Source organism: Aplidium turbinatum, chromosome 17 (assembly GCF_918807975.1).
Source record: "Aplidium turbinatum chromosome 17, kaAplTurb1.1, whole genome shotgun sequence".
Lineage (NCBI taxonomy): Eukaryota > Metazoa > Chordata > Ascidiacea > Aplousobranchia > Polyclinidae > Aplidium > Aplidium turbinatum.
This window is the reverse complement of record NC_137488.1, coordinates 18,344,218-18,610,340: the sequence shown is the minus strand read 5'-3', so window position 1 is coordinate 18,610,340 and position 266,123 is coordinate 18,344,218. Positions and strand designations below refer to the sequence as shown.

The following is a 266,123-nucleotide window of genomic DNA, read 5'->3' as shown; positions in this document are numbered from 1 at the left end:
GACAATCAGGGATTTATTGAGTTCGACGCGGGCTCGTAGAATGTATTCAACACTGGAGATATGCAGGGGTTCGATCAAATTCACAAACTTTGAAAGTTTTGCTGGACTAGAAAGGACAGTAATTTTGTAGGTAGGCTATTGCAGTTTATTATTTAGGGGAGGGTGGGGTAAGATGAGAACCTTTTTGCTTAAGTCACTTTTACAAAAGAACGGTTTGTTTTGGAAAATTTTAATAGGGTGAACTTAAAGCACTAGTGAATCAGCTACATTTTAGATTGAGTTTTATCACCTTGCAACTTTTATATTTTTTTATATTGATACTTAATTGTATGGGGTAAATTGAGCAATGACCTGGGGTAAGTTCAGCAATTCGATTAAGTTGAAGCATTCCCCTGTCAGTTTGTTTGTATAATTGCGAGGCATTCTGCTTTACAACACAACACTGTTTTTTTATCCAATGCGAACTTAAAAAGACACAAATTCAACAGTTCAAACATTAAATAAGCTAAGGATATTTCTTTTGGGGTAAGTTGAGCAACTGCTCTAAGATACTTCAAATAGCATTGCACATTTTACCCCATCCTGATTTTTGTGACAAAATTACAAATATTTAAAAAACTACAAGACTAACCAACCCGAACGTTTTATTGAATATCCTCACACTTTATACTTACCAATACAAAAAAACAGATTTGATTTACATAGTGTAACAATAAAGTTATTCAGTTTTTGGCAAAAAAATAAAAATTTTGATTTTTCGAAATAGCTAAACAATATAATTGCGTGCCATTGTAAAATGTAATTCTCAGTGGACATAATAAATAAATACATAGAATGAAGTGGCATTATAAGTGATATATCCAGAATAAAAAAATAAAAAATTCCGCTGACTCGTTGCTCCAAAAACAGGGGTTGCTCATCTTACCCCATTGCACACTTTACCCCAGTCTCCCCTACATAGGCTACAGTTTAACTCATTGCCGTCTATCTCTTTGCTTGATTGGTCTAATAGTGTTTTGCAACAATCTTAAATTTCTTGAGACAGCTTTCCTTTTAACTATAAACGAATAACTTATAGTTATAAAGTGAAAGTGAAAATTCTTCCTCTGAATACATAGATTTTTTTTGCTTTATCGAACCTACGTTTCTTAAAAAGATTATTATTATAGTTTCAAAACATCATTGTAACTTTCCCATAAAAACATCTTTATCAGACTGTTTGATTTGGTGGCCGTGTTTAATTTCCTTTCATCTACCTAACCTTCAAATCTGCACCGCATGCACGTCTTAAAGTTCTGTTGGTTTTGTTCCCGTACATTATTTGTAACTTCATCATTGCTGTTGTTTTACGACAAAGGAAAATAAATTAAAGTTATAGAAAGAAACTAGTTACATAAAAGTCAAGATTCACGAAACTGGTAAAATAAAAGGCAAACTCTGCACCCCATGAAGGATGCGCCCTAGGCGGCTGTTTAGTTCACCTATTGAACACGTCGGCCCCCAGCTGCTATTCTCACAACAGACGAAATAAAAGTGTTTCCATCCCTCTCTTCTAACATTTTCCGATTAAATTAAAATTTGTATTGGGAAACTTGCAGATCAGTATTGCCCATAGATGAAAGAAAAGATACCGTACGCGATATGGAAAACAAATGTGGTTCTCCAAAACAAGAGAATAAAAATACCACTTTAAATGTTCAAAAGGCAGTAAAGTCTCTCTATTTGTTTTCTCGTTTAAATGTTATTATGTTTTCTCTGTTATGATTGATTGATTGACCGCTTTTGTAAACCACATTCCTTTTTTTCTTGCCCCTTAAGCTTTTCTTTAAGTTATAGACATGTTCGATCTTTTACCCACTACCCAGAATTCAGCATCTGTCACATTCACTGAGCAGGGACCACTGCAAGTCTGCCTGCAATGCAAATTGAAATCTGGGACATGACCTGGGTAGGCTATGAAAAGATTGCTTGGACCACTGCAAGCTTGTGTCAAATATGTCCAATAATAATCCATTAAGGCCTGTAGAATAGAAACATTGACATTTATACCACGCTTTACAGTACGGTATGGTATCTTTTGAGTTACAACAAAGAAACATTACGGTAGCCTACTGTGTACTTGAATTGAAGAGTCTAGAAAACATACCGTAGTCATAGTGTTGCCAACACATTCGTGTTCATAGGCGTCGAAATAGGGTGGGCCGGGTGGGCGACGCCCACCCTTCTGAGAAACGAGGGTGGACAAAATATGTTTCGCCCACCCTGTTTTCATGACACTTATAAAGTGTTCATTACAATTATTTATGTTTTTGTTAAAGGCACGAGTCACACGCTTTTTAGGTTGCAATAGAAAATATAAAAGAAGTTTGTTTAGTTTAGCAGCGGTCATAAGATCGCAAGGCGCAAGAAAGCAAACATCAAACCTATTAAAGCTTAATTGCTGCAGCGACGCTAAACGCAGTCTTTGTGAGAAAGACTAACCATTGCGGATTTGAGAACATACCGTACACATTCAATAAAATCTGTTTGAAAACTCTCGCCCACCCAGAATTCTTCTCTTCTAAGAAAAAATCGACGCCTATGTTCGTGTTTATTCACCTTTTCGGATAAAATTATGTTCTATTAATACAATCAAGAAAACAAAGTAAAGTCTTATGGTATATACTGTAGAATAATAAACCAAAATTGCCATCCCATTAGCTCAGTGGTTATGCGCCTTACTCAAGATCAAGTGACTGGTTCGGCTCTCGGGGTGTGTGCTTGAGCTATGCGTTTCAGGACTGCTCTCCTTTCAGTTGCACCTAGTGAATGGCTGAATGCTATAGGGTATAATGGGGTAATTCCGGACATGGGGTAAGTCCGGACAGCCTGGGGTAATTCCTGTTCTAATCGTATTATCAGTTTATTTTATTTCAAAACAGAAGTATAAAGAATAAATGCACACGTAAATACAAAATAGCAAAGTAAGTAAACAACACAACGCAACCAAAATACATTAATGCGTTCATAAAGTGACTTCCCCAGTCCAAGGATAAAAAAACATTCAAACACAATCTTTTTCAGAGTGAGCAAAATGTTCCTTTTTTATATAGATATAATTTATAGCTTTCGAGCGCCAAATGTGGTGAAATACTGAAAAAATAAAGTTTCTGTGCTGTCCGAAACTACCTGTAATGGTAAGGCTACGGAGAAATTTCGTTTTTTGCATTAAAAGTGTGCATGTCCGGAATTACCCCACAGACGGGGTAATTTCGGACAGTTAGGCACTGGAAATGTAGGCCTCATCTTGTGGCCATCTTAAAATAATTTTAGAAAATTGCTGTAGCATACTATTAACATATGCGTGAATGTCTTAAATTTGCATTAGGGTCGATTTAAAAGCAACACGTGAGCAATGGTAATCCGAAAACGGAAATTCTGTCCGGAATTACCCCGTTATGCCCTAATTTCTTGGCCCGACAAAACTTTAACCACTATCAGAAACTTCACTCTGTCAATCTCAGTGACGCTCAGTCTTTTCGCAGTCTCCTTGTCATATGACACACAGCAGATCAGGGTTGATCTCTTAGCGGTTTAAACCTGGTTTTAACCGGTCAAAACTAGGTTTAAACTGCTCAAAACCGGTCCCACGAATTACCCATAAGTACCCATAAGCACCATAAGTACCCATAAGCCCCATAAGTCGCGTCGAATTACCCATAAGTACCCATAAGTCGCGTCAAATTACCCATAAGCCCCATAAGTCGCGTCGAATTACCCATAAGCCCCATAAGTTGCGTCGAATTACCCATAAGCCCCATAAGTCGCGTCGAATTACCCATAGGCACCATAAGTAGCATTGAATTACCTAGAAGTAACGTCGAATTACCCATAAGCCTGTATAGTGTAGAGTGTAGTCTATAGCCGTCTAGAAGCCTAGTAGTCGGCTGCATAGCCGAGTGGTGAGGAGCACGGGCTGGGCGTTCCAAAATATAGTTTGACACCGCTCAAGAGCAGGACACTTGAAGGCATGCCTAAAGGTGGAAACAAAGATTGGCTTCGTTGCCTTCTCGTCCGCTTATGTGTAATCTGCAGTTTGCTGCAGCAGATGGAGTGTTTTGTCCGATAAAACACCTTAACATTGGACAATTTTCCCTATGAACCAGGTGACTGCAGCATAGCAATCGTTCTCGCACTCAGCCAGAGACTTAATTCTTGCTTTGAACTTGATAATTAAAGAAAAAAAATAATAATGGCAAGGGTGGGAATCAAACCCGCGTCACCAAATTCAATAGCCTTTGCCTCAACCACTCAGCCACGTAAGCGCTCGTGAAATCTTCGCTTAATTTGTTTATATGGGTAATGTTTCGAGAACGTTCACAATATTATCAGTTTAGTTTGTTTTTATTTCTGACCATCACAACGAAAAAACAATACACGACAAACTTAGCACAGATTTATAAAAGGTAGAAGCGACAAAACGCGGACGTTATAACGTGCACGATACCAAAGCCTGCAGATTACATATAGGCTACGCTGACATGAGGCGTAAGTAATTCACGTTGCTTATGGGTAATTCGACGCGACTTATGGGGCATTTGGGTAATTCGACGCGACTTATGGAGCTTATGGGTAATTCGACGCGACTTATGGGGCTTATGGGTAATTCGACTCGCGTCGAATTACCCATAAGTCGCGTCGAATTACCCATAAGCAACGTGGAATTACTTACGCCTTCATGTCAGCGTATATGTAATCTGCAAGTCGCTGTTGCGACTTGCGATCGTGTCACTTAAACTGATTGTCCTGCTTTGGTATCATGCATGTTATAACGTCCGCGTTTTGTCGCTTCTACCTTTTATAGATCTGTGCTAAGTTTGTCGTGTATTGTTTTTTCGTTGTGATGGTCAGAAATAAAAACAAACTAAACTGATAATATTGTGAGCGTTCTCGAAACATTACCCATATAAACAAATTAAGCGAAAATTTCCCGAGTGCTTGCGTGGCTGAGTGGTTAAGGCAAAGGCTATTGAATTTGGTGACACGGGTTTGATTCCCACCCTTTTCATTATTCTTTTTTTTCTTTAATTATCAAGTTCAAAGCAAGAATTAAGCCTCTAGCTGAGTGCGAGAACGATTGCTATGCTGCAGTCACCTGGTTCATAGGGAAAATTGCCCAATGTTAAGGTGTTTTATCGGACAAAACACTCCATCTGCTGCAGCAAACTGCAGATTACACATAAGCGGACGGGAAGGCAACGAAGCCAATCTTCGTGTCCACCTTTAGGCATGCCTTCAAGTGTCCTGCTCTTGAGCGGTGTCGAACTATATTTTGGAACGCCCAGCCCGTGCTCCTCACCACTTGGCTATGCAGCGGACTACTATAGGCTTCTAGACGGCTATAGACTACACTCTACACTATACAGGCTTATGGGTAATTCGACGTTACTTCTATGTAATTCAATGTTACTTATGGTGCCTATGGGTAATTCGACGCGACTTATGGGGCTTATGGGTAATTCGACGCGACTTATGGGGCTTATGGGTAATTCGACGCGACTTATGGGGCTTATGGGTAATTCGACGCGACTTATGGGTAATTCGACGCGACTTATGGTGCTTATGGGTACTTATGGGTACTTATGGGGCTTATGGGTAATTCGTGGGACCCCTCAAAACTGGTCAAAACCCCGAAAAATATTTTTATGTAGTGAATGGTGGGCTACCTGGGCTATGTAGGAAATATAAAAGCAGTTGTGACCATTTTGATATGCAGGCCTCGAAATAGCTGACGGCCATGGCCGCCTGAACTTTCATTAATGGCCGCCAATACCAACCTGTCAGGCAAAATTTGATGGCAAATGTTTGTCATAAAAAAAAGTTGTTGGAATAAATTCTTGTACTTCAGTTGGCTGTGCAAATTGTTCATCGTTCTACCAAGCATTTTTTGGTTCATCAGAAACTTATTTTTAAAATTTGAATTTTCTCAATAATTAAAATACCCGTATTTTACGGACCTCCGTAAAATACTGGGCCTCCAAAGCCACATACGACATCACCATCCAAAAACAAATTCAATTTGAAGACAAAACCAATGCTCGGACACGAGCTGGAGCCGACGACGACGATTTTACGGACCATAAGGCACAATTTAAATCCTTTTTTTCCCTCATAAATTGATCATGCGCCTTATAAGCGGGTGCGCCTAATGTATGGATCAAGTAGTGCATTTTTGTTTAATGAGCTTTATACGGTAACCCATATATACTCCTTAAAATACGTTGCGTTCTATAGTCCGGTGCGCCTTATGTCTGAACAAAAAACTAATCAAAGCAATTTATTGACAGTGCGCCTTATAATCGGATGCGCTTTATGGTCCGTAAAATACGGTAACCAACTGATTGAAATATCAAAAATAAACAATAGAAATTGAATATTTTTTGTTCCAAATCCAGCATTTAGGTTATTGTTGATCACAACAAAATATAGTAGAACATCATTACTAAACATGGAGGGTAATATTTTTAATTCAATTCAATCAATTGAAAAGCAACTTGATTCATGCACTAAAGGGGTTTTGACCAGTAATAGGTGGTCAAAACTGCCCGGTTTAAACCAGGTTTTAACTGGTTTAAACCGATCAACCCTGCAGCAGATTATTGCATACTTTGTATTCTTTTCATGTTTGTGACGTATGAATAAACTGATTGATTGATTGGGCTCGCATCAGTGGTTCAAAGCCTTTACAAGTAGGCTACAGTATACAAAACTGCTAGGATTAAACTCTCAAAGAAGGTTTCCCAGTCCTAGGATGAAGATCAAATCGATAAAAAAATAAATGATGAAAGCCACATTGCTACTTATCAGCAAAGAAAGAGCCATAAAGCTGGTACACTTTTGGTGAAATACATTGAGCTTAAAACAGCCACTATTTTATTGTTAAAACTATTTTTTGCCTAATGGCTACTATACATATGATGTACAATCTCATGCCACATAGGCCTATCAAGAAACATGTATGTATATAATGTCGCCTCACTGAGCTTTTACAGCCAATGGCACGATACTGTTTTAATTAAACAACATATTTAATGTGCCTAGTCTTAGTGTAATGTATTATTTTTTTATATAAATCACAGAAAACTTAAGCTGAATTTGGTACAAATCACTTAAATTTTTTAAGGTTTTTTAAAGTTATCTGACATTGCGACAATATGGATGGGATATTAGAACCTTCTCTTTATACTGTGAAAGCTATTATTATTCTTGATAACAATGGTGAACGATTGCTGGCAAAATATTATGATGATACATATCCTACAGCTCGTGAGCAAAAGTTGTTTGAAAAAAATATGTTCAAGAAGACACACAAGTCGGATTCAGAAATTGCCCTTTTAGAAGGACTAACTGTTGTTTACAAAAGCAACGTTGATTTGTTTTTCTATGTGATAGGAAGTTCTCATGAAAATGAGCTCATGTTGATGTCTGTATTGACTTGTCTTTATGATTCGATCAGTTTGTTATTGCGGAAAAATGTTGAGAAACGCATGTTGTTACGACATATTGACAGTGTTTTTCTGATTGTTGATGAGATAGTCGATGGTGGTGTAATCATGCAAGTAGAGGGTGGAAACGTCCTTGATCAGATTGCTTTAAGAGGGGATGACATTCCTTTAACTGAACAAACTATATCACAAGTTTTTCGATCTGCTAAGGACCAGATCAAATGGTCTTTGCTGAAATAACTACAATACTTTGCGCATCTTGTTACACTCTTTGAAAGATGTAATTGCTTGTTGGTCTAGACTTCCAGATACACCGTAGGCTTCATTATTTCAGAATATCCTAATCTGATTGCTGCATAGTTTAATTAGTGGCAGTATATATATATATATATGCTTCTTACAAATGATGATTTTCTGTGCCTGTAATGAATAGTGTAATGTGCAATGGTGTACTAAGTTCATCATCATCATCATAATCCATCGTCGGTTTGTTCCCCACTAGTGGGGGTGGCCGATTGTTTCCGCGCAGCAATTGTTTTATCCCTTTTCTCCATTTCACCCTGTCGCTGTACTAAGTTGTCCCTGTACTAAGTCCACTGTACATTTCACCCTGTACTAAGTTATTTGGCCAAATTGCAACATTATCATATTTAATTGAGCATTATGTTTTATGTTATTGATAAGCTCGTACCGGTATTCTTGATCTAATATTTTTTTATTGTGCCAATGTAAATAAAAGAAAACGATTTGAAAGTAAAATGTTTAGTTTGTTAAGATTGCCTTTTTGATCTTTTCAAAGTACTAGTTAATGGAATTTAAGTGATTTACAGTAGGCCTAATAGTCTTATTGAGAATTGCACTGTGCTATTTTCTGGACCAATTGCTTCAAGATGCTTTTCATTAAACATAAAATTTTTGCTTAACTGCATTTGCCGCTGTAATTTATTTACGGTACTAATCCTGACTCTAATTCTATGTTTTTTTTTGAAACATTTCCAATTTTGTTTTAACATTTATGTATCACTGGATCATTATGCATTTTCTTCACAAACTCTTTATGATTTGTATTTTTGAAGTTCTACTGGATTTCTGAAATTTGTTTCAGCAGTGAGGTAAAGCAAACATTGTCTTTTGGACAAAGATTTTTCACTGATCACATTGCTATTTTATAAGGTGCTTTTTGTTGGTAAAACACATCACTAGGAGAAGGTTAAAGCTGCGTGGACTAAAGAAGTATTAAGGATTATGGAAACTGAGGAACTGGTGTTGTCGGATGTCCATGCAAGCAAACAAGTCGATGAGAGTTTGTGTTTGCAGTACAGTCGATTTAAGTTCAATTTTTCTGGGGTTAAAAGTAATAATAAAATTTCCTCTTTAAAGTCAAAGTCGGAGTTGTTATTTGACGAAGATGGTGATGTTGTGACACCAGATGGTTACCAGTCAGTTTCTGATTGTGACGTAGTGGGAATTTACCACAAAATGTCGACCAATTTGTCATCAGTAGGAATGCAAGTGTGGCGCGGAGCCCTCCTCATGTGCGACTGCATTTTGCACAAGAAAGAATGTTTTACAAACAAGCATGTTCTTGAACTGGGTTCTGGATCCGGTCTGACTGGAATTGTTGTAGGGCAGTATGCAGCCAGCTTGGTTTGCACAGATGCAGAAGACGACGTGCTGTGTTTATGTCAGAAAAACATAGATCACAATGCTAGATTCTTCAAGTCATCGCATATAGTATCCACTGTATTGTTAAACTGGTTCGATTTTGAAAGTGACTTTGTAAAGAAACTTGTTCATAAACCTGATGTGATACTAGCATGTGATTGTGTCTATGACAATGATCTTACTGATGCTTTACTTGAATGTATTTTCAACTTATTATCATTACATGACAACCAAGACGAACCTATAGCAATTTTATCAATGGAAAAACGATTAAATTTTACTGTGACAGATTTTGATGTAACATGCCATGAATATGACTATTTTAAACGTCGCTTGTTTGAAATGAAAAATTCTGGAAAAATTACATTTGAACAAATTAATGTTGAAAGCATGCCACAATATTTTGAGTATGATAAGGTCAAGCAATTAGAGTTGGTTGAAATAAAGTTGATGTAGATTGTATGTTATTGATATCTGCTTTGTTTAAAAGGTGTGTTATTGCTAACGTCTTAACACTCCAGTTATGTTTATGGATTCATTGTGCCAAGGTTAAGCGTTTAAGATAACATGAAAAGCACTGTCAAGTCGTAATGAGAATAATAACATTGGAATAGCTTGAGCGCATATGAAAGGTCCCTACAAAAAAAGATGGAACCTTCAATTGGAAGCGGTATTGTTCACTTGCATACTAAACTGTAGATACAGGCTTTGTTAAAAGTTAAGTGTAATTTTTGTTGCCAATTATTTACAAAATGGAGAATTTGGCAAAAACCAATTGGAAACAACAATAATTTTTTGCACATGTTGGTTAGGTTATACAACTGAACTAGAATTAAATTTTATCATGATTTTATATGTGAGACTGTGAGTCCTGTAACCACACCATTTAGTTACACTTCACATTTATATAAATGGTGCTTTGAAAGCTGTTGTTTGACTTTGGCACCGATCAAGAATATGATGCATGACTGGCGACTGTGTTTGGCAAGACGTTTTAATGGCATGCCAGACACCATGCATGAAGACAGGTTTTCATACTTTTTTAAACAATTGGTAGTAATCAAATTATTTATCATCAGGAGATTAGTTGACTTTATGATCATGGTTGTTGACTGGTTTGGCATGCCTTATTGCATGAGCATTAATTTTGAGATTTTATATTGTCACAACATTTTGTCTAGATAAGTCAAGCTCTCTATCTGCCATCAATGGAATCGTGCGAAGTAAGGTGAAATTAGTAGATAAAACAATCGTAATCACTGGAGCGAATCAAGGGATTGGATTTGAAACTGCTCTAGATTTGGCAGGGAGAGGTGCTAAGATTGTGATGGCTTGTCGTAACATTCAAAAGGCTGAAGAAGCAGCAAAAAAGGTTTATGTCTGATAATAAATACATTATCGGTAATTGAATAATGGTTAAACTTCAATTTCAAAACATTTTAGGCTACCTTACTGAAGAAAAGTGTGTGGTTATGTATAAACATTGTCTGTCTGATTAATTTGCTTTATTGTCTTTTATTGTTTAATGCTCTGTCTCTTGCCAAAGCTATCCCGTGCTGTAAAATCTTCCTTCCATAGCGTTTGCTGTAATCTCTTTGCGGCTTTCTGATCTATAATTGTAATGTTTTAATATTTTTGTTTATTTTTCTAGTGTTGTTTTGGGCCTTCTGGTCTTCCAATCAATTACAACATTTCTAGTTCAAAGCTTTTACTCTTATCATAACAAAAGAAACAGTATTGATCATTCGTTGCCCAATTTTATACTTTTTGCACGTATTATTTCAAAGATAAAAGAAATTCACAAAGAAGCTGATATTGTGGTGAGAGAGCTTGACCTTTCCTCACTTGAATCAGTGCGACATTGCGCGAAAGTTATCAATGACACGGAAGATCGACTTGATGTTCTTATCAATAACGCAGGTCAGTCAAAATGTTATTATTTTGAAGAATTCAACCTAGAAATTATATCAAAAGCGTTCTTGCAATATGATATTAAAATTGCGATGTGGCAATGACAATTTATTAATCATAGCCATTGTTTTCATTTTATTTTTGCGCCTAAAGCATGCATTTTTCTTCCATAGGATGTGAAAAGCATTAAGTAAGCATATAAAGCTTGGCACATCTGGTCTAAAACAGAGCTGTATGCTGCCTTGTTTCTTTTATTCAGTACATGTAATTGTAGGTTTGTTGTTACAAAACTCCGGTCTCGTTTGCACGATTTCACAGTCGGAGTGTGTTGTGTTTTGCAAAAGAATGCGGTGCTTTAGCAGTAAATGTTTATACTGACGTGATTTCGTTTCGTGATGTTAGCAATTAGCATATTCATCATAAAGCGGCATCATTGACTTCAATTTAATTTTGGAAATGCGGTTTTCGGATGATTTGTGTTGGATGCAACCGATTTGACAAAATGGAGGTTATTCAACGGTATTAGCAATGTCATTTATCGACATTCAAACTCACCCTGTCTGCAACTCACTTTACGGAATAAAGTAAAACTGAGATTGACTGAAATTATCTTTAATATTGTTTGGCTTGGCAGGCGTGATGTGCTGCCCCAAGTGGGCAACAAAGGAGGGTTATGAAATGCAACTTGGTGTCAACCACATTGGTCACTTTCTATTCACCAACTTACTGCTGGACCTTTTGAAAGTAAGCGCAGATTATTTTGCACTCTACAATGTACAAACGCAATTGGATAGTCGCATAATCAATTTGCCAATCTTTTTGTGCATTAAACTGATATATGCATAATGCGATTGTCAGATTATTCAATCATTTTATGCTTTAATACAGGGGTGTGCAAAACGTGACCTTAAACTTTTTGACCTGCGAAAAAGTCCGGATTTTAAATAAAGTGTGGCCCGCTAGACGATTTTCATTTATGTCTCAAATTTTGCAACGTTTAGTAAACATTATTTTTTGTTTGGCAACCCGACAAGTTCAATCAGTGTAAACCTAGTCTCGCTATGCGTGAGGTAGCTGCGTGGTCATGTATTGCGTGCACATTCGTCATAATATAATAATAAAGATTTTCATGGAACGCAAGTACCGGCACTTGACAGTGCAGTAGTATTGTTTCTTTCAAATATATAGCCTAGTTATGACAATGCTGATGGTATGTTATCGCATTTTTCCAACGTTGAGGCTGCTATGCCACACAGTTGTGGCTGCGACCTACCAAGCAGGTTATGTGTATTTGGCCCAGCAGTGCTGCAAGTTTGTACACCCCTGCTTCAAGATTTTGAAATCTTATGCGATAAAATGTTTTATTGTTTTAAGCGGTATGATTAACCGATTTCGTTTATAATATTGTAGCTTACAGTGGAGACAGGTGTTCAAATGTTCTTTTCATGATCTGTGAGTGTTAACTTAGAATTTTACGCACCGATATTCAATTTTTTTTACGGTTTATTGTCACCTTTTGATAAGCTTTTGAGGCCGAGGGTCTGATTACCAGCTCATGTTCTCAATGATTCTCAGTGATTAACCAAGAAGCTGCTAGAGAGCAGCCAGTCTTTCATCTTTGAACATCGTCCTCCAAGACACGCAGGTCTTCTAGTCCATTGACAAGAACTCAATGCCAATGTAGATATCGTTGTTTCTATTTTCTAGCGAAGTGCCCCTAGTAGAATCGTAATTGTCGCATCAGATGGCTACAAGCATGGGGTGATGGACTGGAACGACATGATGCATGACAAGTTATACAAACCATTCAAGGTTTACTTCGACAGCAAGCTTGCCAATGTCCACCACTGTATGGAGCTATCACGCCGCTTGCAAGGTTAGCCTGAGCACTGAAGATATTAATTTTATATATTTTGAGTAACGCGATTATTTTGTATGACCAGGAAATGTTCTTTCTGCGTTGTTTTAAATCTCAAGCATAAGTCTTGGAATTTACAGCATCCCGGATGTTGCACTGGTTCGGTGCGGGCCGGTCAGTTCAATTTAGTTAGTTTTGTTGTTGAAATACAAGCGCACAAACACTAACGAAGTTTAATTTACTCAGCAAGAACGGAAGCGAGAAACCAAGAAAACAACCGCCAAGCGGTTGCAAGTATACTAGAAGGATGCCGTGAGGTGTCGCAGTAGATTGGTAATTTTGATCTTGGTGCAGTTTGCATTAACAAGCCTCGGATGTAAACTTGTGACTTACATTTATTTGCAATTGAAATAAAGTGTATGATGCAACATTGATAAAACTGAGCCTTGCCCTTCATCATAATTATCTTTCTAGGGACAAACGTCACTTGTAACTGCCTCCACCCTGGCCTTGTAAAAACCAATCTCGGCCAGTACATGAGGGGAGACCACACCCCCTTTTTGCAACGTTGGCTGTTCCGTATTACGTGGCCATTGGCTCTGCTTACCTTCGTGACCCCAAAGAAAGGGGCACAGACGTCGATCCACTGCGCAATTGCTCCCGAACTAGAAGGAATCACTGGGAAATACTTTGGGTATGAAATCCACCTCGTGAAAACACGTCATGTTAGAAGTATCATATATCTACTATACCAGCCAGCTCTCAGACTTATTATGCCGCGATGCTTGGGCTTCAACGAGCCTTTCGCAGATTGTATAATGACAATATGTTACATTCTATTGTATATAATTATAATATATCGCCACCTCAAATGTTCTATGTTTGTTCTTTTTTGTTCGTCAAAAGTTAGTGTATGTTTCCATCAAATCAGCTTTTAATTGTGGAGTTAGTACTGGTACAGGTTTAAAAACTGTCTATAACAGTTTGAAAATGTTGCAAATGTGTATTGAGAGTAATTCCAAAGTCTTTCTAGTGGTCGTATTTTACATAAAGTCCAATGTTTGTGACCGCACTGTGTTGATCAATCTTGACCTATGGCCAGATGACGTTAATTTTCTATATTTTCTCCCGGTACGCAGGAAATGCACGGAAGAGCAACTTCTTCCTCATGCTCTGGTTAAGGAGGATGCTGAGAGGTTGTGGAAGATGTCGGAGGAATGGGTGAAAAAAGTAGATTCCTCATCCGTGGATCAACCGCGTGAAGAAGAGACGCTTGCATCCATACCAAAAGACCAAGAGACCGACGACACTCATCCTGAAGAGAAAGTCATCGTGGACAATCAAATACCTGGTGGAGTTGTTTCTGACAACGGGCATCATGACAACGGGCGTCATGACAACGGGCGTCATGACAGCGGGCATCATGACAACGAGCGTCATGACAACGGGCATCATGACTACGAGCATCATGACAACGAGCTTACAGCAAGCCAACCAGAGCCACCTCCTTGCGATGCTGATCAAGCCGAGCGTGGAATTGCGAAGAAGAAATTGTCAGGAAACGTCAGCGATGAAGCATGATGAGCAGCTCATATGAAAAGTGGCCAGTGTTACTCCCAAAGAGTATCCGTTCGTGTTCTATTTTTCTCCTAATGTCCGTGAAATGAATTGAGCTTAAGTCGTTATCTGCTTTGAAAACAATTCGATTTTTATTTTGCACGAAACTGAAAATTGATTTGACTCTCCGGAATGTTTTCTTTTTCACTTGATATCGTTAGTGATTTGTCTGCTATTGTCACATACAGCTCCTCAGAGCTTGACATTTATTCCCCATGTATACCGAAACATTGGTATGGCTTATTTACTGACTACACAATGCATTAACTAGTGCGTATGTTATTACACCTGTATATGATGCTAGTTTCATATTTTGGCGTATAGGCCTACACGTGAAAATGTAATTTTATCAAAAGCCATATTTTTGTATTTAACGTTCTGTACCACCAATCAGTTCTTTAAGTATTTTCGAAGATATTGTTCTTTTGCACATTACGTATTCAAAGTTCCACTTATCTGTGTAAACTCTATTATTGCATCATTATTGCGATCTTTTGTAACCACACAACATAGTACAATCATCTGCACCTCTTTTGGGTACACAATATAATGTTGAGTTTTCTTATTGCCTCATGGGTAGAAGCAAGCGCTGTATTGTCGACACAAGGTGGCTTAGTCGGGTATCGAACCAGGGTAACATGATCGGATACTCATCTTTAGTTTGCATCAGTCATGGTTATTGAAATATTAACTCGTAAACATTGTGTCATCTTGTGTGGCTTGTTCCTGTGTGGCTTGTCTCATCATCCAAAGTCGGTTTGCTTTCCACTCGTGGAGGTGGCCGATTCTTTACTAGCAGCGATTGTCTTCTATCCAATTCGCTTAACTAATGAGTAACTTGTAATCCATTGCCTCAAGCTCTGTTGGGAGATAAATGCATGAGAAACTTGTAATAGCCGCTGTGAGGTTAAACTAGATGATGGTAGAGTTTTGATACAGAGTTCTTCTCGTTTTATTTTTAATTATTTTGATAAAGAAAGTTACAGCAAAGAAAGTAACACCACGCGATTCAATGTACGTATTTTTAAACATCATCATCATCATCATAATCCATCGTCGGTTTGTTCCCCACTAGTGGGGGTGGCCGATTGTTTCCGCGCAGCAATTGTTTTAATCCCTTTTCTCCATTTCACCCTGTCCCTTGCATCTTTCTCCTTCAGTCCAACTTCTTTAAATTCATCCTTCACTTGTTGTTTCCACGTTCTTCTTGGACGACCGCGTTTCCTCTTCCCATCCACCTTTAGATCTAGTGCCTTTCTAAGAAAACTTCCTTCCTCCCTCCTTATCACATGTCCATACCATCTTACTCCATTTGCCCTTGCCATTTGGTCTATGGTCTCTCTGATCTCTAGCATATCCAACAATTCTTCAGTCCTTTCAAACACGCACATAAAAACTAGAGAATTGTGATTCAAAAGTTATCTGGCATTTAAACAACTTATATTAAATGACTTTCGTCTTCTGGTGCCTCACCGACAGTTATTGCCTTAATAATGACGTCATGGAACATTCGTCCTCAACCTTTCGCTACAGCGCTAAGTGACGCATCTACGAGTTGTTGCTGTCAGATTATTTGTAACTAACCGTAAAAACTTCTTCTTTATTAGACATCATCCTTATTACGTTGAACGGTTTTTGCTTATAGTTGTAATACACAGCGCTTATGGTGAGGTCTACAAACAAAATACAAGACAGACAAAATTATAAAGATATGGGGAAGGCCTTCATCCTACAGTGGAACAACAATGGCTGACAATGATGATGATGGTGAGGTCTTGGTTATACCAAGAACATGACAACGATTTGTATCAGTGAAATTTATTTCAAAGTTTTCAATTTTGTTCCTTTCGTCAGATTTTAGCCCGTCCCAACAGAATTCATATTTTTTGTTAATATGTCGATTCGTTTGATTTGTCAACTATTTCATATCTCCGAGAAACTTTTGTTTTTGTTATCTCGTCATTTCCTCATTTGATTCAATCGGTTGTCACAGAATTTATGGTTCCAACCTAACTAACGCTTCCTATGTTTCATGTCGTGGTTATTGTAAAAGCAGAGGCACAGAAATCAATGTCAATGGAAATAAATCGAAGTGACAACTTAGACAAAGTCTACTGTGTTACGTCTTACCGCTGGTGTTTTGTAACAAAGTTAATAGTTTTGGGTCTATTTTACATTTGACAATGTGAGATGCATGCATGTGCTGATTGTGGCCATTAGTTGAGTGAGAAAAGTTTGTATCACCTGTGGTGTGAATAATGAAAGAACAATCTACATAGCGATACACAGACAGGAGACAACAGCGGTTGACTAAACAAGTAAACAGCCATCGAGTTATCAAATTGCGATATAAATGGTAAATTTTAAATTCTGACAGCTTTTAATTTGTTTGAAAGAATGGATTCAACTTTTTTTAAACATCATTTCTGCTTTTAAATGTGTTTAAAACTTGTAGGCCTATTGGTTAAAAAGGTTTTTTAAAGTGTGTTTTTGTCGTTATTTTTGTGGTAATTTTCTTAATTTTATCATTGGACGGTTGGTAAGTGCTTATAACTATTGCGAATACAATTGCTATGCTGCTCATATTTTGCCTGCTCTTACTATGGATTATAGTAGGCCCACAGGCAAGATAATATAAAACAAGTTTATGTTTTGTCCAGGTTTGTGTCTGATGATTGAATCTTTAGATGAAATAGGTGGAAAGGCAAGGAAGTAGTCTAATTTTCCAGCTGCAGGCAAGCCATAAGTGTTACCAAAGACACAACCGCATACTGTCGGGCGATGTCGAACCTACGTCCTTTCGAGAGCTCTACCACGTGATGGATTTCTCTCGTTGGACACCGGGGCCGAGGGTTTATCCTTTTACCACACCGGGTGCCCTGTGAGTTGCCGTCTCTGATTGTTGCCATTCGCTTCATAAATTTGAATTACCAGGACTCACCACGAGGAGGTTGGCAACATGAGTCCCACGTGATTAAACTAATGAAGACTGTATGTGGGTGTATCCATTGTCTACTTTTAATCCGGTGACGTCTCCGTTACCGGGGGTTGCCGGATCCAATTCGACGTGCCGCAATCTTCACACCCTGCCGCCACATCGATCTGTCCACAGCGTCCTCTCTTGTCAAGCCGACCTTGCTGCTTTCCTCCTCAACTTGTCTTTCACATGTTATTATGGGGTCATAGGTCCATCGTAGTTTTTTTCAGAAAATTCTGTCAGGCGTGAAATTAGACACTCTCACCTGAGAGAAGCGGCACCTAGTCGATTGCAAGTTGGAACTTTACATTTCCAGCCTTGCTAACTGGACCTACGTCAGTGGTTCAAAACTTTTGCAAGGTTGTATGATGATGATGCGACTCTTCGATTTAAACTGGCCAACTCCGGTTTCAGTGTTGCCAGATTTCTGAAGGAATTTAACTTTTTGTTTTTCACATTTTTAAAATCTAATTTCACTTAAGTTGAAATCGAAGTTCAAACACCGACTTTTCCAAAACATGGTTGGAGCAAACACTTATACTTTTTGTTAAAGGTTAAGATCGCATACAGAGAACAAGAAAAAATGTTTTGAAAAAAGATTGCAAACAAAATTTTATTGCTTATCGTTTTGTATCAAGCCGGAGTGGACGCCATAGATATGATGCACAAATGTTTTGACAGCAACACATCCGTAAAGTTATCTTGAAAACCTACATCATCAGCTGTTGTCATTCTTCAGTTGTGTAAAGGCTGAGTTTATTCTTTTGTGCTGAACTGTTAAAAGGAAAGAGAGTGCTTTAGTTTGTGTGATGACTAGAAGCGTTAGGCATTATAAGCTATCATAGCTTTTGGAGTACTTGTTTAGCACAACTCACGTTAAAAGCATTGAAAATTTGACAACTGTTAATCATGCTTTTTAGATAATATTTTAAAGAGATGCACGAAGCTACCTAACTGCTAGTTTATCTCTCCTACAGCTATGCCAAAACAAACTCATTTCTGAGAGGATATGAAATCTTTTGAACGGTTAAGCATATCGTAATTTTTCAGGTTTTGTGAAATAGTATCCCTAATCCTCTCTATTTAGATCTGTAAGGCAATGTCGTCCAACTCAGTAACTCAGCTGATGACCTTCCCACTTTGCAAACCCTACACGTTGGTTCCACTCTCGGCGTGTGTGCTTGAGCAATGCACATAAAGGACAATTCTCCATTCAGCGGTAGCCTACTTAGGCCTAGTGACCTACTTTATAGACAAGAACAAGCCAAAAATTTTACACCGTAAATTTCACTACAACGAACTGATGTTTTCAGCTCACCATCCTCTTCTCTGTTAAGTTACACAAACTGCAAGTTTTCTTTTTATTTGCGCCGCTTGCAGCAAGACGCTATTTCAAACGCTGCTCTTCACTGAGATGGTTCTGGGCAGGGCCGGATTTAGCTGATGGGGGGCCCGGGGCACTTTTAGATCGGGTAGGCCCGGTGCAAAAAAATTTTTCGCGCCTACGGCGCGTAAAAACCATCTCTACGTCTACAGTAGCATCAGTCCAGTACTGCACAGCATTTTGCACAAACTTTAAAGGTCAAAAGGAATAAAATAACACAAAATCACATTTTTTTCCACATAGGGGGGCCCTTCAAAAGTCGGGGGGCCCGGGGCAACTGCCCCCTCTGCCCCCCCCTAAATCCGGGCCTGGTTCTGGGTCTTTGTTAAAGCATTGTAGCTTACAAAAGTCTGCAAACATGTTTTTTTTCTTTAGGTTACAGTGCCTGCGTCACTTTACAGCTGCTAATTGAAAACCATTTTGGATGGCTGGATGAGCAGCCTAATTCTTCTCTAAAACAGATTGAAAGCACGGTTTCTTAAACGCTTTCGAACTTTAAAAATGGCTTCCACCGATCAGCTCGATGAAGCCATCAACGAATTGGATGAAATGTTCCACGATCTAAAAACGCTACAGCGAAGACATTCAGAGAGGAGTGTGCATGGCAATAATGACGTCAGCGTGACGCCATCAAAAGTATCCTCGGCAGCAAGAGCAAGAGAAACATCGACATCGCGTTCTAGTTTTCAAAGTTCGCCTGACAACAACAACAAACGACGCATTGACGTCAGACGTCATGACCTCAATAGCGCTGACGTCATCAAAAAAGCAAAGACGACTCCTGTGAAGGAAGTTAAGTTTCAGGTATCATTGTGATAGCCTATCATAAATAGTTTTACAAACTAGGTCAGTTAATTGCAATTTTAAATGGTTTTCGAACTTACTACAATTGTTGAATTTTTCTACTGTACAAAGACCAACGTTTCTCCTTTTAATACTCAGACTGCAAAATCCTTCATTTTTACATTGATTCAACGTCTGCAGATGTTGAATCAATGTAAAAAGACGGATTTTGCTGTCTGGGTACGGTATGCATCTTCAGAGAAAGCAAAAATAAACGCAAAAAATTTATATCTATTTGATGCCCATTTATTATGGAAAAGTAAGCTGGCAAATAAAGTGTTTGTTTTACGTATTTTCAACGTAAGCCTACTCAAGCATGGAATGAACCAAATGTAGAAAAAGGTTTTACGTCGACCAATAGCCTAGGTAGCAAAGAATGGCAAAATGTTTTTGAATTGCATCTGTTCAAGCCATTATGAAACAACAAAATTGTGCTTGTGAAGAAAGGAGCCTTTTCCTGGCTGTTAGCATAAGACTGAGTACTCCCTAGAACAGCAAACAATTGCGATTCGTTAACCATAACGGTGTAGCTTTTACGCCAGCCAAATAGACAATACATTCTTCTTCATATTTTGATTTTAAAATATTCAGTTGTCAAAATCCTATCGTGGCCGCTATGAAAGCAACTCGTACAACCCAGCAAGAAGAATCTTCTCAGATCCCACACTGGAGGTAGGCCACGTGAAACGTTTTGTCGCTTCTATCTCGTTTTGTCGCTTCTTACTTTTTCTAGACGTCTGCTATGTTTGGCATATATTTGTTCTTTGTTTTGATGGTCATAAATAAAATCATACTGAACTGAAGTTGTTACCGTAGTGGAAGCAACTTGAAATCTGTCAACCAAAGCTGTGTGCATAGTCCATGCATTGCATAGCCTGGCCTATACTTGATGGCTGAAGATATTGTAATGAGCATATTGACTAATATTTATAACACTAATATTTATGTCCTGACTTTTAATCGTCTTAATGAGTATCTTGCCCAGACCACATACTTTCGTTGGACGTGTTTACTTTATATTGTAGTTTTGTCTCACAATGTTTGTATATGTTTGCTGGCCTTTTTAACCACCCCGACGTTTTGCATGTCGCTTATCCGCGACTGCCAAGCCTATAGCGCATGGAAAAGTGGCGTAAAAATATTGAGCTTCGTCAACTGTAGAATAAGGTTTGCGATTAATCTCTACATACTTGCAATAGCTTACACCGCACGTACGCTAACTAGTAATTACCACCATTTATAATAAAGATTGTGTGTTTCACTTGTTGGCAGATGCTTGTTGGCAAATATATATTTATTTTCTGTTTTATCATTCGCTGTGCTTAACTCCAGCAACCGTGACCAAGTGTCAGAGATAGTTTGTTTCACACATCTAACAATTTTCATACTTTGTAGCCAATCCACGGCACCTTATCCAGGCAGTTCGCTACGGTTGGATTTCGGCCTTCAATTTCAGGCTCAAATAGAAAGTAAGTGACTGATGAAAATAACATTGTAAGAATAAATTCAGATAATTACATGCCAAATAATCTCATAACTATTTTTTACCTTATAACACTTCTGCGTGCATGCGCAATTGGGACCTGTCCACCGATTGATGGTAAAGAGTTGCGCAAGGCCGAGTGTAAGACGATTGAAAGGGCATCGGTTCGACACCGGTCAAGAGCACGCGGCTGTGTCTTCACAAGACGCAATACGACATGCCAAAGTGATTGCAGTTTACTCAATATTGTAGTGAGCGAGGGCGCTGTTTCGACAAAGTGCTTAATGGAAAGCTAATAATAGCAGCAGCTACCTCGATTGGATAGCCTAACGCTTTGTTGCTTCCAATATTTCTCGTGATATTCTGGTTGATTATTGTTCTTTTCTGATAAAGGCACCATATAGCGTCTAAAATGTTCGAATTTGTTCTGTGGCTGTTTTTTTATAGTTTAAAATATGTTTATCATTTCTATTACTTAATCGAAAATTGATTTTCTCCTAAAGTTATACAATATCCGAAGGGTGTGAAAGTTGCAAATGCTTTATTTTGTTTTTGGTAATGAATCCTGAAAACTATCAAGACACATTGGCGAAACGTTTGCAATGATTTCTTTCTATTGTAGGCGGATCACCAGCGACTTAGATTTTCCTTTTTCTTCAAATTTGCAACGTTATCCATCGTCATTGCAATCCCACACAAGCATCCACTATCCAAATTTTCCCACCTTGTCCCCACCAGAGTCCATATATGATGACGTACCAGAAGAGCTGAATGATGTAGGTGATGATGTCATAAATAATGTTTGACTCTAGCTACAGAGAGAGAGACTACAAAATACAGTTTGGAGGAAAAATCTGTTTTTGAAGATAGAAAACTTCGGAATTGTTTTCTTGTTTTAGACAAAATTGTTAAAAGTTTTATAATCTTCCAAAAAATCTCCAACCTATCAAAAATAATATCTTGTCAAAATTACTCTAAAATACTATATGATTTTTACTGTTTTAATATTACTTTTGTTTTCCATATCAATCAATGTATCTTACGGATAGGCTATCCTAAAAACGCTCCAAGGACCCATAAAAAGTCCACAAACTCCAAATTAAGAACCACTGCTCTAATATTTTTCCATCAGGTTCTAGCTGCGTTTGATGACGTCATCCCTGATTATGACACGATTTCGGATTATGACGAGATACCTGACACTCCACCAGAAGATAATGACGTTGACAAAAATAGCAATGCTGCTGCAAAAGATGACGCAAGATCACGTTATGGTACTAGATCTAGCCTAGACTCACGATCACGGTATGGCACAAGATCTAGCCTAGACGTAACATCAAGCTTTGACGCAAGACCAAGCTTTGACGCAAGATCAAGCTTTGACTCAAGATCTAGCGAAGACGGAAGGTCACACTATGACGCTGAAGGAACTCTTCGCTTTTCCAAAGGTTTGGCGCAAGGTTCTCAAAGAAACCGTAAAATCGAATACACGGATGTGCAGATCAAAAACTCCAAGCCAGGTAAAACGCACAGTTGAAAAATATAGCATTACATTTTTTGTTCGTTTTGGTTTAAATAAACTGTTGGACTGAATAGTTTACTATGTCAAATGCTTGTAATTTATTTGGTTAAATTAACAAAATGCAAGTGTATGTACCACATCAACTAGAACAAGTATTACGTATTGTAAATGCAATCCATTGCTAAAATAAGAAATTTGAAAGGCAATTTTTAATGTAATCTTAAACGTATTTCATGTGCTTTAGTTACAATATAACTTAATCCACTAACCACTACCGATGCCTCACGTATGACTAATTGACCATGTTAGGCTTCATTGTGGTCTAAAACCGATAGGTATATCTTTTGTAAATGACTGCAGACAGTGCTTGACGAGTAGGATATATATGCACTATACTTGCAAAATATAACTTGTGTATTGTACATGTTAATGTTATGCATAACCGAGTGGTAAGGGCCTTGGTTCAACGTTTGATCTTCAACGACGAGGCATAAGCCGGGGTACAAAAATGTTATGTAAATGAGATTGGAATGATGCAGGCAACAAGCGGTTCAGCCTATAAGCCTACATGTGATTGTGAATAGCGTATGATGAGTTCCATACTTAGGTTGTGCTAACGGGTGGTTATCTTTCTTTAGTGATGGTTGTCGGAATGCGTAAGGTGGACCACCAAACACCGATTGAAACGGAAACAAACCAAACAAGTTCGAAAGCAGGAATAATCAACCAATCTTATATAAGTAAGTCAGTTTACTTTTCGGCAATTGGCTGGGATGGTGCCCATGCTGTTTATCATATATTCATTCAATCGCCAACTCCTCTCGAAGTAGATTGCGCATAAACATGTTTATCATTAAGTAGGAATTACAAAAAGACTGAAAGCAACTTAATCTTGATGGTTATAAAGCGTTGTTACAAACAAGTTATTTTCATCTTGAGCTCAATCAGAAGCTTTGATTTGGAGACCAAAAAGAAATATAAGTTTTATGTAGCTAATGTTTTTTCGTTTCAAACTCTATCGATAGAAGCTAAATATCGTCATAGTGCGCGCTATTGCGCGAATACAAGTTGCGACTCATTGAGATATGACGTGACCAAACAATGTCATGGTGCATGCAACGTCATCATATTTAGGTGATTCTCCAATCGCAATGGGAGGGAAGCAGGTGACGACACAGTCAGAGACGCGTTTCAACGACGAAGGACAAAATGGAATCGTTCAAAGGTAAAGTTATCATTTTTTGTTGTTGTTGAAAGGATATGTGCGAGGCAAAGTACAGCAGAATAGAACCTCCTCGTCGTGACTCAGTGCCTAAGTTATCTCGTTTTACTTTTCTTCTTCCTTTTTTGAGGAGAAAAACCTAAACTAACCCACTTATCCCCAATATAAAATTAGAAAACCTATTTACTCAAAATCTTTGACACAATCGCTTATCTGGGTGAGTTGCTGATAAAGTTTAAAGTTTTGCTTTACGATGTTTTTGATTGTGATGACTGTATGTTTTTGATAAACAATTCCTATGACCTTAGTTCATTACAACCAGTGGTGTTTTATTCAGAGCTTCCACACCATCAGTTGGTCCCCCAGAAGTTCCAACCCCGGTCGGGTCAATGATCATCATCGACCATGCAGCGAAACGTAATAGTTAATAAAATAGTTTTATGATTATCAGAATAATTTAGAAGTGGTTAGCAAGAGGAACAAATGTTTTATATTTTTTACACATAAACCGATAAAAAATTAAAGTGTGTTGAAGATAAATCTCTTGCGAGTCAGCAGTTGTGAACAGAGCAAGCCACAACTGAGCAAGTGACAACTAAGCTAGCAATATTTCAGCAAGTGGCTGAAAGCAGTAAATGATGAAACTGAGAAAGTAATAACTGAGCAAGCCAAAGCTTGGCATGTAACAAGTTAGCAAATTCAGTTTGGCAAGCGATGACCAAGCAAGTCCGACATGAGCAAGTAAATATCATTTGCTGAGTTGGCAGTACCTGAAATGTAATTGCTGAGTTGTCGCACTTGCTAAGTTCTCGCATGCTGAGTAGTTTGACGATTGTTGAAGATATGGAAATAGTTGGATAATATTGTACAGTCTTATTTTTTTAGTGTCGCTGCTGTCTACTGTAGTTAATTGACAGTCTGAAGTAGGGATCAAATTTATGCATGTCATTTAGGCTATCGTTGTTTAACTTTTTGTGGCCGAAGGTCTATGTTTTTACCAACCCTGGTTTAATATTTGAACATCTTCAGACAACCAAGAAACAAGATGTAGGCCAACCTGCCGCTGTCATTTTGCCATGGTTCTGTTGTCGACGTTTGCACTAGTGCTTTTCCTGTTCGCGTTCGTGGCTTTTATTTACATAGGTATAAACTTACCCTAAAACAAGCGATTTATTTCTACATTTGCGATCATGGCTTTTACGTTGTAAAGCTTTATAAGTTAATAACTGTTTAGAAATAAGGTGCTAATGTTGTCGAATATTTACATTAAAACTAAATTTTGCCGTTTTCCTCGAACACTTGTAACAGATGAAGTCGAGTGTTTTGCTTTGTTCTTCCAAGAGTTTTTCGGAAGCCTATTGATGTTTAACTTTGCTGTTAAATATTAAATTGAAATATTATAAATTTTAATACACTTTAATAATAATACTTATCATATTAAATATATGCAAACTTTAAATATTTTTGGTCTATTCCAGGGGTCATCAATGAGCGAGAAATTAGCAGAAATTTGTTTTTTTCTCAAAGCACATCCCGAATAGTAAGTGTAGTCTAACCTGTTTAATCGGGCCACACTATGTTTATATCGATTGGTCCAATTTGGCTAGAAATACTGTACATCATTTATATCCGTTACAGAAAATAATTTTTTACAAATATTTCAGTAAGTAATTACTTACTGAAAGTAATTACTTACTGAAAGTAATTACTTACTGAAAGTAATTACTTACTGAAAGTAATTACTTACTGAAAGATGAATCGCATTAAAACGAGGACAAACAAATTATTCCATACGTAAGTTCTAACCCGGAATCCAAACCGATGGAGACAAATTCGCGAGCTATTGACTGTTCCACTAACTTCAGACTTGTCTAAGACTTGTATCGCTGATGCAAAACGCGTATCGAAACTTTCTTGGACGCGTTCAAGCTCTGTTTATCTACCAAATGACGTCGTGTAGCGACGTCGCTATACGTTGCAATTACGTCACCTTATACACAAATCGAGATGAAAAGAGATGTTAGCAAGTTTGGTTGATGTTGAGTAACTTCTGATTAAATTTGTGACAAATGCTCTGTTCAGATTTTACAAGTTATTACGTAATTTCCTATTTAGAAGGTACATAGTACATATGTAGTTAACCACAATACGTACAGCTTAGACCTGAGTCGTAACCATAAAGTAATTTTATACTTTGACATGCAGCACATAAAATGCATTATGCCAAAAAGAAATTTACCTACTTAACATGTAAATGTAAAATTTATTGAACAAATGATAGATTCGGCTAAATGCCTGCCTTCGATTCGGAGGGCATGGGTTCGATACCTCGTGCGATCGTATCAAATACGTTTGAAAAATGACTCTAAATTAATTGCTGCTTGGCATTCAGTGCTGAGGTAATAGATTTAAGGCAATAATGTACTCAGCTGCGTTTGGCATTCGGCAGCCCTGGCACTGTTTGCTTTGTAAAGCGCTGAAGGTAACCATGGCCGGATTTAGCTGATGGGGGCCCGGGGCACTTTTAGATCGGGAGCCCCGTGTAAAGAAATTTTTTGCGCCGACGGCGTGAAAAGCCACCTCTACGTCTAAAGTAGCATTAGTCCAGCACTGCAAAGCATTTTGCAGAAACTTCAAAGGCTGAAAGAAAAAAAGATAACACAAAATCGCATTTTTCACGTCGGAGGCCCTTCAAAAGGCGGGCCCGGGGCACCTGCACCCTCTTCCCCCCTTAAATCCGGGCCTGAAGGTAACACATATTTGCGGAGGTTACAGCGCTATAAGACACACAGTATCACTCTTGTCTATTGATTCTTTATCCAATACACTATGCTGTCACAATGAGCGAGTATGATGTCGTTGACCGCGTAGTTAGAGAAATTCTCATTTGGATTTTTGTCCAAATAAAAACTAAGATATAAAGGTCACAAATTACCACACCATTCAGTGACATGACAAACATTTCCATAACAAACTCAATATCGTAACTCATAAACCACATCTTTACATCAAGGTACTCAATTGTGAACATTAAGGGCTGAGGCCAGTGGAATTTTTCTCTACTTAGCTTTGTTCTGAGTATTGTGAAAACTGTTTAAATCTACAGTAAATTCCTTATCAAATTTAAGTAATTAAAAAAAAAATTTAAAACTATTTTGTGGACACATCATCTGAATTATTCAAAGGTGTCATATTTGAATGCAAAAAAAAGGAACGATAGCATAGTGAAACACCCACGTATCTGAATTTGGTGCTACAATATTATATTTAAAAAAAAATGAAAACGTTTTACTAAGTATCGCTTGCCTTTTTTTTTACAGTAGCAGGATTTGAACATTGACTGAAGTTCTTTTGTGTTTTGCACATTCCAGGTTGTGACAAACGGGACATGAGAACTTAGAGACCTCCTGATTATGTGTTGGAATTGTAAATATTGCTATTCTGGGCGACTTTTTGGACTTGAAGTTTACAAAGAAATAATAACGAAAGAAACAAAATTAGACTTCATTAAAACGATTTGAATTGAAAGCAAATTCTTTACAAAAAAAAAATTCATAGCAGCGTCAACATCTTACTTTTTATTAACTTGTACATAATTATTTTATAATTGGATAATGTGTTTCATTTGAAGCATCATATTTCAAAACTGTACTTTCTTCTCTTACCTAAGTGTGTTTTTGTCTATTACCTGCGTGTGTTTTTATTTTTTTCTTCCCCTTTATCTAATTCCACATGAATGTGTAACAAGTAACATGGATGTGCGTCTGAAAGCTAAGAAATAAAGCATTATGTTTGTTGTCATTGTTTGTGCACAAAGTATGCTGCACTGTGTCTTCTGCAACCTGCACAGTTTCAGTGATATGCCGTTCATGAATAAAGACTGGTATGAGTGACGTAACAATGGAACAATGTGTTTGCACAGTATCAATCGTCGAATTTCATCTTGAAACCTTGTACAAATACTATCGATTCTGGTGTAAGTACATCGTACGTTATAAAATATTTAGCATATGTTATATGGGTTATAGGTAAATTGTTCGTAAACAGTTGTTCGTAAACAGTTGTTCGTAAAATTAAATGTTCGTAAAACAATTCTTCGTAAAGCAATTCTTCGTATACCTCAATTGTTCGTACAGGTGAATTGTTCGCAAACAGGTGATAGGTCAATTGTTCGCGAACAATTTTTTGCAACAGCAAGGTTTGTCTTGAAATTTCCGATGAAGGTGCATAATGCCTGCCTGGCCACTGACATACTGTTCAATGCGAACCTTATTTAGGTTTTGCTCTCGCTTGATTACAGGTATGAACTTCCAAATATCTGAATGATTTGCAGATACCTGGAACATGAACCCTCTGTGCCATCCTTCAATGCTATTATTAGTTTTGGGAAGGCCACTGAGGACGCCATCATAGCAGTTCCACATTTGAATTGCCAATATGAGAGGACGGCGCCCTTAACGACGATCTGGGCACCCAACCCAAGTGTCTACCTCTGGATTGTACAATGGCTGTCATAGCAGTTGTTACTCGTGCAAGACATTTCTTTCGAAAATGCTCACATTTCCAATAAGTAGTTTCTTGCCCTTGTGCGTTAAGTGCGCTATAAAGTCTATAATCTTTGTAATAAATCTGGCCACTATACAAAAGTTTTGGCTTTTCTTTTTCGCTGCGCACAAACTGTAATTCCATTCTGAATCAGGGACTCCACACTCTGTCTGCTGGTCTGCACTCTACATAGCACGTCTTAAGCACAATTGTAACTATTTTAAAAAAAAACTGTAGCCCAACTGTTTTACGAACAATTGTTCACGAACAATTAGTATTACGGTCAATTGCATGCACGAAGAACTGCTTTACGAAGAATTGTGTTTACGAAGAATTGATTTTACGAACAATTACTTACGAACAATATTATTGTTTTACGAACAACTGTTTACGAAAAAAACGTCGGACACCGGTTATATGTATGCATGCGGTATTGCGGATGAGTGTTATATTCTTTGTTTCATTTGTTGTATTTACAAAACCATGCTTTCATGTTGTTCAATTTGAGTTATGCAATAAACGCCACATTCTAATACGTTGTTTATTCTTAGCATAAGTGTATGCAACAAGGCAACTATGTGTTATAGTCATATTGGCTTCCAATGTCAGTTTGTGCATTGCTAGAAATGTTTCCTTGCACAAAAACATGCATTGAAGTCACAACCATCAAATACGACGGTGGTTCAACTTCTTTAGACGTTGAAACAACACAAAAACGTCGACTTTGCTACCTGGAAATATGCGACATTGAACACAATAAATCACAACAATTGTTTTATTACGTTTGGGGTAATCATTTTAACGTATGATAAAAGTAAAAATAGTTTATTTCTTTGACTTGGAATTCAGAGTTCAATTTAAAATTCTGAAACTCACCGAGACTCAGCTTGTTTAGAGCGATTGAAACTGCTCTAAAAATCATTCTGTTATAGCGATTCATGTTGAGCCAAGGGGAAAGTTTATTTTCAGCTCTTATAATAACGTACTATTGGGTAAAGTACTGTAAATCTTATAATAACAACAACAATAAATTCATATTAATAGTCTGCAAGGATCTCAAAAAAGTTTCTGATCTAACTGGATATTATGGATATCAAAAGAATACAAAAAGAAACAGGGTTACCAGAGCCATAACACAAGAGAATGTGAAAATGATAAGTATCTTTTCTTCCATGTTGTATTCGCTGTTGGTGGTTTGGTGTAATAGCAGCAAGCTTGTTGACATCATGATAAGCAACGAAACATATTTGAATTTTTTCTGAAAGCCTGTGAAAATTTATTGAGCTTTTATTATTCGATTTTCGCACGTAGGCTATTGGTTTCGGTAATATGTTGTATATATTGTAATGGCAATATTATTATAGAAAATTAGCTAAGTCATGATGTGCTACCTAAGGCTTCATGTTAGTTCTAGATGACCTAGCAATCGTCAGATGCAACACTTATGCAAACACTATTAGCTAAGTCATGATGTGCTACCTAAGGCTTCATGTTAGTTCTAGATGGCCTAGCAATCGCCAAGCGCAACACTTATTCTATTATTAACAATAAGATTAGGCTTCTTTGAAACGCAATGGAGAGAGATTAACAATAAAGCGATTAATGATATCAACACTGCAATAGTGCTATATGCCAAGCAAAAAAATAAGCAAAGCGAATTATATCAAATACAGTTGCTAGTCACCTAAAAACCTCTAAAACCTGTTTCACCCTAATCGGGATTATGAGAAGGGGCTTATTCAAATAAAATGTATTGCTGGATCAGTTAATTTTGCCTAAAACAAAAGTCGTAGGAAATATTATGTTCTGTATGTTGGTTTGGTTTGGTTTATCTTTATCCTGCATTGCGGGAAAGCGGACTTGAGCGCTATGCATCGGTGTACGCCTTCCGACGTACACCTGACCCACGCTGCAGCCGACGGCAATGTCTGTTTCCGGTTGTCTACTCTACTTATGACTTAAATTTGGTACTACCCATTACTCGAAATCGATCACTGGGTAGAGGCAATTATCGTAAAGTTTCTTGCCCAGAGAAACAACAGCAAGTGCGGGTGGCTGGAGTCGAACATGCAGGCTCTCGACTGCGAGCCCAACGCGCTAACCACTCGGCTATTCATGTAAACAAATCCTTATTATCAAAATAATATTTCATATTCAGCTTAGACTTATATAATATATAAACAATGAATTTCACTTTTAACAGCAAGGTCGTTGTTTATTTCAAAAGTGTAGCTCCCGAGTGTAGCTATACAAAAAATATGTTTCTACTTAATGCTGCGGGTTCGCTGTAGTTTAGTAGCGGTTTATCACGAGGTTTCGGAACACAGTTCCCTAGTTATGTGCAATATTGTATAGATTATAAAGAAATTTTAGTTTACTTACTCCAAGTAGTAGCCTTCGCTTTGCGGAAGTCCCAAGTATCTTCAACTAACAACGGATGACTTTCCTCATACATGACTTGCTCCCAGTGTAATCTTCCTGGCCACGAGTTAATGTCCGAGCGATTTCAAGAGCTTCAACTACGCAACAAACATTGATGCACTAATTTATTATCCTTCCTAAGAGCTGCAATTCATGAATTAAGGGCTAGTGTAATATCGAGATTAGATTTGTGTAAACTTTCATTGGGTAAAGTACTGTAAAGCTGTTTTGCTAGACTTGAGCCAGTCAACGCTGATATGTAAATCATACAATATGCCAGATCAAAATATCCCAGCCATTTTGTATCTCTGAATATTTTCAATTGTTTCGTAAAATTTGTTGATGTGAGTGAGTTAGCTTTTTGGTCCATGCTAATGATTTTAATATGGAGATTTGGAGATCTATGGGCCATGCGCATTTCTACGTACGTTTTTGACTTTGAAAAAATTATTTCAAAGTTTTTATTCTAAAATTAATGCTATGTTAGTCTTTGATTTTTAAAACGATTAGATTATAATTAATGAAAATAAAAAACCCATAAGATACATACCAGAAAATGTATCTAAGCTTGTCTGGCAATGCCCCGCAGCTGGTCAGTCACAGCGAAAAAATTACGTTAAATATGTTTCGCTAAAGTCCTCCTCCGCCTTGTTGACTTCCCTAGTCCATATAACAAGAATAAGTTGGTAGTTGAGATCATATGTTCTTAAAGGCATAGTAAATGAAATTTTCAAACGGGAATTAAGCATTAAAATGCGTAAACTGAACATTCAAGAATACATTTCAAAAAAAAAATGTTTTCAATGTCACTGACAAGGCCCAAAGGTCAATGTTTCATTTATTTTTATTTTTTTTAAAATGACCAAAAAGTGCAAACACTGCTCGAGAATACGTCACTGTCGACAGCAATAACAAAAGCCACGTTAACACTTACATCAGATCTGATGTTTTGAGCAAACTGTCTGATGTTTTGATGTTGAAATCTGCTGTTTTGATGTACATACATACATAGCCTACAGTTAAATCGCCCGCAGTAACAAGTTACAACTATTGCACCATCAACTGATTGCTCGCCTATAGTGACGTAGGCTGTACAGTCGCACGCTTCGCTGCTCACGCCCATTCTAGTTTTGAAAGCTCTGACAAAAGCGGGCGCGGAATGCTGATCAGACCGCAAAGGGGCAAAACTTTATTGAAATTCGTTTTATGGTAGCAGGTTAAACACAAAGAACGTGGAAAATCGCGAAGTCAGGTTTTTCCTTTACTATCCCTTTAAACTAGAATTGCTCCGTTTCCAAAACGACACAGACCTACTTTGAGGAATGAAGTGGACGTTTGTATTTACAATTCATTGTAAACGTCGATCAATCGCTTTTTGTATTGATCTGATTTTTCATTGTTAAAATCTATACTATGACCTAGCGTCGGTTTAGGTTGAATTTACGTGTTAAAATATAATGAAACACAGTTTCCATATGCAATCATTTTTACGAAAGATTAAACAGAAGCAATATGGATTTTCTCAGCCTACGTTTGTCTCAATGTGACCTTCGTGTTCAAAGTTTAATAACAATGTTTTTATGACATTGTATTACATGACGTTTCATAAATGTACGGCTGCATTTACTAGCTCTATTTTTAAACAAACTCCCTATTTCAAATAACGCAATGTTTCCCCACCCCAGCAGTTGCTTTTGCCCCCTAAAAATTTCTTTCTAGCTACGTCACTGTGCTGGGTTCGATTCTAATTTGACACCCTTATAAGTGAAAAAGAGCATCAATTTTCCAGCAGTTACAAACCGAACAATGAAAATTAACCTTTAAAGGTTTTAGATCAAGGGTTTCCCAACTCAATATTTGCAAATTAACCCGAGTGCCGTAACATCTTTTTGCATTGCAAAAAGTTAAGACTGTCTTCCTGGCCCGTTCCACCATTCCAAATTTTACGGACGGGTCCTATAACAGTCCATGAAATTTTGATCCACACTCTCCTTCCAAAGGAACCTCGACCACGGCTGGCCCCCGCGACCTAAGATGATGGACCTACCCCCGGGTACATGGCCAAGCCAAAATCAAACTACTCCCCACCGCCGCGGGTTTAGCAGACCGGTTCTTTGAAATTTGAAATTCTGTCTTTATTGTGCTCTTCTCTCAGTGTCAATTTTTTTCTACCCATACCTTGTCGATGCTGATAAAACAGTTCATCGCCTTCAATCAATAAAATAAACGCAGTAAAGGACGCATTAAAAAAGTAGAAAGAACGCACCGTGACCGTGAGATGGCAAAAAAGAAATAGTAATAACAACAAAGAGATAAAAAAAACACTGTCAAAATAAAAGAAAGCAAACGGAACAGACCTGGAGAGCAAAGATCCAACAACCGACTCTCAGAAAACGCGAAAAAAACGAAATCCTCGCAGAACTGACTGCCGCAAATAAGCTACCAAGGTTGCTTTTATGATGGCACAATAAGTGAATATAGGCATTAGGCAATGCGATTGTGATACAGCCATACGAGTTTCTTGCACGTAATACAATGGCGCGACAATAGGCCATACCGCATAGAAGTCGGGCAAAGTTTGATGGGCATTTTCAAATTTTTTGAGCAATTTTAGAGGGAATTTTAATTGTTAAGCATTTGAAAGTTCAAAAATGCATCGCGATCGCGAGCTACGTGTTTCAGACCCTTGTTTTAGATTATCACCTGACAACTAAATTATTGCAACCGACTCTAACAGGTTGTTGACAAAGTGTATGTCTTGCAATCCACGCTTGCTGCTACTTTGCGTTTGGATAAAATTTTCAAAAAAACTTGAAAAGACGTCTGGTAATATCACGTTTTTGGAGTTTTAACTTCATGGTTGCATGTATTGTATACACTATACAGCATCTATTGTGTGATGACAGTTGATTTTCTGATTATCTCGTTCTTCCCATTCCGAGTCACAATAGCCTACGAACATTTGCTTGCTTTGGTTTATTATAAAATAATCATACGTCGCAAACACTAGTAAAGATTCACCAAAATCTACCAACTACAACCTTTCAAGAGCAAGATAGCTCATGTTTAGGTCGTGTGAATAAAAGATATATTAACACTTAGTTTTTAGGGGTTTTTCTTGGAATGGACAAATGAACAAATTTATCTTAATGACAATTTGTTGACATGGTGAAGTATCTTATTACCTTCTTATGGCACCAGCATAACGTCTGTTATCAACTGATATAGGCTACCGCAACACCTCTGTTCAGGCAACCCTTCTACAGCAAAAAAACTTTTTATAAGAATAATCAGGGCCGTAGAGAGGGTAATTTGGGCTTGATATCAATAAGATCATCCAGCCATAATTCATGACACTTATAAAAAAGACGCACTGTATCCAAAGAATACAAAGCAATTTCTTCAAACTCCCGGGTTCCTTGGATAGGTTTAGAGCCCCTAAAGCGTGCCGGGCTCGGGAACAAAATACTCCCTGCTATTTCCTCGTCCACGCTACTGGGGATGATGGTCGTCACGAAATCTAACTTACAATATGAAACTAGCAATACCACCTTCTATCTTTGTGTACGCTCGTGATAAGACAACAAAAGTTAAACAAACAACAAAAGATATGCATTAGAATTATACGAGTGCGTTGGACACAGAAGAAGCTGGTCAAGCCACTGTTTGTTGGAAGCAGGGAGCACTCAGTTTCATCTAGCGGTAAAAGTTTCGCATTTTGATCGCACAAATGAGTAAAATGGCTCCAGCAACCATTATCATCATGAAAACAACAGCAAAAATAAAGTATAATTTCCATTTATCTGAAAAAAGAATGTGACTCTGATAAGTTATCCACAGTAACATCTTCTCAAATGGAAACAGAGTAGGCTATATTTTCATTAGATTAGCCTGCTCATAGACTAATTAACCGATTAAACAAATTGGAACAAATCGGCATCGGCAAATCTTTTTTTTCACTGAAACATCTCTAAATTTTACTCACTGCTGCTCTCTGGTGGTTCAACTGGACTATTTTCCCGAGTATTGTCATCAGCAAAAACTTGTGAATTATTTCGTACAACGCTTGTGACGTCATCGCCTAATGAAATCGGGCCAACGGTCAGGACAGTGGTGACTTGGGAGGGTGACTGTCCTGAAGCTGAACGGCGTCTTCTAGTGGTAGTAATCATAGAGCAAAAGTCTCGCTGAAAAAGACTATGAGGGTAAACATAGCAGCAGTGCTGTATTCGAGGGTATACGGCGGTATACAGCAGTATACTCTCTGCTTTTTCGAGCAATTATAGTATACCTTTTGGTTTTCCAAAAATAAACAATTTTGTACCTCTCGTCTAATTTTGATGTTGATAAATCATGTTATGGTAACATAAAGTTTAGTATTTTGCAAGTTGTGTATTATTTATCATTTTTGCAAATCTGACAGTAGCCTATGCCCTGTGCTTTTTTACGAATACAGCACTGCATAGAAGCTTTCCGAAAACAAATCTGGATGTCATTCAATCAATTCAAGTGATTGCGTTGCTATCGCTTGAATTGATTGATCAATTCAACAGCATTGCTAGTAAGATGCTGTTCTGCGTTTGAAAACTAAACATTAAACTGTGTTTTAATTTGTATACTGATATGTCTCCTTCTTCGAATCCAGGCTTTACCCGGTGCTTAGAGGTTTAAATTCAATGAATGGGAAAACAAGGAAGCCAATCTTCATGTCCGTCTTCATGCATGTCATCGTATTTCTCACCAAAGACACAGCCGCATACTCTTGAGCGGTGTATCAGGATTACCATCACTAAGTTTCGCAGCTGATGATGTCAAGCACATCGGAAATATGGTTCATATGGAAAATTGTCGCATGTTCAAAGTGTCTACCGGTCAAAACACCCCATCTGCTGCAGGGACCTACACTCCTACAGACTACAAATAAGCGCCCAATATATAACAAGCTTCAACAAACCTTGTTGCAGATATTTGGTTTCTTATTGAAGCATATTGTGACGGCACAATGTATGTAAACAAACGAACTTTCTGGAAATTTAAACACGGGGGAGCTCCATGTTTGTCGGACTGTGTTTCCCATTCCGTGGAATTTTACAGCTTCTAGATCTGGACAGCTAAGGAAAAAAATGAATTTGTTATTTCAATTTTTTTTATTTTATTTTTTAAATCCCAAGATTAAAATCATGATCAATAAAAAATCAACCAGGTTTGGTAACTACAAAAATTTATTGGCAGAGCATTCACCGCCGTAAAGGCGGCTTCATCAGTACTCTTATTCAAATAAAATAAGAGTTGGGCCTATTCAAATAGAATAAGAGTATTGATGAAGCCGCCTTTACGGCGGCGAATGCTCTGCCAATAAAATTTTGTAGTTACCAAACCTGGTTGATTTTTTATTGATTATTATACGTTTGGTTGAATCCTCTCACATGGATCCTACAATTATTGATGATTAGCAATTCCCATAACACCGAGAAGCCAGAACTGAGGTTAAGAGTCTGCAGAAACCTTTTATTAACTTACTATTAAAATCTTGATTATCAATTTTAACATTCTTGTAAGTTTAGAGACGAATAGCTCTTACATGTATAGGCCTATCATTTTTTCAGTTTGTATTTGATAATATCTCTAAATTCCAAACTTGACATATTATTCGGAAACGTTTATAACTCACTATCCTTTGATAAGGACAAAATTAGTTGGATCATCTGGGAAAGCACTTGGTGTCGCCCAGCACCGTCTGATCTCAATAAATGCATCTTCTGGCCCCTGCATCAAAGATACACCGACAAATAATCTGTAAATAACAAAACAATTCTTTGAAAAGCATTAGGCATACATTTCATCAAAAACTATTTTATCATTAACCTTTGATCCTTGATCTCATTCAAAATTTAACGTTGGTTTACGTGTTATTGGTGTTATTGTTGTTTCATTTTTAGACTTGGGCCTATATTTTATTGTTTATGTTTAATATTAGTTGTTTTGTGAGGGAAAATGTCCGTGCCAGGAGCAGCTGATCTCTTCCACCTAAATGGCCTTCGCAGCTTTCATGCTTGATGTAAGCAGATCACGTGATGGATGCTGAAAGCAACATTCAGTTTAGTTTGTTTTTATTTCTGGCCCTCATAAAAAAAACAAAAAAAAAGCATTCCAACATCGCAAAGGTCTGGAAACAGATGGAAACAACACAATGCAAATCTTAAGATGAGCTGGTGACTAAAATAGGACAATAAATTTAAAATGAAAAAGTTGGGACTACTGCCAACAAAATCACTTGAAACAACTGAACGACAAAGATATCCGCCTCACAAGAGTGTTTATCAAATAGCGCTTTCGCTATAGATAGATTGTGACATCACCTACTTGTCGGTCATTTGAAAGATAGGGAGGGAGGTCCTGACCATCAAAAAGTTTTGGGATTTGTAGAAAAACATTCCAACGGGAAAGCTCCCGAAGCCAACTCCGTAAGCATCGATTGGAAGTTCCACTTCACGAATGTCACTGAAATAAAAGAATGCACAATCAAACCAAAGAAAATTAAAAGTAATTTAATGGTGATCCTTGTTTTTGGTTTAATCCAAGTTAAAAGTTTAGAAAACTCAAAACACAAAGGGCTTAGTAAAAAAAAAAACAGAATCGTTTCTTTGCGTACTGCAAAGCAATGCACTCTGGAATTTTTTGTAGTTCACGTTAATTTGGTATTAATTTTAAATTGCGGTAATTTTACTAGTTTCAAATTCACTTTTTTATCCTTCTCTGCTTTGTTCTTTGGTTGTCAACACTAATAGTTTTTCGGCTGTTTCAAATGGTAAACTTTTGTCAATGTTTGATTTCAAGTTATTGTCAACGAAGAAAGAAGGCAACTATTGTGACTTCATAAGTTTTGAAACAAATAAGTTCTTGCCTTGGCGTTGGAATAGAGTGGTACAGTGGGTCCAGGTTCTTATTGGAAAGGGTTACCAAGTATTCCAAAGGGTAACTGCATTCCCATGGAATGGCGAGATTCGTGTTTTGATGAATCACCACGTTAGGATGAGCCTCATCTTGAATATTGTAGGTGCTTAGGGCGTTCTTGTAAGTCACGTGCGTGTCGTTCTGAACACCCAAACAGCAATTAATCGTTTTTCATTGATTCAACGTCTGTAGACGTCTGTAGACGTTGAATCAATGTAAAAAACGATTGATTGGCTGTCTGTGCAATAGAAAGCCATTCAATAGTACTGCGGATGAAAACAGTTCACTTTTTAAAACATTTGCTGAACATGGGTTTAGAATCTATATTTTCGGCTCTTAATATTTTTTATTAGACAGTCATTGTTTAGCAAAAAGCGTAATAAAAAACCAAAACAACTACAGAAATGTGTAACATTCAAAAAGTCAAACCTGCCCTTTTTACATTAATTTAGCGTCTGCAAACATTTCATCAATGTAAGCAGAACGAGTTTTGTGAGCAGAACAACTATTAATTATTTTAAAGTATTTAAAAATTTAAACACAACAAAGACATGACGTAATGCCCTCACTCTAATGAAATGAAATAATACAAATAAATACAGTATCCGCACGGTGTTATGATTTTCTAAAGGAGAGTTAAGAAATTAAATACCTTGTTTAGCTAATGTTTTCATTATTTTATAGCAAGAAGTTTTATTGCTTAATTAGTCACTTGGCTAACCCATCATCGTTCTTGTGTCAGATCATTCAGCCAGCAAAACTTATCGTTTTTACATCGTTTCAACGTCGCTAGACGTTTCACTTCAAACTTATTTAAAACTATTTTAGCTCTTTACTCCTATCACAGCATAATTAGGTTGTTTTTCTAATATTTCAAATTCTTTTCAAATAGTGTTTTGTCATTTTGCACCAATGGTAGAAATACTCAGAACATTCACTCACCATAATATTAATTATGGCATTACATTGTGCCTGATCCACAGCAAAAGTCATGCTTCATAACAATAAGAAACATAATTCATTTTGCAAACAACTGGAAAGATGACTTCTAAAGTCAATCAATAACATGCAATTCACGATTCTTCATAGCTCTGTAAATTAGGGCTTCTATCTCTTTTTAAAACAATGAAATGATAAGTTTTTCAAGCGCAACCTCTGACCAAATCATTGGTCCCAGTACCTGCATGGATTTTTTTTCCAATTTCTGTGTTTGATCTATTTATGAAGTAGTTACAGCTGGTCTGATATCTTGTGCTATGCTGATGAATAGATGAAGGAATTGTAAATAAATCACAAAATGGAACATTGCGTTAAACTAATTAACTTTTGTATTGTTGTTATTTAAATTAAGGTAGCTTCATTATTGACTTACCAACATCATTTCAGTACCACAAGCTATAATTCCACCATCAGGGGTGCACAAAGTCCTACTGTCGGGGTTAGGGTCAGAAATGACAGTGTGGTTGCACTCTTCATGCAAACTCAAAGCGTCTAGGTTTGGGTTCTTTATCCCGTTGTCGTGGTAAAAGCGCTGGGACACCGAGATACACATCCGGTCATGCTGGCAAATGACTTCGGCTGAATCAATATAATTAAGTGATCGCACCGCAATTTTGATCATAGTCTAACTCTTAAATGTCACAACATCTCACAGTAACTTTGATGAGTGATTTGTCGCAGCCAGGCAAAGTTTAAAGCTCTACATTTTAAAAGACGTGTACTTTTGTAATTGACACTTCGGTTGGTTTAATGTTTATTAAATTACCAATTTACATTATTGTTAGTAGGGTAATTCAATTTCTTGGCCTACCACTGAATTTTTACATTTGTACAAAACAACTTTGAAATCTTTCATCGTAACAGCCCAGAATTTAATTCATAAGCGTTTCATAAGCTTGATCAAGGTAAAAAATTTTGGCATTTGGATGCTCTAACTGCTGTATATTAGCATAATTTCTATTCAAGTCAAGTGTAAAGCCTTCTGTTACTTTTGAGCCTGAGAACAGTGACCTGTCTTTCGGCCTACGTGCTTCGTTTTAAAAAAAAGTGGATACGCCTAAAGAATATCCCTCTTACCTCCCGTGTTTTCAAATTCGTTTGTTTCACGGCCAATGACGTGAACTAGAACGTCTTGCTGAGCTTCTTCAATGTCATTTTGGTCCACCCTTGCAAAGACATGAAAGGACAATGAAATTTGCAACATTAACAAAAGAAAATTGACCATCTCAACTTTCGGTTACAATCTTAGCAATTCGTAATTAGCTGCACCTGGTACTGACAACACTGGACTATTATATTTCTCTGATTGTCTTTGACGTTGCCTATCTTCGCTGAGATTTAGAAAGTGCGTTTCTATCTGTGTTTAGGCGCTGGGAAAGAAATTTGTTTCAAGACTGATGCTTTCTAAACTGAGTATTAGCAGAAAAAAGTGAACTTCGGCACATAGTTTGGTGTGTTCTATTGCTATAACAACGTACAGAAAGTCTTTCCGAAAAGTAGCAATCTTTTAAGTCATTTTAACGTAAACTTACTACTTGCGTTTATGTTATAATCAACTTCAACCAATGTGAATACATAGAAAAAAACTTTCAAAATGCAAAGACGAATACACACAGGACGATATTGGAAATAACTGTTGTCTCAGTTACTGACTACTCACAGAATATAAACTGAAGGGACAGATATAAAATAGTGTATATATTATAATTGATTGACAAAAGCAATGAAAGTAACAGTGGAAGTGACAACAGAAATTAAAAATAGTGAAAAATTCAGCTTTAGAAGAATTGTTTTCTCAACTGCATCAACACTTTTCTTCAATTGTAGCAACACATTGTGGTAACAGCATTTGTTATTGCAGTTGCATTGCATTATACTGATGTTGATTTTACGGCTTCAAATGTCAAATGGACGAAAACCTTTATTTGCAAAAAAAAACATTTCTACAATAAACAATAGCCTGCCCTACACATAATTTATTGTTTGCTATGGTCAAAACATTCTGTATCATTAATCTGCAGCTGTTAAAAAACAGACCAGTAATAGATCTAAATTATTCAACACACCAACAAAAACAACCTTTACGACCTTTTAGAGACAAAATAGGTTGGGATAAGTTGAAGCATTGCAATTAACCGAAGATAACATGTTGGGTGACGTGGTTAATCACGTGATGACAAACCACGTGATCGTTTGTCATACTTATGAAACTCATTTGAAATTGAGCAATAAATTATGCAACAAATTCTCACATATTGAAGTCACTCTATTGAAGATAAGCTACTGCATATAAAACATGCCTTTATTACAATCAATATGGCTAATTGGAAGCAGCGGGGTTTGGAAAATAGAAATATGTTTCAGGTTCAAAAACAGCCCAACTTTTCAAACAAGAAAGCTTAGTATCGTCAAAAACTGTTAACGTGTCTTGATGTAACCTCCTTGCAGTACATGTCAGGATTTTTTTACTATATTAGTTTAGTGACTGCTTGTTACCTCTCTTATTTTGCTGCACATCCAGTTTATACAACAATTAAAAAGTGATTATTGTCCTTCATCTCTGTCATCCATTAACCAGTATCGGAGCAATTGCGTGTGACTGCAGAAATTAGTGATCAAATAAAACTTGTTATTTTGTCAAACTGACGACCCAGTCGCATATAATGTTACGCATTTCAATAATACGGAAACGCATGGATTGCAACAGCAAGAAGAAATTAAACAGGCAACATCGTTTTCAGTTTTCATCAACATAGAAATATTAAGACAACTATGAGCCACAGAAATATTAAGACAACATTGTCGTCATACAACACTGACGGATTAAGAAAAAAACTTTCACAGTTTTGAAAAAAAGCATTTTCTTTCAGATTTTCAGAGCCCTTTATATCCAGTTATTGATACTGGTTGTTATTGTACAGGCCAACTTTTCACCTATTGAAAGAATGCTGTTCTCAGCACATTTTGATCAGTGACATAGTAAATATTAATATTCTCTGTCAGTTCACTTCGTTGGTTTGGTTTTGAGTCTTTATCCTTGGACTGACAAAGCCTTTGATAGGTTATTCCTGGCAGTTTCGCATACTTGTAGAGGCTCTTGACGCAGGGCCGGTTACCGAGATTGACAGAGTGAAGCTTTCCGATTGTTGAAGTGTTGTTGCCGGAGAATTATTGCATCCATTAGATGCCGCTGAATGGAGAGCAGTTCTTAGAACCCGCTTTGCTTAAGTGCATACCCCGAGAGTCGAACCAACGCCGCTTGATCTTGAAGCTTCTGCTTTCACGAAGTCAGGCGCTAACCAACTGAGCTATCGGGGCGGACTACTACATGCAAAGATGTTTTTATAGGCGACCCAACTCTAGATTCATAATTCCTATTTTTCCTATCAAAGGAGTGAAGTGACTTTGTGTAATTGCATCAGAGAGCTTCAGTTTAATTATTTCTTAATTGCATCATTTTTTGTTGAGCTACAAAGGTTGCATAATTTAAAAATTTTGTTTTGGAAACACTGGCGTAAACAACGTTGCAAAAGGTTGAAAAAAGCTTGACGGAATCTTTCTGAACATGTACAATGCAACAGCGTATTGAGAAAAGCAATGATGATCACTTCTCCACCAATGATCAAGATGTGTTCATTGCTAAGTAGATCATTCCTCATTCTGAAAAAGTTGAAAAATAATGCTTTCAATTTAAGTGATACGTGCTGCTGGCAAACAGTGATGCCATAGCGTGAAATCTTTCCGTTTAGTTCAATTAATTTTGGAAATCTTTATCCTTGGAAAGAGGAATTTATTTGAAGAACCAATTCCCAGCAATTTTGCATAGCCCACTTGTTGATGTTTTGAACCGCTGGTGTCGGCCCGGTCACCGAGTTTGACGGAGTGAAGTTTCCTATTGTTGTTGGTGTTGTTGTCTGTGAATTATTCCATCTGTTAGATCACGCTAAATGGAGAGCTTTCCATAAAATGCGTTGCTCAAGCGCACATTCCAAGGGTCGAACCAGCGCTCGAACAAACAACCAAACACGTCGAACAAAGAAATTCGATATTTCGATAGCAGTAGCGCTAGGTTTTCATTTAAAAAAAATATATAAAAATCAACATGTTTGTTTTGGGCTCAAAACCAAATCATTATGTACTCTACTTCATCTGAAATAGAATGGCGAATTAAGGATAAATCAAAGTTCACTTCTGTAGGTTCGCAAATAAGTAGCCTTGCTAGGTGGGCTACATCTTTCTCGTATTTTCTTTACACGTAATAATAGGCTACATAAAAATCGATTTCAACTAAAAGTTATCGAAATTTTTCGAAATAATCTGAAAAGCTTCAGAATTTAGATGATGTCCTGGAATCGATTTCCAGAGTAATTAATCGGCAGTCAAACTCTTTTGTATAATTAAAAAAATCTGTGGGCCATTAAACCTGTTTTCAATAAACATCCCAGACAACAAATCAATCGTTTTTTACATTGATTCAACGTCTATAGACGTGGAATCAATCTAAAAATCGACGTTTGCTATCTGGGACTCGAGACGTGAGTGCGCTGTGGAATGATGAGAACTTGTGACCAATCAAAAGTTTTTGAGCTCGACTTTCCATAAACCAACTTTTTCAAGTAACTGCTTCCTGACAAGATGCTTAACTCAGACAGCAATTCAGTATTTTTTACATTTATTTGACGTCTGCAGACAATTTGCTTGCTGAAATAACCTTTTTAGAGATGGATACAAAATACTTTTCGTGTACTAACTTTTACATCTTGGCCAGCAAGCACAATGTTAAATTCGTTTGAAAAAAGGAAAATGTCAATCTTTATTTTGAGAAAAATCAATGTTCTGTAAAAATGAGCCCAGTTGACACCTGTTCATGTTAGCATTTATTCAACTGTTTAACACATAACATGATCACTTACATAGGGTAAGAAAAATTGTACGTCAGTGTGACGTCATAGATCCGAATGACGTGGAAGGGGAGCCACTCAACTACAAAGACGAAAATAACAAGAGCTGAAATAAAGTTTAGTTTTAATTTCTGGAAATTGTGGAAAGTAACGCAGTTGAAAAAAATATGCCATTAAGTTTACATCTCATAAAACTTGCCACCTTCGATCAAAAAATAAACAAACTTCTCTATTTGAATAAAACTTTTGAAAGTTTCAAAACTCATACGTTAGTTTAATATTTTATTGACATCAGCTGCGTTAGACTAGTTTCTGGTTCATAATGCTTGTTGATTGCTTTCCGTTTTTGTGAAAGAAAACAAGAATGGGTGTATTGAATGATCGTCAGACCATTTAGCACGCGACAACTCAGCAAGTGCGATACCTCAGCAAGTGCATTTCAGCTGCTCTCAAGTCGGCAAATGAGATTTACTTGCTCAGTTCAAACTTGCTTAGCCTTCCCAAAAGATTTCACCAAAATAACAAATAGTTGGAAGTAGGCAATAAAAGTCAAATTAAAGAAAGTATGATGATGGATTGCGTTTATAACCATTTCAAAGTGGACTGATGTACAATTATCAAATACGCAAAATATCTTTATTTGATCAATTCTTTTGATGATTTCCTTCATTTAGCTTTGTAATATATACCAATGACATGAATGTTTCTCAGCTTACATAGTTTGTAAATATTTCAAAGTCCAAGATTTTAACCCGCACAATAACAGCAGAGACTGATGGTTGAATCAATTTCATGCGACGAGAAGATAGAACCATAAGTGAAGAGATAACCGAAGCTTGTGTCGTAAATCAGCAATCAGACAAGCTATGAACTAACCAAAGGATGAAATTCCTCATTTAGTGAAAAATTTTCGTAATCAAAAACTTTGTCCAATAAAGTTTCAAAAATAAAACGTAACAGACTCTAAGAGTCTAACCGATTGCGTTTTAACGCATCGATTTTCAATTCCCAAAACGAAGAGCAAGCTGCTTTATTATAAATTCATCGATGAAGTGACCCTAGAACGAAGATCTTAAATTGACGTTAAATTACGTTGAACCTACGATGTCTTTCTAGGCTGCATCTCACTGCAAATGTTAAATAATCACAAATGTATAAAAAGTGTGCGTTTGCAACAAAGAGTTGAAAGGTGGTCTGCACTAAAATACCAAAAACCAACTGACGAGTATTCTTTGAAAATTAATTGATTGAATCTTTATCCTTGCAGAGCTTAACCCCAGCAGTTTCGCATAGAGGCTTTGAATCACTGGCGCAGGCCCGGTCACCGACATTGACACAGTGAAGTTTCCGATTGTTGAAGTGTTGTTGCCGAGGAATTATTTCATCTATTAGATGCCGCTGAATGGAGAGCAGTCCTTAACGTGCGTTGCTCAAGCGCACACCCCGAGAGTCGAACCAGGACCAATTGGTCTTAAAGCTTCTTCGTTTCAGAAATCACGCGCTAACCAACTGAGCTATCGGGGCGGACTATGACTATGATTTTAACATCGTTGATTTGGGCCAACATTATCGGCTCCGAAACAAATCTTCAAATAACAAGAGACAAAATTAAATTGAACCTCACTGATGTACAATTTTGCAATAAGCCTATTTAGTTGAAAATATACAGTAGTAAAATTGCCTTTTACCTAAGTTTTTTACCGCCTTCATTCGGTTTTTCCACAACCATGTAGGAGATCTTTGGCTTTTCACTGATCCTTTGCTGGATAGAGAGATTGCTGGTTTGTTTGTCTCTCCTGTTATACTTGTGAAGTCTTTAAGTACGGACGAATGTGGGATATTGTTTGCTTTTTGCTTTTGTATGGAACCGACATTTTTAAATTCATAAACAGTATTGGGAAACACTGTGGCGTAGCACTGGTTGCTTACAACCCGGCTCAGATTTTGCAAACTTTCGTGAAATGTTTTAAAATCCGGAGGATTCTTTGTTGAGGTATCTTCGAGCCCTTTAGAGATTTGAAATTTTTGTCTACGCAGTGATGAATGTTCGGTAAACTCAGTTAGGCGACGAATGCGTTTGCAAAAGTCCGATCCACGTGACGCTTCCATCGACTTTGTTCGGCGTTTAGTGCAAATTCCTTCATCTGATCTGACCTTGGAGAGTTTTTGGGAAACAGCTGCAAAATTACGTTCCGTACATGTTGGAATTACACTGTCGGATACGCACGAGGCCCAAGACTCCCTGGAGACGCGGGTCGAGGAAGAATTACTGTCTGTGTCGTCTCGTAAACTAGGTATCGACAGGCCGTGCTGCAGAGAGTGCTCGTGGAAAGAAAAACGACCAAAGTCGCTTGTCATAGAATTTTGGCTTGGGCCTTTGATAGATATTCGAGGAACCTTTCTTTCTGATGTTGCTCGTCTAGTGCGTCGTGCAATGGAATTATATTTGTTCACAGTGGTGCCATGTCGTCTCCTTCTCACCTGAGTGTAGCTCATTGCAAAGGAGCACGACTCTTCTCGTTTCATAATTCCAAGAGAAGCTTTGCGGGTAAAGTTGACTTTTTTGGTTGAAGTTTCTGCGTTTGATCTTAGTGGTTGCTCAGACACACTTTTTGTCCGATTCTCGGCTTGGGTAGCCATTGGAACATTTTTTCTCAGTTGTCTTACTATCCCAACAAACAAACCTATATTCAAAATCAAAGGAACACAAAAGAGAAAAATAAACTCCAAGTATGGAGTCACTCTAAGGTATCTTCTGCATATTTGGCTTTGCTCGTAACTTTTATTCGATGACGCTGAAATAGTAAAACACCGATTTATGAACCAAAAAAGGGTTAAATTAAGTTATTTTTAGTTTATGTTGATATGTAAACAATTCAACAGTAGGCTAATTCCTTTGTCTGAATTTAGGAAATTGCAATTTTGTTTAGAAATTGATTTCGTACGTTGCACACTGCACAGAAGTGTTTTGCAAAGACAGTGCACAAAATACTTTTGAAGGGTAAAAGATTGATAACAACATTACTGTATAATAGGGTGGCTCGTTTTTGAACTTTTTTTTTTAATTCTCTCGGGGTAGTGGGGAAATGGTGCCAATGAGTGAGAAAACGCTCATGACAAAATTTGAGATTTGTAAAAAATTGTCTTCAGCCTCCTCATGGGGCCCAAAAATCGAAAAATGGGGTCAAAAACGCAATTTTTTTTTTAAATATTTTTATTTTGGGTAGATACAATATTGTTTAGATATATCTAATTAATCTAAGAAAAAAAATTGGAGTCATTTGAACTATTCCTTCAGCTTCCTCACAGCATCTGAAAATTTTCGTTTTGCTGAAAATTTCGCATTTTTGTTTGTGGTTACACAACTACAAACTTCGTCAGTGACGTAAATTCAAATAAAGGACGTCACTTTTTCCTACCAAATTAACCCAATTTCATTAAAAAATGACGCAACAGCTCAGGGCAGATCTATAAAGATAAATACAATGACGTTTTATAGCTGGCAAAATGTCTAACGCAATTATGTATCATGTAACCACCCACAAAAATGCGAAATTTTCAGCAAAATGGAAATTTTCGAAAGCTGTGCGGAAGCTGAAGGAATAGTTCAAATGACGCCAATTTTTTTTCTTAGGTTAATTAGATATATCTAAACAATATTGTATCTACCCAAACTAAAAATATTTAAAAAAAAAATTGCGTTTTTGACCCCATTTTTCGATTTTTGGGCCCCATGAGGAGGCTGAAGACAATTTTTTACAAATCTCAAATTTTGTCATGAGCGTTTTCTCACTCATTGGCACCATTTCCCCACTACCCCGAGAGAATTAAAAAAAAAAGTTCAAAAACGAGCCACCTTACTGTATAAGTCAAATACTAGTGACATTCACCACATTTGTTTCTGCAATTTCTTTTTACTGCTTACAATTAATTTTTTTAATTTAATGCCATTAACAAAGTATCACAAAAACTTACTATAAAGATGGTTTTGTGACGAATTAGCATCCACAAAACTGTAAGGAAAAAATGAGATGAAGCTTTTCAACAAAAGTTGCAATAACTTAACAAAGTACGGTATTTATTATTTAATTTACTCTTATTACATATATTCACAAGTACCCTACCCCTACTGTAGGCTGATAAGGTTACATTTTCTCAACTTTACAGGAAAATGATTATTCAAATTGGTAACTGAAGGCAGTAGGCTACTTTGGTCCGAAAGCTGAAGCTACTTATACGTTGCAGTTCAGACTAAAACGTGTTTGTTTTAGCGACTCCCATCAATAGGCTTATAGCTTTACACAATCTATCACAACTTCACAACACTGAAACGAGTCTCCTACAAGCCAGCATTTGTGAACCGAGCAAGCGACAACTGAGCTTGTGACAACTAAGCTAGCAACATATTAGCAAGTGGCCGAAGTTGGTAAGTGATGAAACTGAGAAAGTAACAACTGAGCAAGCCATAACTTGGCGTGTTACAACTCACAAGTCAGCCAATTCAGTTTAGCAAGCGATGACCAAGAAAGTCCGACGTGAGCACATAAATCTCATTTGCTGACTTGGCATTAGGTGAAATGTATTTGCTGAGTCGAAGCACTTGCTGAGTTGTCGCATGCTGAGTGGTCGGAAGACCCACTGACACAGTTGTACCTTAATGATATGGATGGCAATGCAATTGATTTATACTTGCAAGCACCAAATGGAATCGCAAGAATTGCTGAGGAAACCACAGAAACCAATATGACGGTCATAGTTCTCCCATGGTTGGAGGTCGACCGCGCCTCCAGTGGCCGACAAAGACTTAAATATCTGTACGGAACATAACTGTGTAATGAAATTTGTTCGATTCATTTTGTTTTGAATCTTTGTACGACTGAATAATTAAGAATCGTTCAACGACCAATTGCTATTGCCACCTCCTTTACATTGTAATATGCTTTTGCATTGGAATATTATGACAAGTTTGTTTTTTGTAGCGAAATAAAATTATTTTTAAGTCGCAACTAAACAAAAAGAAATTTTTCACTAAAAAACTTTCATTTGAAATGAAACGAAACCAATTTTGCGTCCAAACAAAGTATTTTAAAATCTTAGAAGCACATAGTAGACTAGCAGCATTGACAGGTAATTAGAAGCGCTGACAAAGAGATCAGGGGGAAGTTTCACATCAGGATCCGGGGAGTTTTAAGGGGCCGTAACGTCAAATATTTCAAATTTTTAACATATTTACGACGTATTTTTTAAGTGCCCTAATTGATTAAATAAAATGTGATTAGCCTACTTCTCTGGCAATTTTCTTGAAGCAAGGTTTTACAAGTCTTTAATACTGTAGGCCAAAATTGTTGTCACATGTGACAAGCAGTCCTTATAGACACCAAACTGCACGGGTTGGTGTTGATTCGTTATTAAAAATAAGTCATTTTGTAAAACCGTTGTTTGAATTAGATATAATCCGTATAATGTAGTTTTCCATTTCTGCCAGCATCGTTCATTACAATGAGAAATCAACAAAAATCATTTAAATTAAAAAAAAAAATTAAACTAAAACACAAATTGCAGAATTTTCACATATAGTCTGTCTCGATAGGTGTTAGTTAAGCCCAAGCCGTTGAGAGGATAATTTGGGGCCCCGGTACCAATATAATCCACGCGCCCAAATCAAGACACTGTTACAAGACAATTCTAATATATCCAAAAAGTATTGGGTGATTTTTTTAACTTTTCGGACCTCTTGTAAACGTTACGGGCCCTTAAAATTTTTCCGGGCCCGTGTTCAAAAGTACCCCATGTATTCTCGTGTCAATGTTACTGCTTAAGTGCCTTTGTGCTGCGCAAAATGAAGCAGCACTGATTGAGGTTTTGGAGTGTGTGCTTAAGCAAGGTACTCTAAGGACTGCTCTCCATGCAGCGGCACCTATTGGATGGAATAATTCACAAACAACATATTTCGATAATCGGAAACTTCACTCTGTCGATCTCGTTGACCGGGCCTGCATCAGTGACTTAAAGCTTCTACAAGTACGCGAAACCGCCCTCAAAGAAGTTTTCTCAGTCTGAAGATAAAGGCTCCCACAACAGCAATCAACCAAAAGCTTCATTGTGACATAACACATCATAATAGAAAGAAACTGCTCGCCTGTCACATCCTTGTGCTGAAATATTAGAGATGATTCCGAATGTGAGGGCGTGCTCACCGAAAGCGACCAGCGCTACAAGGTCCGGATTTTTGAGCGATTTTGGATAAATCAAAAACAAAGGATAAGACCAGGAGAATATAATCGATGCCAATGTCCAGAAGTATAAACACTGAAATTTTAAATAAAACTTGGTGATATACAGTGACGTAGACAGAAAGACAATTTTAGGGGGGGGGGGGGGGCAAAAATAACTGTTGGGGCGAGTGAAGATATTTTAATGTTAAAACTAAAAAGTTTATTTGAAAGTATAGCCTCTGAAACGTCATTCATGCAATGACATCATTAAAATGTTGTAAAAAGGTAAAGGTGTTCCCATACGAGTATGGGGTATGAGAAAATGAGGTTCTCATTCTAAAAGCCCTCGGCACTGAGTAGAAGAGTAGGGTGGCCATCTCTTTTCTCTCCGCCGCCTATCCTGCAGCAATAATGCCCACCGAATTTATTACACCTTAGGTAGAGGTGATCAGCGTTTTAAACAACTAGCTGAAAACGGGAGTCGAACCTGGTTTGCATAATTGGAAAGCCAACGACTTATCCGTTGAGCTATTCCACCGTTAAAATGTTGTAATAATATTAAAAACATATTTCATAATTTAATCTCTTAGGATTATATTTTTAAAATAAAAATCGCAAATTCTCTTACCCCTTGATAGTAATTTGCAATTGTATGCAATTTTTTGTCCGATACTAGCACTGCTACTGAAATGAGATTTAACGCAAATCCTGCTACTATGAACAATATCATCAACATTGCTAAAATCATCCTGCAATAAGTTTGTACCAAAAGCAGAAACTTCGACAACTGCCTCTTGCTAAAACTGAAATACACACGACCTCACTTGAGCTCCACTGAACTAAAGCATGGCCTTGTATGAGAATCGTAGATTCTCCAACCCGATCAATAAGCAGCCGCGCTGCGTCTCTCACAGGATTACCAGTCGAGAACTCATTATTCTCAGGTTAATTAGATTGCAAACAAAGCTGTCAAGAATACCGTTCTTCGTTTTTACCCCTTCAAGATAGTTAAACGCATGGACAGAGTGTAATTAAACCGTGATGGAAGCAATTCATTAAAAAATAGCAAAATAAAAGAAACGTATATTTTCCTAAATATCTATGGGGGAGCACACTTGGGGCGATTGCTCCTTGTAAAACACATAAAAGTAACTTTATTCATGGTGTATTAGTTAAGGTCAAATTAATGAGACCTACACATTATTTTACAATGGCGGTGGGATGGCGCAACGGATAAGGCGTTGGCTTTGTAATTATGCAAACCTGGTCCGACTCCCGGCTTCAGCTGGTTGTTGAAAACACCGCTCACCTCTCCCTAGGGTGTAGGCTAATAAATTGGGTGGGCGTAATCGCAGAAGGAAAGGCGGCCGAGAAAAAGGAGCTGGCCAGCCTACTCTCCTTAGTGCCAAAGGCTTAGTGCAATAAGAACCTTATCTTCTCATACCCAACACTTCAATCAAGTATGGGACCCCTACTACTTTTACTACCTACATCATTGTGTTTTGTTAAAATTGTCCCTCCCCATCCAAGGCTACGTGTGGGAACCGCCCCTGACATAAGATTACATTCCCCTCAAAGTTCACTGTCACGAAATTCCTGAATGTCTGTTGAGATGTAAAATCAAATTTTACACTCTTAAATGGACGTCGGTTCTAGACATGGAAAGCACACCGCTATGCCTTGACGAGATACTGAGGCTACTAAAATGATGAAGGTGGATTCTACGGTTAACTTGCTTGCCTTTCGGTAAACTTCATTGAAATTTTTATCAGTGAAGTATTAGTCTGAGATGTGATAACAAAATTATTATAAAATAAATGTGATGCACTTTGATTTCTCGCAAGTGAATAAGATAAAGATGGTTTTTAAAGAGGATTTTCATGATGAGTGCATTATGCAAAAGCCTAAAAACTACAAAAAACGCCCAAAACAGGTTTTGAGACCGTTTAAAGCAGCTCTTGGCAAAAGGACCGTTGTTTTATATATAGAGACCCAGACAGCTTTGAAGGGAGATAACTGCGGGTCGGATATACATTTTGCAAACTAACTTTATAAATTGTGCTGGACTCCATTATTATTTCTACAGCATAAGTAGGCTAAGTCAAATGGTTAGGCTGTCTGGTCAAACTGGATGTGATATCATAGTGAAGTAAATTCTTGTATATTAATTATTTAAAACAACTCAGAACAATCAAAAAATCGATTGCTAGATTGAACGTCCATCACAGTGAACGTGTCGCATGTAAAACATGGTTTTCACATTTGAATTCTGATCAATACCATCACCACCTAATCTCATTATTTTATTTATCTTTCATGCCACTCTTAAGTTGTTTTCAAAGTAGCTTACTGTATTGGTTTGGTAAAAATCATCCAAAAATAATAAGTGCTACATAAGATACAAGGCCTGAAAAGAATCTTTGGATTAGAAACAGTCTATAATTAGAATGGAAATCATCATTTTTCCACCTGCAGCTGCCTAAAATCACCTAGAGATTTTTTAGCCACTTGTCCTTAAAAATTGCTCTTGGTATGTTCATTTTGTTAGTGGTTCATTTTGAATTTTTGTAAGCTATAATCAAAAAAAATTATTTATAAAACAATAAAAATCATGATTATAGTTTATTATTAATAATAATTTTAATGATAACATTAATAAACACAATAATAATATTTCACAAGTGCAAATATAACAATAATGATATGCTCATAATTATAATAATCATAAAGGTGACAATAAACATAATCATGAAAAGATTCAGTAAGGTAGATTATTATCGATCCTATTTTTAATGAATAGGCCTTCAACAGAATCTGAAATGTTTATGAAAATATGTGGGCTAATGGCCTATAAAATTTGGTTTTACAAAACTTTAACACAAAAGTTGTATTTGTAATCTGCAGGGATAGTTCAGCTTAGTTCGCACCAGAAAAACGTATATCATGTTAATGCCTGGTGAACAGCCTCATTCAATTTTCAACAAAAGCACAAATATTACAAATCTTGAAAATGTTTGAAAGCATCATTTGCTCAGTGGTTACGCGCCCGGCTCAAGATCACGCGGCGCAAGTTCAACTCTCGGGGTGTGCGCTTGAGCAACGCATTTCAGGACTGTTCTCCATTCAGCGGCACTTAACCCCGGCAACAACACTTCACAATCGGAAAATTTCACTATGCCAATCTCGGTAACCGGTCCTGCGTCAAGAGCCTCTACAAGTATGCCAAACTACCAGGAATAACCAATAAGAAGCTTTGTCAGTCCGAGGATAAAGATTCAAAAAGAAACCAAGCAACCACTCGAACATCACAATTTGTGTATGACCCCAGACAGTCATTTATCTGATGTAGCCTAAATCTTCACCAGATGAAGGTAGCCACTGGTCTATGTGAACGCTTGCTCCAATAACCTACATATAGCCTCCAGGACTGTTGACAAAATAATTTGGGCCTTTTACAAATGAAATTCCAGGTAGGCCACGTGTATTTGTAATCTGCAGGACACTGCAGCAGATGAGGTTTGTAGCGGACGCTGCTAGTCAGCATGCGTGCTCATATACAGCCGTCAGTGAGACGGCGACATTCCTGGGCATAATTGGCGAGGAATGACCGGGACACGAAGTCGTCTTCACTACTGCCTTGTTTATCGACTGAACTTCACTAGGTAGCGTTTGATCACAAGTAGAATCCTTCACAGCTGCGTTGTTTATTGACTCGACCTTTAACTTTCGAAGAACAGAATCCAGTAACACCAAAATGAAAGCACCCGAACGACTAATAACTTCACCACCAAAACTTAGTTCAGCATACTGTCGTTCTACATTAGCCTATTAACTTAGTTCTCAAAGAATAGAATTTGCCATTCTAGTGTGCACTCTTAACTTCGGAATTTTAGAACTGCATTTGCGTTAGGAATTATGGTTTAAGTTTCTTAAAAAGAGCTCTGGTTTTGATTGGGAAGGCGCCGCCACAAGCATTGCAAGCTCTACACGCGACCATGTAACGCAACACAACGGTAGATTACATGTCGATGAAGTAGGCTACAGTAGGAATGTGGTTTAGGTATCATACAAAATTGATTGCTAGATTGAATCCCGAGAGCAGCAGCTCGCGGTATTTGTTAAATGAAGAGAATATTCCAGAATCCGACTCGACGTCAGTGAAGCGAAGCACGTTACGTCAGAGAGAAAGTTCTCGAGCGCTACAAGATTCACCTGATTGCAGTCATGCGATTCCTGCACGTGGTATTGTGTTTTTTCGAAACATTTTTGATAGAAAGTAAATTCAGTGAAGGTTTCACCGTAGTCAACGTGGCCTAGCAGTTTGGGGGTTAAGGTTAGGGAATTAGTCATGTCAATGACGTGTGTTCGATTCCTTCCTCTGCCATTACTCTTTTTTCTTCTGTAATTACCAAACAAAGTTCAAAGCAAGAATCAACTCTCTGACTAAGTGCTAGAAGGATCTCAATGACTGCAGTCAGCTGGTTCATAGAGAAAACTGTCCTAGCCTATGTTAAAGCGTCTAACCTACCGGTCAAAACACCTTATGTGCTGCAACGACTTACATATTACAAATATGCGCCCGGGGGTACTCTCATACAACGCACCTTTAAAGAAAACTATAGGATCCTAAATAAACATGATCAGGTTCATTGATAGGATAATTTAAGCCCTGTACCAATGAGATCCTCGATCCCAAATCAAGAAATTTCTATAAGAAACCCAATATATCCAAAATAATACGCGGTCGTTTCTTGGGCCCTTCCCAGGGCCCCAGTAAGTTTCTGGGCCCCTGGAAAGGTTACAGCCCTTAAAATCAACCCGGCCTGGGTATAAAAGTAGCCTACTCTCTGCATGGAACACGTCACAACGCTTTTGAAGATGATGCTGTGTTTTCATAGCTTCTGGGCCACCTGGAAATATTTCGGGCCACTAATAGCCCATGATCCCCGCACGAGTTCAAAAGTAGACCTACTGTTGTGTTGAAAATGAATTCTTAGTTCCGCCCGTGAACTCACACCCATAGATGAGAAGTATAAAATAAATGATAATTTTAATGTACAAACGATACCACCCAGTGTATCGTGGACGCGTGAAAATAGCAAGACAGTCCGACCCTCGTGTCGTTATCTTCTATCGTTGATCACGGTCTTTCTGTAAACGAAAAGACCTTGGCTACTAACATAAAATAATTACGCTTAAAATGACGTTATAAACACGTTCAAATCAAAACAATCTACAATATATAAGAATCAAAGGAATCTACAAAACGGCAAACAAATCTACAAATCGATGTTACGTCGGAAGAACCGAATTATTAAACATTTTGTCGAAATGTGCTCTGTTGATCAATAACTAAAAAACAATAATGAAATAGCAACATAAACTCACCGAAATTTTGTCGGGCGATTCTTATAACTACTAAATCGATGCTCAACAGAATTGGTACGTTCATGTACTGTAGTTAACTAATGTAACATTAAAATTATGAATTTCGCTAAGAACAGACTTCATATAATAGTACGAAAAGAGAAGAGAAATGATTCCAATGATAGCGTCATACTCAAACAGATACAAGCTGCCTTTGCCGGCGCAAACTTCTAACTACGTTGGTTCAACGTCAAGATACACAGAGTAGACAAAATGTAAGATTTTGCTGACGCTCAAATAAACCGCTAAACGAAGCAGCATTCACAATAACAACACAATGGGCATTACGTAGCGGGTTTAGCATCAAAACAAACCAGTCAGTTGAGGTCAGTTGCCTAAAAAACGCTGTTTATGGCACAAATTATCAACAGGGGTTATATCAGTCAGTGGGGACATTCTCTTTAAATGCTCGAAACAAAGGAAATAATTTGTTTTTCTTATTATGACCCGAAGTTACTTAGACATCAACTTCCGATTTCGAAACTAAAAAACAATGATGTAATAAGGGTGCTAACAGTGAACGTAACACCTACCATACCTCTTAAATCCCCTGTCAACATCAACATGACATAGGCTAATGGGTTGAGTTCAGGCCCGTAACTAGCTTGGAGCAGCAGGGGGGCAAAAAGTATTCTAGAGGGGGCCCAACTTTTACCTTCCAAATCATGTACGAAAACGACGTTTGTACACAATGTGGGTATATTCACGCAAGAACATTAATCGTAGGCCTAATACAACGTTTACATTAGACTAGTTTATCATAGAAACAGTCAGTGGCGTAGCCAGGAAGTTAGAAAAAAGGGGGGGGGGGGGTTGACGGGCGGCGGGCAAAGCCCGACAGCGTCTTCGCCAAAGGCGACACCCAGCAGCGGGGGGTCTGGGGGGACCTCCCCCAGAAAATTTTGAAAAATTACTTTGAATTTGGTGCATTCTGAGAGCATTTTCAACAAAGATGTGGGTATAAATATTTCTGTAAAATGGTACTGTCCGGTGGCATAGCAAAATGATAAGATCATGTTTTCTAGGGCATTTTTCGGTAATAAAGCTAAGTCTTTCTATGTTTTCTTGTTGCTAATTCCTGGCTGAGATATTTGAATGTTTGGTATTGGCAAAACTCGCTCTTTTAATGCAGTTTCGTTTAAAATTAGGCAAACTTTGTTTTAGAGACAACATTCTACCCAGTAGCGTAGCCAGAAATTTTGAAAGGGGGGGGGGGTTGACGACCCAGCGGCGGGGGGGGGGCCTCCCCAAATTTTTTTTAAAAATTACTTTGAATTTGGTGCATTCTGAGAGCATTTTCAACAAAAATGTGGGTATGAATATTCCTGTAAAATGGTGCTGTCCGGTGGCATAGCAAAAGGATAAGATCATGTTTTTTTCGGCATTTTTCGGAAATAAAGCTAAGTCTCTGTGTTTTCTTGTTGCTAATTCCTGGCTGAGATGTTTGGTATTGGCAAAACTCGCTCTTTTAATACAGTTTTGTATAAAATTAGGCAGTTTTTTTTTAGACTAAGCATCAATCTCAATATCGTGACGTCACACGTGTGACAAAGGGGGGGGGGTTGCAACCCCTAACCCCCCCCCCCCCCTGGCTACGCCACTGATTCTATCACACCCTTAAACACACAATGCTTACAATTAAACACAAGAAAATTGAGTGTAAAACTGAAAAGTCAGCGAACAGAGCTAATTTAACATAATTTTTTTCAGGGGGTGCCAACGTTTTTGCAGGGGGCTTCGCCCCCCTGCGCCCCCCTAGTTACGAGCCTGGTTGAGTTAGCTCTTTATAAACGCAAGTTGCCATGACCTATGAGGGTTAGGTAAAAGGTAATTGCCAAGTAGGCTACCTATTAGGCTATTAAACATAATCTAATATGCTGGGTGCTATATCGCCATAGTAGGCCTATGTACAATTTCTGGGAAGTTTTCACCAGCGTCTCAGCTTTATTCTGAATACTCACTGGAGCAAACATGTCCCAGACACTGAAGTCCTTCAACAGGCATCTGTCTCTAGCATTGAATCATCACTATTAAAAAGACAACCACGTTGGGCGGCCATGTTTTCAGGATGGGCAGTCACAGACTCCCTATAAGATTATCTTATTTGGAGAACTTTCCACAGGCCACCGCAATGTTGGTGCTCCCAGAAAGCACTTTAAAGACAGTTTAAAAAATCACTGAAATTATGCAACTTAGACACTCGACACTGGATTAACCTTGCAGAAGATAGAGATGCGTCGAAGCTCACTGTGCAAGAGACTGCAAAGGTTTAGGTACCAATGAAGAGGATCTAGTTTTTTTTTGCAAATGCTTATAACCCCCTGATGACAGCAGAACCGCTGCTGGCGTAACTATGCTTCGATGACACAAAGGTAACGCAATGAGTCTCAAGGAATTTCTTCATTCGTGAGTTCGAATTGCAAAATTTAGAACGCCAAATTTAAAAGTTGGCGATTTTTAGAATGAATAAATTTTTGAATTTGAAAATGAAAATAATGTGTTATCTAGCAAAACTTGTTTGTGTGGGGTATATAAAGCACTTTCAAAATAAAAGAAAAGGCAAGTAGCCTAATTAGCTTACGTAAAAATTTGTAAATTTGATTAATTGATTGAATCTTTATCCTCGGACTAGGAAAGCTTCTTTCCTTTCTGTTTGTATTGTATGGATTGCATTCTTTCAGGAATTTTACTAAGCAATTCTTCTTTAACAGATAACATGGAGAACAATAGAAACTGGGTAAATATTATCTAATTTGTTGTTGAAAGTAAGTGCAAAAACACCACTGATTTCAACAAAGAGAACAGAACCTCAGGTTTGGCCTTTTTTCTATAATTTGGCCCTCTTTTGGGGATGCATTTGGCCTTTTTTGTTTTATTAATCTGGCAACTCCATTGCCCACTTCCAATCCAGACTCCAGTCCAGTAACCAGTTTTGTAAATCGTAAGTTCGTTCGTTGCCTGTAGGCTTGGTGTTTGTGAATGGTGAGTTGGTTGATTTGGTTTTGAATCTATATATATCCTCAGACTGACAAAGCCTTGATAGATAATTCCCGGTAGTTTCGCATACTTGTAGAAGCTTTTGGCGCAGGGCCAGTTACCAGTACCGAGATTGCCAGAGTGAGGTTTTTTCGATTGTTTTTGCTAAGGAATTATTCTGTCCTTTACTGGTAGGTGCCGCTGAATGGAAGTAGTCCTGAAAATGCGTTGCTCAAGCACACACTCCAGGAGTCGAACCAGCGTTGCTTGATCTTGAAGTTTGTTGTTCATGAAGTCAGGTGCTAACAAACTGAGCTATTGGGGTGGACAGCTAATTTCAAACAACAGCACTCAACTTAGGCTTCTGAAATTTACTTGTGGTAACATTTATTTAGGTTATTTAAGTATGAAAATGGTTTGTTTATAAGTTGAATTAAGATGAAGGCTGTCTAACTGCTTGATGAAATTTCTATCTATCTAATTTATCTAGTTTGGCTATCTGACTCCATGAAATAATTTCCACACAATTATTGTTATTCGAATTATAATTTTAAGTTATCAGAAGGTGTTCGACTGTTCGTATAATATTGTAGGTCTATAACACAAATTGAATTTAAACATTACAGAATAGTGAAATTGTAGCACAGGGAAACATTAAGCTATTACGAATTATTACATTTTTAACTAAACAATAAATTTAATGTTTTCTGAGAGCTGAACTGGTCTAACTGGGCTGGTTTGATGTGAGCTGGTTTCGTGTGAGCTAGTCCGATTTGATAGAACTCTCGTCAAAGGACAAACAAACCATTTTATTTTGTGTTCCCTTTTTCTTATTTACTTCGGGAGCAGACTACATGGAAAATTACAGAAACATCAGGAAATAAATTTAAGTTAAACTAGTTCACTAGCCTACAGTGAAAGGCAGGAAAACTTACATGATGAAATAATGGATCGCTACATACTTATGTGCTGGTTGGACTATTGAGTGTATTAAACCGAGGCCCCAATTTCAGGCACATCTGCAATACACGGAAATATTCAAACTGAATTATTCTATGTGCATTTGGACTAAATAGTTTATGTTTAAGGCAGTGGCTATTTGACCGGGGCCGGTCTTTGAATCTGAAACACTATTTGACCGGTCATGACATCACTATATAGGCATTTTTTTCTTCTCTTCCAAAGCAAAAGACGAGAAGAGTGTCTATATAAGTTATAAATTCAACGTTTATGTTCAACTGATTCTGTGGTGCGTAGGATATGTATTGGGCTGGTGCTCCAGAGGTGCTCCAGGCACTTTTCTCGTCTTTTGCTTTGAAAGAGAAAAAGAAAAAAATGCCTATATAGTGACGTCATGACCGGTCAAATAGAGTTTCGGATTCAAAGACCGGCGCCGGTTAAATAGCCACTGCCTTTTTATAATGGCTGTGGCTATTTTTACACTATATAGTGTAATAATAGCCTCAATAGTGTTGCTAGATAAGGAATTCTGTCCTATATAGTTTCGGGAGAGAGTTTGCTTTTTTATACCAAAGACAGGCAAGACACAACAATAACACAGGGTTGAGCATTACAACAGTATATTACATATTTACAAATAGTTCAACATTCAAACGTTTTCGACTTAACTTAAGTCCTCATCAGGAATCTGTAAATAATTATAAACTACAATAAATTTCACTTCTTGACAGTGACTACCGTAACTAACTGACTAACTAAAAGCATCGAGAAACACGCACGATTAAAAGCACTGGAGTGGAAAACATACAGACAGACGAAAAATTACATTAAGAAAAGGCAACTGCATGACTAAGTTACAAACGAATTTGCACCACGGAGTACGTGATACAACTAGGCTAATAAATATTGAGGAGAATGGAGGCGCCACCGGCAAATAATTGTTTGTTTAGATTTGGATTGTAGCGTTTGATTAACAACGCTTCCTGAATTTTTGTGTCAAATTGGGATTTGCCTTTGCGTAAAATTTTAAATGATTCAGCAGAGAATTTTTGATCAGTGCAAAAAGAACAATCCATAATATGGTCCTTGATGGCACTTTTCTTTAAGTCTCTAAAGTTCAGATGCTCCCGTACTCTCGTGGTCAAATGTCTGGTGGACATACCGATGTACGTCAATGCCGAATCACACGGACATGTAAAACAATATACGACATTTGAGCAGAGAGACGAAGGCGTCTGGGACTTTAGTTGAAAATACGAACTAATTTTAAATGTTTTATAAACAGGAAAAACGTCCACATCAAATTTATTTTTCATAAACTGTCCGATTTTACGAGCAAACGTTTTGGATTCTTTTCCCACAAACGGAATGGACAAGCAATGCTTCACATTTAACTCATTTTCAGCCTTTTCTTTTTGGTTGGAATTCTCAGAGATAAAACGATTCAATATTTTCTCAAAGTACAATTTTGGATAACCATTATTATAAAACATTTGTTTCAATTTCTCTATTTCAATATTAAAAAGAGCATCATTGCATCATTGCTGTCCTAGTTTGAGAAAAGTTTAAAGCTGTTGAAAACAAAAACTTGTGTTTTGGAAATTCTTTTTTAGTCCGGGGCTAAGATCAAAACCCTAATCTTATTCCTAACTCTAACCCAGGGGTGGGGAACCTTTTTAGTATTGCGGGCCACATAAATTGAGAAATAACACAGGCGGGCCACTAAAAATTTCGAAATTTGATTTACAGAAAAAAAAATGCAGCAAAGTAGACAAGATTTATTTCACTTTATCTTTTCACGAATGGCATAACTGACCAATTAACAATAACTGGTCACATTGTGACGGTTACATTGTGACGTACACATTGTTGTTACAAATGGCCTTCTATGATGGATTAACTAGTCATAGAAGGCCATTCGCAATATACCGAGAATGCAGAGCCTACTCTTTTTTGAGCTGTTGTTTCAATATATTGTGGGTAAAGAAATTTTGACGCGGGCCACATGGAACAGTCACGCGGGCCGCATTCGGGCCGCAGGTTCCCCACCCCTGCTCTAACCCTTACCTTTCCTAACTTTAATTCTAACTCTGGCAACACCTGATTTTAACCATGGTATTAAGTGTGGAAAAATAGCCACTTCCTTAAATTATAATAATTGATGATAGCACAACAGATTTGAGTAAACATTGGTTTATTTTGTCAATCACTCGATTAGTAGCAAGATAAAATAACAACAGCGGCACAATCTAAAAAATTAAAGCTTTTAAATTTACAAAGTGGATGATAAAATATCAGTTATGCCATGAACTACGGTAGGTCTTATTTTGCATGCTTACAATTTATCCTCCAACTGTTGTAGGCTAGTCAGTTGGTTTAGGAAGACTTGTGTGCTGGAAATTGAGGTAGCTTATTTAAAGTAGGCTATATCCTATACAACATATTTTTAAATAACACAGTTTTATAGTACGCACCTATGCAGGGATTGATTTTCCTGGCTGTTGCGTGGTAAGTGATCACACAATGTACGGTACCGTTATTGTAAAAGAGCTGTGCAGTTTTCTTTGATTCAGAAAGTGTGCTGGCAATATTTCACTAAGTAATGACATTTTTTGTTTTCACAAATGCAAGGTATATTGGGTCCATTATTAAAAGTTGACTATAAAATAGTGTGCAATCATGGCTCAGCAAGATTCAGATGCATTTTATCAAAAACAAGTTGGTGCACCTAAAGTGGCATCTACATTACTTGAACATTGCTGTCATCTTGATATCACAAGCGAACCATCAACATGCCGCAATACATCCATTGTATGCACAATAGGTAAGTTTTTATTTTTAATCTCTAAAAAGTATTCAAATTTTTTTAATATCAGATGAATAGTTAAGTTTTCAAAAGAAAATGTTTGTATTTTTTCCAAGGCTGCAAATGTATATTCCAGATATAAAAGTTGAAAATAAAGTGCTTATAAAGCAAGCAGAGCTAAATATTAAAAGTAAAAACTAATATGGAGAAGTTATATATACACTACCAAAGGTTTGTATTAGAGATGTACCGATATATCGGTATCGGCATCGGTATCGGTGATATCGGCCATTTTTTGAGTATCGGTATCGGCATCGGTATCGGCAAAATTTGGCCGATACTGTGGCCGATACTAAACATGTAAAAAAAGGCGTTTGCTGCAGATTTTTGCAGAAGCAAAGATATTACATAGATTTTTTAAAGTAGTAACTAACACCACATTGATATAGAAAAATAACAACCTGTTCAAATTTTTGATACCTCACACTCCCATGACTTCATGTGCGTACCTCTTGGCATTGTTTGCTTGCAGTGATTCTTTCACTCAAACAAAACGTTTTGTTTCAGCAGTTTTGCGTTGTTCGATTCTTAAGTTGTGAAGGAGACTCAATTTCTCCAATATTTATCATGCTTTTCTTTGTGTTTCTTTTTATTTCTCAGCAGAGGATAAAACCAGGCCAAGACTACCCAGGTAGCAAAAATGTATACTTTTGCATCGTTTTTACGTTGCTAAACGTTTAAAAAACCATGTAACTTGGTTGTTTTTAGTAAGCTGGTTATATCAGTTTGTGATTTAATATCCACATTTCGTTGTAATAAACTCACCAAGCTTAAACAATGTCATGGCAGAGTAAGTAGGCTTAAAATGATAGCAATGGGACTACCAATCCTCACTAAACTAATCAATAAATGGTCTTGTTGCGCCTAAGATGACAACCTCATTGTGAAGAAAGGAGCGTTCTTCCCGGCTATCAGCACAAGGCTGAGCACTCACTAGTACAGCGAGCTGTTGCGATTCGCTAACCATAACGGTGTAGCTTCCACGCTAGCCATTTAGACCATTAAATCAACTATATGTTTCTCGGCAGCCGTTTTGTAGCAAGAATTGACATCGACAAGAATTGAAATGGCTAGTGTACGCCCGGACAGCAGAATAACTAAGTGTTATGATTTAATTTAGGGTGCTTTAAACAGAACATTTTTGCACGTAAAGCATTAAATTACCACTTTGGGCCCATAATTTGCTTGCAAAGCACTCGCTTACCTTTCTGGGCCCTTTTGCTAAATTATGGGCCCCCAGGACTAAAGAATAACAACTTTAATGCTTGAAATTAGTCGTTTAGAATGGTTTTAGCCAAACATTTTTGCGCGTAAACTATAAAACCAAAATTTCGGGCCCTCCCAACAAACACAGGCTTGGGCCGTCAAGGGTACGCCGTACCCTCCGTACCCCCTCTCATAGGCCTTGGTCATTTTAGGCGCAACAAGACCATTTTGATTAGTTTAGTGAGGATTCGTAGTTTCATTGCTTTCATTTTGAGCATACTTATTCTGCCATGACATTGTTTAAGCTTGGTGAGTTTATTACAACGAAAGGTGGAAATTTAATCAGAAACTGATAGAACCAGCTTACTAAAAACAACCAAGTTACACGGGTTTTTTAAACGTTTAGCAACGTAAAAACGATGCAAAAGTATACATTTTGCTACCTGGGTAGTCTTGGCCTGGTAAAAGCTTTTCAACCGAACGACAAGCGCCATTAGGTTGCACATTACTTGTCGAATAGTTTTTGTACGACTACACAAATCACTTGGTTTACATTTTACATCTTATTATCAATTATGATAGCCTATTTGGAGAGTTTGCGCAAACACTTTATTAATTTTTCAGAAACCCCAATTATGATGTAATGTTTCTTCCCTTATACCCCAGTCCTCAATTATGGTGGCCTTTCATTACTAAAACCTACTATTATGACACAACAATGCAGTTGAGATTGGATTCTTGAATCTTTAATAAGTTATGCCAATTGAAAGCTTTTTTCAATAGTTTTATGCAAATAAGGTAAAACTTAGCATTTGATATGATTCCTTGCAAATACCAAAATTGCTTCTTTTTGTAACACCAAAGTATCGGCCAAAATATCGGTATCAGTATCGGTATCGGCCTAAAAAAGTGATATCGGGATCGGTATCGGCCAAAATATTGGTATCGGTACATCTCTAGTTTGTATATATAACTTCTAACATCATAACATCAAGTGCAAAATTTATTCAAATAGAACTTGTTCAAATATGTTCTATCTGAACAAGTTTTGGATCTTATTATCAATAAACTGCAGCATAAAACCTTAGCAACTGTAGCACATAATTTGTTCGTTTAGGTTTTATTGTAAATAACAATTGGTCATATATATTTAACATTAAAAACTTCTACATCCACATTCCACATTCCACAACTTTCTATATTTATTCATGTTTTTTAAGGACCTGCATCGAACAGTGTTGAAATGTTGAAAAACATGATCATCTGTGGCATGAACATCGCCCGCATGAACTTTTCACATGGAACACATGAATATCATGGTCAAACTGTTGCTAATGTGCGCGAAGCTGCTGAAAGTTTTAGGTCAATTCCAATCTATTATAGACCTATTGCCATTGCTCTTGATACTAAAGGTACAGATTTCTTCCGTTGTATTATTGACTATCTGTGCATAAAATTATGCTTTTGTATGATTGCAAGGGTGAGTCTTTAATTGCCATTGTGCGAAGGTAAGTAAATAATGATAATTGTTGCACATATAATTTACCGGTACATTGGATGTTTGAAATATCTCTAACTAAATGTACGGTAAAAATAATACGGTAAAAATAATACGGTATTATCAATCATGCCATAGAAAAATAAACTGATGATATCTTTAATAATTATACAAAAATGTTGTAGTGGTGTATGTAAAACAAAAACTAATTGTGCTAAATTAGTAATATACGAGTACTTGGTAGCCGATAGATTGATTTATAACTAGTTTACAGTACTTGTATTTTACAAAAGTTTTTAAATGACCAGTGATAGGCCTTTACTTTTTTGTTGGTTACCTTTTTCACTTTTTATGCTATCGTTTAAAAATCAACAGATTTTGTTTATTAGTTTGGTTTCTATGATAGCTTTCACATGATTGAGCAATGAGCATATGATAAGAGAGAATTATGACAGGGTTTGTGCATTAATTTTATGTTGCTAAAATTCATCAATTGATGACTATTACGCATCTTGTTTCATTACCGTATGTGTTGTTATGTTTGGCATTACTGTTTTTTGGTCAACGGTATGCAAGTAATTTTTCACAGTTCTAATCTAAAGTTTTAATTACGCAAATATTCTGTTATTTTGCTGCATTAATTAGGACCAGAAGTTCGAACTGGGCTCTTAAAAGGTGGCGGCAGTGCTGATGTTGAATTAGTTAAAGGAAACACAATAAAGTTGTCACTAGATGATGCAAACTTTGAACTTGGAGATGCCTCTATGGTTTACGTTGATTACAAGAACCTGTGCAAGGTTGTAGACATTGGAAGCAAGGTAAATAAACAAAACTTGAAGACGTACAGAGCAAAATTTCAATGGTCTTTAATTTGTTTTTGGAGAATTTTTTGTGTCAGTGCTTCAGACTAATCCAGTTAGTTTGCCTTTTGTTGCATAAAAGTCTGTGATATTTCTATTTTCTGTTAGCACTAATGATATTTTCTGGTAGATCATAGATGTTATATACTTAGTTGATTGTTAAGTAGCCTATGTGTTGACAATATTTTACAAAGTACACAAAATTTGTTTTGAATGTTTTGCCCTGCAAAACACACGTTATAACACTTAGATCAGAATTGAACACATTGTTCAAAACAAAGTGATATGCCCAAAGTTTTGCTGATCACCTTGATTATATTCCTCCAACACAGATATTTGTCGATGATGGTCTCATCTCCCTGATTGTGAAAGAAAAAGGAGCTGACTATTGTATTTGTGAGATTGAAAATGGAGGTATGCTGGGTTCGAAGAAAGGTATCAATTTACCAGGAATCGAAGTGGATTTGCCGGCAGTCAGTGAGAAAGACAAGTAAGTGCTGACTATATTATGTATTTTTATTGTTGAATGCTCAACCGAGTGGCAGAAATGTTTAAAGTGCCTCTGACAGAAAAATAAATTTGCGAAATTTACCTAAGATATCAAAAAGGTGACACTAACAAACTTCCCTGACCAGAAAATTGTAAAAAATATCAACAGGCTACTAAGTTACACGCTTGCAAACTTTCGTTGACATCGGCGAATCTGACACTCATTCTATTGCGAAAATAAAAACGGCAACATCGCTGTGACGTCACCGTAAGCTGGAAGGATACAATCTGTGGTGACTGGTGACTTGGTTAGGTATAGTGCGGCTACTGCAAAACGTGAATGTGTGGGGCTCTGTTGGTCTAAAGCATGTGCAAAATAAGAATTACCGAAATAGAAAAGTGAACTTACTATTACTACCAGGTTTTGATCAAATAGGTTGAGTTTATTTTTATCAAACAGCATCTCAATTCAATTGAAATTGCAGTTTCATAGGGCTACAATTTTGATACTTTTTTATTTGTCCTAATCTGGCTATAGCCATTTGCAGTGTAACAACAGTATCTCACAAACAGTAGGCTACCTTTAATTTATGGTTGAGGCAATGCTTAAAAATTGCTGTTCATGTGTATTGTTGTATTTAAAAATATCTATCCCAAATTTCCTTGCCAACTGAAAGTATTAAATGCAATAATTCTCATTGTTCAGATGCTTCTCATGTTGCCTCAATAGACTCTTTCTATAATATTATAACTGATGCTCTCAAAGCAGCTTCTGATAAAATCTTTGTTGGTGTAAAGAAGAAATGTAACATATTTTCTGTTCCTGGTTGGAATAATCATGTTAAGCAAGCTCATGCTACTGCCAGAGAAAGTTACATCATGTAGGTGAAAAATGGGAAACAGTGAAATGGTTAACTATATGAGTTGATGCAGAGCAAACGAAAGGAGTTTAAACAAGCCTTTCGCCGTTGTAATCATGCCTCTGAACAACATAGAGCAAATGTGCTTGCCTCAGCACTCAACTTGGACAGCTCACATAAGTCATTTTGGCAGAAAGTAAAAAAGTCTACTTGCAAAAAGAGTTCTCTTCCTGTAAGTGTTGGTGGAGCACAAGGTCCTGAAGCAATTGCTGAGATGTGAAAACATCATTACAGCTCCTTGCTAAATTCTAGCAAAACCAACACTGAAAAAGAATTTGTTAACTCATGTATTTCTTCTAGGGATAAATATTACAACTTTTGTTGCAACATGGACACAATTGGTTCCTTGCTTGTCAAACTGCCATAAACCGCGCTGCTGGTGCTGACAAAATTTCAGCTGAACATATTGTTTATGCTGATTATTTGTTTTTATATTAGTGTACTTTTTAATATATATGTGTCTTAGTCATGGCACTGTACCAAATTCTTGCTTGAACACTGTCTTAGTCCCGATTGTAAAGAATTTGAATGGCGACATTCAAGATTCAGGTAACTATATAGACTTATTGCTCTAGCCACAGTAATCTCAAAACTGTTTGAACGTTTTATGTGAATCATCTATTGCCTTTCTGGAATACCAGTGACAATCAATTTGGGTTTAAGTCTGGTCATAGTACTGAAATGAGTGTTTTTTAATAAAACAACCAGTGTCCTCTTATATCAGTCATGACACTCCTGTATATTCTGTCTTTTTGGATGCTTCAAAAGCCTTCGACAAAGTCAATCATCATTTATTGTTTAAAACGCTTATCACACGTAACGTGCCTACTGCCTATCTATTTTGTTCGCTTATTGGAATACTGGTGACCTTTGTGCCTTTATAGTAAAAAAACCATGCAAGTGAGGTGGGAAGGTCACCTGTGCCAATCATTTACTGTGTCCAGCGGAGTCTGACAAGGTGGGTTGTTAAGCCCCTATCTTTTTGCCGTATATATGTATTGATCAGCTTTCTTATCTCAATAAAACAAAAGTTGGTTGTTATGTTGGCAACTCTTGTCTAAATCATATTATGTTTCCTGATGACATTTGCTGCATCTCGCCTAGTTTGTGTGGCTTACAAAATTTGTTAGATGTTTGCCACAAGTATGCTGTTGAACATGAAATTACTTTCAATTCTAAAAAGTCATTTGGTATGTTATTCTCCCCAAAAAACTTTTATCTTTTACGTGCTCCTCTGCTACATCTAGGTAAATCTGAAATTGTGTTCACAGACTCTGTAAAATATCTGGGTGTATTTATTGATAGTTCTCAGATGAAAATTATATTTCAAGGCAAGTACGCTCTCAGTACTGTGCTGCAAATAATGCAAAATCTCAATTTTTCTAAATGTTCACCCGCTGTAAAAAACAGTTTATTTCGTTCTTATTGTATGTCGTTTTACTTATCCCAGTTGTGGAACAAGTTTAGATCTTCTAGTATAAAACGATTACGTGTTGCTTACAATGACTCTTTCAGAATACTGTATTGCACAATTTGCCTCGTTAGGTCAGTGCCCGTGACTATCAAGTAATGAATAATGTAACTACGTTTGATGCTTTATTGAGGAAAAAACATGTTTTCGTTTATTAACCGATTGCATACACTCCTCAAATCGCTTTATATCAGACAAGATGTCATCTGATTATTTTTATCGTTTTGAATGCTTTCAATTCTTCCAACGCTCATTATATGTAAATTTGTGACAGTAGATAGCCTATTTAGTGAGCTTTTAAACCCACGGCATCCAAGGTGGCTCTCTGTGATCTTTGTGCATTTTCAGTTTGTGTATTACAGTATTTCGTTGTTTTGTTTTCGATGTGGACAGCTTTGTCTGACGCAAATAAATAATAAATAAATATGTGACAGTGTCAGTGACAAAGACCGTGTGGTTTCTTTTTACGCTTTCCCACAAAACAAGGTGCTGAGAAGAAAATGGTAGAAGTTTTCTTCAAGTGTTCGAAAGTAGGATGGGCTGTTCTCTTCACTTCACTGAAGATGGTTTTGTTAATACCACTCAAGTAAAAATGGGCTTGAGCAAACTTTACATTTTGAAGGAATTTGCCATAGGCTACCATCTATAACAGCAAAGATGCAACCAGTTGCTGATGATGATTTCAGCACTTCTAAACAACAACGTTTACAAAAACGTACCCTTGTACAGGTAAACTAGGCTTTTACATGTATAGACTCTGCTATGTACGTACTGAGGGCACATTATGAGAGAGAGAGAGAGAACTTTTATTTATTATGAATAGTGATGATGAATTAAATATGAATGATGATTCGTACAATTTCTTCATTTTTCACTTCAAGTATATTTTAGGTTTTGTAGGAACGTATCCAGTACAGTTTTATTAAACTGTAAAAAACAACAGATCTTTGAAAAAAGCAACCGCTTGTACCAACTCCGACTAAACTGTGATCCAGCAATCACATCTAGGAAACGTATGTTTCATCCGTCGCTAAGAACGCCGACTTACAATGACGTAATACCACCAAAGTCGTCCCAGAGCAGTGAAATATGGAGTTTCGCCTGTGGTGGCGCTGCGGAGCCGTCGTTTGATGTAAATTACGCCCTAACCAGTCGAGCTACGAGGTTAAGGTTAAAAAGTTTGCTAAGTATGATTCTGCGCAAGGAAATGCTTTAAAAAGTTACTATACTTGGATCCAACCTGTCAGGGGCACTTTAACTATTGACTTTGTATTTACAAAAACAGTGCATATATTATACTGTTTGCAGAGTTTGTTTGCTTTCCCAGAGATGAACCTACTCAACCTAGCACTTCTGTTAGACAAATCTTAACTAGAAAGCAGCTGAATACATTGGCGTTCTCATTGCTGATTTTAAACTATTGAACTTTGCTGCAGGAGTGATCTCAGATTCGGTGTGGAACAAGGTGTTGACATGGTATTTGCGTCATTTATTCGTAAAGCTGCAGATGTTGAAGCTGTTAGGAAAGTTCTAGGGGAGGACGGTAAAAATATCAAGGTTAGTATTATCGCTCACCAAACAACATTTGTTCATGTCATCTTCATCTCTTTGTGAATTAAAACACACATGTTTTTCTTGTCGTTGAAACTGCGAAGATAGCTCACAGAAAGAACGTAACCTTACTTGAACCAACAAACAAACTTGATATTTATTTCTTGACCGACCGCTTTGCCAAGTAAAAAACCACTATAGATTGCTTCACTCGAGTGACCTTGAAACAGTTTAACTTTAAAATGTACTCGGCTGCCTACAATGTCAAGTAGGATTGTGCGATAAAGCCAGTGCAGTAGCCTGTTCCCTGTAAATCTTACATAATTGAAGTAACGTAAAATAGCATAATTTTGTTGTTGAAATGCGAAGGTGAATCGATATGGATTTGTAACAGTGGTATACCTCCATTTCCCAGCAACCTTTATGAGAATGTTATCGACCGTACTTAGAACGATTAACGGAGTTCCCACCGGATGAGTTAAATACATCTAAACACCGATCTGTTGAGAATTAAAGCTTTTTTATTTCTATGCTTTGGCCGTTCACGTGTTGTTTGCACTGAGCCAGTCTTACTTTTTGTGAATCAATTAACTGGATTGTTTTGTTATAAACGATAAAAATGAACTAGATAACTATCTCACAAGACCTTGTGATAAGAGTTGAAAGGGCCTATGAACTTGGAGTTCCCTGGACAAATTTGCTTTTTGAGCTTTTGTATGGAAAGCACAACTTGATAACGTGAGGCGAAGCAGAACAAAACATTTCTGAGAGTGGCATGCTGCGAACATGCAGCTTGCTTGTTATATCGGAACAATGACATTGATGCATTTTGATGCAATCGGTATCGGATCAATAGAACCGTACTGTCGCGCTTGCCTTGTTAGATACTTTCATTTGAGATTGAAGGCTGCGTGTTTTGAACGATGGCACCAAAGATTGGTTGCTCTCTGGTAACTTATCGGTGTAATCCATGAAACACTTTCAACATAGAGTTGTAAAACTATAGATGTTCAGCTTCATGGCTCAAACGTAGCTCAGTAGCTCAAGTTTTGAATTGAAATGCTTTTTCACAGATCATCTCCAAAATTGAAAATCATGAGGGTGTTGTGAAGATTGATGAAATCATTGATGCGAGCGATGGAATCATGGTGGCCCGTGGTGACATGGGTATTGAAATCCCCGCAGAGAAAGTGAGATATTGCGTGACTAGTAACATGTTTCTCATATTTGTGGCAATATTTTAGCATACAAAAATGTTACTAAGTTTTTTGGTGTAAATAAAATAATCGTTTCTATGTTGTGGTCAATAAAAATACGCTCGCAGTAATTCGCGTTCATTCGATCTACTCCGTTCTTGATAATTCATGATTGGGATTCTTTCAATATATATTTTGTACGGGTCTGCTACTATTCAGTGAGTCCGATTCAGTGAGTCCGATTCGGTGAGTTCCTAACCCCTAACTCCTAATCCCTAACCCTAAAACGGCAATGATAATTAGGCTACGGTACCCAATAATTTGAAAAAAAAATTGAAAAAATCTCCCGTTAAGGGATCGGACTCACCGAAACGGGCCATTCCGATTTTGTACAGTGCCGAAAGTTTGTGGTTCGACAATTCGTAGAAATATCATGGCTGTTGTTACAAATATTGTGGTCTTTTAGGTGTTTGTTGCTCAAAAGATGATCATTGGAAAATGCAACTTGAAAGGGAAACCAGTGATCTGCGCCACACAAATGTTGGAGAGCATGATTACAAAACCCCGGCCCACACGTGCTGAGGCCTCGGATGTGGCCAATGCTGTTTTAGATGGCTCCGACTGCGTCATGCTGAGTGGAGAAACGGCAAAAGGTTTGATAGTGTTTATGGCGTCACATAGTGCTTATAAAGTCATAGACCTTTGAAAGAAGGTTCGCTTGGTTGTAGCACAAACAAATCCAAATGAAACCACTTGATTCAGCTTACGACATTTATTGTAAATACACAAAAACCGATTAATTAAACAGTTAATCGAACCCTTGCGAAACACCATCTGTCCTAGTCAGGGATAACTACCATGCCCACACAGCTCGTGAAATGTAGCTTTTGCAATGTAGTCAGTTTTATCAATAGCGGTATAGAAGCCCCACCTAAGCACACGATTGTATGAAATGTATGTTGTTCTTATCAGGTGCTGAGAATCAACACTCAGTGTCATTTTTAAGGTTTCTACTTCAATTTTTAGACTAATACACTGTCTTCTAAAATTTGTTTTGAGACCTGAATTACCCCCGCATGATACGAAGCGAATCCTGCTGACAAGTTTATCTTTTTTTGGTTTCGTAATGCTCTTAGTAGATTGAGTTGTCACTTTTATACATAAAACAGACGAGCAGACGCCGAAACTGACTGTAAATAAGCGATATGTAGAATTAACTCAGGAAGGCCAAACCAAACTTGTACATTGGTTTCGTTCGTACCAACGAAAGGCGTTGTTCTTCATTTAAACAAGGCATGCGAAACGGCACAATGTTCTTTTTTATGACGATGTCATCGTAAAATTGGGATCTAAAGTTATTTTGCCAAGTTAACTGTCAGATAATTGCCAATAAAGTTAAGATAAGAGCTGACTATGACAACTGTAAGATACAGTGAATCACGCTGAAAGGTTTACCTTTCCCTGAGTTTGGAAGCAAGTCTTATTAGATTGAGTTGTCACTGATGACTAGTTGACTACCGGTATTGCAAATAAAGCACCTTGGAGAAGCAGAAGGAAAGATTATTCTTTAATAATTAACTTTATAGAGCAGTTCTAATAAATATGTGATGTTTGTTTTTTCATTTTTAAGGTCAATATCCCTTGGAATGTGTAAAAATGCAACATCAAATTGCTCGGGAAGCCGAAGCAGCAATCTTCCATAGGAAGGTTTGTATTTTCCCAAATTTAATTTCAGATTTATTGTTCTGAGAAGAGTCATGTAAACCAGCGGTTCTTAACTTTTTACCTTGTTGCTTGGTACCACCTTTAAATCACAAACCAATTCTCCCACCTCCTCTTACAATTGCTGAAAAGTAATAGTTGCCTCCAGCTCAGAATATTTTTGGAACCCTGTAAACAAACAGAACTTTGTACGTCATTATATAACTAACCGTAATGTTCAGCATCCCAATACCCCTGAAAACAAGTCTCGTACAGTCGTACCCCTTAGTGGTGCGTGCACCCCTGTTTAAGAAACCCTGATGTAAACTAATGGCTTTGAAGGAGTTTTCCTGAAAATTCGTTTCTTCCGTTCAATACCAGACTAGCTAAAGTTGTTCTTTTACATCATTTCAACGTCTGGCTGAGAATCACTTTCCCAACTTGTAAAACTTTTCCTTTTTACATTGAATCAATGGGAAAAGGATAAATTGTCCAGTGATTGCTCATCACCGTAGGTTCCCATTAATCACTTATAACTTTGGATAGGTGTTCGAAGAGCTCCGACACACACGCAGCTTTGCCACTGAGCCAACAGAAGCGATTGCAAGTGCTGTAGTTGAAGCTTCCTTTAAGTGCAGAGCAGGTATTTTAATGTGTGTACGAATTTTCTTTTGCAATTTATAATTTGGTTTGCATTACTGGCATAAGAATCCGGATAATAAGATTCACACAACTTTGCTATCAACAAAAAGAAAGTATAAAAAAGCTTAAGTAACTTAAAATATCTTCTGGATCAACTAGGATGTGAACGCTTTTCGTAACTGTTGTTACCCGCTACCGAGCTTTTTGACAGCTAAAAATAATGAGCTTGTCCATTCATTTAACATTTCCACGCCACAAGAGTTGCTGCATTGTGAAATAGAAGCGATCCCAGAGCGAGTACATGCTTTGAACGAGGATTGCATTGTGACATCACTGCACGAGCGGCCGGCAAATTGTAGTGACTCACCAATTGTTGATTACGTTCCTGCCACTCGGCACGCGGTATATCTATTTACTTGCTATAACTTCATGAGTTTCTTAGGTTGCGCCGGCCACTTAAAAACTATCCACCTCATAAGATTTTTCCACTTTCCCTGTTTGTAAGCGTGCCAGATGATTATTTTTGGTCTTCACCATCTAGTCCAGTATCATTTTTTTTTCACGAATTTTACTCCTTTATCAGACAAGATGATTAGATTTTCCCCTAATCCGATTGCACTTAAAGCAGGTTACCAGAAAACATGATATTGCCATATGAGAAAACAGAAAACATCATATTGCACACCTGACGATCTCACACGGTACACTAGTGTGCCGCGGCACAGTGGTTGAAAAACACTGGTCTGTAGTATCTAGTAGCGTTGACAAGGGGTTACTTTTGGGCGCGGTATGAATTCAGGGGACCGGGAACTTAAAGAAACCACCTCTTATTCGTTGCATAGCGCGTTTTTCTTCGAAGTGTCTTGATTGGGGGCCCGAAAACGTCATTGGTACCGGGCCCAAATTATCCTCAACGGTCCCGGTACCATCAACATCATTCATTTTGCTTCGGAGAAGTTGTTTACTTGGCAGCATGTGTTGGATGGCAAACGATTTACCTTCCTGAGTCAAAAAAGAACAGTTTTACCTCAGGAATGAAAAAATGTTGCCAGTTTAAGAATTGCTAACCTAATCATTTCATACTATGCGATAAATGAGTCAACAAACGACTTCATGTATTGTTTGTTTCCCCAGCCGGGATAATTGTCTTGACACGATCCGGTAAATCCGCGGCGATGATATCGAGTTACCGCCCTCGTGCGCCAATCCTCACCGTGACAAGGTTCGCACAAACTTCTCGCCAGGTTCACTTGTACAGAGGATGCTTCCCTCTTCTCTTCCAGGTCAGTGAGCATTTTGAACACACAAAGAAGATGTGAGAGAATTTCTTTAAAAGAACATGACATGATGGTGCAAATGAACTCGAAGTCGTGTTTCTTGTGAAGCTTTTTGCGGTTAACTGTTTTGGTTTGTATTTGTATTGTTGCGTAGACTTTTTGATATCTTAGAATTTGTATGTAAGTTATTCAATGTAAATTACTTTCTAGTTGAAACTCTAATACATATTTTTTGTGGATTAAACGCACTGGCGTATGGGAACGTTCAAATATTACGTAACGCCTTTTTTCCGAATTTTTGACCCCCCCCTCCCCCATGTAACACCAACGTAACGCTTTTTTCAATCCCCCCCTCCCCCATGTAACGCTTTTTCACTACGAATTCAGCACAAAAAACTACCATTCCGTACTCGAAAGCGTTACGTAACGTTTTGCTTGAACCCCCTCCCCCCTGATGTGACGCTAACGTAACGTTTTGCATAAACCCCCCCCTCCCCCTCGAAGGCGTTACGTAATATTTGAACGTTCCCTATATTAAATGCATTTTATTGCAGAAATTTACTGATACTTGCGTGGCAAAAAGTTTTCTTAAAGTTGAATTTATTACAAGGTAGTTGGGCTACTTCATAATTTTATTTTCGTTCTTACGTTTTAGAAGGCGAATGTAATTCTTAGCCTATTCTTAACAAATTCTTTTTTATTGTATTTTTGTACAGCCGCCAGTTGTTTCCCCGTGGTCTGATGACGTAGACGCGAGAGTGCAATTCGCGATCGATGTCGGAAAGGAACGAAAGTTCTTTGCGCCCAAAGATTTCGTCATTGTGGTCACTGGTTGGCAGCCGGGGTCAGGCTTCACCAACACAATGAGAGTCGTGCAAATCGAGTAAAGAAGTATTGCTGTTGCTTTGATTCCTGGGCGTTGTGCGCTCCTTTGCTCAATCAACCGTTTCTAATTAATTTGCATGAAATTGTTTGTGTCAATCAAGTTATTGTTTACGCCACTTACTCATCACGCTGATTTATGATAAGTTCCTGCGACAATAATGCACTGTGTGATGTGTTGTTTATTGCTAAATCATTACAATATAACAAGTTACACGTGTTATAGGTCTATATAATGTGCTTTTAGCTGCGAAGCCGACCGACGTGAGTTGAATATACGCAGTGTATTAGTGTTCTAATTTGCTAGTTTCCCATTTAATTTTAACTTTGCATGGTTTATAACTTCAAGTTTAACAAAAAAACTTGAAAATAAAGATTGTATTAACATTATATTTTCTTTTTAAGTACTTAGCTATTGCTGCGGTGATATTTCTGCTACAAAAAGATCAATGATAGGCTACTTAGTTCTTTAAAATTGACTTGTACGGTTATTTTGAGTTCAGTGCTTTTCGTTTTTCGAGTATGCTGGGGAAAATACCCAGCCGACAAATCAGTTGTTTATTGGAATGTCAGCGTCTACAGATACCGTTCAAAGCAAAAATACTGAGGCCCAGCCTACTAGCTGGGAAATTATTCGAATCCGCAGCTTTTGCTTCTATAGTTTGCAAAATGTAGCCTATCCTGTCAAATATACTGAAAACAATAAAGACCTAACTGGTTACTGTAAAGTTGTACAGCAGTGAAGCTGGAGAATAAAATGTCAGAATGGTTTGAAGTGAAAGTGGGTGTCCATCAAGGTTCAGTTCTCAGTCTGTTGCGTTTTGTCATAGCTATGGAATCCTATGAATGCTTTAACGGATGAACTGGGTAAAACAATGAAAGAGTATTTGTGCGCTGTTGATTAGTGCTTAAGATTAATTGATTGAATCTTTATCCTCGGACTGGGAAAGCTTCTTGCAACAAATTTGACCTCGATGGGCGTCGAACTGATGCCATCACGAACTTAAGGCAAAAGACGAAACCACTGAACCATACACGCCAACGAAAAACGTTTGCATTCGCACGACATAAATACAAACTCTATGCGAAGTAGCAAAAAGTTTGTGGGAAAAAAATTCGCGACCGGTTCGCCGAGATTGACAGAGTGCAGTTTCGGATTGTTGAAGTCTTGTTGCCGGGGAACTATTCCATCGATTATATGCCGCTGAATGGAGGATCGACCACAACATAGGTTAATTTGAAGTGTATCAACAGCAAAGGTAAAGTAGTTTCATTCACCCTATTTTTTTATCGATTCTAATGTATAACATAGTGGTATTTTTGACCAGGGCGGAGACTTGTATACTATAGCCTACCAGCTTCCAAGTTTCTTTTCACGCACCGATATGACATTTTCAGAAACTCCTATCTCTGGCGAATTATTTCATTTGAAATAGTCATTTCGGAAATGAGTAAGCCTAGGCCTACATGCAGCTTATGACCTAGGCTGCCGTAGCTGTTGTTTACTAATTGCTAAAAATGCCTACCGATAAACTGAAGTTTTAGCCTACCACTAAGTGGTTTATAAATCTAGGTAGGCTATAGTGCTATGAACAATCCCGAAAACTGTCAGCTGTAGGTTACCCTAAAACAAATGGTTAGTGTTGCCAAACCCAAACAAATAAATTTTCTTTCTATCGCTTAAAAAATTGCATTCGCTTTTTTTATCGCAATGCGTCTTCAAAAAGGTCACCTCCTTCAGATGGTGTTTTCTTTCAAGGTTAAAGTGCTCTTTGAAAATGCACGTGTTTTTTCAGTCTTGATTTTCTCTCTCTTGTCCAGAACTCTAAAAATTTGCAATCATAATTTCTTGCTTCCAATGTTCTGAAAGTTTTTGCTAATCGGGAGATTGAATTTTCCATCTGGCAACACTGCTATCTATACACAGTAGGTTCATTATTGTAGCCTACCCGAAGATAATGCTTGAGAAGAAGCTGAATCCTCAGCCTTATTGAGCAGAGTAGCCTACTTTTGTTATGAAACAGTTGCCATTATATGTTGTGTAAGCTGTATTTACTAACAAAACAACGTTCATTCACAGAAAGGTTAAAAATCACATATTCTTGCAAGAAAATGAAACGGTGGAAGAAGAAAGAACCCAATGTAATTGTTGATGTTGAACCCCACAAAAAGGAAGTCCCTCAACAAATCACTTCATTAGAGATTATATTGTTTTTCATTTTTGTGTCCTCGATTTTACAACTGCGTTTGGCATTTCTTAAAAGCTGGGCTACTCCTTCAGAATACAAAGAATATGAAAAGAGCACTTCAATATGGCTCTTGTACTTGCTAGTCGCCCTATGTTCAGGTAGGCTGGTCGGTCTTACTTCATTCGTAGCTATTAACTAACTAACTTAATCACATGATTTACTGCATATAACTTCTTTTCTTTTTCGAACTCTAGTTGTAAAAAAAAAAAGTGAAAGTAGCCTAGCCCTATCTTTGTAAACTTACAAACATTTTTTGTCTCGGTTGATCAGAGTTTCCAGTTAATTTATTCTTTAGTTTACATAAAAAAGGCATCAATTTTTAAAAACACCAACAAGGCTATATTGTCAATTAACTTACAGTAATCCCCACTTTTAAGCCCACGGTTTATATGCCCACCTGCTTGTTAATGTACAATAAAGTCCGGTCCAGAATTACTGAATGTACAGTATAGAAGTGGCAAAGAATCGTTCCTCGCTTAATAAGCCCAAAGTTGTGTGGTCCCGAGGGCGTATTAAGCGGGGACTACGACTACTGTATTAGGCCATTAATGATTAGAAGAAAGGAGATAGTCTAGTTGCATTGCAAAGTGTAGATTTTTTAACCGCAATGGCGGCATTTTTAACTTGGCAACAAACGAATTTTCGTGCCCAACGCTTCTATTGAATTTTAAACACCTTAAAATATATACAGTAGTTTAGTTTCAAACAATAAATACTATTAGTAGCCTACTACAAAAAGTGCTCAATATCAACCAAAAAGCCAAACAGAACGAATTACACCAAATAGAGTAATAACCGCATTTGATGTAGTTCAGTTTCATGGTTTATTTCCTCCCATTAAAAAAATTACCCTGCTATAACACAGCAGGGGTCAGGGAAAGTTAAACTGACTTTATGCTCCAACATCTTCACCTCAACGTTTGCTTTCTTTTCTTGGACATTCTTGTCTGATGCAAATAGATAATAATAATAAGTAGCCTGCTAATTGCACAATAGTTATATCATGATTATATGTTACTGTATTATCGATTTTGTGTGGTCCAGACATGTAGGCTAGCCTACTCTACAACCCTGTTTTACAGGTGGGCTAAACACGAAATATTAAATTTGGATGTGGACGTAGACTATTAATTTTTCAAAACTAATGCAGAATCACTACCACTTGAAAGTAGTTGATTGTTCAGTTAGTTTGTTTTTAGTCTTGTGGCCTTATATGTGATAACAAGATTATCATACAATGTGTGGTTCATATTCTTTTACAGGAAGATTCGGCTACAACATTTCTAAAAGGAAATATGCAAGACCAGCTACCCAGGTGACCATGGCGCTAGCTATATCAGTTGGGCTCGCGGGGTTGGTCTCCTATGGAGCTGCAGCGTATTCAATCCTGCAAATATCTTCCGTGTATTCAACGCTTTTGACTGTTGGAACTGTGTTTGCTTTGTCGAGTCACGTTGGCTTACGTATCGGAAACTTCAATAACTTTAACTGACAAACGTTGAAGGTTAACCCACGGTTACGTTTACTGCCAAGCATGAGATATTCTGTAAAATAGCTGTTTTTCAAACTATGGCAACAGTTTTTTTGCAATCTGAAGTTTTCTAAATTCCTAACTGCCTCTCAAGTGACAAAACATCACTGGCATTAAAACATCCGAAAATTTGACTTTAAGAAAATCTTTGTCTTTGTCAGTCTGTTAGGTTAGTAGGCTAACGGTCCAAAAACCCAAGAAAAGTGTCAAAATCCGATGAAAAAGTTTTATAAGTTTTTGTGATGTGAACATTATTTTTTGAGAACGTTGCCATTTGGCTTTTTATTTGATTACATTTGTTTTTATTGTTTGAAACTTAAGATCCATTTTAAATGTGACAAGTTTCCGTGACTGTCTAGCTCAGTGGTTCTCAAACTGGGGTCCGCGGTCCTTTTGGGGTCCGCGAGACAATTTTCTGGGACCGTGAAGCACCTTTCAAAAAAATTAACATGATCCCAATGAAAAAAAAATTGTGGAAAGTAAAAATTTTCAGGCAACTTATTTTCCAAACCAAACTTAACAGGTATATTTTAGTAAGCTGGCTTGGCATCGCTGCACACAGTTTTTTAAGCCTGACCTTTGATTTGATTGTGATAGCCTTTGTTTCGTTTCTATCGCCTTTGTGACATCAAGGAGTGCATAGTGGTGACGTATTCCTACAACACTCGTGTTTACCAGATCAAGAACAGAATTACGAAATATACTTGACTAAAAAGGATGTAGGCGAAGTTGATTAAGGCTGGTTATTTTTATTGATTAAAGTTTTGAATTGAATGCTTTTCCGAACTTTTAGCTTTTTTAGCCTTAGTCAAATTAATAACTTTTTAACTTTACTAATTGAATTTTTAACTTAAATTTGAGTAGCCTACAAAAAGTGAAAATGGCTCAGCCTTAAAAAAAATTACGATTCATTGATTCCTATGTTCAATTTGGTTTCACTGTGATATATTCTGGAGAAGAAAAGCCGCAGTGCGTGCTATGCTGTAAAGTTTTAGCAAGTTCTGCTCTAAAACCTAGCAAGCTGAAAAGACATTTGGTAACACATCAAGATCATATTGAACGAAACCTATCATAAAACCCAAGCCGGTGCACCCATTTTATTGACGTGTGCATTTTTGATTGCATGTAACAAATGAACTATTATCTACCGTTTTTGTGCTAATTTGCCTTAAGTTTTAAAGGACCGTGAGTCGTTGAAAAAATTGCAAGGGGACCGTTCAACAATTTTTTTTTTAAAGTTTGAGAACCACTGGTCTAGCTGGAATTTAGCCTACACGATAGGCCTGCCACCCTATGCAGGCTTACACTATGCCTGCAATTGGCCTGCTGCTGGAGCTAAAATAGCCAGTTTGGTAGGTTAAGCTTTTTTTAACAAAGAAGCGGTAAGATAAAGTGGCCTTTTTCGACTCTCGGGGTGTTCAGTTGGGAAACTATAAGGAAAGCTCTCCATTTTTGCTCTCAAACGTAGTGACCGGATCTGCACCAGTTGTTCAATGAACTTCAAAGCTTCTACAAGTGTGCGAAACTGTCAGAATTAAGCTTCCAAAGCGCTTTCTCTGTCCTAAGATAAAAGTTTTTATTCAATCAAATGTTATGTTTTGACATACGGTCTGTAGCTGTAAATGACCGTGTTTCTATTGATTGGCTGCTAATAATATCTGTGGACCTTAATTTGCCAAGTCCTATTGTACTGCAGAGCAAAAAAAACAATGCTTTGTAACATTGAGTCGTCCCCGTTAGCTCAGTGGTTACGCACCCGGCTCAAGGTCACGCTGCGCTGGTTCGACTCTCGAGACGTGCACTTGAGCAACGCATTTCAGGACTGCTCTCCATTCAGCGGCACCTAGTGAATGGAATAATTTCCCGGCAACAACACTTCAACAATCGGAAAACTTCACTCTGCCAATCTCGGTAAGCTGCCCTGCGTCGAGAGCCTCTACAAGTATGCGAAACTACCAGGAATAACTTACCAAGGCTTTGTCAGTCCCAGGATAAAGATTCAAACCAACCGATTTGATAACCTACCACTACCAGCCATAGCGTTACTTTACAAATATAGGGAAGCACTGACACTAAGAAGATCTGGCACTTCCTCGAAATGAGCGATCATTTTAAGGTCTGTTATTTGGCTACTATGAAGGCTTGGCGAAGATGAAAAAACATTAGCATCTCTTTTATTGTCCAACTCTAATTGGTCTAAAATTACTACAAAACACACAACACATAGTAGGCTAAGCGTTTTCGGATATTGGATATCTTTTCATCCAACATAAGAAAGCTCTTCATGTGTTTAAGTTGCTAACACAATAGCAACTCAGCCTGGCCTGCTAGTAGTAGATCACAACAATTGAGAAAAAGTACACAGAAAAACTTCTCATTGTAAAACACACAATGGCTGATTTAGAAATTACAAACAGCGTTACAGTCGATTCAAAAATGTAGGTTTGAACTAGCCAAATTCATAACAATTTTTTTATGGTATGGCACAACCCCAGTGATTATCAACTTTATTGTAGTCGAGGACCCTTTTCACCAATTTATGAAACTTGCAAAGCCCTATACTTTATAAGTATGATTCTGAGTGGACTTGATCTCAATTGCATATTAAAATGCTTATTATTGATTTTTCAAATCAAAACATTTAGAAATCTTTACAAAATTTTTGCGAACCCTAGCTGCGTGGCTGTGATCTCAGGCTGGAAATCATTGCTAGAAATTCAAACAATTAGGAATGAATACTCAATGTGACTCATAAACCATCTTTTCAAAAATACATATCACAACAGTGAAGAAAAAAATGAATGGAAACCACACGATCAATTTGTCTTCATGTGTAGAGTGTGAACGATTAAAAGTATTATAAAACATATCATTTTCTAGATAAAATACATTTAGTAACAAACTTGTCTTATTGTGACAAACAATTTTATTCTATGCAACTCAAAAGCTTTTCACTACAGTTTTCTAATTTTTCTTTGATAATGGGATTTCAAATCTACCTAAAGCAAAAATGTATGCAAACATTGTTCTTCGTTTGAACCTTTGATTCTCGCCACTTCAAAGGGTGGAAGGACTTTGCTCTTCACCATCCTTGAGAAGTGGCAATGACTCCGGCCAGATGTTTAGGAAGCTATTATTTTAAAGTTAATATAATGTAGTTTACAATAACCCGTTCATCGTGATTGTAAATTTGGTGATCTACTCACAATCATCCTCTTCATCACCTGAATAACTGAGTTTTCTATTAGAAGTTGATGGAATCCCGTAGGCTTTTTCAAAGCGACCAAGATCTTTACCTCCGCTATCATCTATTTCACTATATAAAATGTCACTTATCCCAGCTGAACTTTTAATTTGCAGCTTTGGTGAATATTTTGGAATTGTTTTTTTAATTTTGATCGCCTTTCTGCCCATCTGCCAATTGTGTTTCATTTTTTCTCTTCTTTGAGTTTGTGTCTTTGTTTGGTGATGTATGAACAACAACGCACGTTCTTCCACTTTGGCTGGTGATGTATTATCAACATTACTTGCACCACTATCCACAGTGTCAAGCTCTGTTTTTAAACACCTGTCATAAGATCTTTGAAGTTTAATTTTTGTATCACAGGTCTGTGATCGTTCCAGGATCACTACCATGGAAGCCCACTGGCGTTTCCAAACCTTTCCTGATTTTTCATTGATTTTATCAAAGGTTCGGCTTACCATGGCAATCAGCATATTCAAAAGAAGAATATGAACTATTACCATGAAAATAATAAATATGAATATTGTGAGTGATTGGTATTTTCCTTGCAGTATGGTTGGGTAATCAAACTCACCTAAACTCATTTGAAACAATGCCATAAAAGTTCCACCTTCAGTTAAAAACAATTGTATGGTCTCACCTTCATATTGATAAAAAAATGCAATTGACGATGTAGTAATTGCAATCGCATAGATCACAAGAAATCTTACTAGATCTGTTGTAGAAATTTTGAAGATCATGGTTATGTAAGGTCCTGTTTGAGAACTATTTCGAAGAAAAAATGAAAGGTATGACCACATTCCAGGTACAGCAATCGCCAGCAGCCAATCCTCCACATTGTAAAGCTCCAAGAACCTAATTGGAACGCAAACAAGTAGCATTACAGTTGATATCAAGTATGCAATGCGCGATGGAATTGACGTTAGATTCAGCCAAAACCCACTCAGTGATTCTAAATAAATTTCTTGGCCAGCAAAACAAATAACAATCAAACATATAATCACTACAATCGCTTCAAAGACATATCTTGCGATATCAGAACTACTTGTGCCATACCGTAAGTCCGATTGTTCATTTGGTCGAAAATATAAGGCCAAACACAGAAACAGTATTTGAACAATGAATCCAATTAATAAGCGAATAAACTTGGCACGGGCAAAGTTTTTCCACTTCCTTTCAAGAAGCTTATGAACAATGCCTTCAGAAACTAAATCCAAATGACCTTTTTTTCTGCCTCGAATAATCATGATCAGAGCAGAGTTCCAATCTGTTTCTCCCCTTGGCCCAATTGTGTCCAAAGATTTCAAGGGAAAGGCAGAACAGGTAAGCGTGTGAAATGACCAAAACTCGCGCGACGAAAATTCAAGAATTGCATCAAACATTTGCTTTTTTCCCAGTTTTGCTGCTAGCGCCAATGGAGTGAGATCATTGTTATTTCGCTGGTCAGGATCGGGCTTTATTATTGGATGTTTGAGAATATGACTGTACATGTCAACTTGGTCATGAATCACAGCAAGATGAAGTACATTGTTGCCATAGCGATCTTTCTTCAATGGGTCGCAACCAGATTTCACCAACAAATCATAAATATCTGTATTTCCTGTGCTAGCAGAAAAAGAGAGCGGGAATTCACCATAATAAGCATAACCTTGAAATTTATGCTTTCGAAGTTTCACATCACCCCGCTTGAGATTTAATGGAATAAAAAATTTTCCTCGAGCTCTGGCGTGCAAATCTATCTCGTTTGTGTCAAGCAAGATTTTTACAGCTTCTGAATTTTCTTGTATTATAGCAAAATGCAAACAAGTTTGACCATAATATTCATAACTTTCGTAAATATCTTTTGCTAGTTGAGGATAAGCTTCAAGAATAATCTCAGCAATCTTAATGTGCTGAGAACTCCCATTTAGGAAAAGCAAGTGAATTGGTGTTTCACCAATGGCTCCACGATAGCTCAGCTTCCACTTGACTGGATGCTCCTCATAAGGAACTACAATGGTGTCTAAGCTAATAACAGAAGCATTATCAGCATATTTTGACTTTTCGTTTGTAAAAAGTCTGGAAAGACGAGCATGAGTTTCTTTTGATTTTAAAACGGTACTAGCAAGAAGATGTTGCTCCTTGTGCCATTTCTGATAATCATTTTCCGTAACCATCTGGATATCATCGCACAAATAATTTTGAACTATTTCAGATCTAAAAAATTTCAAGAACAAAATTTTTTTTTCAGCTTCTGATTTTCCTTTTTCATATTGTTCGAGAAATGTTCCTCCACTCGTTAAGCCAACCATCTTGTATATGGGATTATGTTCTTGCAGTTCGCTTTGAAGACGCCACTGGGAATCTGGATCTGCAGAACCATTTGGGCTTCGATAGAAAAAATTGTTCCATACTTTTGGAATTGAGTTTAGCCTAAATTTTGATTTTTTGCTTGTTGACATTCCGTAGTCTCTTACTTAAAAACACTGGAAAAGAGCTTACCACATCCTACAAGAAGCACATTTTTGTTGCAATATATTACGCTGCAATGACTTTCTATCATATCTATACCTGTAAGTCAAAATCGACAATTTATAAAATAAATTTAAAAATCTATGAACTAAAGTAAATTGTCACTGTATACTTATTAATGCAAGAACAATACTGCAATGCAAGAACACATTGCAAGTAATTCGTTTGAGAAATGAAGCAAGCCTAACACAACAGCAGCACTCAATTATTTCATACGAAGTAGAAAACTGTTTTTTTTTCTATTCTAACTTTACTTTTCAATTACCCTTCAGTTTAAGATGAACAATACAAATGATTCAACTTACAATGGATAGTTTGCTATCAAAACAAAAGAGATCTTTGGAGAACGCGATTGTCTGTCGTAAGACAAAGGGGAGAGTAGTAGGCTACTTGGTAATTGATCAGTCAACAAGAATGAATCAACACGCAATAATGACGCGCTTACTCTATTCCTCGTGCAAATAAATCAAGACAAAGACATCTTTTATTGTTTACTAGAGTTCTGCTATGTTTTTTTTTATTTTATACGAAAGTGTACGTACCTAACAGGGCCATTGAGAAGATAACTTTGGTTGTTGGTTGGTTTTGAATCTTTATCCTCGGACTGACAAAGCCTTGATAGGTTATTCCTGGTAGTTTCGCATACTTGCAGAGGCTCTTGACACAGGGCCGGTTACCGAGATTGGCAGAGTAAAGTTTTCCGATTGTTGAAGTGTTGTTGCCGGGGAACTATCAGGGATGGAGGAGCCACGTGGGCCTAGGCCCACCTACTTTATTTTCTGGGTAGGCCTGGCCCACCCACTTTTGAAAGCCAAATTTCTTTGAAAAGGTAGCGAAAACGGCAAATCAGAGGGAAAGTTACAAAAAAAAAAATCACTCATTTGATACACACTAGTTTGATTAATTATATCTAGGGCAACCAAAAGTCAATAAAGTCAAAATTTTTTTGCCTTGTTCAAAGTTTATAAAACGTCCACAAACTAAATTTCAGGCTGACACGAAGAGAGGTTTCAAAGTTATTAAGTAAAAAAAAGTCAAAATTCATGGTTAGGTCAAAATTTTCTTTTAACGTAGTTTTTCTTCTCTCTATTGATATTTTATTAAATCTACACAGATACTGATTTTTTGTTGCAATTTCTGTTGCTATTCTGACGTAATAATCGATTTGTTGCAATTTCTGAGGTAATAATCTTGTTTCGCCCACTACTGACGATTGAATATTAGCCAGCTACCCGGCTGTTGATGAGTTGGTTGCCAGGGTTAAAGCAGTGACCATTAATAACAGGTCAAGAAGAGCTAGTTTAACTTCCATTGGCCAACCTCCACAGCCAAATGTAACTAGATGGGCCTTTGGTTGAAAGCTGCTTTCTATTATTCAAGAAGTCTACCAAAAGTAAGAAATATTGTGGAAGACTTCCATGATGGTGGATTGGTGGTGTCTTGCTGCGGCGTGCTCAAGATGCTGTAAAAGCTCCCAATTTAGCTACTCACTTTGTAGAAATAGAGGAGCAGTACAGTGCACTGTTTGATATAATTCAGAAGATGGAAAACAGCCGTTACACCATTCAAGAAGCTTACCAGAAAATGAGGTCTCTTAACTTTGGTGTTGATGGCTGCCAAATTGGAAAATATATTCAAGCAAGAATCTTAAGGAGTGGCATCAAGTGCATTGTGAAAATGGGACGAGATGATATTTCACCACATTTTTATAGCCGGCTGAGGAATTCCCAAGCAACTTCTGTATCAGTAGAGAGAAGCTTCCCTATTTTAGGAAAAATTTTGGCGAGAGACAGAAACTTCAAAGGCGATAATGTGAAACATTACTTGATGTTGAACTATAATAGTGCAGAACCCCCTCAGTAATTTCGGGATATTTAGACACTCCATATTTATCTTTTGCAGTTTTTTAAGTGACTTTCATTACCTGTTCGTTAGCTGTGGTGTCGTTGAGTCCTCCACATTTTTCTCATATTTCAATAGAAAAGAAGCTATCCTTACCTAACGGTTTGATTTCTAAATTTCACGTTTGAGTTGCAAACGAAGAAAATTATTGGTCAAAATTAAGTCAAAATTTGTAAATTATAAAGTCAAAATTTCAAGTTTTTAGGTCAAAAAATTGGTTGCCCTAATTATATCTAATCCAATCTTCAAACTTTTCTGTTGAGCCCATTATTGATGTGAAGCACGTGTAGGTGTGGCTGCGTGTGACTGGTGGAGTAACCTATCAATCAATATAATTATTCTCTATGCTCTCTATGGTTAGAACAGTGATATCATTACATATGCACGTACTGTATAATGCTGCATATTATTACTCCCAGGTGGTATTATAACTGTGTGTGTGTATTGTTGCCTTTTTATTTGTGTGTAGCCTACATCGACGCATTTTGTACAACGCTATAGAGCAGGGGCGTGCAACTGTTTATCGCAGTGGGCCACAACGTACAATTATAATGATGCTGAGGGTCAATCTATCGAATAACACATGAATTTATATGAACAATTCACTTATAATGGAAAAGTACACACAATCAAGTTACACATTGAGTGAGTGATTAATGAGATGTCTGATATCTTCTCTGTCCAGAGATCTTGCCAATGTCAGCTTTGACGGAAGAAGTGGCAACTCGAAGTTGACTTGACAAGTGCTCATCTGTAAGCTGATTCCTGCATTTTGTATTGAACAGCTTCATTTTTGAAAAGAACTGCTCACAGCAGTATGTGCTTCCGAAAAGAGAGATCATTTTTCTCGCGTGATTTTCTAGATTTGTGTAATTTCCATACACGTAGCTTCTGTAAAAAGTAAGCAAATCATTTTCATTGTAGGCTCGTTTGAGATCGACGTTTGCTTGCAATTCTAGTATTTCTAATTGAAAGCTAGATGGAATATTTTCCACAACCAGGTCAAATGGATGAGCAAAAATTTGAAAGTCGGCATTGTGTTTTCGAAAATCTTCAAAGCGAGTTTCAAATGCCAAAGTTAACTTTTCAACCATTCCAACATATTTTTTACAGTCTTGAATTTGAACGCTTCTACTTTCCAGACAAGGAAAGTGAGTCAGGGATGCTTTTCTCAACTGAGATCGAAAGAGTTGTAGTTTTCCTTGAAGTGAGGAAATATGTTCGACCATCTTGCTCGCTAACTGATGTTTTCCTTGCAGCTTCACATTCAGTTCTGAAAGGTGATGGGTGATGTCAGTTAAGAAAGCAAAATCGTTCAGCCATGTATCATCTTTGAGAAAGGAAGCATCTTGATTTTTACTTTCCATAAAAGTTTGAATGTTCTCCTTGAGATTCCAAAATCTCTTTAAAGTGGCAGCTCTGCTTAGCCATCTTACTGCACAAAAATAATTTACATCTGGGTAATCAGAGTTAAGCGCTTGCAGAAACGACTTAAACTGCCGATGATTTAATTCCCGCGCTCGAATGTAAATAACACACGAAACAACATTTTTCATGACTTCACCAAAATCCAATACTTTCGAGCACAAGTTTTCCTGATGGATGATACAATGGCTCACCAAAACATCTTCAGTTTGAATAGCATCCATTGTATTTTTCCACCAATGATAGCGCTCCATCTGTGGTGATACCAACCAACTTAGAAGAATCTATTTCAAATTTGTTCATCAATTTTATTACATCCTCGCAAATATCTTGACCAGTTGTTGATTTCATACTTGCCATATCCAAAAATTCTTCAATTACTTCAAAATCATCTGTCACTCCTCGTATAAAAACAACTAGCTGAGCAGTAGCCTATCGCTCAAGTCTGAACTGAGCGATACTGATGATGACGTTACGTTACAAGTCTGTACTGATACAATACTAATGATGACGATACAAATAACAACATCCTCCGATTCAACAGTGAAAAGTATTTAAAAATAATGGGCTACTTGATGAAGAATGTGCGGGCCACGTAAATGGGTACTGCGGGCCGTGCTCTGGCCCGCGGGCCGTATGTTGCACGCCTCTGCTATAGAGCAATTCAACAATTTTGTACATTTTTTGACCAAATCCGGCCCAAAAATGAAAAATTTTGCCTGTTGGCATGAAAGGCAATTATAAAAACGCAATGTGTAAACCAGGGGTCGGCAACCCTTTTCTAACAGCGGGCCAAAGCCAAACTTTACATGGTCTTGGCGGGCCGTAGCCTATTAATACCAGTTTTCATACATTCAGAGGCATGGGTTCAAGGCGTTGAAGTAGCCTAATGCCTTCAGAATATCGGCTAGTAATATCCTAGTCGGGAATCAGCTGAACAAATTCTTAACACATCAAAACCTTTGTTGACTGCACGCACAAATACTGCCAACTCAGCTGTAGGCTTATCTGTCGTGTCTGTGCTCTCATCTATTGCCATTACGAAAAACTGTAGATACCTACAATAACTTTTTGCTAGATGGTACGTTCTCCGATATCTCTTTTTTTGTCGAGTTACGGTTCTTGTTGAAAGACTTAGGCCAATATCTGAAAAGTAACTTGTTTTTTTTTTTCTCTGGACATATGTCTTCAGAGTTCAATAACATCATCTTACACCTTTTCCCAAATTCTCCATCACTACACGATTTCTCGTCTTTTGCTATTGATTGTGCTACCTTGTAGCTAGCAAAAGAATTTTCTGATTCATTGGTTTTCCTTTCCTTTGTAATAGAGAAATTTGCTGTTTTAAAGCTATTTTTGAGTAGATTACCTTTGCCGTACCTTGTTTGACCCATTAACTTGGAAAAAATAATATGTTTTGTATCATTATGGCGCTTTATGTTGAGTTCTTTGTTTATAACTTACAAACAGAAACCGTAAACGCTGCAAATCAAAGACGTGTTGGGCCTACTAAAATAATTAATGAAAAGTACTTGTTCTTCCATTCTATTATACTGTAATAACCACTGGCCTGGCCACATATTATTATAACTTGTAAAAGAGAAGCGGGCCGGATGATTTTTCTTGTCGGGCCGTAGGTTGCCGACTCCTAGTTTAAACGATCTTAAATATTAGGAATGCCACAATGTTATGGGGGGTCTGGGGGACGAAGAACCCCAGATATTGGATTTGACTTTGACTGCTGCGCCTCTGGGCCCACCTACTTTTAAAATGGTTCCTCCATCCCTGGGAACTATTCCATTCACTAGGGACCGCTGAATGGAGAACAGTCCTGAAATGCGTTGCTCAAGCGCACACCCCGAGAGTTGAACTTGCGCAGCGTGATCTTGAGCCGGGCGCGTAACCACTGAGCTAACGAGGCGGACTAACCACTGAGCTAACGGGGCGGACTAACCACTGAGCTAACGGGGCGGATTAACCACTGAGCTAACGGGGCGGACAGCTCAATAAAAAGGCTCAATAAAAAACCGAAACCAATGAAACAAGACACCTCTATAAATTCGGGATGGATAAAGACGCATTGCAGAAGCTTGCATCACAATAGGATCACAAGAATAAGAAGCCATTTTCCTGTTTCTGGGACTTCTGGAAAACTTCCTGTTGGTAAAATAATCCAGGGCCTAGGCCTAATAGCAACCCCTAGATCGCTTTTCTGTGAAAGCTACTACGTACCTGTAGCTTATGGGAACCTTTACCAGTGACTATAGAATCTTGTATAGATACTGATGATTGCATAGTTAATTTCAAGGCGCAGTAATACCCATTTTGTGCAGTGATAAACTGCAAAATGCGCAGTGATGAATAAGTGTTTTTGGCCGCATAATAAACAACGCATACGGAACACAAAGTTGATTTTTTTTATTTGGTCAGTTTCTTTTTTTTAGAAAAAAAAATAATCAAGGTTAAATAAATTTCGTTGGTCTGATGTAGGATGTAATAATGCCGGTCCGTGCTTTTATCAGGCGATTTACATAAACGCAGTAAACGTGGAGTGTTCGCAGCTGGCAAGTGGTATAGCTCGGTAGAACTGTAGTTGGTCGTGGCAATGTTGCAAGTGAATATTCATGATAACGGCTAGCATTATTTCAAATAGTTTTCTAAGTTAATTATATTTACATTATCATCACAAGTTTGCTTTTAGGAATTTTTTTAAATCTTAAAATGGATTCTTTAGTTCTAGAAAATGTCTAATAAAAAACAGACAAAGCATTCGATTTTTTTTCGATTCGAATTGAGACGGACACGGATTTAAAACGGATTTTTTTTTAAATATTTTTTACCTGTTTCAATTTTGCTTATCAAATGCAACTTGATTGGTTATCGCCTCTCCTCAATTTCACAAAAAAATAAATTGGATTTTGTACAGTATAAGCCTAAATCAAAGTTTGATGCATAGCAAGCAAAACCAATGAGCGATGTAACCGAAAAACCCACTTTTGCAATTTCATAGCTTTCATGCCATATGGTACAGTATTATGTAACTGTTTCTAAGAAAATGTGTAGTGTTAAAAATTCCTTAAAATTAAGTGTGCCGGATAGTTACTATTTAAATATCATTAAAACTCGAAATTGGCTTCTCAAAATTATCTACAATTTTATTGAGTGTCCCAGCTTAGAAAAGGGATGATGTTATATCAACTACATAGGCCAACTGCAGAGATGGGCATCCGCTAGTTTAAATGTAGCGCGCTATGTTGCTACCGGTACAATATGTTAAAAGAATGCGCTCCGGTACTCGCTACCAGTCGATGGAAAGTAACGTGCTATCGTTCCCGCGACTCGGATCAAAAGTAGTGCGCGCTTCCATCACTTTTGTCCAGAGCTGACACTGGAAAGTTTTAGTCAAGTGGGGACATCAAAATGATGTTGAAAACAAATGATATCACCATTTTAACGTTGTAATGGAAAACATGTGCTCGGTGAAGTTTTATTCCTATGTAATTTTTATGCCACTATACGTCAGTATTTCATCAAGAATCTCTAAAAACGATTCATTTTTTTCAATACATCAAAAAGTAGCAGTAGTAGAAGTGTGACTGAAGAAAATGTAGTAACGTATCCGTGAACAAAATGTAGCACCGTTCTTGCTTTTGTGACTAAAGAAGTATAGCGTAAGGAGCGGTGCTACAAAAGTAGCGCGCTATTGCCTACTTCTGGCTAGCTATTATTGTTGATGGAGAATAACGCGAAATAAAATCAAAAGTGTTTGTGAGATCGATAAATGCTGCCGAATCTCACACCATGGCTAACTAAAGATACGACCTGATTTGTCACATTTTTGCAGAAATTTCCAGATTTTGCTAACTTTGGGCCAATGTTAAAATGAATATTTTTTTTAATTATATTTTTACCCTTTCTTTACTGTTTTGCCCAGATGACACAATAGGTTTACTAAACCTTTCAACAGGATAAAACAAAAACTGCACAGTACTTCTGACTAGCTCAAACTCAACGATACAGGCTCTACGAGAATCAAAGGTAATTGCATCAAAAGGTGTTGAACAGATCACATGATGTGGTAGAAAGGCAAGGTGCGAAAAAAATAATTTAAAATAAAGAGAGCAAGAAAGATGAGCCGCAAGCATACAATTGTCTGTTCAAAGGTGGATTGTTACGTTTTATGTACAAGGCTTCTAAGATCTTAGTTTGATACTCAGACCTGTCTCAGGACATGATCTCAAATTGTTTGATAGAAACGTTGTTTTTGTATTCTGTACATAAGAAAATGTGATCTTTAATTGCGCTTTTTTGTATGGAAGTCAAATTCAGGTGTTCCCCAGCTCTAGTCGATAAATGTCTTGTTGACATACCAATGTATATCAGGCTTGCATCACGCAAACAACTGAATTTATACACGACATTAGAACATAGAGCAAAGGGCGTAGGCGACTAGCTGGAAATATCTGCCTACTCTGAACGTTCTACATACAGGGTAAATGTTACAATCGAATTTCTTTTAACAATTTTAGCTAGATTTTTTGAAAATCTTACCGAATCTTTTCCCAAGAATGGTACAACAAAAAAAATGCTAAAATTGTCTTCTTCGTGTATATCTTTCGGTTTTGTATCCAAAAAAGCTTTCACTATTTTATCAAAATATATGACTGGTATCCATTTAAATGTACCATATTTTTTAACTTATTAATTTCATTGTGGAACAATAGAGCTTATATCGGAGACTAGTGTCTATATCGTTAAGTTTGAGCTAGACAGAAGTACAGGGAAGTTTTTGTTTTTTTCTGTTTATGGATTTAGTAAATCATTGTATTTTATTCAGATGTAGTTAACCCTATTTCCTATGACGTTTTTTGACCAGTTGATCTGCGAGCATGAGTCGGTTTGACACTAGCACTTTGAGCTCGTGTAACTCCAAAACTATGCAAAATAGATCAATCAAATTTTTACCTGGTTTAGGTAATTTATCTGACAATACAGCATCGAAACTATTTTGCGATCTGTTCAACAGCACAACTTGAAAAATCAAACAATTTGATGGTTGGTTATATTTTTTTATTTGACTTGAGAAATCGCTTCTTAACTACCTTATAATTGAGTGAGACGGCCAGTTCTATTGTGTTCGATTTTAATCTTTTAATACAATTTTGGTAAAGAGGTGACTTTCTTCAACCATAGACAGATAAAACCAAGCAACCACACGGCATTTAACATCATACAATTAAACAGAACATAAACTACGAACGTTTTCGGCCATACATATGTTAGCCCTTTTCAAGTAACGAAAAATAACTGATTTAATCTTTTATATACCAAAGGCAGGCAAGACACAACAATAACACGGGGTTGAGCATTACAACAGTATATTACATATTTACAATAGTTCAACATTCAAACGTTTTCGACTTAACTTAAGTCCTCATCAGGAATCTGTAAATATTTATAAACTACAATAAATTTCACTTCTTCACTCACTTCTTCACGACTACCGTAACTAACTAACTAACTAACTAAACAACTAACTAAAAGCATCGAGAAACACGCAACGATTAAAAGCAATAGAGTGGAAAACATACAGACAGACGAAAAAATTACATTAAGAAAAGGCAACTGGATGACTAAGTTTTCAGGTCTTGAATTTGCTAAAGTTTTAATCGCCCTTATTGCAAGTGTTAATAACATTGTACGCACGTTTTTTTTTTGTAAAACAGAGAGAAACTGAGAAAAAAAGAGCAGTAGGCTATGCATGCATTTTTTTTATCGTATCCTTGCTTTTGATTAATTGTTTCTAAATTCGTGCGGCGGTCATACTGAGCCGGTTTCCTGTAATTTTTGCCTTGCTGAGTCTTTTATGCCATCTCTTTTTTTAATGCTTTTAAGACTCTGAAAGCAAAAGTTTAGGCAACTTGTCAGCTTTTAGATTTCTTCTTTGTGTCATAAAGTTTAATTGCCCTTGCACTTGCAAGTGTTTATTGTAATTGTAGTAGGCTATATTTTCACAAAAAAAAAATTTTTTTTTTCTATCTCGCTTCTAGGTTTGGTGGCTGTGCAATTTTAAGATAGTGGTAACACTATTTTATCGATGTGTATTTTAAACCTTTAGGTTTTGCCATCTTTCCCTTTTGTTGGTGTCAAATTCGTATGTTTACTTTGCCGTTCTGTACATGTTTGTGCCAGCAACAAAAAATAAATTGAATTGAATTGAAGTTACAAAGGAATTTGCACCACGGGGTACGTGATACAACTAATAAATGTTGAGGAGAATAGAGGCGCCACCCGCAAATAATTGGTTGCTTTTCCGGAGACATTGTAAAAATCTTTGTTTTGTCTTAACATTTGCAGAGAATGAGACAAAATCACCACAAAAAGAAACTGTTTCAAGTTATTTTTGAGCCACATGTTACAATGGTCTATACTTTTTCAAACGTGCTGTCATCACATGATATTAAAACTAAATCAAGCAATGAGCTTTAATAAACATTTTATTTGTGTCAATTGTGTTTAGTACAGTTTTCTTTTCACACTCACACTGTCCAACTTGGCTATACATGATCAAGAAACACTTTGTATTTGGCAGCACATCCCAGGGAGCTATTCATTCGTTTTTAACATTGTTTCAACGTCTAGAGACGTTGAATCGATGTAAAAAGTGTCTGATTTGCTGTCTGGCTAGTGGTTGAATACAGAAAACTATCCAAAGCCAGTTACTTGTTTCGATGGGAGCTCGTTCCATTAGCTGTGAAAATCACTTCGAACAATTCCTTTGTTATGATTTTCATTTTTCATTATGCAAACCAAGGTGAGCCTCAACATAGCCTACATATTTTTATGCCAAACCATAAAAATCGTTTTTCTTTTTTTAATTAGTTTTAAGAGACAAGGAAAACGATCTGTATAAAAAATAAGTCAATTCAACATATTTCTCTTATTTTGTCAGGTATGCATTTTGTGAAACAATGCTTAAAAATTGCTTAGTATGGTAGCGTTTAAGATGCAGTTAGAGAATGTAACTTTATGGTTGATGGCGTTATTACAAAAGCCAATCTTATGTCACGCAAATGTATTCGAAAACAAAAGGCACAAAAGCGAAAATAGTGTTTATGCTGAGATATATCAAAACTTTTGAATCCTCGTAGAGAAAAAATAATTTTGTAATCTCTCAAGCAATTGCAAAATTACCATTTAGGTAAAGATTCAGTGCTGATACAATTTGTGCATTGTGCAATGTTTGTCAAAGCACAATAATTTAGCTGCGCGTGTTTTCCACAAAAGCAGAGCAGTTTAGATAGCCGATGTCAAGTTCTTTTCCGTATCCTTCAAGCTCTCGTTACATTTTAACAACATCCATAAATAATTATGTGAACATAAGTGTACAGGTACATGCAGAAGTTTATTGGCGTGTCAAGAACGCACTCCTTGCTTTCGGACAAGAAATCAAGAAACTTACCACATCAGTCTGTTTGTTTTATGAGATAAACTCAGTTTTGTCAAGAATTTTCCTGCTACTTCTTGTTATAAGTTAGAAACAACATGTATTGGCCAAAGAAAACAATGTAAAATGACATCTTTTTCAGCATGGCTTATCTTATGCTCTCTGATAATTTCAAAGAAACTCATGTGTAATTAAAAGATTAATCAAAGCAACTCAAAACTCGAATTTGCAAACAAAAGACGGAATCATTACGGCTGAATGCTTAGCAAGCTACTAGTTAGTATCAGAGTATGTTATGAAAATCATGTCATATCTCTAAAATTATAGACAATAGCAACTTTATTTAAAGCGGAATAAATACTTGAATAACTTTTAGGAAAAGTAAAAAAATTTCAAAGGTGCGAATCGTGCAATTTTTTAGTGATATTTCTTTGACAATATCAAGTCCCCACCGACCCCCCCACAGGAAATAGGGTTAAATTGCATGTATGTTATTCCTGAAGAAGACATCTTATGATGTCGAAAACGCTCAATATTTAATTTGTTGCGTAGTTTTGTGTGTTCTGTAAATGTAATAAACTTAATAGTGTAATAATCAATTTGTGACAAAGCATTTTGAAAAAATAAATTTACAGTTTTACATAATAAAAATTTACGCTATTGATTGTAGGCTAAATAAGTAGGGTGTTGTTGACTAAGACAAGGGAATGTTGCCATGCTTTAAAATGTTTTATTGCCGCATATTTTTTTACAGTAGCCAATCCAGAAGGGCACTTGGCCACATGTTCTTCTCAGAACCGCGAAAAAAATTCAGTTTTTTGTTGTTTTTTTTTGTAAAAATGTCTCACCAATTTAATCAACCCAATCAGGCACCGCAGAAACGCAATGCGTGTTCTTAGTCCATAGTGACTTTACAGAAAGGAAAAACAGTTTGTCAACAAGCGCCTAAAAAGCAGAGACATGATGGTAGGCTATTTTCAGTCAGTTTCATAAAGTTATTGAGCAGGAGAAAATTGTTGAAATTTTTCTTCACTGTTTCTGTATTCTATAGTATTTGTATACTATAATATAGTATACTATATTATCTGTATAGTATACTACCGTATAGTTCATTATATTAAGTTTCTGGCAAGAAAGCAGCATATCAAGAAGTATGGACGCATATTGATTCTTTGATAAACGGAAGTGAACTGAACCAAATGGAGCGTGAAAACCGAACCTTAAGATCGTTCTTGCACACACGCAGTTTATACTTTTTATCTTTCCCAGGTTTACACCACATTATTGAAGATTCAGATTCAGATTAAGTAAACGGAAGGACAAGGGAGTCAGTCTTCAAGTTCGCTTTTAGACATAACATTAAGTGTTTTGTCAAAGACACAACCGCATGTTCTTAAGCGGTGTCGAACCGGCGCCTTTTGTGAATCGAATCAGAGACTCTCCCTCACCACTCGACTATTCAGTCACCACTATGAGTGGAATGATCTTGAAAAAGTCACCATGACTGGATAAGTGGGTTGCATAGCGGCATAGCCGATTGGTGAGAGCCCTGGTATGGCACTGAAAAGGCCGTCGGTTTAACACCGCTCAAAAGCATGGGGATATGTCTTTGACAAGATAAGCCTTCTTAAAGACATGCTTAAAGACACAACGATTGACTTTCTTCCAAATCTTCAACCCCGGGCTTAAGCTTGGATACAACAAACAATTAAAGCTTAAAAAAAAATTATGAAAAAATACGTGAAACCTCAAAAGCTTATCACAACATGAAATAGAACGAACCAGTGCAAAACACCTATGACCACACGATTAAGGTCGTCTAGCTAGCACAAAATTTTGGAAAGGGGCAAATAAGTATTTTTGCACATTTCGGTGAGCCCGGTAACGAGTTGGCAAAAGCGAAGAATCCAGTGGGGTAGCTGAAGGGCCTCCCCCGAGCAAATTTAAAAAAAAAATATGCACAATTGCCCGTTTTGAGAATACTTTCAGCCTAAATTTATAGCAAACTCAGTCAAATGATATTGGATCAGAAGATAAAATGTTTGTTCAAAATATTTCGAGAGGGAAATTGCCCCATTTTCCCCCCTGAATACGCCCATAATTGCAATACCTGCGTGACTAAATGGAGAAAAACATCACCAGAAGTCAGGAAAGCAACTTAATTTTAAATCCAGGTTACGCTAGGATAATGAGGAACAAGAAAAACCCATTATTTGTCAAACGAGATTTTTTTAGAATTTAATAGCGTAGCCGTAGAGAATTTTATGACCTCTGCTGTGCGTTGAAACGTAGTCTAACACAGAGCTTCCCAAACTGGGGGTCGCGACCCCCCAAGGGGTCGCGTAACAAACTTCAGGGGTCGCAGAAAGACCGATTTGCACAAGATATTGCATATTAACACTTCTGTGCGAGATGCTGTGACAGTTAACTTTATTAAGAGTCGCGCACTCAATAGGCTGTCGGTATTTTTGAAAATTTATAAGGTGAAATGGAAGCCGAGTTAAAAACTCTTTTACTGCATCGTGAAGTGAGGTGGCTTTCAAACGTCAAAGCTTTAAAATGGCTGGTCAATTAACGTTGAAAACTGAAATCGTGATTTTTTTCAACAGAATAAAATTCAGTCTTGGTCCACTATTTGCGCATCTAGCTTTTGGAATTATGCCAAATGTCAAATTTTCTTGAAAAACTGATCGAATTTGATTTGCCCCTCGTTGGAGAAAACATCAATATTTTGCATTGAAATCTAAAATTGATGAGTTGATCAAAAAATTGAATTTCTGGAAACCAAAATTTCAAAATGATTTTCTGTATCTGAAATCAGTAGCGCAGCCATGGGGGGGGGGGGGTTTTGGGAGTTACAACCCCCCCCCCCTTTGGCACGCATGCGACGTCATGATGTTGAGAATGATGCTTTCAGTCTTTATGTCTCTAAAACAAAGTTTGTCTAATTTTAAACGAAATTGCATTAAAAGAGCGAGTTTTGCCAATACCAAACATTCAAATAACTCAGCCAAGAATTAGCAACAAGAAAACATAGAAACTTAGCTTTATTTCCGAAAAATGCCGAAGTAAACATGATCTTATCCTTTTGCCATGCCACCGGACAGCACCATTTTACAGGAATATTTATACCCACATTTTTGTTGAAAATGCTTTCAGAATGCACCAAATTCAAAGTAATTTTTCAAAAATTTCTGGGGGTGGCCCCCCAGACTCCCCGCCGTTGGGTGACGCCGTCGGGCTTCGCCCGCCGGCCGTCTAACACCCCCCCCCCCCCCCTTTCACAATTCCTGGCTACGCTATTGTTTGAAAGGAACCGCCTTGAGACCTGCAGTAACAAACACTGAGCCACGGCTGGACTTGCTTTGTGGCAGAAAGCAGTCACACCCATCACACTGAATAAATGTGTTTGCTTTTTTGTTTCCAGAGGCATCGTTGTGATGGTCAGAAATAAATAAAAAATATAAACAAACTGAACTGAGTGGCGCTAAATTGCTTTTGGTTTTCGTTTGATCTAAGCTTTTCAATAAATATCACAAATGTATATTTCGCACTATTCGTCATTTTAATCGCAAGGGGTCGCGACAATTTTTAGGAGATTAAAAGGGGTCGCAAACAAAAAAGTTTGGGAAGCCCTGGTCTAACACACAGGTTGCACGGAAACGAAATAAAATCTAGCTTTTCAAAAAAAAAAATTCTTGCAAATTTCCAACACGAGCATATTTTAAAAATTCTAGTTTAAACACTTACTAAAGTGAAAAAAACATACATGTGATATTAACAATGCTAGATCTTCAATATAATCAAACTCTTTATCTTCCAAGCGGAAGTCAAGCATAATCCTTTCAAAAGTTTGAATGCTGTTAAAAAGCATCACTAACACCAAACAAAGGTAACACAAAATAATCTTTCAATTCGTTTAACGGTTACTGACGTTTAATTGATGTAAAGAGACTCCAGCGCACAGAAGGCGCTTTGTGGTAGGAGTGTTTCTTCCACTACAAAAATGAGTCGCTTCCGTGTGCTGCAATAGTTGCGCTTTATGCGTGGGGTTTTGAAATCTAGTCTTGTGGCTCATTTCATAATATGAGCAACGTATTTTAGTTCCTTGTTCATTTAGCCACTGGATAATGAATGATTTAACTGCAGACCTTCCAAGCCTTAAGTTGTACGTTATTTGAAAGGTAATCAACTACGAGGAAGGGACAATGGTTGTTTTTAAGCAGAACAAGTAGGTTTCACCACGAAAATTTAGATTCCTAATAAGGGTTTAGAAAAAAATGGTTGATTTGCAAATATCTCAATCTACTAACTACTACGCTTATCCGATTATGTCGATTTGCCTTGATGGCCGTTGAGAACAAACCAGCAAACTTTTTTCGAAGTTATAACTAGTAGAGCAGTGTCGGATCCAATGGGGAAGAGTGCAATTGGGACCATGGCTCCCCTAAAAAGTATACATTTATCCGACCTTGCAAATATAGGCTACCGCGTATAAAGCTCGCCCCCATGTATCCGCCACTATGAAGTGGTTATTGAGCGATACATCCCTCTGCTCTAGAAAAACTGTCTTTTAAGAAAAGATTTCACAGAACATTTTCAAAAGCGAAAAGGTAAAAAAGCATAAAAATATTCGTAAGCAGAAAGTTCATACAAGTTAGTTGAGTGGTTGAGGTATTCTTTTTGAAGATTTGCTACATTAGGGTGTCAACCAGTTGCTCGTTTCAACAATTTTACAAAGCACTAAAACTGTTTTTGACAGAAATTAATTACAGTTCAATAAATGTAGTGTAAAACTAAAATGTGCTTTTGAAACTACTGCTATTGAACTCTGTATTATTCTTTCATTTTCCGCCTTGCTTTGGTAAGATCAAGTGGGCTCTATTACGTAAAAAATGAAAATGGGATATCTTTGCATCATTTGGATGTTTCTTGGACTACATCTTGGTAAGTATGGTAACAAAAATATTAAAGCATCACTGTACACTACTGTCTTTGAACAACAGTTACGAAACCAACCTGGTTTCCAGCAGTTTCGTACAGCAGAATCATGCTTTCGTTTCTTGACGTTAAACGAGTTTTTAAAAGCACTTCCGGATTCGTGCAATGTGTGGCTACTATGGCATAGTGTAGTTCAAAGACAGCCCAAGATCGAATGTGCAACCGTTGGATTGCTGTTTTGCAATGTGGACAAATTTCTGTAGTTTTGATTTGATGGCCCTGTCAATGAAGAATGGCAGCAATTCAAGCATGACGAATCTTGCTTCTAATTCTCAGCATATTGAACAATACTAGCATTTCAAACTATTTAAAAGCAGTGCTGTGCAGTTTAACTACGTTCTATAGATGCATAAAAATTTATAAAATATTGTTTTAACATTTACTGGCCCACGAAACAATTTGTGCATCCCCCAAGCCCAAACTCATATCATGCCGGTGCAACCCTAACGAAAATGTAGAAAAGTGTAAATTGCATTTTAGCAATGCTAAACCTTACTTAACGATGACGACAACAAGTTGAATTTCTGTTATTATTTGCAATGTGATATGTGAGTCTTCGTTGCTGTTGTTGTAAAAAGGTACGTTGTAAACCACTAGCTTGAAATCAGTCGAACTTTACACAAGACCATGGCTCTTCAACCAGTAAATATTTACACTTCTTTGGAATATTTGTTGAGTAACAGAGGCTTACCGCGTTGACAACGGTGCATTTAGTTGCATGGCTGAGTTTGATTTTCACGACAATCAAAAGGACGTCGGTTCGACACCGCTCCAAAGCACATGGCTGTGTCACGGCAAGATACGTAATGGAACGTCAAAATGTCTCGATGCGTGTACTTAATTTTACTGCTACCAGGTAGTAGGTCATGTTGCATCCGGTACCGTTGACAGGGGTGTCCAGGGGGGTATTTTTGGACCCGGCCTAGAATGATTTTAGAAGCTCGGAACCTTTCAAATGGGTTCGGTAACTTGAAAAAATTACCGCTTAGTCTTCGAATACAGTGCATTTTTTTAAAAGTTTTTTATTTTTTTATTTGAGATCCTCAGATTTCATTGGTAGCGGTCCAAACTAGCTTTTCAACGTTCTGGTTGCATTTGTGTGCCGCAATGAGCGCAAAGCAAAACATTATTATCTTGTGAGAGACTATTTGCAGATAATCTGGTGATTTTTCTCTAAACGCTGGTGTTAAAAAGTAAATTTTTGAAATTTGATGTTTTCTTTGTATCGATGAGTTGTTAAAACTTTCCTGTTAAATGTGGGTCCAACTTATAATAAACGTCTGCAATCATTTGTTCATTTGTTCAGTTTGTGCTTTTCAGTCCAGAATGTCGTTACAGTTATAGTGCTAAGTCAAATTTATCTTACAACTTTTCATTTTATGTAAATTGCAGATTTAATTCCTGATAAGGACACACGTACTTGTCGAAAGCGTTTGAGTTATTATGTGATATATTTTGTTTCGTGTGTAATACATTATGTTAAACCCGCTAAGGTTACTTTGTTTTGCTTGTCTACATCTGCGATTTGTGCAGAAAATTTTCAACAACAAATCTTGTTTTAATTAATTAAACTACCATTCAACGTTATTTCTGAAAGTTCCTTGGTTTCATATTATCTGAAATCTTGTTTTGTGAAGAAGGGGGCGTTCTTCCCGGCTATCAGCACAAAGCTGAGCACTCACTAGTACAGCGAGCAGATAAGAGTTAAACTGACTGGTAAAGCGGTGGTCGAATACCTTTGTGGCAGAATTAGTGGTGCGATACTGACGAGCCCAGCCTCATGGGCGAAACACGGTGTCTATCGCTGTCAATTCTTGCTACAAATCGGCTGCCGAGAAACAAACAAATCTTGTTTATTAAATTTCATTAAATAATCGAATTGTAGTAAAAAATACTTTTAAAATTCAAATCCGGCGCCTGTACACCAAAAATTGCTTTGCTTTCAACAAGGCCGCATTGTTGTTTTGAGTGAAACGTTGTTTGTTAAATGACGTCACACTGAGGAATATTCCACGAACCGCTTTTATTGTTCGATAGTGAATCATTTAGAATCCATTGCACTCACTTGGCTTTTCTGTGATGCAAAGAGGAAAGCGAGCATTCGTTTTTTACACAACAGTTTATACAACAATTGATAGTTGTGGAGCACAGGCGTATTTTGGTAAAAGAATTTCATTAAAATGATATCAGAATTAGACACTCGTTTTCATTGATTTCTTTGGGAATCCTTTCATTTTCATTTTCATCTTTTAAATAAAAATAAATTGCCTCAAGAGGAAGATATCAGTTTATTTGATTTGAAACAGTTAGCATTCATTGTTTTCGCTTTCCGTTACTCCTGGCAACTAATGAAAAATACTGTATTTTACTTTCGCTTTGTTTGCAGAAACAACGCGTGGCACTTCCACTCTTAATCCAACTACCTTTCCTGTCCTGACAACAACTTCCCCACTTTCAGGTAGGTCATCTGTCTGCAATCAATAAAACCATAAAACACTTATTCATGAATTCAATTCCAGCTGCATAGCAGAGTGGTGAGAGAGTTTGCACGACGTTTGAAAGGGTGTTGGTTCGACACTGCTCCAGAGCACACGTCTGTGTCTTAGTAATATACTCAACGTCATGCCAAAGTGAAGGCAGCTGATAACTTTTGCTGTTTCCATATGTCTGTTGTGTTTGTAATTGTATTGCTGGTCCACTATACTGTACGTCACGATGGGTGCAAAACAAAACTGTTGTTGGTACTATGACGTGAAAGTTGTTTATTTTGCCGCTACAAAAAAGCTCTAAATCGGTTTCCCTACCGTTTGCTTTTTTGTTTTTCTTTAGAAAATTTAGAATAATTTTATGTTTTGCTTACTTTTTAAAAATCTTATTTTGATAAATTGTAATATTAGTTCTACTGGAACACGTCCTGGCTTTGGAAACAATTAATCCAACAACTTTACCTGTTTTTTTTAAGTTTTGAACGATCATTGCAGCCAGGGGCGCAGCCAGCAAAAAATTACCGGGGGGAAAATGAGCATTATAGCACATGTCAGTGGGTGAAGGCGACAGCCAAAGAAGACACCCTTAGATGAGGATCCGGGGGCCTCCTTAGAAAATTGTGAAAAAAAAGCCCTTAAAAGTGCGTATTTTAAGAGTACTGCCAGCCTTCTTACAAATAGTCAAAAGAAGAAAATTGAAGTATTTCAGACACACAATAAGGCAAAACTCGCTACAAAGAACGTTAATAGAAGGGAAGATAAACGGTAAAAGAAACAAAGGCAGACCAAGAATGATTTGGACAACAAACATCACTAAATGGACAAAATTAAGTATCGAGAACAATGGCGCCAACCCTCAATACGAGGAACATAATGATGATGATGATGATACTGTCAGCCTAAATCAATAGTCAAATGATGCTGTGGCAGAGGATGAAAGTTTATTAAAGTTACAGAAACTCAAACAGTTGTAGGAATAAAACGCATTTTAGGACTGTTCTCCATTCAGTGGCACTTAATGGATGGAATAATTCCCCGGCAACACTTCAACAATCGGAAAACTTTACTCTGCCAATCTCGGTAACCAGCCCTGCGCCAAGAGCCTCTACAAGTATGCGAAACTACCAGAAATAACCAATCAAGGCTTTGTCAGTCCGAGAATAAATATTCAATACCAAACCTACGATAGTTGGTTCAATGGTAGGCTTCAGTTTATTAATGAATTCCTTTCACACAAAACTACAACACAGTAACCTACTTATCTAATGCTCATATTAGGTCTGAGGCGTGTACTCGCACGTAGAGACATACATTCGATGTTACCGGCTACCGGTAAGCAAAACGTTAAACAACGAAATTGCATATCCCTGCCTCTGACTACTGTAAGCAGCGAGAGTGCCATATGGCTAAATGTCGCATAAATTTGATAAAAGAAATACGTTTTCTTTTGATGAACTTTTCTACAGCTGTTCATTTACTGAATAGTCCACAAGTCAATTAGTCGGTTGCATATAACTAACAAAAATATTTGAAAATGAGCAACTGCCTTTTTTCCCCTTCTGACTACGCTTTAATCACAGCACCACTCAAGAAGATTAGCTGTGCAAACTGCAAAGTTTTTGTGTGTAGTTGAAGTGGTATGGTCTGTGGACTATTCCATCCACTCGGTGTCATTTTATAAAAAGCTCTTTGTCAATGAAGCAGAACATTTTTTGATTGAATTATAGCAGGGTCTAAAAACATTAAATTCAGTGTTTGAAAAATAGCTGCAAAGTTTTAAATTTTATTTATACTGTATTACATAACAATCAATAAAGCAATTGATAAACAAGTTATGGAGCACACAGCACGGACACATCTCGGTGCAAGAAATTTATTAGAATAATGTCAAAATTGGGCGCTCGCTTTCATTGATTTCTTTCGGAATCCTTTCATCTTCTTGTTGCATGTTTCTATGTTGTATGTTGAGAGGTTAATTTGGGCCAGGTACCCAAAAGGAGCCTACAGGCCCTACACGGGTGTCCAATATAAAACACTTTTAAAGCACAGAACACCTCTAAATTAAAGAAACTGTGTTAAATAAGAGGAAGATATCTGTAAAATCAATGAAACCGATAGTTAGGTTTTCAATTTGAGACAGTTGGCATTCATTGCAAACGTTCATTTAGATCTGCGCGTCTGCGCGACGTTCGAAAGAACATGGGTTCGACACCACTCCAGAGCACGCCGTTGTGTCTCGGCAAAGACACGTAATGGCAAACCAAAATAAGGGGAGCAGCTGACTCGAAGACTACATGTCATTTCGCTGTCTCCTGTTGTCTGTTTATCGCATCTGTAATCGCAGTGTATTGTACTGTATTTATGTTATTGCAATGGGCGCAAATAAAAGCATGATTATTATTATTATTCATTGTTTTTGGTTTCTGTAACTCCTAGTAACTAACGAAAAATATATGTTTTACTTTCATTTTGTTTGCAGAAACAACGCGTGGCACTTCCACTCCTAATCCCACTACCTTTCCTATCCCGACAACAACTTCTCCACTTTCAGGTAGGTCATCTGTCTGCAATCAATAAAACCATAAAACACTTTTTCATGAATTCAATTCCAGCTGCATAGCAGAGTGGTGAATGAGTTTGCACGACGTTTGAAAGGGTGTTGGTTGGACACTGCTCCAGAGCACGTCTGTGTCTTAGCAATACACACAACGTCATGCCAAAGTGAAGGCAGCTGATAACTTTTGCGGCTTCTATATGTTTGTTTTGTTGTATCTGTGATTGTATTGCAGGTCCACAATCCGACAGCCTAATAAAAAAAACTGCCTAAGTCATTTTGCCTAAGTCAAAAATCGAATGACTTAGGCAAGAAATTAAACTGCCTATGTCCATCTCATGACTTAGGCAGTTTGTTTTCTTGAGCATGTTATACTCTGTAGTGAACAGTCTGAAAAGATAACCTAGTCAAAACAACCGCTCTGTGTCTTCAATCATTTTCGTATAAATATCTCATTTTTCTACTAGAGAACAAGTAATCTCACAACTTTACCTGTTTTTAAAAGTTTTAAACCACCATCGCAGCCAGGGGTGTAACCAGCAAAAAATTACGGGAAGGGAGTCAATTGCCCTCTTGACTATACGCCCCTGATTGCAGCCCCAATCAGTGAGATTAGCTTTGCAAGCTGAAAAGTTTTAGCGTTTTGTTGAAGTGGTATGGTCTGTAGACTATTCCATCCACTCTGTGCCACTGTATATAAGCTCTTTATCAATAAAGCAGAACATATATTGCTTGAATTATAGCAAGGTCGAAAACCATTAAATTCAGTGTTCAAGAAAATACAGCAAATTTAAAACATTTTCAAGCATTTTTTCTGTTTGTTAAAAAGTTGATTGGTTATACCAAATTTAAAGTTTACGAAAACACAATCATTTGTTGTTCAAAGCACTTTTTCTAGCTCTAAATCCGTTCCTTTGTTCATCTATTATGTCCAAGAGATGAAGGGTAAGTCATCACGACGGTTATGAGTCAAATCTCTCTTCTTCCACCAAACATTCTACGGCCTCCTCTTCAATCATATTACCATGCACCAAGTTACCAAGCAGACAAGTTTGAAGCAGTAACATTGTTAACTGTAGCATTGCAATCAATTATTTTTGTATAAGCATATTTTGTTAATGTTCAGCTGTAATTTATTCGCTTTATTTTTATGCAGGAAATTTAGTCTGTTTTGAAAAACGATAGTGTCGATATTGCAGCTACAGTTTTTTTTTTTCAGAGTCAATGTTTTTTCTTATTTGCGCTGTTCAATCGTTTTCACTCTTGTAATTAGACAGGGATAGAAAGCAGCAGTAACCCAATGTAGCCTACTAATTTTTCTGTCTTGTCTTACAGAGTAATAAGCTAATCTCTTGCCCTTAATAAATCATTTAGCAAAACTTTAAAATTTTAGAACAACATCATCATGAATTTTATGCCATCACCATGACGTCATCGTCACAAATAGTTAACTAACTGTCTGTTGTACAAAAAAGCGACCTATCTCCCGAAACTACAGTATATTTTATTTGTATTACTAGAAACGTTACCGAATCGATTATTATATCGATTCTTTCTTCGGGCTTGACATCTGCTAGAAAATACCTTTACTTTTTTCATGAAATAAGATACATTCGATAACTAGTTCAATGAGTAACAATCCACTTGTCTCTATGTTTGTGTACTACGTAAACGTATCTACAGCTAATGAAATTAATTCTTTTCCAAAATAGATGAATAGATTAAACTAATGGGTAGACAAATTAAAACGTTTTAAAGCGAAACTATATATTGGATGTACTATTACCTTTTATCTGTGGTACCAAAACCGAACAATTTTTAAGCACTCTGTCATTCGAGTTAGAACGTTTAATTCAAAACAAGACCGCAACCACTGGGTTCCAATAACTTTTGAACTCTCAAATCCAAACACTGTTCTACATCTAAGCAGCAGCAACACTCCTCTAGAGATGGGGTTATAGACTAAATTAGTTCGTAGATTTTGCTGTCTGGATAACAAAAGTGCTTGTGGATTTCGCCTTGGAAATTGCAAAATAAAGGTTCAAGACCGTACAGATAGCAGACGCTTTTGATTTTTGTTGTTCATTGGCATTTGTTAGTGTCTCGTAAAGCAGCTGTGGGGACATCGGCTGCACTCGCTATCGGTGGTATGGTTTGCTTTGTTCTCTGAGTATGAAGATTCCATCTACTAATGTGATGACTTTTCCTCGTGTTCGAAGATGATGAATTTGGTGTTTTGCGTAAACCCCTGTGTGTCAGCAGTTTGGTTAAAGTTAATTTGATAACGCACACTCGATAAGCACGCATGAACTTGGCAACAAACCAGCTTTGTCATGGCAAGGCAGCAAGCCAGTAAAGAGCTGCTGCAGCGTTCATCAGCCCTCACAGCTGTTCCCATGTTAGCTTTATTCTAGTGTTCCGCCGTTGAGAAGTTGGGGTACTTTGAACTGTTTTTCTGGTCTTTATCATTCCATCCTGGCATAACTGATCCTTTGAGAGAACAGCTACTTACTTGCACCAGCACAGTTCTGGGGGTTATTGAGTCACGGAAACCTTGTCACCCCGTAAAGCTAGCAGCCTGATGAGATGAGTCAATGAAGATAATTGTACTATATTTTGTAACAACAAATAAGTAAGTCAACCAAAAGAGGGGTATATCTGCAAACATTTGTCGGGTTTGCCCATGATGTAAGAAAACGATCCACAAAAGGTAGGGCCGTCATGGGCTAATTCGACAGATGCAAATAACAAAAAAAAGTCTCTAAATTTGTGTTACAATTGCCAGCCTCTTTCAATGTGAGTGTCTCTCCGTCTTCAATCCTGCTTGAAGATGGGAATGGTGACTTGCTGGTAACCTGCACAGCATCGACTTTTCCAGAACCCGTGTTTGATAATTTCACCTTTACATGGACATTCAGGTAACAACGTTAACAAAATTCTTATGTACACCGCTTGATCTAATGATAGATTTTATTTTTTGTCACTTGTCTGTTTATTATTAGCGGATATTCATATGTTGCAGCGCAGTTGCTACTTTCTTTTTTGTCACAAACACGTTTATATTGATAATTTAATTTCATTTTATAGCTGGCGCAATTATATAGACCAGGGGTGGGGAACCTGCGGCCCGCGGGCCGAATGCGGCCCGCGTAACTGTTCTATGTGGCCCGCATCAAAATTTCGTAAAAATTTTTTTTTTTCTTTTGCAAAAGTGAAATCATTTGAAGTTAAATTACCTGTGGAAAGTACAACTTGAAAACAGTAACACCGCACATTTTCCTACCTTGCAAGAGCAAAAGCTTTCTACAACAGCCAAATATAGGCTACCCATTGCCTATGTATGTGTCAATCTTATGGAGACATTTAATGCAAGATTTTTGGACATAAAGAGTAAAGAAATGGAGTTAGATATTTTTGCCTCTCCTTTCAATGTGGTTGCAACTGATGTTCCTAGTAACTTCCAACATGAAATAGTAGAGCTCACAGAGTGAGGGTAGCCTACGTTGAAAGCGATGTACCAAAACATTCCACTGTTCAACTTTTATCATCGCTACATAAATGCTGATGATTTTCCAGTCATGCGGAAACATGCTTTGAAATATGTGTCTCTGTTTGGAAGCACCTACCGTTGCGAGCAGTTTTTTTCCAAATTGAATCTAACAAAAAGTCGGCTTCGCTCCAGACTGACTGATAAAAACGTGGAGATGTAGTTAAGAGTTGCAACATCTTCCGTGTCAGCAGACATCACACAGACATGACACGACTCACCAAAAATAAAAACTTTCAGCCATCCCACTAGCTGTGAAAGTGAAATAAATCATTGTCTACTTCGCTGCATTTTTTATCTGTAAATAAAATTTCGAAATTTTAGTGGCCCGCCTGTGTTATTTCTCATTTTATGTGGCCCGCAATACTAAAAAGGTTCCCCACCCCTGATATAGACTGTAAAATAGTAAACATCCGATTTTAGCACCAACAAAATAAAAAAGGAGGTAAAAAGCAAACAGTTTAAAATGCCGTATGTAGGCTATTATATTGAAAAAACAGTTTTTAGAAAGCAGTATCGTTTATTTGCACAGCCATCAAAGCTACGTCTTAACATGCAAATGCAGTAGACTAGACACAATCAGTGACGGGGCCAAAAAGAAAATTTTAGGTGGGCAAATGTCATTCAACATGAACTACAATGGCATTAAAACGTTATGATAGTGTTAAGACATATTTTTTGGGGGGCAAGATAAACGTTAGGACTATTACCCGCTCCCCCCCCCCAAGAACCTCCATGGTTACGTCCCTGGACACAATCAAGACAATATAACGAAACGTGATGCGATCCTAGAGCGGTGTGGCTGAAATAGCTGCTAAAGAGAAAAACCATATTTACTTAAAACGATGATATAGAGCCGGGCTACTCAACTGGCGGACCGCGGTCCGAATCCGGACCTTCTGGGTGTTGGACCTTGAGCTTTTGGAAGAATAACCTCACTGCCACGTTTCAGGGCTTCTTTAAACAGATTTCCACTGGAAGGAAGCAATTTTTACTGTGATTATCCTAGTTGCTGGAGGGCTTCGACTCTCAGACTCCCCAATAGTCACTCCCAGATAGTTCAACTTTCGTGGTTGCGTGCGAAGTATTAACTTATTCACCGGATCGCTAAAAATATTCAACTAGTCAAACTGGACCTTTGTCAAGATTAGTTGAGTAACCCTGATATAGAGTCTTCACAGTCTTAATTTATCAGGTTCGTAGTAGTACCTAATGGCGTCATTTTGTGCTTCCATTAAACTCTGCTTTGATCAGAAATATTTCTTATAGAGTGCAGTGTAGTTCTCAAAAAGTTTTAATGATAATCAATTCGCGTAGATTAGTCATTTCCGGGCTGTGCATTACAACGGAAAAATTCCTCAACTAATCATTCTACCAAAATAATAGCCTACTGAACATTGTTCAACCTCTCAATAGTCACGCATCCATTTTCATGTTGTTTCCACAGTGGACCTTCAGAATCCATAAAAAATCAAGCAACAATAAATGGAACTGTAGCTCTGCTTAATTTCACCAACGCAGCTGCTTCTGCCGTTGGAAAATATTCCTGCACAGCTTCAATCAATGATAGCAATGGTTTCACTCTGGTGAAAAATACGTCATTTGTGGTGAAAGGTATGAGGTTTCACAAAAGTTCGAGTCGTTTGGTTTTTTTGTTTTTACATTGGTTGCTGTTAATTTGCAGCATACTGACTGGTTGTTGGCAACATGCTAGCAACACCTCTGGCTGCATAGCCGAGTGGTCAGAGCCCTGGTTTGACGTTCGATAGGGTACCAGTTCGATACCGCTCAAAAGTTTGAGACTGTGTCTTTTGCAAGACACTTAAAGAAGGCATGCCTAGATTTTGCTTAGACAAAGTTAATTTGTCATAACTAGGGCAACCAAAAGTCAATAAAGTCAAAATTTTTCTGCCTTGTTCAAAGTTTATAAAACGACCAGAAACTAAATTTCAGGTTGACACGAAGAGAGGTTTCAAAGTTATTAAGTAAAAAAGAAGTCAAATGTTTTGGTTAGGTTAAAATTTTCTTTTAACGTAGTTTTTCTTCTCTCTATTGATATTTTATTAAAGCTACACAGATACTGATTTTTTGTTGCAATTTATGTTGCTATTCTGACGTAATAATCCATTTGTTGCAATTTCTGTGGTAATAGTCTTGTTTCGCCCTGCCAAATTGGAAAATGGGACGAGATGATATTTCACCACATTTATATAGCCTGCTGAGGAACTCCCAAGCAACTTCCGTATCAGTAGTGAGAAGTTTCTCCATTTTAGAAAAAAATTTGGCGAGAGACAGGAACTTCAAAGGCGATAATGTGAAACATTACTTGATGTTGAAGTATAATACTGCAGAACCCTCTTAGTAATTTCGGGATATTTAAAGACACTCCATATTTATCTTTTGCAGTTTTTTCGAGTGATTTTGATAAAGTCAATAAAGTCAAAATTTTAAGTTTTTAGGTCAAAAATTTGGTTGCCCTAGTCATAACCAACAAAATTTATTGTGATTACCAGCATCTCTTGATGTGACAAGCTCCGTTGACTCAATCACGGTAGAAGACAACAATGAAGAAGTATCAGTCAGCTGCACTGCTTCTGGTATCCCAAAGAGCTGGTACAAAGACATTCTATGGAGCAGGTGTGTTTCTGTCGTGTCTAGGTTTACATCCGAAAGTCGTAGGTTTACTTTATGTAGACGGAAGGCTAAAAAGCCAACATTTAAGTTTACTTTCAAACCCATTAGCTCAGTGGCTAAACGTCCCACTCAAGATCAAGCGGCTCTGGTTCAGCTCTCTGGGTGTGCGCTTGTGCAACGCATTTCAGGACTGCTCTCCATTTAGTGGCTCTTATTTGATGGAATAGTTTATAAACAACAACTATGGAAACTTCACTCTGCCAATCTCGGTAACCGGCCCTGCGTCAGTGGTTCAAAGCTCGTACGGCGTACACGTATGGGAAACTACCAGGAATAACCTATCAAAGGCTTTGTCATTCCAAGGATAAAGAATCAAAAGCCAAACCAAACAGCCTATATCTTCAAGTAAATACTGTAAAAGCAGTCAGATTTGGTAACTAATCAAATTGATTGATAGAGCTCTATTGATTTCTGTTAGTGTCTTGCAAAGACACTACGACTTGACTTGTCTTTGATGTCTTCAAAGAGCCGTTGACCAACAGTAAAGTGGTACTTCTTCGTGATGCATCACGAAATGAAACTTCTTCATGATGCACCCCAATTTAATTTAACTTGTAGGTAAATAGTTTGCGACTTGCCAAAACTTAACTTTCAGACAAAATTGTGACAACTAACAATTTCTTTTCGCATTATTGTTGCAGCGCACCGTCCACATTTCAACCACCTGAAACAACAGTTGAAAATACAATCTGGTTTAATTTCACGAACGCACCTTATTTTGCTGCTGGAAATTTTTCATGCACAGCATCGATCAATGGTTCTTTGCCGAGGAATTCCGACACTTTTGTGGTTGCAGGTGCAGTTTTATAAATGTCGCAAAAATTTAAGTCAAACCATTTGAAGTTAGCTGCTACTTTGATCCGATTCTACCTATGTCCCCGGATTCTACTAATCTAATACCTCAGTGAATAAACACCCGATGGTTACCCGCGTGCTGACCGCTCACTAGAGGCGGCCAAGTGCTTATCGCTTTTGGTTCTGGAGCTGGTAGATCTGAGTTCGATTCCAAGTCGGCTCAAACCAAGCTTTAAAAACGCTACCGATTGTGTTCTTTCTTGCATAACGCAGTGAGGATTAATCGGGTAGTATTGCGGTGACATCGTAAATCTGATATAAAATTAAACATCAGCCCTGACTCTAAAAGGCTGAGATGTTGTAGAGCGACAATAAATAAACTACATTACAATAACATTATTATTACTCACGGAGTGTGTGCTTTAAACAATTTGCTTTAATGTGCTTTAAACTTTTTATTTTACAAAGTTTCCTATGGAAGGTCACCAGACCGGCTTGTTGCCGGCCACACTGACATGTGGAATGAATCTTATATGCTCCCTCCCCCCAATCTTGTGCTATTAAGCGCCTGCAACTAAATGACAATGAGTCAGAGAATAAACACAAAAACTGCTGCATCGACAAACACAGCAACTTCGGGGAAATTCTCTGTTGGGGCAGGAGGCTATGCTTTGGCTTGCAATCTTTTAACAACTTTTCAGTAGCAAAACCTTACCAAGCTTTTTTGTGTTACAGTTACTCCAAAGCTCTTTAATTTTACCCCAAATGGAGATATCTTGTCTAGCAACCGTTCGTTCACTTGCCTGTTTGATGGTGACGATGACGTAGATGTATACTGGACTGTGAATAATAAAGCTGTGGAAGCTAGTGAGCCTACTTGGGCGGGGAGTTACCTTAGCAGCACATTGATGGTGGAAAATGGAATAATTTTGGGGTCGGAAGCAACAGTCGTGTGTTGGGCAAGAAATGCAATTGAACGATCTAGAAAAGGAGAATTTATTATTAACAAAGGTTTGACTAATACACAGTTGAATTTTTTCAATAATTTAAACATACAATGTTCTGACATTGTTCTACTATATTGTCGGCTAGAAAATGCAGACGACTAATTATTGTCTTTTGATGATCAAAATGACGCCGTTTCGATATTTAATTTATCAAGAGCATTAGGTTACGTGTTTGGCAAGACAAAGGCATGCTTGAAGGTGGACACGAAGATTGACTTCCTTGTCCGCCCGGTTAGCTCCGTGCCCTACTCAAGATCACACGGCGCTGGTTCGACTCTCGGGGTGTGCACTTGAGCAACACATTTCAGGATTGCTCTCCATTCAGCTGCATCTAATGGATGGAATAATTCCCCGGCAACAACACTTCAACAATCGGGAAACTTCACTCTGCCAATCTCGGTAACCGACCCTGCGTCAAGAGTCTCTACAAGTAGGCTACAGTATGCAAAACTACTAGGAATAACCATCAAGGTGTTGTCAGTCCGAGGATAAAGATTCAAAACCAAATCAAAAAACTTAACCTAATCTAGAGCTTCAACCATCGGGGGTGAGCTCAGATAAGTCAAAAAATGACAATGTTTTAAAGAAACTTGTGCAATCGAACCCTACTTTTGTATGCGAGAAAGCCATGTCCATCTTTATGCATTTTTTAAGTGTCTTGCCAACACAATAGCATTCCTCCGAGCGGTGTCGAACGGAATGCTCTGACTTGTCCGCCGCGATAGCCTAATCGGTTAAGCGCCTGACTTCACAAACAATAAAACTGCAAGATCAAACGGCGCTGGTTCGACTCTGAGGGTGTGCGCTTGAGAAACGCATTTCAAAGACTGCTCTCCATTCAGCAGTGGCACTTACTTGATGGAATAATTCACCGACAACGGCACTTAAAGCAGTGGCAGTGGCAGTGGCCGAGTGGTTAGCGCGTTGGGCTCGCAGTCGAGAGCCTGCATGTTCGACTCCAGCCACCCGCACTTGCTGTTGTTTCTCTGGGCAAGAAACTTTACGATAATTGCCTTTACCCAGTGATCGATTTCGAGTAATAGGTAGTACCAAATTTAAGTCATAAGTGGAGTAGACAACCGGAAACAGACATTGCAGTCGGCTGCAGCGTGGGTCAGGTGTATGTCGGAAAGCGTATACCGATGCATAGCGCTCAAGTCCGCTTTCCCGCAATGCAGGATAAAGATAAACAAACAAACAAACAAAACAACAACAAACGGAAAACTTCATTCTGTTGAGAAGGAGCGGTTTTCCTGGCGTCAGCACTACCTGACTACTCACTATACAACAGCGAACATTGTGTTTCGCTAACCATTCGGTGTAGCCTCCTCACTAGCCATCAAAACTTTTCCCAAAAACTCCACTCTGTCAAACTGTGTAACCGGACCTGAATTAGTGGTTCAAAGCTTATACAAGTATGTGACACTATCAGGATTAAGCTATCAATAAAGATTTCTCAGTCCGAGGATAAAGATTCAATCATAATAATCGTGTTTTTATTAGCGCCCATTGCGATAACATACAGTACACTGCGATCACAGAACACAGATGCGATGCGATAGAATCATTCAGTTAATACAAATGATGCAAAAAAATGTGTTTTAGATTACTGGAGAACTTTCAAGGGTGATATCTTCGTCTTTTCTCCGAATCCACAAAAGACATACGCCGATGCAAAGTTGGTATGTGAGAAGCTTGGCGGTGACTTGTCAGATGTCTTGGACCAAGCAACTAACCAATTCCTGAGCAAAGCAGCCCAGTCGCTTGTTGGGAACAACGAAGGCAGTGGTGAGATAGGTTCTGGAGGCGATGACAGGTATCTACCCCTTTTGTTTTCATTCCAAAATAATGCAAAACAATTTAGTTACTTTACAAACAATCTATAGAGAAGGTTTTGGGTGATTTGTTTGTTTGGTTTTGAATTGCGTGACAACTTATTTTGTATTTAAATAACAAAAAAATAAACATAACTCAGCAACAAAACTACATTGAACATTATAAAAACAAAAACAAAAAGCGAACGTTTTCGGTTAGTCATACAGCCCTTTTCAAGCCTAAAGAAAATATTAAAAAATAAATTCCTATAGGCTTGGAAACGGCTGTATGACTAGCTGAAAACGTTGGCTTATTGTTTTTTGTTTTTATAATGTTAAATGTAGTTTTGTTGCTGAGTTATATCTGTTTATGGTTTAAAAAAGTTACCTCTCTACCCAAATCGTAACAAAAATGATTGTGAAGCAGTAAAAATCTTGTAAACTCACAAGAATAGGTTAATCTAAAACAGGTGTGGGGAACCTGCGGCCGGGGGCCGAATGCGGCCCGCGTGAGTGTTCTATGTGGCCCGCATCAAAATTTCTTTACCCAAAATATTGTCTGGATATAATGCGTTTTTCTTAGAAGTGTCTTGATTTGCGGGCCCAAGGATCTTATTGGTATCAGGTATAAATTATGCTCTCGATGACCCTGCTCATACAATGTTATTCCTGCCATATGATTTTTGGACATAAAGAGTAAAGAAATGGAGTTAGATATTTTTGCCTCTCCTTTCAATGTGGTTGCAACTGATGTTCCTAGTAACTTCCAACATGAAATAGTAGAGCCCCAGAGTGACGGTACGTTGAAAGCGATGTACCAAAATATTCCACTGCTCAACTTTTATCAACGCTACGATAAATGATGATGATTTTCCAGTCATGCGGAAGCATTGCTTTAAAATATGTGTCTCTGTTTGGAAGCACCTACCGTTGCGAGCAGTATTTTTTTCAAATTGAATCTAACAAAAAATCGGCTTCGCTCCAGAGTGACTGATAAAAACGTGGAGATGCAGTTAAGAGTTGCAACATCTTCCGTGTCAGCAGACATCACACGATTCACCAAAAATAAAAACTTTCAGCCATCCCACGAGCTGTGAAAGTGAAATAAATCATTGTCTACTTCGCTGCATTTTTTATCTGTAAATAAAATTTCGAAATTTTTAGTGGCCCGCCTGTGTTATTTCTCATTTTATGTGGCCCGCAATACTAAAAAGGTTCCCCACCCCTGATCTAAAAAAGTGACAATCTTTGCAACAATCTCTGTTGAACGGCATGAGATACTGAAATCCTGTTTAACATATCTGATCATATGTTTTACTGTAGTTAAGTTAGCTCAAGCTGGTTGTTGATAAACACCTCTACCCAGAGTGTAATAAACTGGGTGGATGCAGTTGCTGAAGAAAAGGCGGTCGAGAAAATCGCACTGGCCTGTCTACTATTGTTAGTGCTGACGGCTTAGTATAATGAGAACTTTATCTTCTTATCCCCCAATGCTTGAAATCAAGTATGAGACTACCTTCACCTTATTTGCTATAAAACGTAATTCTAGCTATAGTAGAAGTAAGACAGTGGCAGTAAGCTATCTTGTTTGCCTGAGACTTGCACGTGTGGACTTATGACCTGGGGCTGGGGGTACCTAGGGGTGGGCCTATGTACAGCGCAGGTCAATTTTTTTTATGATATTAGAAATTCAAACTTGATCATTTCATTTTTTATACCATATTGCTTTTAGTGATGAAAAGCGTATATAAATATATCAACTTAAAAGTCAACAATTATTGTTGTTAATTCTTTCTTCTCACAGTGAAACGATAGAAACTTTTTTTCTGGGAGGGACAAGAAAGGAAAATGCATGGTATTGGCCGAGTGGAAAAATGTTCTATCCACCCGGTGAGCAGTGATTTGCACTCTGAAAAAAGTTCATATTTTTTTCCTTTCGAATCTAAGTTGTTGTTACCTGGTGATAAATGTTCAGTTCATTTTATGTTATGCTGCAGTTGCGAATATATGGAAAACGTCAAAGTAAACACAAGAGTTTGGCACCAACAAAGGAAAAGATGGCAAAACCAAAAGATTTAAAATACGCATAAATAAGTGTTTGGAAAACTCTATCTTTAATTTGAACAGCCACCAAACCTGCATTAAATTGTTAGATTAAATGATTAGCAGTGGTGCCCAGTTGTGAAAGTGTTGGCGTGACCTTCAACAAGGCCTCGGTTTGAAACCACCCCAAAGCACAAATCAGTTGTGTTTCGTTAAGACACGTAATAGAATGACAAAATAATGGTAGCAGCCGACTAGATGATCATACGACCTTTTGCTTTCTGTTGTATTGCATCTGTCATCGCAGTGTACTGCATGTTGTCGTAATAGACGCAAAATAAAACATGAGTATTATGATGATCAAAAGAATATAAAATATCTAAGTTCTGCGACCACCTTTTAGGCAGTCAATGAATGATTTCCCACAACAGTCGTGTACCCTCACTAGGTGTCGCACCAGCGTCCTGAACTGCCACTCACCAGGATTGCCGGGATTTTTTATACATTGGTTTTCTTGCAACATCAACAAACGCTTCTATAACGTTTAAAACAATATTTAAATTAGAAAAATGTAATAAAGTTCAAAATTTCCAAAGTAGGCCCAAGGTTCCAAATCCGAGACCGAACTCAATTGCATCTAAAACAAAACGTTTTGCCTGTCGTAAAATCAATGACATTAAAAAGTGGACTTCGGCACTTTTTCCGTGCTGACATTTTGTGACAACGCTTAGGTGATCGCCAAATGCAGCCTAGGTGCAATCTCACTGCAATACACGCAGCACAAACTATCTTTGCATCAAACGTCAAAGCATCAGCAAATCGTTTTTGGCAGATGTACCAAACTTCAACTGCAATAGTTTGATGCATTTGCATTTTTATTAAAAAAAACTAAATATATCCAGGAAGCAACAACAATGCAACTTATAGCAACTGGGCTCCTGACTATTCTCCTACCAATGGAGACTGTATGGCAATGGTGCAGCCCAATGATTCTGATGCTGAATGGAAGTGGACAAACCTTGATTGCGGTTCAACAAAATCTTTTATTTGTCAAATCAAAGGTAACATTTTGTTGTTTTTGTTTTTTTACGAAAATATTTGTTTGAATGTAGACCTACCCAAGACATTTATAATTTGAAACTTTAAAAAACTTTCCGTCATTAATCTCTAAAAAACTTTCCGTCATCCGTCAAACTCTGGTGAAGAAGATTTCAGCAATGTTGGAGTTTGTCGTGATCGCAAAACAATTCCATTTGACAGAAATTGTCAAAACCTTCTTCTTCAATTTCAAAACATTGAAAGAAAGATTCCTAACAAAAAAAACGCCAATTTTCTATGCATTCAGTTCCTCAATAAGTTAAACTATGAATTCTCCTCAAGTGCAAACGGGGCCGTTGAGAGGATAGTTTTGGCCCCGTACTAATGAAGTCCTCGGACCTCATGTAAAGACGCTTTTAAAAACAATGGACTATACAAAAAAGAACGCGGTGATTTCTTCAAACTAGCGTGTCTCTTGGAAAAGTTGTGGACCCCTAAAATCATGGAGGGATCTAAAAGTACCCCCCGGATTTCCTCTATCAACACTAGTGACTGCAAGAAAACATGGCTGGCACTGTAGAGCCAATAAATTCCATCGGTACAACCCAAAAATATCAGAGTTGCTAACCAGGACTTAAAAATTTCACATTTTTGAAATTAAATGGAATAGAAATTTCTCAAATTGAAACTTAAACATTTCCAAGCATCTGGGAATAATTTCAAGAACTTGGATTCACAAACCCGCTAACGGTAGCCTATATCCTAGACAGCAAAATCCGCCATTTTTACTGACTTGGTGTCTGGGATGATATTTTACTTGTGCATGTTTGTTACACACACTTTGTACGTTGGTGGTGAACTGATGAGGTTGGACTTAACTTTGCTGCTCAGAAATATAAATAAAACCTTTTCGCAGCAGATAGATTGATTGATTGTTTGCTGATGAAAATAGTATCCGCAAAGTTGGATTTAAGTGAAAATAGTTTATTTTTTTGCAAGATACAGTAAGTTGCCTGATGATGTTGTTGCTGTTGTTGTTGGGCATTAGTGAGTTTTATCCTTCCTTTTCGAGAATCATCCTTCCTTTTCGCAAAACTTATTGCTGCGCTTGTTTCAGTGGTACAAATCAATATCTATGATGATAATTGCGGAAACTACGAAGTAGAATGGAGTTACTGGAACAGGCTGAAAGAAGACTTTTCGTACGCCGTATTCGAAAATGATGAAATGAAACAATCAAACATCAAAATGCCATCTCCGCCTTACAGCAACAACCTTACTTTTAAAAATTTCCTGGAATCTTCAACTTATAATATAGCGGTTGGTAGTCTGACCACTGTGATAAACCGAAACGAGGCGTAAAGTTTGATTTGTTTTTTTGAATCTTTACGCTTGGACTGACAAAGCCTTGATAGATTCTTCCTGGTAGTATTGCATACTTGTAGAGGCTCTTGACGCAGGGCAGCTTACCGAGATTGACGGTTATAGGTAAATCGTTCTTAAACAATTGTTCGTAAAACAATTGTTCGTAAGCAGTTGTTCGTAAAATTAAATCCCTAAAACAATTCTTCGTAAAGCATTTCTTGGTATACATGAATTCTCAATTGCATGCACGAAGAAATGCTTTATGAAGAATTGTTTTACGAAGAATTAATTTTACGAACAATTGTTTACGAAAAAAACGTCGGCCACCGAGATTGACAGAGTGAAGTTTACGATTGTAGAACTGTTGTTGCCGGAGACTTATTCCATTCACTAGGTGCTGCTGAATGGAGAGCAGTCCTGAAATGCGTTGCTCAAGCGCACACCCCGAGAGTCGAACTTGCGCCGCGTGATTTTCAGCCAGGCGCGTAACCACCGAGCTAACGAGGCGGACGTTTGTCACGCACAGGGCAAACTATGCATTTTTACAAAAACCTACAAATTAGTTGCAAGCAAGCCTAAACGCGGATTTACCCAGAAAATTTAGTTGAAGTTCAGAAACTTGCCAAAAGCAAAATTTTCTGACAGATTGACAAGCAGCTGGTTGATATGAAAATCTGCAAAACCTCGTTCTAGCTAGAGTAGACCTATATCCATTTGTTTCAATCTGAAATTATCAAGTAGTCTTCAACGTATGGCCTAGCTTAGAAGCTCTTGCTCCAAAATACGGGTAGCCAGAAATAACCACAAGGCAACTTATTTTGGCTCAAATGATAATTAATTTTATCAGATATATTTTTATTGCTCTATCCAGACGTATCAAACATGAAGCAGACTGCTCATGGAGATTTTAAAACGTTTCAACGTTTTATCACTTTTCCTCTTCATTGACGCCGCTTATTGCAGCTATAGGGTAGTAGGCTGCTATCTCTTTTCGTTTCGGATACGTTATTAATGAAATAGAAGGATGATGATGATGAGATACACAATAAATCTTTTAAATCTAATCTACTTCTTTCGTAATTGTCTTTAGTTTTATAACTTAGTTAGTTTTCAATGTGTTTATGCAGTGTTGTATTAGGACTAGACAACCAAAAAGAACTAAATAAAAATAAAAATTTAAGCGACCGTCTTCCGACAGCATGTCGTTTTATTCCAATAGCCAGCACTGGTTCATATTTCTATTGTTTCTATCAGGTGCGATTGGGTATTTGGACAAACGACAGCTACACTGTTAATGAAACCGTTCAGACAACCAACGCAAAAGTGAAGCTGGAGCAAAGTGGTGTAGTCTGCAACATCTCAGTTGACGTTTTTGATTGCATGACACAAACTCAGGTAGCATCGTGAACACTTTTAAGTGGAATTTATACTAGTTTTGCATTTTGAAATTATACATTACGTCACAGATAAAGCATTATTGCGTATTAATCAATTTGCGTGTTAATCATCTAGCAAGCCAATCGATCGTTGATTGGTGTTAAGTTATTACCAGTAACGTTGACAGGGGGTCCAGGGGTACTTTGGAATTATTATGGTGCCGAAAATCTTTTCAAGAGAGCCGGAAATTTGAAGAAACCACCGCTTTTCTTTGGATATTGTGCATTTTTCTTAGACGTGTCTTGATTTGGGGCAAGAGGATCTCATCACTACCTGGCCCAAAATATCCTCTCAACTGCCCTGGTTATTATTATTGTAAATATATATCTGCATGATAGGTAGTCTATATGCCAACATATTGCAGGGTAATTGCATCCAATGCAAACAAACCAAAACGATTTAAATTGACAAAAGTGAGAATATGTCAAAATGCAATTTATTTATTTTCAGTTTAGCTTTAAATTTAAGAAAATTTTATCGATTTTACAAGGGACTTGGAATTAATAAACATACCAATCGATCGTCAGGCATCATCAAATAGTGTACAATGCAAAAAGAAAGTAGTTTAAAGATATAATATTAGCTTACTCCTAATATTTTTTAAAACTAGTTGACCTCATCAACAAAAGCTATTATTTTTTTCTGGAATCGATTTAATAAGCTTTGTTTAAAAAGTGTAGAGGGATGGCCACCTGCTGTAACGTAATTGAGAGAGTGGGATGAGTGGGAAAGCGGGGTTAGTTGAAAAATCACCATTTTTGTAAATCTCGATAACTTTTTTAATATTTACTGCCACCATGTGATGTAGTCTATGAAACACGTAATCCATGACAGTTTCAATTAGTTGAGTCAAGGTATGTCTGTTTGGCTGACAATTTTGTGATTTTTTACTTTCAAAGTACAATTTTTAGCGTTTTAAGAAACATCTTACGCGTCGATGTCGTAAAAGATAGGCAGACGAGTTTTGGTGTGTGTCAGCTGTAGGTAGATGTTCTACAACACTAAGATATAAACAAGCTTTTGTCAAATGCGCCATGTTTGAATGTTTTAGGAAAGTTGTTTGCCATATACTTATGGGGCCAGCTGGAAAATGGTAGATAGGGTTAGTTGGAACAGGTTTTGATAGCAGTTATATGATAGTAAAGTAAGTAGTGTATGCCCTAATATACTTGTTTTAAGCAGACATACCGGTAGAATGGTTACCTGGAAAGTGCTATACGGCATCACAAATTTTAACAATGAGTTTATTAAAAAAATGTTTACGGTGATTGGTTGTAGCATTTATCGTATTGTACGTATACAATATATTATCACCATAACCACAGCAAACTCGCAGCATCAGATTAAAACAGGTCGTTAATATCTACATTGTGAAGTAAATTTTGTTTTCTTAGAATAATAACAAAGTCCGAACTTGGCCAAACAGTCTTATCTCGAACAAAAACCTCTACAAAATATGCACCAGTGAACCATTGTCTTGCAAGATCTCCATCATTAGATGGAACATGTTTGGACACATTCTGAGACTTCACCAGGACTCACCTCCCCAGAAAGCCCTTGAATTTGCAATAATTGGCAGCAAAAAGTACCAAGGACGAACCGGACGTCACCGTACCAACTTATTACAACTGCTGAGATCTGACATCAGAAAAGCTGGCCTGGGATCCCTGCTCAGCACACCACATCTCCATCGATTGCAAAACATCGCAAAGGACAAAACAGAATGGAGATCCTATCAACCTTGTTAAAAGACTGATCGAAGCCAGCGGATGCCAAACGATTTGGCTACACTGGCGGCGGAGACAGTTACAATAATAAATAGCAAAGTTAGGTATTCTTTGTACGACGTCGATTTTACTCGTCGTAAGACCTTCAACGGCTGGAGTATGTTGGAACTTTTGGCATCTTTCTTCGTTCTCTGAGGCCGAGGATTTATCTTTTTAGCCTATCACGGCAAAGATGTCCTGATATGTCTCTGTTTGTTGTGATTGGTCTGACTTTGCTCAGTTACGGGGATTTACCGTGAGGAAGATGACAACATGAGTCCCACACAGTGGCGCGCCTCCCTGAAATGATCCTGTCCCGGCATACTTGGATCAAGCTCAAAAGAATTCGAGCAGGAGACGTCGGTTTCCATTCTAATATGCACAAGTGGGATTTGACTCCCTCTTCGGTCTGCGAGTGTGGCGCGGAGGGACAAAGTGCTGACCATGTCATTCTTGAATGTCACATTTAAAAGGCACCAAATAGAATGCATGGCAGCACTAAACGAAGCTATGTTTATTCGACCTTCCATCGCCTGCTACGAAATACGAAAAATCTTGCGTCACATAAAAGAAGAAGAATAAGTTAAGCAAAACGACTGATTGCTCAGAGTTAGGCTACTACTTTCAACAAGATTTACTGAATATATTGTGTTTCACACTTACAACTGTTTTATGCAACTTGGAATGTTGTTTAGAGAAGTATTGCTGATGCCTACGCAGTATCACAAAAGATTGATATACCGGTAATCGGTTTTTGGTTTTGTTTTATAAAATACATTTTAGTTGCAATTTTGTAAGTAACCTTTTGTTCATTTTAAATGCACCATGCAGATTGCATCGATTGTATAATACTTGTATGCTTAGATTTTTTAACTCACACACTCAAAAGAGTTCATCCTGTATCAAAAAACGTACCCATCCGAAAAAGAATTGAACAAACCCCAAAAACTAATCGACTGAAATCACGAAAACCCATCTATACTAAAATTACCAGCCTACAACCATTTCGGTGGGAATCACGAATGGAACCAATAATGGCACGCAAATTTGCCAAAGAAATGAGGCATCATCACCGACCCAACAACGGCTCTTCCGGTATTTCACACAACAAACAAACAAGACTGGGTAACAGCTAATAGGATCATCAGCAAACACGCCCGCACTGACCAAACACTACATAGGTCGGGTACTTTCAGCAGCCCTGAACGCCCACACTGCAAATTCAGCATTCAGGATGTAGATCACCTAGTCAAGGATAGCCCAGCTACCAAGATCAGCGGCGGATATGGAACAATACGCACATGTGGTGACATTTTTAAACAATGGTTGATGTGGCAAAGACCTTGCATATGAGATTTGCACACTAAACGACTCTACGACTACTATTCTACTAACATACTTCTGATTGCATTATGTTATTACTATTTATTATCATTTAATTAAATTATATTGTAGGCCTATTCTTAATTTTAATACTTTTTCTCAGCTTCAAATCACGACTCAAGAAAACGAGGAATCGACATTTCTATCAGAAACCATTAATCGAACTTTAATCGAATTACCCAAGTCCTTCCTGAACATTTCAATGGATCCAAACAGAAGAATTACTGTCTCACTAAATTCCACATCTCCAACTATTGAGGGAGAATGTGTCACCTCAGTGCAAGGTAGGTCTTAAGTTTCAAGATTCTCTGTTATTTTCTGTGTGCAGGGCCGGATTTAGATGATGGGATGCCCGGGGCACTTTTAGATCGGGAGGCCACCGTGCAAAAAGAATTTTCGCGCCTACGGCGCGAAAAACCAACTCTACGTCTACAGTAGCATTAATCTAGCACTGCACAGCATTTTGCAGAAACTTTAGAGGCTGAAAGGAAAAAAAAATAACACAAAATCACATTTTTTTCACGTAGGGGGGCCCGGGGCACCTGCACTCTCTGTCCCCCCCCCTAAATCCGGGCCTGGTTGTGTGAATGAGGTGTATGTTGGTGTTGGTTTTGACGGTTTGTTGGTTTAAGTAGGTTAATATCTGTCTGCCTTGCGCACGCCTCCCTTCAATTTTGTGTCTGAGAGAGGGGTTCCAGTTTTCCTTTTTCTTTCCTTGCGCTGCAAATCATAACAAATTAAAACCTTTCTATATGACTACTAGTTCTGTCATGTGAGCTTCATGTTAAGATCATGCGCTAAAATGGAAGCAAGTACGTTCTTCCCATGTTCAATGCCTGGTTAGATGTTAGGAGGTGAAATAAGTGTTATATCGTAGGCTAATTCTTTAGCCACACAACTGCTTCACGTGCAGTAGGAATAGTATTAAGCTGAGGTAAAAATTTGTTGTTGTTTTGTATAATTGGAAAATATTTTAACTTCAAACTAGCACCTCAATATAAAATATTTTGTGAGAAATGCATTTATTTCCTCAGTAAGGTATTGGAAACTATCAAATAATAGACAACGAGCTTTGTATTACTGTAATGTATGCCTTATTAAGGAATTTAAAAATTTTAACAATCAAGTTTTTTCTTGGATACCCCTTTGATACCAAACGACCTGCATTTGCATAAATTACATTTTACCTATTTATTTACTATTTGTATTTTGCAGTACCAAATGTGGTTCAAAGTGCAGTGATTGAAGAAGGATCGACGAATGTAACTATTCCTTCCTCTGACGAAAAATTCGGATATATAAAGTATGGCAATTTTATCACTTGCAACATCCCTTGCATATCAACACTGAATACATCGCTGTATGAAACACACATCATTGTTATTTCATAATCTAAATTTTATAAGCAAGAGCCCCAGACAGCAAAATTCGTCATTTTTTCCATCTGCAGACGTTGTATCAATGTAAAAATGACAGATTTTGCTATATAGGACTCTTGCTTGTAAAATTTAGATTATGAAATAACAATCATGTGTGTTTCATACAGCGATGTATTCAGTGTTGATATGCGTTGCTCTGAGGACTTTGCAAAGCAGACAGTGTCAGTGCAGCTCAATGTTCTGAATCCATGCCTTTGAGCGTCAAGGAAAAAAAAATTTAAATTTTAACCGTTTGGTGTGATCAGATTGAACATCGAACCCAGGTCTATTGAATCACAGAAGACACAAATCCACCTTTAACCACTAAGCCGCCTCAAGCAGCCACAGTTCATCCCTTGGAGTGAGCATTCCCGGTCAGCAAATTCCATCATTTTTTACATTCATTCAACGTCTGCAGACGTTAAATCAATGTAAAAATGACGGAATTTGCAGTCTGGGTTTGAGCAACACATTTCAAGAACAGCTTTCCATTCACCCTCACTGCTCAGTGCGGGAATAATTTACAAACAAACAAGCTGTTCAGTCCAGTTCAGTTGATTTTGTTGTTTCTGGAATGTCGAAATGTTATTCTCAGTGGCTGGGGCTACGTTACGTGTTCAAAGCCTCTGCAAGAAGAATAAATTTTCTAAAAAAGTTTTTACAATCATAGTAGGAAATAGTTTCCTAATCAACTAATCATCACACAGCAGCTTGTACGCAATTGCAAGACAATACGAAAGTGTACCGTGTATTGTTAATATTGCTATAAAGCTATCTTTGGCTTGTTTCCGTTGAACATTGTTGTACAACCAACTTAATGCAGGTTTTTAAAGTTTTTTAACTTTGTACAATTACGCTTCACAAGGCAGGGATGCGTTAAAGAAGCACGATATTAATGGATTTTTGGTGGATTATATTTGATTTTATTTCGTCCAGATGCTACTTCCTGTTGGCAATTCAAGCAAGTGGCGAAGTTAGTGACCTGACAGTTGATAAGACATTATTTGATGACGTTCTAAAGCGTAACGATCCAGGTTCTTTCTGCTTGTCGACTAGTGAAAGGTAAGATTAGGCCGAGTTACGTTAATCTAGTGCATCATTGACGTTGTTTACACTAAGAATAATCAGATTTTGGTCCAAGATTATTATCCAATGTCGGTAGCGTTGACAGAGGGGTCCTGGGAATATTTTTGGATCCGGGCAAGGAATGATTTTAGGGACCCATAGCTTTTCCAAGGGGCCCGTGAAACTTGACAAAACCCCTCTGTATTATTTGGATATATACATAGCAAATTTTATAACACCTATGTTCATATGAAACACGAAGATCTCATTGGTACCGCGGGCCCTAATTATTCTCTCAGCTGCCTTTCCCAGTGTACTGAAAGTGAGTCAATGGTTTCAGTCAAATAAACATTGGCCTAGCAAGAAAATGAAAAGCAATGTAATGTTGGCTGAGCTCCCAGTGTCAGTAGTTGAGCAAAGCATTTCAATGATTACAGCTCTTCATATAGGGTCAATTTGTGGATGAAAAAAGTTACAGGCTACAATACCCGTACAATACTTCAAAAAAAGTGGAAACATATGCCTTGAGTGGGTCTGTGCTTCAAATCCTTTACAAATATGCGATATGACCCGAATTAAAGTTTAAATTATCCATTCTGTTGGCGAATTACTCTATTGGTCGACACCATCTTCAATTCAAACGCGATTGTACAATGTGTTTCTCTTAGTGTAAATGCGTCTTTTAGTGTTTTGCTTCGAGCTCATTGGGTGTTGGCTGGTGTGACATCATATAGCAGATATCTGAATCATCTGACCACTTTGTTACGTACGATTTACGTCACGGAAGCACATATTTGAATAATTCAAATATGTGCTTCCGTGATTGAATAAGCACCTTCTAACGATCCCACAAACCGTGAAACAGGCTGTGAAGGTTACTGTGATTCATTCACAGCTTACGCCAGTGTCGAAGCCAGACAAGAGTATTTTCAGTATTTTAGATCATTGTCTTCACAGGAAGGGCTTTGATAATAGTGATTCAATCTACTTGAATTAGCTCTGCTTAGCATTACGCTTGGCATTGAGCACTCTTTTGTGGTATTAATACCATTCGTGGTATCCAGTAATTCTATGGTGAAGGAACCTGACCTATATTGAAAAACTGTTCAAGGAGGCCTTATCTCACCACACTGAAGTAGGTCCAGCAAATGTAATATTGTATTGTTAGATTTGTAGGTGAAAAGCAGATCATATTACAAGATAAATCAACGACAAGATGTAAAGTAACTTTGAAAGATTACGAATGCACAAACGATGGTCTGACCCCTGCAACCAAATATGGGTTTGTCTGTTGTGGTTATTTTTGCTAAAAGCTCTTTTCTTCGTTCGTATTTTAACTTTTTAGTTCTAGTTTGCTTGTTTTTACTCCTGGAGTATGTCAGCTGCATAGTCGAGTGGTGAAAGCCCTGGTTTGGTGTGGAAAGGGCGAGAGTTCGACACCATTCCAAAGCATGTGACTGCGTTTTTGGCAGGACACTTAAAGGCACGTCCGAAGGTAGACACGAAGATTAGCTTTCTTACTTTCCCGTCCACTTAATCTAAATTTTGAACTGCCAGGAATAAGCTTAGATACGACAAAAAAACTTACTGGAGTATTGTTTTAAGTTGGTCCGCTACGTAGCCAGGTAGTGAGAGCCCTGATACGACGTTGGAAAGGGTGCCGGTTCGACACTGTTCGAGGTTATGGCTGTATTCTTGGCAAGACATTTGATTAATGACGAAAGTGAAAAGGCGCCATTATTCTGTAATATTGCATCTGTCACTGTAATGCATCATAATATACTGGAATCATGATTGTTAAGACTCGGATCGAACAAAAATGGAAGGCGCTATACTCGAGTTTCACCTTTATTTGGGATTATCAGCTTGACCCAAGCTGATAATCCCAAACAAGGTGAAAATCGAGTAACCTATGGCGTTTTCCATTTATGTTCGATCGGGGTCTTAATGACTTTACAAATCTTCACGTCGTCTTAATCATGATTATTTTTATTAGATTTTTTATCGTCACATGGCTAGAGAACGCTGGCAACCCGTTGATGGGAGTGAGTGCAGGAGTGGAGTATATGACTGAAGGTAACGTGAAATTGTGGCGTAACAATGTAGTTTTGATTTTGTCCTGGTAAATTGTTTTTTTTTTTCTGTTAACTCTTTCTGGTTGATCGCAGTGCAGTCGCACATCTCATTGTCTGGAACCTGGTAATATAAATTGTACTGTTCATTTCTTTACAGATTCAAAAGTCTGGCATGTAGTGAAAAAAATAATCAGATTTGGCAACTAAACAAAAGATGATTTGTAGAGTTTCGCCGCCGTCCGTGAAAGTGACTTCGTCAGCACTTTTATTCAAATAAAACGGAAGTTTAAGAGACATTAATAGCACTTTATGACTCTCTTATGTAGTCTACTGTATTGCTCATAATGTACTCTGCTGCGCCTCCACTCGACTGCGCTGACCCAGCCTGCTTTGTAAAGCTCTAAAAAGCAACATTTATACAGCGCCATCGTTATAAAAACCACATTCATCATCATCATCCCTTCAGTCGATTACGACTCTGTCACTCTATAAATCATCTCCATCCACAATTCTCAATTCTTCACAACCCACTTCAGCTCTTCCATGCTCATCCAGCTGCCATTCGTCGCTGTATAACGCCATCGCGTTTTGTGACGGCCTTTTCTTCCTTCCTTCTTTCACATTAGTAGCCTATTATCTTTATTAATTGTTTTCTTAGCAATACCAACAAACTCGCCTCTCGCTGCCGCACTTGGAACCGTTGGTGGTATTCTGCTGCTCCTGCTTTTGGTAGGAATCCTCTATAAAACGTGAGTGTTTATCTCGCTTTCAAAACATATTTTTAATTGATTTAATGCCAGCAGACGCGATGCAATCAGTATTGGGAAAGCAATCTCTGAATTAAACGTTTCTTTTCATCGTTACAGGAGAAAGAAAACAAAGTTATCTAAGCTTTTATCCGTAAGATATTCCGTGAAGAAGTCCTCACAGCAAATTGATGAAAAAGGTAAATGTCAGTTCAACAACCAAAAACTGAAACTGTTGAGAATGAGCGATCTTCCTGGCTCCAGCATAACCTGACTATACTCACCATTGAGTAGCGAGCATTGTTTTTCGCTAACCATATCGGTGTAGCCTCCACACTAGCCAGCAAGGCTTTTTCAACAACTAAAAACTAGTTCAATAAAATAATTTTGTGATTAACAAATGAGCTACTTTTGTTCACCGCAGACGCTTACTATAACTCCCCACAATTCTTGAAATCTTTTCTGATGACTCGTGACGCTTTGGTGAAGAAGTATGCGGACAATGCCGGCAAAACAGAAAATAATGAACTTCATGCGGAAATGATTGTAAGCCCTTGTTCTTGGTAGATTTTCTCCTGAGCATGTTTTTCCACGTGTTGTTATGTTTATTATGTGATAAGTGTTACAAAAAGTTAACTTTTCTTCAATGCAAAGCACCTGTAAGAAGATTCTTCTATCTTTAACCATCAATGTGTGCTACAGTAGTCTCCGCTTATTAAGCCCAATTTCTATTGACCCACCCGCTTATTAAGCCCAATTTGGTTCGATCCTGTTTTACGGAATGTACAGAAGTGGAAAAGAATCGTCCCCCACTTATTAGGTCTACTCGTTCAATAAGTCCAAAATTATCCGGTTCCGAAGTGAGCTTAGTAAGCGGGAACTTAGAGTTCGAATATTTGCGTGGCATCACTATTTTTTTGAAGCATCTGTTTAATTTTTTTTAAATGGTGTTTTCTTATTTATTAGAAAATAAAAGAAATTGCTGGTCAACTTGGATTCCATCAAAGTCTTGCCGAATCTCCTGAAAATGCCCAGAAGAACAGATACACCAACATTTTGCCTTGTAAATAGAACTTTTTTTATTGGTTCAAACTTTAACTAAGCATTGAAATGTGTCATAAGAAATAAACAGCGGTTGATGAAATCTTGGACAATTTTAAATTTTAATAAATTGCCATCAAAACTATCCATTGTTTATTATTTTTTGTTTAACTTGTAAGAAATAGGCTATCAATTACTTTCTTATTGCTTCAATTTTGTGGCTTAGTGGTTAGTGCGTCCGCCTTTGAATCGGTAGGAATGGGTTCGATACCCTGTCGGGTCATACAAAAGACTTTTTAAAAACGCTACTGAATCTAATTCTTGCTTGGCACTGAGCAATGGAATAGATTCGGGTAATAATGTACTCAGTTGCGCCTCTATACGGCTGCATTGACACTGTCTGCTTTGTAAAGCGCTGAGGAGCAACGCATTCAGCGATGGATACAGCGCTGTATAAAAACTAACATTATTATTATTATTGTTTTTTCGTTATCCTTGAAATTTTGAGGCTTCGGTTTTACAGTAATTGCGCTTATTACAAACCTTCTCAAGTTTTCATTCTCATTTATCCGTTACCAACTTTCACAAAATTAACTCTACCTTTACAAATATACTTAAATTCACTTTATCTTTCCTGCTTTACAAGGTCATCTCTTAATAAACAATGTTTACTTCCAGTAGGAAAATTTACGGTGCTGGCGCATTAAGTAATGATTCGTTCACAGTTTAAAGTGAAATTTGTTATTTTTAGACGACAGAACTTGCGTTAAACTGATGCCTTCGAATGAGAACAGCAAAGACACTTACATAAACGCTTCAACTGTAGAGGTAATACAGTATATAGACTACTGTCGCACTGCAACCCATCAAAGTTACTGTATATCCTACCGTCAGTCACGCGCTATTTCGTAAACAATTTGTTGCGTAATATTCATAGAGACATATGAAACTATGTAGCTTTATGTATACAGTAGGCTACAATAGCTTAGGCCTACCTGTAACTTTATTTTAAAACAATAACATTAAGAAAATTGTTATACCGTGGTTAGTCTTGACTTTGAAACTGCAAAGAGTGTCAACGTTTGGTGATCATTTGAGGTCTTATTTATTGTAAGAAAACTGAAAAAAAAAAACTTATTGAAATCTTAAACCTGTGGTTTCGCGAACTTGTAGAGGCTTTGAATTACTGACGTATGGCCCATCACCGAAACCGACAGAGTGAAGTTTCGTTTGTTTAAGTTCATGATTTTATTTATCACCTGCTACGTAATATAGAGCTGCTGTTCTTGAAGTGTTTTGCTCAGCTTCGTGCATCAAAACTTGATTAACAAAACTGAACAACCACCATAGTAAATTACTGTAACATTTATTTACTTTGCAGGGATACAAACAGCCAGGCAAGTTTATTGCATCACAAGGACCACTTCCTCATACAGTGGATGACTTCTGGGCAATGATATGGCAGAAGGAATGCAGGATCATTGTGATGCTTGCTAATGTCGAAGAAGGTGGAGTGGTAAGAAAAAACATTTTACATTTATAAAACAAATAATAATTTATATTAGATAACATATTAGCTGCAATTGTCTCTAGTAGCCTACTTATATGCACAATAATTATCATTGAAATTACTAAAAGAGTGCCAGATGCCAATCAAAGGGCGAAACGAAATGATTTGATACATATATTATTATTAACCTTAACAGCTTGTTTCAACCTTTGGTGAAAACTTCAAAAAGATCTTATTTTTCATTATTTGTTTATTGATTTCTTATAAATATTTTCAAAGTCAATTGGAATACTAAAGTACAGAACCCCCAAAACAAATTAACTGCTGTTTGTATCGTAAGTTCCAAAAAAAAAAAAAAACGATAAAAATATTTAAGTTCTGGAAACGTGTATTAAACATCAGTAGGCCATACAGACTTTGTATTTTTGGTTTTGTATTTTTTATCTTGATTGACCAAACACCTCAACTAGGACTATAAAACCAGATTTGTGGTTCCGGGACTCAGCGATTTATGTCTTTGAGTGTGTGCATATGGTAATACCGTTTTTTTCCCAGGATCAAGTTGGGTTTTCTCATTTTTACAGTTGTATGAAAACCTGCAAACTCTAAAACCCTAATTCCAACCATTTTACTCTTAACGTTTATGAATTAAAGTGACGGTTTGTAACAACCTATACTTTATATCAGGGGTTCCCAACCTGGGGGCTATGGCCCCCTAGTAGGCCATGAGCCTTTTTCAAGAGGGCCACGAAAAAATTTGAAAAATAATTATTTTCTTAATTTATCATCTCTAAGTCCACTCCAACACTATCTAACAAAAGAAATAAATTAAAATTTAATAAAAACACTATACATTTTGCCCAAATCTTTATGAAATAAACAAGTTTTTTAATTAAAGTAATGTTTCCTATTTTTTTCAAAAGGTGGAGAAAAAAATAAGAGGGTCAGTGATTTTTCAAAATTTTCAAAGGAGCCACGGTATAAAAAAGGTTGGGAACCCCTGCTTTATATACTTTTGAAGTCACTAACAATGCAGATACAGAATTTTGTAACCTGGTTTTCAGCCAAAATGCGCCAAGTACTGGCCTGACGTTGGAGAGATGAAGGAAGCGAGGAATCTTCGCGTCACTTTTAAAGAGGAAGAAAACTATGGATCGTTTGTCGTCAGAAGATTCTGCATTGAAGAGTTTCAAAACGAAGTTTCTTTGGTTAGTATCAAGATCTCAACGAGGCCAACTATAACTTTCAAAGTTTCATGAGTGCGCAAAAGATGAGAACTTCTAACTTTACATCGAGTACACTTTGTTGACTTTGATATAAAGGAAGTTGAACATGATTGAATTTAGTAAGTTTTCTTTTATAAAAAATGATTTTTTTTGGCGTTAATCTTTTTGTTTTATTTATTGAAAATCAACTGTCGATGATTCAACTCTTGGATTGTGTGCTTGAGCAACGCATTTTGAAGATAGCTCTTTGTTCAGCGGTAGAAGTAGAAGTAATACTTTACGCTTTACAAAACAAGCAACAAACGGAGTAGCCAATTCCACTCTGTTAATTTTAGTGACCGGGCTGGAATCACTGGCTCAAAACTGCCATTTGTATTTGAAACTTCCACAAATAAGCTTCCACAGAAACAGTTTTATCTCGAGGATAAAATTCTTGCAATTAATCAACTTGTCATGATGTTATCTTTTTGAAAATCTAAAAACAGGGCACAAAAGAGGTCATTCAATTCCACTACGTCATTTGGCCTGACCATGGGACACCAGCCGCCACATCAGGATTAATCCGGTTCAGAAAAGCTATCACTGAATGTAAGACCCAAGGAAAACCTATCGTGGTCCATTGCAGGTTTGTTTATAGCACACTTACATAGCAAGGCAGTCAATTTCGAAAGATAAAAATAGATTTAGAAATAGATTTATTTTGTGTAAAAATATATGTTATGACCTAAAACAAAGTATCAAGCAAAATTAAAAATATTCTTACTGGAATTGAAGCGAATACCCCTTTCCCCAGTAAGCTTAACATATTGCAATAACTTCAAAACTCAGGTTAATTACCAAAAGTGCTGGTCTGCGGATCATGCTCACAATCGCATTGGTACTATGATAAGTTAATGTAGTTTAAAAAATTACTTTCATTCATAGGTTTGATTTACATAAGATTCAGTAATTGGAATAAAAATTGATTGAATCGATAATATTACTGTAACTTATAAGTTCAAAGCTGTACACTCAAAGGAACAAAGAGAAGCATAATGCTTAGGATGATACAATCATCCTTTTTCATATTTGAATCCAGCGTTCATGTAGGGTGGGGTCCAAAGTGGTATTTTTGAATTTGGGCGCGTAATAATATTAGGGATTTGTAACATTTTTCCTGGTGTCCAAGAACTTAAAGAAACCACTCTGCATTCTTTGGAGATAATAAGCTTTGTGGGACCCAATTATCTCATTGGGACCGATCCAATATATTCTTTCAATCGCTCTGGTTATGTGAACTGCATGTAACTGCATAACTAACTGCAGACAGTGCACACCGTTTCGACCTCCCGGTCTCATCAGTGCAGTAGTTACACTGGAATAATGGCCATATATACATTATACAACACAATAACTAGACAATAAATACCGTTAATAAAAAGTGCTCAATGCCAAGTAGAGTGAATCATATCAAATCCAGTTATCATTCACTAAAAATGCTAACTGGTTGGTTCACTTTTATTGCAATCTTCAGAAGGTTCTTATTCAAATAGAATTGAATAACAACTTTGTTATGATTCCAAAAAGGGCGAAACAGTCTGATGGTTCCCCTTCTTGCGTTTGAGGTTGCCGCGGGTCACATTGTTACATTCAGGCACAGGCAGCCAATGAATTGTGTGATCATCGAGCGTTGTGAGGTCCACATATTTATCCTGAGGTCGGTATACAAGAAGTGAGTCAGCGAGGCCTCATTGGAAAATGTTGCTATTGAAACGGCCCACCCCAGTTCGCAAGCGATTGAGCTTCACCCAATCCTTCCGAGGTAATTCTGCTCCAAGTAGAACTACCTTGGGAGGATTGGGTGAAGTTCAATCACTTGCGAACTGGGGTGGGCCTTTTCAATAGCAACATGTTCCAATGGGACCTCGTCGACCCACCATCTAGTGAATGGAAACTATTTGATATAGCCTAATTCAAATGCTTGGCTTTTTTTGCTTGGCATAGAACACTTTTTCGTGATATTGATAACACATGTTCCCTTTACATCATATATGAAAATATCTCAGCGCTGGAGTTGGAAGAACTGGAACATTCATCGGTTTAGATTGTTTGATAGATCAAATTGCACAGGAGAAAAAGGCCAACGTTTTTGCAGCAGTCTTAAAGATGAGAAAGCACCGAGTTGAAATGGTTCAGAATCAGGTGAGAAAAAGTATATTGGTCATTTTATACATGAAGTAAAACAATGAAAACTATTAATACTACAAAAAGTGCTCAATGCCAAGCAAAAAGGCAAAGCAGAGCGAATTAAATCAAATATAGTTATTACTATCTGAAGGCTTCAGATAGTAATAACTATATTTGATTTATATACATGAACTATATGCAAGGTAATTGTGACGTAAATACAATATTATGACGTCACATTAGTCTCTAAAGATTCTCACTGTTAATAAAAAAAAATCTACGTTAGAAAACAAGCTGATTTACAAGTACAGGCATGGAGCAAATCTGTTCTTCTCCCAGCCAAGCTCGTTTTAAAAATTGCCCTTTGGCGATATTATATGAAGCTTTTACTTCAAAATTTGACCGGCCCAGTGTCTTTATGTCAGTTATGCTCTTTTCTCACCTCACAAACTACTAGTTTGTCCTTTGAGCAGAGGTGTGTTCATTTTCCTACGATCCCTCTCATCAACAAATAATCAGAATAAATTGCCAACATCGTATTTAGTCGTGACTTATAATATGACTTACGCTTGAAGTTAAGTTGGGTACACAAGTAGAACAAGCTGTCTTTACATTGCTACCCCACGTCATCAAAATTGAAACAATCCAGACAGCAAATCAGTCGATTTTACATTGATTTAACGTCTGCAGACGAATGAAAACGAAATGTAAAAAAACGATTGCTTTGCTGTCTGTGCATATGATAACGTCAATGTTTTGTTTGGGTGACTGTTATTTTAAGTGACTGGCCAGTGGTACAAAACCTTTGCACGTATGTGCAAGTGGGAGAAATATAATCTTTCAAAAATTGTTTTTCGTTTCAAGAATAATGATTCTCAAAATCAAACCTTTTGAATTGTTTAAGTAGATATCTCAATATTACTATATAAACTAAAAAACATAAAATTAAAAACTTCAATAGGTCTACTCTATATTATATTACTAAAGGTATTTCCATTTTTGTGTGGAAACACTAAAAAAGCCTTGAACCTTTATTGTTTTATATTTAACTTTCGTATATTGTTTACCACCATTTTTCCAGGACCAGTATGTCTTTATTTACAAAACTCTAGCCGAGATTTTAGTGTTTGGCTACACTGAGATGACCCCAAAGCAAGCTGTAGGAAGAACTGCAGAAGTTAATCAAACTACTGGGTGTGTATTAATTTCTGATGGTTAACAGATTCATTATTGTTTTATAAAAATAAAAAAAGGTGGTGGCAAGGTCCAAAATACAGTTTGATTTCACTATACCGACCTGTCTCAATAATATTTCACAATGTCGGTTTAAAGAGCTTGACTGACGAGGTCGGATTAAAACCCAACCAGGAATAAAGTTAGGTTAGAATAAAACCCAAGCCAATAAGTCATTTTATATCGATCAAATGTCTGTACACGTCTGTAATACTCAGTCCGCTGCCTGTTTTCTACTATCAAAAATAAAACTGCATACAACAAACAACATTAAAAGTAGTATGCAATATGCCACTTTTATATGCAAAGTTGGAGATTAAGTGATTAGTATTTTAACATTGCAGTCAACTCCAGAACGAAAAAGTTCTTCGTGAGTTTAAAAATCTCACTGTTCTTCCCATGGCCCACGAGGAGACATACCCTCTGGAAGATGAAAGCACAATTTTATGTAAATACATTTGTAATATATTTTTGTTAGTTGTTGAGTTTTTGTTTGACCCTCAAAAGGGCTCTGGTGCAACTCAGTAACGTATCTAGAAAAAAACTTTTAGTGGGGCAAAAGCAACTGTTGGGGGGATGCAAACGTCACTCAACATGACTTAGTCTTAGGCTATAAGCTGACCATATTTTTTGCAGTGATACTGTATGATTCTTTAGCATTTCTTAGGCTTGAAAAGGGCCGTATGACTAGCGGAAAACGTTCTTTTATTAATTTTTGTTTTTATAATGTTTCATGCAGTGTTGTTGCTGAGTTATGTTTGTTTACAGTTTTAAAAGGTAACCTCTTCACCCAAATTGAAATATAAACTGAGGTACAAAAACGATATTAACTAAAAAATATTTTCACTTGAAGTCCAATGTTTTATCAACATGTTTCCGAAGAGGGACAAAGTTTTGGTTCAACCTTTACAACTTAAAACGATATTTTAGATTTTCCTTAATAATTAACACTTGATTAAATGCGTATATATTGTTATGTATGTAAGTACAGTGTATATCGTCTGATTAAATGTATTTCCAGATCTTCATTCTTGCGTAGAAACTCAAACTGGAGTCAACGACGACCGAGAATACATAGACGCTTCTTTCGTTGAGGTCATGTTGATCTATTGATTTTAGATTACTGTTGTTAATCCAATCTCAACTTTCAGACTAGATTCTTTGAGAACAAAATTTATATTTCAACAAGCGTCTTTTTTTGATTAATTCATAAAATACGACTTGTATGACTACTGTTAGGTTTTTTGAAGTTTTAGGTTTTTCGAGTTCGAACGCATTGCAAGATTCATTTGATTCATCAATCTGTAATAAGATAGGCTACAACTTCTTGCCAAGAAGTGATTTTAAGTTAAGTTTTCACCTTTTCTTTCTAAACAAGGAAGATAGTTTATTGTTTTCATAAAGGAAACGTACAATGCAAATGATTAAACTGACAAAAAAAAAGAAGCAAAAATGAAAAACTATTCGACTACAGGTGTTGTAACCTTGAAAACTACTCTACTCGACTACATGTGTTGTGGCATTGAAAACTACTCGACTACGTGTGTTGTAAACTTAAAAACTACTCGACTACATGTGTTGTAACCTTGAAAACTACTCGGCTACATGTGTTGTAACCTTGAAAACTACCCAACTACATGTGTTGTAGCCTTGAAAATTACTCGACGACAGGTGTTGTAACCTTGAAAACTACTCGACTACATGTGTTGTTACCTTGAAAACTACTCGACTACATGTGTTGCAACCTTGAAAACTACTCGACGACATGTGTTGTAACCTTAAAAACTACTCAACTACATGTGTTGTAGCCTTGAAAACTACTCGACTACATGTGTTGTTACCTTAAAAACTACTCGACTACATGTGTTGTAATCTTGAAAACTACTCAACTACATGTGTTGTAACCTTGAAAACTACTCGACTACATGCGTTGTAACCTTGAAAACTATTCGACTACATGTGTTGTAACCTTGAAAACTACTCGACTACATGTGTTGTAACCTTGAAAACTACCTGACTACATGTGTTGTAACCTTGAAAACTACTCGACTACATGTGTTGTAACCTTGTAACAGCCCACAATAAAATTTAATTTAATATTTCGAGTCAGTTCAATAGAAGACAACTATGAAGGTCGCGATAGTTCAATTAAAGTTCCGACCAGAAAACGATTTTGAAATAACTTAAGGGATGAAACATATTTTGCGTCTTTTAGGTTTACAAATCGCCAGACAAGTGGATTGCGGCTAAAAAACCACACGAAGATGAAATCAAATGGTTTTGGAGAGCTGTGCTTGACAATAACGTCAGTCACGTGATCGATTTAGACCAATCAAAAGACAAAGAAGATGATGACGACAAGGTGAAGTGATATATTCAACAGGGCTGTGGAGTCTGACCGATGGTACATCGTCCTGACTCCGCATAACAGATTCCATCTAATTTTTCAATCTAGTCTGACTTACAGCGTTTTTTCTCCTTTGTATGAGATTTTTTCAAAGCTTGGTACAGGTTGTGGAATGCCAAGTCAAAATTGCTTTGTTTCCTTATTGCCATATTTCAGTGTTGCCACTTATCACTCATTTCTTTTGATGCCTTAAACGGGGCACTCAAAATTGACATCGTCAATTGTTTGTTTCACCTCGCCAAATTCGCAGATCACTGATATACAGTATATTTTTGCCTTTTTTGTTGTTAGACTGCAGAGTAGAGATGCAGCGAACCCAAAATTTTTATCCGCACACCGCACCGCAACTGACTCATCTATCCGCGCACCGCACCGCACACCGCAATTTATCTGGAACTTTGACACTGCACCGCACCGCACACCGCAAATTACAAAATTAAAAAAAATATTTTAACGAGTTATTGTTTAGAAAGTCAATTGTAGGAAAAAGCATCCATGGCATATAACTGGTAACCTAGTACCAATACAGTTGTGCACTAATTGGCCAGGCTAACCAGATCATATTCTCTTATCAGCAATGCATCTAAGTTCTAAGACATAATACAAACTAAGACAAATAGAATGTTCCTGGATCCAGTATCAGGACTTTTGAACACTTTTTGTAAGCAATAATGCAATTATAATGCCAGTGGCTATATGAACTACACACACAAGAGTAAAACTTATAGCCTGAACTCACTGGGCTAACTGATATAGTAAATAATGCGGTAGTTGCGCTAGGCCTATAGCCTGGTAACTGAGCTTATCAGCTAGGCTACTAACCAAAAACATTCGTACAGCTTCCCTGACAAGCAAGCCCTAAAACCCTGTCAACTGCAAGCCATTTGCAATTTGCATTTGCATAGCTTTCCATCTTAGGGTTTCCGAAGGGAAAAATAACTGATCCGTGTTTCCAATTTAAATTTGAAGTTTCATAGCTGATTCTTGAAAAGTTGAAAGTTTACGTTTACGAAAGTTTAATTTCTTGAAAGTTTACGTTTACGAAAAATTAATTTCTTGAAAGTTTACGCGGCAAGCGGCGCGGCGCGGCTTTGTCATTTCAACCTTCCACGCGGCGCGGCGCGGCACGCGGCGAAAAAGTCAAAAGCGGCCGCGTACGCGGCGCGGCGCGGCGCGGCTTGCATCACTACTGCAGAGTTTACTGGATTTTTTTCTATGCGCTTAAATAGAAGCGTTTTGCTCACAATATTGCAACAGTTTGTCGAGTGTGTCCTACAACAAGAAGGAAGCCATTCCGTCGACCGTCATGCTCTTTCCAACCTTTCAACTTTTTTTTCAATATTTCAGTAATTTAGCCGGCTATAAAATCTTAAAGCTCTGTCTAAAATTTTCAAATTTATTCGAATGCTCTCCTCCCGTTACGAATTTCTGCGTTTGCTACTAACGTTAGACACTCTGTAAACTGTGCTGTTTACTTGTTGACACATTGCTTCAGAAAGTGAAACTCATCCCAGAAGAGATTGAGCAAGTAGTTACCAATGACGATATCAAGCTAAAGTTGCAAGCAGTGGAAGAAAAGGATGGATACGTGGAACGAAAAGTAGAAGTGGAACGGTGCAACTTGGCACAAAAGGTACGTTCCTCACTCACCCACCTAATAACATCCGTCCTTTTTACATTAATACAACGTCTGCAGATGTAGAAAATGCACCAATGTCGCTAGCTGTGTAACGACTTTACGCTACTGCAAGCTGCAACCAAAGTCTACTTTTCTAGCCAACAAAACTTGTATTTTTGCATCGTTTCATCGTCTGTTTGCATTGTTGTTTAAAATCAAATTTTTATTAAATTGTAGGAATATCAGCGTTATGTTTTATTCCCAACTAATTCACACGATTTACTTCGTAAACTGGTACATTGTGTTGTTTTCAATAGAGGAATTGTGTCGTCATAGTTATGAATGAACGTGTTTGATATGAGATGAGTAACGATAGAAAATAAACACAGAAAAGTTATTGAAAGTCCGAGTAATTGAAATGAGTTGTTTGATTTTATAAGCAAATAAAATGCTTACTGTGCTTGTCACTTTAAACGTTTTCAAAAGTAGACACTGAGGTGGGCTTCTTGGCTACCCGTCCACTAAATCTAAATCATCAACTATCAGGCGTAAGCTTGGATACGACAAAAAAATCAAATCCAGGATGTTTGTTTTTCACTGCAGGGTGTGGTCACCTACATTTCTTATGAGGTAGAAGAAAATGGTCCATCATCGACCGAGAAGTACTTGCAGCTTATTACGTTGATGCAACAGCTGAGAGAGAATGAAAGGGAACCGACAACCTTGTTGGTTCAGTGCAGGTACCGCAAGTTGTGTACATTGGCGGATCCAGGAGGGGGTAATTGGGGGATCAAGCCCCCCTAAAACACATAGAATTATCTGCATTTACGATGTATTTGCAAGGTCGGATTAATGTACCTTCATATCATTGCATTTTGTAAAAATTTCCCTCCTTTCCCAAGGTTAGGCTACTTGTTGGATTCGCCACTGATTGTGTAGGCCTAATACCGTTTTCTGAAATCTGAAGAACTGCTGCTTTTCTGAAATCCTTTATTGCATTCCCACGGGATGAAAACCTTGCCAGTTAAATGACGATTTGATCTTATGATTTTTTACTTGTCCTTGGTGTTGGGGATTTGTATGTTTCGCCGACACAACTCAAATAAACTTAGTTTTGGTTCAAATAAAACCCAACACGAGCTAGTGCAGCTGAGCAAAAAACCGACAAACGAACACTTTTTATTAAAAATTATACATGAGTGACGTAACGAACAATAACTGAATGCAAGGAGAATTTGAGTGACTTGTTCATTGAGTTCTCGACCTTTTGTCAGGTCTGCTTTTCTCTTTCAACTATGCGCTTTCATTATTGAAAAAAAATTATCCATTCTTATTCTTTTATAAATATGCACCACCGGTGATCCCAAACAAAGGTGAAACTCAAGTATGGCGTCTTCAATTTTCGTTCAATCGGGGCCTTAACTTTAAAAATCCCCACATCTTCTTGGTTTTCATTCTTTTTCCTTTTTTCACCTTCTACTGTCATTTTGTGATTTATCAAAACGTCATATATTTGTGAAAGTGATGGACTCGGCAAATCTGGAGTTTTCTTCGCGGTCTTTAACTTGGTGGAACGATTTCGTGCTGTCAGGAAGTTGGATATTTTCCGGGCAGTGAAAGACCTGAGGGACATGCGACCAATGATAGTGAAGACTTATGTAAGTATTTCCAAGCTAGCTTGTTTGATTTTAAAAGATTGCTTTCAACCAACTGCCAAACTAGGGGAAGGTGGGGTTAGTTGAGTCAGTGGGTTGGTTGAGTCACCATTGTTTTCTGACTAACCAAGCATGACTTCGTGAAGATTAATTGCTTGAAATAATAAGCATTATGGGTAACTGCGTCCATCTTGTTTTAGCAGCTGTGTAAATTATACAGGTTATACAGTCAGCAAAATGCCGTTTTTTGGACTAAAAAGTAAATATTTTCAGCTCAAAGTTGATTGGGATGCTGAAGCTATGATAGGCGTAAGCGAAGATAGCGTCGAAGTTTCATATGGTTTATAGCTATCTTATGCACAGTGCATTTGTGTAAAACTGATAAAGCTTTACGTATAGATAATACTTTCAATAATTATCATGAGGAAGGATTGGGGTTGGTTGAGTCAATAGCTGCGACCTGCGAGACTAGTTGAGGCAGTGACTCAACTAACTCTACCTCAAGTTGCAGGCTGCTGAAATCTTACTTCTGAATTTTATTGCTAAACGCGCATTATTAATTCAGTTACTTGGACAAAATGAGCTATTATTTGATTATTACTTTTCTGTTTAGCTTTAAAATATTTTCAAATTAAGTCTTAAAAATTATGAAAAAAAACTGGTCGTGGACAATGGCTTATGGAGACTTTTGAAGCTGGTTTGAAGTTAGTGCAAGATGGTATGTCATTACGAAAGGCAGCAGAAAGAGTTGGTGTGGACAAAGAAACGTTTCGTAGATATTTGAAGAAGGTAAATGAAACTGGAGCTGATGCTTCTAAAGTAAAGATGGGATACTCAAACCACAAACAAGGCATGAAACAAGTTGGGTCTATTGTTTTTAGGGATAGAGGAGATTTGGTGACTATGATCGGCACCATCAATACTCTTGAAATTGCTCGATTCGTTGTTGCTGCACTGGATGCAACTCGTGCTGTCCTATGGTGGAAGTAGTAGTTCTACATGTTTCCAATGCAACAGTTGGGCACATTTGGCGTGCACCGACAACACTGCTGTTTTTACATGTCCCACTTGTGATTAATTTAGGGGTAGGGAACTTACGGCCCGCGGGCCAAATGTCGTTCGCGAAGCAATATATTGTGGCCTGTGGGAGCATGAAAAGTATTAGATTTCGTGTTACCTTCGATAATACGAGTGAAATTTGGGTCTGGGCGATGTGAAGACCTTTTCTTTAGAGAAATGGCATGAAGTCGGGCGAAATCGAGAGAAATTTGGGCCCGGTTGCCGTGGAGACCTTTTTTAAATTTTTTTTAGGGAAATGGCATGAAGTCGGGCAAATTCGAAGAAAATTTATGTCTGGTTGCTGTAAAAAATCTTTTTTTATGGAAAGTTTGTGGAAACGGGCAAATTTGGAGGAGCCATGTGGCCCACCTGGTATTTTTAATATTTCCTGTGGCCCATAGTACAAAGTATAGGTTATTCCCCACTTCTGGATACAATAAACGTTCATTGATGGTGTAGATCAAAGGTGCCAGTCTGCCAGATGGGGACGGTGCCCAATAGCCCCAAAAAATGATGCATCTCATGAATGCCATTGCGCCTCAACTAACCCCACCCACTGACTCAACTAACCCTGCATGCGGGGTTGGTTGAGTCAAACGGTGCTCTGTGTTCGAGGTAATAAAAATGGCAATTAAATGGGAGATAGCATTTTGATAAATGGGTAGCAGCAAGCATAATTCATTACCTTTGTTTCACTTAGACTTTGATAAGTGTATCTACAATAGGTAAAAAATTATAAGGAAAAATCTGAAACATGACTCAACTAACCCCACCTTTCCCTACCACAGTTTTATTTACTTGTTAATAATTTATTTAATTTTATTTAATTCAGCAACATCAACGTACTGTATGTAGCCAGCTACCAAACCTGCAATGGCTATTGGTAAGAGAGTTTCGCCAATGGAATTAAGGTTGCTTGTTTAATATTTATTGATACGACTTGGTTCTGTCTTATCAAAACACACAAATAACATATTTGGTGACTCTTCTTACTGTCATGTAGCCAAAGCATAAACTTTGATATGTCAAAATATTTTCGCTTTTTCTTGCATAATATGATTGTTCCTTTCTCCAAGCTGTTTTGTAATTGAAATTATGTTCTCAAACATATTTTTACTAAAGAATTCGTTTGTCAACAGCAGGAAAATAAATGGTCAGTCATTTTTAGAGTATATCAATGGGCAAGGCCAAACTAATCATGGACCGATACAAAAAATAGCACACTGGCAATCTCGAAAATTATTGCTGTGGCCTATGTGTGCAGAAAATTGATAATAGATGTTTACTTTGTACTGCAGCCTACATCCTTCAAACTTCTACAGGTTGCAATTTCTCATTGGTGTAAATGTCATTAGCTTAAACCTTCACTGTTTCAGGAGCAATATTGCCAGTGCTACTTGGCCATCAAAACATTTCTAATGACGTCAGAGATTTATCGAAATCTTGTGGAGAACGATGACGATGATGAGTATGACGACACTGACGAGGAAGAAGAAGATGAAGAAGAAGAGGAAGAAGATGAAGATGAAGAAGATGAAGAAGAAGAAGATGAAGAAGAAGAAGAAGAAGAGGAAGAGGAAGAAGAAGACGAAGAAGATGATGACAAAGATGGTGAAGATCAAACTTTTTCAGACAAAACTTTAAAAAATAATATTACAAACTCTAAAGATACTAAACTAGACCAATCTGTAGAAGACTTGAAGGAAGTTGTTGTCAAAAATGACAACTTATCGTGTTCACAAGAAGAAAAGAGTGATGATGAAGTTCCCGATGTTGTTGTACTCGACGGGCCTGATGGAAATGGCAACACTGCTTCTCACAAATCTCTTATAGGGCAAAAGTCTGTGACCCACGAGACTAGCGAGTTTTGAAAGGTTTTTTGATGTTTTATTTTTGTTTTTGATTTTTTTTTTTGCATTTAGAACCTTGTAACCTGGTCAAGAAAGTTTTTAATTCAGAAAAGACACATAAACATCTGAAGAGGCCATTGATGGGTGTTTTGCCTGAAATAATGATTAATTGATTTCTCGGTATGCTTAACCTCAAACAATTCACAAATCACCAACATTGTGATATTGCTTTTTACTGATATACGATGATACGTCACGTGACCAAGTGCTACCTACATTCGCTATTGACTGGAAATGAAGAGCGGATTACAAAAAATTGGTTTCAAAACAAAATCAAAGCACTTTAAGAAATATTTTCAACGAACCTAAAACCCACTTGGTAAGATATTTACTTTACACCAGAAAAATTGTCTTCAGAGACAAAGCTATTTCCAGGTACAGATGGTTGGTTTTTGAATCTTTATCCTCGGATTGACAAAGCCTCGATTGGTTATTCCTGGTAGTTTCGCATACTTATAGAATGTAGAGGCTCTGACGCAGGGCCGATTACTGAGATTGACAGTGTAAAGTTTTCCGATTGTTGAAGTGTTGTTGTCGGGGAATTATTCCATTCACTAAGTGCTGTTGAATGGAGAGCAGTCCTGAAATGCATTGCTCAAGTGCACACCCTGAGAGTCGAACCAGCGCCGCGTGATCAAGTGCACACCCTGAGAGTCGAACCAGCGCCCTGAGAGTCGAACCAGCGCCGCGTGATCCACTGAGCTAACGGGGCGGACGATATCATAACAAGGTGTTCAATGTTGGCTGTACAATACTTACAGCGCTCTGACTATATTATTCGAATTGAAATCAAGTATTTTTCGCAATCAGCTCTTCGTTTTAAATGTGACTGCAACGCAGGCGCGGATTTATGGGGAGGGCCCAGGGGCCCGGGCCCCCCCCGAAATTTTGTGAAAAATTGTAGAAATTGTATGTTTCCGCATCAAATGGTTTGATAAGCTTCTAAACAGCTGATATTAGTCCCTCGGCATCACAATTGATGAAAATGGTTCTTCTAATGTCTATTTTATAGCATATCGTATATGTCGTAGTATCATTGTTCATATCTGTTTAGCCTTTTCTTTCTTTTTAATTGATTTTCAAATTTTCTGGCCCCCCCCCCGAAAAAAACTTCGCGCCTGCTGCAACGTATTGTGTCATCTCAATCATGGTTTAATTTTCATAGTTTTTGCGATTAAGAAAGAATTCTCGTTGGCTTGCCACGCACTAGTACGTCATGCTGGGTCTGAACCACGGCGAGGTCTGAACTATATTTGAAGCACGACAATTCTTTTTCAAGTTGAAAATAAAATAAAGACAAAGATGGCCTAAAGAGTAATGTCATAAGTTAAAAAATTTGAGATTGTGCTACCACATAACATTTTGACAATTCATTTTTATTTGGCTCAGAAAAATTAATTGTTCTCAATATTCTGGAATCATGTACTCAAATGTTCCCACGTGGATTCTCTATTGTATGTCGTATATACCAATTAGTATTTTATTAAAAAGAATTTTGTTATAATTTTGTGAAAAGGATTATTTCGCTTTCGTTGACTTATTATTTTTTAGAGCATTTGTGACGCTATTTGTCGTAACACAAGGCAGACTTTTATTGTGCAGAAGTTATTTATCTCGTATTTTTAAACCACATGAAATACTGTAGATTCCATTGATGGTTTTCTACCGATTTAAATGCAACGCTCCCAGGAGTGGATCTAACAAATAGTTTCAGAAAGAGTGATTTCAGGAAAACATGTGTTTACATAAATCCAACCTTGCAAAAACACCATGAAAACAGTTACTTTTTTTATGGTTTAGGGGGCGATCGCCCAATCTCCCTCCCCCTGGATCCGCCACTGCACGCTCCTTTGTTTGTCAAAACAAATTTGTTGGGACTATTGCACTTGAGGCTTAGCCATTTTTTTGTCGTTAAGGCAATTAAAAATCGTAAAAATGTCTTCAAAATTATGTTGTTTATGCTATGAAGCAGGCTCAAATATTTATTGTAACTTTCAAAAATCGGCTGATGCTGAGCTCAAAGAGAACTTATGAGTTTTATGTAGTAGCTTTAACAAGAATCTTTTTTGAATAAAACATCTTGCTTACTTTACTGTAAATGTCTGTGAATTGTTATGAATGAGAAAATTAATTTCACTGTTTGAAGGAGATATTGTCATTTGCTCACACGCACTTAGCTGTAATTACTTTAATGGTTTTGTTTTAAGTGATATCTCAATGTTTTTGCAGTTTCAGTGGTTTCAAAATTTTTGACAAAAACACTGTAGTTAGTTTTTTAGCTTTATTATTGCAATAAATCTGGCATTTTTGCAACAGCGTCTGATTACGCTTTCAACTTATATAATATGTATTATTCTTTACGTTATAATCCATGTGCAATTTTTTTCGTCAATTATAAAATGTTATAATGCTGTCAACGTGACATAATCATTGAATATGAGTTGCTGTTGTTTGTTGTGCGATTTGCCGAAATCGATTATTGTACAGTGTATATGCAACAATGTATATTGTTCCTACGCAACAATGAGACAGCGTACATTACTGACCAACAATGATCAACATCATAGTCAAATCAAACTTTTTAGTTTAATTTAACTTTTCAAGGTAGGCGACCAGTTTTGCGTTTAACACCCAGCAGCCTTTTCACATTATTTTATGCCAATACATGGCTCTTTGGATATGCGGCCTGATTTGTCACATTTTGCAGATTTAGATTACCGTTGCTGCTAACGTCTAAATTTCCTAATATTTCTTTTTACTTTTTTCTGACTCATATTGATATAAAAACTGTTGGTTGGCTTTGGTAAGCAGTAGAAAAATGTCGGCTGCGTAGCCGAGTGGTGAGAACGTCTGCGCGACGTTCGAAAGGACGTGGGTTCGACACCACTCCGGAGCACGCGGCTGTGTCTCGGCAAAGACACTTAATGGCAAGCCAAACTAAGGGGAGCAGCTGACTCGAAGACTCTTATGTCACTTCGCTGCTTCCTGTCGTCTGTTGTATCGCATCTATGATGACGCCTTGCAAGTGTACTGTATGTTATCGCAATGGGCGCAAATAAAAGCATGATTTAGTTTGGCTTGCCATTAAGTGTCTTTGCCGAGACGCAGCCGCGTGCTCCGGAGTGGTGTCGAACCCACGTCCTTTCGAACGTCGCGCAGTGTTGTCGCAATGGGCGCAAATAAAAGCATAATTATTATTAAATGAGAAAGGGAAAGCTAAAGAACGTTCAATTAGATTGTTATTGAAGGTTAAGACAGTTACCAAAAGTTGGCAGAATCTGGTAAAGTCTGCTGAATGTGACAAGTCAGGTCCTAGCCATGGCCAATATTAGTAAGCTTCAAATAAAATCATGTTTACTTGGAATAAATTGATGAATTATTTTAGTCGATATTTCTACCTAGTGAGCATTAGATTTTTAAGAATGACTGTTTTATTAGGCATAGCAATATCTTGTATACTGTACCACTCAAGATGTGTATTTAGAGATAAATCATTAACTAAAGCGGCTGTATTTCAAACCACTTAGTCCTTAGGTGCATTTACTGCTGCGAGATATCTGACAGTAGATATTCCAGACAACCAATTAGTCCTTGTTAAGGTAAAGTCGACGTCTGCTGACGGTCAGACATCGACGTCACCAAATGTTGACGAAGATGAAGACGTTTTATCAATATAAAAACAATTGGTCTCCTGCATGGTTTATGAGTTGATAATGCCGTTTTGTGTTACCTCAGTTCAACAAATAGCGCAGTGCAGTCAAAACATTCCAAAAACCTTGTTGAGAACATGAAAAGCAAAAACGATTTAAAACGTCTAAAGAGGTTGAAACGATGCATAAATACAGTTTTTGTCAGTTTGGTAACGTATTGTGGTTTCAATTATCGCCAGTGCAAAGTAGTCAACAGTTGAAAAACGAAAATGTGATAACCTGCATATTGCAGGTCTGGAATGGTTGAGGATTGTGGTATGTGTTTGCTTCATCACTTTTGTAGCTACATCTTTTTTACAGAGTAGACTAATTTCAAACAGAAAAAGATGCTGCTGTGTTCATTCATGGCGATCCCAACTTTCTTCATTATTTAAATTTAAAAAAATCGAAATTGCTGGAATTTTTAAAGTTTTAGTATGAATCTGTAGCGGCACTGTTGGTAGTAATCAGCCCATACAGAGTTGTAGTTATTACAGTAACATCCCGAGCACGATAGTGGCCCGCAGCAGCTAGAAGTCCACCTAGAGATGTGGAAGTACAAACCAATGCGCTGCAGGGCCGAGTGATCCAGGTTTGAGGCTAATTTAAATCTAAGTTGTGTGGCGAGTTTGAAGTTCAAGGGGTTGTTAGTGATCAGCAGCGTTGACAGGGGGTGTTAGGGGGCAATTACCTTTCCAAGAAGCCCGGGAACTTAAAGAAGTAACCACCGGGCATTCTCTGGATGTAGTGCGTTTTCCTGAGGTCTTGATTTGGAGCCCAAGGATTTTATTGGAACAGGGCCCAAATTAATTTCTGAACAGTCCTGATGGTGATTGATCAGTGCTCAACAAACAGCAAGCCACGTTTAGTACTTCAGCTTTTTTTTCGCTTGTTATTAAGCGTTGTTGATTAATTTAACTTGAAGTTACCTGCAAACAGGTACGGTAGCCTAACTGTTTTGGGGTTAAAAAGGTCAGTTTCAAAAGTGGTGTTTCGTTTCTTGAGTGGATCGTGACCAGTTGAAACGAAACACCGCTTCAGTTGCAATGTATTTTAGCAAGTAATAAGCAAAGTACCAGATACTATTGCATACTTTACTTGCAAATGCAGCAGAATGTGATTTCATGCATGCGCTAATGGGTTAGCAGGTGGCAGTGAAATTGTAGATTCGAATTGTTGCCTTTGAGCAAAAGTTTAGAGTTGAGTTTTTGTGGTTTCATTTATCATTCATTCATTCATTTTATTTTTTGTCATTAACGCATCCGGGACAACAAAGATACTAACTACAAAAATCGATTTAGGCCTACCTGCACGCTAATGAACGGGAAAAGGTGGCAAAACATTGAAAGATTTAAAACGTGCCTGAATAGTAAATCATGTTGTAGGCTATATGTCTGTAGTTAGCACAGCCACAAAACCCAAAAAACAAACAGTAAAAAATAAAGCAAAAACAAAGAGAAGCACACATGTAGTAATGAATGACAGTCTAATGAAAAGTGTTGTGGATTGCATTTGTCAGTTCCAATATTGATGTGGATGAGCAGTCATCATAATAATAATAGGATGGAGAAAAACCGGACATAAAAGAAACCCATCCTCAGGCAAAAGCCTATTTCGATGTGGCCCAGAAGAGCAAAGTCCTTCAGACTACAATACTTTTTTCAGGAGTCCCAAGTTCAGGCTGGTAGCTTTTTGCATCAGTTCATCGTTTCTAAATGTTGAATCTACGTAAGAAGCCTAAATTAGTTCCATTATCTCTGCAACTACAAACTAAGCTTACAAATCTTTCAGAAAGAAAAACTGTCTTCAGCTAAACCAGATAGCACTTGACAGGCTTTTCTAATTGTCTGTCAGCACTTATGCCGTCACAAGTGGAATTGTAACTATTGAAGAGTCAACTGCTGTTTAACAAGAACCAGACATTGTCTTGACATTTGTTCTTCTTTTTGTCAAAACAAGAACAAATTTAGCAGCAACACAAGTTTACCTCCCAACTTGCCTGACCGTAACGACTTTCACGTTGCGTTTTCTGCTGCTTTGCATTAATTAAACGTCTGCAGACGTTGAATCAATGTGAATAACGGCTGATGTTACTGGTTGAGTTGTAGGCTGGATGCAGTTCACTTAGCACAGTTGAAGAAAAAGATAAACCGACCATCAGACTGCACATATTTGAAAGGCTTTTTCAGGCAGCAAAATCCGTCATTTGCTGTCTGGGTTGTTCGTTGATCAAGAATTAAGGATTCACTTCACTGATGTTAACATGTTGGGATATGAAAGCTAGGCCTACATCGAAGTCAGAACCGGTACGCAAAGCACTGAAGAAGCCACATTTGCGGTGGTGAAACCTTTATTAATGAATTACACAAGTTTCCGAACTTGGCTGATTTTATTCACTTCTAACATGCAAAGTTTAACTTTTCAGACAAAGCTTAGCAGAGTTTCTTTCTAGGAATCTAGGTGATTCTCGAGAAATTTGTATCCGATATTTTGATCAAATGCAAACAGCAGAGCAGACGATAATATGTATCAATAAACGATAATTTAAATCCACCATCTTCATCACAGATAAGTGTAAAACCAATGACAAAGTGGAAAGGCAACACCCATCACATGAAGTGGACTTATTAGAGCCGGAACAAATTGAGTAATATTTTAAAGTTGGAAGAAAGGTTTCTTGCTGATTTGGTATTTTGAAAAATATTTGATTTGAGCTGTGTGTAAAGGAGTAGCTGACTTAAAGCGTTGAGACGAACGTTTATGGAAAAATAAATGTAGAAACTGGAATACTACTTCTTTGCTATTGTGCGGCAAGAATATAATTCCTGTAACACAACGTGGCAACTGGTTTTTCAGCTTTGTTCAGTGTTGAAACTTAATTATTAATGTCTAGTCACTTACTATGTCATTGATTCCGCATTCAGAAAAATTGTCTTTTTAATCAGATGCTTCTGAGCTGAACGATTAAAAGCGATTTATGTCAAGCAATTGTCATCAGCTTGTTGTTATGACAAAAACAATGTTTTCGACTTACACCGGGTTATTATTGTGACCTCACATAGACTCAGTTGATCATCGCACGCGAGGAATCAATTACAGAGAGCTTTCGTTGAGTTCCAATTTGTCATAACAGCAAACGTCGACTTATGTTGGTTTAACGTATGGATAGCGTTGAACGGAGGCAAATATTAGCTTTGTACTGAGTGGTTGTGTTTGTTGTTGTCTTGAAAAATCGCTTTCTCTCAGAGTAAATTGAGCAAATATTGCTGGCTAGTTAAAGCTTTAGCTTTATGCATATGTGGCATGTTTGCCAAGTAAAGATACGTTTCGTGCAAACATTAGACAATTATAGACGTTCACTCAACGTAAAAATGTGAAACGTAAAACCAAAGTTATTAAAATTAAACGTAATACCACAGTTAGACTAAAATCGCTGCTGCTCGTATATAGACTGAGAAAAAAGCTTAATTTTTATTTTGAAATTTCCAAAAATATTTTAGTTTCATTCAATCCCAATGAAAATTCATTAATATCAGTATCACCACAGGCAGCAAAATCGGACTGCAGACGTTGAATCAATGCAAAAATGGCGAAGTTAAAACGCGTTTCATTGCTGGGACAATTTTTCTTCTTCTTTGAAACCGAAGAAAAGACAATTATTAAATATTTTTAACACGTTTTGAACAAATGACGAAGCGGTTTGTTTTCATTTGTTTTCTGCCAAGAAACTCTCCTCAATTTACAAATCAGCTCTTGCTTACATTGATTCAACGTATGCAGGTTGTGAATCGATGTAAAACAGACAGATTTACTAATTCTTGTTTGGTAGGTGAACCTAGGTTGTGACAGACAGAAAAGAGTGGGAAAAGTTTTTTTATTGTGTTTGTTGTAGAGCAGGACTTCCCAAACTGTGGGTCACGGCCTCAAACGGGGTCGCAAATTTAAAACAAGTTGAAAAGTGAGCCTACAGTGGATAGTTTGTATTGTAAACTGCCCAGTGCCCCCCAATGGGTCGCATAAAAATTCCTTTTTTAATGGGGTCGCACAATAAGAAAGTCTGAGAAGCCTTGGTGAAGATGATGCACGTGTAGTACAATAAAGAATAAAGTTTACCTTAGACAGCAAGCAGCGAACGACGTTTCAAGAATAATCAGATACTCTCTTCTCGAAGTTCAAGCTAAGATGACTTTAGCAAATCAAAATGGCAATTTGGATGTTGGGCAGTGATGTACGCGCATACAAAAAATATTGACGCCGTCAGCGTAAACGCAAACGTTCGAAAAACCATACGCCGTATGCGTCAACGTAACTTGTAAAAAAAGTTGGCGGCGTCAGCGTCAGCGCATACGCTAGCGTAAACTAATTTTGTTTACTAGGTGCCAAACATTCACACGGTATAAACCACTCGAAACAAACAAGTTTTATTTTGAATTTCCACGAAGAAACACAAGCATCTGAAAGTGTTCATCTGACATTTTGCTGTGTTTTAGTTTCAATATGTCTTTGCCCATTGAAAACATTCTTTCAACTGCAGCGCTGGAAGGTATTGGCGTGTTATAGCAAAAAAAATACATTGAAAAGTATGCGTTGACGCTATGCGCTAAAAAACCGCGAAAACTTTACGGCGTAGCCTCAAGCGCAAACTATCCAAAAAAATGTGGCCGCAAACGTTAGCGTAAACAAAAAGTCTACGCCGCAAGTATGCGGCGGATTTTTTGCGGCGTATACGTACATCTCTGATGTTGGGTTTGGACCATTTGGACTTTTGTAATAATAAGTGCTGACTACTACAGTGATTTGACAACCTCGGCGTGTTTGGACTGAGCAATTGGTTTCCATATTTCGGCTTGGCACTTGTCAACCCTGGCGCCTGGATGGTTCAACAAAAATGTTGTAACCAGCTGGGCGTTTGGCAAAGAATGTTTCTAAGAATTGTGGTTAAACTTCCATCTTGCGATCAATAAAAAGAATCAAGTCAAAATCAAGTGCAATTTGGCAACATCTTTCTCACATTCGGTTTATATCTAGACAGCAAATCAACCGTTTTTTACATTGATTCAACGTCTGCAGAGTCTTCTATGGTGTAGTGCAGTGGCTGAAATTTAGTTAATTTTTCTATTTCATTCAAGGTTTTAAACTTGTAATTTTATATAATTTGCAAAGTGAAGAAAAACCACTTGACGTCATATTCGATGACGTCATATTGAAGCCATCTATCATCGAATGATCAAGGCATCCTCAAATCTTCTTTGTTTCTTGTGACAAGAAACATTCTGTCGCTGGACATTTTGAAACAAGGCAACAGCATAAAAAAACTGCAATGATTAAACTGCAAACGTCAAAGTGCTTTCCTACATCCACTCATGTCCTTTTACTTCTGTGGTTTCACATTCTTACGTCACAATTATCTTTGATAAACTGCGTCCCACCGCGCGGCCAAAGAAGACTGCCATCTCGGCGTGATCGCTTTAACTGTGCTGGAGATTTGCCCTCTCGACACTTTCCTTCACCAAGAAGCGGAGATAATGGATTTAGGCTCAAAATTGAGGGTGAACCAAAAACCTACGAACCGTTACAGGAATACACAGGTTCGTCATGTTTGGCGTCAGTTTATTTTTAGATTTAAATTAACATATTTCAAAATTTTTAAATTCACGCTTAACATTTTTAAATCTTAATTTGTTTCATAATTTTGTTTTTCAACCAGTGACCCTTCAAAGCTCGCTTCCTGTTATATTTCGGGGATTTGCAATCCGATCTGTGACGGACGACAATAGCCCTGCTGGAGAATTCACGGTAAGACACATACTAATCACAAAATAAGACACAAAATCGGCTTATCTATGAAGTGATGTTGTATCAGAGTTGATGAGTGCAGCCTACGTTTAATAAAGAGCAGTTGATTTCAAACTCTATTGTGATATGCCAGGTACTGCATTCCCTGTTGGTAAGCAATGACAAATAAGCTAAACTAGTATCGTTAACAGGGTTCCAGTGGGTACGTTTGGACTCTGGCCTGAGATGATTTTTAGGCTGCGTGACCTTTTCTAGGGGTCCGAGAATGCAGAAACTACCGCGTAGGGTATTCTTTGGATGTAGTGTGTTTTTCGTAGAAGCGTCTTGATTTTAGAGGCCGAGGATGTCGCTGGTACCAGACCTAAATTATCTTAACAGCCCTGAGTAAAACTGAACTAAAGCGTCTTATTCAAATAGAATAAAAATTGATAATCGTTTTGAGGTGAAATAAGTTGCAAAAGTTTTTAAATGGATGGTGAAGTGATTTGCTTCACTTTATACAATCACGCGTTGCTTTGTTTGACTTCCTACTACACTATCGTTTCAAGACACTGCCTACCTTCGCAAAACTTTTCATCGAGTTGAAATCAAAAGGAATTGTTTGTTAATTGTTTATTATTGTTTTCTTTTTTTCGTTTTCAATTCTGCACTTCAGCCTGCGAACTCTCACACGTCACAAGCAATGACGTCATGCGCCAATGTCGTCACTCACAAAATTGCTGGAAAGAAGACGCGTGTTCAGGCTCGGTGGAGGGCGCCGTCTAGCGGATGTATTACCATCAGCGCCAGCGCGATTCAAAAAGGTTGGCAAGTTCCAAAGTAATAATCAACAATATTATTGTTTGTTTTTGTTATTTTTAAAAACAAGATTGGTAAAATTGGAACGGTATTCTTGTCTTTCTGTTGGCGATCGTTACGCATCTGAGTCAACAAGATCCTGTTGAAGTTTATTGATCATTAGACTATTTGCCAGTACCTGGCAAAAGTCTTGCCAAATGTTCTTAGGGAAGAATATCGCTGAATGAGCTCTGTTGATGCAAGTGACGTAGTTGTGACGCAACATGTGTCAAATATTGAGCATGTTTTACATTTATTTGCCACAAGGGAGAGGATGATTAACTGTGCCCCTGTTAACTGTGCCCCTGTTAATTGTTCCTCTATTAATTGTTTTTTTGTTAATTATGTTCCTCTGTTAACTGTGCCTCTGTTAACTGCGCCTCTTCAATAATAGTTCATGTGATACATAATATTCAATACAAAAAACTGAATGTGGTTGTTCACCAGGCATTTAATTCAATAGCAGCCTACTCATAGTTTGTTCCCTCCATTAAATGGAAAGCTATAAAAGAAACCATTTGAACTAAAACAAAATAGAGACCGAACTGGGTCCAAAAGATTTTAAGCGTTGAAAAAGGTAAAGAAATCATTCAGTTATAATAAACCTTCCCGATTTTTTATATATATCATGAATTTCCTGTATAATTGTACCCCATTCTGTTCACTGTAAACCCAGTGAGTAGAAACACCAGTAAATACGTCAAATATTTAATACCGTTCCACTATGAAACTACTTTAAAAAATAAATAATTTTACTGCAGGAATGATTTGGTTCAAAGACGACGACCGATTGTCTCTGTTCATCTGCAGTCGCAACGCCACAACGCCCACCAGCGCCCCAAGCCCCTGTTGCGCGTGCGGTGGCGCCACCTACCGGATGACGTTTTACGGTTTGTGGTCGCCCACGTCTCACCCGAAAGATTACCCAGGTAAAGTAGGTCAGAAAGATTTTGAGGGTCGAAAACCATCATCTACTTCGTAAGAAATTAATCAATCATTTTAATAAGATTTTTAATCCGCGCACTCAGTAATAGGTTTTGAAAAGCGCCATTTGTGAAATTGACTACTAATAAGTTAGGTCTTTTCGTGAAATTATTGATAAGCACAAGCTGCGCGTACGTTTTTCTTTCTTTATAATCTTGAGCCACAAACCAGGACTGGATGCAATAAAACATGACATTGAACTAAACATGGCTGAGCTGAAAGAAGTTACGCTATGAAAATTTTGCGAAATGAAAAAGTGCGTACTGTTGTTTTAAAGGTTGAAAACTACTGGTGTAGAAGATAAGTAATGCAAAGTAAGCAGTAGTAAGCGGAAAAGTAATGATTTTTGAGGTAACTGAAATTTGAAATCGACTGAGCGTACGAGGAAGGTGATTTATGAGAAACCCCGCATGCAGTGGTAGGATTCGATCGATTTGCACCTGTTTGCGCGAATCTCTTCCTATTAATAAAAAGTTAGTAGAACCGGTTCCTGGCCAACGTTTTTGAGTTGACTTAATATAACCACCGCGCAAGATTGCCAGACGTGGCTAATTCTTGTCAAAGCGAACTGGTTGCTAACTAGGTTGAACACCAATATTGCTTGCAGGGCTTACTCAGTCTGCTTTGTGTTTAACGCAACAAAGCAAGCTCTCTAACATTGCTGTGGCAATAAAACGACCTGTGTATCTATTGCAGCATTTTCAACCCATTGGTCAAACATCATCGGAGCGTCTCATTCTCCAGGATATGTTATTTGGGAATACGGGGGCTACGCGAGCGAAGGGGTCCAAAAAGTGGCCGAATGGGGCTGGCCCGGTAACCTTGAAAACGAAATTCGTTCTCAGAGCGATAGTGAGGTCATGTCGGTAATCAAGACGAAGGCACAGTGGCCCGCACACCAACCACGCAACTTGTGAGTGTGTCTTGTGCCTGTACCAACAAGTTTATGGTGTCAATCATATTCGTGGAGAAAATGGATTTTATAAATACAACAACTATTCTGTCTGAAATCGTTATTTTAAACACCTGGCCTTGTATTTTATGCCCACACTTATAAACCGTTGAACGAGGCCACCTCATGTTTGCTTTTTGGTCGTATTCAGGCAGTGGCGTGCGCAGGGGAGGGATTGAGCTATGGATTTTTGCTTAAAATAAAGCAATATTGTGAATTGTTGGTGTACGCTGGAGGGCATACCTCAATGCCCTCAAGAGTACACCACTGTAACTAGGCTTGCACATAGTGGTTGATTGTTTAGATTAAATGGACGGGAAGGCAAAGAAAACAACCGTGTCCACATTCAGACATGTCTTTAAGTGCCCTGTCAAAAACACAGCCTCATGCTTTTGAGCGGTGGCAAACTGACCCCCTTTTGAGTGCGTACCAGGACTCTCGCCACTCGGCTATGCAGCCGATATGCTCGCTAATATGTGGTAAAGCACTCCACCTTATACACTACAGACAGTCTAGCCTTAAAAGAACGCCCTACTGTTGACCAATGTTATGACGTTGTTTTCCATTTCACCAAGGAAATTCGTATACTAAAAAATGTTATTTTGTAGCTCTCAGCTTTGTCTAAGCATTAAAAATATTTGTGGTGTGACCCTTAAAAGTTGTATCTAGACATATTCGTCTTTTTCTTGCTTATGAGGCAGCAATTCAGGCAACATCTCCCAATTGTTGCAACCAGTGCATTGTCTTCATATCAGGACTAGACCTATTACACACACTCCAACCGATGCTCTGTTTTCAAGCTCCATTTTTCTTTGTTGGTTTTGTTCCCGTATTCTATTTTAACTTCATCATTTGCTGTTGTATGTCGACAAAGAGAAACAAATTTAATTTAATTTCATTTTTGGTTAGACGAGAAGCTCCTTTCGATGAATTCAATGTCGACTCCAATCGACACTTGGTGTCACTAGTCACCATGCTGGGTCCGAGCCCCGACTGGAACGTGGGCCTGTCAAAGGAATCGATGTGCACCGAAGCGTGTGGATGGGTTGGGACAAAAACGTGAGAAAAATTCACAACACCAGCCAGCAGTTCAATCATTGGTTTGACGTTTTAAAGCGTTAAATCAACGCAAAAAGTTGATTTGTTGGCAGAGTTTAAAATAGCTACAGTGTTTTTTAACAATCGATTGTTTAAACTCATGTTTTGACATAATATCGTTTCACGTTTTTGGTTTTTTGTTATTTTGCGTTGTCATTCACAATAAAGTTTTTTGAAAATCTTGAAAACATTATGTTTTTTTCGTTTTGGGCTTTTTTGTTAAATTATTGTGTTGAAAATTTAAGCAGTACAACGTTATAAAATTTTTATCAATCGGTTTTATTTCAGCAATGTTACTTCTTTCTAAATGCATCAAAAAAGTGCATTGCAGCAACAGATACACCCGCGTTTGAAAATTAAATTTTTAAGTATTTAAAAAAAAATAAAGTAAGTATTTCGGTCTGTTTGTTGATGATATAGTAAAATTCTACTTTGTTAATTTCATAGGTACAACCTTACCCCTTGGGACGCTGGAACTGACAATGGGGTCTCCTACATGTCTCCCAACTCTCCAACCAATCCTCATGAAAAAATTCGACCACTGACGTCGTCTGATCACCCCGAATCCCCATTCTTTGATGAGGCTGGTAGTCCCATTCCTCCAGTGGCTAAAATAGTTATCCACAGGCTTAGCATATCGGTATGAATTTTTCTACTTTTTACTGGAAAGCAATTCCAATGAGTATTTTTGTTTAAAAATTTCGTATTTTCCTTCTATGGCGTTTTATTTTTCTGTTGCTAGCTGCCTCGGTAAGCATCTCAGATAGCAAATTTTTTTATTTTTACATGGATTCAACGTCTGCAAACCAGACGTTGAATCAATGTAGAAATAAAGAATTTTTTTATCTGGGATAGTACCTCTTTCTATACTGGTATCTAAGTCCTTCGAAAAATTTTATTAAATTTTTAGGGTAACAAATTTGCAACTTTAAAATGTTTGCCAAGTTCCATGTAATTTTCATGGTTTTCATCGCTGTTTTTTGTATTTTTTTTTATCGTAACTTGTAAGCAGCTTGCAACATCGCTGAACAAATTGTTCGTGCACTTCCCTTTGTTTGGCAGGGTGAACAATGTGGTGACAGTGAGGTCACTGAGAACATTGACGAGACCGAGTTGCCTTCAGCCAGTCAGGAGAAGGCCAGCCCAACCTGCATGTATTCAGAATGGAATGAATGGTCTGCCTGCGGGGTTACCTGCGGCTGGGGTATAAAGGTTAGTATTGCTATTGCAGTGAAACAATGTAAGTGTATTTGTCGTAACGCTAACAATCCTTTACAACTTGAAAACAAAACATTTCAATTACCTGACATATCATGTTTAGGCAAACGTTGTAGCGGTGGGTATAGTTAATTATTGTGACAATATACAAAACATCATCACCGCGAAACACGGTTTTTATGTTGTAATGACATATTATTTTTTTGCAGTTTTATATTTTATTAACTTTTTTGCAACACTGGCCTACATGTAGCACCGTAAAAAGTTTGGTGATGCGGATTAGCACTTAATTACAGCTACTTTCATTGTTTCAACGTCTAATGACGCAAATATGACAACAGAAGACGTAAAAATTGTAACGTTTACAGGCTGGAGTTGACTTTGCTCACACAACTCCTGATTTCAAATATAGAAGTGCAGTTATTAAGCGCAACCAAGCATCATAATTCGTTAGATTGCTTCACAACTTTTTATTTTATATTTGCCATGCCAAACACTGAAATTTCTGTTTCTACATCAGACTAGGAATAGAATGGTGAAATTTCGTGCTGGTTCCGCGGCGTGTGGATCCATCATGGAAAAGGAAATCTGCCAAGGAAGTGGACAGTGCGTAAATCAAAATGACGTCACAGAATGCTTGTACTCAGGTGACAAAGTCTATTAATTTGATAAATAATAATCAATTTTTTCGCTAATTTCGGCTTTTGTTTTTTCGTACACCAGAAGATACAATGAAGTTTCATTGGTGCACAAAGAGACCTTGACCGACTTTTAGTTTGCATTGTGATGTGATAAAGCTTAATTATTTTTTCACCTTTATCGCTTTTTGCTTGTGTGAGTATAAGAGTATGCTTTCAAATACTTTTTAGATTATCAGTTTTTTCATTCTTGCACGAAGCCTGACTCACATAGAATCCATTTTCAAATCTTTTCCAGAGTGGACTTCGTGGTCGGAGTGTAGCGCCTCTTGTGGTCAATCTCTGCGCTTCAAGTCACGTGTTTTACAATGGCCATCTGAACCAGGAAACTGTCATGCGCCGTTGAAAGGTTTCCAGAATAAATCTCATCTAATATTATCAATCTTAGTTTTTGTCGTAAAAAAGTAGCTTAATGCTATTGAAGCTTACGTATCAGCTAACGATATGAAAATTGAATTTTATCACTTGCATTACCACAGTGCCGGTCTTAGGGTTTTTCGGGCCCTGTGCGGAATATGTTTTGCGGGCCCCAAGGACAATGATCCAATTCAGTAACGTATATAGAAACGGGTGGGGGGTGTTGACGGCCGGCAGGCGAAGCCTGTCGGTATGCTTGCCGAAGGCGACACCCAGCGGCGGGGGGTCTGGGGGGCCTCCCCCAGAAAATTTTGAAAAATTACTTTGAATTTGGTGCATTCTGAGAGCATGTTCAACAAAAATATGGGTATGAATATTACTGTAAAATGGTGCTGTCCGGTGGCATAGCAAAAGGATAACATCATGTTTTCTTGGGCATTTTTCGGAAATAAAGCTAAGTCTCTATGTTTTCTTGTTGCTAATTCCTGGCTGAGATATTTGAATGTTTGGTATTGGCAAAACTAGCTCTTTTAATGTAGTTTCGTTTGAAATTAGACAAACTTTGTTTTAGAGACATAGGTTAATCGCTTTTTTGCCAGATTATTACAGTTTTATTATTGATTAATTTTGTCCTTGGTTGATCAAATAACGATCTTATTCCGGTAAGCCACTAACTTTTATGCTTTAAAGTTAACCCAAAGTTTAGAAAATGTAAATAGACGTCATACATCTCGATGAGTGTCAGACAAAAAGCTTTAAGACAGTGAACTTACTTAATTTCTGATATATTCAAGTTTTGTATAACGAACCACTGTAATCAGCTATATATAAAAGGTCAGTGCAATTTTTCACAGCTGTGGATATTGCAGTGTTTCCATGGACTGTACGAGTTACCTGCAGACTACTAATGGATACTAAACAGTTGTAGAGCATTCTAGATCCTATCTATACCATACTAATTTAGTGTTGATTAGAAAGCACAAAACACTGAAAGCATAATTTTCAATATCGTGACACTACACGCGTTCCAAGGAGGGGGGGGGGGGGGTTGTAAATCCTAAACCCTCACATGGCTACGCTACTGATCCAATTTGTTTTAAGAAAATCGATTTACTTTTACTTGGTTGCATAAATATGCATAGAAAGCATGAATAAAAATACATCAAAAACACAATGCTCAAATTTCAAGAAATGTGTGCATATTGTTTTATGGGAATATTTAAGCATGAAATACAACAATGCAAAAGAAACAAGCCCAACCAAATGTACCTGTACAGCAACCAGCAAGGACTCCTTATTATGCTTAAATTGGTCGGAATCCATCTGAACTCAGAAGTAGGTACCTAGATTGAAATTGTTTGAAATGCTTGCAAAATGTCGAGCAGGTTCACTTTAGAAAAAGTTTTTACTAAAACTGCTGGCTGCCAAACTCAAAGTAACCCTGCAATTGAAGATGGGCAATATTCTCTGTCAGAGTCAGTTTCTATACAGTGGCAGAGCAGAATTTAATTAAATTGTTTGCCTCATTCCTGCAAATGCAAGTTAAAACATAATTAAGCAGGCTAGAAATGGATTCGTACATGAAACTAAGCCACAACAGGCAAAACAACAAGGGGAAATTTTGAAGACGAGTGAAGGTGTTATTATTGAAGACATCATGCATCAAGTACGTAAACCATGCAATCATGCATCTTAATACTTTGCGGTGAAATACCTCATGTTATATACAGTACAAACATATTGAAAAATAAATACAGCTACTCAATCCAAGGAAAAAAGCACATTGAGATGTCTATCTCAATAAGTTAAATATGAAGTATATATCATAACATAATAAAAAAATGAAAACCACTGCACTTGCTATTTGCATGCCACATCTAGTAGCTCAGGGTAACAACAACCTGTAAGGTTACATTTACAAACTCCCCGTGACAATTGACAATACTAAGTTGCGGAATATATATCAACAGTAAGGACCACTAGGGGAATAAGCGAGGCCTAACACAATCACAAAGCATAGTTTCATGAAGCATAGTTCTCACTCTCACACATAGCCGTATGAAACCAAACCACTTTGGGGGGGGGGGGGGGCAGAACGTAGATTTGCCCAAATCTGCACGCTTTTATAGAAATTTCCCAAATATAATGTACGGTATGCGGTGCATGATAACAATGAAAAACTAACATAAAAAGATCACCAGCTAGCTAGAATTTCTTACCAAAGTAATCAAGATAGAACAACTGAATTCATCTTTGAAGATACCTTGCTTGTGCAATGTGCATTGCTCGATGCTTCTGCACTTTGGCATAGTAGGTAGGAGTAACAAATATTGTTTTACACACCACAAATAAAAAACAACCCCACTTCAATATTCTGTATAAAAAGTATGGCAGGCTACTGGTTAAAATTATACCTATATAGACTTAGTGCACTGATCAATAGACCTTGAAGTTGAAACAATGGAGCCTGTCTGCAGGTATATGAATGCACAAATCATATCAGGAAAATCAGCAACAGGAAATATATTAGTACCGGTACTTACCAGTTATATTAGTACTTACCAATTAGTACCAGCTAGGTAAAAATTAGCCAGCACATCACATTTAGAGGAAATCGAGCATTTCTGCTATTGATCTAACATCATTGCAAGCAGATGGAGTTTGAATAAGGCAAAGCTGACCTCAGAATTTAGTGGAATTAATCTGTTACCACCAGTAGTGACATCATTTAAGATGTTGTCAAAGAAGTAGATTCACTGGTGTCATTACTGCATTTACTGCAACTAGTAAGTTATATTTTAAAAACTTAGAAATTGAAGAATGCTTTGTATAATTGCTCAACAACTCTTTTTTTAAATCCTTTTTTTCTTTGCCCCACTTTTACAATGATTAGGTATAGCTAATGGATAAATCACTAATGGAACTCTATTGTGGAGTTCAACAAACTTTGCTGGTACAAAAATTACATTGGTATATCATCAATCAATCACAGGATTATATTACTATTCAGTGAAAAAAATCCAAACAATGAATAAGTGTACAATGTAGCCTACTGCACAAACTGTATATACCTGTATCTAAATACAATAACAAGAATATTAAGATTTAAAAATTGTTTACAGAGTAATCAACTTGAAACAATTTGAAAAGATCCGGGCCCCTTAAATGTTATTTTTCAACCCATGGAATAACAATGACATTTTAGTAGTGTACTGGACTGGAAGTAACATGTATCTAAACACAGTTGCCACAAGATTGAAAATTTTGGTTTCTGTTGTCACTGAGCAATGTCAAACATTTGGTACATGGCGTTTTCAAAAAACCTGGGCCCCTCAATATTAGATTTTAAAAATTACATGCATAGGGCATAATCAGAGATTCATAGGCATAATAATGATAGTTTAATACTGGAAGTAACATGCATTTAAATTTTCACAAGAGTGAAGTTTCCTGAGTGGTTTGATACATGGCGTTTTAAAAATCCGGGACCTTTAAGTGATTAGTTTAAAAACTACATATCATATATATAGCATAATAACAATGGTTTTGTATAGAAAGTAACATGTATTCTATTTAAATGCAATTGCCACAAAACGAAATTCTGTTGTCACACTGCAATGTTAACTATTTGGCACATGGTGAAATGTCGTGGGGGGCCTAAAAGCATATAAAATTGGCCCGACGCGACAATCTCAGCACTTGCCTCACCCTAAAGCCGCAACTGACTTCAAGGATACCGGTACTTGCTTGGGAATCGAATTGAATTTTTTCCATTGGACATGACAAAAATTACTGCATTTTCTGAGTAAATTGCGGGCCCCCTAATTTGCGGGCCCTGTGCGATCGCACGGTTCGCACACCCCAAAGACCGGCACTGATTACCATCATTAGCTTCAGAGAGGGAAAGAGAGTTGTTTTATTTGTCTGTCAAACCTTGGTCAAATACGATCCAAAAATGGATAGAAGTCACATTAGCATTGAACATAATCGGCATCAACGCTAAACATGAGTATCCGCCGGAAAGCAGAAGCAGTTGTTTCTTGGACAAATCTTTCTAATAAAATAACATAATTTTGATTTTTCTGTGTTTTGGAAATCTGCATCATCTGGTGTGACGAAAAAATACGTTGTTTCTGAATACAGAAAAATACGAAAAAATACGTAACCAACGGATGCCCTGACATATAGCGACAACACGAGAGAGGACGTTGTTTCTGTGTTATTCTGCACTTTTGCCTTTGATAAAGAATTGTTAATATAACAAAGAAAATTTTTATTTTTCATCTCGTTTACTAAGTATTCTGCAGTGCATCTACTATATTTTCATAAAAATAAAAATATTTTATTCACAGAAATGTCATCGTGTGATGTAGCATCCTGCTCTTGCGAGTATTCGCCCTGGTCAGTTTGGATGGGTTGCCCTGTGACGTGCGGTGTCGGTCAGACTATCCGAAAAAGAGCGCTACAGAGCAAAGATTTGAACTGCAGTGGACCACTGATGCAAACCACGCAATGCATGGTGTCGATGTTCTGTGAAAGCGGTAAGTTATACTGGACTAGATGTTGTCAAAATAAACTCATAATACAATGATTGTTTCATTGTTGTTTAGTTTATGGAAGTCACCTCTTTCTGTTAGATACGACAAAAAGCCAAGCTTTGAACCTTTTGGTTGAAACTCAAAGACAATTCTTATTAATTAACAGAGTTTCGTAATGCGCCTGGCTGCGTTTACACGCCGTGGTCTGATTGGTCGTCTTGTCCTGTCACGTGCGGCGTCGGTCAAGCGTTTCGGAAGCGAACTCTTGTTTCATCGGATGACACGTCATGCCGCAGTTTCTACATGGAAAATACCAAGTGTATGACGTCATCGAGCTGTGACGTCACCTGTCAGTATGACGAGTGGTCGGAATGGATGCCTTGTTCAGAATCTTGTGGAGATGGAACTACATTAAGGAAAAGGTTCTTGTCGAGTAAGTTGTAGCAGCTGCAGCTGTAACTCAGAATCACATGGTTATGTTAAAAAATCTAACATTTAAAGTATTAAACCTTTTGTCCGGTGCATGTTTTATCCACTTAAGAATTTTCAATATACTGTACTTATAGTCTATCTTATTTCATATCTTTATATTTATGTATACCTTATACGTATTTATAATTTATTTATATTAAATCACAAGCGTACGACATTTACTTCCGCTCCGCTTTAACTATTGCGTAATTGATGAGGATTGAAAGCAGCAATGATTGCTATCACCATGTCTCCGAGTTTTTTGGGAATTGTTCCACATTTCTTTCCACCAGCTGCCTACATGTGTTGTTTCGTACATTTATGTGTTTAATTCTAAAAAACACATTTTTTTTATTTTTCTTCCAGGAGACAATACTGAAGAAGATTGTGAAGACTTCGAAATGGAAACTACCACATGTCACAATTCTGTTTGTGATGAACAATCAACTTCAGAATGTTCCTACATGCCGTGGATTGCTTGGATGCCTTGTTCGGCTACCTGCGGAAAAGGTTTAACCCTTTTCTCCTCAAGGAGGGCACAGATATGCTCTCTCATATTTTTTTCTGATTTACTGAAAACACAGTAATGCCATGCACTTAGTTTGACTTGGTTTTCTGTGGAAAATGTGCAAATGTTTAAACCTAACAGCCCCATAAAAAGTAAAAATTTCATAACCTAACCGACAAACACTGAACTGTGGGCAATGTTAATACCTAGAGGTGTCTGAAACAAACATTTTAAAAGTGGTCCATATCAATTAATAACCAAGGAAAAACCTGGTTTAAAATAAATATTGTTGCCTTGGTTTCTTTTTGCTTCAAATTAAGTTGTTAAAGCTTTGGTAGAGAATTTGCTTTGTTAAACCATGGACCCACAACCGCAACACATACTCCACGAATGCCCCATCTCACGGTCCCCAAGTGGAATCATTGGTATTCGCAAACTGGACCCAACTACCGTATCATGGCTGCACGATGAGGCATTGCCAATCTAAGCTACTACAAGTCAAACGAGAGAGAGAGAACCATGGACCGACAAAGCAACTTGAACGGGTTTAACATAACGTGTTACACTAAAAAAACAACTAATTAAAATAAAATACTCTAACGTTTTCGACACGTACTTGTGTCCTCATCAGAAATTACAAATCTGCAATATACATAAAATAAAAATTATTGAGATAAATCTGACTTTGCACTATAACTGCAACGACACTCCGAACTGAAAATCAAAAGCTCAACGAGTGATTCAAAAATGATTACAAGTAAATAACACGGCTTTGTCTGCCAATTAAGTTGTTATTGAAGAGTTGCGTTGTATGCTGGTTTTCAAAACGTAAAAGTCCGTTGCATTCAAAATAAAATTGGTTCTGAACATGTCTGATATTGGCTGTCTCTTGACAAATTAGATCTAAAACTAATTTGTTTATCTTAAAATTGTACAAGCGATTATTCAAGCGTTTTATTGCATCTTGAACTAGTTCATGGATCATTGTATATTTTATCCTTTGCTTTCAAACTGCAAAGCTATAATAAGGATTGGGAATGTTACTTTTGGCTAGATTTTTCATATTTTGTGACCTCTCGTTTTTCAGCTTTATATATCAGGGCACCGTTCTGTCAGTCATCATTTGGTATCTTCATCATCATCAATTAGTGAATATTTATGAATTTCTGTGTGATTACCAGGGGAAACGTTTCGAAAGCGATTTCTGAATCGATCAGCAAGCTCTTCCAATTGCCAGGACTTTGAAATGGAGACGAATATTTGCATGGTGTCATGTGACGTCACGGCGACGTCATCAGGATGCTTGTACTCTGATTGGACGCCTTGGACTCCGTGCCACCAATCATGTGAAACTTTTCGAAAACGGTATGTCTTAGTTTTCTCAAGCTATGAACTAACAAATAAAATTTGCAACAAAAAGTTGGTTAAAACTCAACAATATTATGTAAAAATGACGAAGTTTACCAGCTGAGTTGTAAGAGTTTTACTTTAGTCGAACCTGAACTTGGAGCTTCTTCTGTTAGATCGGAGAATTTCTTGATGGGAGCGGAAATTATCAAGATCGGATCAGAAAGTGCCATTCAGTTTTAGGGAGACCATTGACTTCTATTTCATTATACATCTTCTTATTCGAAACAACAGAAAACTTTGCAAACCAACACGTGAAATTTGGCTGAAATGAATCAAATTGGCAATTAGTTAATGCTTTGACACCTATTTAAATACACATATTTGAAACTTACACTGATTAGATTAAATTTAACCAAAAATCTCTTAAGTTTTCCGCACAAAACAGCAGCCTAACAACTTGGTTTTTCGTTGTGAAAAGTAAACTTTAATCTTTACTGTAAAGCTTTGAATACTCTGGGCCAATCAAACTTGATGACTTTCTGTCTCTTGTTTAGTGACTTTCTTAGGTTAGTTTATTTCACAATAATTTACGTATTTCAACAATATTTTCGGTATGTTCAGGTCTCTTCTTCAATCGCTCACCGGACAAAGATGTGACGACGTTGTCATGGAAACAAAGACATGCTCCACCTCTCATTGTCGTGATAGTAAATACTTTCTCTAATTGTTGCATGGGTTCTTGCTGTGGCCTGCTGTTAACCTTTATCATCACTCGCCAGCCTGAAAGCCAACAAGGCTGATCTTGTTTAGGTGGCTGGTAAACTATCCTATTATAAATATGACGTGATCAAGCAAGAATTTCTTAAAAATGCCACATTCTTATCCATTTTAATCAAGACCTTTTCATAACTTTCTCTTTGTTTGAATAGCAGCTATTGGTCAAAGCTGTATTTCTAAAGTCTTCTTCATCAGTTTGAATCATAACCGTATAGGAGATATATGGATGCAGGGCGTGGGGTCGGTCGTTCCTCTGCTACAAAAAGTCGAAAGTTTGGGCAAAAATGTTTAGTTATTTGAGAAAATAGTAAAAAACTGTAAATTGTTGCCTTTTTAGAAATATATTTGCAAAAATGAGATTTGGGTAAATTTTGTTTGCATCGCAAAAATTTTATATTGTTCTACCGCCAGGGCCCACAAGAGGGGGGGACAACCGGTGCATTGCACCGGGGCCCGGTGAGCTCAGGGGGGCCCGACAACATGTCTAAATTCACGCGCTAAAAATTTCAACAACTTTGCATAAAATATTGTTTTTATATCATATTTGTTCCGTGTTTCGATTGGGCCCCCTCATGGGTGTGCCCTTATTTAAAACTACAGAATTTTCAATTATTTCAGTTTAGGGGGGGCCGACAAAATGTTTAAATTTGCATCGGTTTAAATTGTGCAAAGGTTGATTTTTCATAAAATATTGTTTTTTATATTACAGTAGTTCCGTGTTTCGATTGGGCCCCCTCTGGAGTATGCCCTTTTTTAAAAATACATAATTTTCAATTTTTTTAGTTCAAGGGGGCCCGTCAAAATGTTTAAATTTGCGTGCTGAAGTCGATTTTGCATAAAATATTGTTTTTTATATTAGTTTTGTATTTCGATTGGCCCATCATGGGCATTCCTTTTTAAAAAACTACAGAATTTTTAATTTTTTTAGTTCAAGGGGGCCCGACAAAATGTTAATATTTTAGCGCTAAGGTCTTGTTGATTTGGCCAGGCTAACCATCGAATCAAAACTAGCCAAAACAATTGATTTTGACACATCAGAAATTTTTCTGGTAGAAAGGCTAGAAAAGCTCCTCTAAAAAATATAGGCTTTATGTGAATAGGCTTGTTTCAGAGAGTAGATTTTATGTCATATTTCAGTGTGTGCAGGCCTTGAATTTGCAGTTTTTGTGGAGGTCCAACTGAACTGCCTCCTTCGGCTTGTTAAAAATGCAACACCAAGTCAAATTAAATCATTTGCAGATTTTCATTGTCTATTGTAAACACTTCAAGGCTACTACTGGTAAACAAGAGAGATACCCTGAGGCAACTTCCAAAATGTATAACTGTACATTCTTACTCTACAATTAACAATAGTTAGATCAGATGTGTACTGTGCAGTCACTGCTTTGTAATCCTGTTGGAAGTCTAGGTGTAATCATGACAGAGACTAGCGAACATGTCCACCGGCAAGGCCTGCAATCCCTGCATAGTTGAATGTGGTGGAAATGTCTGTCAATGATTTGGAGGGCTGTATGTGTGTTTTATTGTGAATATTTCAGTGTTTATGTTTAATGCAAATATTGCAGTGTGAGTGAATATTTCAGTTTATTTCAATGTTTTAATTTCAGTGTTAGTCTGGGTGCTTTAATGTGAATATTTGGGTGTGTATGTTTTAATCAGTAGTTGATTGATCAGGGTAGGTTACAGTAATTACACAGAAAGTAATCCATGCATGTTTCTGACAAATTGTCAGTTTATGACACTTAAGCAAGCAGTGACTGTTATGTGTATTGAAATATTGTTAGAGTTGCTGAGCAAGATGTTCTCACTGTCACTTTTTCAGTACGGTACAAAACTGTTTTTTTTGGTTACAAATTATCGAAGTAGCTATTTTTTACCCACTTGTTGCCATGGTTACAATCCGGTGTTACCAGAGTTAAGATTAAAGTCAGGAAGGATTAAGGTAAGGGTTAGGAATAAAGTTAGGGTTTTGATCTTTGCCCAGGACTAACAAAAAATTTCCACAATACAAGTTTTTGTTTTCAACAGCTTTAAACTTTTCTCAAATTGCAGCATTCCTTATCTGGCAACGCTACTGAGGCTATATTTACACTATAGTATATAGTGTAAATATATCTAAACACAGCCTACAATTATACTGAAATCATGAAACTTCTCTGATCTCTGATATATATACAGTACAATATTTTTGAGTTTTTAGGGTTTGTTAATTCATTTTGCTATATTAATGCAAGCAAGTTTCATAAAAGCAGTGCTGGAAAATAATTTTTGTCTTTGTAGCAGGGCCAAATGTCATAACAGTCTAACAGAAATTGAAAAAAAAAGATGAGTGAAAGTGCGATATTTGAGTAAAAAATCATAGGTCTTTACTTCTGTTGAAGTACAAGTACTTTTAATTCTAGACAGAATTAGAAGTGTCCTAGTTGCAGTGCAACCTACTTTTTCCAGCACTGCAGAAAGGTGCTGATTTTCAAAAATATGTTCAGTATATGAATATCAACAAATATATATATATTTTTTTCTTAAGTTTTTCTTTTTGTTTGTTTTCACTATTATTTCTTAGCAGTCTTTTTTGGCCAGGCCATTCCAATCTTATTCTTGAATTTCAGGAAAAGTGTCAATATTGATTCAAACAGGCATTCTGTAGTTATGCAAGGTGTCTGTAAAGTCTCGATACATAGTATAGTGATAGATGTAGGTACATTTACATCATTGGTAGATTGAAAATAGAAATATATTCAACTTTGTTTTCTACTGAGTACTGACCACTTGCTGTGGAAATGAAGAGAAAGTGACCTCCAATCCTGCATAAATGCAATTTTACTCAAACAAGCAAAGAAAACCAAAGGAGTGAAAATAAAAAGCAACAGCCTATTGAGTATTGATCCAGAAATGAACTTGGTATTTCTTAATGTCATGAACCAATAGCAATGCATTCTTCATGTATTGATGAATTTAAAGTTGTAAACACCACTACAATACTGCATTCTTTGTGAAATAATGGAGTGTTAAACCTAATGTATTCTTTGTATTATATTTTAAACAGATCTGATATTAAAATAGAAACACTGTTCAGAACACCATGTGTGCATTGGCCTTGTGGATTAACCCGCACCACAAATTTTGCTTGTGATTTGTGAGATCATGCGACATGTCGCGCTGGGGGGGCCCGGCAGCAACATCTGCACCGGGGCCCGGCAGGGCTCTTGGAGGCCCTGTCTACCGCTATGTGCTAATGTCACAGAAAAATGTGCAGAATGAGATCAAAACCAAGGGGTGGGAAACATGTTTGTTTGATGAAAGATAGTGCTTAAACATTGAGATGCTATTGTTGTTGATGTTTAGAGGAAAATGTCCCGGTTTGTGATGCTTCACCATGGCAACTGTGGAGCGATTGCTTGTCGTCAAAATGCGGAAAAATCGGCCAACGAAAAAGAAGACGGATGTTGATAGGGAGATCCTCTTCAAGCGAATGCATAAAGCCGCTACTGAAACAAAAAGAAAGATGTCCTGCTAAAAAATGTGGTGAGTAAAACAAACCATAAAACCATGGCGTGGATTAACAGTTTGCATTTCACAACAAGGTTGTAAGTGTGGCCTGTTTTAAGTCGGAGCCCAACTCAAACTCTGCTCCCCAGAAATCGATTAAAATTTTACAAAATCTAAAGAATTTTTTTTAATTGACGCGATACCACTGAATCATGTTGGCCATTATTACATACTTAGTTTTTGTTGCTGATTAAAAGAAACTGCTATGTTTACCAGCAAAAAGCAAAACTACAAAACGGTTTGTCACGTGTCAAGATAGTTTGCAAACACACTAGCTTTCGCATAAATATTTGTAGGCCTATATTCAGGCGGTTGATATCTTAGACTCGGTAGCAATGAGATTTTTTGGACCCAAATTTAAAAAAAATTGTAAAAAAAACGCACTGTATCCAAAGGATACGCAGTGGTTTTTTCATAATCCCGAGCCCCTTGAAAAAGTTTCGGGCCCCTAAAATTATCCCTTGTCCAAGTCCAAAACTTCTCCCCAGATCCCCTGTCAACTCTACTGTGTTTATCGTCGTCTATACAACATTCTCAGATGTTGAAGAGAATAAGTCGGGTTTGTATTGTTGAAAGAAGTAGGCCCATTGTTTTCAGACATTGCATCGATATTTAACAAAGTTTTCAAACCTAGGCAGCAAATGCTTGATGACGCCATGGAGTGACTGGACTTCGTGTGAGTGTTCATCCGGAAGAGGGCGTAGAAAGCAATCTCGTCGACGAAGAATTCGAACATATCCGAGACGGGGAGAGCTGCCATGTGGAAAACGCGTGGAAAAGCGTCTGTGCCGGTGCACATAAGCTTTAATTATGTACATATGTAGCGATAATGTACCGCATCCATATGTTACACCTGAATTGTAACAGTGCCTTACCGACATTTTGTAAACCACACTATGCAAATACACATTTTCCTATTCACACAATTTTTTTTTATTTGTATTTCAAGCTGAAGTAAATTTTTAGCATATCATGGGATAATGATTTTTCTTGTTAAAGTATATAGCAGAAACACAGTACGGTAGCTAAATGTTTGCATTGAGAATCAGATAGCAGAAATTTGTTGACCTGAGTTTAAAAACGATAACAATCTCAGTGTAGTGCATGATAGCTTTTATACTTACGATGTTTGACCTACTTCGATTAAAAAGTGTATATAGAAATTGACAAACAAATTATTTGGCAACCTTGGTAGCTGCGAGACCGCAGTACTTCCTGAACAGTTAGGCTACATAGCAAGCAGTGGTATACGGAGTCACAGATCCAGCTCCACTCCGCAATTTGAGACTCCAAAAGCTCCGAATCCGAACGCAAACCACAAACTACAACTCAGGTTTTTAATATTATAATAGTTATACCTTTCTTATTCATTATCATGAAAATATAAGCACATTTTAATTGAAAACTTAAAAAGAAAATCATAGAAGTAGGTAGGCCTAACACAAAAATTAACAATTGTGCCAAGTAGGCCTATCGCTTAAATATTTGTACGCTAAAAGCATCAAAAGTGGGAAAAACTAACCGGAAAAGGCGATCTGGTATCTGGTACTATGACACTTCCTCAAATGGGCTTTTTTTTTTTTTTAAATTTCATCTAATTAATATCGTATGTAATTTTTCGTTCGTTTTGGTCCACTAGTGCTGAAATCTATTTATATTGTAGGCTAATTTTGTTTCGAATAATGTTTGTTTCGGTCCAGTTGTGCTGAAGAGTTCTAATGAACGAAAACATGTTCCACAACATAAATTAAATTATATTTATTGAAATACTATTGGGAGTGTTAGCCTGGTCAAATGTTTTAAGGTTCAGATTTTTAGGGGAAAAAAGCTATTGATTTGTTTTCTAAAAGCATCAACTGGCAAAAAATCAAAGTCTGGCTCCTGTTTTTTCAAGAGTTTCTAATTCTACTTGTCTACTCCGACTCCTAAATAGGCCTACTTCAAAAAGACGTCTGCACATCTCTGATAGCTAGCCAAGCCAGACTAGTCAAGCGTTCGCTGTCTAACAATAAGATTTCAGAAAGGATGATATGACTGGACAAAAGAGAGAATAATTTCATTGGTACCAGGCCAAAATTTTCAATTCAATTCTATAAAAATTCAATTCAATTATTTCTAGAAAAGTATTTTTCGATAGTGGTATGTGATGGCAAAACGTGGCATGTGATAAGTCATGGTTCTTGTAAATGCAAACTTTAAAAACGATACCGATTGTGTTCTCTCTTGCATAACGCAATAAGGTTAAGTCAGGTAGGCTAATATTAATGTGATGACATTCTAAATCTGATATAAAATTAAAAATAAGCCCTGTTTCTGAAAGGCCTCAGCAGTTGCAGGCGACAATAAAAACCATAACATTATTATTATTAATTATTATTACAAAGAAGTTAAACTAGCTCAATGGCTGAATGGCCATCGCCTTCGGCTCTAGTGTTGGTAGCCTATATCTGGGTTCGATTCTAGGTCCGGTCCTATCCTATCAAAATATCTTTTAAAACAGTACCAGGTGAGGATAAGTCGGGTAAAAATGTGAAGGCATCGTAAATCTAATATAAAAATGAACCCTGTCGCTAAAAGACCTCAGCTAAAGTAGAAGACAATAAATAAATAAACCATTACATCATTATTTTTGCACAGGTTGAAACTGACCTTGTCTGTCCTTATTGCAAAGAGGACAATAGAAACGTTTGGACAAATATATTAGTGAACAGTTGAAAAGTTGTAGGCTAACCTTCAACACATTGGTTTGGTTTTGAATCTTTATCCTGGGACTGACAAAGCCCTGATAGGTTATTCCTGGTAGATTCGCATACTTGTAGAGGCTCTTGATTCAGGGCCGGTTACCGAGATTGGCAGAGTGAAGTTTTCTGATTGTTGAAGTGTTGATGCCGGGGAATTAATCCATTCACTAGGTTCCGCTGAATGGAGAGCAGTCCTGAAATGCGTTGCTCAAGCGCACACCCCGAGAGTCGAACTTGCGCCGCGTGATCTTGAGCCGGGCGCGTAACCACTGAGCTAACGGGGCGGACATTGCAGACGTTGAGTCAATGTAATATGAAATAGCACATCATTGTCAAACTACATTACAATAGAAAAGAGGATGGTGATAAAAATTATGTAATCTGTCAAAAAGTTGCGTCAAAAATACACTAAATGTACAATTTAGGTTCCACAAAAGGAAAAATATTTCGTTAGATATATTAAGAAATTATTATTTATTTTGTTCGGACTGCTCAACATTCAGTTGAACCTATTTCTTTGCAGCGGTTTAGCTCAAGCCGTATTATTTAGTGATGTTTGTTAATTCCGTGCTCTTCAACAGGGGGTACCGTGAGTTTTGAGGGTTCCTTCCTCGTTTATTCATGGAAATTGATTTCTTGCTTCAGCATTTTGATGCGTCATTCCGATTGTGTTCAACTGTTTTATTTGCATCAATAACGCACAGGTACAAGCTAAAAGCGGCGGTCGATTACCTTTGTGGCAAGAATACGGTGCGATACTGATGAGCCCAGCCTCATGGGCGAAACACGTGTCTATCGCTGTTAATTCTTGCTACAAATCGGCTGCCCAGAAACTTATCGTTTATTGGAGGTCTGAATGGCTAGCGTGGAAGCTACACCATTATGGTTAGCGAATCGCAACTGCTGCTCGCTGTACTAGTGAGTGATCAGCCTTGTGCTGATGGCCGGGAAGAACGTCCCTTCTTCACAAACATAGCCATGTCGAAGACTTTAAAAAACCGGCCTGCCATAGAGTCGGTAAGTTGCTGCTGTGGAAGGAAAGTGTAGATTGAAAATTCTATGCGACTCGTCCGCAAAATTTAGAATGGCGGAGCGGGCCAGGGAGACAGGCTTAGCTTAAAAGATCGGCAAACGCCCGTCGTGTGGGTATGAGGGCTGATTGCTGATACCGACCGTAGTTTGATGCCCAAGCAGCGCCCACTTCTCCATCACATGACCGTAACACATGCCTACATTTGATCTCATATCCGGTCTGCCTGTAGGCAGAGCGGATAAAGTTTGGGGTTTCTCGCGAAGAATAGAAACTGAGCTCAGGGATATCTAAAGAAGGGGATGCGAAGGCTCACAGCGATTGCCTTATTCTTATGACACTACCAGGGCGGTAGTTTGTAGTGCGTAAAACATGCAGTTCTTTTCACAATTGCAGAAAGTTTTGTTGTGCAACTGGTACAGTCAGCTAAAGATGACAGTTAGTAAATGTTACATAGAGCATATTTAAAGAATACTTGTTTGGAAAGACAGTTGAAAAGTTACAAGTTAGCTGCTTTTCTTAACAAAGTCTTTGCAGTAGGCCAGATTTAAAGCAAATAAACGGGTAGTTGAATTAACAAGTAACCATGAGCGTGCAGTGAGTATCCAGGCTTGATACTGATAGCGCAATGCAGGTTATCATAACATAAGAGTTATTAAACTACTAACAGTGCCGATTGTTAGTTTACGGTAAACAGAGATTATTTACGATAAACAGAAGCCCTTCTATTGTCAGACGTATCAAAAGCCTTCATATCCCCTTCTCTAGATATCCCTGACTGAGCTATTCAAGAAAATTTAAACTTTTGTGGAAGACGAAAGTTAAATAAAATCTGGAGCGAAGGCTCAATTAATTGGTGTAAAAAAACGGGTAGGTGGGAATATAGTGTAGGTCTATGGGCTACTTTACCCACTGAAAAAACGTATAGACTGTGAACCAACGAGCACGGATTTGCACTATGGCCAGACGTGGGGGCAGATTCGCCCAGTTAGGTCTGGGGGACTAGCGATCGAAGCGCAGACATGACTATTGGCTATGTTAAGCTTACCAGAAAATATGTAGGCCTATAGTAGTGGGATGCAACTTTGGAGGTTGCATCGAGTTGATCAGGAGATCATGTTTTTCGATGTTGGCACAAATAAATGTCTAAATAATTTTCTAGCTGTTGGACACAGCATTTGAAATTAGGTCAATTTATTGTTTCTTGTCCAAAGTATAGGCCACCTGGCAAATATTCTCTCAAATTGGTGTTTTTCTTGTTAGGCACTTTAACGTATTACGCTTTCCCAAAGCAATAACGCAATCATGCGTGACATATGACATCACTGATGTAGTGATGTTTGAAACCACCTGATTGCAGCCAAAGATTCTTTTTGCACTCAATTCAGTTACGTACAGACTGTAGCCTACTATTCACACACTTCAAACCATGTGTCTTGGTCGATTCCTGTCTATGACGTCATGATATTTTTTACCAGAGCGGAGACCTGACGACCTGTACACCAGGACCAGCTTCGAATTTTCAACATAATTGTTTTACTGATCAGCAGTGGTTTGGTTTGGTTTTAAACCTATCCTCGAACAAAGCCTTGATAGTTTATTCCTGGTAGTTTCACCTACTTGTAGAGTAGAGGCTTTTGCCGCAGGGTCGGTTACCGAGATTGACATTGAATTGATCTGACATGTCTGACAGCTTTTGGGATCTAATTTGTGTTTGTTTGATTTCTATGTTCATATACAATCTTCTCATGTTTTGGCATGCATTTACTAAGCGCCACATTGCGATTGTAACCTTATTCAACGTTTCATTATTTTCTCTAAGTGTTTTCAGTATAATTTTCATCAGTAGGCTAATATTTTTTTTGTAAAATACTGCTGCAGGGGTGGAAGCTGACTTGGTGACCTCATAAGGTCTTTCGCTTCCTTCCTCTCTCACTTCTATGTAATGTACCAGTGTGAGTGTATTGTCGTAATACCGTAATTTGAGAAAAAAATAAACCAGTGATTGATTGATTGACAGAGTGAAGTTTCCGATTGTTGAAGTGTTGTTGTCCGGGAATTATTCCATCCATTAGGTGCCGCTGAATGGAGAACAGTCCTAAGAATTAAGAATGCGATGCTCAAGCGCACACCCCGAGAGTCGAACGGTAGCCTATAGGCCTATTGTAATTTTGTAGCTTAGTCCAGTGTTAACAGCTCTAGAAATAAAGTTGCGAGAGCACCAGATTTTTAACAGCAAAAATTGTGAGAAATAAAGACAATGTAAAAGTTAAGGTCCAAACTCCAAAGATGCAAATAGTAAAGTAATTTTCTCATTTTTTGGAGCACAGACAGACATATAGGAAGAGTTGCCATACCCTCCTTATTTCTAAAATTTGTCCTTATTTCGAAGGACCAGGTCTTAGAGAACTTAATTGTCCTTATTTCTAAGAAATGTCCTTGTTTTCGACTTGCGTCCTTTTTTGTCTTATTTTCAACAATTACAGAACTTCGATCGTTTTCCTCTGGTACGGTATCCGGTGTTGCATAATATTTCAAAATTAGTTTAATTAGTTTCCTCTAGTCATCAGATTCTTCAACGCCAAAGTTGGAGTGCGAGTGCGTTTTCTTGATCTGCGATCGATGCCAGGCGAGACCTCGGCACAGATCACGAACTTTATTCTCTCCTTTATTCAAGAGAATGGCCTAGATATGAAACAGCTGTCATCCTTTTGTGCCGATAATGCACCAGTGAATTTTAGAGGATCACAGCACAGTGGGAAAAACGTCTTCTTTCGTCTCAAAGAACAAACATTGCATCTGATCCCAGTCGGCTGCCCTGCTTATATTTTGCATAATGCAGCAGAGAAGGGATCAGAGCGCCTCACACTTGACATAGAAACAATCGTACTGAAGATTGGTACCCACTTCAAAAGCCAAACTGGTAGGGTGATGAGGCTCACGCATTTCTGTGAGGAGCTTGATAGCAACTAAGTTACTTGACTATACCAACTCACACGCCGACTCGATGGATCACACTTGATGCTGTACTCGAGCGAATGATCGATCTCTGGGAAATCACTCAAAGTAGCCTACATTTTCTTTTGCTGAAACATCCACCAAGAATATTGGAGGATTTCTTTAAATCAGAAGAGTCACTGGTCATCGTATCATTCCTCCACAGCGATCTCTTGCTCTTCAATAAACCACTGTTACTGTTGCAAAAGTCAACTGCATTGTTTCCAGAACTGGCAGAGATAATTGAATCTTTCAGGATCAAAATATTGCAACGCCAGAGTTCAGGGTTTTTCAGAGCAAAAACAGACGAACTACTAAGAACAGTCGATAAAGAGCATGCTAAGGTTCTCAAAGCGAGCTTCTAGGAGTTCAACCATTACCTTGGAATATATCAACAATTCAACAAGTGGTATCGATTTGAGAAGCATCGAACACACATCAACTGGATTCTGCTGAAAGATCAAGCAATAGAGTACGAGGAAGTCAACGGGTTGGCGAAGCAAGTTTATCCACTAATGGCAATGAAGCATGAGTTCTTCGATGAGGTTTCGGCTGTTAACGCTCTGCTCAAGAAGATTCCAGATGATGTGTCCCGCATTCCGCAAGGATGAACCTGAGGCCAAGTAGGCCTAGATGAAGATCTTTATCGGAAACGACTCTTTTCCGCTGCTCTACAAGCTGGTTAGCATCATTTCTCCCTTCCGGTAAGCATTGCGTTTGTGGAAAGAGTGTTCTCTCTTGTTTCGGCGCAGTGGACCAAGGAAAAGAACAGACTTAGTAAAATAACAGTCAGTTCAGTTCAGTTCAGTTCAGTTGTTTTTTTATTTCTGACCATCATATCAAAACAATACACATCAACATAGCAAAGGTCAAGAAAAAGGTAGAAGCGACAAAACGCGAACGTTAAAACGTGCTTGTGATCGAAGTAAGTTATTGAGTTGAAAAAAATTTGGCACGGTCGCAACACCTTCAGAAAAATTTAAGATATAAAGGGAAAATAAAAAAATAAAAAATGTTACAAAACAAATAAACATATATAGGCTATAACTTTATTAGCCTACATAACTTTAGCTGATATATTGAAGATTTGTATGGACAGTTGCTGTGAAGATCGGCCATGGTGCGTTATCAAGAGTGCTGATGGTCATAAGGGGAACACGTCTTGATGCGTTTAGCTCATAGCAAAGAGCAAGGCAGGCAAAGAAAACCCCACAAAGAAATCCTACCACGGGCAAAGCCATTTCAAGCGCAACGCACCAGGCCTTGCACGACTCACAAAATAGATAGGCTATAACTTGACGACATGAAACAATGACAAAAAACAAATAAAACAAACTAGCAAAAAACAACATCATCATCTTGCGGAAATTCAATTATACCCAGGGAAGTTATGTCTTAAAGATATCAAGCGTGCTTTGATAAAAGTTGCGTTGATAAAGCGATAATTTTAGACCCCAGTCAGCTAAACTCGCCACACCCACACAGTCAAATCCCAGCTACAAGTAAGAAAGGTAAACCTAGACCTGAGCTGCCGTGAGATCCATGAAGCAATTTCTAATAACAAAGAGTTGCTAAAGCAGATTGTTTCTGGCAAAAAGTATGGAATATGATATGACACGGCTGGTATAAATACAAAGTAGGCTATATCCAGTGCTAATCTAACTTTTCGGTTGTCCTTATTTTTGAGTTCATGTCGATGGCAACCCTGCATAGGCCTACACTATTGTTTTTCTCATGTCTATGGTCATGGTTGCCAGTTTGGATTTTTTAAAGCCAAATTTGAAAATTTAGGCTTTTTTTAAACCTCTTTGGATTTTTTTTGTGTAAAAAAAAATCCACATAAAATTTGGCTTTTTTAGGCTTTTTTTTGTTTCATTCAAAAAATTCGTGAGTGTTATGTTAAGAAGAGATCCAACTATCACAAAAAGAGAAAAATTGCCTCGAAAACCTTAAAGTGTTAACTCAATAAACAGTGTAACATGTTGTGATGCAATGACGATGATTTTTCAAGGCTTAAATGCTTTGCACCCATCTAAAGTCCTTTCCCAAACTGCTCGAGTTTTTGATCAGTTGCCAATGAGATTTCTCCAAGGTATTTGCTGGAAAAATCCCAAAAGATACAGCTGATTTTTAGATTGGTGTCAAAACATATATATACAAATTCTGCAGAAACACATGGGTTTGCAAAATTGGCCACATATGCTTTGTCTTGTTTAACAGTTCAGTTTGTTTTTATTTCTGACCATTAGAACGAAAAAAACAATTATAGGCCTATGCTAAACATAGCAGAGGTCTAGAAAAAGGTTAACCATGCCAATTTTCAATGCAGTTGTAGAACAGATTATTTCCACCGTCACTTTGACCAAAACAAAGAGGAGAAATAGAATGCGATTGCAAATGTTGGATTCATTGCTGAGAATAAAAACGCATTTGCATTCCTCAAAGCAATGCTGTAAACACTTCAAAGTAACACCAAGGATGCTATTTTTGTTTACATCAAAGAACATGTATCAAACTGACAAAGTTTTAGTAAAACGTAAACGAAGGTCTTTTGTGGCTGCTGCAAAAAGACGATGATCCCATTTAAATTCTTTGACTCGATGACTGCTATGTCTGTCTATTCGCTACAGACCCAGTCGCTTTTGGATATTGTTAAACTGTTATTTTTGTCTAAGTTTAGTTTCTTGTCGCGACTGAGTTTGTTTCATTTAAACTAGTTTATAGATAACTTTGTGATGTATTTTAGGAAATGATTACGCCTCAATGTACCACTACCAGCATAACACTTTTATTGCATTGTTTGCTCTTTTAAGGAAAAACATAGGCTTGTTAGAGTTTGTAGTATATTTGGCTTTTTTTGGCTTTTTTTTTAGGTAAGTTTAGCTTTTTCTATTTTGGCTATCTGGCAACCCTGTCTATGGTTTTTCTGTTGTTGTTACTTGTCAGGTTCTTGGTGCTCAATGTGAATGGTTCAGTTGTATTCATTAGGATATATATTAGGCTATCTAACATTCTAAAGTCAGAGTTTTGTTTTGTTTATTTGATTTTGTTAGCAAAATACAATCAACGCAAACACTAATGAGAGAAACTAGGGTAGGCTATAATTTGTACCATAAAATATAATATACCATATATACATATTGTAGCATAAATAAAAACTTTTTTTGTACCACAGGTTTTTGACAAGCATAACTAAGTTACCTGCCAACAAGTATTGCAAAAGTTTGTAACAATGCATTCTTTTTGTGTAATTGAAAATCACACAAAGGAAGTAAATTGCTGTGCCTTTTCAAAAAAATTTTTTGTCACCTGTTCAGGTAAGCACTGTATAATAACTATTGGCGCTTGTAGGTTTTAAGCCGCCTGCGATCAATGGTCGGCAACGTCTCTCCTGCATTTCTTTCAAAATTGCTTGTGGCTTAAAACCTACAAGCATAGAACTATTAACTAATTTTGTTTATTTGCCAACAGAACAAAATAAACTGAACTAGCTCAGACTGACCAACATAGAGTGTGTTTCAAATGGTTGTGGTTATGGATTTATTGAATAAACAAATAGAGATATGCTTCTATGAAGTTTCTTTTGAATATTTTCACACATTGCGTAGTGTGCATTAGTTAGCATTGTGCTTTGTGCATGTAGTTTTTCTTTGATACCTTAATCTTACAATGCATTGTAGCTTAGGCTATGTTTGAAAATAACAAGATTCTATCTTGAGCACTGTAGTACCCTCTTTAGTTGCCAGATCAGCGTCTTCCTAAGCAAATGTTTTACTCAGAATTGGCTAAAGGTAAGCGTTCGGTACCGTACCGGTAGGTGGACAAAAGAAGCGGTATAAAAATTAATCAAGAGTAATCTTAAAAAGTGCAATATCAGTTACACAAACTGGGAGGAAACCGCAGAGGATAGGCTGCTTGGAGGTCTCCCACTTATGAAAGTGTTGCCATGTTTAAGAAGAGCAGAAGAAAAGAATGACAATTACACCCACAACCAGTTCTCCCAAAGGATCTTAAATGTCCCAATTGTAACCCAACTTTTAAAGCCAGGATTAATCATGCAAGAACTCATCCTTAGTGGGTTTTTATTTTTTATTGCTTAGACCAGCAATCCAGCATCCTCGAAGACGAGGCATAGCCATCACCCAGTAGTATGTAGACTAAATCTAGTTTATATTATTATTTTCAAAGTTTAGGTCAAAATCAACTGAAGTGTGCAGTGTAATCTTGTTTGCGTTTGAGATCTAAAAATACAGTTTCATCAAATGTGCATCGAGTTTGAAAATTTCACAGTAGTATGGTCACTGGCGCCGACTTACGGGGTGGCAGTGATCATACTATTGTGAAATTTTAGGTTACACTACTTACTGCAAATAAATGTTATTTGAACGGACGTTTCAATCTTTTTTTGATCATTGGTTTTCGCTTCAAGTCAACGTAAATCAAGAGGTGAACCAATACAGTATTGCGAAGAAAATTACTGTTTTTGTTACAAGCATGATACTTGCGTACAAGCTACGTGAAGATTACGCAACGCGTGGCTACGAGTTTTTTCCTTGTTGTTGTTGCGATCGTTTTATTTGTTATTTGTCATAAGTCATTGTTACATTTGTTAGGTTTGCAATGGGATTTATTAATCAATAAAATACGATCTTTCCATTGCCACCCTCAAAAAATTTTTTTGAAAAATTTTAAACTGCTTATAATATCGCTATAAATTACGACAGCTATAAAATACTTGGAAATAAAATTATCTCGCTGATTGATAGCTCCACCCCCTAAATGAATAAATAAATATATATTTTCAAATTTCATTAAAAAAATGCAATTTTCGAAACTTTTTGAGTTTCATTTAAAAAGTGCACTTAGTAAAGTAGCAGTTTTAACGTTCTGCAAATTTACACGTTTACATGATTCTATTCGAGGAAAGCTACACCCCCTGCCAATTCACAATAATAAAGGCAACCTTTTTCAATTACTCAAGATTTTGCATTTTGAATTACTTTCCGATTTTAATTGGAGTGTACTGTCATCTACTTCATGCTTTAATTTCTACTTTGTTATCTACTTCATGCAGTAATATTGCGTGTCAATGCGTGACAAACTGTGAGACGGGAATTTATTGGCCCGACATAGGAGTTGCTTGTTACATCATAGAAAAGATTACGAAAAGTCGTCCTGTAAAAGTCTGAGGCGGGAATTTATTGGTCTGACATAGGAGTTGCTTGTTGCATCATAGAAAAAATTACGAAAAGTCGTCCAGTAAACGTTTGAGGCGGGAATTTATTGGTCTGACCTAGGAGTTGCTTGTTACATCATAGAAAAAATTACGAAAAGTCCAGTAAAAGTTTTCGCCGACATTCCAGTTTTATTCAGCTTGTCGGCAGCAGTGGCCGAGTGGTTAGCGCGTTGGGCTCGCAGTCGAGAGCCTGCAGGTTTGACTCCAGCCACCCGCACTTGCTGTTGTTTCTCTGGGCAAGAAACTTTACGATAATTGCCTCTACCCAGTGACCGATTTCGAGTAATGGGTAGTACCAAATTTAAGTCATAAGTAGAGTAGCAGTAGACAAGCGGAAACAGACATTGTCGTCGGCTGCAGCGTGGGTCAGGTGTATGTTGGAAGGTGCACACTGATGCATAGCGCTCATGTCCGCTTTCCCGCAATGCAGGATAAAGATATGAAAAAACAAATAAAGATGCCACCGAAAAAGCGTTCAAAATTGCAGCCCTCCATTGAGTCATTTTTTGTAGGGTCTAGTCAGGATTTCAGCCAGCATGAAAGTGACCAAACACCTGAACGAAACGAAAGTGTGCCACTGCCAAAAGGCGTTAGCATGATCAAGGAGGTGGAAGAACCGAGCACGGGCAGGATAATCGCTGTTGAAGGGAGAAGCTATCAAAAATCGTGGGAAAGCGAATTCCCTTGGCTTAAGTTTTTAGGTTGCCATATTGTGCTATCTGCCACCTCGTGCAAAAATAAAAGTCGGTGCCTATGAGTATGATTATTCTTTGTTTGAGCTTCTATTTTTGCTCAAGTGTTTATAGATCATTTATGGAGCATGTCTTTTAGGTGTGGACAGTTTGGTGCCTGCCAATTAGGTGGATGCAAATGATTTTTGAAGCAAAATAAAAACGAATTAAATAACACCTGTTCAAACAAAAGAGCTTGCAAGTAGGTTCTTGGCTGTACTTGCACAGTCAGGCACTTTATACTGATATGTTCCAAACTGAAATTCACTTTGTAACACAGGGGGAAGAACTTTTACATAATCAAGCATTTCTGATAAATGATTATGAGTGTAATTTGACACACCAAATAACACCTAAATGACGGGTGCCACAGTGCGCCAAACCTAAATATCTTAATGCCATAGTTTGCGCACTGGGCACCTAATTAGCAGGCAATTAACTGTCTGCACCTAAAAGACGTGGACCCATCTTTTAGAACATTTTTTTTTTTTTAATAATATTTTACAAAAAATAAATTAGAATAATAAGAAGATCATAACTCATTTGCAAACAATATTTCTGTCTATTTTCAGGTGATAAAACTATTCGAGTATACTCTGCTGTAACATTTCAAGAACTTTCATATTCTCCCATTAAAACTTTTAAATATGGATTGAATTTTGTTGCTTTTGATAACTCTGAAACCTACCTTGCATCTGCATGTAGCGATGGGAAAGCTCATTTGTTTCAATTGTCAGAAAATGAAGCAAAGGTCTGTTGCACTTTTTACATGTTTATTATTCAATACGGTATATATTTCATCAATAAAATATATCATATTTTTATTTACATTTCTTTAGATTATTGTATCTTGATTGTTTAGGAATGGTTTAAATACTTGATCAAGCCTACTTGTGTCCACTATTTACATTTATGATACTTGCCAACACAAATCGTAATGGATTTATGCATTGACTGCATTGCATTTGCTGTACCGTATTTGTGCATTGCATCAGACTGTAAGGTTGTAGCAACAACTTCAACAGAAGAAAAACGAGTGGATTGCTTGCTTTAGGTATAATATATATTTTATTGTTCATGAAAAGTTTTGTTAAATTACATAAAAAATGAATTTGAACTTTATTAATTGTAGAGTTTTGGTGTCTTTCGCCATTCTGACACAAATACGGCACAAGTTTGTGCCTTTTCTAACAATTCCTTATATCTTGTGACTGGCTCAGCAGATGGCTCCATTGCATTATGGGATATCATAAGCAAAAAGTTGATCAAGTGAGGATTTCTTTTTTGTGGAATTTTTAAGTATTTATCAGTTGATATGCAGGTAGCACAAGTAACAAAAAGTGAAATAATTACTGGTTTTCCACAACATCTTTTGGGATTGTAGGTTTTGTCCACAGCTACGTTTGGTATAAAAACTTAATAATAAGGGTAACATGCACTCATGCACTGTATGAATTTTTTTTTCCTGCTTTCACCTTTTGAATTGTATGGATTTTTCTTTGGAACTTACCAACTTGCTTAGCAAGTCCGGTAAATAGTTTATTCATGCCATGAAGGGTCGCATAATCAACATCAACTATGGTACACTTTTATTGTTGAAATTGTCTTGAGTGAGTGTCCAACTAAGCATAATGTATGCTGGTATGGTATTTAGTTTGCTATCATTAAAAAGTGATTTGTTTTCGGTTGTATAATTTTTTTGCTTTGAATTAACAGAGAAATTTCTGGACATCCGGAAGGAAATGTCTATGCTGCGGCATTCACCCCGTGTGATCATTACTTGGTTACTGGGTCAGGATTGGGAGATATTCGGGTGTGGGATATCCTAACCATGCAGGTAGGTTCAGGCATTTTTCCATGATTTAACAATAAGAGATTTTCAAAACGAAACAACACTCACAAGAAATGGAGAGTTATTTCATGGTATGGATTGTACCATACTAAAATTTTTATAACAGCAATTCTCTAATACGATCCCTCCAACTCTAACTCGCTTTACATTGGATCGTGAGTCTCGTTGTTGCTAACTGTAAGAACACAATGACAAAAGTTCACAGCACCCAATAGCAAATCAAACTTTTCAAACAAAGTCTTACAAGCGCACTACATTTTACAAGCAAATAATAAGGAAAAGCTACTGAATTATCATGATGGTTTTTGAGTCAAGCAGCCACTTGTGGCTGAGCTGATGACAATTAGTTGGCTTACGCTTAATATACTTCATATTCAAGTAACTAAAACTTTAAAAAAACATTGAAATTTGTGTGAAACCATAACACAGCCAATAATTTGTTTTACTTTTTGTTTTAACTAGGCTACTTTCCAGTATATCCAATTATCCAAGCATTATTAAGGAAAAAAAATATTCAGCTAGTAGGTACGTTTCTCGGCAGCCGATTTGTAGCAAGAATTGACAGCGATGGACACGTGTTTTGCCCATGAAGCTGGGCTCATCAGTATCGCACTGTATTCTTGCCACAAGGTATTCGACCGCCGGTACACGTCACCGTTATGGTTAGCGAATCGCAACTGCTCGCTGTACTGGTGAGTGCTCAGCCTTGTGCTGATAGCCTGGAAGAACGCCCCTTCACATTCGGCTAGTACATTAGTCCTTATTTATAACGGTAATCTTCTGAAAAACAGTTGGCTTTCCTGCTACCTGTGGTGATAACAATGCAAGTTTCTGAAGTTACAGGTTATATGCAAGTTATCAAGTAGCTTTTTAATCCCACAGTTGTATATTTAGGCCACGATGCAAACACAAGCTCACGACGAAGGAATATCATCCTGCGGTGTCACGTGCATCAAGTTTTCACCGACCTTCCACAGCACAAGTAGAGTACCTGTGAACGACTTGTTCAATCTATAGCTCCAGCGATGTTCAAAAATAGTTTTTTAGCAATGAAATAATGGAAGATAAATTAACTTCTCACCCATTTGCGATCCCCAAAGAACATAACTGGTGTATACATTGATTACAGCAGACGACCCGGATCGTTGTTTTTTGATGGCTTCGTGCGGACAGGACAACAAGATTAAGTTATGGATTTTCAGTAACAAAAGTGAGTGTTTGAAAATACAGTATAAGTTCAAATGATCTTGTTTGCTAGTGCATTGATAAATATAATCATTAATTGTATTAAATTAAATCATTGTCTACCTATAGAACTTACTTGTTTAAACTTAACACAGCAGCACATAACAACCAAGTGACATTCTTCTGGTGAAAAATAAGCTCAACTCCCACAGATTGTTGCTCGATATATTACTGTTCGTGAATGAGACCCGACTGACTTCTTTAAAGAATTAAATGAGAACTGTCACCAGTGATTTTACAACTTATAAGTTTTAAAGCCCTTTGACAGTTAACCTTTGGTCCCCTGCCTGTTTGATCAAGCTTACCACGTCAGTGTAGTCTGCCTTGTCCCAGCTTGCAAAATCAGTAGTTTTTACATTGCTTTTACGTCTGTAAACATTGAATCCATGCAAAAAAATGGATTTTGTTACCTGAAATGTTAAGGGGTTTGTAGCACGGTCTATATTTGCAAGGTCGCTCTTTGCAATCGTTCCAAGAGCTCTCCGGCCATCATGGTCCTGTCAGCTTCTGTTGCTTCTCTCCTGACGGGAAGACACTTGCGTCAAGTTCGTTTGACAAGACCATCATCATATGGGATACCGTAAGTTTTATCACCATTACTTGAAGCCATTGTTACAGCAAACCCTTGTTTTCAACTTGATATGACGTACATTGTCATCAAAGGAAAAAGATCTAGAGATGTTTTGTTCCAATATTTGAACTACAGGCAACTACCGGTACTGTAGTTTACAAACTTAGATTTTATTTGCAGCATAGCTTTTGCAACCTCCTATAATGGATGCTATCTATAGCTGATCTGTGTTTGTGGATATGATTACTGCTCCCTGACGTCGAAAGTTAAATTTCAGCGAAATTTTGAACATCTACTTGGTGTCATAATTTTGGTAAAGAGTGTTTCTGCTTGCTTGCACTTCACTTTATGATGTTCGCGAATCTTTAGAAAATGTCTAAGCCGATTCGAAAAGATTGTATAGTTTATGCCACTGTCTGACGAAAAACCAGTCAATACAATTTAGCGACAAATTCATTTCATTTTTATGTAAATTAGCTTGATGGGAATTTTGTCTGGTGTTTTCATTGCCGCATTGATGCTATGAAGCATGTTGCAAAATTAACTGGTTCTGGTTTAGACGATTATGCGGGAATGCTATAAAAAAGTTTAAGTTTTTAAAAGTTTTCATCGTTTTTGAAGTTTTTTTGCTTACCGCAAATCCACAAACTGCGCAAAAGTGCTCCAGTAATGAAGTTTGAATTTCGAAACCTCACTTTTGTATACGGTACCTCAAAGAGTGATGTTTGTTTTAGCTTTGTCATGTATTGATTCCACCCTACAAATATCGTGGCTAGCTGAGATGAACGCCCAAGAAATCAATGTTTCCGAGTAAAACGCTTCCACGCTGTCTGCTCATTCCCAATCCCCATTTATTATAATAAATCCAATTGTAACTTTCACTTGCTCATATTTTCTGCAACACTGACGTAGTATAGCGGTTTTGTTGCGCCAACGGAGATTACGAGACAGAAGTAATAAAGTTGTTGTACTTCTGTGCGATGTTCTCCTGAAATTGATTGAGCCTTTGAGATTTGAATCTTGATTGCATTCGCTGTAGTTTGAGCTTACTGCAGGTTTACCATCAAAGGTGACAGCGGCGTTCACTTGAAGGAAATGTTTGGTGCCAACAGTGATTGTACTATTTTATATTTGTTGGACGGCATTGTGCTTCGCAGACAAAAGTTGAAATGCAGCTATTTTATTAATTATATACTATAGCTTGCTGGGCGTGCAGTTGTTTTCTTGCGTTATTTTGCCTTTTTCATTATTTTTGTATTTTATTAATATTGGGTTAGTTTTTTTGTTTAAATTTGTATGATTGCCTTGACTGTTTTATTTTAGTAAATGCACTTTTTAACTAACAACAACTCATACAGTATTTTACCACATTTAAGTTATCCAAGGAGCAGCAGTTGGTTCTAGATGGCCACAACACAATAGTCACTTGCGTAGCATATTCATCCGATAACTATCTGGCATCAACATCTTATGATAAAAAGGTGATTGTTTGGAAGATGGACCAAAGCGAAGACGGGCATCCAGGTAGCTACCTTCTCATCTCTCATAATGTTTCAATCACAACTGTAAAGTCAGGGTTGATCGGTTTAAACCCGGGCGGTTTAAACCTGGCTTAAACCGGGCAGTTTTGACCACCTATTACTGGTCAAAACCCCTTTAGTGTATGAATCAAGTTGATTCATACACTAATGTCAATGTTAATAAATTGCTTTGATTAGTTTTTTGTTCAGACATAAGGCGCACAGGGCTATAGAACGCAACGTATTTTAAGGAGTATGGGTTACCGTATAAAGCTCATTAAACAAAAATGCGTAATTAATGTAAGCAAGTCACAATAGTACAATTAGCAAAAAGAAAAAATGGGCCTAGTGAATATCACAGTTTCTAGTTGCTTTTACCGTAGTTTATTGTGTAAGACGGTGGTTTATTTATATAAGAATAGTATCGGTACTGGTTTTGAGTGTAGGCAATAAAGCACTACTTGATCCATACAGAAGGCGCACCGGCTTATAAGGCGCACAATCAATTTATAAGGGGAAAAAAAGGATTTAAATTGCGCCTTATGGTCCGTAAAATACGGGTATTTTAATTATTGAGAAAATTCAAATTCTAAAAATACCTAAGTTTCTGATGAACCAAAAAATGCTGGGTAGAACGATGAGCAATTTGCACAGCCAACTGAAGTACAAGAATTAATTCCAACAATTTTTTTTTATGAAAAACATTTACCATCAAATTTTGCTTGACAGGTCGATATTGGCGGCCATTAATGAAAGTTCAGGCGGCCATGGCCGCCAGCTATTTCGACGCCTGCATATCAAAATGGTCATAACTCACAACTGCTTTTATATTTCCTCAATAGCCCATAGCCCAGGTAGCCGACCTTTCACTACATACAAATATTTTTCTGGGTTTTGACCGGTTTAAACCGCTTAGTGGTCAAAACCTGTTTTGACCACTTAGAGATTAACCCTGTGTAAAGTTTGGCAAAAAATGTACGACTCCGACTCCTCTGGTTATAACTGGCGGACTGTGGCTTCGGTGTTGCCAGATTTCTAAAGTTTTTGTTCATTTTCTTTTTTTTTAATTTAATTTCACTTAAGCTGTGATCGAAATTGAAACGGCGACTCACAAAATCTGACAAAACAAACACTTCTATTTCCTAGAAAAGATTTATAGCGCAATACGAATCTTGAACAAGTAACAATATTTTGAAAACGAAAATTTTATTTCGCAAATGTCAATGTCAGAATTTTATTACTCGTCGTTTTATATCAAGTTGGAGTCGTCCTTTTTTTTATTCAACAACTCCGACTACGCCAAAATCCCTCAGACTCCACAGCCAAGGTTTCAATCAGCTTCATGCAAGAGCTAGATATTAGCCTCTAGCTTTACCTCGCCAGCGCCAGCCATAAACCTATGTAGTCCTATGTTCTTCTACGTCTTTTGATTGGGATTAACTTTAAAACATGGTTGCTAGTTACTGTTTATAGTCAATGTGTTATCATTGTCATGGCACATACATTTCAGGTTTGACTTCAGACCAGTTCATCAACAAGATATCAGAGACAAGAATTGAGGTAACGGGTTATTAACGATTTAGTTCTATTCCGAATGCATGAAGACTTCTTCAGCTTATCTTCAGAACTGGCGACTGAAACTCAGCGAAAACAAAATTACAGCAGCAGCTTTCCACCTCCATAATCGGGAAGCTGATCGTGAGCTGAATATCCATAATAATGGAAAACCTCTGTCCTTCTGCCCCGAACCAAAATACCTTGAGTGTCGTTAGACAGATCGCTCACAAACCGCCACCATGTAGTGTCACTGCGCTTAGTTGAGATTAATGAGATGTAGTGGTTTGTTGAAGCAACCTTCAACCTCCTCTTTTGTTCAGACCATGACTTTGGACGTCAACAAGTTGTCAATAGACGACGTCCCACCAGAAGAAAGTAAGGTTGATAGATGTTATTTTTTATAACTAAGCACATCCCAGACAAAAACGATTGAATTGCTGTCTAGGATACGACATGTCAGTTGCAGTCGTTTAGACCTATTGTTACTGTATAACCTATCACGAATCGGTAAAAACAACATACCGTGTTGTACAAAAATTTATTATCTTGCTTTCTCTTCTGATAAACCTTGTACTTGTTTCATGCTAAACTGTTTTATTTGTTTTTGTTTTGATTTCCAAAACTTCTTAATTTCAAGATGGTGTCCAGCTTACAAATTTCTCTACGTCACTTCTTCGTTACTAAACATTACATCGATGAAAAATGGCAACTTGTTTTAGTGTTATACTCTTAGAGTCTTAGACCTAGGGTCTCCTCATTCAATGTCAGCGTGTTTAGTCGATCATACCCCCCCCCCCCCCCCTGTGGCGGGGTTGCTCTAATATGTTGTGTAGTGGCTCATTTACTTTGCAGTTTTGTTTGTGATCAGCATTCGGCTTGGTTTCGTGACGTGTTACAGTGGCTACCCAGTCTGCAGACGTTGAATCAATATAAAAAATGATTGGTTTGTTGTCTAGCTTTAGACTTGTTTCAAAGCTAGGACTCACCGACTTTTCGTTGCACTGACGTATGTTGCAGCTGATACTTTTTTACGTCCATTACGCTGATTGCGCAAAATGAAACGTGCACTCGTGCAGCGGACAAAAATATATGGTATTGTGCGCACTCAGTCAACAAAAGATACCTTTATATTGTTTCAACGGCGATAGACGTTAAAATAATGTAAATAACAACTTTCTAGCTGAGAATGTACTGAGTGAACAATTACAAAATTAATTAGTGGCTGATGTTATTTTGCTTGCAGCGATTGTGGCGTTTGAAAAGTGGTCATGTGACGTGGTGCTGTCATGGTTGACTGATCAGGTCAAACTAGGTCAATATGCCATGAGCTTCAGAGAGAACGCAATCGATGGAGCGGAACTATCAAGCCTCACATCAGAAGTATTGCAACGCGATCTCGGTGTCGGTAAGTTTTGTGGATTCCTTGGTATTTTATGTCCAGTTTTAATCCTGTGGCGTCCCTGTTACCGAGGGTGGCCGATCCACGTGCTGTGGTCAAGGTAAATTCGGTTCACATTATGCATTATGTCTGATTGGAAACTTATAAACGAAGATTTTTAAGAATTTTTTGTTGCGTCATGTTTCTAACATGAGTCGTAGTGTGGAAGAGGTTGAAAACCACCCATCTTATCATTATGCCGCTTCGTTATTTGTAAAACACTTTTATACTTTGAACGTCCAACTAAAGTGGTCCTTTCGTATTACTTCCAGCTCCACTGGGTCACCGCAACAAGATACTGCGGGCCATCAAAGTCCTTCAGGATACAAACAAGGCCCAGTTGGTTGCCAAGAGCAACCTGACATCACCTGAAGGTAACTACGGTGACTGCAATATAACAAATTGTTGACGTCATTATCGCTTACGTCATTCATGCAAATCTTCCTGGACAACAAATCAGCCGTTTTATACATTGATTCAACGTCTGCAGATGAAAATACGGCTCACTTTCTGTTTGGGTTATTACTTTCCTGATGCGTCAAGCTTGCTGAAAAAGGTTCGCTATTTTTTGTTTATTCATCAGCTCTATACTGGCTGGTTGGCTGGTTTTGAATCTTTATCCTCGGACTGACAAAACCTTGAGGTTATTTCTGGTAGATTCGCATACTTGTAGAGGCTCTTGACGCAGGGCCGGTTACCGAGATTGGCAGAGTGAAGTTTTTTAATTGTTGAAGTGTTGTTGGCAGGGAATTATTCCATTCACTAGGAGCCACTGAATGGAGAGCAGTCCTGAAATGCGTTGCTCAAGCGCACACCCCGAGAGTCGAACCAGCGTCGCGTGATCATGAGTCGAGCGCTTTACCACTGAGCTAAGGGGGCGGACAAACTGAAAGTCTTTTACATTACCGATTTTTATCATTTTGATCATAAGATTTATTAGGGACATGCTTTCTCTACTGTTGTGTAAATCTAGAAGTAGATTTTGGTTTTCTGAGACAGCTGCCTTGAGAAAGCGGATTTTACGTGATGACTTCAGCTTCTGCAGATTAACTGCAAGATATATTGGAAAAGAGTAGATCAATATTTGCATTGCATTCATGCTCTAACTTAATTTGTCAAGTCATACTGACCGAAATTAACTGTTGAAAAACTCTTCAACATAACAATATTAATTACTGCCGTTTCAGGTGCACAGGGACAAGGCTGGCAGAAAATTGTGAAGACGTCAGTGAAGATTACCGATAAACGCCCTGCCATGATAGACCGTGAGTTTGTTTTACGTTGAATTTTTGTTCGCGACTTCACATTCTTTCTATTGTCTATTCTTTTGCTTAAAATAACTCCAAGTCAATTAAAGTGAAAGTTAGCTTGGCTGTTCTACAGGGAAATATACCTTATTGATTTGAAGTTTTAATTTGCAATCTCTAGGGCTGCGATTATTTCTAATCTCGGTCCACATGGATCAATAGAGAGAGAGAAATGTTTGTTTTATTTGCCTTTCTAATACGAGCCGAGAAAAAGAAACACAATTATATACATAAAAATCAAAATATAGCAATAGAAAGGTCTGGCAGCACCGAACAACCTTGCGGTTAACCAGTCATAGTGCTGCCTGACATCAGGCTTCATACATTGCAGCGTCAGACATTTCAAATATTACATTAGCTGAATCAATAAACAGCATGATTGAACAGTAGCTTCGAAATCGAAATGAATCATGAGGTTTCGTAAGAAATTGAATCAAGACCAGCTTGCAAAACATGAGCGCATACAATGAATCAGATAGGATAAGAACACAATTTACACAAATGCGAGGTTACATGTAGATAAACTAATTAAACTGAACAAGTATATTTAATAAATATTTAACAATAACATCGCTGCTGGTAGATTTGTATCTTTTTGTTACAAACTCAATCACAACATGAACAAAGTCAATATGAAAGAGAAACTTGAATAGCAGATCAGGGTACAGAAAGATTTCATGGCACAAATCATGGGAGGGCAGGAATTTGCTTTCTGATGATTAAAAATACTTAAATATTAATTGATTAAAATGAATGGGCTAAGATTAGACTGGACCAATGATTAAATCATACAGCTACGACTTTTAATTAGCTTTGCTCGGGCACATGTTGTTTGTCAGTAGTTAGGCGGTAACCATGGTTTTCAGCACTGTCATGTATGTTGTAAGATCATACATTTTAGGTGATTTTTTTAACCATAGACAAATAAAACCGAACAACCAGACGCCATTTAACATAATAACATAAAAATAAACTAAAAATTACAAACATTTTCGTTTCGGCCATACTCACGTTAGCCCTTTTCAAGTAACAAGGCTTGCGTGGGTCAGGCTTAACCACCTGCGAACTGGCGTCGGCCGCTTTCGTTCGGACATGCACAAGTGGGGCCTGGCTCCTTCATCAGAATGCGAGTGTGGTGCTACGGAACAGACCGCAGACCATGTCATCCACCACTGCCTAACCCACCGGCCTCCACACGATGCGCATGGTCTGAGGGTCCTGGACGACGAGACTGCTGAGTGGCTGAAGATTTCCTGCCCTCCAATCTAGCCTGGAAAGATCGCTCATACTCCATCATCATCAAGTAACCAACTGACTGATGCTCTTCATACATTGAAATTACAGAAACTGATCTGCATACATAAAAATCGAAAAAAAGAGACGCATAAGAATGAAACGGCAAGGCAGAGGAGAGGCAAAATCACATGACGCTTAATTGTCTGGGAAATGAACACAAATCAATGACGCAAAAAATCACGTGAAGACATTTAGCAGATAGGAAGCGCCTGCGGAAAACAGCTGCCTATTGAGGCGAGGATTGCAAGATCTTATAAGCAAAGCCTCATGGACTTTAGTATCAAATTCGGTGAAGCATTTACGTACAATTCTAAAAGACTCCAGGGATGGTTTGTTGTTTGAACAAGTTTGACAATCAAGTATATGATCTTTAATGGCACTTTTTCTGGAGTCAGTTAAATCCAAATGCTCCCTCACTCTTGTGGCCAAATGTCGTGCGGACAAACCAATGTACAGTTCGCGTCATGCGAACAAGTGAACTTGTACGCGACGTTTGAACACAGAAAGGAGGAGTTTCAGATTTAAGCTGAAAATAATAACCAACTTTAAATGTTATTAAATTGAAGTTCAACAGTGATATTATTCCCGTGTATAAAACAATTATTTCAATTTATGAAGAAAATCAGTCAGTTGGTTACTTGAAAAGAGCTAACATGAGTAATTGAGTATGGCTGAAAACGTTCGTAAATTTTAGTTTGTTTTCATGTTATTATGTTAAATGCCGTCTGGTTTGGTGATGCAAGCCACGCTGCGCCGCGCCGCGTGGAAGGTTGAATGACAAAGCCGCGCCGCTTGCCGCGTAATCTTTCAAGAAATATCAGTTATGAAACTTCAAATTTAAATTGGAAACACGGATCAATATTTTTTGCTGAAACCCTAAGCTGGAAAGCTATGCAAATGGTTTGCACTTTGCAGTTGACAGGGTTTTTTGGGCTGGCTTGTGAGGGAAGCTGTACGAGTGTTTTTGGTTAATAGCCTAGCTGATAAGCTCAGTTACCAGGCTATAGGCCTAGCGCAACTACCGCATTAGTCACTATAACAGTTAGCCCAGTGAGTTCAGGCTATAATTTTTACTCTTGAGGTCTTGTCTGTCTGTAACTATTGTGTAGTACATACAACCACTGACATTAAAATTGCATTATTGCTTACAAAAAGTGTTCAAAAGTGCTGATACTGGATCCAGAAACATTCTATTTAGAAAAGCATGATGTCTTAGAACATAGATGCATTGCTGATAGTGATAAGACAATATGATCTGGTTTGTTTGATTGTCGTATCCAGGTTTACACCTGGTGGTTGAAGATTTAGATTAAGTGGACGGGAAGGCAAGGAAGCCAATCTTCGTGTCCACCTTCAGGCATGCCTTTAAGTGTCCTGCCACAGACACAGCCGTATGCTCTTGAGCGGTGTCGAACCGGCGCCCTTTCGATTGCCGTTCCAGTGTTCTCACCACTCGGCTATGCAGTCGATGATCTGGTTAACCTAGTCAATTAGTGCACAACTGTACCGGTAGGTTACCAGTTATATGCCATGGGTGTTTTTTGCCACAATTGACTTTCTAAAAAATAACGCGTTAAAATGTTTTTTGCAAAGTTTGTAATTTGCGGTGTGCGGTGCGGTGCAGTGTCAAAGTTCCAGATAAATTGCGGTGTGTGGATAGGTGATTCAGTTGCGGTACGGTGTGTGGATAAAAATTTTGGGTTCGCTGCATCTCTAGTCTGGTTGTTAGGTTTTATTTGTCTTCGGTTGTAAAATAAACTAGCAAACAGGTTTATTCAGCTTGATTTGCAATACAATTTTTAACAATTTATAAAACGGAAACTTACTCCGATTTACAATTGACACAGCTCCTTCTGTGTTACAAATTGTTTTACTTCTGAGTCTGACCAAACTTTTTATGATGACAGGCGACATCCCTGACCAATACCTGTGCCCGATATCTCGAGAGATTATGACTGATCCTGTTCTAGCTGCAGGTTTGTAGTCTCATGTTACATATAACTAAGCAAGATGAATGAAACTCTACCTGCAATAACGACGCACAATCATAATTTGGTCGATTATTTTCAGTTGTCTGCTTGTGTACTTTTTTCCACGTTGTGAAATGTAAGAATTTAAACAAACACCTTTTAAGTTGCGCAAACATCCATTTGATATGATTTGTGAATAGTGCACAGGTAAAACTAGCAGCTTCACTTGTAAGTGTTGTCATAATAATTTAATCAGTGTCATAAAATAACTTGGCTTCATTTTGTTTTCATCCAAATCTTTCATAGAGCTATGATAACTTCTTGTCTGATTCATCATACCCCTCTCTCTATTTAGATGGATTCACTTACGAACGATCAATGATTGAGTCCTGGTACAGCAAAGGTAACAAGCTGAGCCCAATGACTCACAAAGTCATCCTGTCAAAATCCCTCATACCCAACCAAGCATTGAAATCCCTGATCGTTCAGTTCCAACAGGACAGGGACAATAAAACCGAAGAATGGAAAGAAGCTAAAGATGAAGCCATGATTGGCTGAGCCCTTGTCACGTGATCAAATGAGTATCTTGATCACGGCTTCGACTTTCAGCCGCTGTTCAAGTATGATGTCACACAAAAATATAACGTCTTCCCCATTTGCCTAAGCAAACTGATGGATCTGACACTCCGAATTCTAAAGACGTCATATTTGAACAGATCCGAACAACCCCTAGCCAGACAGCAAAATGCGTCATTTTCACATTGATTCAACGTCTGCAGACGTTGAATCAATGTAAAAATGACGGATTTTGCTGTCTAAGTACCACCGTTTATAGTCCTCGTTGCAATAGTGCCACTACACCAAGCAAACATCAGTTCATAGTTTTTCGCAACATCACCAACAACGTACAACATCAAATGTTAAGTGTTACATTGCTTTTACTATTGTACTTGACTTCTTTCCTTATATTGTTTGAATGCACACAACAGTTTTGTGTGTTGTCAACCTGTTTACAAGTTAACAACACCCAGCCTACTTTACAAACCTTTTCCAGTCAAGTATGACATCACAATCTTTTAATTTTGTGTAATAATAAGGCGACTTTTGTTCATAGCAATTTAAATTTTAACAATGTTGTGTTTTTGAATTATTTTGTTGAACATAATTCAACATTCAAAGTTGATGGTTCTTGGCAGCCGTCTCGCTGTGCTAGTGAGTACTCAGCTTTGTGCTAATAGCTAAGAAGAACGCTCCTTTTACAGTTCAAAGTTGATTGTACGTTTAATTACTTTCATGCTTCTTGAAGAACCGTTTGCTTCAAAGTTAAGGCTTAAAATGCAAGGCTAAACACCAATAAGCCAGTGGTGCCATTCAGCTAGTTCGGTGTTAAATTATAGTCGGCATGTGAACCGGTTATTGTTACAAGCTACATAGAGAAGGTTCTTATACATTTCATGACGATACAGAACAAGCTTGATGGCATTTAGGGGCACATCACTGCAGTAAAGCTTAGTCATGTGACTTAATACGCAATTTGAGATGCTTCTGCAATGTTTAAAAATTGTTTGCGTCATTGGTTCTGAAAATAGTTGTGTGTTACTTATGCGTTGATGCAACGTACAGATCACCATTGTTCTACATAAGCTACCGTAGAAGTTGCTTGGCTTGACCTATTATTGCATTTTTTACATTTGCAATACACCCTGGTAACCTGCTGAATGCTGTTACCAATAATTAAATGATACAAGTCAATTACTAAAATGTTTGTAAACTATTTTCATGTTTTGACCAGTAGTGAGATTGGAACTACCAAAAACATTGAAGTGTATTTTTCACCGTCCAACCCGCTTAAAAGACGCAGTAGAGTTGTATGGATTCTTTAGTGTTTCGTGCGGGATATGTCGACTCTTCTTGGCACTGATGATGGATCGTTATCTGCACTTATTGATGTTTACGGTAATAAAGTTCTTTCGTGATGATGCATTCCAGATTTCAGCGTACGAGACTACTTTGACCTGAAGAAGCATGTCTTTTTCTAAGCGACCGCCTGTCGGCAACTGGTAGGCTACTACAAGTCCATGCCTTTTTGTGTGCGTACTGCGTAGGGTGTATGCCAGTGCCTACTATTTTTTTTACTAAAATTTTAGCATATATTGAACAAAAACAACAACTAGTCACCACCGGTGGTAGAAACTTATTGTTCTTGATGAAAAAATCCCAATTTATAGTATGTTCGTACAATACTTGATTGATTCTTAATCCGCGGACTGAGAAAGCTTCTTTGAGAGCTTAATCCTGGCAGTTTCGTATAACCTACTTGTGGAGGCTTTAATTCACTAACGCTGCGATGTTGCCGAGATGGACCGAGTAAAGTTTCCAAATGTTAAAGTGATGTCTTTGGAGCCGCTGAATGGAGAGCAGTCCTTGAAATGCGTTGCTCAAGCCAGTGCCGGTCTTAGGGTATTTCGGGCCCTGTGCGGAAAATGCTTTGCGGGCCCCAATTACAATGATCCAATTCAGTAGCGTAGCTAGGTATTTTGAGAGGGGGGTGGTTTGACGGTCGGCGTGATTGCCGAAGACGACAGCCAGCTGCTGGGTGCCTCCCCTAGAAAATTTTGAAAAATTACTTTGAATTTAGGGCATTCTGAGAGCATGTTCAACAAAAATTTGGGTATGAACATTAGGCTACCGTACTGTAAAATGGTGCTGTCCGGTGGCATAGCAAAAGGATAAGATCATGCTTTGGCATTTTTCGGAAATAAAGCTATCTATGTTGAGTCTGGATGCAACCTATTTCGTACCCTGAAATCGGAGTAACAAAATCAAATTTCGACCTAATTTGTCCCCTAAAAAGATCGAGAGAAATTTTGAAATATTTGCGGCAACTCCGATCAGCGACTTCGGCTATGTTGTTTTTTTCTCGATCTTTTCAGGGGACGAAATAGGTTGCACCCGTTGAGTCTCTACGTTTTCTTGTTGCTAATTCCTTTGTTGAATTTTTCTATTGGAAATGACAAAATTACTGCATTTTCTGAGTAAATTGCGGGCCCTGTGCGATCGCACGGTTTGCACACCCCAAAGACCGGCACTGCTCAAGCGCACGCCCCGAGAGTCGAACCAGCGCTGTTTTATCTTGCAGTTGTAGCCTAAGTTATCACATCACTATCATAGCATCTTTTCACAAATTGGAACTAGGTGGGCAAATTTTCAAAAAAGGGCACTTTTAGCGCGAGGCGGCGAGAGTTATGTTAAAAAGGGCACTTTTCGCGCGTAAATGGTGGGAAAACGGGCATTTTTTCCCGAGCGTAAAACATGTAGGCCTAAGCTTAAAAATGTAAGTTAGATTTGTCAGGCAAATTGTGGGTGAAAAGGCATATCAACTAGACTAAACTTTTGAGACCCATAATTGATTCCTATATTCATCCCCGCCCACAATATTTTGTAAATAATAATGTAATAAAATTTAATCTAGCAACATTTAATTGCAGAGGTCTCTTGTACTAAAGTAAAAAGAAACAACTATGATAATAGCCTATATGAAACACAACTGCTAAGATATTATAATGAGTTGAATCTTTGCAGAATTAGATGATTTTAAAGAGCTGGTATTTTATTTTGATGAAAATCAGGAAACAAACCTCGGAATTCAGACATCTAGAATCTCACACAAAATTTGAGGTACCGGTAGCCTACTCAACACAAATTGATATTAATTAATCTGCTTGAATGGAACATTAAGGATATTATAAGCAAGGTCGAAGGTAGGCTCAGAAGTTTTAAATCAGTGGTTCCCAACCTGGGGGTGAATTACCCCCGGGGGGGGGGGGGGTTATTTCCATATTTTTGGGGGGTAACGAGACCCGATTTAGAAACAATGAAGCAAGTGAAGGTTGTGAGCTTTATAAAAGCGAAGGAATTGAACAGCCGTCTTTTCAAGGAACTGTGCAAGAAGATAGAAGAAAGATACGAAGCATTACTGTAGGCCTACCACACAGAAGTAGGCTTACGATGGCTGTTTCATGGCAAGGTGATAACCCCCTTGGTCGAAGTTCGTGAGGGTGTCCATATTTTTCTGACAGAAAAGAAGTCCAACTTGGCTGAATATTTTCCTAACCAACAGTGGATTTACCAGCTGTGCAACCTGGCTAATATCTTTGGTGAATTGAACAAAGACAATCTTTTAATTCAAGGCAAGAATGTAACTGTGATCGACACCAAAGTAGCCGTAGCTGCATTTATCGCGAAGGTTAAATTGTGGAACAACCGAGTTGGAAGAGGCACAGTACGGTAGTGCAGTTGCAGACGCTTGACATGTACTTCGAAGGCAATGGACTTGAGTTGACAGCGGCGAGGAGGACATATAGCTGACCACTTAGGCCAGCAAGCCAAGAAGATGGACATTGGACAACTACTTTCCGAATTTGGACACGGCTATAGTCTCCAATGTTGCGCTGAGCCCTTTACATGTGTTAACAGCCAGGTGGATGATGACGACTTTCCGGCCAAACAAGAATTTATCACTCTCGAATGAACGAAGCGTTGAAACTTAATTTCAAGGGGAAAAGCTTGGATTGGAACCCTTCTGGTTTGGCAGACTCCAGGACTCACCAACATCAGCGACACTGCATTAAATATCCTGATATCTTTTTCAACAACGTATCGCTGTGAACAAAGGTTTTCAACTGTCTTGGGAATGAAGACAAAGAAGCGCAATCGCCTGGGTGTCGAAAGCGACACAAGAATCGCCCTCAGTACCACAAAGCCCAGGATCACAAAGCTGGCGGCTGAAGTCCAGGCCCAACCTGCGCATTGAATGTTTACCGGTAGGCTAGTAGGCTATTCAGCATTGTATTGCATTTTGATTGTCATAGTTAGCCCTTTGAAATACATAGCAATAAACACTTTTGTTTTTGAAAATTAATCTTGGGGGTGATTGGCTCACTTCAGGGCTGAGATTAGGGTAACAGCCAAAAAAAGTTGAGAACCACTGAATTTAGCTGCTCATTCTTTAACTTGGATCTAATTTAAACAAAAATTAAATCTTAAAAATTGCCCACCTAGTTTCAAACTAGGGGGGCAAAGAAAGGGCTAGGGGGGCAAGCAAAGGGACTAGGTGGGCAAGTGCCCACCTAGTTTATATGTGAAAAGATGCTATACATCACTCATCACTGACCTATCGGGGTGGATGCAGACTTGTTATCAACGACTCGGTTAACGACATACCTTGAAATGTAAAACAATTCATAATTAAGTTCCTCTCGTCGAGGGTCGGAGGCAGTGAAGCGCCAAGTTTCTCTGTTGTGAGATTTTTTTACTGCAGTTTTGTAATTAAGTCCTGACCAGTCTTCCATATCATTAACAATTATTTTCATGCTAATCCAATCTTATGCAGCTAAAAAATGAATTGTAATCTGCTGGATCATTTTCCAATAAGCTTAGCCTATATTTATACAAATACTACTCCTCTAATAGATTTTCTATAAATAAGCTTGATTGAAAAGGATCTAGCACAGGGGTCGGTTACCGAGATTGGCAGAGTGGAGTTTTCCGGTTGTCGAAATGTTGTTGATGATGTTAGATTGGTTGAAGAGATGTGCAGCAGCATCTGGTGGCGATTGTTGTCGCAATTACCAGACCATGACTATCGGCAACGATGCGTGCGAAGCATCTCTTGTTTTGTCTTGTGACAAAAAGAAAGCTGGTAAATAGTGAAGTTATAGGCCTACATTGAGTTTAGTTTTGTCACAATACCTCAATACCATAGGCTACATAAGTAACGCAACAACCACAAGGAGATCTAGAAAAAAATTTGAGCGTTCGCAATGCTTACAACAATATTGGTGCAGGTTTAGTCTTATCAGGTTGTTGCAAAATGTAAATATTGTTTTTGCTAAGCGCACAAAGAAGGCGAGCAACAGTTGGCCATCTTCTCAAGCAAATTTGCAGTCATTTGAGAGCATAGTGTGCTTAATAGCAGCTATCAATTCAATCAGTTTGTTTCTGACTTGTACAGCAAAATCAATAGCCTACAGCTACATATGGTACATGTCATTCTAACAAAGGTCAAAGATTGGTTTCTGATTTTTGAGAAGGTTATCTCGTGATGAACGGGGGTTTGGAGAAGTGTTTAGATTCCAATGGCTACTTATAGGGTACTGGCTTACTTCGTAGCCTAATTCAGTTTAGCTACTTGTGGTAGATGATTGTTTTTATTTGCTGTTTTTTTTTAACTAAGTTTATTATAGGCTATTGGGCAGGACATATCATGTGAACAACTGACAACAGATGGACAAGAAGAGCTACTGACTGGGTACCGCTTGACAATAAATGCAAAAGAGGGAAGCAGAAAACAAGATGGCGAGACGAACTCTACCAATTCGACAAACACTGGACACAAACGTGCAAAAACAGACAAAATCATAAAGATATGGGGAAGGCCTTCGTTCTGCAGTGGAACAACAATGGCTGACAATGATGATGATTATAGGCTATTGCATTAAGTTCTTTGGATAGCCCAAGCTTAAACAATTTCCAACAACACCAGAAGAAAAGGTAGGTATCTTCTAGACCAGGGCTTCCCAAACTTTTTTGCTCGCGACCCCTTTTAATCGAGTCCTAAAATGTTTCTCAATTGTAAGAATGTTAGTAAAATGTTTCTCAATTTACTACAAGTGTTACAAAACAAGTTCATTCGATCCTGCTTATTTTTACCGAGGTCAACAAATACAACTGTTCTTTATCACCAATTTAATGTGCTCAGAATTGACGATATTATTAAATTAAAGACTGCAAAATTTATGTACAAATATGTGCACAAAATGCTGCCCCGGGCCTTTGCTGGCTGCTTTATTTTTGTAAACGAAATTCACCATCATAAAACCCGTCAGAACCAAAAGAATGATTTATATTTGCCTTCTACAACGTCAAACTCTGGTAAGAAGATGCTATGTTTTAATGGAGTGAAACTATGCAATCAAGTACCAAAAGAAATAAAAGAAAAGTCTTAAATTGTTTTTAAATTTAAATATAAATGTTTATTAAAGAATTTGTACAATGATCACTCCTGAAACGCATCATCCGCTTATTTCTCTACATAGTTTTTTTTTATGTTGCCCTGTGTTATTCCATTGTTATTGTCAGTGACGATCGGTGAGGGAAAGCAAGGAAAGCAGTGCTTACCTGAGCGAAAACTATGCAAAATATAATGACTGAATTCTAGGTTTAACTTCTTATTATTTTTATCAAGTCTATTTTAACTTGAAAATTACTGTGTTCGTGACTAGAATTACTCGTAACGCTTGTGAATAGTCTAAGTCCTCATCAAACCGCATTTCTTGCCTATAAATGCCAATTAACGCAAACGCTTTTGTCAGAAACCATCACTGAAGCTCCAGGGAAATCAACTTTCAAAGTTGCTTACCCTACATTGAAAAACGCCTTCGTTTTATCCAATCCTCAATCGTTTTGCAAAACGACACCAGCTGCTTAGCCAATCAGATGTGTTATCTGGTGTTGTGGTTAAAGTTGCTTTCCCAGTGACGTCATGCGTATCTCATAGTGGCTGCTTTTGGTTTCAGGCGAAAGGAATACAGCCTCTACGCATGAGTGATTTTCGGGCTTGTAACTATAGGCTACTGAGTACGCTGAAAATAAAGCTGGTTCTCTTACCAAAAAAAACATAGATTCTACAATAAGACATGCAATTCCAAAAGGTACATTAACCAACCAGTACTGAAACAGCACAAGTGTTTTTTAAATTCTTTGGGTCAATAGACTGACATCACAAGTTCAGAGCAAACATACCGTACTTGTGTTCTTCAAGAATGGACTAGCTTAATTTATAGGCTAATTATTTGCTCTTTACTAGTGCACCAGTCCAATGCATGTCGTAAATGCTTACAGATGACATTGACAATAAGTTTTTGTGCTCAGTCTAAAAAAGCAGCCAACATTCTAAACTAGTCCCAGTTTGATTGATTGATTGAATCTTTATCCTCGGACTGGGAAAGTCCGAAGATTTTGTTTTGGAAATGCTCTCAGAGCGCACCAAATTGGAAGTGTTTTTCAAAAATTTCTGGGGGAGGCCCCCCAGACCCCCCGCTGGAAGTGTTGCCTTCGGCAACACGCCTTCGGGCTTCGCCCGACGGTTACGCCCCTCGTGCCTACTACCTTGCTGCAACATATTTCCAAGTTGCTTTCCCAATGGTTTAAGCCACCGAACGTCACTGGTTATTGTATTACGTAAAGTGCTGGTATTGTGCTATATATTATATATGTGTTAATGTTCTTAATTTTGGGTCTTTTGTTTAAATGTTTGGGTGGCAGCTGACTTTGGTGACCTTTTGGTCTTTCGCCGCCATCCTTGTTGTGCGAATTATTTGTGTTTATTGTGTTTTTGCTTTTTGTGTCTTTCTTTTTCGCCAACAAAACAAAAAAATAAACTGAACTGAACTGTAATATTAATTGCAATCAGACAGAAAACATGAATTTTAGACAAAGATTTTTTTTAATATTGCTTATTTAATGTTGCTTGTTAATTGTTTCACAATGACCAATTTCATAAACTTGGTATTTTAATCTTCTTTGGCATTGTTTTGTTTAAAGACAAAATGATAAGCTTGGCTGTCATAGTTTCAATTTTTGTGCTTGCTGCTGCCGATCCAACACCTCTTGTGATATGGCATGGGATGGGTAAGTTACTAAGTAAATTGCAAAACGTTATTGTAACATTCACCGAAGGAATGAAAATTACCTTTAAAAAATACTTTGTATCATAATTTTATCCTTGATGTGATTATTGTAACATTATAATTGGTTTGAAATATTTTAAAATGAAGGTTTTTTAACAAGTATAAAGCGTATTTTTATGTAGATATTTATGATCGTTTTGATGCAAGTTTGGGCTGATATGATCCTGCATTCAAGAAGGCTATCTCAGTCTAAGGATGAAAACGCCCTGAATCATTAAATTACCATGCCATATGTGTTTACTGTTAGATCACTTTTATGGTGGTTGTGGCAGCACGTTAGTTGTTTGATCATCCGTATATAGTTACGTAAACAAGCATAAAACATTGGCCACGCCTGTTCATTCCCACGCAACATCAATGCAAATTACTACCACCATCTGATTCAGGGGACACCTGCTGCAATCCATTCAGTATGGGTTCCATTATGAGGATGGTTGAGAATGAAATACCTGGAATATACATTCACTCCCTTCAAATTGGAGACACTACTGTGGCTGATACATTAAATGGTTTTCTCATGCCCATCCAAACTCAGGTTTGATTAAAAATTCAATTTCCTCTGCAATGCAAATATATTTGGCCAAACTGAAAGACGATGCTACCAATGTTTATCTTGGGATTTGATTCTTTTTTTCAGTTGATTTAAACGTTTCACTAATAAACCCAAAGCAAACCTACTATATCTACCTTTGTGTTACAAAAAGACTAGTAGCAAGATAAATATGTTGATGTTTTGTGCTTTTTTGCCTTTTTAAGCATTGTTTAACTTCTGTAATAGAAGAGATACAGGCTACTGAACTTTTTTTAAATATATTTACAAAACATGAAATTTATCTCATTTCTATAAAGGCATTTTTATAAAAGTGTTTTTTATAAATAGTTTATAAATACAACTTGAATTATCTTCTCAGAACAGTGACAGTGTTTGGTTTTTATGTTGAAAGCTCTGGTGTTTGATATCTTGGCCTATTTTTAGGGATTGCTTGTGGTTAACTTTACTTTACTAGTAACACAATAGGATTTGGCCAACTGCAAAGATATTGATGCTAAAATTCAACTTTAGTGATGCATTATCTTTTCAAAATTATTATTGTCTTGTCACAATTAGATCGACATGGCCTGTGAGAAGGTGAAAGGTGATGCCAAGCTTGCAAATGGATTTAATGCCATGGGATTTTCGCAAGGTGGCCAGTTTCTGTAAGTTTTACACTGTGTTTAACATAGGCCTAAGAACATATTTTCAGCAATTGTTTTTTCACAATCCAATTTTTCAAATCTTGCTTCATACCTGAGTTTCATTTAACTTACTGAGTATAAGTAATGAGTGTGCGTAACACATGTTGTATTACTAGTAGCAGCAAGTGATTAGGCATTATTGTTTCAACATAAAATATGAAGCATTTTTACAGCCTACATTTCTAAGAGAATTAAATTGCTTTTCAATTCACAACTAGTGTGTTGCATTTCTTGTATCTTTTTCTTGATTGGAAATTTATGTTGTCATCGTATTGCACCTTCATTCAGTCGAGCACTTGTACAGCAATGCGATGGGATCCAGATGCACAATCTGATCACATTTGGAGGGCAACATCAAGGTGTATATGGCTTTCCTAAGTGTCCTAGCAATGTTGCTTTTTGCAAGACCATTGACCACGTCTTGAACACTGCTGCTTATAATCCCAGCATTCAAAGCCAGTAAGTTAAAGAGTTTTTATTTGCTACCGGTATCTGTTAAAAACTCAATTCGTTATTTTCATGTGCTTAAAGTCTGTGCTTGATTAGCGGTTCACAATCTCGCGGTAACAACGACTTCACTACTACCATCATACTGTCGGCTGCATTGCGGAGTGGTGAGAGCCTTGGAACGACGTTCGAAAGGGCGCCGGTTCGACACCGCTCAAGAGCATGTGGCTGTGTCTTTGGTAAGACACAGGCATGCCTGAAGGTGGTCACGAAGATTGGCTTCCTTGCCTTCCCGTCCACTTAATCTTCAATCACCGGGCGTAAGCCTGGATACGACAAACAAACTACTACCATGCACCTGCACGATCCGTGTAAAGTGTAAACTATGTTTTGGTTACGTCATCATGCTTATGTTTACCCAGATGGGCCAGCCAAATGGTAACCCTTTGAATGTAACGTAATCACACCGTTTAATGAAAAAGTACTGTCTTAGCTTTTCAGAATAGCAATAATAGTATTTTTACGTTAATTCAATGTCTTCAGACATAAAATATAAAATACTAAAGTTTTAAAATTCAATGGTAGCTTATGCATTGGCCGGGAGTTGTTAGAAAGTTTTTTACTGAACCACTAGACCAAAGCAGATGCATAGAACTAGCTATAAAGAATTGAAACAATTTTATTTTCCGCCATGACTTTCTACTTTTAAGCAATGTTCATTTGGTGTTCGAAGGGAACAAACATGAGTAATAAGTTAGATTATTTTCTTACTCTTTTTGGTTTGAGGAAACGTTTCGAAATGTTGTATGAAGCCTGAGAAAAATAATAAGGTTAATTTTTAGGGTGTTGTCCTTCAAACACAGTTACTTCTTTTTCAACAATTCTCGTTTAAAATACTTGGTTTTAAACACGTTCATTTTATTTACTCTAGTTTGGTGCAGGCCGAGTATTGGCACGACCCTCTTCATGAGGAGACCTATAAATCAGAGAACATCTTTATGCCTGATATCAACAACGACAACACCGTCAATGAAACATACAAAAAGCGACTGATGTCCCTCAATAAATTTGTTATGGTCAAGTTTAACCAGGACACCATGGTCAAGCCAATCGCCAGCGAGGTTAGTTGGTGCTTAATTTTGTTTTTACTTCTTCTTCGCCACTCCAGGGGTCGAGGGGCTCTTCCTCTTACCGACCTTGAGCTTTAGCAGTGGTGGCGACTCGGTCTAGATGTTTGAGCAGATGTCGAGCAGCCAATAAATAGATTCCAGTTCACGCAGACCACGCACATCATTTGGCGCATGGTAGATGGCGCAGTTACAGATGGTGTGATCTGCGGTTTGTTTCTCCTTGCCACACTCACAGATCGCGGATGGAGCCATCTCCCATTTGTGCATGTTTTTACTTCATGCATTTTCAAGAGTAAGTTTTGTGACTTACGTTGTTCAGCAATCGTTTTCACCAATCTCTACTTTTACAGTGGTTCGGCTTTTTTGCCCCAGGACAAGAAGATGTAGTTCTGTCTTTGCAAGAAACCGAATTGTACAAAACAGTAAGTGACGTTACTTCGACGGTTTTAAGAAATGTGACGAGTTAAAATATACTCTTTAAATCGCCAAAACAGAGGTTGGTTTTTTCAAAGACAGCAGAACATAGGGATGACTCACTTTACTTATTTTCTTGCAAAGTGAACAGCTGGAGGTTACCGCGTATATCAATAATCGGCGTAACTGCAAAACATTTTTTGCCTTATTAAATAAATTCTCAACAAATAAATTGTTAGGTTTACCTTGAGAATCTATTGGTGAAAGATTCAAATTAAAGTCTTTGAGGTAAAAAAGCATAATACACAGAGACATCATCAAAACATGACATCATGAAAAACTGCGATAAACAGGGAAAAGACAAACTTTCAGGAGTTGCAAACAAAAAAGCGTGTGGCACTCTCCACATCTGGCAACACCAAAGCTTTGACAGAAAATTAACTTTGGAAAATGACAAATGAACCACACGAAAGGGTGTAGCCAATAGCGCTAAAAAAAATAATAACTCATAAAAGTAAACATTGGTTTCCCATTCTATGTTAAGTTTAAAGTCAAGCAACTGTCGATAGCAAAATTGCAGTGTTGGTTTTACCAACTGGATACGCAAATTCAATGAGAACAAGTAAAAAAGCATCGCAAAAGAAAATTTATGATCAACGAATAAATAATAATAATCGTGTTTTTATTTGCGCCCATTGCGATAACATACAGTGCATTGCGATCACAGATGCGATACAACAGACGACAGGAAGCAGCGAAGTGACATATAGTCTTCGAGTCAGCTGCTTCCTTTATTTTGGCTTGTCATTAAGTGTCTTTGCCGAGACACAGCCGCGTGCTCTGGAGCGGTGTCGAACCCACGTTCTTTCGAACGTCGCGCAGCCGGCTGCGCAGCCGATATTCTATTATACTATGAGGCCATCACATGCCACTAGCCCACTATTATAGCGTCAGCTTTACCGCTGCATCAACATGGCTTAAATAATAAAAATAAATAAATATGTTTCCCGTTGTAGCCTACATATATTTCTATACATTTATACGGTGGTAGACCTAACACTACGGGAGCACTAAATTTTGTTGCAGCAATATGGTCCTTCAGTTGTCCTACTTCGTATTTATATTCCCCTACTTTCGTTTTGGGCCTAGGCCGCCTACATGGTCATTTTTGGCTTAATGCTGATCAACACTTCATAGCAGGGCTGTGGAATTGGGCGAAAAATATACGACTCCAACTCCTCCGTTTATAACGGGCCGACTCCGGCTTCAGTGTTGCCAGATTTTTCTAAAAATTTGTTCTTTTTCATTTTTTTTAATCACTTCATTAAATTTGTAATCAAAGTTGAAACGGCGATTTTCATAAAACTGACAAACCAATACTTCTATTTTTTGGTGCAGCTTTAGAGCTCAGTACAGAGAATAAGAAACAATCTTTTAAAAAAGTTTGAGTTATTGCAAACAAAAATTTTATTGTTCATCGTTTTTTTTATCAACCCGTAGTCGGCCCTTTTTTTGACGACTCCGACTCCATAGCCCTGCTTTATAGCATATAAGCGGAACATCGGTTGCGGAGTGGCGTCCCTTGAATATTGCCCTTGATTTCTCTCATGTATGAACAGTACGCTGCTGTAGAGAGAAATGCCTGCAGCCCTTCTTAGGGCTATAGCCTGCTTAACCGAACTGAAACGCTGTGATCTTGCGATGTTTGAAAAGTCACCGTGCTTTGCAGGATCAACTTGGTCTCCAAGCGATGGACAAAAACAACCAACTCGTCTTCCTGGCCACTGACGGCGACCACTTGCAAATCAGCAACCAGTGGTTCATCGACAACATCATCGCGTACTTGCAGTGACCGGTTGCTATGGCAACGACATGCTAGAAACTAGTCTTAATTCTGAAAATCAGGTTTAGGGATTTGTAATTTTTTTTACCCGCTGTCCACTGCCCTGTACAACTTAACGTGCTAAGACTTACAGTAATCTAATCAATCGTAACTGATCTACGAGACCTATTTCTTCCACCACCAAATGCACTTTCTCTACTATTTTATGTGTGAACATACCTTTGATCTTGTCCTCCACTGGCTGTGTTTTGAGGCTGGTGTGCATCCATGACCATCCCACTGCAGAAGTCACACCGATAAGCTATCAAAGAGAATGCGATTTTTGGTATTCACATCTCAGACTCGCAGGCTTTCTTCAAACACTTATACACCAAAATAACATTCATACTGTAATAATAACAATGTTTATACAACGCGGCATCCACGGTGCAAACAAATGTTCTTGAGTGCTGTGCATGAAGATGATGATGAAATAATACGGTACTTTCAGTCATAATGTTTAGTACAGTAACAACCATTATCCTGCGCCGCCACTGGGTACCTAGCGTTTTGGTTTCCCACATAAACTTGAGCTATCAAGCGTAATTAGCGTCATATAAAGTTGCTATCTTCTCCAGGAAGGAAAATTACTTATCTTTTAAACAAAAGCACTGAAGTATGTAAAATACGTATTGTGACAAAAGCAATTGAATTGATGTAACAATGTGATTTGTCGTGTCATTTGAGTGAATGTAGCGGGACAATCGTGGTGAAATAATCACTGTGGGCTGGCTTGGCAATTAAACATCCATAACACACAAAGTTCGATGATGATGTCTTCCTGCCGTAAATGACCCGTTCAGGAAATTAAGTCGCGGCTTGTGACAATGTTTTAACGGTTATAGGCAAATTGTTCGTAAGCAATTGTTCGTAAACTGTTTTTCGTGAAATGAAATCCGTAAAACAATTCTTCGTAAAGCATTTCTTCGTATATATCAAATTTTAACTGCATGCACGAAAAAATGCTTTAGGAAGAATTGTTTTACGAAGAATTAATTTTACGAACATTTGTTTTACGAACAATTTGTCGGACACCTGTTTTAACGCGGCAATAGCCCCATCGGTCGAATGATGACGACCAAACGCTCCGAAGGACTTCTATTGTACACCCATCAACCTTACACGGTTGTGTTTTGGCAAGACAACAGTACAGAAATGTCATCATCGAAGGCTTCATCAATCACCAGTCGCCAGATACGAATGAAAACGCGGTTGTTTAGTGTTCATTAGCCGCTAGAATCCAGTAAAACAGAGGGTTCGATTTCAGAGCAACGTTAAAGTCTCGTGACGGCTCTTGCCACTGACTGCTTGGCTTGCTTTGGTTAAATTAACCAAGAAAATGTTGAAGAGCTTGAGAGTAAAGTTGATTCCAAAATGGCCGTGAAAATCATTTTAGCAAAAGAGTAAGTGAATTTTGAGCCGCAGAAAAAAAGGTTTGAGAAGCACTGTCACAAGAGAAGTCGGTGAACACGTTAGGCGAGTTTTCCTGCAATTTTTTCTAGATCCGTTACTTAGCAATCAAGTCAATTCGAATCTGACTGCGTGTATTATTACAAAATGCGAAATTGTCTAATTTTAAAACACAGACTCTGCACACAAGTGAAAAGGAAATGTTAAATCAATGAAAAGGCAGTTAACTTGCCACAATAACGTGCGTAGCCTCATAATTTTACAACAGGGTTCAAAAATGATAGAAAACTGTATATTGTATAATCAGAGTCTGCCATATTGTTGCAGCGCGAAATTACTTCAGACTTACCGATGTTTTAATATTGAGGTCAATACGTTGTGAAAACTAGAATAGATGTAAACAATTTATTGTGAAGTAAGTAGGCTAGGCTATTTCCTGTAGCTTAGCTACGATAGCTCAGTTAGTCAGCGCATGACTTCATAAACAAAGAAGCTTCAAGATCAAGTGGCGCTGGTTCGGCGCTCGGGGTGTGCGCTTGAGCAATGCACGTTAAGGACTGCTCTCCATTTAGCGGCATCTAATGGATGGAATAATTTCCCGGCAACAAAACAATCGGAAAGAGACGGATCTCAACCGGCAGTTATTCGCCTGTGGCTCATCGTTCCTTTTGTGTGTATTCTAATTGTTTGTCGCATGCCTGTAGTTACCTCATGTGATCTGTTTCCCGCCGTATAATTTACTCGTAATCTTTCCTGTATTACTTGTTCAGTTTGTGCTTTTCAGTCCAGAATGTCGTTACAGTTAGCCTACAGTGCATAGTCAAAATTTATCTTACAATTTTCATTTTATGTAGGCCTATATTGCAGATATAATAAGTAATTGCTGAGGAGGACACACGTACGTGTCGAAAGCGTTTGAGTTATTATGTTATATATTTTTGTTTGTGTGTAATACATTATGTTAAACCCGCTAAGGTTACTTTGTTTTGTTTGTTTATTACCATGTATTATTAGCCTATTCCCGACTTATCGTCATTATTTTACACAACAACAATAGGCTTAATTTTTGGTGCAGTTTTTAAAAGTTTATGCATAGCTCGACCAAGAATCGAACCGAATGTTTACAGTTTCACACACTTATCACCTCGCCATCTAGCGGGTAGTGTTTTTCATTATTGCTTAAATTGGTCTGGGCTGCTGGTGTGTGCTTCTGTGCCTGAAGCTGATGTGTTGCGCAGTCGGTACTTACAGGGCCGGATTTAGCTGATGGGGCCCGGGACACTTTTAGATCGGGGGGGCCCCCCGTGCAAAAAAATTGTTCGCGCCTACGGCGCGTAAAAGCCATCTCTACGTCTACAGTAGCATCAGTCCAGTACTGCACAGCATTTTGCAAAAACTTTAAAGGTCAAAAGGAATAAAACAACACAAAATCACATTTTTTTCTACATAGGGGGGCCCTTCAAAAGTTGGGGGGCCCGGGGCAACTGCCCCCTCTGCCCCCCCCCCCTAAATCCGGGCCTGGGTACTTACAGTTTGTGCAATTTTGTAATTGCAGTTTCCTATCAGCGAAAAGTTTGTTAACTGCCTTGGTTTTGCACCAGCAGAATGCAGTGGCTTTTGTGGCAAGATGGTCTATGAAGCTTTCAGTTTTGTAATTATTATTATTTATTTGTATCAGACAAGGTTGTCCATATTAGATAATGTAGAGCTAACACGAGTTTAACCTAGGCAGATCGTTTTTCCCCTAGAATCCACCAATCTCCTATACGCTTGTGAGAAATTTTAAGACCTTCCGTTGATGATATTGATTTCAGGAAAAGCTCTAATATTTAGGCTACGTATTAGGTTAGGTAGACTACATAAGCTATTCAGGCCAGAATTTAGAAACATTTCACTTAAAGTCAACTTTAAAGAACCAATAGGCTAAACGAAATATTCATTAACTCGGGTTCTTGATTTTAATTATTTTCTGTTGTCTTGAATATCGTTTTCAGCGGAATGTGAACTTTCAAGATCACTATTAGGAGCTTGGAAGCTTTAATGTTCGGCATAAAAGTAAGTTTCCCTTCCTTTTTTGGGTTACAGGTTACAGCATTGGTAATGATATAACCTAGCAGCTAACTAGATAATTTTTGGCAGAAACTACAAAAAGAACAATAAAATTAAAAATGAGCATAACAATGCAAAATATTGCCGTAGCTTTTTTGGTAAATTGGTTTAGACTACAGTTAATTTTATTTGCTTTCTTACAAAGAGATGCACACTGACACGATACACACTTACTAACCTTTCTTACAAAGTTTATTTCTAAAAATATAACACTGATTGACCAACTATTTTGTGACAATTTGAATAACCAACTAGGACAGTGAACAACAAGCAACAGATACAAAGTGCATTTGTGGTAAGATATACTTAACAACAGTAACTTAGACCAAAACGACGAAGCAGTGGTCTTAAAAGTTTTTTAAATGTCTGAAAATGAAAGTACTAAACTTATTTTTGTTATTGAATCTTTACTCTCGGGCTCTGTTGTTTATGAATTATTTCATCAACTAGGTGCCGTGAAAGAGAGAGAGAAAGAGCAATCTTTGGAGTGCGTTGTTAAAGTGCACATCTCAAGAGTCGAATCATCTTGAACTTTCTTCGTGGATGAAGTAAGCCGCTTAACCAACTGAGCTATTGGTTAGTCTTAAACGTTAGGATGTACCGCATGATTGATAATTCTTTCAAAGGGGTCACGGTTCGTATCAGCAAAAAGGTTGGAAACCACTGGTCAAATATTTGCACCCGTCAACCATTGCAACACCAACATGATTGTAATGACCAATCAGAAAAATTGGTTTGAGATAATGAAAAATACTTAAGCTAAACAAAAAATACGACTAGGTTTATGTTTAAAGTATAAATATAAAAAGTGCTTGCTTGTCTAACTAAGAAAATGTAAAGAAACAATAAAATGCAAAAACAATCAACAAAAGTTTGCAGTGTTCGTTTGTAGCCTACTGTAAATGTTGAAGTAAAACTGAAACTCGTGTTGCAAGTGTCTCTCATGTTTCCATCGTCGCATTGCGATACGCTTTTATCTTTTCCTTTTTTTTTCTGGTGAAAAGTATCAAAAGCAAAACCATTTACGGTGGCGCACCCTTCTTTTTTTCACTGCACACTGGGTGGCGGTCTCAAACACTGTTCTCACATTTTCGTTGATTTTCGCCGAACATTCCACATACCGAACAGCTCCGATCAATTGCGCCATCTTCTGGCCTTGATGTAGCTTGACAGGTTCTTGTTTGTTGATCAAAAGTTGCTTCATTGTGGCTTCATCGAATCTGCAACATATTGTACATGAATAAATACTTTTTAAGTTTCACTATAAAAGTCTTAATAGCCACAAATATTTTCAAAGCTTTTTGCAGCAAAACTGAAAAAAAGAAACACAAAACCCAAAACTGAAGAAACACTTTTCGCTCTTGATGACATCATGTGAACCATTAAGCTTGGCGCTTAACAGATTTTTAGTAAATTGCTGTGGTAAGACGGCGCCCATTGCCCCAGAGCCGTTGAGAAGGTAACTTGGGCTTGGTGCCAATGAGACTCTCAGACCCCGAAATCAGACACTTTGAAGAAACACAAACCATATCCAAGAACACGAGGGGATTTTTTTAATTTCCCGGGCCCCTTGGAATGGTCAAGGGCCCCTCTATTCATCTTAGTCTCGGGTCCAAAAGAAGCCTCTGGTCCCCTTGTCAACGCTATTGTATTGCTCCCTCCCTTCCTCGGCCCTTAGCCACGCAATTACTGCATTAAAGTTCAATTTTTACCTTAAATCAGATTTGGTCCCAACCAGAACAACAGGAATTGTAGGGCAAAAGTGCCGGACCTCTGGAAACCATTTTTCTTTCACATTTTCCAACGAATCGGGTGAATCGATGGAGAAGCATATAAGAACGACGTCAGAATTCGTGTAGGAAAATGGCCGCAGCCTGTCATAGTCTTCCTGGCCAGCCGTGTCCCATAATGCCAATTCAACCTGAAAATGTATAGTGAAAAACATTGTTCAAATTTTACTGACACGACAAAAAGATAAAATATGACTTTTATGGCTCCGTCTAATCACTAATTTCTTATTTACATGCTTTATGTAAACAGTAGGCTTACAGTTCAATGTAGATCTTATATAATAAAAAATAATTCTTGAACTTTTTTATTGCATTTAGACTCCACTTATAATTTAATATGATTCTATAGTTTAAAACAAAAGTTTATGGGAAAACAAAAAATGCTAAGCATTTTTAGTGAAATAATTTTTACTTGTTTACCTGCTTTCCATTTATATCCAAATCAGCTACGTAGGTTTCGAACACGGTAGGTAGATACACGTCCGGAAATTCATCTTTACTGAAAACTGTTAGCAGACAGGTTTTTCCGCAATCGCCGTCACCAACTACGACTAACTTCTTACGTTCAGGTGACATTGATTGTGGGGTCTTGGAAATTTCAGAAAAATCAAACAAATCCTTGATAAATTTCGGCATGTGCTTTTTGACACTGGTTTTTAAATGAATCGGTTCTCTTTCACACCAGCACAAGATGATTTCAAATGGACTATGAATAATAAGCAAATAGCGATCTAACTTATATACGCTGAATTCACCCGATCTATAAATATCTACCAATCTACCAATCGAGCATCATGCGTAATGACGTCACGGCGGTTTCACACAAGCGCGCGACTTTAAAATAGAGATTTGAGTTCTGCCCGAATTGCGCAAGTCACCAACAAACAGTCAACCTTTGAGTTTTGTTTATGAGCTATTTTTAGTATAACTTATAGAAGTTTTGCATTCAGGTTGCAATGCAAAAGTTTTCAAATGGTATACCGTAGCCTCTTAACATGTGAAAATATTAGAAATTGCCAATAGCTTGTAAATTACGTTGACACGATTATTTTGAATTTAACAAACTTGTTTCTCGTCACAAAATGTAACCATTAAAAACGATTTAAACAACTAAATTAACAAACAAATTGATTGGTAGCAACACACTTCGGTTTTCAAATAAAATTGGCTCAGTTCATGTAACAGAAAAACTGTTTTTTCCTGCAAACCCGTTGCACGCAGCGACGTTAACAACGACATCCAGAAGGTACTTTTGAGCCTGGGTCAGGGATAATTTTAGGGGTCCAGAACTTTCCAAGGGGCTCGAGGGCTTGAAGAAGCTGCTTCGTATTTGTTGGATGTGTTGTGTTTTCGTTTTTATGTTTTCATAGTTGTTATTTACCTTGCTAACCTATTTCGATTTCAAAAACAAAAAAAATCAAATACAATTAAAGTGAGATTTTTTTTTGCTAGATTTTAGCCATTTTTTCTGTTTTGTGGCAAATAAAGTTGTTTTACTTCCTGTGTGGCTTTTGCAAATAGTCTTCTAATCACAAATTGTCAAATTTAAAGTTTTCGAGTTTGTGGGAAAAAGATGGTAGCCTATCAAATTGTAAATTAAACAGAGAAGATGCGTTTAGTTTAAAATTGCTTGCGTTTTATTCAACAAATAAAACAAGGCGTGAAATATACTTTTGGTTTCAACATAGTAGGGAAATATCATAAACATTGAAAGAAATATGATTGAGTTTAGAATGTTATCTTGTTGTCGTTGAATCTGTGTTTACAAACAAAGCATTCAACGAGTTCTAACAAACAACTTGCTATCGACTCTGTTTGTCATCGACAACTTTTCTCTTCAGTGACCCGCTGTGACGTCACAAAATAGTGAGCTCACTTGGCTGCTATAAATAGTAACAGCCGCTTCGCGTATATAAAGTTACGTTTTGAGTGTTGTCCTCATTACTGTTGTTGGAATAGCACAATCCAGACCAATAAAACTTTCAACGGTACAATAATACGCTTGTATTGTCCACATAAAGTTTAAGAACGTGTTTTGCATAATTTTTTGTGATTAGAAATGGATTCGGCAATCCGCAAGAAACTAGTTGTGGTGGGAGACGGTGTTTGTGGAAAAACCTGTCTACTCATTGTCCTCGTCAAGGATGAATTTCCAAAGAGATACATTCCTACAGTATTTGAAACTTACGTCACAGATATGGAAGTCGATGGGAAAGAGGTAAATTTTATAGTGTTCTAAAAATACTTAAGCTAATAGTAAACAAATTTACAAACACAAAAATTGTTGCGTGTTGTTTTTTAAGCTAATTATTTAGTAAAAATGTGCTATAGAATGCTACGATTTTAATGATTTAAATAATATCCATCAACATAATACTCGCCACAAGATAAAATCCCAATATTTCTTACCCAGAACTAATAATAACTCCGGGCAAAAAATGCTACAGTACTTGGGACCCCAAGCATGGGGTAAGGTTCCTTCAGAAATTAAATGTTTGTCTCCCTTTTCATTCAAAAAGCAATATCAAAAGCACTTGGTCGGTTGTTACTCTTGCTAAATGCAACTCTGTTGTGTATTTTTCAGTGAAATTGATCGGACATGTCTGACAACTTTTGGGATCTAATTTGTGTTTTGTTTGATTTCTCTGTTTTTGTTTTGTTTTTTTATGTTATGTTCATATACAATCTTCTCATGTTTTGGCTTGCATTTACTAACCCCCACATTGCGATTGTAACCTTATTCAACGTTTCATTATTTTCTCTAAGTGTTTTCAGTATAATTTTCATTGGTAGTATTTTTTTGTAAAATACGGTACTGCCGCCGGGGTGGAAGCTGACTTGGTGACCTCATAAGGTCTTTCGCTTCCTTCCTCTCTCACTTTTATGTAATGTACCAATGTATTTGTCGTGATAATTTGAGAAAAAAATAAACCAGTGATTGATTGATTGATAATATATCCAGACTTTTTTATTTCTTGGAAAATTAACTGTTTAGCAAAATAAAGTTATTTGTCAAACTTAATTGACCGCTGTTTGAAGGTTGGCTTATCTTTTTTGTAGGTGTATTTTTATCGTTTTTAAAATAACATTTAAAAAACGAGTCAACTCAAATGTAATTATTTGTTGAACTGTTGAACAAAGATGGTACAAAACAGACTAGTGAAACAACTAATTAATTATTCACAGTATTTTATTGTTGCTTTTTGTTAAACTGACACTTTAACACAGGTTCAACTCGCATTATGGGACACAGCAGGACAAGACGACTTTGATAGACTTCGTCCTCTGTCGTATCCGGATACAGACGTCGTGTTAATGTGTTTCTCGGTGGATTCACCAGATTCATTAGAAAACATCACAGACAAATGGATGCCTGAAATAAGACATTTCTGTCCCAAGGTTCCCGTGGTGTTGGTTGCAAACAAGAAAGACTTAAGGTAAGTTGTAAGCACCTTTTCCAGACAGCAAAATCCGAAATCCAAAAAAATGACAAATTTTGCTGTCTGGATTGTTTAATATTTCACTTTTTCCTGGTTTCATTCTCAATTATGTTAGCAGTATTGTAGTAAGATAAAGAAGTTAAAAGGGTTTAAGCTGCTGCTGCTACTGGTGTTTAATTTATCGGCTCAAAAGCTTAGTAATAAAATAGAGAATTCGCTTTCATTTGAATAACGCTATTTTTCTGATGACAAAGTTGCAATTTTATAATGGTAATAATAATGTTATAGTTGATTTATTGTCGCTCTACAATAGCAAAGATCTTTTAGCGACAGGTCTCATTTTTAATTTCATATCAGGTTTACGATTTCATTACATTATTTTCTGACTTCTTTCTTGCTTAACGCAATAAGAATAACACAATCGATAGCGTTTTTAAAGTCTTCGGTTTGACCGGACTTAGAATCGATCTCAGATCTACCAGCACCAGAGTCGAAGGCGAAACCACTCGGCCTCTGAGGTGGTTGCGATTCACAACAGCATAGCATATCATCGCTTTTTAGTGAGACAATACGTTTACAATTCACAAATCAGAAGCACGTATCTAAACTAGGCTACTCAATTATGTTCTCTGACTCTCCTCGTTACATACGCTTTCGATATCTTTTTAATTATTTGGGTTATTTTGGTCCAGAAATGATGAAGCTCTTCGGAAGGAACTTTCCAAAAGAAAACAGGAACCAGTGAGTTATGAACAAGGACGAAAAGTTGCCGATACAATTGGAGCAACCCACTATGTTGAATGTTCAGCCATCATGAATGAAGGTGTCAGAGAAGTCTTTGAACTCGCAACCCGAAGTGCGCTGATGAAGAAGAAAGATAAAAACGGAAAGCGAAAGTGTGTTTTTCTATGAGCTATTTAGCGTCCATTTCAGAAGACAAAACTTTTGCTGTTTGCGAAGTTTAGCATTCGACAGCAGACGAACGGGTACCGCTGCCGTCCAATACAGCCCGGCAATATTTATTGAACTTTGACAAGCGTCGCCTTGGTAATGTGAGGACTAAAACTATTGAGTTGTTGCAAATGCCCTCATCTAATTTATTTTTGTATTCGTCTGTCTCTCTGTTTATAACTGTTTTTCTTTCCGTGCTTGTATTCGATCTCCACGTGGACTATTTGTCGTTATTTCCTCAGTTTGCTGGTTACGTTGAAGAAGTACAATTTTATTACATTTGTTACAATATTTTTTTTTAATTTCTGATGAAGGCTAAAGTTGAGCCAAAAACGTCAGACTGTTTAATTTATTTTTGAGCATGTGTATCATGTTATTGTAATGCTCAATCTTCTTGTGTGTTTGTACCTTCCTTGCTTGTTGTACAAGACTATCATTTGGCAATGCTCTTGCAGCAATTTACAAAACTTTATATCCTGTTGAAGTGTAAAGAAATAGACTATCTTCTGCAGCATGGGAAATATCCACATTGCCATTTGCTAGGTGTGGATTTAGGGAAAGAATAACTTGTTTTATGTGTTCCCCTCAAATTGACAAAATGTGCCATTTGTTTGCAGATACATACTTTTTTGGAATAGCACGACTTCTGTAGGCTATCCCCAAGTCAGTAGGCTATGCTTTCTCTGCAGCAAGCTGCTGTGTTCCCATAAAAAATTCTAGATCTGCTGACAATTGAAGATTTTATTGTTGGAACAATAAGGTATGCAGAAGCATTTTCTTGCCCAAACGAGTTTCTGCTAAGCTTTAAAAATCTATTCTGTCGCGATTATGAACTCTTGTTTATGTGTAGGCTACCTAACCGCGAAAGCCGCATAGGCTACGGTATATTAAACTTCCGCCAATAAATTAAGCTGATTTTTTATTTTGTTGTTTTGTATTTTATTCATTGCGGGATATTTTTTGTAATAAAAAAAAAAAAAAAATTATAACAAAATTTTCATGAAAAAGTTGCAGTTATATAATTTCTGAATCTGGACATATATTCACAAGTTAGGCTACTGTGGTTCACAATTTTTTTTTGCCTTACAAACTTGCCTGAAAATTATAAATTACACTCTTGATTTTAGCATCCACACAACTATCTATTGTTTTGGGTATTCGTTTATTTCGGTTCCACAATTTGTAACAATCAGTTGATTATGATACAAAAACGTTTCGAAAAGGTGCGACAATGCCAAATCCTAGTATTTAGTCTCCAGCATGCTTAAATTATCGCGCTTCCTTTTTTCTGGGCTCTTGCCACGTGATGCACGAATAGCAAGTTACAGTTTCCGCTTTGATGGTCAGATATAAAAAATAAAACTAGAACTCGTTCTTCCAACCTTCGCCTCCTTGAGGTGGTGGACGGGGTTCGATACTCGTGTCACCACTAAAAAAAAATTGACGTAAAATTCACCTAATTTGTCAGCTTGAATTAGGCGAACTGAGGGGTTCTGCTAAGAAGTCAAAGCTATAGGAGTTGTACCGGAACCGACAAAAATGTGACGAATAAGGCAAACTGACAAATTAGCCTACGTTTGTAATAGCACTCAACATGAAGGAAATAGATTTGGAGTAGTAATGTAGCCTTTAGCCAGCTACTTAGCTGCGCCAAATCTACCTGTCTTTTGCTTTGTAAGCACAAGAATAATTGTTTGAACAGCATTTGATTACTACATCAAGACTGGAATTTCCCGCTCGTTATCTGTCCTGAACTTCAAATCAAGCAAAGCAGCAACAGCATTAGCCGGAGCATGTTTATTGTTTAGGTCAACGCCACAATATTTATACCATGTCATGGTCCAATCCATGCAACAAGCTTTGCAAAAAGTAAGCTTGTTATTGATATGCTGGGTTTGATATACTTTCACAAGTGAAAATGGATGTCAATTACCATATACTCCAACATTCACATAATTAATTTTCCGGCCAAAAAAACAAACAACACGATATTACAAGCAAATGTCAGGCTTATGTTTCCACTCAAAAAGTAGCAAAATAATTTGCGAACTTGTGCAACGAGAAGCCAGCCGACAGCAAGTGTCTGTGGTAAAAATGAAAAAAATTTAAAACTACATAAAATTAAAAACAGAGAGAGACTGTTCACCAGGCATTTGGTAATAAAATTAATTTGCGTTCTTCTGGTGACTATTTACTAGGTTACTTCGTGATGTTCAAGATGATAACTAGCTTTTGTATTTCCGACGTTTCGTCAGTCAGCACGACTGACTTTATCAAGGTGGCTAAAACAGGTTAACACAACCTGTTCAGCAACGATGGCACAACACAAAAACATACTGATAAAATGAATAGAGTAAAGCAGCAAGAATCAGAATTAAAACACGCCACAAGATACCTATTACTGATAAAATGAATAGAGTAAAGCAGCAAGAATCAGAATTAAAACACGCCACAAGATACCTAAGTAGTAATGTAGCCTTTAGGTATCTTGTATCTTAGGTATCTTGTGGCGTGTTTTAATTCTGATTCTTGCTGCTTTACTCTATTCATTTTATCAGTATGTTTTTGTGTTGTGCCATCGTTGCTGAACAGGTTGTGTTAACCTGTTTTAGCCACCTTGATAAAGTCAGTCGTGCTGACTGACGAAACGTCGGAAATACAAAAGCTAGTTATCATCTTGAACATCACGAGGTAACCTAGTAAATAGTCACCAGAAGAACGCAAATTAATTTTATTACTACATAAAATTATTATTCATCTTCTGTTTATCAGGGGGGGGGGGGGGGGGGGTTGCATAACGCCTATGATCGTCAGAACCATCATAATGGGTTATATTAGTTGACAAAAAGATCATATAGGGGTAAGAAATGAAATGCTACGATACTTGAACAGTGCCGATATTGCAATGTAGACAACAGGGTTGTTTAGAAACGAATTAAGTCGACTGGCCAATGTACCCGAGTTGCCAGCTCTCTAAAACCCGAAACAGAAAATGTATTTAAAACATGGCCATTAAACAGACATAACTGAGCAACAACACAACATTATAAAAACAACAAAAACACAATAGGGAACGTTTTCGGCTATGCATATAGCCCTTATCAAGCCTTTAAAAGAAAAATACTGTATAACAAATACTTGCACTAAATTTTCTAAATGATGCAAAGACAAGCAGGCCAAACTTCTACAAAATTTACATTCGAATCTAGCCCATTTTTTAAGCTAATTCCCACACCATAAAAATAAACAGTTTGAGTTACAACTCAGACTTCAACGCCATTTTTCGATAGTCAAGCTTTGTATAAAACCCAACAGAACAGGTGGAGCGGCTACAGATGAAGTTGATCAAAATAGCCTTTGTAAACTAAATTATTGCAAGTGCCTTTGTCACGTATATTGCAAATTAAAAATACCTTTCAAGGATACTCGGTGCGGGCAGTGTGTGGTACCATGGGTTGTCATTGCTAAGTGCCGTCACTGAAATTAAATTGACAAAAATCAAAAAAGGAAAAACATAATGAGGATGACTGCATCCGAGAGGACTTTTTGAGATGACAACAACAATAGAGGATGAAGAGGACTGCATCCTAGAGGACTTTGAGATGACAATAATGGAGGAGGCTGTCCTAGAAGCGGAGCAGCACGATTCGAACTAATGATCACATTGAAAGTGGAACTAACGGGTGACAGGCGTAACAAAAGAAAAAGCACAGAGTAATTTACAAGTAAATTTGCTGACATCGTGCCGACCCAAACAACTAAAATCCGTCACTTTTACATTGAATCAATGCAAAAATGACAAATTTTGCTGTCTGGGAAAGGTCGTTGACGTCATCCTTACATTATAAAAATCATCGCTGACGTCATATCACACATATAGTATCACGTCGTGCAATGCAATGATATCATAAAGACGGAACAAGCCTAAAACTTTCAGACTAATGCGATGGACAAAATACAAAGGCAACAGCAGCGTCAGCGTAAAATGATGAAAACAAAATCTTAAGACGAAAGCAACGATGCAGTTTAATACAGAAGGAAGGAGTTACAAAATGTTGTCGCTGTCATAAAAAAATATTTTAATGATTTTGCACAAATGACTGGTCGACAAACATGCTGTTATTGGTGTACAATACATAATGCATCGTCAATAAACATTGAACAGTTATAAAGGTGTTGACTTGAACGTGGCAAAAGATGACGTCCGTATCATCTACGTTGATATGTAACTCGCACCAGAACTTAGACGCAGCGAGAGACTGCTATGACGCAGGCGAAACTACAATTCTCAATATTTTCAGATAAAATTTAAAATAGTGATGCTTAAGCACAATAATAATGCAAGACCTGGAAACTAGCGTTTTGTTCGATAATAATACAAGCGGTGAAATAAATTGGTTAGCAAACAGTAAACTTTCACATATGATCGGAGTCACGGGTAGCGATATTGCATCTGCACAACTAAAATATGTTGAGATGAAACAATTACACAGCAAGCGGTGTTCTAGTTAGCAAAAATCTGAAGAGTTCGTTTGAACCAGTGTGAATTACAGCGGCGGTGATGACGTCTATATTGACAGTGGTGAATGGAGATGACGGAGATGGGATGAGTTAGCACAACAAAGTCGTGAAGGGCACCTTGGAGTGACGTCATTGATGACGACATGCAACGGCAATGAGACGATGGTTTATTGTGCAACAAAGAAGCCTATACCGCGTGACTCAAACAGAACAATCACAACACAGAAACAAAGTGACCATCCTGCCAGCAGGACGCTGGTTGTTTTTGAACTCCAACGAGGATCATGATGAGTTGCCAAGGAGGATCATGATGAGTCGCCAACGAGGATCATGATGAGTCGCCAAGGAGGATCATGCTGAGTCGTCAAGGAGGATCATGATGAGTCTCCCACAGAAGATGGGGGCTTCCGGGATGTGGTGGGCGTGGTCGTTCTGGAGGGAGGGGCAGAAGCATGGTCCCTGGGTTTACGCACCTGGGTGAAAAAAATTGTTGTCATTTCAGAAAGTTATTACCATAGCAATGGAACGGAACAAATAATCCCACTGAATGCCAAATGCAGATAACCGGGGGCCTACCAGATAACCTTATTTTTTTTCTTTATTAGACAAGTCGCAGCTTTTCGTCGTGTGAGCCTCTGGGGCGGAGGATCTATCTTTTTACCACCCCCCAGCTCATAAAGGGACATGATGTACAATCTGTCGGATGGTGGGAGCCTAGGTCCGAACGGGCGCTCGGTTGACACCGCTCAAGAGCATGCGGCTGTGTCTTTGGAAGGACATTTAAAAGGTATGCCCAAAAATGGACATAACGAACAGCTTTCTTGCCTACAGGTTCACTTAATCTAAATTCTAAATCATCAATCACAGGATGTAAGCCTGGATATGACAAAGTTTTCAAACATAACATTGAGAAAACAATTTGAAAACTTTCAACAATTGCTTTTTCTTGGGTTTTCTGGCATCTCTATCCAAGATGATAGAGACTTCTTGATTGAGAGAAATCTTACCGGTAGATTGGTCGGACGCCTTTTTGATGAAGTAGAATTCGATCTAGGGGGTTTCGGGATGAGGTTGGGTTCAAACCGTGCACGCTGCAACATCTCCTTGTCGAAATCACTGGAGGAGGCGATGCTGTTCCTGGTGGGAACGGATTGGGAGCGGGAATACAGAGATGGTGGTACCGGCAACAATAAGTTGGTACCAGTGCTGTTGTCGCAGGGTGGTTGAAGAGCTGTGTCAATGTAATCACCGAATTGGTTGGCCGAAGATTTTGATTGGTCGTCTCCATTTGTGGGCGTGGCTGCGCTTGGCGAAGGATTGGCCACGCCTTCATCATCTGCAAGTCGTCATTGCGTCATATCACACCGAGTTAATGACGAAAGAAACTTAAACAAACATTGTAACTGCGTAAACGTTGAGTAGTTTCTTCAAGTGATCACCACGAGAACAATCAACAAGCACCGATCGTAACCGTCTATGCCAAAACACCTATGCAATGCATGAAGTGTACAAGTGTACATACTGTATGTAAGACATAGATAAACTTTACAAAAACGGTACTTATTTATACATAAACCACAACCTACATCAAATCCAGCTTATACTTAAACCATGTGAACCACGTGAAGACCCAATATGTACCGATATGCTTGTGTCTGATGTCCTCCTCGGCTGGACGGGTGGTGGTGGGGCGGGGGCGTTCGTCGTGGAATCTTTCTTTAGGATCTCTTGCTTCATGGTCATCTTTTGTTTCCAAGCAAGCAGGCTCGCTTTTATTGTTGTTTTCGTTTCTATTAAGAAGCTAAAAAGCAATGTTAGTTTACGTTTTGAGAAGAAACTACAGATCTACTACATAAAATTTGGTCTTACAAAACTTCCACAACTGGCTGGCTGTTCAGTCCATATGACTGCTCAGCAGTGTCATATGCATTGCCGAGCAGTTAGAGTTTGCACAACGTTCGAAAGGACGTTGGTTCGACACCGCTCAAGAGCACGCGTCTGTGTCTTTCGTAGAGGTAATTTTAATGAACAAACTTCAAAAATTGACACAACAATTAGTTTCTTTGTTTTCAATTACCAAGAAGACACTTGGACACGACAAAGACACATGACCAACTCACCGGATTGGATTCGTTTACTTCAACGATGGTGTCCACAATTTCAACGATATTTGTCGATTGTAGCGGAAGAGAGGAACTTCCGCTCGGAACTGCAACACAAACACTTCTGTACATCAATAGTAAAGTACCACCAGACAAAAGTGGTTTGACACTCGTGATGTGAGAAGTTGTGTGTTAGCATATTTGTCGATTTTGAGGTGGTCTAAAAACTGTGGGCTGATCTTTACCGTACACGAAGTGATATCAACATAACGGTTTAACTCCGACAAGAGAGAATTACAATTGTAACACATTTATTCAACAAGACAATAATTTTCTTTAGTGCTTTTAATTGAAAAATGTCTCAAAAATTTCAGACAGAAAATCACTTTCGACCTGGAAGTTGCGTGGTTGCAAATATAGATTGATAAGAACCAATACTTATCGTAGCTCGCAAAATTGGTGCTTTTTATATCGATGCAGCGTATTCAAATTCTGTTTCGCAAATAGAACTAAAATGTTGGTGGCTGAGATGGTGTTTACAACCAGTAACGAGCCGGATGGTTTGTACACCAATCCACGCACTGCTTACCTAAGCTTGGTTCAGAACGAGGTTCAATAAAAACTGGTGGTACATCTTGCTGGTCATCCTGCCTGCAATTGAAAGTTTGTCGTCATCATGTCACTGCGAGGTAATAAGCGCGGACACAATGTATCCCTCACACTCAGTAGCGATTTCAAAAGATGGCTATCCTACACTGTGCAAGGTCGGCTTGTAAATCATGCAAACATGCTGCAATCTCATATTGAAGTATATAAGCTTCACATTTACACAACATGCTTAGATGTTGAAAGAAACAACATACAATATCGTTAAGATACGTAGATACCTAATACTGAGATTAACTTCTTGTTGGGCGTCGCGATTATGACGTCGTGGTAGATGAACGGCGTCGGGTTGCAGAGCAGGCTGTTCCTCCTGTAGGTGGCACAAGAGAAACAAACAGCAGAAAGTTTAAAGGTTCAGCGTTATCTCCACTCTGCTCAATAACTCACGTGATCAACACAAGACTTCGAGAAAACGGAAGTACAAAGATCAGCGACTGTAAATCACTTCTCAGCATATGCACTATGCAGCCTAGTGTCGTATTTTAACGAAGTAATAAAGAACTAAAATTGCTATTTGGAGACGTATAAAGGATGGGTTAACATGCAACAAGCAAAAACTTCACTCTGTCAATCTACGTGACCAGAATTGCGTCAGTAGTACAAAGCCTCTTTAAGTAAGCAAAGTGAGAATGAAGCTTCCAAAAAGCCCTTTTCAGTGTAAAGATGGCACTCAAGGACATGATGGGATTTAAGTTACTGTTTGAACCCAGTTTTAAACTGCGGTTACATTTCATGTTACTGCAAATTTAAACTGATAAATTTAAGCATCTCGGAGAAGAAACTACTTCATACGAGCACACACCCTGCTATGCAACGTACATCAGGCATGCACAACATGTGGCTGCAGGATGATTCAAATATATTTTACACTTGCATTCTGTAGTAACAATGTTTGGCTTATTAATTCGATGATAAATAAGCACGGATTAACTTTCAAATCTAACAATGAGATATTGTGGTACGCTCCTTTGGCGGTTGCCTTTAGGACAATTAGTTTCATTTCATTCCCATCCGAATAATATCAGTTATCCGATAGTCGCTTTATAGAAACGGTGCAACGTTTGCTAGCGGCTTGAAAAATGTTTTTTGCGCCCATGCACCATTTTCAGTTGTGCAGGCCTACCGTACATACTGAGTATATTACATCACACTTCCAAGCATGGATGGTGTGTTTATGTTGGCACTGTGCTAGTAGAGACCGCTCATCAACTTACCGTCGATACGTCTGCCTTATCATCCTCCTGCCGAGACAGGCGAGCACTGCTGGGGATGGTGGCGGAGTTGGAGTATTTCTTTTCTATCTCTGAGCTCAGTGGTGTGAGGAGGGCCTGTGAAGCATATAGATTACAATTGGCAACAAACGAACCTTTGGTTTGGACTGGATGTGGCGAACCGATAAAAATGGTAACAACAAAAACACCCATACTTGCATAATGCCCAATAATAATAATAATTTGAGTACACCAATTGAGTACAAAATAGCGTCAATAAGTCTCTATAATTGGCGACTTTCAGCCAACTGTCGCAATTCTTCCGGGCTGTGGTCTGTAAAAGATCGAACCCTTCGAGTGAAAGTTTGTGCTGGACTGCTGGTCTTCCTTTATTTTGTTTGCAGTTGCTCAGTTTTGATAATATAATAGTTCATCATAAAGTCAGTTTATTGGATGTAGTGTTCTACAATTCAACCCGAGAAGTGACGTTTGCTGATTTGTTGAAGCTGCCCATTGCAACAGTCCATTGGCGTGGTTAGGTGTACCAACGTTAGTTATTGTACGAATCCTGAGTTTGCACCGGCCTTATAAACCTTCGCTATCACGCAGGGTTTCAACGAAGACCTCAACTTCAAAAAATGTTTGTGGAATAAATACCGTTAATGTTTGCATAAGTGCGATTAAAAATTTCTTCACATTTCAACATTTCTATGATCTCACAATGAATCAGCTGATCTCTTATTTGCATTGAAACGCTCTATTTCTTGCTGATGGCTGAACTTTTGTTCAGTGCAAGTCGAATGTAAGCGATCATGGCTACTTCGAGAGACAGAGTTTACACACTAAAGCAAGAGAACAGATTGCAATGCTGTTTCTCATCAGATCATAATGGCTTCTATTTGTCAGGATAATCTCTTATGTGCTGCACCTTTTTCATGGCTTTCTGCAGCTCCTGGGGCCAGTGGTGCTTCACCATATTGTGCGATACCAAGATCTCCTTGAAATCGCTCTGGTTGTCAGCTTCAACCGCGAAGTACGAAGTCCTCTCCGACAATCTGCAAACAACCAGACAAAAATGTGCTTTAAATACTAAGCCAATACAAGGTGCATTAGAAATTTCGGCGTACCAGAAAGGAAAACAAACGCTTATTCAAGCAAATTCTACACACAGAAAACGTTAGATTTCGGTTTCAATGTTAGGCCACCTGATTACAATTCAACTTTTCAGATCAAGCATGACAAATCATACCAGTTAAAACCTTCGAACGTGATTTAAAAAAAAACACTTTGATTCGAAAGTTGCTTCAATCACTTGGCAACGAACTTCACATCAAATCCAGTGAAGATCATTCAATGACGTCACCGGGCTTTGTGATACCATCAACATGACGACGTATTTGCTAGATGAGATATCGCTACCCAGACAGCAAATTAACCGTTTTTCACGTAGATTCAACGTCGGCAAACGTTGTGAAAAACGGTCGATTTGATGTCTGGGAACTTACTTCGCAAAGATGACACCTTTGCTCTTTGGCTTCTTGTGAATAATATGAAGGATCCTCCCGGGAGGATACAAGGCTTCATGCTCAACCATGTCCTCGCATCTTCCGAAGTCATTGATCAGGGATTGTTCTACGTCACGTCCACCATGCTGCGATCAAGACAACTTGAATGTGCAGTCAAGCAAGATGTCTTACGATATTTTAAGTATAAATAATGAAATAAACGCTGATATCTCTCAATCTTTGTTCTGGTTTCTCGATGTTATTGAGGATGAAAAGCTAGACAGACCCACCCTTCATTTAGGATGCAACCGAACGATCAAACATAGTAAGTACTTTTTTTAAATACTTTTAGTGTTTGAGGGTCCATTTGAAATAAGACAGCACAGAAGTCGTTTTACAGTAGCGAAAACTGTCAATGTATTTTACAAGTCACCGAACCTAGCTAATTTAATTTACTTTATCCGAGATTTAACACAGTGATTCTAGGTATGATTTTAAAAATGTGAAGACCGTCTGTAGGCGTTAAATCAACGTGAAAAACACAAACTATGTTGAACATAATAACTAATCATCAAGGGCCACTTACTGGGTCATCACTGAACAGACAATGGCGGTCCTCCGTTGCTTTGAACAAGTTCCCGAAAATGATCCGATACTTTGGTAAGTGGGTCCTCTTCAGAAGATCAACAATATCATTCCTCATCCTCCCCAGCTGAGGCAATCCCATCCTGATGATCATATCCTTCCCATAGACAGCAGTGTTGATGTAATTCTTCGAACCTTCCATGGCAGATAGGCTAAACAAAGCAAGCTATTAAACTAATGTTTAGCAAACGTTTCAAATACAAGACCCGTCAGTTTCCGCAGGTAAAACGTAAAACTTAAATAACCAGAGCTAAACCGAACATAGAAGTTGTTTCACCATGTTGTTTCTCTGTAATGTAGCTAACACATTGGCAATTGTTGTAAACAAATTTAACGAAGCGTCATATCCACCAACATTGTATTCTATTTCCACGAGAAAAATAAAAGCAATATCGTAAATCCGTATAAGACACAGTTTCAATAAATTGGTAAAGTCGTTGAAGAATCTTCAGCAAAACAGTTGATAATATAACTTCGATTACATTGAAGCCGACCCCGTCCTTCCAACATCTCACATAACTATCGTTGATTTAACGCAACGTGAGGTTAAAGGAATGTAGATAATAATTGAGTGGAAAGAATGAACAAAGTAATTACGTCAATACGGTGCAAGTTTACGAGGCCAATGTATATATCAATTTACTGCCAGCCGGGAAAAGTAAAGAAACACTATAGATGTGCTGTCTTTTATGTGCACCCAAGCTTGGAACATATATGCCAGACCGGTTTAACACGGGCGCTCAAATAAAACACTAATATTGCTGACAAATCAGTTTTTTTTACATGGATTCAACGTCTGCAAAAGCTGAACCGATGTACAAAAGACTGATTCCCGGCTGAGACGGGGCGTCCTATCAGAAACAAGTTGAACTGTTTGAAGTACTTCAATTTTGGCTTTAACAATATCGCAGGTTTACTCAATCTTCGTTGAAAATGCTAGAACTGTGTGCATGTGTGCCAAGGAAGGGATTTGAACCAACGTCTCCAGATCATGGCAACACACAGTCACAGAGTTGTACACATGAAGCAAGCGTGCCATCAGCGAGCACCCACCTCAACAAGCCACCTGGTGGTGAGTACGCATAGCACACAAGGTCAGGGTAGAGAGGTCGGAGCACGATGGCGAGTATAGAAGCAACCCCAGCCCCAAGGGAGTGGCCTGAAATCATAGGGCAATCGTAGGAAAATGTGAAATTTAAACGCTTGACATGATTTAATCAACTTTTTATGTTAAACAAGATTGCAGAGGCCAATAAAATTGAAACGGTTGTCACTTTGTGTTTTAAACACAATTCGTTAAAAAGTATAAGGGGGTTTGGATAATAATGCAATATCCTAGAAAAGTTTAGCGTTTCTTGTAAATTATGAGACATATCAAGATAAAGATGACATTTCTTACTGACAGTAAATAAATTCTTATGTTTGCAAATGTTGTTGCAGTAGCGCAACAGTACAACCATCGGTCACATTCCTTGACGCAACATCGTCTACTTCCACTTAATAAAAATCGTAGGACAACGTGGGGGTGCCACTATATGGTACCCGGTCAGTTGGTCGACAGGACAATTGGTCGACAGACAATTGGTCGACAAGACAGTTGGTCGACAGGACGTTAGGTCGACAGAACGATTCATTTTAGGGTTAGGGTTAGTTAACTAGGGTTAGTTAACCTAACTCTAACCCTAACCCTAAAATGAATCGTTCTGTCGACCTAACGTCCTGTCGACCAAATGTCTGTCGACCAATTGTCCTGTCGACCAAATGTCTGTCGACCAATCGACCGTGCACCCCACTATATAGATAGGCTACTTAAGATCGATAATCAAAGACAACAAATCGACCGTTTAATGCATTGTTTCAACGTCTGCAGAGATATCGTTGTGTAAACTAAGCGCATAAAAGTGGTCATTGTTAACATTCGTTAAGCGTCTGGCGAAGTTGAGACATCATTGTGAGTCATCCTTCCTCTAATCTCCACCACAAGGCATCCATGTCAGTCTACTTCCCACTCGCTTTGCGTTGATGGAAAGCGACATCATAACGATGCAAATTGATGCAAGACACCGCAAAACTGACATTCAAACACCACTGTACTTATAGTTGTTGCAAGCCTGGCTATGAATATTTCGAGGCGCCAAGTAACTACAGACAAAATCTGCAGACGTTGAAACAAAGTGAAAAGGACGAAATTTGGCTAGATTTGCAAAAATAAATGCTAAGTGAGATATGATAGAGATTTACAAGTTGCTGCAAATAAATGTACTATAAATTGAAACACAATGTACAGTACATAACTGCTGAAAAGATCACAATTAAAAGAAAAAAACTTTGTTGCGCAATAATAGCATCACAGCAAAGGGGGGGGGGGGGGGGGGCTGCAAAAGGGGGGCGGCTTTTCTATGGTCTTCAAATCAAGCACCCACTCTCAAACTGCTAGATATGCACATTGCTGTATGTGTTATGACAGTCGCATATCAACAAGCTACAATTAGTAATGTTTTAGCAGTATCTTGGTGATTAGCTCAGATCAAGCGGCGCTGGTTCAAGATCAAGCAGCGCAAGTTCGAATCTCGTGATATACGCTCGAGCAACGCACGTTAAGGACTTTTCTCCATTCAGCAGCAACTAATAGATGAAATAAATTTCCCGCTACAACATTCAAATAATTGAAAACTTTGTCAATCTCGGTAACCGGCCCTGCGTCAAAAGCCTCTACAGTCCACAAGTATGCGAAACTACTGGGAATAACCTATCAAGGCTTTGTCAGTACGAGGATAAAGAATCAAAAACCAAACCAACCAGCCGCCGCTGAAAACAAGTCCAGCATATGAATTATGAATCGTATTAACTTTGCCTCACCCACGAGCACAAGGTGGTAGTCTTTTGTACCACGTGACAGGTCATGCCCGAATGCTTGCGAAAGAATCATTTCGTCGACGAGCTTCTCTTTCAAGTGCATTGCCGCTTTCATGATCCCCTGGTGGAAGACAAGGGCCTTTGTTAATCCACATTGTTAAGTTCCGTCGTAATAGTTTAGCTACCGAGTGACAATGTGACTACAGCATTCGCATTTAACATCGAATCTGCAATAGCAAGTAACTACAACTTTTTCAGACTCGTTGTACAGATCGTATCATGGCATGCTTGGAAATTCACAAACAAATATTCAACAATGCTTCGCTGTGACAAAACAATACACCAAACCCGAAAGGACAGACTGAATGTGTGTAGATTTCATTAGCTTGTCGTTGTGGAGTTATCCGCATACAAGAACCAACGTGAAAACTGAATAGGTTTACACAAACCTCTGGAGTGCCGGTTAAATAAAACTCAACGTGCCTTATTTAGCTCACGGCTGTAGTTTGCCGTGTTTAAACTACACTATAGGATAGAAAGTTTCCAAGTTAAAATCGCAGATGAATCGGCAAAACCAATGGCGAAAAGAGCTCTAAAATAATTCCATTCATTCTCTCACCACCGTTGGTTTAAAAAATGAAAAAAAAAATCAATAAAATACATCCCAACAGAAAGCGCATAATTAATGAGATTATAAAGGCTTGCTAGTATTGAACAGTGCACCAGTGCAAGAGCTTTCGCTCATATGAACGTGAAACCCAAACGTTTCCACATAGATTCAACGGTTGCAGACGCCGCTTTACCGTCGATCACAACTTTCAATCAATGACGTTTGACATAATATTTGCATTCGTTGGAACACGTCCGCACCTAATAATCCTAGATGCATATACGGAAGCAAGGTTGTCCCGTTGTGGCCTTTATAGATCGCTATGGCTTGCCCTTGGAAATAGCTTCCAATAAAACCCTATCAAGAAATGAGAAAGACATCAGGGCTCACCTTGTGACATTTCCACGACCCGTCAACGCCATCACAGGACATACAAACCGGTGTGGCGACCATGTCGGTCAAGGCGTCCAGTTCGCTCAACGTTCCTCGCACGGTGACAACAATAGCTTTCTTGTCGTGGTCAACACACACGAAGAACGGCTGTTTGTATAACTACCAAAAAATACAGATGTTTATGAGCAATAGGTAAAAGCAACGACTGCGTTTTTTAAAATTAATTATGTGTTTCATGGCGGCAACATTAAAAAAGGGATATACATAAGCGTTTGATTTTTTTTCCAGTTTACTACTAATTGATGATGATTATGTGCTTGATCTGATTCAGATGTTGGCGATCATGGTCTTCCAAACCTCTCTGTCATTTGGCATCCTTATAAAATCGGTAGTTTTGATTGTTGTGTTTGCCAATTCCTGAAATTTGTCGCTACTTTTCTTTTCTGTCCAACTGATCTTCAACATTCTTCTGAGAAACCACATCTCACCAGCCTCTAATCTTTTCTTCACTAACTTGTACTAACTAACGATCGTTAAAAATTGGAAGAAAACGTATGCAATCCATAATTGGTGGGCTTTCAAGCATGACAATAAACAGGATTGCCAAGATAGTGTTGTCAACTGAAGTGAAATCATAAATCGGTCGCGAAAATTTCAATACTCAGCCCACATTATTACACAATCACTATAAACATTACATCATAAGACAAGCTATTTGATGATTGCCTTCGATTTAAACAGAACAAGTGAATATGAACAAAAAAAATCACTCGTCAAATGCAAATGGCCACAATTAGCAATACATCATTTACTGCAGGTACGTTATATGTGGTGCAGGTCATATTAAAAATGCAATTATATACGTGTTAAATTTAAACTTTAAACCATCCACAACACGTTTCGCGACAAAACATGAATTTGCGTCAATGCAAGATCACTTACGTCATTATCCCATGACGCAAACACCATGTCAGAGTCGTTGACGTTGCCTTTCAGTGACCTCAGCACGGAGGATGTCTGACACTTACAGCAGCAGCTGTCATTTTCAATCACGGTCCCTGAAAACCTTCTCCGGTCATCACCCCTGCCACAGTGCCTGCAATGGCAGCATGGATTAACAACGATATGTTCGGATCTCGCTATGATTCGTCGACTTTGGAGATGTACAGCACAAGTACATTCATTTAGCTCAGGGTTCAAAACTCAGAACCTCAAAACCAACTGGCAACGTTATTTCCAGAGGAACTCATAGAAATAGGGTTGCCAGTTGCTATCTCTCGGGCACTGTGTCTTCACCAATTACGCCCACCCAAACTATTGCACTTTGGGTTGAGGCAAAACGATGTTTTTAACACCTACTGTTGCCTGATGTCGTACCTCGACCGAGTGATTGAAAGCCTACTTGGCTATGTCACTGCTTTGTCAATTGATGATAGTTTAAAAAGACATCCACATCTTTTGCGCATGATGCTTTCACATACATACCAGACAGCAAAATCCGTTATTTTTACATTGATTCGACGTCTGACGGATTTTGCTGTCTGGGAACTGTCTGCAAGAAACTACCTTCGATAACTAAGTTGAAGTTGCCGAGTCCGTGCACACACATGCCAAAAACATTGCACAAGATTCACTAATACGCTGGAATTTAAAGATAAATTGGTCAAGAAAAAGGACGCGATTCTTTGCAATCACTAAAAAACATATACCAAATTGTTGGCCAAGCTCATTAGATAGCACAAAAACCAGGCTTTAGAAAAAGCATGTACACACAGAGACAGCCACACGAGTGGAAAAATAATCTGAATTAAAAAAACTCGTTGATTTTGAGGGTGGTTTCCTCGGGTCTGCTACTATTCGGCTAGTCCGATTCGGCTGGTCCGATTCGGCTAGTCCGATTCGGCTGCAGTCTTTTTCGGCTGGTTCGTTGGATTTACTTAAGGATTTTGTTGGATTACAGAAGGATTAAGGTTAGATTTTCAAAAATTTTCCGAATAGGGAACTAGCCGAGCAAGACTGTACCCGAATAGGGAACTAGCCGAATCGGACCAGCCGAATCGGACTAGCCGAATTGGACTAGCCGAAACGAGCCATTCCGAGTTTCCTCCTACTGTACTGATGCTATTTACACAAGAACTCCCAAGACATGTAACCACGCATAATGATTGGATTTAACGAAAGTGGATTTACACAAAGTTCATGTGCGAATATGCTTGCGCAGGAATCAGAAAATATGAAAGGAATCCATTAATTATTAATCCAATCATGCCAGGAAGCCGAACTGCATAAAACCGTGTGAAAATAAAGATTACAAAGATGATCTAAGAGGGCCGGCTTTGTAAGGTACCTTGTGTGGATTGTTATCAATTATTTATTGCAAATCATAGAGATGTGCTGAGATGCAGACAGATAAGGCAAGTAGAGATTCAAGCAGCGCTACACGGCTGCCAGAAACACCACGTTGACAACACAGCACGACTCTTTTCAAAGAGTTCTTCACCAAAACTCCACCGTTTTTGCAAAACCATAGCTACAATTTTAAACAAAGTAACATACAAAGCGAACACCACAGACCTTTCAAGTAACTAGGGATTTGTGGCTTACATTTACATAAAATTTAAAGCGTCAAGGTAAAAAATGAAGGAATAACTTTAATCACTTACAAGCATTGACTCAGGAGCTTGCAAATTCCTGTTCCCGGATTATAGACGAGATAGAAAAGTGGGCCGTATGAGGCGATGGCATAATTGCAAAAATAGATTAAGTTTTCGTAGCGTTGCTTGTTGTTCTGCGCGGAAGCAAACGTTTCAGTTGCAACAACCAGAAAAAAAGATCAGGTTATATATTACGGAGCTACTTTATAGCTCTGCTGTGTGCTCAAAACAGTATTATGGATTTACATGAAAAGTAATTCTGATAGCTTGTCATGTCATCTTCTTCTTCTTTAACTGAACGCCATGTCAATATCCCAAACAACAAACCCGTCATTTTTATAGACCAATTTAAACGTCTGCAGACGTTAAATCAATGTAAAAATGACGGATTTTGCTGTCTGGGTTAAAGATGGCACGTTATCTATTGATGATGTTTAATTAGCATTGTTGCATCACAAAATGACAGAGCAACTGTCGCCTCAATCATGGAAGTAATTCTTGTTATGGCAACTCAGTTTGCATGATGTCATAAAAAAAAAAAATATTCAATAACTTTGATGTATTACATCACGTGTTTCATGAAATTCGCACTTTACATTGAAAATATGACATCATACAATTTTAGTGACTTAAATCACAATTTTAAGACATACTATGAAAGATTAATTGAAAGCGCTGTTTATATACGCAACTCACAACAGAGTTTGGATCATAATACGCTGTGTGATTGGAGATAGGTCTACCGCATAAAAACTCTTCCACTTCATTATCCTGCAAAAGAGATATTATACTTAGTATATATTTAACTCTATTATGACGGCAAAATAGCGAAAAGAAGCACACAAGGCAAGCAGAGTTGACCGCCTCCCACTGTCATGAGCTGCTTTCATTGTAACTGATCGTTTCAACAACTTTGTGACGTGTGTAGTTTGCGCCATGCTTTTGTGGTGAATACTCAAAACGAACCACCAAGTATTTAAACGCATGCAACTAGGCGTTCAAGTCAAACCATTGCAGTGAGATTGTGACGTCATGATGTCATGACGTCACGTCGCTATAACACCACAGAGATGTCATCAATCCGTAATAACTGAGTCGCATAAGAGATCTTATTCCTAAGTTCAGTGTGTCATAAAATAGTGCAATACTTAAATTATCATGCAATAGTGACATGCCAATATTATACATTCCATGCAATAAGCGAGGTCATGAAACTTTAAAGTGAACTGTAAAACTTGGTAATTTATCCTCGTGTAGGCAAAATCATAAAACAACCAACATGAACACTTGAGCTAATCATAACCCAGCTGGGTAATCTATATTTCCTTTATTTACTTATCACCCAGACAACCTTCACAATCAAGTGTTTGAGAAGACCACATCTTTGTAAGTGGCTGAATAGAAAATATGCACGAAAACGTAGTCAATGAAATCATTCTTGATTCAACATGCGATGAATTTCAAATAATTACCTTGATGGTTATTCGTGCGTAATAAATTACTTCAAGCACAAAAGTAACACCTACTGTGTTCATCCAGCAAAATATGTCTTTTTTGCAATAATTCAACCAAAGCAGACGTTGAAGCTGTGGAAAAAAGACACATTTTGCCAACTGACATAACAACGACAAGCAATGAAGTTTAAAAAGTCAAAGACAAGGGAAAACAAAGCAGTTACTTGCATGATTTGCTTGCACCAGCAGTCCTGTGAAAGATCAAGTAAATGGTTTAATTCCCAGACAACAAAATCTATCACTTTTACATTGATGCAACGTCTGCAGACGTTGAATCAATGTAAAAATGATGGATTTTGCTGTCTGGGTTAAACAAATTAAACCAGACCTACAAAGGCTCTACAACTGTCATGCAATTCGACAAGTTTTCAATTTGTTTTGCAATGTATCAGTTGATTTTATGTAAGTTGAGTGACTACATAATATATGCAATAACCTGGCAATGTCAAGTGAACTTTCAACAACATGCAGATGTATTAACAACCTCATTTAATGCGTCTATCGTAAGATGAGCATTTCATGAACATGTTAGAAATTGTCAGTATATTGTGCAAACAACTCTTCTTGTTTACAGCCTTTGACAATTTTGAAAAATTAGTTGCAATGGAATAAGGACCAAATTTGTGTTACTGGTGTGCTATGATGTTGTGAACTGTTCGTCATAGCACATGGCTAGGGAACTATGTTCCGAAATCTAGTGCAATCCTCCGCTATTACCACAGCGAACTAGCAGCATCAGACTAAAACAAGTCGTTAGTCATTTGTAAAATAAACAACGATCATGCTGCTAAAAGCGAAACTCAATCTATTGCACAAGGATTAAGGATTGTTGTTGAACATAACATAAAGTTTTAATTCTCAATCAAATAGTATGTAATTAATTAAACTACCATTCAACGTTTTATAGGCAGAGAAAACTTTTTCTCAAACCGTAGAAAATTTCATTATCAGATCCTATATAACGTTGAATGGTAGTTTAATTAATTATTTCTGAAAGTTCCTTGGTTTCATATTATCTAAATAGTAAGTAAGCCATGCATTGAGATGGCACTGCTAGTAAAAAATGATGAATCAATATTTAATACAGTAGTATAAAAAATCACTTCATTTAGAAATTAGGTTTCAAAATATTAGAGTTTGCTGGCTGCTGTACAATTCAATTGAGACCTTTGCTGCTGAGCTTATTTCGTAAGTACCTTTGGCTGAAAGAAACGTTCTACCAGGCTACGAACTCAAGGTTGGGCACTGGCTAGCACAACAAACATGTGCAATTTGTGCATTTCAGTATTTGAAGCGACCTACTGTCGTGGCAATCATTATCTGTCGGCATCGCTAAATACCGGAATGGCCCGTTTCGGCGAGTCCGATTCGGCGAGTATGATTCGGAGAGTTCCCTATTCGGAGATTTTTTGAAAATCCAACAACGCCTTGTGTTTATTTAGAGAATTTTGTATTTTATTCCACAATATCGTTTCTTTTGCATTCGGACATAGAAACATTAATTGAATTGAAATTTAGCGAAAAATGAAAAGCGAATTAAATTTATTTTTGAGCTATTAAATTAAAATGTTTGCTCACATAAAATTGACATGTATCCTGCGTCGCTGTCTGTGAGCAAACGAATTTTGGATTTTATTTTTATTTTTTTATAATTTTGATTTTCAAAAAATCTCCAAATAGGGAACTCTCCGAAAAAGGCTGTCTCCGAATCGAACTCGCCGAATAGTAGCAGACCCCTAAATACCTCCCGAACGACCAGCTCTTGTTTATTCAACTTGAAGTTTATGGTCAAAGTTATATGTCGCGTTCTTGGGTAAAAAGGCGAAACAAACTTGCATGGGTAGCCAAACAGCCACGTTTAAAAACCAACTACATTGGGAGGGGTGTACAAAGAGATACAACTGACCAAAATGTTTTATAAAAGATACAAGAAGGCCACCACTCAAGTATTAAAGTCCAGCAAAATCAAAACTTAAATCGTTTCATTACCTAATTCAAAACAATAAGACAAGCTCCTCAGCGTCCAAAACAATTACCCCTTTACAAAAATCGAAATGTCTTTCTTAAAGCATCAGTCGTAAACAGAAATAATGTTTTTAATGGTGCGTTCTAGCAAAGGCCTATAATTTGTGTAAGTGGACACGGTTGACGCAGTCTTTCGCTTTCACACAAATTTAAAGTCAAAACAGCACAAAGCGAATGTGGTCAAACGCACAATATCTGAATGACAATTTGCTTTCAACCATGACCAACAAAAGTCTTATATCAGTTTTTGCGGTCAGGTTTGCTTGTATAATTCATTCATCTACTACATATAAGGCCTTGAGAGTGTGATGGAAGTTTATACTCCAAGCGCTCAAGTCACTTCTCTGTCATACAACATGCACCGCAATAGTGTTTTTGCTTTTTGTGATGCTTGACCTGTTTTATTATTTTAATTTATTCCCATGTACAATCCGTCCTTTTCATAATTATTCGTCATCAGCGTGCTTCACCCATGAGCATATTCTCTGCTTTGTATTTTTTGCGAGTGGCCTACCTTCACTGTTAAACCGCACTGCTAATGAGTTGGTAGCATTTTAAGAGGTTGCAACTTTTGTCCATAGAGTAATCTAATCCACTTTCACGACATACGCTATTTAAACAGCGACAAATTCGTAAAATAAACAATAGAACGGCACAAGGACTGCAAACTTTCATTAACAACACAGGTAAAATTCGGAGCCAGGCGTTATCTAAACAGCTTAGAAACTGTCTTAATATCACCACATGCAAAGTAGAACAAGCTGGCATTCCAAAATAAACTTCGTATGAAGCCTTATGAAAAAAAACGTCACCAATGTTAGTACAAGGCTTATCAAAATAACCATTTTCAAACAAGCAAAGCCATACCGAAATATAATGCCAGAAGAAAATAAGCTTTGTGAGCAAACACTCGTAAAAATTCACAAAATCCAAACCTACAGATAAAACCTTGTTGGACTCCGAGCATTGTTGTTTGTGACGCAATAATATCAACCCGGCTAACAGGTCGGAGGGGATCACGTCAAGATCTCGAAAGAAGTCTCGGAGAAGATGAGACACTTCATCTAATGCCACCTGGTCAATGCAAATTGCACATTGTTAAATGCACAACTTCACAGGAAGATGTGAATACAATTGCAAACACGATAACAGAGCAGCTGGTTCATGTTTCCTCCTGCCGACCTACAGCACAACACATTGCATTTCGTTTACACACAGAGATATTTTGCTGGATAAAACGACAATGATGAGTTTGTTACAATATACAGCTTTTGAAAGCGGCGAAAGCTACACATTCAAAAGCAAAGTGGCTTAAGTTAAACAGTCACTTGGTAATTTTATTGCTTTTATGCCATTGACGTAAAAGTTGACTTTACTTGAGGTTGTAGGAAACGAATTTTCGTTATTCGACATGAAACAAAATGGAACCCTTTAAAAAAAAATCGAAACGAAACAAAAGAACTTTGCATTCAAACGAAATTCGTTTCGGAAATTAGCTTTAAGCATTTAAATGGCTGACAGTTAGTACGTCTGTAAAAGAACACGACACAAAGTGACACATTTTGAAACGACACTTTCTACTTTCGGATATTTTCGTGTACAAAGTTTTCATTTAAAACACAAATCTTCATTAAACAGTTTTTTTATACACAGCACAAAGGAATTTGATTCGAAATAAACTGTTTTAAAAATCTCTCAAACAGCCTTAAATTTTGCATCATTTAAAACCATCTTTTAGACGCTAAATTGATGTGAAAATGCAACTTTTGTTGGCAGAGTAATCAACAAACCTGAGTATTTTGTGAGTCTCTCATGCAGCAGCAGCACCTTCTAAGGCTAGCATGCCATGATTGTTGCAGCGTTACTTCAAATTCACTTCTGGAAAAGAGATTTGCAAAATTATGGAATTGTGCCACTGCGCAATATTTAAGGTTTTTAAAATCAGGATTATGTGTATCAAACAGTAAGCACTGTGTGAACCAAAAAACCTATACCAAACGAAAATTCAAACAGTTCTGCTGAGCACAGCTTCCACCATCATTCATGACCTACATAAGTATCAAGATTGAGTGCACAATCAATCAAGTTCAGGTTTAAAGCTAATAAAATATTTCTTGTTTCATGCATTTGGCAAGCAACAAAGCGATATGCCACAACGTACAATGGCACGTTGCGTCCTGAAAAATCCAGTTACTGCATGAAAGCCACCGGTTACGCATGACAAGTTTTTGACGACATAATAAGTTGGCGGCGGAAACTTTCTACTTACCTGAGCGCATCCATGTGGGTGGTTGACACGAGGGACGGACGTTCAGAGGCTTTCTTCATCTTATAGAACGAATAACCGGTCGTATCGTAAGCGCAACACGCTACCAGCATCACAATAAGTAACAAAGTGAAGTTGATAGCCACAATTGCTGCGGACAAAGTTAAAAAGGTTTGTTAGACTCGAGCGATAAAGGAAAATTCATAGATCTTCAAGTTAAAAGTGATTCTGATCAAAATTATAAATTTAAACTACACCATCATGACAGTAACTAGCTACCAGTGCAAAATGAAATAAGTCCGTCAACTGTCAAAATATCCTCAGGTTAGTTTGCACAGGTTATGATGTACGCCATTAAGCATCAGTGTCATTGCAATATCGATTCCAAGAAACAGTCTCATGTTGTAGTGATGATGATATCTGACGAGTGACGACGTATCAGAGCCAACATCAACGTCCTTGTAACCAATTGTCAACTCCAAAAACAAGTCACGACTCACGAGTAAGAAAATATCAACTTCAAAGCAACATAATTGAATAAATTTTACACAACCAACAGACCACTCAAAAGTAACAACCTTCAAAACGTAATCACGTGCTTCGTTTTACGACTTACGAGTAAGGCATTTCCAAGGTAATTTTCAGATAAAATTCATTATAATTATTTTTCATGACACGTCAATCATATTCTCGCATTACATCAGAAAATGCCTTAAAGCTATAACAACAACTTAAGCATTAGTGATCTTATAACAAAAGAAAATGGAACAAAATTCGTTTGTTCGCAAACAATTCCCTTAATAGCGTTCTCTAATTTGAACTTCCTGTGTACTCAAGCAAAGCACAAAACGTCAGTGAAGCAATAAACCATCTTGTTTGTTGTTAATTTTACTTTCAATTTCATCAGATGAACGTAGCAACTAGTGCTAGAAACGAAAACAAATCCTTGACGCATGAACCTCAAAGCTTGGACCCCGTTAACCCGGAATGGCCCGATTCGGTGAGTCCGATCCCTATTCGGTGATTTTTTCTATTATTTTTTTTAAATTATCGGGTACCGTAGCCTAATTATTATCATTGCCGTTTTAGGGTTAGGGGATAGGGTTAGAGGTTAGAAACTCACCGAATTGGACTCACCGAATAGTAGCAGACCCCCGTTAACCAATGCCAATTTGTTGTTGTCCCAGAAACTTCATTTAACAACACATCTTCCCTACCTGCTTATTCTTTTAAAAATATCTTGACTTGCGCAAAACATTATACGGGAATAATTGATTTACAATTCTAGAAAGATCAGATTGATCTCAAACTTTTGAACAACACTGTCATGTAATGGAATGCACAACTATGGGGAATAAATAAAACAATTCGTTCAACTCCATAGCATGTACTGCGGGTAGTCGGCCAAAAAAAGTCTGTTCGTTCCTTATTTATATGCATATAATGACACACCTCGGAAGACATTAGAGGTGCCTAGAGCAATGCTAACATAAAATAGATTTTTCTGCTCGTACAAAAACTGCTCCGACAAATGGTCACACATCATGGTGTCGTGTGGTAAGTTCATGGCTTTTTTAGTTGTAAATCTGAACGCGGTCAACACTTTCGACAAACCGCATATTTGGATTTGTTTCTGGATGAAGTTGGTAAGTTTTTCGGAAAACTTTTTATAACTTTCTGAACAAGAAGGTAAGCCACGTGGAAGATTTAAGGAATAAAGTGCGTTAACTTACATAGAGCAAAATAAACATTGAAAAAGATTGAAAACCACTGCAGTACACATAATCAAGTGCTATCACTATAATACAGGACCAGGACATTCTGTTGCAGGCAACCTAACGCAAGAAAATTTACAGCAACAGAATTCGTATCAAATAGTGTAGAGGTGAGATGTCTCTGCGATGGGTCGGCCGCTGTTAATTGTCTTGCATCAGAATGTCGTGTACCCTTAGTCCCTTATACTGCACATTGATACTTGAAATAGTGTCACGACATAAATGATTAGTGACCTGCTTGAACTAGAAAAAGGTTATGCAAAGCTTGGCACAGTTCCCAAGTTGACGACAAGTAAGATGCCACAGCGATCGAAAACAACACCTCAATGATTCCAAGAGCTGAAAACAACAAAGCAGGAAGTATTATAATAGCTCCCACACTTAAACAGACAAAATGTTTTAAATCACACATTATACTATCATAATATTATACTATCCTGATCTAAATATGTTTATATTAGTTTTATAGTTCACTGTAAATATAGGCTACACTCATAAATAATAGGGTGTTGCAAATTTTACAACCTATGTTGAAAATATGATTTTCTGACCGGAAATGGCGTGAAACGACACCAAAAAAATTTTTTTTGAATAATTTTAAGGTTTAGGTGTCCCACACTCACCCCGAAAATTTTGCGTTTTGCCGCAAATAAACATATTTTCAAACGCATGCAATTTCTACATTTTACATCATAACCACACCATGTTGGGTATCATTTTGATCAGAATTTTATGGAGAACATCACTAAACTATCAAAAGTTAATTTTCTGCAAGAATGTAAAAATTGAAAATTTGGCCTGGTGTAATATTTTGACAAAAATCCATTCGAAAAAGGTGGAAAAATTGGAAAATTAGACACAAAATGTTTTGAAACATATGGTTACTACGATAGTCTTATCAGTTAAATGCCAAACAGTGTCAAAACTAAGTGTCAAAGCTGATTGGGGTTGTCAATCCTCCTTGAAAATCACCATCTCATCCAAAACTTTGAAGCTATCCAACTCTTGTATCATGGGCCAATCTAATATGATATTTGCTGGTACACCTTCCAACGCAAGAGGTACTGATCAACCAATCTGTCATGTCCTCAAACAATGCTCTTCGGCGACCAACATGCCAGATTGAAAATCGAATGATAGGCTGCTATTACACCAACTGGATTTTTGTGTTTATTAAACAAACACAAAAATCCAGTTTTAAACACTGAAGCATAAAAATTGAAATTGCTAAAGTCACAGAAGAAATTTAAGAATTAAAAATAACTTTTTGCACTATTTAACTTGGATATGTGCTATAATAATTATAATATATATACACCATGTAACGACTTTGCTATATCTCACAAACAAAGCAATAGTAGCACTTTAGTGGGGCAAACCTCCATCTTTTTTGTGTGCAACACACTGTAACTTTTTAAGATTGCTTTTTCTTTATTTTTCCAACATACAATATGCAAAAGAAACTTTCTGCAATCCACATGTTTTTTAAAAATCTTACTTGATCGTGCATAGATCACAATAGCAATAGGTTGCCGCGGTTTTGCATTAAATATTGTGCCTTGCATACTAAATGCCACCAGCATCGCTTCCAACACCTAAAGATTTCACATAATCAGGAATATAAAAAAAAAAAACAGCATATGGTAACCCAAGTGCACTACTGTATATGAAAAAAAAAATCAAATTATAATGAAATAAATTATATATATACATATATTAAACTTCAATCAAAAGAGGCCTGACAAACGTCTTTAGAAACAGGAACCACAAAAATGAGTATAATGTGGAAACATCGCAGTGATTAATGTTGCAGTTGAAATAATCCACCCATGTATCTGATGTCTGGTTGTTGATGACTTACATGTACCCCATGGTTTACCAAATAATGATCCAACCTGTTATATGAGATGCAATTGGAGGAAATAACTCACCATTCCAGATACAAGAAGTGCCACAAACACAAAGGAGTAAGACTTTATGCTCTTTGCGCATTTCACATAAATGATAGTGCTTTCATTGGCGTTGCGGTCTTTTAGGTCTTCAGGATCTTGTGAAGACCATTTGTCCAAGTCAGAGTAAGAGGAGAGATAAACCACAGTGACAATAAATCTAAACAAACAAGACAATCAAACTTTTATTTTCAATGTTTTTTCAGTTAGCAAGGGTCTATCACAAGTAAAAACTATTTGTTTAGCAACAAAATAACACAACATTAGAATATGCGAAAACTGCTGTCACTTTTCATTCACAATTGCAAATAGTGTACATGGAAAACTAGTAGTGTCCCAACCAGCAAATTGGTCTATCTTTACACTGACTCAACATCAGAAAGGTAATCATAAGCAGGATATCATTTTCAACATCCATTTTAGCGCAGTCTAGCACTGAAATTCTAACGTTAATTATAAAATGTATCCTTCAATTATGCAAATTCTAAATTATGTAAAGCTCTTTATTAAAATGAATTTAAACAACTTACAAAATGAAATGTAGAAGAAACAGTAAAGCTCCAGGTAGCACTAAATCATCGCTTCCAGCCCTCCATCGACGTCTGAATATAACCAAGCCAGGCATACTTCCTTATGCCAATCTTTGTTAGCCGTAATTTATCTCATTCTTTTTGACAACTTATCTTTAAACATCAAGCTGAAAATATGTTTTGAAAGTAAACAATAATACGACCTAGTCAAATTGGGAGCTGGTATACAAGTCCCCCCCCCCCCCCCCCCTGGTAACTCATGACAAAGAGGAATTGACCAAAACATGTGGATTAAAGTGTGTGAACAGTAAAGCAAAAGTAAAGTAGTTTCACCCTATATATTTGGGTGAGTCCTGTCTTTGGCATGAGTTACCAGGGGGGGACTTGTATACCAGCTCCTCAAATTGCTGTCAGACACGAAATTGCACAACATAGGATACTAGTTTACAAACTATTGTAAGCGTAGTAGCAATCTGCAGGTCGCTGCAGTAGATGAGGTTTATTAACCAATCAAAAGGCAAGATTTAAATCATCTGATTGCAGTCATGCGACTTATGCGCATGTTAATTGAATGCTTCGGTGTTGCCAGCATGGCCTAGAGCAGGGGTTCTTAACCAGGGGTGCACGTGCAAGACATGTGCCTAGGTGGTGCAGGATGCTGAATTATCAAGGTTTGTTATAATATGACGTAAGAAGCAAAGTTCTTTTACCAGGTTTCAACAAAAATTTCGAACTGTATGCGACTACTACTTTTTAGCTAATCCTAGGGGTGCGAGAACTGGTTGGTAATTTCAAGGTGGTGCTGACAAGGCAAAAGGTTAAGAACCGCTGGCCAAGAGGGTTAGGGAATAGTCATTTCGATGCCTTGGACTCGATTCCCAGCCCTGCCATTACTCTTTTTTTTCTGTAACTACTAAACAAAGTTCAAAGCAAGAATCAATTCTCTGGCTGAGTGCTAGAAGGGTCACATGACTGCAGTTAACTGGTTCATAGAGAAAATTTTCCAATGTTTACAGCATCTACCGGTCAAAACATTCCATCTGCTACAATGATCTGCAGATTACAAATAAGCCCACTGTAAGCTGTGTTGGGCATTGGGCAAGGCACTGAGCTGATTTTTATGTTGATTAAGCGTAAATGTTACATAATAAAACTGAATCTATAAGAAACAAACAGTAGGATTGATGTGTGGATTTGGGACCATCCAGGTAATTGTGTCCACAACACAAATTTGTAAATATATTAAGTAAAAAAAGTAAAATAAAAAAATTTAACAGTTTATGTATCAATAATATCATCACAACTTGTGTAATTTTTATCTTTTTACGCTAACTATATGACATGTTTTTTGGTTTTTAGATTATGTTTTCATAAAAAACTCCGGTTTTCATAAAAAAAGTGGCATCCTGACTTTCTAGTGGCATAAAATAAATATGTTAATAAAAAGTGCTTTTATTAGGGTCAGCATTTTGTTAGTGTCATCGATTTTATTAGGGTTTTGATCTTTGCCCAGGACTAAAAAAAATTTCCAAAATACAAGTTTTTGTTTTCAACAACTTTAAACTTTTCTCAAATTAGGGCAGAATTCCTTATCTGGCAACACTATTGAGGCTATTATTACACTATAGAGTGTAAATATAGCCACAGCCTTTTTTTATATGCTTATTTTTTGATAACATAATATCAAGTTAATTTAGGATTTCTGGTACGCTGGCTATTGGAAACTGCCAACATAAAATTATTAGAAAACAAAACAAATTGACACTACTTTTTTTTCCATGCAAAAAGTAACAATAGAATGTCAAAAAAGAGGTTTCTACTGCATACAGTCACTATTGTTTCTACTTTTTCCTTTTGCTGGTTTTGTTACTGTATGATATATATTATATACTGCATTTCTTTCTCACAATATCATTTTTTCTGTATTCTGACAAAGAATAATAAATTGAATTGTGATCACCACTTCAGTGTCACACCCTACCAAGCAGTGGGAGTGGGCACTAGGATTATTAGGGCAGTAGGATTAGTAGGCTAGCTAGGAGCCTGCGCTACAGCCTAGGACCAACCAAACTTTCTTGAGATGATGAGGAAAAGAAAGTTTAAAAATTGTACAATACTGAAAACAAGAAATTCGTTCTGCTTCTGCAGTGTTGCCACAACTAGCCTACTTTAAATTTACAGCACAACACAAACTCAAATGTCTTTTTAAAAGTCATGCAAAAGGTGGTTTGGTTCATGAATGTCGATACTGGAGAAAAATAGACTGATCATTAAGTCATTAATTGAACTGAAGGTGTTTGCAAATTTGTACTACTTTTATGTAACATCACTTCAAAACATGTTACATCCCATGAAAACAAACGGCGCGAAAGCAGGTACAAAACTGCCATTGCGGGTAGGCTTATGTTTTTACTGCCTGAGCTGCTATCGTTGATTGACAAAGGTGGTCAATCGTAGCGGTAAATGAAGGCGTTAGGTATAATCACAACGCATAGTTTCTTGATACCCGACTTGATCTCTCCCTATTGGCCTGTCCCAACCAAAGCAGGCGGGCGTGCATTTCAATCACTTTTGTAAGGGCTTCGGATTTTTCTCGCTTCAGTGCAAAGCGAAAACCACAAGCTACTATTTCATTGAGAATGCAATCGGTCAATTCATTGCAATAGCCAAGATGAACCCTTATTTGAGAATCAAGAAAATGAACTATCTTCTAACTCTGAAACAAGATATCTAGAGAAGGGGATATGAAGGCTCGCAGCGATTGCCTTATTCTCATGACACTACCAGGGCGGTATAGTTTGTAGTGCTTTAAACATGTGGTTCTTCTGAAAATCGTAGAAATTTTTGTAGTGCAGCTGGTACAATGAGCTACAGAAGACAGTTAACAAATGTAACGCAGAGCATATTTAATGAATATATACTTGTTTGCTAGATGTAAAGCAAGTATACTGGTAGTTGAATTAACAAGCAACCATGAGCATGCAGTGAATATCTAGGTCTGATGCTAATAGCGCAATGCAGGTTATCATAACAAGATTTCTTAAACTACTATCTTTGCCAATTGTCATTTTACAATAAACACAGATTATTTACGATAAACAGAAGCCCATCTATTGTCAGACATAATAAAAGCCTTCGTATCCCCTTCTCTAGATATCCCTGCTCTGAAGTAGCCTATTCTTATTTGAGAATTAACTGAAGAACTGTTGCTAGCCTAGCTTTTTATAAGTTGCATTGCATACGAATCATTATCCTACCTTTCTCTGCTCTTCGCAGCTACCAACAAATTGAACCAGTCTGGGAATGTAGAAATATAATATGCCTCGGTCCCTTTTCACAAGGATTTATCTTTTTCAGGTGGTGCAAATCTACATAGCTTACACTTAATCTGTTGTAGCCTAGTTGTATGACATCTCTTGTTTAAAAACGACTTTCACCTCTTTTTAACAATGCAATTGTTGCCTACTAGTCCAACGCAAGAGGTACTGATCAACCAATCTGTCATGTCCTCAAACAATGCTCTTCGGCGACCAACATGCCAGATTGAAAATCGAATGATAGGCTGCTGTGGAATGTTTAAAACTACAGTAGCCTACCTTTTCTAAATAAAAAAAAAAACATCGTAGGCTATGTTTGTATCGAGCCTAGTCTGCTACTTTTTTTAGGAAAAGCTACTCAATAATTCTAAGGCAAGGTTGCCAGACTGAAATTGAAAAAAAGGCCAAACTCAACAAGAAAAAAGGCCAAATTGAGGCCAAATAGGTAAAAAAAGGCCAAAAATAAGCATTGTAATCAGGGTTGTCAGACTGTGAAAAGGTTTTAAAGGTGCACTGCAACGAAAATACATAGCTTTTGTATTTGTAGATCTTTCTGAAATAAAACGTTTTTCAACAATTTTTTTATTTTTTGTGTTACCATTAACTAAAAAACCTAAAAAAACCTTTTTTGAATTGAATGATTCTGATTGGTCAAAATTTTTGATGACGTCATTGGCTGGCAAAGCGGCATCCAAGGTCTATTGTTTTGCGTACAAACACAAGGAACAAATCGCGTAGGCTACCGAAACAGCGAACAATTTTGTGCTAAGGGAGTTTTTACACCCTTAAAATGGTGGCTACTTGTATGGCTCCCGGTTGTACTAACCGGGAAATCGTCAAATCTTTCATCGTTTACCTCTGAATAATGACGACAAGCTGAAGAAATGGATCTCAGCAATGAAACTCAAAAACCCACCTGTAAACAAGCACTGCCGTGTGTGCACCAATCATTTTCTGGCCAGCGATTATTAACGCGATCTACAGGCAGAGCTACAAGGCACCAAGTCCAAACACCTGCTCATCCCTGAAGCTGTTTCTTCTGTCTTTGATTTTTCAAGATATGTGAAAGCCACTGTCAATACAGTACCCACAAAACTCGATCGACCTAGGTACAGGTCTGTGAGTACGATCGGGCGTTTGGATCGAATAGCAAAGCGAGAAAAAAACAAGACTTTGAAACAGGTCAGTAAGACAGTAAAACATTGGCAGGGTAGGCAAAGGCATATTAGGCAACTCTGAATACATAGGCTACTTTTAGTTGATATAAACCACTTGGTTCAAGCAAATTATTTTCCTGCATTTTTTTCAATGCAAATTTTCCATCCAACTGCTGTCTGAACTGGTGTTGTCAGAGCATGAATCAGAATGATGTTCTTCGCTGTCAAGTCGCCGTCTTTTTGGTTCAAAGAGAAATCCTTGTCTTGTTTCAGACATCTTGTTTATGCTCAATATGCAATGACCTATGCGACGTTTATAAGGCAAATGCATGAAGCTGTTTACTTGGTTGCCAGCCGATGACGTCACAAAACACATAGCGCCATCAGGTGGCCGATTTTCATTTAGTTATATCTCCCAAACAAAAAGGCATATCAAAAAATTTTTTCGAAAAATATAATACTTAAACACTAAAGAATCATCAAAAAAATTTTAATTTTTCATTTCAGGTCCCCTTTAATGCCAAAATAATACAAGAAAAATCCGGTGGAAAATTTTCTTAGGAGGTGTAGGGGAAGGTCGGGTTAGTTGAGCCACTTTTTGCATTTTTGCAATTTTTTTTTATATGAGTTGCTTTTATTTCTTCATTCACAGTGCTCTACCTTCTGCGTATATTAAACAATATTTGTAGGAAGTACAAGCTTTATCGAACGACGACAACCGGGTCCACAGGTGTTTAAAAACTAGTAGTCAAATGGCTCAACTAACACCACAGTAAGGGTTAGTTGAGCCACAGCCTGGGGTTAGTTGAGCCTCATTTATTATTTTTGAAAACACAAATTTAATCACGTTTCTTTTCCAAGCCTTAGTTTATATTTAAAGTAATAATATCAATGTATGAAAACAGGTTAACAATTGTTCCAAGAGTCGCTCGTAACTCAATTTGCAGATAAAATAATGAAGGTACGGTATTGCTACGGCATCCAAATAACACCATTTCATTATAGCTTGACTGGAAAAATCTTGGAAAAATCCCAAAATTCTCGAGCAACAGCCACAATTATAATAATTTGCCCATTTAAATTTTTTCTAAATGTTTTTTGTTCGTATGTTTACTTTGCCGTTTTGTACATGTTTGCGCCAGCAGCAAAAAATAAATTGAATTGAACTGAATGAACTGTCCTCCTTAAAAACAGTTGAACCCCCTTGCTCTGCGGTCTGGCTACGGCCCTGCATGCTGCATTGCTTGAAGCAATAAGCCCCTTTAAATCAATCGTTCAGCGTTAAACACAGTCAGTTTGTGAGTTTCCAGTATGATTTCTGTCGGCCAGTTGTGTGGTGCCTTATTTTCTCAGTCAGTTTGTCACGAATGCCTTTCTCTGAAGTCAAGGTGTTAGTTTAATTATGGTTGTAGTGTAGTTTTTTATGTTCTGAATTAGTTTAGCTCGTTCTATTTGAATTCAAGGCATTATTTGGCTACAACGTTCCGATGTGGAAGTTCATTCATTTCTTTGTAATAAACTCCTACTCGCAAAAGAAGCAAGGTATTGTTCTCAAGATCATCCCCATTACACGCTAGTACCCGGGATGTTGCTGTAGCAGCTACAGCTAGGTATGGGCGGATGTTCAGACCACTCGACGTCCGCTACAAAGGCAATACCTTAGCAAGGTCTGAAAGGAATGGTCCAACAGGAAAGAGTCTTACTGTAGTGTCGAACAGAGCTGAACACTTTTCATAAGAAGGTCAAATATGAAGGCAATCAATATTAAAATGTCGTCAGTGAATAAAGCTAAATTCATATCGTCATAATTGAATAATTTATGTTCATGTCGTTTAAATTCCTCAATCGTCGTAGGCTACTGCGTGATATGCAGTCTGACCATGGGAAGAGCTCAACACTTTGCTCTCCTGGGCCCCATCGAAACGGGCTTTTGCCTAAGGATGGGTTTCTTTTATGTCCGGTTTTCTTTCTCCATCCTATTTTTATTATGATGACTGCTCATCCACATCAATATTGGAAACTGGCAAATGCGAACCACAACACTTCTCATTAGGCTGTCATTTATTGCTACATGTGTGCTTCTGTTTGTTTTATTGGGTTTTGTGGCCGTGCTAACTGCAGACATACAGGCTACTACATGATTTACTATTCAGGCACGTTTTAAACCTTTCAAGGTTTTGCCACCATTTCCCGTTCATTAACGTCCTGGTAGGCCTATATCGACTATTGTAGTTACTATACTTAGTTAGTATCTTTTTCGTCCCGGACGCGTTAATGACTAAAAATAAATGAATGATGTATGTATATCATTTAAGTGAACATTACTACAGTTATGCAAAGAATTTTCTTGATTACTACAGTAATTATTAAAAAAAGATTCTTTTGTAACAAGTCTATGATCAATAATTTATTTGCTTATCACAAATTTATTTATAACATCACAATAATGGTAACTTGAAACGCACTCAATTGCACAACCACGAATCACTTGTATTGCTCAACAACTGAATTTCTGAAAGCATGCTCTGCTGGCAAGCCAGCGGTTGTGTTTGACTACCGATCGATCGAAAATGCAGCTGACTTTAGTGACCTTTTGGTCTTTCGCTGCCATCCTTGTTGTGCGAATTATTTTTTTTTTTTTCTTTCTTTTTCGCCAGCAAAACAAAAATAAATTGAACAGAAAAGTGAACACGTTAGTCGTTACATTTCTGTATAGGCTACCTACTTTTGAGCGTTAACATTATAATTCCAAAATAATGTCTATAACATTCATATTTATCGATATCTTATGACTTGTAGCGGATTTTAATAAATTATAGCAAAAATAATTCTGAAAGTAGCAAGTATATATACAGTAGAATTCGCCTATAACGGCACCCCTAGGGGATTTGCAAAAACTGACGTTATAACCGAATTGACGTTATAGACGAACTACCACAAACTATTCCAAAACTGTCTTTTGATTAAAGAAAGAGGTGCATAATCCAGTCAGGTTTACTGTGTACCACCAAACTGACAAAAGTCACGCAGAAAATACAGTAAACAAAGAAATTGTTTTAAAAAAAATAACCTACAGCGAAAGGTACAGGAAATTTGCGCAATACAGCTCGTTACATTCAGTAGTAGAGAAGTTCATTGTTTATTAGCCAAAAAGGCATTGATCTTCAGCTGTTTCGGTTTTGACACGGATTTCTCTACCACATAGCGTTCAGCTTTTGCTAAATAATGTAGGATTTGCTCGCTATCGTCGTGACTTCGGATTTTTTCACGCGGGGGAAAAAAAATTAATTCAGTTAATTAGTTTATACAGTACTGCACGTACAACTGTTGCTTTGAGTTGTTTAAAGGTCAGCTGTAGAGCTGCTTTTTACAGGTGATAGTTTTTCACGCGGGAAAGAAGTTAATTCAGTTAATTAAAGTCCCTGCTGCGAACGACGTAGCAAAATAAAGGGAAGACATTTTGCAAGCAGCAGCGCTAACTGGATTAAAAGACTGACCGTTCCTGATGAAGGTGATGGCTTAAAGTGACGTTATAAACGAACAAAAGACGTCTGGGGACCAATAAAGGGTGCTGTTACATGCGAATTGACGTTATAGGCGATGCTGTTGTAGCCGAACTACAATGTACGTAAAAGATAGGAATTCTGCCGGGACCGAGCAAAATGTGACGTAATAGGCGAATTGACGTTATAAACGAAGCCGTTATAGGCGAATTTTACTGTATATAATAGAAGGACTGTAGCAGATGAGTTTTAATCCGCTACAGTGGTGACATCTGGCACCACTGGCTGGCTTAGAGGGGAGCGCAGTCTGACTCGGCGTCACATTACAAGTATTTAACAAGTATAGAACATGTATTGAACAATGGTGAATACGGTTTTCATCTGGTAAAGTTACGATATATGAAAAATATTGATTATTATGCATTTTGAAGATTAAATTTAAAAAAGGCCAAATTTAAGGCCAAATCTAGAAAAAGGCCAAACGTATAATTTCTAAGGCCAAACGGCTTTAAAAAAAGCCAAATTCGAGAAATTTGGCCTTAAAAAGGCCAATCTGGTAACCCTGTTCTAAGGTCATGCTTTGCAACTTGAGTGATATCATATTAGTATCAGAAACTTCACTCTACCAATCTCGGTAACCGAACCTGCGTCAGTGGTTCAAAACCTATGCCTACAACTGTCTACAAGTATGCGAAACTGCAACCTATCAGAGACTTTCTCAGTACGTAGATTCAAACCATCCAAATAGTTGTTGCCTTTCAAAGAATAGCCGTCCTTTTCTACAACTTCCAACACAATGATAGTTTTTTAAAACTACGACAGTCCGAGTTTTGTAGGTCTAGAGATCAACCTAGGCTATATTAAGAAATGTCCTAGTTTTAGCAAAATCATGAGATCAGATCGCTTGCTATGCAAAGTCGATGCGGGACAGTGATGGTCATATTTATTTGAAATCAATATCATTTTTTGAACATGTAGGGTTTTGAAACTTCGACTCTGAAACTTCCAGGATGAATGTACCAGACGTGGATGAGATTTAAATTTTGTTGAAAGCAACGACATCCACACTTTGAACCTAAAAACAAACTTAACGATGAAACAACCGCAAGTCACTGCTCAACTATTTTTCTAAACTAAAGTCAGAAAAAAAGCTTTTAAAAACTAAACTTTTTTTGAACTAATTAAAGATTAACAGTGGACAGCTTTTTTGACTATAACCTACAGCTTTTTACTCCATCTAGTAAGTTAAAAACAAATTAAGAAGTATAGTAGATTGAAGAATGATAATGATATAAAACAAGTGATGAAAGTAGATTGTCCGGTTTAGAATAACGACATTGATGTAACTCACATAATCTTCAAAGCCAGTTATCTCCTCTTCAAGAAAATCGGTGCCGACTTTGTCGTCCTCAACAATACAGTTGATTTGAAGTTTCATGATCCCAAACGCGACCTTGACAAACTTCGAAGCACCCCACCGCAAGCCATCACACTCGATGGATCGAACCGCCTTCTCTAACTCGCCCATATCCGTCTCATCATCCCACTGAATATAGTTAGTGTTCAATTTCTAGTCGTTTAACTTTGGAAGGGCAGTAGGAAGTTCACATTAGTAATGGATCCCAAAACTAAATTGTCACTGAAACAAATGTCCTCCACCAACAAATGGTTTGGTTTTAAATCTTTATCCTCGGACTGACAAAGCCTTGATAGGTTATTCCTGGTAGTTTTGCATACTTGCAGAGGCTCTTGACGCAGGGCAGGTTACCGAGATTGGCAGAGTGAAGTTTTTCGGTGGCACCTAATGGGTGGAGTAATTCGCATCAACAAGACTACAACAATCGGAAACTTCACTCTGTCAATCTCGGTGACGCCAGTGATTCAAAGCCTCTACAAGTATGCCAAACTGCCAGGATTAAGCTCTGCAAGAACCTGTCCCAGTCTTTTTCGGTGAGAGCCTTTTTCGGTGAGAGCCCTATTCGGTGACTTTTTTGAATTTTTTTTTGAAAATTATCGGGTACCGTAGCCTAATTAAAACCCCTAACCCCAAACCCCCTAACCCAAAAACCCAAACCCCCAAAAAACCCCAAAACTCCCAAAAAAAAAAAAAACCCCAACCCCCAAAAACCCGAACCCCCAAAAAACCGCAACCCCCAAAAAACCCCAACCCCCCCAAACCCCAACCGGCAATGATAATTAGGCTACGGCGGGCAATAACTTAAAAAAAAACTTACCGAATAGGGCTCTCACCGAAAAAGGCTCTCACCGAATAGGGAACTCACCGAATCGGACTCACCGAATCGGGCCATTCCGCCCAGTGTAAACCTCGACTGGGTGGTGGTATAATTGACTAAAAATGAAGACTAATCAAAACACAAACATGCTTTAATTCAAACCTAACAAGGCGAAAACAGTCGTACTTAACTACCCCGTGTGAAAGCAAAGTTTTGCAGCTTTAACAAGCATTGTTTTGTGGCATAGCTAAGGATCAGAAAAAAAAAGATATTCTGCAGTAATCAAGTTGAAAGAATATTTATTACAGTGCTAATCGATAACCTTTTACATTTATACAGCAACTATTTTTCTAACAAGAACATACGGGTTTGACGTCAAGAATAATAGTGGATTTGGCAATAACAGCGGGCTTTTTCTGCTTTCGTTCGTTGTAGGCTGCAACCCGTTCGGCTTTGATTCTTTCTCTCTCTTCCTCATCTTCAGAATCAGATCCGAAAAAATCAATATCAGAATCATCATCGTCATCTTGCTCTTTGGTTTGAGCTGGTTTTTCAGCAGGCTGTGAAAGAAATGTACAGATGTAGAAAATGTCACTGGATAAGCCAAACCACTTCAAAAAAACAGCAAAAGGCAGTGAATTTTCATTTACAAGTTCAGTTTCAATTTAAGCATATTACTATCAGCATGTTCAAGTTTATTTATTCGTATATACATTCCATAAAAATTACTAGATGTCATTAATTCCCTTCCACTGAAAACTTTAACTTCGTCAAAAATCATTTAGAAAATAAAGTAAAGATACATCCAATGATTTCCTAGAAATGTCAGCATTTCTAAATACAGTACAAACATTTTGCATCACCTGGTCAGGTTGTGATGTAACAACTCCTGATTTCTTTTCTACAGCAGCAAGGCGACTTTCCAAGGCACCAAGACGCTCTGTTAGCTTTGTGACAGTTGTATTTAGTTTTTTATTTTCCAAGGTTAAAGTTTCAACTTGTCTTCTTAGATCAGCTCCATCACTGTCATTCTGTAAAATATCATGTATTGTTTGTTACAGGGACATAGCTATAGAGGAGGTTGGGGGAGCAATTGCCACCCTAAAATTGTATCTTACTCCCTTCCCCCATAAAAATTTTCATTTTAGCTACAACGCTACATCACTATCTACAAGCTAAGGACACACACCAGCAGAGTGCATCAATATCATTCTCACCGAAACGGAAGGTGCGTTTAAGGATTCTTTAATCTGCTGACGAGCTTCTGCGATTTGTTGAGAAACTGATCCTCCACTGATTTGTACCTATACGAACATCACCATGATACTAATGAAAACATAAAACAATCTTGTGCAATGTTGGAAGATAATCAAGACAATTAAGTCAAGTAATCATAGATCTTTCATGGAACAAGGATTAAGTTGCTCTAACATGCACAAACGAGGAATACAACCAGTGGCGGCTCGTGGTCTTAAAACATGGGGGGGCTGCATCAACCAGTAGGCTAACCTAATATAAATAATTATAAACCTGTACCGGACTGAGTTATAAATGCACTGAGTTAGGGTTAGTAACACAGTACCAGTTCTTTTAATTGGCTGTCGTTTAATGTTTTTATCATTTAAAGTAAACTTTTGATAATGGATTGAATTTGATCAAGTTCAGGTGGTCACCAGATGGAGCTAGTATTATTTTGGAACTTGGTATTAACTTAGTTGGTTAGATCTATGCTTGTGCTTTCCAACGATAGCAAATTTGTTGAAATTGAACAACAAATGAATAAATGGGAAACAATTTCCTTCACCCCGTACTTCCTCTTTTATAATAGTCCATTCCGACCTGTGTGACGTATCATGACATCATCATCACAAAAGGACGAATTGTTAAAGAGCACCAATAATTACAGTAATTGGCTTTACTTCACATTAAAACTAGTCTGTCTCAGTGACTTCTCAAAACACAGATCAAGTAAAGTAACTTACGACCCCTTCACCTAATCACTGATAGCTTCCACACGCTTACCCTAAAGATTTACGAGAACCAAAGTTGGAATCCCTGACCGGGGTCTGTTCTATTTGCAGTCCCTACAGCGCTTGTTCAGTGACGCTAGAAAACTTTTTTCTGAAAAACCTACGTCATAAAAAAAAGAACAAGAAACACCGGACCTGCAGAATTTGCAGACCCAGAGTTGCCAATTAATTTTTGGAACACAAAATTTTTTTTATTGCAAAAAAAATTAATATTAAGAGTTTTTTTAATTCTTCAAGCGAAATAAATAAAAAAAAACATGGCAAAACTATCTATATGTAATATAATTCACAAATGCACAAAAATGTTGGGGGGGGCTGCAGTCCCGCAGTCCCTTATGACGAGCCGCCACTGAATACAACCATCTGTGAGTGCAGCAAGGAGGAACAAACCTCTAACCACATCATCTACAACTGTGTTAGTTATCATATGCCAAGCGGTGTGCATAGTCTGCATGAGTTGGATGACCAATCAATACAATGGTTGCTTAACATCTGCACAAACATGAAGCCCAAGTTACTGCCATCAATAAGATGAAGGTGGTAAAAGGCAGAGTTGACACTTAGAGTGGTGAATGAAAAAGGTTCAAATGAAGAAGTTCAATCTATTATTCATTCATTTCAAAACAGGTTGGCCAACTCTGTAAGGCTGCGAGTTTGTAGACTACGCATAAGCGATAAACACTAAATGCAATATGTACCACATGCAAATAATTCAGCTACATCTTCTTTAATCAACAATTTAAAGTTTAAATAATTGCTTGCAGCAATACCAAATAGTATATTAAAGCACCTTTTTAGCATCACCCTTCACCGTTTTACCCCTCACTAAATATTCTTGGTACTTGTACTCTGCTTCTTCAACTTTTGATCGATCAAACCAAATACCACTTGTTTGTGCTTCTACCAAGGCAGCCATTACAATTTGTTATATAACCTGGAATAAAAAAGGGTAAGGTATATATAGCAAAAAAAAAAAAATCTGAAACTACCAATAACACATATGTATATAGCTCAAAGTGCCTATGTCAATTAACCTATAAGCTAGTCATGTCTGAGAATGTCTGAAGGACATTAGTTTCACACTGCTCCAGAAAATGTGACTGTGTCTTGGCAAGACACTTAATGGCATGCCAACATAGAGCAGCTCACTCAATAACCTCAACTCAACGACAAGTTGACAACAGATATTTCTCTTCGCTGCTTCCTGTTGTGTTGCATCTGTAATCGCGATGTGTTGTATATTGTTACAATGGGATGCAACCTAGTTCGTACCCTGAACAGTTCGGACCCTCAGTTCGTACCCTAAAAAGATCGAAAGAAAAAATTAAAAAAAGCGGAAGTCGCTGATCGCAGTTTCCGCAAACATTTTAAAATTTTCCCCCTGAAAAGATCGAGAGAAAAATAGCACAAAGCCGAAGTCGCTGATCGCAGTTTCCGCTAACCTTAACCATAGGCTAATCTATGCTCCAACCCTAACCCTCGCTGATCGCAGTTTCTGCAAACATTTTCCGTAGATTCCGCTAACCGCAGTTTCCGCTAACCTTTACCCTAACTCTAACCATAGATTAATCTATGCTCTAACCCTAACCTTCGCTGATCGCAGTTTCCGAAAACATTTTTCCGCAGTTTCCGCTAACCTTTACCCTAACCCTAACTATAGAGCAATCTATGCTCTAACCCTAACCCTCGCTTATCGCAGTTTCCGCAAACATTTTTCCGCAGTTTCCGCTAACCTTTACCCTAACTATAGAGCAATCTATGCTCTAACCCTCGCTGATCGCAGTTTCTGCAAACATTTTTCAGCAGTTTTGCTAACCGCAGTTTCGGCTAACCCTAACTCTAATCATCGAGTAATCTATGCTCTGCTCTAACCCTCGCTGATCGCAGTTTCCGCAAATATTTTTCCGCAGTTCCGCGGTTTCCGCTAACCCTAACCCTCGAGTTTGTTTGCGGAAACTCCGATCAGCGACTTCGGCTTTGTGCTATTAAACTGCGATCAGCGACTTCGGCTTTTTTTAATTTTTTCTCTCGATCTTTTCAGGGTACGAACTGAGGGTCCGAACTGTTCAGGGTACGAACTAGGTTGCACCCGTTACAATGTATACAAAATAAAAACAAGAGCCGGTGTACAAGTTTCTATCCTGGTCATAAATACTATGACATCATAGACTAGAATCGACCCAAGAAATATAGGGTAAAGCGCATAGGATGAAAAGTGTGAACTGTGAATGGCATTCAACTATGCCTAACCTGTTTTATGTTTTCACTGCTTCACCCTTTCTTTTGCTATTTTCTAACCCTAAATCATAATCTTCAAAGTTAAAGGTTAAAAAAAAGCAAGCAAAAGTTGTGAAGGTGCTATTCAAACACTTCACCTTGTATTTGATTCATTTCAATCTATGGCATCATGGTATTTTTAACCAAGGCGGAAACTTGCACACCACTAAAAACATGACTATTATACACAAGCAATGAGTGACAAGAAAAACTTGAAACAGAATGATTACAGTTGAGACAAGTGGCCTAAATACATATTCAAATTGACCTATCAGTCTGGTATAGTATTTACGGTAGCATCTTTCATAATCACAACATAAGTTTCAATATAAAACAGCCGATAAAAATGTGCAAAATAATACTGTATTATATGTATATTTTAAGGTCTTGCAAGCCCAGTCAGTTTTGAATTTTGAAGTGTTGTGAAAACATCACAGTGACATTACCATGCGATAGTTGCATCACGTTACACAGAACAAATAACTTACCTTTTTAGCCGAAAATAGATACGAAAATAATAATCTATGGAATGAGGAACTACACACAATTCGAACTTCGAAGGTAAGTAAGAAAATAAATCGTAATCAAAATCAATGCAAAAATGAGGATGAGTCAAAGTTGCCAGATATTTTTTTGTATTTCCAGATCAGTTGCCACTAAAAAGTAGCCAATCTTTTACAAGTTGAAACAAAACGCAAACTTTGAAAGTTAGCATAAATTAAAGTCAAAAAACAAAATTTTTAACTACAAATGGTATTTATTTTGTAAAAGTTAATTTGAAATGAGACGTAACCAACCAGTACAAAACCCGCGACTGCAAAAATTCTCCTGTTACTTTGAAACAAAACTAGCCCAACTTGGGGAAAAACTGGCAACTTTGTCTGTGCCGGTGTCCTGGATTGAAATATCTTGCATCATAAGTTCTAGGGACGTAAGTGTAAACAGCAGTAAAATGAAATTTTCATACTAGCACAGAATTTCATACATTTGAGCACATCAGCACAATACGTCAATCGCACGTGTAATTTTTTGTTTTCCCTAAAGGCGAAAGGGATTGCGCCTTACATAAGTTTTCTTTTTTTATTGTTGCACTTGATTCCAAGCCAGTTGCCTGAGTTGCATCTTACATGAAAAGTTTCCAAGATTCTGTGTTGTTTTCTGTGTGTATTAGGTGTAAGTTGCCTGGTGTTGGTTTAGTCGGTTTGTTGGTTTCAGTAGGTTAATCTTTGTCTGCCTTGGGCACGCTTCCCTTCGATTTTGCCTGTGAGAAAGAGAAAGATGTTGTGTTGTAATTTCCCTTTTCGTAGCACGTGTCCTAAACATTGAAGTTGATTTTCTTAGATATGTTGTAGTAGATTATTGGTTTGTTTGACTTGATTTAAAGCATTTTGGTTGCTTTTTCTGTCAGTCTGGGAAATCGGGATTTACAAGATTTCATACTCTCACATAACTTTTTATTTAAAAAGTGTACTTAGGTCGCACGTAGCCTACTCCAAGAAGAGAATACAACGTTACACAGTTTTGCTAAATGCTCAAAGAAAGTTTATGTTTGGTCTATTGGTCTATAGATAGCTCAATAAACCTTTCCCGCAGCCAACCAATGAAGCGTGACGTTGAAAACAAACCACTTCAATAACTGCAATCGTAGTAGTGAACCACAGCTTTTGAACGTTTTGATCGAACCATCGCTCATTTTAGGCGTACATTTTGTACTAAAAATACTTTTTTGATTGAGTAGCTTATTCTACAGTTGAGTTATTTATTTTTAGAAAAAAAATTTGAATTTACTACAGGGCCTTAGCCCATAGGCCTAAATACCGCCGGCACAAAGCTATAGCCAACTGCACGGGACCACTGAACGAAAGGACCTCACATTGATAATTAATTTTTGTTTTAAAATATTTCAGTAACAACTAAAATAGGTAGCCTAAACGTGTTACCATTTCATTTAGAATCTACACTTATATTTTTTTATGCAGCTTTGCCTTTTCCGTATATTGCTTGATGTTTTTGTCCTAGCTTACCCTGTGCTTTTAGTCACTCTAGGTTTCTAGCCACTTAATGTTTGTGTTTGGTTCGGCTTTTTTATTTTTATGGAATTAATATATTGAGACAGCATAAGCCTATGTATTTTTGGCAATTATTACTTTCTGTCGAAATAGGAATAATCACATCACAAGTTTGCAACACACACGCATTCATTTTAAATTGAACTACAGC

The 266,123-nt window shown here is 37.7% G+C and overlaps 17 protein-coding genes and 2 long non-coding RNA genes across 22 annotated transcripts; 11 read left to right on the top strand and 8 right to left on the bottom strand.

The window, feature by feature from the left end:
- Positions 1 to 7,122: 7,122 nt before the first annotated feature.
- Positions 7,123 to 7,942, top strand: LOC145786073 (coatomer subunit zeta-1-like). The gene has a single exon (XM_082597716.1). It carries the CDS (start codon positions 7,194 to 7,196, stop codon positions 7,722 to 7,724), a length of 531 nt encoding a protein of 176 aa, XP_082453842.1. The 5' UTR covers positions 7,123 to 7,193; the 3' UTR covers positions 7,725 to 7,942.
- A 151-nt stretch (positions 7,943 to 8,093) lies between these two features.
- LOC145786072 (methyltransferase-like protein 22) lies at positions 8,094 to 9,697 on the top strand. The gene has a single exon (XM_082597714.1). It carries the CDS (start codon positions 8,730 to 8,732, stop codon positions 9,603 to 9,605), a length of 876 nt encoding a protein of 291 aa, XP_082453840.1. The 5' UTR covers positions 8,094 to 8,729; the 3' UTR covers positions 9,606 to 9,697.
- Positions 9,698 to 9,701: 4 nt separating this feature from the next.
- LOC145786071 (retinol dehydrogenase 14-like) lies at positions 9,702 to 17,112 on the top strand. The gene is made up of 7 exons (XM_082597713.1): positions 9,702 to 9,819; positions 10,331 to 10,521; positions 10,937 to 11,069; positions 11,695 to 11,804; positions 12,768 to 12,936; positions 13,393 to 13,612; positions 14,058 to 17,112. The coding sequence occupies exons 1-7, from the start codon at positions 9,798 to 9,800 to the stop codon at positions 14,497 to 14,499; spliced, it is 1,287 nt and encodes a 428-aa protein (XP_082453839.1). The 5' UTR covers positions 9,702 to 9,797; the 3' UTR covers positions 14,500 to 17,112.
- A 12,201-nt stretch (positions 17,113 to 29,313) lies between these two features.
- On the bottom strand, positions 29,314 to 31,594 carry LOC145786115 (uncharacterized). Its single transcript, XR_014291277.1, has 3 exons — positions 31,483 to 31,594; positions 30,894 to 31,030; positions 29,314 to 29,777 (listed from the first exon to the last, which is right to left on the bottom strand). It is a non-coding gene; the product is annotated as an uncharacterized LOC145786115 (long non-coding RNA).
- Positions 31,595 to 34,495: 2,901 nt separating this feature from the next.
- Positions 34,496 to 35,855, bottom strand: LOC145786997 (uncharacterized). Of its 2 annotated transcripts, none has more exons than XR_014291336.1 (3): positions 35,585 to 35,855; positions 34,918 to 35,119; positions 34,496 to 34,735 (listed from the first exon to the last, which is right to left on the bottom strand). XR_014291336.1 is itself a non-coding variant. In XM_082598748.1 (3 exons), exons 1-3 carry the CDS (start codon positions 35,659 to 35,661, stop codon positions 34,629 to 34,631), a joined length of 396 nt encoding a protein of 131 aa, XP_082454874.1. In that variant the 5' UTR covers positions 35,662 to 35,855; the 3' UTR covers positions 34,496 to 34,628. The 2 variants fall into 2 exon arrangements, 1 of the variants encoding a protein (XP_082454874.1); XM_082598748.1 differs by having other exon boundaries at positions 34,918 to 35,129.
- Positions 35,856 to 35,877: 22 nt separating this feature from the next.
- Positions 35,878 to 40,110, bottom strand: LOC145786281 (uromodulin-like). Its single transcript, XM_082597921.1, has 6 exons — positions 39,963 to 40,110; positions 39,259 to 39,464; positions 37,837 to 38,027; positions 37,296 to 37,433; positions 36,604 to 36,726; positions 35,878 to 36,043 (listed from the first exon to the last, which is right to left on the bottom strand). Exons 1-6 carry the CDS (start codon positions 40,108 to 40,110, stop codon positions 35,878 to 35,880), a joined length of 972 nt encoding a protein of 323 aa, XP_082454047.1.
- A 21,890-nt stretch (positions 40,111 to 62,000) lies between these two features.
- LOC145786955 (pyruvate kinase PKM-like) lies at positions 62,001 to 76,313 on the top strand. Its single transcript, XM_082598704.1, has 11 exons — positions 62,001 to 62,188; positions 64,657 to 64,848; positions 65,580 to 65,752; positions 66,127 to 66,284; positions 70,111 to 70,231; positions 71,299 to 71,415; positions 71,888 to 72,074; positions 73,052 to 73,128; positions 73,669 to 73,765; positions 74,899 to 75,047; positions 75,758 to 76,313. The coding sequence occupies exons 1-11, from the start codon at positions 62,044 to 62,046 to the stop codon at positions 75,926 to 75,928; spliced, it is 1,587 nt and encodes a 528-aa protein (XP_082454830.1). The 5' UTR covers positions 62,001 to 62,043; the 3' UTR covers positions 75,929 to 76,313.
- Positions 76,314 to 81,861: 5,548 nt separating this feature from the next.
- On the bottom strand, positions 81,862 to 85,510 carry LOC145786651 (transient receptor potential cation channel subfamily V member 6-like). The gene has a single exon (XM_082598346.1). The coding sequence runs from the start codon at positions 85,386 to 85,388 to the stop codon at positions 82,902 to 82,904; it is 2,487 nt and encodes an 828-aa protein (XP_082454472.1). The 5' UTR covers positions 85,389 to 85,510; the 3' UTR covers positions 81,862 to 82,901.
- A 2,414-nt stretch (positions 85,511 to 87,924) lies between these two features.
- LOC145786279 (general transcription factor II-I repeat domain-containing protein 2-like) lies at positions 87,925 to 89,009 on the bottom strand. Its single transcript, XM_082597920.1, has 2 exons — positions 88,172 to 89,009; positions 87,925 to 87,929 (listed from the first exon to the last, which is right to left on the bottom strand). The coding sequence occupies exons 1-2, from the start codon at positions 89,007 to 89,009 to the stop codon at positions 87,925 to 87,927; spliced, it is 843 nt and encodes a 280-aa protein (XP_082454046.1).
- Positions 89,010 to 101,057: 12,048 nt separating this feature from the next.
- Positions 101,058 to 109,195, top strand: LOC145786278 (uncharacterized). The gene is made up of 4 exons (XM_082597919.1): positions 101,058 to 101,179; positions 103,620 to 103,691; positions 106,199 to 106,270; positions 109,059 to 109,195. Exons 1-4 carry the CDS (start codon positions 101,128 to 101,130, stop codon positions 109,193 to 109,195), a joined length of 333 nt encoding a protein of 110 aa, XP_082454045.1. The 5' UTR covers positions 101,058 to 101,127.
- Positions 109,196 to 111,358: 2,163 nt separating this feature from the next.
- On the top strand, positions 111,359 to 113,231 carry LOC145786441 (uncharacterized). The gene is made up of 3 exons (XR_014291295.1): positions 111,359 to 111,434; positions 112,334 to 112,457; positions 113,156 to 113,231. It is a non-coding gene; the product is annotated as an uncharacterized LOC145786441 (long non-coding RNA).
- A 4,724-nt stretch (positions 113,232 to 117,955) lies between these two features.
- Positions 117,956 to 148,969, top strand: LOC145786434 (uncharacterized). The gene is made up of 26 exons (XM_082598088.1): positions 117,956 to 118,020; positions 119,076 to 119,234; positions 120,329 to 120,531; positions 121,831 to 121,971; positions 125,266 to 125,446; positions 126,378 to 126,465; positions 127,517 to 127,642; positions 128,814 to 128,927; positions 129,642 to 129,721; positions 130,379 to 130,469; positions 130,587 to 130,666; positions 130,891 to 131,012; positions 131,433 to 131,529; positions 132,259 to 132,335; positions 132,889 to 133,023; positions 134,082 to 134,225; positions 134,729 to 134,868; positions 136,289 to 136,424; positions 137,491 to 137,603; positions 137,987 to 138,090; positions 138,664 to 138,737; positions 139,858 to 140,004; positions 141,545 to 141,682; positions 142,271 to 142,407; positions 143,190 to 143,325; positions 145,758 to 148,969. Exons 1-26 carry the CDS (start codon positions 118,005 to 118,007, stop codon positions 146,250 to 146,252), a joined length of 3,474 nt encoding a protein of 1,157 aa, XP_082454214.1. The 5' UTR covers positions 117,956 to 118,004; the 3' UTR covers positions 146,253 to 148,969.
- A 6,144-nt stretch (positions 148,970 to 155,113) lies between these two features.
- LOC145786440 (spondin-1-like) lies at positions 155,114 to 174,039 on the top strand. The gene is made up of 17 exons (XM_082598096.1): positions 155,114 to 155,568; positions 155,688 to 155,776; positions 156,432 to 156,579; positions 157,375 to 157,542; positions 158,294 to 158,510; positions 159,459 to 159,608; positions 160,095 to 160,287; positions 160,710 to 160,859; positions 161,386 to 161,512; positions 161,802 to 161,912; positions 166,273 to 166,461; positions 166,625 to 166,891; positions 167,296 to 167,439; positions 168,619 to 168,802; positions 169,409 to 169,494; positions 172,910 to 173,089; positions 173,748 to 174,039. Exons 1-17 carry the CDS (start codon positions 155,301 to 155,303, stop codon positions 173,912 to 173,914), a joined length of 2,838 nt encoding a protein of 945 aa, XP_082454222.1. The 5' UTR covers positions 155,114 to 155,300; the 3' UTR covers positions 173,915 to 174,039.
- An 8,655-nt stretch (positions 174,040 to 182,694) lies between these two features.
- Positions 182,695 to 200,581, top strand: LOC145786774 (WD repeat, SAM and U-box domain-containing protein 1-like). 2 transcript variants are annotated; one of them, XM_082598511.1, is made up of 16 exons: positions 182,695 to 182,754; positions 183,057 to 183,198; positions 186,421 to 186,599; positions 186,981 to 187,117; positions 187,565 to 187,685; positions 188,595 to 188,682; positions 188,833 to 188,910; positions 189,398 to 189,525; positions 190,893 to 191,040; positions 192,547 to 192,596; positions 192,914 to 192,968; positions 193,837 to 193,998; positions 194,304 to 194,405; positions 195,219 to 195,296; positions 198,542 to 198,610; positions 198,960 to 200,581. In XM_082598511.1, the coding sequence occupies exons 2-16, from the start codon at positions 183,114 to 183,116 to the stop codon at positions 199,160 to 199,162; spliced, it is 1,683 nt and encodes a 560-aa protein (XP_082454637.1). In that variant the 5' UTR covers positions 182,695 to 182,754; positions 183,057 to 183,113; the 3' UTR covers positions 199,163 to 200,581. The 2 variants fall into 2 exon arrangements, with proteins under 2 accessions (XP_082454637.1, XP_082454636.1); XM_082598510.1 differs by having other exon boundaries at positions 188,830 to 188,910.
- Positions 200,582 to 204,919: 4,338 nt separating this feature from the next.
- LOC145786597 (palmitoyl-protein thioesterase 1-like) lies at positions 204,920 to 213,244 on the top strand. Its single transcript, XM_082598281.1, has 7 exons — positions 204,920 to 207,295; positions 207,741 to 207,889; positions 208,463 to 208,551; positions 208,879 to 209,049; positions 209,969 to 210,158; positions 210,518 to 210,589; positions 212,311 to 213,244. Exons 1-7 carry the CDS (start codon positions 207,214 to 207,216, stop codon positions 212,431 to 212,433), a joined length of 876 nt encoding a protein of 291 aa, XP_082454407.1. The 5' UTR covers positions 204,920 to 207,213; the 3' UTR covers positions 212,434 to 213,244.
- Positions 213,245 to 216,162: 2,918 nt separating this feature from the next.
- LOC145786592 (ras-like GTP-binding protein rhoA) lies at positions 216,163 to 218,462 on the bottom strand. The gene is made up of 3 exons (XM_082598276.1): positions 218,193 to 218,462; positions 217,695 to 217,903; positions 216,163 to 217,202 (listed from the first exon to the last, which is right to left on the bottom strand). Exons 1-3 carry the CDS (start codon positions 218,406 to 218,408, stop codon positions 216,989 to 216,991), a joined length of 639 nt encoding a protein of 212 aa, XP_082454402.1. The 5' UTR covers positions 218,409 to 218,462; the 3' UTR covers positions 216,163 to 216,988.
- A 1,272-nt stretch (positions 218,463 to 219,734) lies between these two features.
- LOC145786593 (ras-like GTP-binding protein RHO) lies at positions 219,735 to 223,215 on the top strand. The gene is made up of 3 exons (XM_082598277.1): positions 219,735 to 219,990; positions 221,001 to 221,209; positions 221,905 to 223,215. Exons 1-3 carry the CDS (start codon positions 219,832 to 219,834, stop codon positions 222,122 to 222,124), a joined length of 588 nt encoding a protein of 195 aa, XP_082454403.1. The 5' UTR covers positions 219,735 to 219,831; the 3' UTR covers positions 222,125 to 223,215.
- A 726-nt stretch (positions 223,216 to 223,941) lies between these two features.
- LOC145786681 (diacylglycerol lipase-alpha-like) lies at positions 223,942 to 252,850 on the bottom strand. Of its 2 annotated transcripts, XM_082598393.1 has the most exons (25): positions 252,823 to 252,850; positions 249,386 to 249,552; positions 248,838 to 249,015; positions 248,405 to 248,501; positions 247,141 to 247,245; positions 245,135 to 245,282; positions 244,656 to 244,743; positions 243,805 to 243,939; positions 241,005 to 241,031; positions 240,023 to 240,097; positions 239,336 to 239,460; positions 237,615 to 237,768; positions 236,670 to 236,831; positions 235,673 to 235,790; positions 233,867 to 233,972; positions 232,755 to 232,965; positions 232,169 to 232,314; positions 231,592 to 231,718; positions 230,667 to 230,780; positions 229,674 to 229,762; positions 229,376 to 229,437; positions 228,805 to 228,893; positions 228,326 to 228,485; positions 227,692 to 228,020; positions 223,942 to 227,157 (listed from the first exon to the last, which is right to left on the bottom strand). In XM_082598393.1, exons 2-25 carry the CDS (start codon positions 249,478 to 249,480, stop codon positions 227,059 to 227,061), a joined length of 3,039 nt encoding a protein of 1,012 aa, XP_082454519.1. In that variant the 5' UTR covers positions 249,481 to 249,552; positions 252,823 to 252,850; the 3' UTR covers positions 223,942 to 227,058. The 2 variants fall into 2 exon arrangements, with proteins under 2 accessions (XP_082454519.1, XP_082454520.1); XM_082598394.1 differs by lacking the exon at positions 241,005 to 241,031.
- A 5,440-nt stretch (positions 252,851 to 258,290) lies between these two features.
- Positions 258,291 to 264,511, bottom strand: LOC145786524 (elongation factor 1-delta-like). Its single transcript, XM_082598191.1, has 7 exons — positions 264,392 to 264,511; positions 262,417 to 262,560; positions 260,814 to 260,900; positions 260,460 to 260,627; positions 259,962 to 260,156; positions 258,714 to 258,908; positions 258,291 to 258,437 (listed from the first exon to the last, which is right to left on the bottom strand). The coding sequence occupies exons 2-7, from the start codon at positions 262,540 to 262,542 to the stop codon at positions 258,399 to 258,401; spliced, it is 810 nt and encodes a 269-aa protein (XP_082454317.1). The 5' UTR covers positions 262,543 to 262,560; positions 264,392 to 264,511; the 3' UTR covers positions 258,291 to 258,398.
- Positions 264,512 to 266,123: the final 1,612 nt, after the last annotated feature.

Excerpts from the sequence above, each read along its gene's own strand:
- LOC145786524 (XM_082598191.1), bottom strand. The coding sequence starts at position 262,542 with ATGGCTGCCTTGGTAGAAGCACAAACAAGTGGTATTTGGTTTGATCGA. Across the intron at positions 260,901-262,416 it reads TGAAGGGTGATGCTAAAAAG|GTACAAATCAGTGGAGGATC; the intron begins GTGCTTTAATAT and ends ATGTTCGTATAG. Across the intron at positions 258,438-258,713 it reads TAACTGGCTTTGAAGATTAT|GTTCAAAGTGTGGATGTCGT; the intron begins GTGAGTTACATC and ends GTTTGTTTTTAG.
- LOC145786774 (XM_082598510.1), top strand. The coding sequence starts at position 183,114 with ATGCATTCTTTTTGTGTAATTGAAAATCACACAAAGGAAGTAAATTGC. Across the intron at positions 183,199-186,420 it reads ATTTTTTGTCACCTGTTCAG|GTGATAAAACTATTCGAGTA; the intron begins GTAAGCACTGTA and ends GTCTATTTTCAG. Across the intron at positions 188,683-188,829 it reads ACCGACCTTCCACAGCACAA|CAGACGACCCGGATCGTTGT; the intron begins GTAGAGTACCTG and ends CATTGATTACAG.
- LOC145786434 (XM_082598088.1), top strand. Across the intron at positions 140,005-141,544 it reads AAGAAGATGATGACGACAAG|AAAGTGAAACTCATCCCAGA; the intron begins GTGAAGTGATAT and ends ACATTGCTTCAG. Across the intron at positions 141,683-142,270 it reads GGTGCAACTTGGCACAAAAG|GGTGTGGTCACCTACATTTC; the intron begins GTACGTTCCTCA and ends TTTTCACTGCAG.
- LOC145786997 (XM_082598748.1), bottom strand. The coding sequence starts at position 35,661 with ATGACATGCATGAAGACGGACATGAAGATTGGCTTCCTTGTTTTCCCA. Across the intron at positions 35,130-35,584 it reads TTTAAACCTCTAAGCACCGG|TCTTTTTCAGCGAGACTTTT; the intron begins GTAAAGCCTGGA and ends TTACCCTCATAG. Across the intron at positions 34,736-34,917 it reads TGAACCACCAGAGAGCAGCA|ATAAATGGAAATTATACTTT; the intron begins GTGAGTAAAATT and ends TTCTTTTTTCAG.
- LOC145786592 (XM_082598276.1), bottom strand. The coding sequence starts at position 218,408 with ATGCCGAAATTTATCAAGGATTTGTTTGATTTTTCTGAAATTTCCAAG. Across the intron at positions 217,904-218,192 it reads TGGATATAAATGGAAAGCAG|GTTGAATTGGCATTATGGGA; the intron begins GTAAACAAGTAA and ends ATACATTTTCAG. Across the intron at positions 217,203-217,694 it reads GGGACCAAATCTGATTTAAG|ATTCGATGAAGCCACAATGA; the intron begins GTAAAAATTGAA and ends AATATGTTGCAG.
- LOC145786072 (XM_082597714.1), top strand. The coding sequence starts at position 8,730 with ATGGAAACTGAGGAACTGGTGTTGTCGGATGTCCATGCAAGCAAACAA.
- LOC145786073 (XM_082597716.1), top strand. The coding sequence starts at position 7,194 with ATGGATGGGATATTAGAACCTTCTCTTTATACTGTGAAAGCTATTATT.
- LOC145786593 (XM_082598277.1), top strand. The coding sequence starts at position 219,832 with ATGGATTCGGCAATCCGCAAGAAACTAGTTGTGGTGGGAGACGGTGTT. Across the intron at positions 219,991-221,000 it reads TGGAAGTCGATGGGAAAGAG|GTTCAACTCGCATTATGGGA; the intron begins GTAAATTTTATA and ends ACTTTAACACAG. Across the intron at positions 221,210-221,904 it reads GCAAACAAGAAAGACTTAAG|AAATGATGAAGCTCTTCGGA; the intron begins GTAAGTTGTAAG and ends ATTTTGGTCCAG.
- LOC145786955 (XM_082598704.1), top strand. The coding sequence starts at position 62,044 with ATGGCTCAGCAAGATTCAGATGCATTTTATCAAAAACAAGTTGGTGCA. Across the intron at positions 64,849-65,579 it reads CATTGCTCTTGATACTAAAG|GACCAGAAGTTCGAACTGGG; the intron begins GTACAGATTTCT and ends TGCATTAATTAG. Across the intron at positions 73,766-74,898 it reads TTCCTTTAAGTGCAGAGCAG|CCGGGATAATTGTCTTGACA; the intron begins GTATTTTAATGT and ends TTGTTTCCCCAG.
- LOC145786281 (XM_082597921.1), bottom strand. The coding sequence starts at position 40,110 with ATGGTCAATTTTCTTTTGTTAATGTTGCAAATTTCATTGTCCTTTCAT. Across the intron at positions 37,434-37,836 it reads CACTCTATTCCAACGCCAAG|TGACATTCGTGAAGTGGAAC; the intron begins GCAAGAACTTAT and ends CTTTTATTTCAG. Across the intron at positions 36,044-36,603 it reads TTTGTCCTTATCAAAGGATA|CTGTCCAGATCTAGAAGCTG; the intron begins GTGAGTTATAAA and ends TTTTTTCCTTAG.
- LOC145786440 (XM_082598096.1), top strand. The coding sequence starts at position 155,301 with ATGATTAAACTGCAAACGTCAAAGTGCTTTCCTACATCCACTCATGTC. Across the intron at positions 157,543-158,293 it reads TCACCCGAAAGATTACCCAG|CATTTTCAACCCATTGGTCA; the intron begins GTAAAGTAGGTC and ends TATCTATTGCAG. Across the intron at positions 168,803-169,408 it reads TGTGAAACTTTTCGAAAACG|GTCTCTTCTTCAATCGCTCA; the intron begins GTATGTCTTAGT and ends CGGTATGTTCAG.
- LOC145786071 (XM_082597713.1), top strand. The coding sequence starts at position 9,798 with ATGGAACCTTCAATTGGAAGCG. Across the intron at positions 10,522-10,936 it reads CTGAAGAAGCAGCAAAAAAG|ATAAAAGAAATTCACAAAGA; the intron begins GTTTATGTCTGA and ends ATTATTTCAAAG. Across the intron at positions 12,937-13,392 it reads GCTATCACGCCGCTTGCAAG|GGACAAACGTCACTTGTAAC; the intron begins GTTAGCCTGAGC and ends TTATCTTTCTAG.
- LOC145786278 (XM_082597919.1), top strand. The coding sequence starts at position 101,128 with ATGAAAATGGGATATCTTTGCATCATTTGGATGTTTCTTGGACTACAT. Across the intron at positions 101,180-103,619 it reads GTTTCTTGGACTACATCTTG|AAACAACGCGTGGCACTTCC; the intron begins GTAAGTATGGTA and ends CTTTGTTTGCAG. Across the intron at positions 106,271-109,058 it reads AACAACTTCTCCACTTTCAG|CCTCTTTCAATGTGAGTGTC; the intron begins GTAGGTCATCTG and ends TACAATTGCCAG.
- LOC145786279 (XM_082597920.1), bottom strand. The coding sequence starts at position 89,009 with ATGGATGCTATTCAAACTGAAGATGTTTTGGTGAGCCATTGTATCATC.
- LOC145786681 (XM_082598393.1), bottom strand. The coding sequence starts at position 249,480 with ATGCCTGGCTTGGTTATATTCAGACGTCGATGGAGGGCTGGAAGCGAT. Across the intron at positions 248,502-248,837 it reads CACTTCTTGTATCTGGAATG|GTGTTGGAAGCGATGCTGGT; the intron begins GTGAGTTATTTC and ends TGAAATCTTTAG. Across the intron at positions 231,719-232,168 it reads AAAGGTGTCATCTTTGCGAA|ATTGTCGGAGAGGACTTCGT; the intron begins GTAAGTTCCCAG and ends GGTTGTTTGCAG.
- LOC145786597 (XM_082598281.1), top strand. The coding sequence starts at position 207,214 with ATGATAAGCTTGGCTGTCATAGTTTCAATTTTTGTGCTTGCTGCTGCC. Across the intron at positions 209,050-209,968 it reads AATCCCAGCATTCAAAGCCA|TTTGGTGCAGGCCGAGTATT; the intron begins GTAAGTTAAAGA and ends TATTTACTCTAG. Across the intron at positions 210,590-212,310 it reads AAACCGAATTGTACAAAACA|GATCAACTTGGTCTCCAAGC; the intron begins GTAAGTGACGTT and ends CGTGCTTTGCAG.
- LOC145786651 (XM_082598346.1), bottom strand. The coding sequence starts at position 85,388 with ATGTCAACAAGCAAAAAATCAAAATTTAGGCTAAACTCAATTCCAAAA.